This window comes from Vulpes vulpes, chromosome 14, assembly GCF_048418805.1.
Source record: "Vulpes vulpes isolate BD-2025 chromosome 14, VulVul3, whole genome shotgun sequence".
Lineage (NCBI taxonomy): Eukaryota > Metazoa > Chordata > Mammalia > Carnivora > Canidae > Vulpes > Vulpes vulpes.
In genome coordinates, this window is record NC_132793.1 from 37,660,444 (window position 1) to 37,904,236 (window position 243,793).

The following is a 243,793-nucleotide window of genomic DNA, read 5'->3' on the forward strand; positions in this document are numbered from 1 at the left end:
CTTCACTCAGCATAATACCCTCCAGTTCCATCCACACTGAAGCAAATGGGAGGTATTCGTCCTTTCTAATGGCTAATATTCCATTGTATATACACCACGTCTTCTTTATCCATTCATCTGTCAAAGGACATCGTGGCTCCTTCCACAGTTCAGCTATTTTGGACATTGCTGCTATGAACAGTGGGGTGCAGGTGTCCCAGCATTTCACTACATCAGTATCATTGGGGTAAATCCCCAGAAGTGCCATTGTTGGGTCATAGGGTAGCTCTATTTTTAACTTGTAGAGGACCCTCCATACTGTTTTCCAGAGTGGCTGCACCAGTTCACATTCCCACCAACACTGCAAGAGGGTTCCCCCTTCTCCCCATCCTCTCCAACATTTGTTGTTTCCCATCTTATTAATTTCCCTCATTCTCACTGGTGTGAGGTGGTATCTCATTGTGGTTTTGGTTTGTATTTCCCTGATGGCAAGTGATGCGGAGCATTTTCTCATGTGCTTGTTAGCCATGTCTATGTCTTCCTCTGTGAAATTTCTGTTCATGTCTTTTGCCCATTTCATGATTGGATTGTTTGTTTCTTTGCTGTTGAGTTTAATAAGTTCTTTATAGATCTTGGAAACTATCCCTTTATCTGATATGTCATTTGCAAATATCTTCTCCCATTCTGTAGGTTGTCTTTTAGTTTTGTTGACTGTTTCTTTTGCTGTGCAGAAGCTTTTTATCTTGATGAAGTCCCAATGATTCATTTTTGCTTTTGTTTCCCTTGCCTTTATGGATGTATCTTGCAAGAAGTTGCTGTGGCCAAGTTCAAAAAGGGTGTCGCCTGTGTTCTCCTCCAGGATTCTGATGGATTCTTGTCTCACATTTAGATCTTTCTTCATCCATTTTGAGTGTGTCTTTGTGTATGATGTAAGAGAATGGTCTAGTTTCATTCTTCTGCATGTGGCTGTCCAATGTTCCCAGCACCATTTATTGAAGATACAGTCTTTTTTCCAGTGGATAGTCTTTCCTGCTTTGTCAAATATTAGTTGACCATAGAGTTGAGGGCCCATCTGGGTTCTCTACTCTGTTCCATTGATCTATGTGTCTGTTTTTGTGCCAGTACCAATTCTCTTGATGATCCCAGCTTTGTAATACAGCTTGAAATCCAGCACTGTGATGCCTCTGGCATTGGTTTTCTTTTCAATATTCCCCTGGCTATTCAGGGTCTTTTCTGATTCCACACAAATCTTAAGAATATTTGTTCCAACTCTCTGAAGAAAATCCATGGTATTTTGATAGGGATTGCATTGAATGTGTAAATTGCCCTGGGTAGCAATGACATTTTCACAATATGAATTCTTCCAATCCATGAACATGGAATGTTTTTCCCATCTCTTTGTGTCTTCCTCAATTTCTTTCAGAAGTGTTCTGTTGTTTTTAGGTATAGATCCTTTACCTCTTTGGTTGGGTTTATTCCTAGGTATCTTATGCTTTTGGGTGCAATTATAAATGGGATTGACTCCTTAATTTCTCTGTCTTCAGTTTCATTGTTAGTGTATAGAAATGCCACTGATTTCTGGGCATTGGTTTTGTATCCTGCCACATTGTCAAATTGCTGTATGAGTTCTAGCAATCTTGGGGTGGAGTCTTTTGGGTTTTCTATATACAGTATCATGTCATCTGAGAAGAGGAAGAATTTGACTTCTTCTTTATCAATTTGATTACCTTTTATTTATTATTTTTATCTTATTGCTGAGGCTAGGACTTCTGGTACTATGTTGAATAGCAGTGGTGAGAGTGGACATCCCTGTAATGTTCCTGATCTTAAGGGAAAGACTCTAAGTTTTTCCCCGTTGAGAATGATATTCGCTATGGGCTTTTCATAGATGGCTTTTAAGATATTGAGGAATGTTAGTTTATCCCTGTACTTTGAATAGTTTTGATCAGGAATGGATGCTGTATTTTGTCGAATGCTTTCTCTTCATCTATTGAGAGGATCATATGGTTCTTGTTTTTTTCTCTTGTTGATGTGATCTATCACATTGATTGTTTTATGAGTGTTGAACCAACCTTGCAACCTGGGGATAAATCCCACTTGGTCATGGTGAATAATCTTTTTCATGTACTGTTGGGTCCTACTGTCTAGTATCTTGTTGAGAATTTTTGCATCTGTGTTCATCAGGGATGTTGGTCTATCATGCCCCTTTCCGGTGGGGTCCTTGTCTGGTTTTGGAATCAAGGTAATGTTGGCCTCATAAAATGAGTTTGAAAGCTCCTTTCTATCCTTCAAAACAGCTTTAGTATAATAGGTCTTATGTCTTCTTTAAACGTTTGATAGAATTCGCCTGGGAAGCCATCTGGCCCAGGACTTTTGTGTCTTGGGAGGTTTTTGATGACTGCTTCAATTTCCTCCCTGGTTATTGGCGTGTTCAGGTTTTCTATTTCTTCCTGTTCCAGTTTTGGTAATTTGTGGTTTTCCAGAAAGGCATCCATTTCTTCTAGATTGCCTAATTTGTTGGCATATAGCTGCTTATAATATGTTTTTAAAATTGTATTTCCTTGGTATTGGTTGTGATCTCTCCTCTTTAATTCATAATTTTATTAATTTGAGTCTTTTTTTTCTTTTTAATAAGGCTGGCTAGTGGTTCATCTATCTTATTAATTCTTTTTTAAAAAAAGATTTATTTATTTATTTATTTATTTATTTATTTATTTATTTATTTTAGACAGAGAGAGAGAGAGAAGAGAGAAGAGAGAGAGGCAGAGACACAGGAGGAGGGAGAAGCAGGCTCCATGTTGGGAGCCCAACGCGAGACTCGATCCCGGGACACCAGGATCGTGTCCTGGGCCAAAGGCAGGTGCTAAACTGCTGAACCACCCAGGGTTCCCTATCTTATTAATTCTTTCAAAGAAGCAACTCTTGGTTTTGTTGATTGGTTCTACAGTTCTTCTAGTCTCTATTTCATTGAGTTCTCTAAACTTTATTATCTCTCTTCTTCTGCTGATGTAGGTTTTACTTGCAGTTCTTTCTCCAGTTCCTTTAGGTGCAAGGTTACCTTCTGTATTTGAGTTTTTTTCCATTTTTTTGAGGGAGGCTTGTATTGTGATGTATGTCCCTCTCAGGACTGCTTTTGCTCTACCCCAAATATTTTGAATGGTCGTATCTTCATTTTCATTAGTTTCCATGAATCTTTTTAATTCTTCTCTAATTTCCTGGTTGACCCTTTCATCTTTTAGTAGGATGCTCTTTAACCTCCACGTGTTTGAGTTTCTTCCAAATTTCTTCTTGTGATTGAGTTCTAGTTTCAAAGCATTATGGTCTGAAAATATGCAGAAGACAATCCCAATCTTTTGGTATCGGTTAAGACCTGATTTGTGACCCAGTATGTGGTCTATTCTGGAGAAAGTTCCATGTACACTTGAGAAGAATGTGTATTCAGTTGCGTTTGGATGTAAAGTTCTGTAAATATCTGTGAAATCCACCTGGTCCAGTGTATCATTTAAAACTCTTGTTTCTTTGGAGATGTTGTGCTTAGAATATCTGTCAATTACAGAAAGCACCATGTTGAAGTCTCCCAGTATAAGCGTATTATTATCTAAGTATGTCTTAACTTTGGTTATTAATTAGTTGATATACTTGGCAGCTCCCACATTAGGGGCATAAATATTCATGATTGTTAGGTCCTCTTGTTGGATAGATCCTTTATGATACAGTGTCATATAGGACACATATAGTGTCCCTCTTCATCTCTTACTACAGTCTTTGGGATAAACTTTAATTTATCTGATATGAGGATTGCTACCCCTGCTTTCTTTTGAGGACCATTTGAATGGTAAATGGTTCTCCAATATTTTATTTTCAGTCTGGAGGTGTCCTTAGGTCTAAAATGAGTCTCTTGTAGACAGCAAATAGATGGGTCTTGCTTTTTTATCCAGTCAGAAACCCTGTGTCTTTTGATGGGATCATTTAGCCCATTCACGTTCAGAGGTACTATTGAAAGATATGAATTTAGTGTCATCATAATACCTATTCAGTCCCTGTTTTTGTGGATTATTTCTTTGGGCTTCCTCTTTCTTTTACAGAGTCCCCCTTAATATTTCTTGCAGAGTCAGTTTGGTAGCCACATATTCTTTCAGTTTCTGCCTATCTTGGAAGCTCTTTTTCTCTCCTTCTATTCTGAATGAGAGCCTTGCTGGATAAATAATGTTGGCTGCATATTCTTCTCATTTAGGACCCTGAATATATCCTTCTAATCCTTTCTGGCCTGCCAGGTCTCTGTGAAGAGGTCTGCTGTTAACCTAATACTTCTCCCCATATAAGTTAGGGATCTCTTGTCTCTTGCTGCTTTAAGGATCTTCTCTTTATGTTTGGAATTTGCAAGTTTCACTATTAAATGTTGGGGTGTTTAATGGTTTTTTATTGATTTTAGGGGAGGATCTCTCTAGCTCCAGGATCTGAATGCCTGTTTCTGTCCCCCAAGTTAGGGAAGTTCTCAGCTATGATTTGTTCGAATACACTTTCTGTTCCTCTGTCCTTTTCGGTGCCCTCGGGAACCCCAATTAAACATAGATTTTTCCTTCTGAGGCTGTCATTTATTTCCCTTAACCTTTCCTCGGGATTTTTAAATTGTTTTTCTCTTTTTTCCTCAGCTTCCTTCCTTGCCATCAACTTGTCTTCTATGTCACTCACTCTTTCTTCTACCTCATTAACTCTCATTGTTAGGACCTCCAGTTTGGATTGCATTTCATTTAACTGATTTTTAATTTTGGCCTGATAGATCTAAATTTTGCAGTCATGAAGTCTCTTAAATCCTTTATGCTATTTTTCTAGAGCCACTAGTAGCTTTATAATTGTGCTTCTGAATTGGCTTTCTGACATCGAATTGTAATCCAAATTCTGTAACTCTGTGGGAGAGAGTACTATTTCTGATTCTTTCTTTTGTGGTGAGTTGTTCTTTCTAGTCATTTTGCTCAGTGCAGAGTGGCTAAAAAAAATTTTTACTGGAAAAAGGAAGGAAAAAACAAAAAAAAAGAGAAAAAAACAAAAAAACAACAAAAACAAAAAAAAAAAAACACAAGGAGGGGTATCCTCTGGTTCTATATACTGTAAATCCCTCGACTTCTCCTGGAGCTTTCCAGCGCTGCTTGGTTAAGAACTAGCTCTTCCCCTGTCCTTCCAGCTGGTCTTCTGGGGGAGGGGCTTGCTGTGCTGATTCTCAGGTGTGTGCACCTGGGGGAGCTGCCCCACCCCCTGCCAGGTTAATGGCTTAGTGGGAGCTGTTTATCCTGTGAGGCCCCTGTTCCCTGGTGGCCCGGACCCTTCCAGGCACAAGGTGACACCAGGCAGCACGAGACTGGCAGCAGCCAACCGTCCAGCCCTAGAGTCTGCTCCCGCAGTAACTACCGCAGGTCCCAGTCCACACTGGCCTACGTGTCCTGGGGGCAGGGGTGCTGACCTGCACAGCTCAGGGGCTCCGGGAGGCAGGAACGCCCTCCCTGTCCTGAGCCCTCCCAGCTTCCGCCTGTCCCTGGGGGAGTGCAGGATCCTGGGCTGTGTCCCCAGTTGCCTTGGGATCTGGGGCCTGCACCACTGGAATCGTGCTCCTGGGCTGCAGGCCCCTCTGCCTGGAGTCGCTGCCTGAGCTGCTCCCGAGGCCTCGCAGGGCAAGCCCTCCAGCCCTTTTCCACGCTCCACCCGTGGGGTGTGGCACACCCTCCCCCAAGGCGCACTTCCTCTGTTAGTGACTCCAGAAAACTGGAGGCTCCACTGCTCCTCCTGGGATCCTGCCCAAGTTCTCTGTCAGGGTCTTTCCATCTGGGAAGATTGTTAAAGTTCCTGCTTCTCCCCGACTGGGCTTTCCTGTCCTGGAGGCTCTCGCCTCCTGGCCTTAGCCCGGCTCCTCGCGGGGACCCCTCCCCCACTGGATTCTTTTTTATTTATTTATTTTCCATCTTCCTACCTTGTTAGAAGTGCGAATTCCTCTCTGCAGCATTCCAGCTGTTCTCTCTTTAAGTCTCAGGCCGAATTCGTAGGTTTTCAGGATGATTTGAAAGTTATCTAGTTGGTGGGGACAGGTGACTGGGGACCCTACTCTTCCGCCATCTTGCCCCGCCCCCCCTTACATATATAATCTTATTCCATATATTATATGTGTCTCTCTGTGTGTGTGGAATATATATATATATATATATATATATATATATATATATATATATGGCATTTAACAGGCCTTTCAAGTTTTTGTTGAAAACATTATACATCAGGTAGTTGGAACTGATGTAAATAGGCCTTTAGTGTGAGATATTTTTGTTTTGTTTTTGAAAGATTTTATTTATTATTTATTTATTTATTTATTTATTCATTTATTTATGAGATACACAGAGAGGCAGAGACATAGGCAGAGGGAGAAGCAGGCTCCCTGTGGGAAGCCCAATGTGGGACTCAATCCCAGGAACCCAGGGTCATGACCTGAGCCAAAGGCAGACACTCAACCACTGAGCCATCCAGGCACCCCATAGTGTGAGGTTTTATGTTGATCTGTCTAGGAGTTGTGTCGTGTTTAGTATTTGCTGTTGCTATATTGTTTTGATCTCCCCTAGTGACTTTGGCTTTTCATAAGTACTCCTCCTCTTTCAGCTCTTTCTGCTAAAACCCACTGTTATTATTTTAGAGCGCTATTGGTGTTGTGGTAAGGTGTGGTGGAATGGAAGTGTCCCATAACCTTATGATTAAATCTCAATCTTTCAGTGAATTCAATCTTCCTGTGTCCCTGGACTATGATCTTCTTAAGTATTTCTTAGCTTTTCTCCTTCCTTTTAGTTGGAACAGGAAGTCTCTTAGGAGCTGGAGTGTGGGAGGAACATTCTTTGCTTAGCTGGGATAAGGCTCTGGCAGTCTTTTTTCCTGCAGAGTCTGCCTTCTTATGGAGAATGGTCTGGGCATATTTCACAGATTGCTCGACTTCCATCTTCTGCACCAGAATCTAGAGGGGATCTTTCTTGATTCTGTACCCTGAGAACTTTGTGGGGCTCTAGAGGTAAAATGCATTAAAGTATAGGGTCTACCCTAAGATTGCAGCCCTGGAAACTCTGCATTCTCAAAGCAGTACACACTCAGCTTCCAGCAGTTCTTCCAAATGCCCATTTGAGTGTTTCCACTGTTGATGGCTCCAGCAGCTTCTGCTCCAGGTAAGTAGATATTGGCTGAGGTTCTCTAGATGCATCTGTCTCTCCAGATTTTGGTGTGGCACTGTGCACTATGAATGACTCAAATTATCAATAACTTCAAGGAAAGTTTTTGCTTTAGTTTATTCATCTTTTTATTATTATAAAGACAGGACTGATGATGTCTAAGCTCTTTACATATTAGAGATGAAACTAGAAGTCAAAATTGGGATTTTAAGCAGAGTATAGAGAGTCGACATGACCCCAAACAACTAGATATCACCTCCATGATTCTTAGTTATCTAGTCAGCCTCATATTAAACACTTGTGTATTGTCATATGCACAGCATCCCCCTATACACACACACAAAACATCACTTAACTCTATATGAAAGTCATTTGTTAAGTGAGTACTAGAGGCTTCAGAATTTTACAGTAGGTATATTTTCCTTTATTCATCTTGGGCACAAGTTTACTTTTGGTTATTTTTTTAATGATTAAACTGACATAAAATGTGCTCTCAAATGTGTTTATTAAATGAACAAAAGTCATTAGTAACTATATAATGATAAAATCCAATACAATGTGAAGGAGAAAACTGATTGTAAATGTAAATTGTTGATCAGTAACAAACAGAGGATTTTGAAAGTCAAAAATAAGATTGATCATTATTACTACTTTCCTGGAAATGTTGCCATACCAAAGAAAAGAAATACAGAATTACAGGGTTGGAAATAAGAGCTGAAATCACCATAATTTCCTTTCTCTGCGTTAAACAATATTGAGACTGGGATATTTTTCTCTATATATGTTAAACAGTATTGAAAACAAGCAAAATAGCTTAGCTACTTGCTCCAGAAAAATACTTCTTCCAGGAGAATAAGACCAGAAGCAGCTGAAGTTCCCTAAATGTCATCACTAATAACTTGCTTATCAACTCTTTCAAGAGCTTCCACAAGCTTTGTTCAGGAATTCAGTTATGCCATAAATTCTGCCCAATCTCAATCAGCCACCTATCTTCCAATCCACCTTAAAAATGACCACCCAGCCCTAAGATCCTATACATACCTTCCCTTTATTTCTCCCTATTTATATACTGTTAAGACGTGTGAGGGTACATATTCTACTTTCCTGCAATAAGTCCAGTAATCTAACCTTTGCTCAATCAACAGGTTTTTATAGTCATCTCTTAGGGAACTAATAGTTGATAAAAGGAGCTGAAAAGGAAAGTGAATGCACTACTTTGGGAAGCCTTTAATATAGTTTATATTGTTATATTGTAGAGTCTAATATAGCTCTTGCATTTCAAAAAATTATGCCTATACCTTCTCCAGTAATGGGAAATGTTAAAATTATTTTTCTTTATTTTCACCTTAGACAGATCTATCGGAAACTTCCCCTTTATTTTGGTGAAATTTCATCTCCTTTTTACATTAACTACTGGAAAGCTCATGACAGGCTTGTGAATGCGCCGTGATTTGTGATTTCTGTATGCACCTTCCAGAAACACAATTGCAATAATTCTTCACTTGAGAAACCTAAAGAAGAAGGGAACTTATGACTGTTGTAATATATTTCTAAATAGATGATTGCTCCTTAAAGACTTCAATTTGACAATAAAATGCTTTTAACAAAATCTAAGGAAATACTTAGTGATGGAATTTATTGTCAAAGATCTAAATTCTAGTGACAGCCATTCTAAAAAATCATTTGAGATCATTGTAAATTAAATAAGCAAACCATAGTCAAGGACTGGTAAAAGCTGCCCCATGTCTCCACTTACTTTTTCCCCTGTCATTTTTTTCCTAAATACACATGGTACAGAGAGCTTGGGAAATGATTTTCATGTCAGTGGATAATTATATATTCTTATGGAATGCTGAATAAATCATTTTCTTAACCTGGGTAAATTGTGTTATGCCATTGATCAATACTGTCTGCATTTCTTTTTTTTTTTTATCGTAGTACTGCAGAGGAGCAAAATTTGCCACCTTAAAATGTGTCTCTCTGTCATGTGGATTAGTTAAGGCTGATTATTGTTAAGAAACAGAAGGCTCTGGAACAGCCTTTCACCTCCCTAACTGCCTTAAAGAATTTAGATGGAGGACCTGTTCCAGGAAGGGAGCTATCACCATAGACAACTATAGCATAATATGAGCTAGGTGTGGTAGACAAGGAGAAACTTACCAAAGTCTGTTTTTTAAAATTCCCTTCTATGTCCCATTGTTTCTGTATGGCCAGAAAATATTTGTTTACCAGATATTTGCTTCTTTTTCTTTTCTTATGAATTGTTTTTCTTCTAAGTCCCAGATCCCCACCCCTTTCTCTTTAGCTCTAATGGTTTCTAAGCCTCAATTGCCTGCCTGTCTGTGGGCCTCACATTCTTACACATTCTTTGTACATACATAATTAAATTTGATTTTCTCCTGTTCATCTGTCTTATGTCAATTTAATTCTTAATACCAGCTAAAAGAATTGTAATGGGTAGAGGAAAATCCATCACCCCTCACCCCCAAAATAATACATACATAAAGTTTGTGTCTGCATTTCTAAGGTACAAATACTTTTTAAAAGGGCTTAGCACAAGATGTTTTGAGGTATTCTGGACTGGCTGATATCTAGCTGCTTGAGTCATTGTCAAGTAGCTGGTCAAAGTAAGCGTGATCAGAGTAGATTTCGGGAGGTGACAGGAAGGATCGCTGTGCACACACATACGGGAGTACGCCGAGTACACAGTCTGCCCACCTCCTTAATGCACATTGCCCCATCTGCTGTAGTCAAAATCTCATGGTATTCCTACTTTTGGGCTTGTGAGGCTGGGCAGTATTCATCTCAGAGGAATGAGAGAAGCACTGATCAAACTGTGCCCTGTGAAGAACTGGGCTTTCAAGGGCTGACCAGGAGTAAGAGTTTCAGAGACCATGACACTTACTTCAGCCAAAGAAATGCAGCAATTTTTTTAAATATAAAAAGAGTTATGCAGAAAATTTCATTTGAAAAATAAGTAAAAAATGCTTCTGAGGAAATGTTTAGAAACTACTGATCTGTTTTCATACACAGTAAATTACATCCAATTCAACTTAAGCCTTTTCTAACCCAAATTCCTGGACTTCCCAGAATCTACTTGCAGGCTCAGGTGGTGCACAGATCCTAGGCTGAGCACCTTGTCTTAGGACTATAGCTGGTTCTTTTATCTACTAAGAATTTCCTTCAATACACATTGCTTGCCTCATACCTCTATGTGTTGCCATGTTGCATGCTTTTGGGCTCCTTCTGCTGGACTTCATCTACCTGTTGAGTGACTCTCAGCCTGGCTCCAATGATGGCCTTCTCTCATCTCTGGAGTCAGATACCACATCCTCAGCAAGTTGTCCCTGACCTCTCTTTCTAAAATAGCAACTGCCCCTGTCCTGTCACTCTCTTTGCTTCTGTCCAGCTTTATTTGTCTTTGCAACTGCATAGAGTTATCTAAAATGTATGTTAAATAATGCATCTGTTTGTTGAAGCACTCTTATACAGGTATCTAAACTCCATGAATACAAGGAACTTACCTGTTTAGCATTCTGCTGTATCATCAGTACCAAGGAACTCAGTAAATATTAGTTTTCTATAAAAAGACCTGTGATTCTACCCTACAACTTCCTAGGTACCTATGCATTTCTTCTATCATCAGCTGCAGTTATAATTGTTCAGATTCCATGTCATGCCAGATCCTTCTTGTATAGGTCTTATTACAAAGTAATAGGCAGATCATCCATCTTCTGTGTGAGAAATGATGTTCTGACTTTTACTCCTACCTTGTTTTTTGTCCATGGATGGCAGAGCTTTGTCCAATAAGTAGACTCCTATTCATCTATGTGATGGAAATAATAGCAATTACAATGACATTGTTTAAAGAATGTCTGGGTCTGCCTATAGGCTCAGCCTCCTATAACTACCCACTAAGGAAATAAAAACCAAAAACTTCCATAAAACCCTAATAAATCTTGGGACCCCACATGCCCAAAAGTACTTCAATCACCAAAAGTATAGCATTATTCCCAAATTACCAAAAGTAATTTAAAAATATTTCTATTCCTCACTCAGGTGTTAAGTCAAATGTTACATCTTTAAGCCTGTATTTAAAAAAAAAAAAGAGAAACTTCCTGTCTCTTTTTTCTAGTTCTCAAATATTATATTGTTGTACCAGAATAGTCCTAATCTCTTCACCTACAAATCCATCACAAGACTGCTATAGATACTCAAACACATAGGCTTTCTCTTTTTTCCATTCCCTGTATCAACTGTCTCACCTCCCCAACAGAAATCGCAACCTGACTTATACTTTGTATCAGTTTGTATCAGTTATCTATCTATCTATCTATCTATCTATCTATCTATCTATCTATCTTATCTATCTATCTATCTATCTATCTATCTATCTATCTATCATCTACCTATCTTTATCACCTATGTATCTTTTTAATTATTTTTAATTTTTAAAAAAGATTTTATCTATTTATTCATGAGAGAAACAGAGAGGCAGAGACATAGGCAGAGGGAGAAGCAGGCTCCATGCAGGGAGCCTGATGTGGAACTCGATCCTGGGACCCTGGGATCACGCCCTGAGCCAAAGGCAGATGCTCAGCCACTGAGCCACCCAGGCATCCTTATCACCTATGTATCTATGTATCATCTATCTATCTCTATATGCATCTGTTTATCTACCTATCTCTTATAAACCACTACAGGACTAAGTAGCTCAAAACGATTCTTTTCATTTTTCAAAATATCTCTCCCAAGATATTTATTAACTATGAAGTTAATAAAATGGTAACTTTAAAATGGAGAAATTAGAAAGAAACCACTTTAATCTACTGGTCAAGGTGAACAGCACTTGTAATAAGCCAAATTAATAGGATGTACCCTCTGATAGGATGGACTGAGAAGGGTATCACTTCATTCCTAAAATGTGAAACCTCAGACAAACTCAAACTGAGGAATGTTTTGTTTTGCAAAATAACTGACCAATACTCTTCAAAAGTGTCAAAGTCATGAAAGACTAGCAAAGACTAAAGACCTATTGTAGATAAGGGGAGACTCTCAAGTCAAAAACTAGATGAAATGTGGAATCCTCCACTAGATCCTGGAACAGAAAAAAAAATAAACACTAGTGAGAAAAAAAGGGTGGATTTTGGATAAGGCCCTTACTTATTAATATTAATTTCCTGGTTCTGATCATTGCACTATGGTTGTATGGGGTAATTATATTAAGAGAAGCTCAGTAAGGGGTACATGAAAACTCACTATTTTAGCAATTTTGTATAAATGTACAATTAATTCAAATTAAAAAGTTAAAGAAATATACATAATAATATATTGCTTCTTCTATTTCTGTGGGTTCCCTAGTGATTCTTCTGTCTTACCTGGGCTCACATGGGCAATGGCATTTATCAGGTGAGTTGGCTAGGTGCTGGCTTATCTAGAACATGGAGCAATTTGGCATCTCTTTTCATGTGATCTTTCATTCTGGCCTTCTCACCATGATGGTCTCAGAGTGTTTTCAAGAGGGTGAAAACATAAGCATAGTTTCCAAATGCTTGAATTTGGCACCTCATTCTGTTGGTCTAAACAAGTCCCAAGACCAGATCAGATTCATGACTTCATGTTGAGAGGAGTAGTGGCAGAGTCACATCACAAAGCATTTTGGACATGGGAGGGCATAATTCATTGAGGACATTATTGTAAATATTTGTCATGAGCCACATTGGGCAGTGCCTGAATACTGCAAGGGACTGTGCACAGGCAGGACATCTCCATCCCTAGGACAGTCACAGCCATCTTCCTCAGTCCTTGGGGAACATGGGCCTTCTGTCACTCTGAGTCACTTTTTTTCTCATGCAAAAACTCTCCTGAAATAAAAAATAATCCCACTATTATACATCTCTCTGAGGAATATATTGCATATGTGTGTGTATGCAAGCATGTGTGGAGGTTGCTTTGTGTATTTAGGTTTGTTTCATTTATAGCAGCAAACTTGATTTTGTCATCCTTTGTAAATTTTATTCCCCAAACCTAAATTCTGTAATGATTACAACACAGATGGTATCCCTATGTGTGTAATGAGGAGGGCTGGGGGTCGGGGGCAGTGAGTGAGAACTTCACCGTTTCTTTATAGTATTCACTATAGATAATTCAGAAAGGGTATCATTGAATTTTCACCAAAACATTTATAAGTTTAAGTTGCCCTGACTCTTTTTTTTCTCCAGGATTTTGCTGTGTTCCAATAAAAAAAGTTTCACTTTAAGTGAAATCAAGTGAAAGATAAAATCAACTAGTAACTGAACAAGAAAACAGAAATCAATAGTTTTCTATAGTGCGAGGAAGAAATCAATAAAAATTGGAAGGAGAACTCATTATCTATGTTCAGGGTAATCAAAGTTGAGAAAAATTCTGCCATTGGTTAATTGACAAGGGCAAATAATTTGTGTCACAGAGAGGATTTTTATTTGTGATTTGATACCTAAAAGGGTATTACATTCAGAGCTTCCAATTATAGGACCTGATAGAAAGTTGAGTCAATACACATTTCATTTTAATTGAATTTGGTGTTCAAATAGAAAATACAAGTAATTCTATCAAAATACCTGAATTCTTGGTCTGTCTGAACCCAATTACAAGGCTACTATAGTTTTTCTATTTACCGGGAGTGTTGAAGTTAGTTAAAAACAAGCTATATTTGATATTTGTTCTTACTTCCATGTAAATGGAATAGCGGTTTCTACTTTGGTCTGTCTCCCCAAAAGTTAATCTGTCAGGAATTTCATATGCTGGTGCCCTGCCTCATCTGTCTTTCAGACAGTGATAAAAAGTAAGAGTCACAGACAGCCAGCAGGCTTGTGCTCTTAATTACTTTTGAAACATTGAAATCAAGATATTCTTTCCAAGGGGATCTCTCATTTTAAGTGATGTGAATATTTTTCCTACACTTCGTTTATGTCTTTAGTCTAAAAATCTGAAACTCTTTGGTTCAGGAAATGAAAAAAGCCTTCCTCTTTCATCCTGGGAGTTGGAGGATGGGGATAGTGTCATTTATGCTAATCTAATGCAGTGATAGGTTACAATGTAAACCATTTTGATAAAAATAAAACTCTGGACACCTACATGTGTAGATTCCAATATTATATTTGGATATATATGTAGTATGAATGTTAAATAATAATTATATAATATTAAATCTATATTAAATATTATAATTATTATATGATATTAAAATATATTTAAATATAACACTTCTACTAAGCAATATATTCTATATAAGAGGTGAAGTTATAGATGCTTACTGAATATAGTTGGTGCTCAATAAAAGTTTTTATTGGCCTGAATAAATAAAAGTGTCATTGTACATTTCTTTCTTACAGAGATAATTGGGTTTAAATATGCTTTTACATGATTTTATATATTGTATAATATTATGCATTTATTTTCCAGAAGATGGCTTTGCTAAACATATATCTTGAAATTTTGACTCTTCTCTATAAAGTTAAGCTTTTAAGACTTGCAATATTTTCTTCTTTAAGTCAATACTGGAAATGAGACTTTTTGGGCTAAGACTTCATGGGACATATTTTCTCTTATGTTGAAATAAACTTGCATGCAGTCAATCTGTGGATAGTAGTTGTTCTAAGTGCAGGATAATGACCTGGTTGCTGGAGAGAGATAGAGACAAAATAGAATACAGGATTCTTGATCTTCAAAACTCTACACATTAAAGGGAACAGTCAATACTAACAGCATAGACAAAAAAAAATTTGTGCAAATCAAATATATTAGCAAGCACATAATAAAACTATGAGAAATCAAAATATATAAATTCTGATTGAAATACATACATACACACATGGGGAAGCTAACTGCTGTAATGCACACATATACAATTAAGGGAAGCTAGCTGCTGTTAAAAGAAATAGGAAGGAGGGAAAGAGGGAAGAAAGGTAGGAATGAAGGAAGGAAGGTAGGCAGAAATGAAAGAAAGAAAGGATTTCAGCAATATTACAGACTAATGGTTTCTTTCTGCCTTATGTCATAGAGGGTCTGCCCTACTCTGTGTGGTCAATCATGGATGTAAGCTTTTATAATCTTTTGGTTCCATTTTCCTCTGATTGGTTAAAGACATTAATATTCACCTGGTTAATTAGGAAATAGACATGGAGGATTGTGGAGGATATTTTCCACATGTTGATTTGGGAATAGCATACATACATCACTTCCACACATACTCTGTTGGCCAGAACCCAGTTGCAGTGCCAAGATAGACTCCAGTGATCTTTGCCCCCTAATATTCACACCTTTTGTAGTCCTCTCTCACATTGCTATAGCGGAAATGGTGGTATGAGTTCCAAAATTATATTGTAAAGAATTTCTGCTTCCATCTTGAGCTTGCTGTCTCTTGGATCACTCACTCTGTGGAAAGCAAATCGCCATGTTGTGAACAGACTAATGGAGAGATCTACATGTTGGGAAACTTCTAGCCAATACCCAGCAAGGAACCAACAGCTACCACATGAATGAACTTAAAGCAGATGGTCTAATATCAGTTGAGCCTTGAGATAATTGTAGCCTCAGCTGAAGGCTTGACTATAACCTCTTGAGAGAGGCTGAACCGAAACTACCCAGCTAAACTGTTCTTGAATTCTTGACCTTCAGAAACTGTGAGATTACCACTATATGATGATTTAAGCTGCTAAAGTTTGAGGTAATTTGTTACATAGCAATAGATAACTAATGTGCATGATCTCCACTTCCTGGGAAATGTCTAGCTCTGTGTCCATAAGGAAAGGATATAGTATTAAGTGTCCACACAAGCTGTCTCTACCATACTCAGTATTCAGTCTGTGCAGAAGTCAGGCTCAATGAGACATAATACCTTCCCCTGAGGAGCTCCTATGAACAAAACAACCACAGACACATTGCCCAAATTCTCCATGGGCTCTTAACTCTTTCTCTGCAGACCACGAAAACGGCCTTGACAGGGAGGGCCCGAGGAACTGATGCCTTGAGATCTGGGCTATTCCCAGATTTCAGTCTTACTTCTGCATGGGCCAACAGAGAAGACAGACCTTTTCCAGGGCAATCTAGGGGTTCCAGCACCAGACTGGAAAAAATACCCAGATCCTTGTACTGAAGTACTTAACTCTTATACTGAAAGGCTTTCAACAGGTCCTTCCAAGCCAATGGTAACTCATAAATAGGTCCAGGGACCCAGAACACATTATTATCAGGCCTGAAATTCTCCAATGGGTTACTCAAAGGAAGAATGGATTACATGAACTACAAGCTTTCCATTAGTTATTGCTGGCTAATAGAGTAAAATATATTCAGAAGGGCAGACTCCAGTGTGAATACTTTTAAGTTACTTTGCAAGCGTGATGAATATCTATAGTCTTCCCTGTAGCTTAAAATATGCTATAGGGGTGCCTGGGTGGCTCAATTGGTTAAGTGTCTGACTCTTGATTTTGCCTCAGGTTATAATATCAGTGTTGTGAGATTGAGCCCTGTGTCAGTCTCCACACTCAGTGGGACTGTTACTTATATTTTATGTTATATATATTTATATATTATACTTATATTTTACTAGAGAGGCAAAAATAATAATAATATATGTGAAGTGTCCTATGTATATTTCTATTTTTACAGCAAAAGTTGAATGATAATAATAGCCTTTGCCTTTTGCCATTAGGGACCTTTAATTTCCCTGATGGCATTTCTAGAGCTTCACATTTTATTCATTTTGTTGTGGAGGCTTCCTTCAGTGTGAGGAATTAAGACTGCCTTGAATTACAGGAAAGGTTTTATAGACAAAAGCATGACTAAAATCTAGAGTGACCTAAAAAAATATTTATGCCCAGAAAAAAAAATATACCAGAACTTTACCATACAAATGAATATTTCTCTCTTGGAAAACTCTACACATATTTTAGTGAGCTGCTAACCATTAATATCTTTGAAAATTTCAATTTTCAGAGCAGAATTTTCAGCTACGACCTGGTCTTTCAACAAACATTTCTTGAGGTCCTACTATACAGAGCTGGACTAGGAACTAGGCATAAAATAAGACATCAAGTATCCTTATTTTTTATGACAGCTCATCCATTGGAGTACTATCTTTTTGTGAAATCAAACAGTCACCAGACAATCAAGCCTCACCAGAGAATCTTCAGTCAAGTTAAAGTAATTATACTTTGTATCAAAAATAAGTGTGATTGGAATACAATGAAACTGATTTTTCCAATGAGGCTGGTAAATTTAATCCAAAGTCAATCTCAGACTAGGGGAAAACTAGCATTTATTGAATACCTAATATGTTCCAGTCATAATATTTTCCAAATATCATTCTCGGAAATTCTGTCAGAGGTTCACTGTTTATATTTACCAGTGAAACTCAATGACTTTTTGCAAGACCACATTGCTAGGATGTGGCAGAAACAAATCCATTCTCAAATCCTTCTGACGTCAAAGTCAAAGACCATGTCCTTCCAGTTATAACAGTTGCATATCCTTAGGAGTTTTAAATGTTTTATGGACAATGGAAATAGAATTAGAATAGTTACATAACTTCTCAAGGGACCCACTTAGAAAGAAGAAAGCATCTGGGACCAGTAAATTTAGAATTATTTTCCAAAGATATGTCTTCTTGATAAGTGCATCTTGTATGTCCATGCAGTAAGAAGACCAATTTCCATTCCAACAAAAGGCAGCAAATTCCAACCAAAGAATAATGAGATGAGATTCACAATGGATTACCATCAAAATCATTAACCAGTACCTCCATGGTTGTGGGATCACAAACTCTAAAGTGGGGCAAATTTATGGTTGTTTGCCACTTTAGTGATTTGACAATTGCCAAAGCCCTGCCCAAAAGTGACACTACCCTAAAAATCCTCTTTGTTAAAAGTCCGAGATTTCTAGCAAAAGCACAAAATACCCAAGCAGGTAATGTGTTCCTTTGCTCTTTGAAAGCATTATCATTAGTAAAATCCATCCAGCCAGCCCCTGTGCTATGGCTTCTCTTATTACAATATTTAGGCTCAGGAATCATGCTGTATGGGTTGACAGATCACATTACTGGAGAAATATGCAGATGACTTGCCTCAAACACCTTTAATTGACAGAACCTTTACAGACATAAAGAATTCAGTCAGCTAAACAATATTAGGATTAGGCTTTGCCTTTCATTGAAGCATCTTCCTATAGAAAATGAGTTTCATCGATCATTTTTGTCAAAGTCAGGGACGGCCATTTTGTCAACCAAACATGTTTATTTAATAAGCAGCATTGTGTTGCTTTGTAATCCCAGGAACACATATAAGCACTGTCTCTAAGCCCCCTCTCTCACTGTCCTAACCTCTGTATTGTTATACCATACTTGTTACCAACTCTCTGAGTTAGGGGGTTAGCAGACGACTGAGGCTGAGGATAGGATTGGTACACATCTTGGCATTGGGCCCAGAACAATAATCCAGCAAACATCCATTGAGTGGATTCTATAAGCAAACTATTTTTCAGCTCTGAGGGTGATATGAAAAAGAATGCCATATGTCTACATAGACAAGAATTTTAGAATCTAACAGGAGAAAATAGCAGTAGCCATTATTTATTACGAGTTCACTACTAAAGTTCTTACATTTAATCCTCCTAATAAAGCTGTTAAGCTATATTTCTCTGCACCTTTTATAGATGAGGTTTACAGAAGGTAAGGAATTTGTACATATCATTCAGTTTGTAAGCAATGAACCCAGCTTCGTCCAGCCACAAATCTTAATTTTTAGGTATTATACTATAGCTGTACTATCAATGCAAGAAAAGTTAAAACAATGTAAATGTAGAAAAATAACATCAGCAAAGGAGATAAATATCAATATAGCACTATGGCAGAAAAAAAATGGACTTGACTAGTGCTGAATATGTGGGGCAGTAATGAGGACTGAAGGAGTTTGGGAAAATTTCTGAGCTCCTGTTGGAGGAGGTCATGGAGAGGACATGACTGCTGGTTGATTCCCAAACTGGACCTGAGCAGTTGAAGGCTCCTTATTCCCTCCTCTGTCCTTTGAATGTATACTCTGTCCACAGTGGGAGCTGCCTTTTAAGGACACAACCTTGAAAGAACAATACACCGTTGAGGCTATCTGGATGGTTTATGTGACCAGACCCAGTTAAAGCCTCTATATATGATTCTCTTTAGTTTCATTTTAATCTCAGTTCTTTATTTGATATATATGGCTGAGATAATGGAACTCCCAATTCTAGAAGGCTAGCTGGCACTTGTTCAGCTCTCCTGGGTGCCAAGCGTGTGCCAAATCCCCCACAAATACCATCCCAGTAAATTTTGTTAGTAGCCTATCATCTTTACTTTCCAAATAAGGAATGTAAAGAATGGAACACCTACTAAGCCCTTTAGAAGATTAAGAAAAAGGTTTGCTTCCAGAATTTCCTTCCCTGACACATCATGAACCTTGTCTCAGAAATTAGCAGGAAATACCTTGTTCATAGTGCCAGAGACAGAGAACATGCTTATTTCTCAGATTCATCTAGGAGGGAGTTCTCATCTTGTTCCACACACTTGAAGCTCTAGAGAAAGACTTGATCATACTCTTCTCTCAGTTCAATAGTGTCCAGCCATGTGTTGGTTTAGAGAAACAGAGCAATGAGAAATCTTGCTATATTTTATTTCCCCCCAGTTCCAATTCCCCTTGTGCTATTATGGTTATGGTTGGCAAACTTACTGCTTTGGTGCTTTCATGAGCTCCTGTAGAACTTCCCAACACTCGTGAGCTTCTTGAGGTCAGAGACTATGTATTATTAAACTGTATTACTCCTATCTTCTAGTTTCATATCTGGCACATAACACATAGTCTGTATGCCATAGATATCTGTAAAGCGAGCTTGATTCTATAAAGCTTCTTTACCTGATTTGAGTGTTTAAAATTACTTAACATGGGACACAGACTTTAGTTTTATGGTAAAAGATAAAGCTTTGAACAAGTGGGTTATCACAAAAGTCAGAGTATTTTCTACCTTCAAGGGGAGGGAGAGAGCTCCCAGTGACAAGGGTCATGCAGAAGAGTCTTTTGAGATGCTGGTTGCATTTTATTTCTTGATTTGTGTGGTAACTACATACATGTTCAGTTGCTAACTATTCTTAAAATGTCTGCACTTTTCTGTATGCTTTATAGACTTTATGATATATAACATATATGTATAAAGTGCTTGCAACAAACAGAAAAACACTTTCACAATTTAAGGTAAATTATAAACCAAACACTTGTGTAACCATCAAACCACTTGTGTTTCACCAAGATAAAAAAAAAAAGACTTAAATCAAAATGCCCATAGGTAAATTAATGATCTGACTTGAATTTCCATGTCAAGGCACATGATGCTTTCTTGTGAGCTCAAGGAAGTGAGGCACACTGCCGAGATAGAGAAAGAGCATCCATAGTGAGATTGAAGGATGAGACAAAGCAGCTCTTGATAAGTAGATTTGGGGAGCAGATGTTTTGTTCATATGAGACACAGAGATATGTTCTCCTCTCAGAGTATGTCTATTGTATTGTCATGGTGGAGAAAAGAGAAATGGAAGTCAAATTGGGGGGGAAAGAGGAGGTGATGTTTGGTAAGGGTGTTGTTGGTAGGCCTGCTGATTATAGCACAAACTCATCGATTTCCCAGGTTAAGATTATGATGCTGTAATAAGGCTCTAGTAATACTTAAAAAAGAGAAAGATGGGAAGCTAAATTTTGGCAAGTGTCCCACAAGAATCATGGATGTATTGATCATCTTGAAAGGTTACTATATTTATAAATTGAACATGATATATCACCATGGATTGGAAGACTGTTGATTGGTATTACAAAATGACATCGATTAACTATGGTGGCTTGGCGTTTGTCTCTTTGTTCTTCTGTATGAATTATTTTACGTGACAGCCTGTGATTGTGAAGGTCTGAGGTTTGGAGTGAACCGAGGTAATGACTGTTCTGCAGTAATAAAATGTCCACCCCCATTTGCCAAATGAATATTTCCTGGGAGGTGACACACCTACATGGAATGGCACTCCATTTAGAAAGCTAATAGTTAAGCACTTTTCCCCAGTGGATCAAGACCCATGATTGGGGATATTATTATCCCCTCTATAGAATTTGTTCCATGTTCCCATGTTTAAATTCAGAAGACCAATGGAATGGAAACATAGAATTAACCTGATTGCAGCGGAAAACATTCCAGAGTGAAAACCTCTCATTCTCTTGGTCTGTCTTAATAGGGAATCAAATGTGATTTGTGTTGTGTGGAGATGATTACTGATGGGTAATTATTCTAAAATATCTCTTTTCAAATCCTTTGCATGGCAATCAAGAAAGAATGTGAGAGGTTAGGCATTACATTACCAGAGTTATCAGCAGCATATAATTTCTTAATTATGCATAAAAACGAAGAGCAAATACCTGCTGAAGGAGTTCCTGAATTTTCTTTGTGAAATGAAGTCTGGAGTACACATGAGCCTGTGAGCCTTAACAGAGAATCTGTGGTTTAAAAGACATGAGCAAAGATTCTTCCATCTAATGGCCGTGTGACAAACCTCAGTTTTGTGATCTCTGTAGTGGGAATAATAAATAAGAAACCAGTTCTTCTCAGGATTGAAGTGTTAGTTGCATTAAGGAATATCACAAGCTGTTTATGGTGATGTTCAGCATATAATACAAGACACTCAACAAATGGTAACTTTATATTATGGCTGTTATTTTTACTATCAGGATTAATATTACTACAATTCCTTACACTACTAGCTTTGATCAAAGTCATACTTGATTCAGGTGGAAATAAATTTGAAGGAGATGAATATCACTTGGATATTTCTTATTGGAATTAAATTATGGACACAAAAGTGAAAATTAACCAGGGTCATTAAGATAAGCCTTTTGAAGATTGCTATAGGAGAGTGTGTCTGTCACAACCTTTTCCTAAGAGGGCCTCTTATTTGGCTTGGACTAAATTGTTTCTTGGGTTTTCCTTAGGGTGGCATGTGCTACTTGAAGATGGCAGCCACCTTAAAGCCAATTAACATATTTACTTACAGTTCCAATCTTGTATCCTCTAATTTTGGGGGAAAATATGTACATTTTTGATCCATTATGAAGGTTTGTCAAGAACAGACGAAGTGTGAATTGTTACTATTTGTGTTCATTTCTTGTCGAAGTCAAATGAGTATTTTACGACTCAGCATCCTTCCTTAATTGTTCCCATAGAGTCAGGCAGTCTTTTAAAGATTGTATTTATTTATTCATGGGAGACACAGAGAGAGAGACGCAGAGACATAGGCAGAGGGAGAAGCAGACTCCATGCAGGGCGCCCGATATGAGACTCCATCCTGGGACTTGGGGATCCCTCCCTGAGCCAAAGGCAGATAGATGCTCAACTGCTGAGCCACCCAGATGACCCAAGCCAGGCAGTTTTTGGAGACTTTATTCTCTCAGTGGTGTGGATCTTTAGCTTTTTGGAGTCATATTTATGATCCAGACAGAGCAATTTATCTACCCGATCTTGTTGGGTTTGATTGTTGGGTTGGATCTACTAAGAAAAAAGATATTGTGTACAGTGAGAATGAGACAAGCTAGAACACATTTTTAGCTGGTAAAAGGATCTCTACTCACTTCCTCTGCAGAAAGCTGCATGGAAAATTGGCACCTGTCAGCTTTTCTACATTCAGGGTATGAGGATCTATAGTATTCCATGGCAAACAGCCAGTGTTTGATGGCTACCAAGTCATTGTAAAAGTGCCACCATTTATGATTTGCAAAAGCAGCCACACCATCTCTCCTCTACTGAAATAATACCTTCATATCTCAGAGTAGCTTGTCATGAACAATGGCTATAAGAAAGAACAAAGGGAGCAAAACTGAGAATGAGATGAGAGAGTCGTTGACAGCTAAACTGATGATTAATTAAAGATTTCTTATGGAAAAATAGTTGAGCCCTGAAGGATTGTCTGCATCATGATTCTTGACAACCAGAAGCCATTCTTCATAAGTAACATAGTTGCAGATTGTATGCCATTCTGAAAATATGTTAAATATTAATTAATTTAATTAATATTAGAAAAAAGAATTGAGCATTTAGCAACATATAAGAGAAAATTATGCTTAGAAAATTGGATGTCAACTAGTTCAATTAAATGCATTATGGGATAGATGTTTTATATAAATATAAATTAACAAGAGTATTGTTTAGAAACACTCTACTCCAATACCAATTATCAGGAAAATTAGCTCGTGAGGAATGACAATTTATTGGTACATTTATGCCTTCAGGGGAAATGAGAATTTAGATTTTACCTTGTACTCTATCTGTATATTGCAATTATGGCTTGGATCAGAAAACACTGCTTTGGTGATTTCAAACATACATATACTGGATGAAAAAGACTTTGGAAAACAAACAACGGCTGTACATTTATTGCATCCTAAATTTCTGCAGTCCTCCTATGCCTGGAAGGGACAAGTAGGTTTGGATTTAGATGCCAAATATAGCTTCTACTCTAAAGGGAAGTTAAAATCCTTTGAGAAAGTTTGATAACATTTTTTCGTGGTGTTGGAAAAGCCATCTCTTTTTTATTCCAGATGCAGGAATCTGAGCCATTTTTTTCTCTTAATTTTCTCCTGTTTCAACATCATCTTGTGTAGTTCAAGGTCAAAGTAAAGGGCAAAGTAATCCTCTGTATCTATTGCAACTCTGCAAATCGAAGGTAGTTAGAAACATATTGTTTTTGAGTATTATAGAAGAACTGCATCATGGACACCCACTTTCATATCTACTGAGCAAGAAGTCGAATATGTGAGTCTTTGGTTTAAAATGAGTGAGTACAATAACCCCAGTTCCCCCAGTTTAATGTCTCTCTTTCATAGCTATGTCAAATCAAGCAGGATTACAAAAGTTCATTATTTCAGGTCTTTGTAAGGTCCCTGGGGCTGTGAGTAGTCAGCGAAGACCAGATACTTTTGGACATGTCTTAAGTTGGTTTTGTCCAATAGATTTTGTCAGGAAAAATTTCTTTCTTTGTGAGACATTCATGACATTCATAATACAATCGCTCAACAGAGATTGATTCACAATAGTAAGTTCAGGTTGCTATTCCACTTAAAACAGCGGGCATGCATGGCTATGATTCCTCAAAACTCTTAGAAAAGTATTTATGGCGTTGAATGTGATCTTGCAGTAGGGCACATGTGTGATGAATGGTAACTTATGTGCCTTTTAATGTAGCAAAGAGTTTATACTCTTGCCTTTAGAGCAGTGATGTGATTATATTTTCCTGTTCTCTGACATAGACAATGTGTACAGAGTGGCCTAGGTGATGCCCATAGAAACTTCATTTCCCACTTGCAGTCTACCATGACCTTCCCCTTTCTTTTTGCTCTTCCTCCTTCTCTTCTGCTACAGTGGATCCACTTTCCATCTTTCAATATTTCCTAAACTTGATTTAGAAGTTCTTCTTTCTCAAGTGGCCTCATTAATAATCTAGAGTGGTAGCTCTGGTGAAGGCAGTGAAGGAGAGGAAGGGGAGAAGAAGTTATGGTGGAAAGCATGTAGCCCTTGGGGCACACAGAGGTGGGTCAGATTGTAGCCCTAGGGCTTATGACCTGTACCATCCTGGGCAGCTTGCTCAATTGACAGGTGTCTCCATTGCCTTCTGCTGTCCTCAGGAATATGAGGATAATAATGCTTCCTCACCATATACTCCGAAGGATGTAAGAACTGTGAAAACTCAAAGTGGTCAGTGTTTGACTTAGTGAGTGCACTTCCTTCATCTCCACTTTGTTCCATTTTCTTCTTTCACCCTGCCAGGGTGTCACGGGGTTGGCAGTCTCAGGATTGGGTCTAAGAAACAACAGCACATTTCCTGTTCTGCTCAGAAAATGGGTCAACCTTTCATTGCTTTAGTCATAACCCTTTGCATGCTTCTGATGATCTATTTTCTCAGTGGCCTTTAGGGGCAAAGTGAGAGAAAAGTAGTTGGGAAATAGGAGGGACTCACAGCTCCTAATCTATTTTTCCAGTGTGAGAAGCTAATGGGTTTTACACATTAGAAATTGCCATTCGTTTCAGTTACTACACAGACAATAACAATACCCTTAACAATACTGTTACAATTGCCTACATCAATTGCCACTGCTATTTTTAGAATTTTTTATTTTTAACATTCTGTGAACAATTACTTTGTGCCAGACACTCTACTCAGCACTTTATAGAGAAGCAAAGCTGAACTGTGGATCCAACTCCTCCTGTAACAGAGTCTGCTAAAAGCCTTCCTCTCTGGTGAGTCTTGTTTCTCCTTTATCATTATCCCCTCCTCTATTGACATATGAAAAATTGAAGCTGAGCTCAGGAAGATAGGGATCTGGAGGAAAGCAAGGAATCTGGAACAGTATTTTTATTGCTCCCCAATGAGGTATAACCCTTGTTCAGAGCCATACACGGTGACCCTGGAGGGAGGAAGGTGAGCTCTGGCCCTCAGAAGGAAAGAGCCAGTTCTAGGAGCTGACCAGCCAGAACAGAGTCCCAGACACAGCTTCCAGCCTGAGGTTCCCCACTAGCTTCTCAAGTGGCCCTTCTGTAGTATTCTCACTATCAATGGCCTAGAACATGCAGCCCTCATGTGGCTGAGGACAGTGTGAAGCTAGAACCCTAAATATTTCATCCCAAAGGTCCGGGATAGGTAATGAGTGGTGCCTTCCCACTGTGTGGTTAGTACTCCAGGGGTACTAAAACGCTGGGGTTTAGTGAATACATCTCTGGAAAAAGGATACGGATTTGCAAACAGGAAATTTTTGAAGCCTTTTGAACTATGCCCTTTGAGAGGTGCTTGTGTCCTTTCTATTTGTTTACTCTGGGAAAATACAAAATCCGTTATTTTTTGATGCTATAAAAGGAACAATATACATTGAACTCTCTAATTCTTCTGTTAGTCTGGAAGCCCTATAGTAGCAGGTATTATGTCTTTTCAGTATCAAGCATAGAAGTTATTGTTACAGTTTCATTGGTTGGTGATACTTTAGAGCAGGATTTTCAAACTCTAGTATGGACCATAATCTCCCACAGAACTTGTTGAAACAGATTCCTGGGTTTTGTTCCTAGAGAAGGTGATGTGTGGGTCTAAGATGTTCTCGAAGAGTCTCCGTTTTTCACAAGCCACTGGTGATGCTGATGCTGTTGGTCTTTGGACTGCACCCTCAAGTAACATTTTCGTAAAGTGCTACTGTAGTCTGCAGTTTTCATCTTCACTTTGTGCTGGGAGATTCTAGTCTCAGTTACATCATATTGTCTGGGCAGGGAGACCCACTGGGTTATGCTCTGTACCACCACCCAAACCCTCCAGAACTCAGTCATACTTTCTGACAGATCTTAGATATCTGTTATTCTTAGAGCCTGAAGCCATTATGATCTGAGACACAGGTGCCCTGGGGGCCTCTGAACAGATTCACTCTGCAGCATAGAGAGTAAGAGAGAAAGTAGGTGTGTCTGGAATACCGAATCATAAAAGTGGCTAGATGTGCATAGGGCATAAAGGTATCAAATTACAGGCCTACTTGGTCTCACCCAATATAATTTCATTATGGTTTACAAGATTCATCATGCAAGCTGTTAGAAGAGAGATAAGACATGGCTAAATTAAAACAGTGTATGATGTGGAAATCTTTCAGATCTGGCTAGAAATTCATATTCTAGCTGATTCACAGCCCCATTTGGGGCCTGGCTCTGGCAGATTGTTAAAACTATTGAAGTATTTGTGGAACAAGGGTGGGGAAAGGTAAGGAAGGATGGGTATGGAGGCTAGATGAGCTTTGAGAAAGTATTTTAGGTTCTCTTTACCTCTTTCCTCATCTAAAAAATAGCATGTCAATGATATTTCTGCAATAGAGTCTTTGTAAGAATTGCATGCAGGCATATTTAAAAGCTGTCAGCATGAAATCTAGAACATAGTAACACTCATTAATATTAATGTTCTTTTCTTATTTTTCTTAGTGTCTCCTGCCTATTAATCAGGAGAACATGAAGGCTGAAGAAAGAAAATATATAGGTTCTCAGAAATTGCAAACGGTTGGTCTCCTGACATATAACTGAATTAGATTTATTCTATTTTTTTTTTTTTTAAGGTTTAGTGGAAACTCCAAGGACTGGCCTAGAGACTTAACAGCCATTGGTGACAAAAAAACAAAACAAAACAAAACAAAACAAAAAGACTATAAAATGGCATCATGTTTTAAAAGTAGAAGACAGGGATCCCTGGGTGGCGCAGCGGTTTGGCGCCTGCCTTTGGCCCAGGGCGCGATCCTGGAGACCCGGGATCGAATCCCACATCAGGCTCCCGGTGCATGGAGCCTGCTTCTCCCTCTGCCTGTGTCTCTGCCTCTCTCTCTCTCTCTCTCTGTGACTATCATAAATAAATTAAAAAAATAAATAAATAAAAATAATAAAATAAAATAAAAAAGATTTAAAAGTAGAAGACACATCTTGGGTATTAAAGATATCAGATGGAACATGGCTGGTAAATATTCATTAAAGGCTTTACTGTTTTGCAGTGGACTGTAGTAGTACCTAAAACTTCATATTAAGGTGCAAATTATATATAACCGAATGATAAGGAGTAAATATAATGCAGGATATGGAAAGAGAATGGAGAGGGACTGGGTTTTGATTCCATCTCTGCCTCTAACCAGCCTTGTGAACTCGCAGAAATCTGTGAACCTCCTCGTAACATACACGTGCATGTTATATACACTCTCCACAACACGCTCTCCAAAACTAGCTGGAGTGCCTATTAGCTCATAAATATCATGCTTGGTTTAAAGTCATCAAGGCTATAATTTAGATGCTAAATAGTCCCATGCAGAGAAGCATTTCAAGACAAAAATCTGGGGGAACTGAATCTGGGTTACTAATCTTTATGACTGTGGGTAGCAACTCTGAAGACAGAATTTTCCTGAAAATCTCCCCTCTTGTCTAATTTGTAGGGTGCCCTGCTCACAGGAGGACATTAGGAGGTAGGTAGGCCATTAGATTCTCCCTGAAGGTAGATTCTGAACATCTATCAGTGCTATGAAACTTGGGCTATATCTGTCTGGTCACTGTCCTATTTTGACTATTGGCACAGTGCCTGCCATGTAGCAAGAAATCAATCAGTATTTGTAGACTATATAAGAAAATGAATGAGTGGCAATACAAGTGATCCAGCTTCAAAAGGATTGTACCAGAGAGCCTGTACAAATCAAATTGTGAAAATTCCTACCTTTCCTGATTCTGTGTGGACACAACCCCAATTTCTGCCTGTGCCTGAAGGATAATTACAATAATAATTCATGTCTCCATGTGGAAATAAGGTATAACATTCATACTTTCCTAGGGTGCATTATCACTCATTCTTCATTTTGGAAAGATTGATATGGAAAATTAGCAGCTCTACCACAAGGCTAATGTGAAATATAGGCAAAGCATCTGAAGCAATAGAAAATATTTTTTTTTTCCATCATGATCAGTTAAAGGGATACAGTAGAAGACTCTGTGTGGAGGCACACTCTACATCAAGCAGCACCTATCACACTTTATTAAAAATGTTTTTTTCTTATTTATTTATTTATTTTTAAATATTTTATTTATGTATTCATGAAAGATACAGAGAGAGAGAGAGGCAGAGGCATAGGCAGAGGGAGAAGCAGGTTCCCTTCAGGGAGCCTGATGCAGACTCGATCTCAGAACTCCAGGATCACTCCCTGAGGGGAAAACAGAGCTCAACCACTGAACCATCCAGGAATCTGTCTCCTTTATTTTTTAATTCGATTACTTTCCCTTTAAAAAACAGACTTTGAATCAAATCATGTGTATTATGTGTATTATGATAAATAGTAGAGTGATAAATAATATATAAGGCATTTTCTACCTACAATAACTGTAATGTGAACTGGGGATATAGACATGTGCAAGAAAAGCTATACATGGATGGTCTGCTGGTGCCCATACTAAGTAGGAAGAGACCTAATAACTAAGATGTTTGAAATGTATAAGTGAAGAGCAAAATGCTAGGATGGTGAGTAATGGAAGCTTGGGGAGGTGGAAAAGACAATTGTAATGAAGAGCTCAAAGTTGAGGTAGGACACATACAGACACTGTAGGATCAAGTCAGTCCAAGAATCATGATGTGGAGAGGATCAAACATCATCCACAGAGATAATGGCATTCACAGTGAATGACAAAAATGGTAACTCTTAGGTACAGTGAAAGCATTAGTTTTAGAGCCTAAAGACACACATTGGAAATCCAGCACTACCATTTACCAGACAAGTAACCTTGAGCAAAATCTGTGGGCCTCAGTTTTCCAAGCTATAAAAATAGGCTTACAGGTACCTACTTCAGATATTCAGAACAACCAGTGTGGTAACACACAAGCAAGAAGCACTTTGTCAGCACACAAGGTATACCACAAATCTGCCAATGCATGATTGAAGCTAACAAATGGAAAAGCTAAAATGAAGGCACAGTGGGAAGTCTGCAGGTTTGACTGAGGTGTTTGGTTGAACTGTTTTTGACAATGTTGTCAACAAGGTTACCCATATCCCAGGCTTCTATAAGATAATTGGGAAGCCAAATTATCCTAACATCCATTCTTACCCTATTTCAATGCACTTGTTTAGCTTCCACTTGAATAATTAACCCGCTCAGTGTAGAGAACTGAATCAGATAATGCAGCCCATGGTTTTTTTATGTTTGGGCTGATTTATTTTGTCTGGCAATACTGAGGAAAATAAGCAAATAACTGCCAAATTTCCACTTAGCTTGGTGGAAACAAGCTGCGAATAAGGGTAAATCTTGGAGGAGGGGCATTGTTAAAGGCTGGGAAAATTTCTAGAAGAGGCAGGGGGTCTCTCAAGTTGTCCTATTCTTGGAGAATTTCCACTACTTACAATTGGAAAAATGTGTACATCTGTTTATGCTTCCTATTGAAGTGACTATACTATTATCCACAAGCTCCCTGGATTCAGTCCCCCTTCTGCCTTCTAAATGACTTTTGCACCTGGCCCATGCTTTTCTTTACCAGCTAATAATAATGGCAACAACATCTACCTACCAAGTCACTGTAATTTATAGTTTGTAACGTGCTTACTTTATTTGAGTCCCCTAAGAACCATGTAAAAGGTTGGCATTGTTTTTTTCACTTTACAAGGAAGGAAAGAGATTTAGTAGGGATGAGGGTAAATAGGGAAGGAAAGGAACATAAATCAAGGCTGGAGAGAGGAGGGCAGACTCTTGGAAATGAAGGAGACCATTGCAAGTCAGACAGTCTAATAGAGGGCTGTATCTCAGGACAGTGAACTCTGTGGTATGTTTTTTTTTTTTTTAAGATTTTATTTGTTTATTCATGACAGACAGACAGACAGACAGACACACACACACACACACACAGAGGCAGAGACACAGGCAGAGGAAGAAGCAGGCTCCATGCAGGGAGCCCGACACGGAACTCCATCCCAGGTCTCCAGGATCACACCCCGGGCCGAAGGTGGCGCTAAACTGCTGGGCCACCGAGGCTGCCCTCTGTGGTAGGTTCTAAGCTGGAGTTTGCTCCTTCTTTCTTGACAGACATGATCAAAGCTCAAAGAGTTCATATCAGTTTCTGTTGGCTGGAAAATGGCTGAGTCTTGGGTCCTACAATACATCATCTCCCTGCCACACTGTGCCAGAACATTACCCCATTTGTCTAAGCCAGCCCCATTTTCTCCAAAGCACACTCTTGGGTGTAAGAGAAAAATCTTAAGTATAGAAACACATCTACACAATGAAGAATAACAACAGCAAGGAGAAGTGATGGGAGAAAAAAAATAATCCAGGTACTGGTCATATGACAATCCATTGCTGCTCAAATGCACATCCTACAACAAATATGTTGTGATGTATACTCTAGTCCTTAACAGCTCTCTGTCCATCCACATGGACTCATTTCTTCCTTTTGATATCTTCAAAATGTTTAAAAACTAATTATCCTTCTATAAACACCAAGGACAGATGGGTTCCAGGAAATGCTGACTGAGGATGATATAAAGCATGTCACTGATGCTACCACTCTTTCATTATTTGTAGTAATCTTCACAGCACATATTTATCTTTAAGCTCATGTTTCTCACTTAGAATTTTTAATGACAATGCACATCTTGTCCCTCTGAATCCTCACTTCACCTCCACCCTCTTTTGTCTTCTACTTTATAAGATAAAACTTTGGATAAGTAGGAGAACCTGAAGATTTTTATGGCATAGTTGGTTTATGTATTCACATCTGTCTTTGTCTGCTCAGGCTGCTATAACAAAATACCAGAAATTGAATGGCTTTGGCTTAAATAACAGAAATTTATTTTCTCACAGTTCTAGAGGCTCAGAGTCTAAGATCAAGGTGCCAGCGGTGTTGGTTTCTGGTGGGACTTCTTTTCCTAGCTTGCAGAGGACTTCCTTCTCACTGTGTCTTCTCACTGCTTCTTCTCATGGCCTTTCCTTTGTGGAGAAAGAGAGAGAGCCCTTTGGTGTCTCTTCCTTTTCCTGCTGGGATACCAGTTTTATAGGATTAGGGGCCCATGCTTATACCTCACTTAAACTTAATTGCCTTTTGAAAGACCCTATCCCCAAATACAGTCACACTGAGGATTAGGGCTTCAACATATAAAAGAGGGGAGGGGCACAATGCAGTCCATAACAGTATCTGAAGATAAAAACATGACCCACAGACAATCTTTCCTGAATATTCCATCTCAAAGCATCCCGACACTGGTGGCCTTCTACCTTTCTCCCATCCCACCATCCTTCCCTTTTCATTCTCAGCTTTTCACTGAATTCCATTTCCTCCTCCAAGGTCTCCACCATATTTTTAAAAATATTTTTATTTATTTATTCATGAAAGACATACAGAGAGAGAGAAAGAGACATAGGCAGAGGGATAAGCAGGCTCCCTGGGGGGATCCTGATGTGGGACACAATCCCAGGACTCCAGGATCACAACCCGAGCCAAAGGCAGATGCTCAACCGCTGAGCCACCCAGGTGCCTCTCCACCATACTTTTAAAATCTGAAATAGCCCAGAAGTGGTTGTTACCCTGTGCCTATGAAGCCATCTTAGACTGAAGGGAGGAAAACTTGGTCACTTGAGGAGAAAACACAAGAGCTTCAGAGATCTCTCTCCTGGGAGCCTCAATATTTATCTTCTTCCTTATCCATTATTAAAAAAAATGAGAGAGACAAAATGGACTTTTTGGGTATTTAGTAAGCTTTGGTAGAAAATAGAGGGAATGGCTGGGTGGTATCAGGGTCGTGTGAGGGTGTGCAGAGGGCTTCGTATTAGCCTGTAGTCCAGAGGCCAGAATCCAGCTAGGCATCAGATTGGACAACAGCACTCTTTCAGTGAAAGAGTAAAGAGCCAGATGAGCAAAAACAGCTTCTCTGAGAAGAAGAGGGGGGTCAGAGTGCTGAATGTAGCCAGGGGCTCCACCTGAGAGCAGCAGTGTCCCAATAAATAACTACAAATATTGGCTGCTGCTACAGTTTGCTTATACTAACTCTTGTACCATCCCAAGTCCAAACACAATCTTGAAGGACTCACACAATTTCGAATGTGTGGCTCTCTGGTTTCTAGCTCACACTACCATTTGAAAAAGAATGTAGAGAAATTACATTACAGAACATCTTTTTGTCTCCCTATGGTAAAATGGATTACTGACCCCTAAGTCTTTCTTTCTTCATTTAACTTTGGAGTGATAAACAAAAATGCTGACCTTAAAAAATGAATGGAGAAAATTGGGAGATCAGAATTCCAGAAAGATCATTCATGCCTTCATTCATGCCTGTACTGATTCTGTGTCCCTGTCCTGATTCTACCACATTATGTTCTTTAGGATGCCGTGGGACCCTTCTTAAAATGTCAGCATTTATCACTTAACACCTTTTCTAAAATGCATGACTATTTTGGGGAAATAATTAAATCTCTGATCATTTATGTACACATAGAGGCCCAGAATCACTCCTTCTGAATGCTCATTCTTGTATAATACTGTAACAATAAATAGAGGAAATGCAGGATTTAGGCTGCAAGTGCATGCTCAGTTGGCACGGAGTTCGGTTTTGTTCTTTTTCTACAGAATCCTTTATATAGTTTTATTCTGTTACTCATTTGGGATGTGTTTTCTTAAAATAGAGAACAACAAATTTTGGTGAAGAGCACTGGATTTTCACCTAAGGAAGTGTTGATCACAACTTGTCACTTTGGCACACTTTTCCATCAACTTCTGGTCCTCATTTATGGATGCCATTCTTGGTTAGGTCTCCTCCTACCCCTCTGGATGCTTCTTGTCAATCTCCTTTGCTCTATTGCCTCATCATCCCAACCTATAAATGCAGGGGGCTCTCCAGATTCATTCCTAAGGCTTTGCTGTTAATACTCCTTATTTGAACTCATCCAGTCCCCTTGCTCTTTGATCGTTCCCCAAATTGTACCCCCTGTCCCAACCTCCCCCACCCCCAACTTAGGCTCATTTCCTACTGCCTCTTCAGTGTACCGGCTTTGATATCTAAAAAAGCATCTCAAACCAGACATAGCCAAAATGAAATATTGGTTTCCGTTCCCCACAAATCTGTTCCTCCTGATGTCTTTTCGACATCAGTAAATGGAAGTCCATTCATGCAGTTGCATAGATCACACTCTCAGACTTACCCTTGAATTTCTCTGAAGCCTCACATTGAGTCCATCAGAAAAACATGTTCCCTTAGCTGCAGGATTTAACTAGGCTCTCAACACTCCTGCCCTTCCCCACTATGTGTCCAGTTTGTACCATCAACAGCAGTGGGTCTGTCACTCTGCCTCCTTTGCTCAGCTCTATCCCGTTACAGTCTGTACACAAAAGCCAGAATGATTCTTTTAATATGTAAGTTGTATCATGTTTTACTCTGACTCAAACTCTCCACTGACTTCTCAACTCACTTGAAATAAACTCTTATGGACAAAGGGGATTAAGACCACACCTATCATTATGAGCACTCGATAATATATAGAATTATTGAATTATTGTATTGTACAACTGAAACTAACATTACGCTATTAATTATACTTCAACAAAATTTTTTTTAAAAATGTTATGGTCCTGTGAATTCAGCCACTTATTTCCTTTCTGAGGCCAACTCTTACCATTTTCCTCACCACCTACTCTAGTCTAGCCCAGCTGATCTCCCTGCTGTTCCTTTAACATGTTCTCGCCTCAGGAACTTTGCGCTCACTGTTTACGCTCCCTGAAATTTTTTACTCAAAGAACATGCCTTTTCCTTTAGGTCACATAAGTCTCTGCTCAAATGTCACCTTATCAGAGACACCTTCCCCGACCAATCTCTGTAAAGTGGAACTTCTGCCCCTTCCCCCTCTATTTTTCCCCTCTTCTATTACCCTATAAGCCTTATTTCCATCTGTATATACTTCTTACTTACCTGCTTATTGTCCACCTCTCTCGTGAGAATGTCAGATCCCTGAGAACAGGCACCACAAGTGTTTATTTACTGATTGATCTGCAGTGCTTACAGCAGTGCTGTTTCATGGTGGTCAATCAATCAATCAATCGGCCCATCTTACTTTTTATATGTATCAGTCATGGGATTCTTACTTGAAGATAAAGAAAGATAAATGGAAAAGAGAACTGAGGAAAATCAGAAACCCAATCTTGGAAAAAGAGATTCTTTTTTCCTTTGAGCTTGCTCCTCGACTATGGCATCATCTGGGAGCTTAGCTTATTAGAAATGTAGGTTTGGATACTCATCTCAAACCTAAAGAATAGGCTCTTTAGTTAAATGAGTTAAGTTGAAACAGAAGTTGATTTTAATTTTTCCAGGCCTCAGTGGTGTTATTTGATCCATTTCTGTGGGCATCTGGATGGCTGAGTGATAGCCGTGTGGACTTCCTTAGCACCCTGGACCAGGTATACACTTCAACATTGGGTGGGGCCCAGAAATCTGAATTCTAACAAGGTTCCTGAGTAATCTGTATGGACAACTGAGTGAGCAGCTTTGTCCTAGAGTCCTACAGATACATCTCTATCTTTCCTCAATGAGAGATCTGTCCTATCTGAACAAGATTGCAACTTGCCTTATATCTGACACTAAGTGTCCTTCTGTATTGTCTGCTTTCCAGACCTTGTGATTTATAAATGGCTGATAAATGAGAAAAGTGACTTGCATTGGGGAACCTAATAAGACCAGGCACCCTGCTGCCATTCAATTTTTGACATGGGAAAGACCCCACCCAGGAGAGTATGCGGAGGGAGAATTGTCACTCACAAGATCACAGTCTTCTGCCAAGAGGCAGGCTGCCAATTTGAGCCAAAACAAGAGTCCACTGAGAATCACCACAGGCAAAACCTTCCCACTGGGTGATCTGAGAAGACAGGTACTTTGTGAAACAAAGCTTAACATTCAAATAGGCAGAAGGGAGTCAGTATGGTTGCATTTACATTTTACCTTATTCCTCCGTTGAGGTATCTTACAAAAAGCATCCTCTCTCCTGATAGCTGCTATAATTTGTATATTTTTATCTTGTCATCATTCAAATTTGGTTTGCTAAATTCTGAACTTCCCTGACAGGCTGGTGGTGCAATGTCAGAAAATAGCATTTCATACTTATCTGAGATGGGGATTTGAGTGCATGTGATTAATTGGAAAGTGCCCTTAGAAGAAGGGGAGTAAGAAAAGTAGGATGGGACAGGGGAAGAAGCCATGCACAGATGTGGGTTCAGCTCAAGTTTAGACTCAGCCTAATCTCACAGGGAGCTCTGGAGCATGCAAGGCACCAGAGACTATATCCCACCGTGAGTCAGAGGTTAGTCATTTTTACCTTCTTGTGAGTCAGCTGCAAGCTGTCTCCAGAAATTATGTGGACTTCCTTAGCACCCTGGACCAGGTATGCACTTCAGCATTGGGTGGGGCCCAGAAATCTGAATTCTAACAAGGTTCTTGAGTAATCTGTATGCACAATAGAGTGAGAAGCTTTGCCCTAGAATCCTACAGATACACCTCTATCTTTCCTCAAAGAGATACCTGTCCTATCTGAACAAGATTGCAACTTGCCTCATATCTGACACTTGGGTGTCAGTCTAGTGAACTCCTAGACATTTACCCATGAGGGAACACTCATAAACCATGGGCAAGTCTCAGAAAAGGAGAGTAGTAGGGAGCTAACACTCACAGCAGTTGATGGATATGTCTACCACAGGCATTAACAACTATCCATCCATACACCTTTTATGAGGAGTAGTTCTTTCATGAAGATTGGAAATCTGCCTGGTGATTACTTGCAAAGAAAAACATTCTTCTAATTTTAGATATTAACATATTTAATTACCATTTGCTATTTCAAATGTAGTATTAATTATTAATTCATTTAATTCTAATAACAACTGAGTTGTGTGTTATTGCTATTCTTCATTGATGAAAAATTGTTGCAGGAAAAGCTTAAGAAGTTTGCCTAAAGTATACAATGGAGTTCCACTAGAGTTTAGGCAGTCTAGCTCCAGACTCTTTATTTGTAGCCACTAGACTGTGAGACACCAGCTGGATGACCACCACTTTGAGAGGAGGCATGGCACCATAAAGCCTCGCTTAGTGCTAACAATGTAGGTACCCATTTTATGTTGGCTAAATGAGCCAAAATGAACCAAATGATCCAAAAGAAACAATATTGGATAAAAATATGAATCCCTTTGATCTTGTACACATCAGCTTTTGCTATACAACAAAAGATCCCCAAATTTAGTGGTTTAAAACAGGAAATGGTAATTTATCTCTTCGTTCTGTGCGTGAGCAATTCAGGCTGGGAACAGCCTTGCAGTTCTGTTCTTGATGGGCATCCTGTGGTCAGCTGCTGGTTATGTAGCAGTTGCATCTCTTGGACTTGTCTAAAATCAGGAGTGATGTTCTCAAGTGAGCCATGTGTGTCTCATCATCTCTGGCTACCCTGGGTTTGCTGACCTGGCATCTTGGGAGTATCTCAACAAGAACAAAAATACGTAAGGAGTCTTAAAGCCTAGACTAAGAATTGGCACACTATCACTTCTTTGGCATTATTTTGGCCAAAACAAGTCACAAGGCCACCTCAGATTCAAAGGTTGAAATGTACTTCATATTTTGATGGGAAGAAATTCAGAGTCACATTGCAAAGGGGCAAGGAAACTGAGAAAGGGACTATTCATTACCATTTTCACTATTACGAGAGATCTCATTGTGTACCCGTTTGTTACATGTAAATATGCAATAGAACCCTTTGGTCACATTTAGTGTTTTCTTTTACATATAAAATATAGATAATGCTAGATTAAGAAATTTAGAAACCAAATCACTACTGTTATTTAGTTAACAAAAATCAATGTACACATCTGAAACAAGAAGTCTGCTCCTTGATGTTCCTTTTTTCTTTTTCCTCCAAAAATATAAAAATATCTTATCAGTAACTCTACAGTCCTATAGTAAATATTTTAAGCAGGATTAAAGTAGATTTAAATGCTACACAATGAAATTTGAGTCTCCCATCTACCCCATTCTACTACCTTGTCATACTCCAAAAAGTGACCAATATCAAAAGACATGTGTGTTTCCAGACATTGTCTCCCTGAATAGGAGTCATACTATACATACTGTCCTCCACTTTGCTTTTTCACTTAGCACTGTATCTTGAAGACATTTCTCTATAGCACGAGTAGTTTTAGCTCATTTTTTAAAAATAGTGTAGTAGTCCCTCTGAAGTGCAAGGATATACCATAGATAAATTTACTTATTACCTTGTAGATAGTTACTTTTACTGCTTCCAGCATTTCTGGTCTCATAGACAATGACAAGGAGTGATTCTTTTGCATATTCCTTTGGATTCATTTATGAGAGAATATTTAGGAAAAATTCAAGAAATAGAATTTATGGGTTAAACATGGCCTTTTAAAATTTAAAAAAATATTGATTAAATTAACTGGAGTGAGGGTGTGCAAAGTTTACCAATTTTAGACTCCTATAAAATAGTGTATGCATATAAGGTTTTTCTACAGCTCACAGACAGTACAGATAGTCCTTGACTTACAATCTTTAAATTTATGGTTTTTCAACTTAGCAATGGTGCAAAAGCAATATGTGTTCAGTAGAAACTATACTTCAGATTCTAAATTTTTTTTAATTAATTTTTATTGGTGTTCAATTTACCAACATACAGAAAAACACCCAGTGCTCATCCCGTCAAGTGTCCACCTCAGTGCCCGTCACCCATTCCCCTCCAACACCCGCCCTCCTCCCCCCTTCCACCACCCCTAGTTCGTTTCCCCGAGTTAGGAGTCTTTATGTTCTGTCTCCCTTCCTGATATTTCCCAACATTTCTTCTCCCTTCCTTTATATTCCCTTTCACTATTATTTATATTCCCCAAATGAATGAGAACATACACTGCTTGTCCTTCTCCGATTGACTTATTTCACTCAGCATAATACCCTCCAGTTCCATCCACGTTGAAGCAAATGGTGGGTATTTGTCGTTTCTAATTGCTGAGTAATATTCCATTGTATACATAAACCATTCCTGATCAAAACACTTCAGAGTGTTGGGATAGAGGGAACTTTCCTCGACATCTTAAAAGCCATTTACGAAAAGCCCACAGCAAATATCATTCTCAACGGGGAAGCACTGGGAGCCTTTCCCCTAAGATCAGGAACAAGACAGGGATGTCCACTCTCACCACTGCTGTTCAACATAGTACTGGAAGTCCTCGCCTCAGCAATCAGACAACAAAAAGACATTAAAGGCATTCAAATTGGCAAAGAAGAAGTCAAATCTCCCTCTTCGCTGATGACATGATACTCTACATAGAAAACCCAAAAGCCTCCACCCCAAGATTGCTAGAACTCATACAGCAATTTGGTAGCGTGGCAGGATACAAAATCAATGCCCAGAAATCAATGGCATTTCTGTACACTAACAATGAGACTGAAGAAACAGATTCTAAATTTTGATCTTTTCCTGGGCTAGTCATATTTGTAAGATACTCTCTTGTGATGCTGGGCAGCAACAGCCACAGTCCTAGTCATCCATGTGATCATGAGAGTAAACAACCAATATACTTAGGACCATTCTATTTTTCACTTTCAGTAGATTCAAAAACTTAATAAAATATTCAACACATTTTTTACTGAGAGAGAGAGAGAGAGAGCCAGAGAGCGCGAGAGCACATGCAAGTGATAGAAGAGGGAAGAGGGAAAGAGAGAGAATCTTCAGTAGGCTCCATGCCTCGCATGATTCTGAGTTGAAGACCTGAGCCAAAATCAAGAGTTAGACACCTAATCGACTGAGCCACCCAGGCACCCCTCAACACTTCATTATTAAATAGGCTTTGACTTAGATGACTTTGCCCAACTGTTGGCTAATGTAAGTGTTTTGAGTACATTTAAGGTAGCCTAGGTTAAGCTATGTTATTTGGTAGGTTAGGTATATTAAATGCATTTTCCACTTAGGATATTTTCAACATATGATGGATTTATCTGGATGTAATCTCATTGTAAGTTGAGGAATATATGTATAAATTAGTAAATATTAACATTTTTATCACTGTTCAACTATTCTAATTTTAGAGGTATGGTCACATGATTGCTTAATTTGCATTTCTTTAAAATAAGTGAGGTTGTGTATCTTTCCAAAATTTATAGACAGTTTATATTTAATTTTGTTAAATGCTTGTTCATATTTTAAACTCATTTTAGTATTGTGTTATTGATCTTTTAAGAAAAAGCTTATATAAAGCTTTTATTTATTTTGGTAAGATCACTTAAGATCTACCTTTTTTTAAAAAAAAGATTTTATATATTTATTCATGAAATACACAGAGAGAGAGAGGCAGAGACACAGGCAGAGGGAGAAGCAGGCTCCCTGTGGGGAGTCTGATGCGGGACTCAATCCCGGGACCCCAGGATCACATCCCGAGCTAAAGGCAGATGCTCAACCACTGAGCCACCCAAGTGTCCCTAAGATCTACCCTTTTAACAAAGTTTTAAGTATATGTTATTGTTGACTATAGGTACAATGTTATACAGCAGGTCTTGAGGATTTACTCATGTTGCTTAGTTGCTTAACTGGTATGTATATATATATATTTTTTTTCTAAAACTGAAAAGCATGTATTGTGTCTTTTGCATGATCATCTGGATTTAATCTGAGATCACAGTCTAACTTTTATTCATAAGCCAATTTTTCTGCACTAAACAGAGTACTGCTACCTCAGTCAGTATTTTTTGGTTTGCCACCCCCTCACTCCCCAGCCCCCCCTTCACTCCCACCCCTACCCCCCATCCTGCTTGGCTGCTTCTCTTGTAGGGTTCCGATGGTTCTGTTTACATCAGTCTTAACAAGAGGTATTCCTGTTCTCACTCGTGCAGAAAACATTGTTCCAGATTCAATCCACTGTGTTTATGTCCCCCCATGTAGTTTTTAAGGTTATTTATTTAAATGTCTAATGTATTTTATTGTAACAGACATTGTTTTGCCAACATTGCCTATTTCAGTGGCACTCCACAATCTAGTTTAAAAAGGAAAATAAAACATTTTAAATAGAAAAAATTATATATATTATATATATATTAAATTATAATTAATATAATTTTTCTTTATCTATCTGTTAATGAATATTCAAGTCAGTAGTTTGTTGCTTCTTATCTTGGAGTAGTATTTCATTGTTATTTTCCTACTGAAATGTGTCAATCTGTTCACCTGTTGATGGACACATGGAATATTTTGTATTGTGTTTCATTGTGAGCTAGGTTGCTATGAACATTCTTGCACAAGTTATTTTTGTGCACATGCTTATTTATTCTTCATATCTACTTAAGAAAGGAATATCTAAGTCATAGGGTAGATTTATTTTTAACTTTATTAAGAAATACTAATTTCCAAAGACTGTGCCATTTCCTATTCCCATTAACAATGCATGAGATTTCCAGATGCCCCAAAAATCAACACTTAATATTTTCAATCTTTATAATTTTAGATATTTTGACGTGTGCAAGAAATGTGTCTCCTTGTGATTTTGTTTTGCATTTAGTCGACAATTAATGAAGTTGATAACTTTTTTCATGTGTTTTTTTGGCCTATTGCCTATCTTTTGTGAAATGTTTTTTGAAGCTTATTTTCTATTTTAAAGGAGGTCACCTTAGTTTACTATTTATTTGTAGAAACTCTATTTATTCAGAATATGAAACTTTTCTCATATATAAGCATTGCACATATTTTCTCCCAGTCTATGATTTACCTTTTTATTTTCATAATGGTGTCATTTTTGAATAGCAGAAGATTTTAGTTTTTGTAATATTTTCTTGTGAATTTGTTTCTCTTGTGGTATTTTTATGTCCTTTATAAAAAATCTGTTTCCTCCTCTTCTATGATTTATTTCAAGTTAATTTTTTGTATGGTATGGGTCATAGATACTTTTTTTCTATATAGACATTCAGTTCCAGTACCATTTGTTGAAAGGCTTTCCCATTAAGTTGACTAGATATCTTGGTTCTATTTTTGAGCTTTCTATTTTATTCCATGTTATATTGGTCTATTCTTACAAAAGAGTCACACTACATAAATTACTGTCACCTCTTAGTAAATCTTAAAATCATGCAGTTTAATTCATTAAAAAAAAAAAAAACTACTTGAGAGAGAGAGTGCATGGGTGTTAAGAGGAGCAGAAAGACTCTCAAGTAGGCTCCCCACTGAGCATTGAGCCTGATGTTGGGGCTCAAGATCTCAATACCCTGAGATCATGACCTGAGCCCAAATCAAGAGTCAGACATAACCAACTGAGCCACCCGGGCACCCCTAATTCCTTTGATTTTATTGTTCTTCCAAATTGTTTTGCTATTATAGATATTTTAGAGCTTCATATGGATTTTGAAATCAGCTTATCAATTTCTACAAGAAAGATTCCTAAAATTTTAACTGTGATTGCTATAGATCAATTTGTGGAGAATTGATATCTCAATAGTTTTGAATCTTTCAAGCCATGAACACATTATTTCTCTCCACTATTTAAATCTTTAATTTCTCACATCAGTATTTTGGTGAAGCTTTGCATGTCATTAACTTAAATTTATTCCTAGAATTTGACTTTTGATGCTACATAAATAGAATTGTTTTAAATTATATTATCAGTTGAAAAAGTTCTATACCTAATTTGCTAAGAGGTTTATTTATACATGGGTGTCAAAAAATATCAAATGATTTTATTTATTTAGATGGTCATATTTTTTACTAAGTTAATATAGTACACTATATTCATTGCTTTTCAAATGTTAATTGAACTTTGTATTCCTTAGATAATCTCTACTTGGTCATGATTGAAATCAATTTACTAAAACATTGTGAAGCATATTTGTGTTTGGGTTAATCATAAATATTAGTCTGTAAATTCTTTTCATGTTTTCATAGCAGGGTTATGCTGGCCTCTTAAATTAGAGTATCACCAATTATACATATAATCAATTAAATATTAACATTATATTTGTATATTATTTACATATTATATATTAATTACATATAATATATTCACACATTTATCAATATATAACATCATTAATATTATGTTAATTATATATGTATTTTGAAGAGACAAATTGAAGAAGGAAAAATCTAATCCTAAAAGATAACATGTAAGTTGATATTGCTTATAAATTTGAATACTTTATATTTAATTACTTCACTATGTTTTGTCTATGTAAGTATTTACATTTGCATTTAAGCATATACTAATTTAATATATAAGGCCTAAAGCTTCATATAATAATTAAACAATTTTATTTTTGCAATTTGAATTCTCACACAAAAAAAGTATAAATTAGACATGGTAAAACAATCATTTATTCTCACCTCTTAACATTGTTACAATTGAATGCCTTTTCTCTACCCTTTGCTCCTTGATCCCAATTAGGAAAAAAAAAAATCCCTGAAAAATAGAGAAAATCTTGTTTTGTTTTGTTTTTTTTAAGAAAGCACCAAGTAAATATTATGACCCTTCTCAATACTGTGAAGACTTGAGCAAGATCAGAGGCAACATAAATGCTCCCTGACACTTGACATCATAGTGTTCTCTGGAGCCACAAATCCTACATTTTAAGCATCATCTGCCTAAAAGGCTCGTCCAAATATCCATTGGCTATGGTGATGTGATTCTGGACCACAGAGGGTTCAAAAAAGAGACAAAGAATTTCCTTTGGAACTCAGGTTCAACCACAGATTTTAGGGTAGGTAAGGAAATCAAATAAGCACAGAAAGCAATTGCAGACAAGCTTCAGATTTTTCCCCACTACAGCATTCAACATTGAAATACAAGGAACAAAGTTCTAAGGGATAAAAATATAGCGTCAAGAATTTGTGCCAGTTATATTTTATTCAACTATAAAGGCAATACAGAGACATGTTTAAGCATGCAGTATTGGAGATCAGAATAATTATAAGCTTAGGTTATGAAAAAATATCAGATCAATCTAGAATAAATCCAAGTTTAAAATCAGGAATGCAGAGGAAAAAAGAAATCATGATGAAAAGAAGAGTGATAGGCACTGAATCCTCTAAACTTTAAAATTAAGATCAAATAATAACCATTATATTGATCATTAAACTTTTGACAAAGTAAATATATAAATGCTAAATATATATTTATACTATGTAAATACCAAAGACTGGGAAGGGAGTTTGAAGAGGACATACTATTTTTCTTATTTTTCAGAATAGGAAGTTCATGGATCTTGTCTAAATTTGAAACAAGGTTAAAAAAATTCTCTAACATTGTAAAGTATCTCTAATCTAATATATTGATCTTTTGGCAATTAAGTCAGGTAATGAAGCAACATTTATCTGAAGCTCAATATTTTGTATATATTTTTTTGGAGTACTATTTGCCAACATATAGTTTAACACCCAGTGCTCATCCCATCAAGTGCCCCCCTCAGTGCCTGTCACCCAGTCACTGCATCCCCCTGCCCACCTCCCTTCCACTACCCCTTGTTTATTTCCAGAGTTAGGAGTCTCTCATGTTCTGTCAGCCTTTCTGATTTTTTCTACTCATTTTCTCTCTTTCCCCTATAATCCCTTTCACTATTTTTTTTATATTCCCCATATGAGAGAAACCATATAATGTTTGTCCTTCTCTGATTGACTTATTTCACTCAGCATAATACCCTCCAGTTCCATCTACATTGAAACAAATGATGAGTATTCATCATTTCTAATGGCTGAGCAATATCCCATTGTATATATAGACCAATCATCTTTATCCATTCATCTTTTGAGGACATCTTTTGAGGCTTCTTCCACAGTTTGGCTATTGTGGACATTGCTGCTATAAACATTGGGGTGCAGGTGTTCTGGCGTTTCACTGCATCTGTATCTTTGGGGTAAATCCCCAGCAGTGCAATTGCTGGGTCATAGGGTAGCTCTATTTTTAACTCTTTGAGGAACCTCCACACTGTTTTTCCAGAGTGGCTGCACCAGTTCACATTCCCACCAACAGTGCAAGAGGGTTCCCCCTTCTCCACATCCTATCCAACATTTGTTGTTTCCCGTCTTGATAATTTTCACCATTCTCAGTGGTGTGAGGTGGGATCTCATTGTGGTTTTGATTTGTATTTCCCTGATGGCAAGTGATGCGGAGCGTTTCCTCATGTACTTGTTGGCCATGTCTATGTCTTCCTCTGTGAGATTTCTGTTCATGTTTTTTGCCCATTTCATGCCTGGATTGTTTGTTTCTTTGATGTTGAGTTTACTAAGTTCTTTATAGATCTTGGAAACTAGCCCTTTATCTGATACGTCATTTGCAAATACCTTCTCCCATTCTGTAGGTTGTCTTTTAGTTTTGTGGACTGTTTCTTTTGCTGTGCAGAAGCTTTTTATCTTGATGAAGTCCCAATAGTTCATTTTTGCTTTTGTTTCTTTTGCCTTCGTGGATGTATCTTGCAATAAGTTGCTGTGGCCAAGTTCAAAAAGGGTGTTGCCTGTGTTCTCCTCTAGGATTTTGATGGATTCTTGTCTCACATTTAGATCTTTTAACCATTTTGAGTTTATCTTTGTGTATGGTGTAAGAGAATGGTCCAATTTCCTTCTTCTGCATGTGGCTGTCCAATTTTCTCAGTATCATTTATTGAAGAGACTTTCCTTTTTCCAGTGGATAGTCTTTCCTGCTTTGTCAAATATTAGTTGACCATAGAGTTTAGGGCCCATTTCTGGATTCTCTATTCTGTTCCATTCTCAATTCTGATCTGTCTGTTTTTGTGCCAGTACCATACTATCTTAATTATCACAGCTTTGTAGTATAACTTGAAATCCGGCATTGTGATGCCTCCAGCTCTGGTTTTCTTTTTCCATATTCCCCTGGCTATTTGGGTTCTTTTCTGATTCCACACAAATCTTAAGATTATTTGTTCCAACTCTGTGAAGAAAGTCCTTGGTATTTTGATAGGGATTGCGCTGAATGTGTAATTGCCCTAGGTAGCATAACATGTTCACAAAATTAATTTTTCCAATCCAAGAGCTTGGAATATTTTTCCATCTCTTTGTGTCTTCCTCAATTTCTTTCAGAAGTGTTCTGTTGTTTTTAGGATATAGATCTTCTACCTCGTTGGTTACGTTTATTCCTAGGTATCTTATGCTTTTGGGTGCAGTTGTAAATGAGATTGATGCCTTAATTTCTCTTTCTTCAGTTTCATTGTTAGTGTATAGAAATGCCACTGATTTCTGGGCATTGGTTTTGTATCCTGCCACATTGTCAAATTGCTGTATGAGTTCTAGCAATCTTGGGATGGAGTCCTTTGGGTTTTCCATGTACAGTATCATGTCATCTGTAAAGAGGGAGAGTTTGACTTCTTCTTTGCCAGTTTGAATGCCTTTTATTTCTTTTTCTTGTCTGATTGCTGAGGCTAGGACTTCTAGTACTATGTTGAATAAAGTTGTGAGAGCAGACATCCCTGTCTTGTTCCTGAGCTTAGGGGAAAGGCTCTCAGTTTTTCCCCATTGAGAATGATATTTGCTGTGGGCTTTTCATAGATGGCTTAAGATGCTGAGGAATGTTCCCTCTATCCCTACACTCTGAAGAGTTTTGATCAGGAATGGATGCTGTATTTTGTCAAATGCTTTCTCTTCATCTATTGAGAGGATCATAAGGTTCTTGATTTCTCTTGCTGATATTATCCATCACGTTGATTGTTTTACGAGTGTTGAACCAGACCTTGCATCCCAGGGATAAATCCCACTTGGTGGTGGTAAATAATCTTCTTAATGTACTGTTGGGTCCTATTGGCTAGTATCTTGTTGAGAATTTTTGCATCTGTGTTCATCAGGGATATTGGCCTATAATTCTCCTTTTTGTTGGGGTCTTTGTCTGGTTTTGGAATCAAGGTAATGCTGGCTTCATAAAACTAGTTTGGGAGTATTCTGTTTCTTTCTATCCTTCAAAACAGCTTTAGTAGAATAGGTCTTATGTTTTCTTTAAACGTTTGATAGAATTCCCTTGGGAAGCCATCTGGCCCTGGGCTTTTGTGTCTTGGGAGGTTTTTGATGACTGCTTCAATTTCCCCACTGGTTATTGGCCGGTTCAGGTTTTCTATTTCTTCCTGTTCCAGTTTTGGTAGTTTGTGGTTTTCCAGAAATGCGTCCATTTCTTCTAGATTGCCTAATTTGTTGGTATATAGCTGCTCATAATACATTTTTAAAATTGCATTTCCTTCCAATCAGTTGTGATTTCTCCTCATTCATTCATAATTTTATTAATTTGAGTCTTTTTTCTTTTTAATAAGGCTGGCTTATGCTTTATCTTATTAATTCTTTCAGAGAACCAACTCCTGGTTTTGTTGATCTCTTCTACAGTTCTTCAAGAGTCTATTTCGTTGAGTTCTGCTAGAATCTTTATCATCTCTCTTCTGCTGCCTAGTGTAGGTTTTATTTGCTGTTCTTTCTCCCGTTCCTTTAGGTGCAAGGTTAGCTTGTGTATTTGAGTTTTTCCAATTTTTTGAGGGATGCTTGTATTGCGATGTACTTCCCTCTCAGGACCGCTTTCTTGTATCCCAAAGATTTTGAACCATTGTATCTTCATATTCATTAGTTTACAGGAATCTTTTTTAATTCTTCTCTAATTTTCTGGTTGAAACTTTCATCTTTTAGTAGATGCTCTTTAACCTCTATGTGTTTGAGTTTCTTCCGTAGGATGCTCTTTAACCTCCATGCGTTTGAGTTTCTTCCAAATTTATTCTTGTGATTGAGCTCTAGTATCAAAGCATTATGGTCTGAAAATATGCAGGGGACAATCCCAATTTTTTGGTATCAGTTAAGACCTGTTTTGTGACCCAGTATGTGGTCTATTCTGGAGAAAGTTCCATGTACACTTGAGAAGAATGTGTATTCAGTTGCATTTTGATGTCAAGTTCTGTATGTATCTGTGAAATCCATCTGGTCCAGTGTATCATTTAAAACTCTTGTTTCTTTGGAGATGTTGTGCTTAGATGTATCATTTGCAGAAAGCTGCTATTAGCGTGTTATTATCTAAGTATCTCTTTATTTTGGCTATTAATTGATTGATACACTTGGCAGTTCCCACATTAGGGGCATAAATATTCATTATTGTTAGGTCTTCTTGTTCGATAGAACCTTTAAGTATGCTATAGTGTCCTCTTCATCTCTTTCAATGGTCTTTGGAATAAACTTTAATTTATCTGATATGAAGACTGCTACCTTAGCTTTCTTTTGAGGACCATTTGAATGGTAAATGGTTCTCCAACCTTTCATTTTCAGGCTGGAGGTGTCCTTAGGTCTAAAATGGGTCTCTTGTAGACTGCAAATAGATGGGTCTTGCTTTTTTATGCAGTCTGGAATCCTGCATCTTTTAATGGGATCATTTAGCCCATTCACGTTCAGAGGTACTATTGAAAGATATGACTTTAGTGTCATCGTAATACCTGTTCAGTCCCTGTTTTTGTGGATTATTTCTTTGGGCTTCCTCTTTCTTTTACAAAGCCCCTTTAATATTTCTTGCAGAGCTAATTTGGTGGCCACATATGCTTTTAGTTTCTGCCTATCTTAGAAGCTCTTTATCTCTCCCTCTATTCTTAATGAGAGCCTTGCTGGATAGAGTATTCTTGGCTGCATATTCTTCTCATTTAGGACCCTGAATATATCCTGTCAGCCCTTTATGGCCTGCCAGGTCTCTGTGGAGAGGTCTGCTGCTAATCTAATATTTCTCCCCATATAAGTAAAGAATTTCTTGTCTCTCGCTGCTTTAAGGATTTTCTCTTTATCTTCGGAATTTGCAAGTTTCACTATTAAATGTCAAGGTGTTGAACGGTTTTTATTGATTTTTTTGGGGGGGGGGGACCTCTCTATCTCCTGGATCTGAATTCCAGTTTCCCTCTCCAAATTAGGGAAGTTCTCAGCTATGATTTGTTCAAATATTCTTTCTGACCCTCTGGCCCTCTTGGCGCTCTCTGGAACCTCAATTATATGTAGATTTTCCTTCTGAGGCTATCATTTATTTCCCTTAACCTTTCCTCATGGTATTTTAATTGTTTTTCTTTCTTTTTTTTTTTTTTACCTCAGCTTCCTTTCTTGTCATCAACTTGTCTTCTATGTCACTCACTCTTTTTTTCCCTCATTAACCCTCATCGTTAGGACCTTCAGTTTGGATTGCAGCTCATTTAATTGACTTTTAATTTCATCCTGATTAGATCTAAATTTTGCAGTCATGAAGTCTCTTGAATCCTTTATGCTTTTTTCCAGAGCCACCAGTAGCTTTATAATTGTGCTTCTGAGTTGGCTTTCTGACATCGAATTGTAATCCATATCCTGTAACTCTGTGGCAGAGAGTACTATTTCTGATCCTTTCTTTTGTGGTGAGCTCTTCCTTCTAGTCGTTTTGCTCAGTGCAGAGTGGCTATATGAGTGGGTTGCATCAAGAATATCAATCACGACCTAAGTACCCTGGATGATTCTGATGAGGTCAGAGACCAGAAAATGAAAACAAAGATCAGAATGAAATAAAACAAAAGGCCCACTAAAGTTCAAAAACAAATTTTAAAACAAAGTAGTAAAAAATAAAAGGCCAAGAATCCCAAAGAAAGAAGGAAAAAAAAAGAAAAAAAAAGAAGAGAAAAAAAGCAAAAGCAAAAAGGGAAAAAAAGAAAAAGAGAAACAAAAGGGAGAGGACTGAAAGATGGTGGTGATGACGAAGTGGTAGTGGAGGGGGAATGTAGTCTGCCTGAGGGGTTCTTAGAGGGTAATGCTCTTGGTTCTGAGTGTATTAAGTCCTGTATGTTAGATGATGCTCAGTCCCAAATTTATATAAACCAGGAATACTTGTAGAGGGCCCCAACATTGACCACCAAAACATAAATGAGATAAAAGAAGGGGGCAGAATGGGAATGATGAGAATATATAATCTCACAGAGTGAACTAGCATGGTGTTCCACTTAGTTCTGGGTGCATGCTGGTCATGTTTTAGAAGGTATTAACTTCCACCATTGTAGAACGAAATGAGGCAGAGAAAACAAAAAACACAAAATAAAACAAAAAAAAATTTCTCATATATCTCCCAAAATTAAGTTGAGTGTGTTGAAGGGAGTCTAGAAGTAGAATATATATCTAGGACCTGTAACTGTAGAAATATGAAAGTCAAAAAGGAAGAAACTTAAAAATGAAGAGGTGGTAAAATATTGTAGTTAAGGTGGGAAAAGTGAAAAAAAATTAGAAATTTTTTGTCTGATATAAAAACGAGTTGTACTGGATAAAAAAGGAAGGGTACCCTCTAGTTCTATATACTGTAAATCCCTGGACTTCCCCTGGAGCTTTCCATCGCTTCTTGGTCAAGAACTTGCTCCCCCCTGTCCTTCCAGCTGGTCTTCTGGGGGAGGGGTGGGCTGTGCTGAGTCTCAGGTATGTGCACCTGGGGGAGCTGCCCTGCCCCCTGCTGGGTGCCTGGCTCAGTGGGAGCTGTTGGCCCCATGAAGCCTCTGTTCCCTGGTGGCCCCACCTCTCCCAGGCACAGGGTGACACAAGGAGGAACAACAACACTGGCGGCGGCCAGGTCTACAGCCCTGGAGTCAGCTCCCGCAGTAACTACCATAGTCTCCCAGTCCCCTCCGGCTGGATGCTCCTGAGGCAGCATGGGTGCACTGACCTGCACAGCTTGGGGGCATCTGGTGGCAGGAGAGTCCCTGCTGTTCTGTGCCCTCTCCGCCTCCATCTGTCCTGGGGGAAGCGCAGGATCCTAGGCTGTGTCCCCTGGCACCCTGAGTTCCAGGCCCTGTGCTGCTGGAATTGTGCTCCTAGGGCCATGGCTCCCGAAAGCAGCAGGGCGCAGCCCCCTCGCCTGGAGCCCCATCTGACCAACTGGCTTCTCCCCAAAACCCTACGGGGCACCTGCTCAGGCCCTTTACAGAGATTGGCCGGCTTTCTCCTGGCATGCACTTCCTCTGTCAGTGACCCCGGGAAACTGGAGGCTCCACTGCCCCTCCTGTGGTTCTGCCTGATTTCCCTGCTAAGTGCCTTTCCATCTGGGAAGAATCCAGTGCAGATTTTTTAAAGTTCCTGCTTCCCCGGGGCTGGGCTTCCCTGTCCCAGAGGCCTTTGCCATGGCCTTAGCCCGGCTCCTCACCGGGCCCCTCCCCTACTTGATTCTTTTTAATTTTTTTCCACCTTCCTACCTTGTTAAAAGCAAAAACCCTTCTCTCTATAGTGTTCTTTCTTTAAATCTCAGGTCAAATTCATAGGTTTTCAGGATGGTTTGAAAGTTATCTAGGTAAGTTGGTAGAGCCAAGTGAGGTGAGGACCCTGCTCCTCCACCATCTGGCTCTGCCCTCTATTCCTTAATTTCAATGCAGTTTCCCCCCTTCCTTTTGGTTAAATGTAATTAAATTTTAATTAAAAATCTAAATAAGTGTAGCATTGAAGTGTGTTAACCACCTTTCTAAGATAATTTATATTTATTTGTCTATCATTTATTATTTAGACGGATGTATTTATGTAGATGTCCCTAAATACTGGTCCTTAAGTGTGGACAATGATTATTTTTGAGTGGTAAGATATGGAGTAATTTAAAAAATATTTTCTTGTATATTTTTGAATTGTCGGATTTTTTATAATACTTATATAATATTTATATTACTTATATATAAAATCATCCTAAAAATTCATTATGAAAGTTAAATTAAATGATATGACTTAAAAATACAAACTGAAGGTTACAATTGTCAAAGACTCTAAAAATATGTATGTGTAAAATAATACTCGTAGATAAATGACAGGGCAAAAACAAAAGGTAAAATGTCATTGATCAATACATTAAAAATAAATAGTGCACTACTTAATGCACTTGATATAATGAACACTGGGTTTTACATACAACAAATGAATTACTGAACTCTATATCTGAAACTAATGATACACTATATGTTAACTAATAGATTTAAATAAAATAAGTTATAAAAAATAAAAATAATAGTGCAGATTCTCTGGTAATCAAAGAAAATCAAATTCAAATTAACTTGTCTTTCTCTTTTTAACCTGTTTTTAAAGAAGTATTGAGCTGGTCTTCTCACAATCTGGTGGTGGAAGTATATGTATATATATATATATATATATATATATATATATATATATATATTTTTTTTTTTTTAAGTATAAATTGATATAACTTATCTAAAATGCAATTTGGCAACATTTGTCTGAGTTTTTAAAATATTCATAATCTTCCACAACTTCAGGAACTTGAGCCTGTAAAAATATGTAAATGTAAACAGGCACTTATAAAAATAGATGATAGGTCTGTATTTCACTGTTATTTCTAGAGGAAAATAAGAAATAATCTAAAAGTCCAATAATAGAACATTAGTGTCTATGAGAAATAATAGTTTCCACTTATCGAGCTTCCATAACTTGTCCACTTTTGTCAAGGGCTTTCCATACATGATCTCACTTTATCTTTATAATGACACAGGGAATAAGGGCTTTTTACATTTTGCACTTAAGGGATTGCCCATCTGAGAGTTTAGGAAACATAGTGGAGATTACCAAATTCATATGTGGTAAGATTTGGATTCAATGTCTAAAAATTAATATTCTTCAATAGTATGTACTTCCTTCCTTTATATTAATGTTGGGCATCCACTTTAAATGAGGGTTTCATTTTGTTGAGTCATCATTAAATTGACCTATCAACAATGCTGGTTAAGTGTAAATGTCACTTTATTAAAGTTTGGTTATAGATAGCTAAAGACTTGAAAAAATTAAATGTCAACTTTGGTTCTGAATTCCTCATGTTGGGAGCTTGGAAGTTGCTATTTTATTCTAAGAGCAAGTAAAAAGTTGCAGACTGAATAATCAACAACTTTTCTTGGATTTATAGGAGGATCTGAGGGGAAGACACAGGGTGAACTGCTACCTTCAAGACTGGAGAGACAGACAGGCTGCTACAAGGAGTCATAGCTTATCAGAGTGAAGACTCAGGAATAGAAACCTCCATGGGAACCAGTGCATGGGTAGGAAAACCTGAAGAGTAATTGAGTATTGCTGGAGGCTCAATGTAGACAACTCTGAGAGTTAAGCATTCCAGAGAGACCCAGTCTTGAGGTGGGGAAACACCAGAGTTTTGCAAGATCTACCTTTGGGAGATTGATCAGGTTCTTAAAATAAATACTGGAGAAAAATCTCCTCATACTTTTGTCAGAGGGAGAGGAAAAGGAGTCATTGTATAATACACCAGCATACTCTGAAATTCTTAACAAGGCCTGCTCTGTGGAGAAACTAATTGAATGAGCCTAATCTGCTGGGATTTTTATCAGAGCGTACCTGAATGGGGAGTGGTAGTGGTGGAGAAACACCCAACTCCAGCCAACCTGAGCCATCCTGTCTCACCTAAAGGGGAGAAAAATATCTGAGAAACACTTGTATGTTCATATTCCAAAGACACAGGCTTACTAAAACACAGACTTAGTCACTGGACTGAAGGTCCCCACAGCTCACCACCACATCACTAAAGGCCTGTTTACAGTAGTTTCCTTTACCAGGTACAACATATCTGGCCATCAAGAAGAAGTTATAAAAACATTCCAAAAAGCAAAAACAAAAACAAACAAACAAACAAAAAGCAGTTTGAAGAGATTGAGCAAGCATGAAAAACCAGACATGGCAGGGATATTGTAATGATCACATCAGGAATTAAAAACAACTACGATTAATATGCTAAAGACTCTCATGTATAAAGTGGACAGCACACATAGACAGATGGGCAATTTAAGTAGAGAGATGGAAATCCTAAAAAAGAACCAACAACACTGTAACAAAAATTAAGAATGTCTTTGGTGGGCTCATTAGTAGATTTGGTGGCTGAGGAAAAAATTTCTGAGCTTAAGGACATCCAATAGAATCCTTTAAACTGAAAAGCAAAGAGAAGAGAGACTGAGAAAAATGGAACACAATATGTAAAGGCTGTAGGACAATTATTACAGGAGGTATAACATTTGCATAATGGGAACATCAGAAGCAGAAGATGGAAAGGAACAGAAGAAATATTTGAAATAATAATGACTGAAAATTTCCCCAAATTAAAAATTTAGATGTGTAGATGTTTCTCACAATTGTTTTTTCAAAAGTGTTATTTTTATTACTAAAATTTTTTAAAAAATATTTATTTGTTCATTTTAGAGAGAGAGAGGAGTGAGAGTGTGTGAGCCGGGGGAGGAGCAGAGGGTGAGGGAGAGAAGCCAACACCTTGCTGAGCATGGAGCCCCATGTGGAGCTTAATCTTATGACACTGAGATCACAACCTGAGCCAAAATCAAGAGTCAGATGCTTAACCCACTGAGTCATCCAGGTGCTCCTATTACTAATTTTTTTATTTTAATTCTAATACAGTTAACATAGTATTATCTTAGTTTCAGGTATACAATTCTATACATTATTTCAGTGCTCATAATAAGTGTACTCTTAATTCCCTTCACCTACTTCACCCATCCTCCCACCGACCTCCCCTCTAGTAACAATTCGATTATTTTCTATAGTTAATAGTCTGTCTCTTGGTATATCTCTTTCTTTTTTTCCTTTGCTTGTTTGTTTTGTGTCTTAAATTCCACATATAGAAGTGAATCATATGGTATTTGTCTTTCTCTGACTGACTTATTTTGCTTAGCATAATACTCTCTGGATCCATCCATTTTGTTGCAAATGGCAAATTGTCTTTCTTTTTGGCTAATATTCCTTTGCATATATTCCATATCTTCTTTATCCATTCATTTATTGTTGGACCCTTGGGCTGCCTCCATAATTTGGCTATTGTAAATAATGCTGCAGTAAACATAGGGGTGCAGGTATACCTTTGAATTGGTGTTTTTGCATTTTTGGATAAATACCTAGTAGTGCAATTGCTGAATCATGGCACAGTTGTATTTTTAACTTTTTAACAAAACTCCATTCTGTTTCCCACAGTGGCTGTGCTAATTTGCATTCTCACTAAAAATGCATGAGGGTTCATTTTTCTCCACATCCTCACCTACCTTTGTTGTTTCTTGTGATTTAATTTTAGCCATTCTCATAGGTCTGAGGTTGTACCTCATTGTAGTTTTGATTTGCATTTCCCTGGTGATGAATAATGTTGAGCATCTTTTCATGTGTCCATTGGCCATCCATAAGTCTTTTCTTGGAGAAATGTCTGTTCAGATATTCTGCTCATTTTTAATTAGATTATTTGGTTTTTTGGGGGTGTTGAATTGTATCAGTTCATTATATATTTTGGATATTAACCCTTTATCAAATTTGTCATTTGCAAATATCTTCTCCCTTTGAGTAGGTTGCCTTTTAGTTTTGTTGATTGTTTTCTTTGCTGTGCAGAAACTTTTCATTCTGATGTAGTCCCAACACTTTATTTTTGCTTTTGTTTCCCTTGCCAGAGGAGACATATATAGGAAAATGTTGCTATGTCCAATGCTGCCTGTGTTCTCTTCAAGGATTTTTATGGTTTCAGGTCTCACACTTAGGTCTCTAGTGCATTTCAAGTTTATCTTTGTGTATGATGTTAGAAAGTGGTCCAGTTTCATTCTTTAGCATGTAGCTGTCCTTTTTCCATTGCATAATATTTCCTCCTTTGTTGAAGATTAGTTGACCATACAATTGTAGGTTTATTTCTGAATTTTCTATTCTGTTCCACTGATCTCTCTGTCTGTTCTTGTGCTAGTAGCAAACTGTTTTGATTACTACAACTTTGGAATATAACTTGAAGTCTGGAATTATGAGACCTCCAGTTTTGTTTTTCTTTTTCGAGATTACTTTCGCTATCCAGGGTCTTTGGTGGTTTTATACAAAATTTAGGATTGTTCTAGTTCTGTGAAAAATTCTGTTAGTATTTTGATAGGCATTGAATTAAATCTGTAGATTGCTTTAGGTGGTATAGACATTTTAATATTTGTCCTTTCAATCCATAAGCATAGAATGTCCTTCCATTTCTTTGTGTCCTCTTCATTTCTTTCATCAATGTTTTATAGTTTTCAGAGTACAGGTCTTTCACCTCTTTGGTTAAGTTTATTCCAACATATTTAAAAAATATTCTAGATTTTCACAATAAGAAAATAAATAAGCACATATTTTTATATGAATCTAAACTCATTAAGAGTTTTCAAAGGCTATTTAATGATTTAGGGAAATACATAAAACAAGAAATTAAGTGGGAAAAGAACATAGAAATTTTATGTTACATCTCAATCTATTGATACAGAGGAATATCAGAAAAATGCAGAAATAAACATCTTAACATGACATCTGAGTGAGTTCGTTTATGATACTTTTTCTGGATATTTCTTTTTAAAATTTTGTAATACATACACACACTACTTTCATCACTGGAAAAATAAGACACTTTTCAAGAAAGAGGATATTATGTGATAGTATTATGAAACAGATGCACAACAGCCAAAAACTATCAACTTTCAATAAAAGTGCCATTGGCATGAGATAAGAAATTGCCTATCTGTTCTATAGTGCTTCTGTTTCTACTCATAATCCATATGAAAAACGGTTAGTTTGATTCCTACTCCATACACACACACAAAATCAATTCTAGGTGAGATAGGTAAAATAAAAAACAATTCTGCCCAATAGGAATGTAATGGAAGCCAATTTTTATTGAGGTAAAATCCATATACCATACAATCTACCATTTAAATTATGTGATTTAGTGCTTTTTAATTATGTTCACAGTTATGTAGCCATCACCACAATTAGGCATTTTGGAAAATTAATTGGCTGCATCTATTAACATTAAACATTTGTTTCTCTGTATCATCATTTCATATGTCCACCAAAATATATGTAAAAGAATGCTCATTTCACTACAATTTATAGTTGCCAACAATTGAAAAAGTCCTAACACTCATCGATACCATGGATAATTATAATGATACATTCACTGATGGAATATTAAATAGCAATGGAAAAGAACAGATAGCATATCTAAGCAGAAGTATGTATAGCACTCACAGAAATAACACGCAGGAAAATAAGCCATCTGTGTAAGTGTATTGATTGTATTAGCTTATTTATATGAATCAAGAAAAGAAGCAAATGAATCTGTGGTAATAGCTGTCAGACCAATGGATATTTTGTGGAGGACATTGAATGGAAGAGGACAAGAGTGAGAATTGCAGGCTGCTGGAAAATTTCTATATCTTTAACTGTGTGATGATTGCCCAAAAGTAGGCCTATGTAACATTTCATCAGGTGGTGCACCTGAGGTTTGTGCATTTTATTGCATGCACATTACACCTCAATGCAATTTCTGATAATTTAAAAAGTGTAATATGAGCCAATGAAAGATTCCCATAGGTCAAACAACCCAGGAGTAATGGGAGTAAAATTTAATGATGTAGGAGATCAGTCTTTTCAAGAAAATAAAGATTGCTTGGACTAGAGCATGATATAGACTTTTCTAAGCAATTTTATCTATCATTTTTTAGTTGATTTGGTTTGGATTTAAATTATTTTTATATTACAACAGTTTTGATAGCTAAATTGCTTTCATGATTTGAAATCTCCATATATATTTAAGGGCAGGAAGAAAATAATTGCTATAATGAGTAAAAAAGAACTCTTTCTGCCTTGAGCTTACAAAGATAAGAGAGCATTTAATGGAGCTTTTCGTTTAACTTTAAAAGCACTCTGCATGGGGGAATCCTCTTTCCATATAATTTAATGATCCAGGAAGAGTTTTCATAAATGGCAAACTAGTGTGCTGCATATAGGGTAGAAAGGAAGCAGAAAGAGTAAGCGGGTTGGCTTACACCGTAAGAGGTAGTAGTGTTTACACTATCACAACTGAGCTAGAAAAAGACAAAATGAAGGTAAGGAAATACACATTAGGGACATATAAAGAGTAGCTAGTGCTTCATTGTGGATGGTAGCTCTTTAAAGAATCTAGTGGCTCTTATACATGACCAGACAGGGAAGAAAAAAAAATGAAGTCAGTCAGATTATTCACAAAAGCCCAGGAAGATATCTGGCCAGTTTCTCTCTGTTCCATGAAGCAAATCCCATTCACATAATTTTGGTATAAATCATAAATAAATAAATAAATAAATAAATAAATAAAGCATCTAATCAGTATTTATATTGACTATTTTTTAGAAATCATTTATACTTCTGTTAAGCAGTACTGTATGAAACTATATTTTGGGTTGCTACATTCTTTATACCTAGTCAAATACATATATAATTACTAATACTTAAAAACAATAGGTATAATCTGAAAGCTTCTCTCATGTCACCAGTGGAACAAATGCCATCATTTGAGAAGCATTGGCTTAAGGGGTGCCAAATAGTGCACTTAATCTCAAAATGTGGCCTTTATTATAGGAAACTTGTTATGGTGTCTGAAATTACCATCAAGAAACCTAAATCTTTGCATTAAGATAGTATCTTTTAAAGGTCCTAGATTAGAAAATGTAAGTGTGTCAACTAGAGGAAAAAGTCATTATCAGACATTATCACAGTTAATCTTACTTCTTGTGTATAGTAGGGGTCTCAGGGAATGGACTACTAGAGACTTACATTTTGGTATTTGAGCCAGGGAAGTAATAGACCCTGATATAGGGTTGGACAGAGTTAGAGAAGATAGTGAAAATTTTGGGTTATATATATACATCAAGGAGGTCAAGGAGAAGCAATCATGATGTCAAGGGAAGTTTCAAACTCCAGCCTGGCTATATTCCAAACATCAGTGAATAAGACACTATGATATTGGTGAAATGCGGAATGGAATGGAATATAAATCACACCTATATGGTCAATTGGTTTATGACAAAATGCCCAACACCATTAAGTGGGCAAAGGAAAGTCATTTCAATGAATGATGCTGAATTAACTGGATATGCATAGGAAAAAAAAATGAAATGTGGCCATTTTTTAAATTTTTATTTATTTATGAAAGTCACACAGAGAGAGAGAGAGAGGCAGAGACATAAGCAGAGGGAGAAGCAGGCTCCATGCACTGGGAGTCCGACGTGGGACTCAATCCTGGGTCTCCAGGATCGCGCCCTGGGCCAAAGGCAGGAGCCAAACCACTGTGCCACCCAGGGATTCCCAAACGTGGCCATTTTTGATGTTATATACAAAAAGTAATTTGTAATAGATCATTGTCAGACAAATAAACTTACAAATATAAAACTTTGAGAATAAATAAAATCTTTAAAAAAAAAACTTCGAGAATAAAACAGGAAATGATCTTTGTGGGTTTTGGTTGAGCGTGAACCATTTGAGAAAAACTGGGTAAATTGGACTACATCATTTTTTTTTTCTAAAAAGCTCTTTAAAAGGCATTTAAGAAACTAAAAAGCAAGCCACAGAGAGAAGAAATGCTTCCAGCGCATATTATCAGACAAAGGACTTGTATCCAGAATGTTTGAAAATCCCTTGCAACTCAATAAGAAGGCACACAACTTAATAAAATATGGGCAAAAATTTAAATAGAGATTTCATTAAAGAAGATATGCAAATGATCAACAAGCACATGAAAAGATACTCAATATCATGTCATTAGGGAAATGTAAACTAAAACCACAAAGAGATACCAGTACATACTGTTGGGCAAAGGGGAACCAGGCTGTCCTGATTTAACTTTTTGAGGGTTTCTTCTTGTATTTTAAAAGCAAATTTTTTTCAATTTTCAAGGGCATGTGTAAGCAGGAATCATTAACAAGCCAACCCGAAGGGGGAGAGAGTACATGATTTCATTAGGCCAATTAAAAAAATGATAATTCTAAAGATGCTGTTTTTCACCTTTTCCATAATGAACTTGGGAGGCTTGGGATGCTCAGTTTTGTGTGCTATTTCAGGCTGGGATAATGGGCTCCCTTGGGTCCTGCCTCAGTGATGCTGCCTTGCTTTGTCAGGCAGGGAAACAAAGATACCAACTCACATCCCTGGCTTTGTCATATCCATGCCTGAAGATGATTTTATGTAGGTGATTCTGGAAATATGGGGATTTAAGTTCCACTACTCCAATAATTGTCTCAGAGAAGTGGGATTTTGTGAGGTTGAGAGGAGAGAGAAGATGAAGGCTATTACTGAATAAATGTCTTGTTTCTGCTGTTGGGATAGATACATCATCATCCCAGCTGTCACCAGTCACCACTAAATGAGTGTGCATTTTTCACGCTTCATTTAGCAGGCTTTTGGGACTGGCTGAACTCGAGCCTGGCCAAGATTATAGACTATTTAGTCTCTAAACCAGAGTTCATAATAAATCCCCCCACAAAGCCAGAGCCAGTGGTGAAGGGAGCCTGGTTATTGCAGGGCTTTGTGAAAAGTATAAAAGTAGGATCAATACTGCAGAAAAGGACTAGGGAAAGGAAAGAAGAAGGCAGACCTCTTGGAGGTCTTTAATCTGCATGGATTTTTCCATGCTTCACTAGCTACAGGCAAATCACTATCATCAATCCCTAATCATCATCAACAACAACCAATAAAGGTAATGGAAGCTGTAAGTGTCCAAGGAACTGGGAGGTGTTTTTGCAAGGGGGGTTGGGGCAGGAAGTAAAAAAAAAAAATCAGTGTTGAGTCTCAGCATTGTTACAACTCCACTAGTGTATAAGCATATGTTTGCAGTTGATTGTAAGAAGCTGTAGCATGGGAAAGGTGTGGTCCTTTCCTTGCAATCACCTAGAATGTGTAGGGACCTATTGTAAAAGCTAGAAAAATATGTGTACCAAGCAGCTGATCTCATCCTGAATGGCTTTCTGAGTAGTGTGAGTTGGAGAAACCCTCATCTCAAACCTGTTCTCTCTCATCTGCTCTGTGATGTGGACATCAACACCAAAAAAAGATATACAGAGCTCAAAAGTGGAAGGAAATCCTAGGGTGACTGCTAGAGAATGTGGATGGATACCAGGTTCTAGTCTGTGAAGTAGGAGGGAAGACAGAAACTATACATTGTAGCAGGAACTGAGACAAAACTAGGTACTGGGGACGGTTCAAACCAAGTCAGTAGGGAAGATGAGTCAGAGTAAAAAGAGGGATGTGTGAGGAATGGATGAGGCATAAAATGCCAGGAGGAGAGGATATGAGGTGTACCTGGAGAGGTCAGATCAGGAAAGAGCTTCAAATCCATGCTATAGAGTTTCAACTTTATGCTGAAGGTAATAGAGAGGTATGGGTGAGTCTTAAAACATTGGAGAATATCAACAGTATTATAAGGCGATTATTGTACTTACAGTATGGAAAATGGGTTGGAAAGGAGCAAAGCTAAAGATAGAGAGGTTGGTGGAGATGGCTATGCTGGTCCAGAACAATGATTATGAACTGACCTCCTGAAGAATCAGACAGGGAGAAATGGGGGAAAATATGGATGGATTCCAGGAGTCAGTATTGGCCTGGACTTATCATTAGTTGACTGGTTACTGTGTTTTCTTTCTTGGCTGTTTGAAGTCTGACTGACAGTGCAATATCTCAGCCCCAATTCACTCTCAATTATGGGAAGTCTAATACTTGTTGCTAAGGTCTCCATTTATTGATATATCCAAGAATCTTTAGGGAGCACCCCCATGCTTGAATTTGAATTTGAAAGACTATGGTACCACTATGAGAAATTGGATCATCCAGTGTAGGGTGCCACTTTTGTTATCATCAGTACCAGAGACCCGGGGATTGCAAATGAAACCTAGTAAGAAAGAATTATCTTGCTTCATGGCTGCAGCTACTGTTACATTTGTGTGATCCCCTGTTGTGTCCAAAGCAATGTGAGTACTTGCTCTATCACAATCATTGATGCAAAACTCTGCTGAGGCTACAATGATTTTTTTTTCTTAGTCTTTCACAAACTCCAGTGGTAATTTGCTCAGTGAAGAATGTACCTGACAGAATTATCATGAACTCCCAACATTAAATTTATGTAGATCCCATCCCATTATTTCTTCCTTAGGGTGTCAGAATACCCTATAAAGTACAATGAAAGAGTCTCTATTCTCTACCATCTTAGGAGGCCAAAGCCACCATTTTTGTAGAACACCAATGTCCTAGGTCAAGTTCCCAGAAGCTGACCCTGAGGTGTTGATTCCTGTGAAAATGATTTATTTAAAAAGTGCTTCTAGGGGAAAAGGTTAAGGGAGTAGAGCAGGGAAGAAGGAAGAAGCCAAGCAAGGATGCAGCTTCAGGCAAATTCTCAGTCTGAGCCTAATCCTACAGGGAACTATAGAGTATAAATTACATCTCAGAATTTTCCTTGACTCAAGGAGTTGGACTTTCTTACTTGTTGGCCAAGGTCAATTCCAGGGGATGTAAACTACCAGGCACTTCCTGATGTCTGCTGGTGATGGGGGCAGAGAAGCTTTTAGTAGCCAAAGGACAGTCCTATAGGTGTCAGCAGATGCGAGCCTTAGGCTACAGCACACAGAGCTGAGGGATGGGAACACATAGAAGGGTGAGAGAGGGGGATGCCTGGGTGGCTTACTGGTTGGGTATATTCCTTTGGCTCAAGACATGATCCAGGAGTCCCAGGATCAAGTGCCATATCGGGGTCCCTGCATAGAGCCTGCTTCTCCCTCTGCCTATGTCTCTGCCTCTCTCTGGGTCTCTCATGAATGAATAAAGTAAAATCTTAAAAAAAAAAAAAAGGTGAGAGAGACCTAAGGGGAAACTGGGAGAAACAGTAGCCATGATCAAATCATACCTGGTTTTGTGCGTGAAGACGTCCATCCCATATTTGTGTGGTTTCCTGCTGCTTTTATCACGGGTGACTCATTGCATTCATTGAATCCAGGGTTTTTGTCAAGTCCATTTTTTTTTCTATCCAATCCCATTCCACAGATTTTGAATTTAAAGGGAGAAAGTGAAGGATTCTTGATTCTTCCCCTGGGAAAAGCCCTGGATCTTTATGCAAATGTCCTTATTACCTTCAAACTCTACATTTCAATAGTGCCTTTCTCCTATATATCCAACAATTATGTTTCCACCTCATCAGAGATTCTGTTACCTTTAAATTTGGAAGTGAGGAAAGATCCAGAATGATACCCAGGATTTTTACTTCATCTCCTGGGTCTCAGAGCACTGGCTTCTCTGGGCATGAGTCTGAGCTGCTTGCAGGCACTTTCCCTGGTTCATGCAGCTTGCAGGGCAAGGGACTGACACGTCATTATTATAATTGACTTTAATATACATTTTTCATTTTTGAGATATAATTGATATCTGATAAAATTCATTATTTTTAAGTGTACAATTCAATATTTTTTAGATTATGTCACAAAGTTTTTCAGTCATCATCATTCTCTAATTCTGGAACATTTTCATCATCTGTAAAAAAGCTACCATAACTTTTAAGAGTGGTTTCCATTCTTCCATTCCTCTAGCCTCTGGCAACTACTAATTTACCATCTGTATTTACAGATTTACCTATTCTAGACATTTCATATGAATGGAATTATACAATATGTGACCTTTTGTGTCTGGCTTCTTTCACTTAACATTATGTGCTCAAGTGTCATCCATATTGTACTATATATAAGTACTTCTTCCCTTTCTATAGCCAAATAATATTCCATTGTATGGATGTATCTCATTTTGTTTATCCATTCATCAACTGATGGACATTTCAGTTGTTTGGGGTTTTCTTTTTGGTATTATGAATAATGCTATGTGAACATTCATGTGCAAGTTTTGTGTAGATACATATTTTCAGTTCTCTTGAGTATATGCCTACCAGTGGAAATACTGGGTCAAATGCTAATTCTATGGTTAATGTTTTAAATAACTGAAAAACTGTTTTTCAAAATGACTGGACACTCTTATATTTGTACTAACAATGAGGAGGATTATAATTTATTCACATCCTGTTCAATACTTCTTATTATCTGTTCTTTTTATTGTAGCCATTCTAGTGTATGTGAAGTTGTATCACATTTGGTTTTGATTTTCATGTCTTTAAGGATTAATGATCTTCAGCATCTTTTCATGTCCATTTGTATATCTTCTTTGGAAAACTCTCTATTCAAATCCTTTGCCCATTTTAAATTGGGTTTATTTTTTTCTTTATGGTTGAGTTGTGAAAATTCCACACATTTTATTGGGTATTCATTTGCAAACACAAAGAAGAAAACTAGACAAACTCCTGCTTTTGTGAATTTATATTCTAATGGAGGTATAGATAACCAAAACACAGAAAACAAGAAAGTGAGCAAGAAAAATGTCTGAGAACAATAAATGTTATAAAGGAAAGAAAATGAGGTGTATAATAGTGACAGAATGGGGACGACATAAGATGTGGTGGAAAGATAAAGATACACTTCCAGCTTTCCGTTGAAACCTATAACAATAGAATGAACCTATCACAGAAAGATAAGCTATTGCTGAAAAAATGTACCAAGATTTCAGTAACATAAGCAAAAAAAAAAAAAAAAAAAAAAAAGAAAAGAAAGAAAACCATACTGCAAAATAAAGAGTTACCTATAGCTGAAAATATCCCTTCTATCTTAGACACATTGCTCGTAGAAATTTTCATCAGTTTGGCCCTAAGTCTGCAATTATATGACAATGTGTAATTTTTTTCTTTTATTATTATTTTTTCATTTTTTTGACAATGTGTAATTTTTTTTGCCCAACATTCCTTTCACATGTCATCAAGTAGGCAAAATTTGCCTTGATATTTTTGAAGAAAAAAACATTGTACTTCTTGAATTCAGGGCCTACACAGTGCTTTTTCTAGTTTATCTGTAAGTACATATTTATTAAGTATATACAATTCAAGGCTAGTCCCCACCAGTTTACAGTAATGAGTCCAAAGGGTAAGGTATAACTTTAACTTATCCTCTTTATTAAGAAAATAGATGGCATGGGAAAAAATTCAAGCATTAAAAAATGCTAGAGCTAAGTTCTGTGCTCCTAATGTTGAACTTTCTTTGAAATCATTTTCCAAAGCAAATCCATAAAATATGAGGTGACCGTATTTCCTGTTTGCAAACAATGCATAAAACATAAAGTAACAAGCACAATATTCACATTTTAAAAATGCAATTTGGAATGTAGTGCTCCCTTGCTTGTTTTGGAGCCAGCTGCCAGAGGATATGAATAACAAGATCAGAAAAATCCAATAAAGGCTAAGTGTGCTTATGGGTAATTTCCCCATCATTTGGGTGTAGTTCCACTAAGATAAAGGACAGATACCTGAAACCACTGCACACATTTCACTAAAATCTAAGCAAAGAAAAAAAAAGAAGACCCTCTGTTAAAAAATCCAATGTAATGCAGCTTGAACTATTCATCCAATCATCCAGCAACACCTTATTATGAAGGCTGGTGCTCTTACTAAATTGATTAAGAGCAGAAGTTAGCAAAAATGCCTCCAGAATAACTTAAATGGAAAGTAGTATCTATTATTAGGAGTTATTAGACATCAACTTTTTAAAGAGCTATTAATTGGCTACCAGATGCCAGTTTTAGATACTGAAATATAAAGATAAGAAAAACAGACAAAATCTCATTCGCAGTGAGGCTTACTACATTCTAGTTGAAGACACAGATAATAAACAAATAAACAAGAGAACTTCAGGATATAACAAATGCTACAAAGAAAAGAGAATAGGATTATGTATAATGATAGGAATGATTAAATAGAGACAAGATTAAGTAAAGTGATTAGCAAAGATCGCTATAAGATTATAAAATGGGATTTGAGACTTGAAAAACTAGGCTTGAATAAAAAATTTTGTGTTGCATTTTTGTATATCCTATGTGTATGTTGTTTACCCTTCTTTATTACAGTTAAAGAAGGAATTCTAGTTTGTTGTTTTTCACTTTTCTAACCTCATTTTTAGTACTTTGCATATCTAAAAAGGTTTGAATCAATTACTATTATGGGAGAATATTAACATATTAAAATAATTTCTGCATTTGTAGGTCTAATATTTTACAAAAAGAAACTCTATTATAACCAATACTGTCCCGTTCCGGTGCTTAAAGGTTTTGCTTGCTTACTTTCTGTATCAGTTAGCTAGCACCACAATAATGCTGTGTAACAAAATCCCAAAAGTCAGTGTTCAAAACAATTATTTATTCTAGTTCTGTACCTGTGGGGTAAACTGATCAGGGATTAGACTTGGACTTGTCTGAAAGCTACAGAGTGATACAGGTCTTCTCTAGTATGTTTTTTATTTTCCTTAAACCAGTAGCTGCCTGAGACAGGGTTCTTTCATGTAGAAATGTAGAATTGCAAGAGACCAACCACAACCATGAAGCATATGTTAAGCACATGTACTAACAACCATTGAACAAAGAAAGTCACATAGCAAAACCTAAATTAAGTGGCGGGAGCTACACCCTGCCCATGATGTGGCCAGAGGAAGTCTTATTGCCAAGCCCAACATCAACACAGCACAGAAATAATCCCTCCCTTTTAGTTAAAGGGAAGACATAAATATTTGCCACACAATAGCCTCATCTACTACACCTTTCATTCAGCAACTAAATATTGAATATCTGGTATATTCAAAATGTTGTGTTATGTGCTGGGGATATATAAAAATGAAATAGAAGCACAGGTTATGTACAAAGAAAATCATTTAGGTATGCATATTTGAGTCAATAACACAAGGTAGCAATTCTTAAGTATATTTTCAGAGAATCAGGTAAAAGGCCTTGGACATTGAGAGAAGGATGAAATTACACATGTTCCTCAATTTATATTGTCTTTTCTTTTTAAAAAAATATTATTTATTTATTTATTTGAGACAGAGAATGAGAGAGCAAGCATGAGCAAGGGTGAGAGGCAGAGGGAGAAGCTGATACCCTACTGAGCAGGGAGTCCAAAGCTGGGTGGGATCCCAGGACCCTCAGATCACAATCTGAGGTGAAGGCAGATGCTTAACTGACTATGCCACCCTGGTGTCCCTTACATTGTCTTTTCATTATAGACGATCTTTGGTTGAAAAAAGTATACCTACGCACCATTAAACACACAAATTCATGCATATATGATACATTGTGTTGAATGTTGAGCATATTACATAACCTTCCATTATAAAAGATGTTGTCAGTATCCCATCCATTTCTCCTTGTCACTTAACCTTCCTGTAATAACCAATGGCTTTGCATTTTGGGAACCTGCAGCCCTCTGTCTAAAGGCTTTATCTTCTCTGAGGTGCATGTGTGTCCTGTGCATGGGATTGACTAGATGAGCCAAGGAGTTAAAGCCCTGGTAGCTGCTCTCAATTAGGGATGGACCAGACTAGATGGGAAAATCCTCAGCTCCATCCCCCTGCCTCATTAAGAGTTTCCCAACAGGATGGAGTTCTCAGCACCCATAGTGGTGCCTGGTTTAACACATCCTTTGTTGGTTCCCTTCCCTTCCCTGTCTCACTTTCTTGGTCCTTACTGGCATGCTTCATGGGATCACCTACAAAATAAATTAATTACCACTGTACTTGGATCCTTGTTTCAGGGTCTGCTTCCAGGTAATCCAAACTAAGATCATGAAATAAGCCGAAATAACTCAATTTGAGGCAGAAACGTCAGACCAAAATAAAAAAGCCTTGAGGCCATCAATGTTTCACTAGATATCTGGCTTGGAGCTTTTAATCTGTGCTGAGTTTATATATGAAAAGCAGCAGTTTCCATCTTCACAGAACACATTATATGCCTTATCAAGTAACACAACTCAAGTAAAATTTGCACTGCCAAGAAAGATTATACACTTCCAGCTGAAGGAATTGAGGATCAGTTCTTAGGTAAATAGTCCATTCTTCATGAGGACCTGATAAAAACTAGAACCAGGTATCCATAATCTGATCATTTCTTCCTAACCACTATTAATTCTACCAATACTTAGTGATAATTTACTACATGAACATTTCTATTCTACTTTTTGAGATTAAATATTAGATTTAGGCCTGGTGCCTCGTGCCCTCTAAGTATTTATAATCCAGTTAAGAGTCAGGCATGGAAGAAGATAATGAAAATTAGACTATAATATAAACTATGGCAAATGCCATAATTAAGGAATAAGCAAACTACTCTCAGCATGTACCCAACCCCACTCTGAAGTAGGGCTCTCTAACAAGGTAATCTCAGATAAACATTCAAATATGGATTGGAATAGATCTTTGAAAAGAGAGACAGCCACTGCTGAAAATATAACATATAGTTTAAAGGAATGTGTGTGTGTGTGTGTGTGTGTGTGTGTGTATATATATATATATATATATATATATATATATATATATATATATATTTTAGAAAAAGACTCTTGGCAGCCCTAACGGCTTAGTGGTTTAGCGCCACCTTCAGCCCAGGGCGTGATCCTGGGGACCTGGGATCGAATCCCATGTCGGGCTCCCTGCATGGAGCCTGCTTCTCCCTTTGCCTGTGTCTCTGCCTCTCTTTATCTCTCTCTCACAAATAAATAAATAAAATCTTTAAAAAAAAAAGACGTTTTATTAACAAATGGTATGCCCTTAGACCCAGCTTTGTGAAATTTGGATCAGGTAAAATTTTGTCAGGAAAACAGAATTTTAAAAATATTTTATAATATTTTCTTCAGGGTCAGGGAATTGGTTGCCTAGGTACTAGAGGATAGAGGGGCCAAAGAAGAAAGTGGTGTCCCACCTGGCAGCAGGAGATCCACAGCACCCCTTGGCTGGGGAGACTTGAGGTGATGCTGGCCTTGGGCATGTTGCTAGCAAGAGCCAGAGATAAGAGGTTCCCTCCTCTCCTCCCTCCCATGTTCCAAACTCTCACCAAGTCTCCTATTGGCTGAACCCCATGGGAAAGTGCTGCAGTGGGAGCCCTGGGACATACAGCAAGTGGGGGACATCTGCACTGTCATGAGAGCCAAGTCAGGGCACAGGTATGGAGGGGGACTGGAGGCTGGCAGCCCAGGTCAAGACTGTCACAGGAACTGAATTTCACATCTAGGTTCTCACAGCCTTTCTCTGCAAATAGAAAATAATGCCCACTCCTCTTGAAAAAATAAATAGATGTATATGTATACATGTATATATACACATAGTGTGTGCATATGTATACACACACGCACACACACAGCCTGAAATCCTGAGATTGACATGGTAACAATCGTGAGCCAAAGTTAAGAGATAACTATTACTTGAAATTCACACTGTAGCTTATCAGCAGGTAAAAATGACACTTCTTTTTTAAAAAAAACCATTTTAAAAATACATGTAAGCACTTCCACATCTTTACGTATTGGTGTTTAGATGCAGTTTATATTTTGAATAGAAGTTGTGCTACCCTTTCTGGAAGCATTCTTGTTGCTATCACAATCCTTCCTCTTCTGCTTTTTCTTTCACTAGGTAATCAATCACCTGCCAAGCAAATGCAGGATTTAGCCTCTCCTCCCATTCCCCTGTGCACATTGGAATAATTGTTTTTCTTAACTTACAGTAGCCATGCAAGGAGGTTAGGAGTGATAGAGATGTTCAAAAGCAACTGTTTAAAGAAGGATCCAAAAACAGAAAGTCAGTCATCAGAAATTGCCAGGTACCTTTACACACTCAGCACTAGATTTGTGCTGATTTGGGCTCTAAGATATTTTGTGCCATCAAAGTCATTATAATCTCACTGCTTCCTCCTTCCCCTCCTATCTTCTTCCTTCCTTTCTCTCCCTTATGTTGGCCACCCTCATCCCCTCTTCCCTTCCTTCCTTTGTTTCTTCTTTCATGCCCTACAACTCTCTGCAAGGTATTTGAGATGATGCATTTACAATATCGTTAGAGAAACCTGTGAAATGATTAAAGAACAACAGAAGATACATGATGGTGGTGATTATGCAACCAGTAAAACTGAGGAGAAAAGGAAAGAGAATGGCTATGTGGACAGCAGCCGTCAGATTTCACACACACTCTGGGATGGGAATTGAACATTGAAGATTAGTGAATTTGCACTGACAGGAAGAAGAAGGGAGAGTAAGGTGGAGTGAAGGCATATCAGATAGAGTCACAGATGTAGGAAAAGAAGAGGTGAGGGTAGGAAAGGGAGACAAATGTCATAGGATCCTTCTTTGTGGATGCACCTTCTGACCAACTGTCCCCTTGCCTGTCCTTTATTCACATTATTGAGTCAGTCAACATGTTTACTAGCCAGGGACCATTCTATAAAGTTTCATGATCTTCAGGCCATCTACATGTGTGCAACATTATTTTTTTTCTTATTTTTTTCTGCATTCTTCATAGTTTTATCTGAAGCTCTCTGCAAACACCTACATGAAAAGCACAATTCCTTGGCTGACACAAGTGTAGTCACTAAATTCACACAGAATCAAGTTTTTTACCTCCCTCAACCCAGGAAAAGCAGGGAAGTTCATGAACAATGCAGCAGCCCAGCCAGGCACAATTACTTGGTCAAAGAGAAAAAAAAAAGTTAACATTTTTCATAATAATAGTTCACCAAAAAAGAGAAGGAAGAGATGTATTTTTAATGTAATATAGTTGTCACTAAACTTTATTAAAATCAAGGCCCAATTTGACCTCAAAATGAGCCTTGTCAACACTTCCTTTTCATCTTCTCAGCTTTTCTAGCTATTAGTATTTGAGAACCTTTCTTGAACAAAGCTTTTATGTTTCATTCTGGGGCTGGAGTACCTGACTTTCTTTGTCATTATTTTATAAAGAAGTGTGTTATATATTCAGATTCTAATTGCTGAACATTCTACTTGCATGATATTATCAAGAACCTTCAGTGACATCTCCAATTAATCTGAATTTTTTCAACTCAGCCTTTCTCTTGATAAGCTAACAAACACCAAGCAAATATTTTAGGCCCAGACCTGAATATATAACCTTATTTTAACTTTATCAAGATCAGCATTATTTTGTTTTACAGGGCATTTTTCAAAAAGAAATCATCCATTTTGTGTCATTTTATAAATACTTACTCACCTGTAGCATGAGTAACCATGGGTGAGAATGGAGTGCCCATTCAGGGCCACAGAGGACAGTATTTGGTTAGGCTCACTAACTTGCTACGTAATTCTTTCTTATCTGCTAGCTTGACAGTGATAATTACTCATATCTTCATCCAAGCAAAATTGCAAATGACGGCTTGGAAAAGACCTTCAGGAAAGTTCTTGAATGGGCAACATTAAATATTAAATCTGTAAGTATCAACCTACTGTATACTTGATTTAAATCTGCCTCCTTCTGCTCAGTGTGGTGATTAAGAGCATGGGTGCCGGAACCAGATTGTTCCTAGGTGAATCTACTGTACCCATTACAAATATGGCAGCTTGAGCAAGTTATTTAGTTTCTCTTTACCTCCATTTTCCTTATGTAATGCAATGATAATAATATTTACATTGTAGTATTGTTGTTTGGAATAAACATGATAATACATATTAAGGACATAGAGGAGTATGTGGCTTATAATAAGTACTCAATAAATGCTAGTTTATTTTTTCTAGGCATTAATTACCCTTGTTCTACCTCACCCTTGGGTTGAACATAATTTATGTGATTTTCTAATGACTATATCCAAAGCATGTTATCATGCAAAATAGATCAAATGAGCTCTATTTAATGATTTAATTAATTAATCATTTAGGATGTATTTAAATTTAAGTCCTAGACATTTTTATCTAAGATTTATTAATTTGCTTGGCCTATTTCCTAAGCTCTTGTGACTAAAGGATGCTTGAATGAAATTCACCCTTTATTCTTGTCCCAAATTATCTCAATAAGATGCTCTTTGAAATGGCATCCCTGTCAGGAAATTCAAATAATTTGGACAATGAACAAGCAAAAACCAGACCATTTGGCTGAATTCTATATGATGTTTAAGGGAGATTGAGTAACCTTATATTGAGTTAGGGTGAGTTAGCACCTTTGACTTCTTTAATGTCCATCTGATATTTCAGCAGCTCTTCTTCAGACTGAAATATGGTTTTCAAACCCTGGGGATCTAATAAAAATAAGTGAAAGTAGAAGAGACAATAAATTATTATGCTTTGTGGGTTGTGGGTGTGGATTTTCTTTTCCTTTTTTTTTTAATTTTTTTTTTTTAATTTATGATAGTCACAGAGAGAGAGAGAGAGAGGCAGAGACACAGGCAGAGGGAGAAGCAGGCTCCATGCACCGGGAGCCCGATGTGGGATTCGATCCCGGGTCTCCAGGATCGCGCCCTGGGCCAAAGACAGGCGCCAAACCGCTGCGCCACCCAGGGATCCCAGGATTTTCTTTTCCTTTCCATTTTTTTCTTTTTGGTAATGAATTCAAAACATTTATAATTTGCCAAGATTATGTGTTTTTGGAACTAGAGAAGTAACACAATGTAACAGAAATAATATCCCAATCCACTGACTATCCTCCATGATGGCATTTTGGAAAGCAAAAAGAGGGACTTCTTTCTGACTCACTCCAATTTTTTTTTTTAAGAAACAAAGGGAAATTTTAATACCTTTAATTTTCTGGGTTTGTCTTTTGACTCTCATCTTATTGCATATAACAGTTAAAAATTTAATAAGTTGCACTGAAAAACATTTTTTCCCTTAAAGATTTATCTTAAGGGAGTTATTGAGAAGGCTATTTCTATTTCTTTGTTTTGAAAATGAAATATATTTTCGTTCATACACTGAATCAAACTTCCCTTTGAACATACTATTTGGAGGACATACTCTTTATTTTAATACCATCCTTCTGATGAGACAAAGTGGTTGCAAATAGTCCTATAGGAAAGAAAGGGATGTAAACTCATGTGTGGGAAGAGTGTTGGGAAAAAACGGGTAAAAAGAAACAAAAGAGAAATGTTCTTTTATTCTCATAAAAAAGACAGGAGGTGGGTGATGGATGAGAATTTTTCCATTCTAAAATGTTAAAATAGTATATTTTCTACTCTTGTAAAGCACTGAGTTCTTAACTTCTTCCAAGATGGTGCTATATCCAGGCCAATAATAACTGGTGAATCACAGATAGTTACTGCATTTCAAATTGTCTAGTTGTTGTCTTTGCATTGTTTAGTCAAAGGAAAGTAAAATTCCTGAGTCACATTGCTCCCATCCATTTGGAAATGATGTGTCTGATGTAAACTATTTTAAAGATTGATTGATTGATTGATTGATTGATTGATTGATTTGAATGAGAGAGAAAGAGCAGGGGGAGAGGCAGGTGGAAAGAGAGGGAGGGAGAGAATCTCAAGCAGACTCTGTGCTTATGTAGGGCTTGCTCTCATGACCCTGAGATCGTGAGGGGAGCTAAAATCAAGAGTGGGATGTCTAACCAACTGAGTCACCCAGTCACCCCTCTGATGTAAAATTTAATTCTGTGTCCTCAGACTTTTGGGGCATTTGCTATCACCATCCTCTCTTTGAACAGAATTTAGTGTAAAACAGTCCAAACCAGAGAATGTCTAAAATTCCTACATTGACCAAATTCATTATTAAGGATTTAGAGGAACCATCTGTTTTAGGAAGGCAAGGTATGACCATTCAGATTTCATACTTGAAATGATTGAGAAGCATAGAAATTATGGGGTTTATATGAGTTCCCCCTCTTATTAGAGATGATATCATGGGCTATAATCAAAAAGAGCTATGAAAATATGGGTATCTACAATGCTCTTCCCTCAACATATAATTATTGTAATAACTCATTATCGTTGTCCTTTCTATATAGTATTAGAAAGAGTTATCCAAAAACATCTTCTAGGATTGGTTACATTATTTCCTTGGCAATAGATAGTAATTACTTACCCACATGAGCTAGTATTCATTCTTTTATACATACATCTTCATGGATATATGTTTGTTTCTTCACCTTTCCCTACCGGTTTGAAGATACTAATAGCAGAGAAATGTTCTAATATATTTTTGTATTTCTCTAGGTACTTAACACTATGCTCTACCTATACTTTGTTCTAGTATGAGCAAATATTTATTGATTACTTGACTTATAAAGTTGAGATGAGCAAGAGAGAAGGATCACTAATTGTTTAAGGCTCAGGTTGTAGATCTATATCTTGTGATAGGTGGACTCTCCCCTGTGGTGGGGCACAAAGTAGATGAGACACAGGTTCTTTGTAGCTCATAGGGTAACTGGCAGATCAAATTGGGTAATATATATGTAAATACTTCAGTAACTGCACTCATTCATTTTCTTTGCCCTATGTGCATTCTATCTGCCTTTGGTCCTTACTAACTTCTTAAAGATTGAATTCAATCCATTGAATTTGTTATGTGTTGGATAGAAGAGGAAATTTAAAAGTAAGGTAAGCCCTGGACCCTAGGGATGCGAAACCAACATGGTACAGTGAATGTAAGCTACAACAAGTGGAAGTAGGAATGATTTTGACTATAACACCTACATCTTTAGCATAACAGTCTGTGTGTTAGAAAAAACAACAATAACAAATCACACCTATTGTTCTCTTTCACCTCATATGGAATTATCCTCTAGGAGGTAAATGTCGCTAGTTTATAATGAGGAATATACAGGAAAGTTGGAGCGAAGAGCTCATATAGCTCTTGAGGAATTCCCAAAGGAGCTGATTACCACCGTTCCTCTTGATTATTATCTATGTTCCCTCACAAAGAATGTAATTGTGGTCACCTGATTTATGCAGTCCATTGGGAGGATAAATTCATAACTATTTTAGCATGTGTTGAGTGACTATATTTTAGGATTACTTTTCTTGATTTGGGATGTCATCTCGCATTTTGAAATGATGCTTTATTTTTCATTGAGATATTCTTTTGTGCAGGTCCAGGCCCATTCACACTGTGTGTAATATGCCAGAACAAACAGATAAATCATCCCACGCCAGAGCAATGTAATGCTAGGTTACTATAATATTGCCCTGAGTGCTGAAATCCTGGTGCTTTCAGGGTTGTTACCCTATAATGTTATTTCAGTGAAGAAATAATAGCACTTTTCTCTATCTCTTAAAAATATCTTCTGGCGTTTTCCAGGGCATTAATCATAAAATCTGTGTTTAATAAAAGGAGAAATGGGAAATAATAAGAAATGAATTAGATTTCAAACAGCACTGAAGGGAACTATGTGAATGCACAGTGTGTTGGGAGGTAAAGGTTTTAGATTTTTGACATGTTAAAATGAAGACTCTTAATAATGAGATATTTTTACACTCTTGGGGGATAGGGAATGTTGAATAAAAGTGGATGAGATATATTCCAATTCTTTTTATATTTTAGTGCCTTTTCACATGGTTATTTTCCCTAAATTATTCACCTAAAAATAAAAACATAAATGTGTCTTTAATAGATTAAAATGAAGCTGATGGCCTGAAAATAGCCACTGAAAGTTTATATATGATTTAATCTACATTTACAGAAGGAAAATTATTCAAATATTATAGTTTTCCTCCCTGAATTTTTATATATTTGATATAAAGGCAGATTACTAACAATAAGGATAAAATGAGATATTTAGGGCACCTGGGGGTCTCAGTTGGTTAAGTGTCTGACTTTTGATTTTGGCTCATGTCATGATCTCAGGGTTGGGAGATCGAGTCCCATGTTGAGCTCTGGGATGAGCTGGAATCCTGCTTAAAATTCTCTCTTTCCATCTCCCTTTGTCCCCCCCCACCCCACCCTCTCTCTCTCTCTAAAAAAAAAAAAAGAAAAAAGAGAGAGAGAGAGATAATTAATGCTCTAATTTTAAATACATACCCTTGAGAAACTCTATAGGAAAAGAGAACATTAATTTTAAAGGAGGAAAGTTGATAATAATCTAAATTTAAATAAATTGAAATCTGATAATCTAATCTAAATAGAAACATGATTAATTGGATTATATTTCCATAATGATACTATACTACACAGCAGTTGAAATGAATAAGTTAGATCAACATATAGCTGTGCAGATAAATTTTTTTTTGATGTGCAGATAAATCTTAAAAGAGCTTTAAGTGAGCAAATAAAATTGCAATGGGATAGCAGGTACGTGAATTTTAAAAACACAATGTAGTGCTGTTTATGGATATTCATATGTAGCAAAATATGGGAACATGGCTAAGAAACATACCAATTTCATCCTCATGACAGCCTCCAAAGAGGGAGGCAGGAGAGTAGGAAGCTGGTATGGGACTTCAATTATTTTGGTAACAATTTATTTCTTTACAAAAATAGAGAAGGATCAGTGATGTAGCAAAACCTATTTTAGATGAGACTAGAGGGAACACGGCTGTTGCTTGTGCTATTCCCTTACTTTCATTGTACGTTTGAAATTGTAGTATTTGAGGGGAAAATCTTATCTCTGGCCTGAAGATCTTATAGCCTACTGTGATGAGGGTAGGAGGTTTTGTGGACATGAATGGAGTACTCAGCATTCAATGTTCAGTAATACATGTGAAGGCCCTCAAAGGGATGGCCATAACCTGAGGACGCCAGGGAAGGCTTTGCATTCCATGAATTCTGGATCTAGTTGCTGGTGCTGGAACGTCCCCTATGAAATGCAGTGGCTCTCAATCTGGGGCCACTAGGTAAGGCATCATTCTTCTCATTAATGATTAGAGTGCATACATTCAGGTGAGATGTCTGTGGTCATCATACATAAGTGCAAGGGATGCCAAGAAAAGCCACCTGTGAGTACTATGGAGATGTCAATCTTGAACCAACACAGAGAAGGTGGCAGAAGCAAGACAAAACATCATTGCCCCGTTAACCACGGTTTTCATTTCCTTTCTTTATGTGCACTGGCTTCACTGAACTGATTTGATCTGTAACCCAGACACCTGCCAGTCGTCTGAAGGGACTCCCTGTCTGAGGAACATGAGATAAAAATGGCCATTTAGAGATGAAACCCATACACACGAGGATGGCTATTTAGAAACGAGAAATTGCATAGAATACCAGAATGTTAGCGTTAGGATTCAGAATTCAATTAAGTCACTCTTCTTCTGGGTAAGGAAATTAAGGCTGCAGAGTGATTTTGTAACTTGCCAGATATCCACAGAGGAAGAACAAAGCCTGGGACCCAAATGATTTACTTACGGGCTGAGTGACCTGCACACTACTGCAAGAAATAATTCCATTACAAAACTTCAAGGATGATTGTTTGGGATTCTCTCTCTTTTATTCTAAGCTAAAAAAAAAAAAAAATCTGCTGAAAATCCCACAGGAGCTGAAATTGCTGAAGACAACTAGCTCTTTAATTATGATGTGCAGTGAGCTGCTTTTACTTTTCGCTTATCTCTGAAGTTGGATTGCCCAGTACATCTGAATGTTCCCTGACAGGTCCCTGTGATTTATATCAGCTCACAAAATTAAAAAAATGCAGACTTGCAGCTCTAATTTGCCAGAATCCTTAAGATCTCTTTTATCATGCCCTGCTGCCTGGATGGAAAGCAGCATTCTCTTTAGTGGCAATCTGCTCTAATCATTTTTTATTCAGGTGGCAGGCAGGGTTCAGGCGAAACATGAAAGAGAGTGATTGGAGCACAGTGTCTTCAGATGGCTTAAACCACATCACTCAGGCAATTTTGATCCTTTTTTATTTAGCCACATTTAAACAGGTTTCTTTTACAGCTTGGGAGACCAAACCATTGCACAGGATATAAATAAGGTGCATCAGAAAAGACCATGACATTTGGAATCTGAAGTTTCCTCCCTTTTAGATGTGTGTGACCTTGGCTTTCTAAATTTCTCTGAGTTCTCATTTACTTATATACGAAAAAGGAAATAAAAAATGTACTCATCATTGGATTATTCTGAAGGGGAAATGAGCTTTGAGAATTGTAAAAGTGCTTCATATATTTTAAAGTGTTAACACAAATGTATCCTATAGCCATTTTCTGTGTAAGATTTTAAAATGTGCCATCTTGTCTAGAAATCAATTAAAAACAAGACACACTAAAATTTCCCCCATAAATGTCTAACTGCTCGTGTCCTCTCTGAGTTATTAAAAAGAAATAAATTCAGGGGGTGCCTGGGTGGCTCAGTTGGTGAGGCATCTTCATCTCAGCTCAGGTCTTGATCTTAGGGTTGTGAGTTTGGGCTCTGCTTTGGGCTCTGCGCTGGCCACGGAGCCTACTTAAAAAAATAAAAAAATTGAAAAAAATAAATTCAGATTCTAGTTAGTTTTCTTTTTTTTAAATTTTATTTACTTATTAGAAACAGAGAGAGAGAGAGAGAGAGAGAGAGAGAGAGGCAGAGACACACAGGCAGAGGGAGAAGCAGGCTCCATGCAGGGAGCCTAACGTGGGACTCCATCCTGGGTCTCCAGGATCACGCGCTGGGCTGAAGGCGGCGCTAAACTGCTAAGCCACCGGGGCTGCCCTCTAGTTAGTTTTCTTTGCAGTATTCTGTACTGTGCTTTTCTGAAAGGTAAACATAGGACAAATTGTGTAAAAAGCAATGGTCTTATTTACTACCAGTTTCTGGAGAGGAGAGAGAAGTCGTACCTTTGCTGCAAAGCTACAGCAATTTATTTTACTTTATGAGAAAAAAAATCAATGAAAGAAGAAGACAGCTACTGGGGCCACCAGGAAGAAATTCAAAATGGTAATTGGTTTGGGAGTCTTTGCTGGTTTTTAGAAAGCCTCCATCTTTTGACGATGTAACCCTCTCCTGTGAGTCTGAGACTCCAGGACAAACTCCATGTAACAGCATGTTCTTTCACTCATCCAGTTGCCTTTTCTTCTTATTTGGTTTGACTTGCAAGCAGTAAGGTGGGCTTTAATGAGTGAGTTGCCTACGCTGGCACTGTCACCTAAAATTGCCCACTCTGCTGAACTCCAAGCTGCCTGGTGTAGTCTCCAGGAAAATGCAATGTATTTTCATCCCATTGGAATAGTTTTGTGTGCTCCTCGCCAAGGGTAAGATCCTCGGGGTGGAAACCACAATCATATGTTGTCTCATTATCTTAATGGAAGTAGTGCCTGCATCAGAGATAATTGTATAAACTACTGCTGTATTCACATTGCTTTGCCAGTTGGGACTTACAGGGCAACCAATCATAAGTCCAACTAAACCCCAAACATCTTACTATTGCCATTTTTTTCCTAATGCTTAAAATTCCCATGGATTCATTGAGATAATGTTTATTTAAAAAAAAAAAGAAAATGTTTATAAAAACTACAAACCTAGTACTAGGTAGTGTACTAATGCTAAGTATAGAAAAGTAATATTCATTCCTGTATGATATAGGGTTTCTCTCTTAAAAGTCTTCTTAATGGTAAGTGTATATTTTAATGGTTGGGGGCATTAGACCCTGCAGAAATGATACATCATTTAGGTCATAAGGATTGGTTTGTTTGACATGGCCATATTTTTTGCCCTCTCTTTCTTTATTGGAGTGAAGGAGAGGGAAAGGAATAGAGGACATTAATCACTGAACTATTGTCTAATGTGGACACTAGAGAGGGAGCAATTTAGTAGCTGGAGAATATCATGAAAGGCTTCGAGGCCACCAAGTAGACCGAGTAGGCTTCGAGGCAGGTTACAGAAGAGGTAAACCTCATGATTGCTTGTTTCAGAATCTTGTCCTAAGCTGGCCACACAGCAGACTATAATTGGAATTGAATTTAAACTGCATCAAAGTCCTAGCCATGTGGGCCCGTGACCTGAGACATGCTGAGGTGGCTTTAGTCTTGCTTCTGAAAGTGTAGGCTCTAGACTAGTGGCATTATCATCATCTGGGAGCTTGTTAGAAATGCAGTCACAAACACACCAGACCTCCTGAATCACAACCTGTATTTCAATAAGATACTCATATCATTCTTATGCTCTTTAAGTTTTTAAAAAGGGTGGGCTAGTGAATTTAATAACAGGGAAATAGCATAGAGAATGTATTATAATTCTTCTCAAGCTATCTTAAGGCTAGATCAAAGTGGGCATTCTTTAATATGTCTCTTTAACAAGCTCTTAGCAAAGAAGATCCACTTTATCAAGTGCAGTGAAGAAGAAAGAAACAAAGATGGAGTCCAGATGAGTTTTACTCTACCTTGCTCTCCCACCCATGGTATTAAGATGACATATTCTAGATGTCTGGACATTGCTCAGGATAAAGAGGGCTTGTGTTAGAGGTGACAGTGACAATGCCTACTTCATGATGACTTTGATCTTTAGGACTTCTTAATGGGCTCCCTGGTTGGGGGTGCTGGAGGAGCAGATTTTGATTGCAAGGCATCTTCTAATGGATGGCAAAGTTATAGTAATCACAGCAGGTCCATTTTACCCCTGCCTGAATCTCCCCCTCTCATTCCCACACATTTTTGTCTATTAGCGACTGGTCTGCCTCCTTCAATGTTTTCGCATCAGGCATGGGATTTTGTCATTGAGCTAAGGAAACCCATGTAGTATTTGTTAGTATTTAACTATTTTAAATGCCAATAAGAAAAACTATGTATCTAATTATAATAATAAAACTGCTTTTCTTGTTTAAGGAGGTACCATGTAGGAAACACAAGAAATTTGAAATATATTCATGTCTTGCTTACCAAGAGTACATCATCTGTACCTTGGTTACTCAAAAAAGTGTTTATTAAATCAAAACATACTTAAAGGAACGTGTATTCCTTTTTTGCTTGGAAGTAAGAAATTCTAAACAATATCCTATAGGAAATTTTCCCTAAACTTGGTCACATTTGCTAACACAAAGCCCACTCTTGTCAGGCAGATGAGAAACTATTAAGCACTGGCCTTCCGAATTCAAAAGCAAACCACAAGAAAAACCTATAATGCTGTTGGATTTATACAAATAAATATGATGCATATATTAGGCTGAATAATAGGTCAGTTTCATATGGCTCAACCTAATGAAGATGGAATTGGTATTGTTAAATCAGGATCTCCCTGTGGATTGAGAATTTTGAGCTCATTTATTAAACATTTACAAAGCACCTAATAGTGACAGGGATTGAACTAAATGTTGATATTCAGTCTTGAATAAGGTCTGGTTTCTGTGAATGCATGCTTATCAATCATGGTATTTCAAATTTAGTTGTCCCTCACTATATGAACTCCTGTTAATATCACTACTCATTATCCAAAGTTCAGAAATGGAATACATCAGGATAGTCAGGAATATCTTACTCAGTAAAGGAAAAGTGCTACCAGTCATGTCTGGATTCTATTAATACTTAACTATTCTATATCCCTGACTGTAGATCTAGCTAAGATAGCTTCCAACTTAAATAAAATACTAACTTATTGTGGTTCCATGTAAAAACTAGTGCACTAGTCAATAAATATTCATGAGTTTTGTTCCAATTCCCATCGTTTTATGTGAGCATGTTAAATGGGAAAGTTCCTCTTTACAAAGTAGAAAATTCTTATGACATAGGAAGACATTCCTAATCAGGCACAGGAAAATAACTATTTATTATCCACTACATTTCCCAACCACATGGTTGAGAAACAGTTGTTTTCCCCTTCATGCAGAGGTTCATGAGAATACTTCCCTAAGGACAGGCACTGTGTCTTCTACCTTTCTGCATATATCCATGGTAAAGGGCTTAGCAAAGTGATGAGTACACTTTCCAGAATTAGAATCAGAGAATGACATCTTTGGAATTGGAACATATAGAGTCCTCAACTTGCAGATAAAAAGCAAAGTTCTGGAAATTTGACTTGCAAAGAAACATAGGTTAAATTAATGCAAGAGCACAGATAATTCTAGGACTCAAAATTCCCACTTTGGTGCCTTTCCAAAGATCATGATTGATACATTGGCACATCAATGGTTGGAAAAATTCAAGACCACTGTGTGTATTTCAGGTCAGTGATGATATGGACATACCAGTTCTCATGAAACTCAATAGTCTCAAGGACAACTGGCTTGAAGCCCTAGAAAGATTGAATATACAAATGGACAATGGTGAGACGCCTGGGTGGCTCAGTGGTTGAGTGTCTGCCTTTGGCCCAGGGCGTGATCCCTGCATGGGAACCTATGTCTCTCTCTGCCTATGTCTCTGCCTCTCTCTCTCTCTGTGTCTCTCATGAATAAATAAATAAAATCTTAAAAACAAACAAAACAAATGGCAATGGCCAGACTATATATGGCAACAGAACTCTGACATATAGCCTTTGTAGCAACTAGTCATGGAAGACAAACCAATCTATGTAGCACTCACCTGAAACAATCCTGGTCAATGACTACCAGCTTCCTTGTTTTTGGTCCCTACTTTCAAATGAGATACAACAAGAACAAGCCAAATATGATTCCTAAACCAGTCACAAAAGATGCCTCTTCTAGTTAGCCTAATTCTAGCTTCCCACACCAAAAGCCTCCAATCAGGGTGCACCTAAAGTTTTCCCTTTGTACCTCTGCTGCCTGCCTTTGAGTTTCTGTCAAATACAAGAATGAGGTTTGACCCTTTTGCTAAGGCAAGTTCTGAAAAAACAAGCTGTATTCATTCTTTTGGGATGGTCTTCTTTTATTTCTACATTCTCCTACTCCCTCATCATCAATCTGTAGGCCCCTAACTTCTGATGGGAAAATTATTCTCTCTCCTCAATGAAGAGTATAATGAAAGATCAGACATTTCCTCTCTTAATACACAAGTGAATCTAGGCTTTTCATTGACTTGAACTTTTATTTGCTGCCCCTTCAGGGTAGTTTCTGAAGTACAGAAACTACCTTTCCATATTGGAACCCTCCATATCCACTATGTGGCTGCTCCAGATGGTGGAGCTCCCAAGAATGAGCAGTGTCAGTTTTTCTTTCACATTGTAACCTTGTAGAACCCATGTGTCCTCATAAAGCATTATGTATATTGCCTGGTCATATAGTAGTTACTATTATTAGTGTTACCCTCATTATGAAAGCGTATATAAAATAATTGAAGCAGTCAAAAACTAATTTTAAGGCTTCTGCTGGCCCTACTTTATTTCTAATTTTTTTAAGTTTATATATTTATTCATTCAAGTCCTCTCTGCATGCAATCTTGAGGCTCAAACTCACAACCCCAAGATGAAGAGTTGCATGCTCTTTTGACTGAGCCAGCCAGGCACCCTACTTTATCTTTATTTTGAAGCAATATTTTATCTATATATTTCCATGGGTTTTGCCCAGCTTTGGAAATATCTACTTCCTTACTGATTTAGGCCAAATAAAAGTGAATGCTTAGCAACAGGTGATGTTGATTAGCCTCTGGATTGCAATAAAATGTAAGAAGGATCCCAAAGTGCTACAACAGGCAGAAATATTATGATTACAAATAAAGTTTTTAACAGAAAACATTAAAATCAAAGCCCTGGAGTAATTTTATCTCCTTTATAATAAGTACCTCACTACTGAGTAAAATGGAGCTGAGGGCTGTTTAGGGTTATTTACCTCAGACTTGATAAATCTCTTAAGAACGAACTTGGACCTTGAACTGCTTTATATCAACCTACCCACACAACATGAATTAACTCTTCATTAAATGTGAGTCGGAGGTCATCTCAGGAGTACCCTCAGCTCAGAGGAAAGTACAGAGACTGCTATTCACAGACCTTAAAATCAGACTAATTTGCCTAATTGGTGACATTTATAGGAAGTCTATTTTACCCCATTTGTGTTTATCTATCCATTTGTTCATGAATCCAAATTCCAATCTTTACTAGGCACCATGCTAAATGCTCAGAATATAGTATTTATTTATTTTTAAGATTTTATTTTTTATTCATGAGAGACACAGAGAGAGAAGCAGAGACATAGGCAGAGGGAGAAGCAGGCTCCCTCTGGGGAGCCTGATGTGGGACTCAATCCCAGGACCCCGGGATCACGCCCTGAGCCAAAGGTAGGCGCTCAACCACTGAGCCACCCAGGTGTCCCAGAATATAGATTTAACAAGACCAATCCTTGTTCTCTGTGTGCTTGGGGCCTATTTAAATACACAGAAAAGAAGGAACCAAAAGCATAAATGTGTCTTTCCTCCTCTCTATCCCATTTCACCAACTGAAGATACTTGCTTACCAGTCACTTTCACATCTCTTAGAAAGCAAAAAGCAAAAGAAGTCCAAATAATGTAGAAATGCTATGTTGATCATTATAATAAAGGTCTATGTTGCAGATGAAGGGAGAGGGAAGAAAAACCAGCTGGGCTAGGTTTGAGAGAGAATTTTGGAGAAGGGAGAGAGAGAGAGAGCGAGAGCAAGCAAAGACAGTAACTTGGTTTTGCTTTTGTTGTTTCTGTTTTTTTAAGCATCTCTCAGGCATGAAAAATATATTGAAAATGAGATACATCTAAAGAAAATATTTTTAAGAAAATTTTACTTTAAATGCACCCACTAGTACCCCTAATATTTCTGAGGGTGTTTTAAGGGGCTCTCAGCAGTTGTGTTTAAGTAATACTACTATTCAGAAACTGGGCCATATGGAACCCCAGTTACATTCCAGTTAAGGAAGTAAGTGAGCAGTTACAATCCCGGGATATAAGTGCTCTGATAAGGGAGATATATGGTGCTGTAGCATAAGATAGGGAAGGCATATAGTGCATCAAGGAAGGATTCTCAGATAAATCATATCTAAGCTGAGACAGGAAGCATGAGTTATCCAGACAAACCCAGACATGGTAGGGGATCAGGCAATAGAATCAGAGAAGCAGTAGGATTGCAAAGAAACCATTATTCATAATGACTAGAATAGAGTGTGTATGGGAATAAAGGGAAAAATAACCTTGGGAATGGCATTTTCTTTAGATATTCTTTGATGAGATCTTGTATATAATCCAGGATTTCCTTTAACAAGCTCTCTTTCTACCCTTGTAGTACACATCTCCTCAAAGAGATTACAAGTGAACTGTCTTGAGTGATTAGTCATCTACTTTGCCTACTTTTTAATCTACAGGACCCAGGGCTATATTGTTCATAGAACAGTCTCAGCAGATAAACAAATTAATTAGTTATCACTTATTATATCTACTATGTACCAGACTCTGAACATATATCATCTTTAATCCTAATCATAAACCTAAAAAGCAACGTTTTATTTGTCCTACTCAAGGGATGAAAATACCAAGGCTCAAAGTCCAAGAATTTGCATAAGATTACATCAAAGTGGAGACAGAAGCTGCACTGTTCTTCACTTCAGCAGACTACTATAAACACTTGTGGTCTTCACTTAGCTATGGAGACCACTACAAATGCTACTCTTTGTCCCCACACTCCACCCAGCAGACTTCCTCAGGTTCACCCAGCTCTTTGTGCCTTGGCACTTGACTTGTTCAATAACTGCTAGCATCGCTTAGTAAGAGTAAGGATCTTAGGAGTTAGACTTTGCCACTCACAAAATTTGTGACCTTGGAAATATTACATGAATCTTGCTATAACTCTGTCCCTCATCTGTAAAATAGGGATTGACGGAGTACCTATTTCATGCGTTGTAATTAGATTTATATAAGCTTATGTGGGAGAAGAGGAGACTTATTGCTTGACATAGAGTCAGCCAGTGATGAGTTTTCAATTCCCGTTGTGGACTTTCTCAACCTCAACCTTACTCTAAACTTCCTCAAACTCAGCCTATGTTTTGTCTTCTTTTACAGGAACTTTGCCCACATTATCACACCCATACAGTTTACCACTGGAAATGACTATGGATTCTTAAAGTAACAAAATGCCAGCAGGTTAACCCTATTGGCATGTGTATCATATGTATGTGACTATCACATCACAATCACACACCATCACAATATGACATTTAAAAAAAAAATCAAAATTTCCTTCTCTCTTTCTTCCTTTCCTTTGTTCTCTCAAGATCCTTATGGCAGAAATAATCAAAAGATTTACACCCTCCAGAAAGTACTTTTATGCTGACACTTAGCATTCAGGTTAATTTATACAAGAAGTGAGTTCAACTGCAGTAGAGGCTCCAATCAGCCCTGAGTCTGCATTATCTCCTCTTTCACCCAGTTAATTATCAAAGGGCCGGTAAAGGAATGAAATGCACATAAAAAGAACATTGTGACTTTAAGAATCTTCTCCCTGCCAGTGCCTTTCAGGCAATGCTTCTGATTTTAAGAACGCACTATCTCAGAAGGATGTAGGGTGCGAGGTAAATGTCACATAAATAATATGTGAATTGTCTCTTGGTATCCTGAGCACCAAGCTCAAACTCCAGGCAACTCTCTCATGCTCCAGAGAAACTTCCAAGTGTAGCAGAGCCATATTGCAAAATGAATTGAGTACTTTCTTCCTGCTGACTGAGCTCTTTTAGTCTGTGACAAGACCAAATGGAAGATAGCTTTTGAGAACTAAGGGTTGGTGCAGAATGGTGGTATAACCATCCAATATGACTCAGGAACAGGGTGTCCAGTATTTCTGTCCTGGGGAGAATCATCCATGGGAAACACATGCACACCTGTGCACACCCAATGGGGGACAACACTGTTTAAAAAGTAGAATTAAAAATTAAGTTTATGACAAAAAATAAGGAAATTTATATAATGCTTCTGGTCCTTTTCCCTGGAAGCAGAGCCTGAGATGGGAATTCCACTGTATGTGATTTATTAAGGGCAGGCTCTCAGAAGTCAGAAAAGCAAATGAGGTAGAGGGAAGAGCTAAGCAAGTATTGTCTTCTTTGGAGATGAACCTTGGCCTGAGCACACAGAGAGCTCCAGATCATGAATTTAAACCTCAGAGTTGACCCCACCTTGAGGCAAGGGGCTGGAGACTTTGGATCCTTGCAGACACAGACCACTCCAAGGGTGATGATATAGAACCTCCCTAGTAAGACAACTCCTTTATAGCAGAGAGCAGTCGCCAAAGGAATGTGCAACCTGAAGCACCTTAGCAACAAACCCTCTGCAGCTGTGGGATGGGTACACTTGCCAAGTAAAGGGCATCTGGGCAGCATCTACTACACTTGGAATAATTTTACTCTTTCAATATATATGTACTTGTGGATGGAGAGGATCTATTTCTCTCTCTCTCTTACTCTCCCTCCCTCTCTCTCATCTATCTATCTATCTATCTATCTATCTATCTATCTATCTATCATCTATTTACCTACCTATCTACCTACTTACCTACCTATCTGTATGCTAATTTAGTCTGCCTACACCCATAATCTATTTCAGCCTTCCTTAAATGTCACTGTACTTATAGATTATTTCCATTTGTTTCAATCTACCTATAATTACCTAAGTGACATTTTAAAAAACAAATTCAAATGCAGGATACTTATATTACACAATTGTACAATATGCTTTTGGTCTTCTGTTATGATAAACCAAAGAAAACAAAAAACACCCCTGAATATTGCACATCAGCGGATATAACAGAATTTCATCTCAGCTGTGAGAAGAAAATTTATCCTTTTCTGGTCTGTCATAATTAATAGCCTAAGCATTTGATTTACAAGATTCTCTAATCTAGGGGATCCCTGGGTGGCTCAGTGGTTTAGTGCCTGCCTTCAGCTTAGGGTGTGATCCTGGAGTCCTGGGATTGGGTCTTACATCAGGCTCCCTGCATGGAGCCTGCTTCTCCCTCTGCCTGTTTCTCTCTCTCTCTCTCTCTCTGTCTCTCATGAATAAATAAAATTTTAAAAAAAAGATTCTCTAATCTAAAAAGTACCATTTCTATATGCAAGATAAAGCAATTCAACAATGAAATTGCAAAAATCTGTATATAAAAATCAACAAATTTGATATTCTTTCCATAGCCCTAGGCCTGGAAGTAAGGACATGGTCTGTCATTCTTCTCACAGTCCATCATCTCTCCTGCTCCTCATACCCAGGTGTGAATTTCATTTTATTGTCACTTGTCTTTCACCACAACAATGCTCCATAATAAGCTGCCTCCAAAACCAGAGGCTTGAAGCAATGAGCACTTATTTAGTCATTGGTCTTCAGATTACTGATTTAGGCTGATGTATTATTTATTTCTGCACTAACAAATTTTTCCTAAACATAGCAGCTTAAAGCAGTATACATTTATCTTCCCAAAGTTTCCCTGAGTCAGAAATCTTGTGGAGCTTAGCAGGGTACTCTGGCTCTGGGTCTAGCCTAGGATACAATCAATGAATTGGCTGGGATTGCAGTTGTTACAAGGCTTGACTGGGGGTTGATCCACATCAAAGCTTATTCATGTTGAGTATTGGCAGGTCGCAGATCCTTGCTGGACTCATCAGTTCCTTACCACATGGGCTTCTCCATAGGGCTACTCACAACACAACATTCTGCTTCCCCCCAGAGCAAGAGTCACAGGAAAGAAGCAAAAGAATGAACAAGACAGAAATCAGTCTTTTGTAACCTAATCTTGAAGTGACATTTCAACATTGTTGTATTCTATTTATTAGAAACAAGTCACTAGGTCCAGCCCACACTCAAAGGAAAAAATTCACAAGGGCATAAAAACCAGGATCATTGGAAGCCATCCAAGATACAGCCACATACAGCTGGTTGTTTCCTCTGGTTTTGACTGGACTTATCCTACCTGGAGATCATCTGTTATTGGCTGATCTAGGATGGTGTTGGCTATAGGACTTTGATCTGAGACTTGTGTACTTCATCCCTGGAAAATCAGCTGGGGCATTTTCTCTTGGTAATGACAGAAGTATAGGAAAACAGGAAAAAATACCCAAAAACTCTTGAGACTCAGACTAAGAATGGTACATCTTCTCTTTCACTGCATTCTACTGGGCAAAGAAATAGATTCCACACCTGACAAGAGAAGCTGCAGAGTCACGTTTGAAAAGACATGAATACAGGGAAGTCTGGAAAATTAGGGCCACTAAGAACATCAAACTAGTTCGTACATGTCAGTAAGGTTCTTTGCTCTCCTATTTCATATTCTTGAAGCAGTCATTCACATACCTAAGGGCCACTCCCCTCATTTCTTGAAATTTTTGTCATTCATTGTCACTCTCTACAATGCTATTCCTGTTGGAATTCTTAGGGATATTGGTATCCACAAAAATCAGTGTTTCCCAGTGGGGCACCAATGTTATTTAGGGGGAGTAAATTCTTCACTTACATGAAACTATCCCTTGAGTTGCAGCATATTTGACTTCCCTGAATCCTGCCCTTTAATTGTCAATAATGCTTTTAGGTTTAAAAAATGCCCCAATAGGGAGGGAGGTCACAGATAAGCAAGTGAAGGAGGCTAGTATGATCTATGTGATGCTGAGTTAGAGTCAGAAACGTAAGCATGAGTTCACGCTTAGCTTAATATAGTTGTGGTAGAGACTATTACATATAAAAATTTTTATAGGTATGGGTGTATTTATACGTGTGTGTGTGTGTGTGTGTATATATATATGTCATTTTGTATATGTGCGTAGATGTATGTATCCATAAATATATGTGCATGTATGTGGTTATATCTATGTGTATACATATGTGTATATATTGTATACATATGTGTGTAGACGTGTGTGCATGTGTGTATCTATGGGTATATGCATAAGTGTATGTATACATATATGTGTATATATGTATATAGGTATATACATAAGCATGCATACGTATGTGTGTATATTGTATATTTGTGTAAGTGTACATGTGTGTATATATGTATGTATACACGTAAATATTTTCTTGCTTTGTCAGCTAATAGGCTCTGGAAACAACAACACTGCAGTAATCATGAGCAAAGCTAACCCTCAGATGTTGATTTCTAATACCATTCTCCAGTAAAAGAAGCCAGAACTTCTTGGAGAAATTACTAGGTCTGGAACAGGATATATACAATATGAACTTGGAACATATGGTAGGACTAGAAGGTCAGTGCTAAAAACAAACAAAAAAATCCCCACAATGATTGGGGTATGTCAGAAAGGCACAGAAGTCAAATGAAAGAGCTTGGAGGGCCAGAACAATTTGAGTAACACAATAAGCAAAGTAGTTATGAATTATAACACCAAGTATAAAATAAATATCCACAAGCCCATACTGATATAAATAAAAAATTGAATAAATAAACAAATGAAGGAAAATGTACAAATCTCTTATGCAGAAGAATGGCGAATAATTTATGTAGCTACTCTGCACTCAAGTATAACTCTTCATTTCTTAATTGTGGGCTGCATGCAATGACTTTCTTCCCAAGAGTGCAGCATGGGAAGGGAAAGAGAAGAATCACTTTGTAGTGAAGAAACATGACAAACACTACATCAGTCAGGGGATCAAGATCAACATTGACTACAATCAGCCATGTTTGTAGTCATATATGCATGATATAATGTGATGAGGTTACATTTTATGTCTGTAAAGTGAATCTTCCTCTCTAAAACCCATACCCTCAGTCTAATCATGAGAAAATGTCAGACCAAACCCAATTGAGGGATGTTCTACTAAATGCTTGATGGGTATTCCTCCATACTGTTAAAGTCAGCAAAAATTAGAAAAGCCCGAGGAATTGTCCCAGCCAAGAGGAACAAAGGAGATATGACAACTAAATACAATATAACATCTTGGATGAGATCCTGGAACAGGAAAAAAAAAAAAAAGTTAGGCCAAAACTCAGCAAATATCAATACAGTGTGGACTTTAGTTAATAATTACCAATATTGGTTCATTAATTGTGGCAAATATACCATACTAATATAAGATACTAATAATAGAAGAAACAGGGTATGGGGTATATGGAAAACTCCATACTAGCTCCATAATTTTTATGTAAATCTAAAACTCTTCCAAAATAAAAATTATATTTAAAAAAAATGCCCTAACACATTTTCAACCCCCTTCTCCCAGGTGAGTGGTAACACTCATGTCGAAAGACACTGACATAGGTATCCTTCTAATGCCATCAATTCCTTGACCTCCTTTCCTCCCGTAATCTTGTCCTCTTCTCCAACTCAGCCATTCACACCCCAGACATTAGCATCACGGATAATGAAGGTCTTTCATGATCTCAGTTTCAAGCGTCTCTCTCCCTTCTCTGGTTATTCTGTCTGACAAATCTTCAACCTCTGGGTCAGGACCTACAGTTCTTTGCTCCTACCATCTTTTCACTGTCTCAAGTGTCCTTATGAGGTCCCTTTGCCTGGCTTCAGGTCTAAAGTTAATTATTAGAATTGCTCCCTTGGATATACTCTCAACTCCTTTGTTTCTCTCTTGCTTTGACCTATTCTCTTGGCAACATTCCAGCCATAATTAAATTAGACTCTCCACTTATTTATCTTATGCACCCATTTAGCTGAGCACAGCTGGCTTATAATGTTGCCTGGCAATAATATCCTACTTTCCTACTGAATTTACTGTCCTGCTTTCTTGGACAACTGTTTCATGCTTTCTCTTCTCTTCTCAAGCCTTTAATGCAGCTTTCCTTATCTTCACTTTCACCTGATGATATATCACCTGGTTTGATGAAAAAATAGAAGCATTCAGGAGAAAACTTGCACAAGTATCCACCATCACATTACCTACTCACCTGCATCAGTGCGCATCACTCCTATTTTCTCCTCTGTTATCATGTGGTTCCCTTGGTTTTCAACCAATGCTAAACCATACCCTTATGTACTACATCCTATCCCTTTATATATTACTTAAAAGTGTGAGGGTATTATTTTCTCCTTCTCCTGCTTCAACTATTTTCTCTGTATAGGATCTTCCTCCTCAGTATACCAATATGTCATTATTTCTTCCAAGAAACCAGCCTTTTCTTAATTCTTTTTGTAAATTCAAATTCAATCATCAGTTTCAGATATAGAGTTCAATAATTCATCAGTTGCATATAACACCCAGTGCTCATCACATCATATACCTTCCTTGTTGTCTATCACCTAGTTACCCCATCCCCCACCTATCTCTCCTCCAGCAACCCTCAGCTTCTTTCCCACAGTTAAGAGTCTCTCATGGGTTGTCTCTCTCTCTCTGATTTCTTCCCATCCAGTTGTCCCTCCCTTCTCCTATTATCAACTGTTTCTTACATTCCTCATATGAGTAAAATTGTATGATAATTGTCTTTCTCTGATTGACTTATTTGGCTCAGGATAATACCCTTCAGTTCCATCCATGTTGATGTAAATGGTAAGACTTCATCCTTTCTAATGGCTGAGTAATATTCCATTGTATATACATACCACATCTTCCTTATCCATTCATCTGTTGATGGACACTGAGAACTATTGATCCACTTTTTTCTCTAGCTACTGTACTATTTTGTTCCTTTTCCTTTATAGTTAAATTCCTTTCAAAAGTGTTCAATACTCTACCTCCCCAATTGCTCACTTCTCATTTGCTTTTTTTTTTTTTTTTTTTAATTTTATTTATTTATGATAGGCACACAGTGAGAGAGAGAGAAGCAGAGACATAGGCAGAGGGAGAAGCAGGCTCCATGCACCGGGAGCCCGACGTGGGATTCGATCCCGGGTCTCCAGGATCGCGCCCCGGGCCAAAGGCAGGCGCTAAACCGCTGCGCCACCCAGGGATCCCCTCATTTGCTTTTAAAACCACTCTAATGAGACTTCTGCTTTACTGCCCCATAGGTCAGAATGCTCTTGTCAATATCACCAGTGACCTCTGCTTTGCTAAACCCTGTGATGGATCCTTGGGAGTTGAAAAGGTTTAAACTCTGGGGCTTCCTAGTTCTGCTTATTGAAACCTTGTAAGTGGTTGGTGCCTTTATGAGAATGAAAATGCTCTAATCCTCTTTGTCAGGTACAGTCCTGCACCAGAGCTTACACCTTGGTAAGTAGAAGGCTGGCTGGATGACAGACCCTACTCGCTCCTTTAACCTGTGTCTTTGTGCAGTGCACATGCTGAACAACTGTTCCAGTTCTACCCAGCAGCTTAGTGCCTCCCATTATCCCTATGCACTAATCCCCTCCCACTCTCCCCAGCCATTACTCAACCCAGCCATATGGGCTCCTTGTTGCTCCTTGAACCTGACAGGCATACTCCTACCTCAGGACCTGTTTCTACCATACCAGCTTCTTTCTCCAGGAATTATATATCAGATTTACTCCCTCACCTGCTTCAGGTCTTTGCCCTAATGCCACCTTTTCAGTGAGGTCTTCCCAGGCTCCCTATGTAAGATTGTGCTTATTTCTTCCCCTACTCTTTATCCCTCTTTTTATTTTTTAGAGATGTTCTCCACAGCACTTATCACCTAATATATACATATTCCACTTAAGATATTTTTATGCATTTGACTGTACATTTCACCTCAAGGATATGCTTCCTAAAGGCAGAAAAAAAATATATATTTTCTTATTGTTGTTATATATTTATATTAAATGTATATATTGTTTTTCTTATTGTTATTAATTACTGTATCCTCAGGACCTAGGGTTCCACCAGCTACCTAGTAGCCATTCAAATCCTATATTATGTATACAGAAGCTTTTTGGTATGAAGGATATACTTCTCTCTCTGACCCATTCTCCTCCACTAAGCACAAATTATTTTCTTCCCCGGTATCTTAGTTGTACCTGAATATATTTTCTTGTGCTCTGTCAAATGTATCGGGCCTATCTGCCACAGATACCTGCTGACATCGCTCATCTACATCTCTTCTATTTCCCAGAGGGGATCTCTAGATCAAACACTCACATTGCATGATTAAGTGGGGGGAAAGCATCTACTATATAAATATTATATCAGTAAATAATGGAAATTAAAATATTTAATTTTTTCAGCCCAGTACTTCTGTTTCTGAGAGTGAGACTTTGTGAAAATCTTGAAAGATAATGGAAAAAATATAAGTAAAACGGTATTTGTGGATAGTTTCGAAATGGGAAAGTAGCCCCAGTCAATAATGAAAAATGATGGTTGTTTCTGTTTATTCATTATGAAACATAAAGCTACCCTAATTGCCTTACTATGCATCTAACTAAAGTCCATCTGCTTCAAAGACACTTAGAAAGAAGGGCAATCCTTCCTGAAGGTTTGGTTTTCGTTTCCCTCTTTGGCTATAAAATGTTAAGGGGTGGGAGACTGTGAGCTTTCCCTTTCTTATAAAATATTATTTTCTTTGTTTGTCAGATGACCATAACGACCTTCTCTTGGTAACACCTCTGGCCTTGCAAAGTTGGGCTTAACTTTCTTGATCTCTGCATGTATTTACAACAAAACAAACATACTACATTTGTATAAATATGTCATCTGTTGCTCTTTGTTTGAGCTCAGCTGGGGATTAGGAAGGAGAAATCAGGTTTTGTAGAAAAACAATAGCGCCATTTGGACAGCTGCAGGCATGAATTTCTGAAGAGGACAGCTGGGTCAGGTTATGTTTCAGACTCTGAATTTCTTTGCCCTCAAATAGAAGCCTAGCAATAAAGGAGGAGAGCCTGTGATATGGTATAATATGGGGCTGGAGCCTAGTGTGTTGGTTACTAAATTCATAGCATATCCATGCTGTATCAAAACCTATTACTTTCCCCAAGTTCAGACTGCAGGTTTTTAAAGCTATTTCTGGGTTTCAAAATGTCACCACTGTCAGAGTGTTTCAAGCCGTATAGGGATGGAGAATTCCCCACCACAGAAACAGTGAATCCTTGTCTTGCACCAGTTATAAGTATGCACAATAGCAACAGAGTGCTTAAACCATCGGATTTCTACCCCCTATACAAGATCAGTCAACTCAGCATGGTTGACATTTTTGACTGATATCAATTTACTTAAGTGCTACCTGCTTTTTTAAAGGCTTTTTACCATTCATAGTTTTTCTTGAGTCCAGCTAAGTAGTAAAATATGTTTATTAACTTTTTAAAGAGATATATGCTTTTTGAAATAAAAAATATGTAATTTAAATACATAGGGTGTCATTATTTTATCTCGGCTATCCAAATCCCCATATTAACCACCACTTTTAAAAACATGCTGAATCTCTATCGACTTTTTTATTCATAAACATCAGTTAATCTACTAGCTGTGGTTTTTATTACCAAATGCAGAAACTAGAAAGTACATAACTAGAAACCCAACTATTCAGCCCATATCCCTGGTCTGGCCATGAGAGTGAGGGATTTGGCCACTTTCTTGAAGGCCCTCCTGGCTTTGCTCAGGTGATAGGGTCTGTTAGGTCTATCCAGTTCCCTTTGCTATGAGTCAGCAAAGCTAGTTAACATCACAGTGAATGGGAAGTGGGGATGGCGTTACTGTTTTCCAAAAAAGATTTTCTTGACTGAGTGTGGAAGATGCTGCATATGATATCTCCTTGGAGATTGCATAATGATACATAGCAGATTATAGTTTTTGAGAAATCCTACTGTACCTGCTTGATTTGGTTCAACTGAAGTTCTCAACCCTTTCTTAACCAAGAAATTCTTCCCATAGAGGAATTTCTACTACTCGTGATAGCTGAGGCAGGTCACATAAGGATGTATAAGATTCAGGCTTTTACCCACAGTAGGATGAGAAACTATTGGAGGGCTTTGAACAGAAGGACATGATGTTTATGATTGATAAGGCTCATGTGAGTGCTATGGGATATGATTTAAAGGTGCATGGGGAGACAAAAGTAGGAAGAGGGACTAGGAGGCTTTCACAATAATTCAGGTGAGGAAACAAGGTTAATTTGAACCTGATGGTAAAGGAGTAGATAATGAAAGTGCATCACTTTCCAGATGCATGCAGAAGACAGAGCTTTCAATATTTGCTGACAGAAGGGGTGCGGGGTATGGGCAAAACCTCAAGGATGACACCAAGGTCATTGCCCTGAGCAAATGGAAAACAGTGGGAGGAACAGATTTGGGCATTTAGGGGTAAATCATGAGTGTAGTTTTGGAGATGTTAATTTAAAATGACAAGTAAATATTCAACAATAGTCAGGACATTTTTCAGGATACCTCTCTGAACTTAGTTCAGGGTAGTGGTTCTCAACTCTGACTCGACATTGGAACCATCTCCGGAAGCTTAAATGTTCTGATGTCCAAGATACCCAAACCAGTTATACAAGAATCTCAGAGGTGAACCAAAGCATTGGCAGTTTTCAAAACCCTTCAGGAAATTCCAATGCATAGCAAGGGTTGGGAACCATAGGTTCCGTGGCACTGGTGGTTTCTGGGTTTGGGATGATGAGGACACAGTCTGTGAGTTGTGGGGACATGACAGATGCAAAGAAACTGGAAACAAGGCAGTCATTATCATTAGGAAGTAGGTAATTCCTGCTTCATGTTCAGGTACTCTTGCTTCATGTTCTCCAAATTCAAGAAATGTCTGGCCTTCTTGCTTAAGGCACCTTGTTTCACACATTGTTTCTTTAAATTAGGCAGCATTAGTTGTCTCTTGGTCCTCCTGGCCTGGGGCCTGAGCCTTTTCTCTGCAGACCCAGGATTCATAACTGAGTTACCTGGAAGTATAAGAGAACTTCAGAGCCTCTCACAGACCCCAGTCAGCAGCGCCTAGAGTTGAAGCTAATTTGGAAGAAGTAGGAATTCAACAGCACTAGGTGGGGTGGGATGGGAGACCTGTAAAGTAGAACAGTTTAAGGGGCTTTTTGTCACAGTGGCCAGGTCCTTAAGGAGAAGGCAGAGATGTTCTTAGAACCTAAAATATTTGCCTTTCTCAGTCAAACTCATATGTTCAGTTACCACTTTGATGGCCGAGGTCCTCGTGTGAATACTTTCTCTCTCTCTCTCTCTCTCTCTCTCTCTCCCTCTCCCTCTCTCTCCCTCTTTCTTAACACATACACAACACATAGGTCACCCGCATACCCACAACATACACCGTCCATTCCCCCCCATCATATACCAACACACTTCTCATCCACTACCTCCTCACATCAAACCTCTCAGGAAAGACTTTCAAAGGGCTTATTCATACTGCAGATCAGTGAAGGTTAAATTGTTTATTCACTTTCTGTGACCCTAGAGAATTTATAATTTTATTGATAAACTTTGGAATTTTAGGTGTCATAGCACTGGGAAGGAGTTTAGAAGGCTATGTGTCCCAAGTTTCTCTGAAGCTACATTATTTAGGCACCAATATACCCTGTTTACTTACAAAGCCACTCTTGAGTAAGGTGGATGGAAGCCCTTGGAACCCCTTTGTCCAGTGGATAGTTTCATCTGAGATGCTGCCTATTAACTCAGACCTGAGGAAAAGCCCTGAGGTGATACTGATCCCACCTCGGAAGTATTGTAGATGCTGTGGGCACCTGCCACATCCCATGCCCCTGCCTCATCAGTGCACAGCAGCTTAATTTTCAAAGCCCACCACCTGCATTTCTTTTCCTGACAGCTTTCTCTGACCTAAGAAGCCCACTTTGCTCACCCTTGTAATGAGCTGAAAGTTCCCAGGAATTGAGACCACCAAAAAGCAGCTCTCCATCTGTGTGACTGGTGGGATTTGGCTCCCCATGCTTTGAATGGGAGAATTCTTCTCCATGTTCTACTTGCAGGCTTCTATAATTCCCCATTGGGATTGAGTCTGCAGTGGTAATTGGCTTGACAACACACCCTTTTTTGACTGATTTCCCCCTCCCCACCCCATCTCACTTTCCCATAAACCCTTACAGTCTTTTCTAGGATCACTCCTGAGATAAACTACTTGCACTAAAATTCTCATTCAAGGTCAGCCTCTGGGGAAACCCATAGTAAGACACGAGGAAAAGGGAAAGTCCTCTGCAACTGTACATGAACAGAAGATAGAGGTCAGTTTAGACAAAGGGATCAGAGTCACAAATGTGTTTGTAAAACTATCCTGTTATCTAGATTTGATTTGTAAGGAAGCTTTGGGAAATTTGCCTCTGCTGAGGTAGAGACCAGAGTGACCATGTAAAAGGGAAGCAGATGCACTCAGCCTGTGGCCTCACACATCTGCTGAATGAGCAACAACTATAATTTTCCAGTAGGGAAACAATAAAAAAATTCACATAAAACTTTTTATTGTGTAAGTGACACTGGTTATTATAGTCAGCAATCAGAAAGCTACCCCGAGGATAGAGCTTCTCTGCCTATTAATGTAGAGCAAATGGCTAGCCTGTCTCTCAAGTCTCTCAGTGTAACATTGGAGATGCTAGGATTCATTCCAAAAAACTTATAATATCAGCGAAATACAAGAAAGATGTAGCAAATGTGTGTTTCAGGAAAGATAATAAAATAAAATCTAAGCATTTCAGAGCTCTTGGGGCAAATTGAATCTATGGGAATTGAAATATAAAGACTTGGAAAAAGCACATAGTTTTCTTTACAGAGGACAGGGAAATAATGTATTTCTCTATTTTATGAAAGGAAGTTCTTCTGGATCCCAAACTACACTGAGGCTATTTCCAAATGTAGGGGAAAAAAATGAATCAGGATCCACAACTTTGGTGTTTACAATCAGGTCTTCATTTAAATATAATTTTTTAGTGCAGAAAGATGATAATTCATAAATGCAATTTGTAAACAATTCTTATGTGGGAAAAACGAACACCTCACCCAAGTGTTATGCCACTGCCTTTAGGGCCAGACTATGTGGGGGAAGCCCACTCTACACCTTTATTCCAACACAGCTTGAAGGGGCTCTGCATCACTCGCCAGCCTTGGCAGACCTCAGAATGACTTAGAGGTCCTTTATTATATTATTGGCTCTAAAATAATTTGGGGGATATCCTGCTATGTTAGTTCAGGTAGCCCAACTCAAGTGCTATAACAAAGACTAGCATCTACAACTAGTCTTATCCCCCAAATCTCGACATTTAACAAAATGTAAATTTATTTATGGCTTATATTAAAATTGAACACATGTGAGTGGAGTGGCAAAAGGCACTAGTTCACAAGATCTTTCAGAAACCCAGGCTCCTTCCACCTGCTGTTTTCATAATTCCTTAGAGTTTGGGAAACTTATTTATCATCTGTTACCTATCTATCTGTATTTACAGACTTTACTTTTGAGAGCAGTTTTAGGTTCAGGGAAAACTTGAACAGAGAGTACAGAGATGCTCCACATTCTCCCTGTCACCTCCAACATGCACCACTGTCCCACTGTCAACATCCCCCACCAGGGGTACATTTGTTAAAATCAGTGAATCTATACCAACATATCATAATTTACATTATACTATTATTAAATCATGATATGTTATTAATACATTAAATTATAATATATTATTGCATTGCATTATTACACAGTTTATATTCACTCTTGGTGTATACTCTATGGGTTCAGACAAATGTATAATGACATGTATCATCCCCCACCGTGTAATATTTTTCACTGCCCTAAAAATCCTTGTGATCCACCTATTCATCCCTCCTTCCAACCTCCCCTAAGCTCCTGGCAACCACTGATCTTTCTACTATCTCCATAGTTTTGTCCTTTCCAGAATGTCATATAGCTGGAATTATACAATATGTAGCCTTGGCTATTGGCTTCTTCCACTTAGTAATGTGCATTTAAGATAACCCCATGTCTTTCTATGGCTTGATAGCTCATTTCTTTCTAGTAATAAATAATAATATTCCATTGTCTGGATGTACCCCAGTTTATTTATTCATTCATCTACTGTCGAGCATCTTGGTTGTTTCCAAGTTTTTGGTAAATAGTGAACTTTATTTTTAAAGGGTCAGATCATACATATTTTCAGCATTCTGAGTGATACAACGTCTCTTGCAACTGCTGCCATTGTATTGTCAAAGCTGCCCTAAACGACACATAAACAAATGGACATAAGCTGCGTTGCAATAATGTTATTCACCGGTACACCTGGGTGGCTCAGTGGGTGAGCATCTGCCTTTGGCTCAGGTCATGATCCCAGCGTCCTGGGATTGAGTCCCACATCGGGCTCCCCGCAGGGAGCCAGCTTCTCCCTCTGTCTATGTCTCTGCCTCTTTCTGCATGTCTCTCATAAATAAATAAATAAGATCTTTTAAAAAATGCTATTCACAAAAACAGGGTGTAGTGTGCAGACTCTTGTCCTGTGGTCTTGGAGTCCTCCACTGGCCCTCATCAGCAGACAAGGGAAAAGAGAGAGAGCAGAAGATCTGGAGATCTGGATAGAGAGAGCAGAAGATTTGGAGATCTGGATAGTGTAGTAAATATTTTTATTTTAAAAATATATAGCCTTGGTCAGACCACAGACCTCACCCAGCTACAAGGGACACTAGAACATCTAAGTTAGTTGTGTACCCAGAGAAGAGAGAAAACAAGATTTTTGTGAGCTGATTTTATACCAACCTGGGAACTAATCACTTTTTAGGATAGAGTGTTTCCAGAAAAGGTATTCTGAGATTCTAAATAGCTGGTTTTAAAAGTCCTGGGAACACAATTCATAAGGGAACTAGAAACTTCTAAAATCTATGAAAGAATTTGGCTGGCAAACTATAATATGATTTTTGAGAGAAGTGTTGTTTAAGCAATGCCAGAAATCAACTATTTTCCATATGGATGAATTCTGCAAGTTTTAATGAGGAATTAAAAAGGATCTTGCTGGACTTCTGCTTGCAAACAGTTGGCTAACAGGTATGACTCACACACTGGAGTAATAAATCTCTATTTCTTTTTAAATGCTTATAATTTTTACTTATTTAATGGACATCAGTCTTTGCTTATATTCTTTTTTTCCCCTTGATGATTGTCCTTCTCTGATGGTCTTTGCTTATATTCTATCAAATTAGTAGACATTGGTCTTCCCTCCTATTCTACCAAAATTAGTAAGATTTGAGTACGGTCATGAATTTGGCTACTACACCAAGTTTTGTTTCCTTGTGTAGCTTTAGAGCACAAAATTACCAAATTCAGAGTTTATTTCTCTCCAATAATTCCTAGAGTAATTATTTTTGTGTAATCTGACCATAGAAAATAGTTATTTTACACCATTCAAGGTCTGAAAGGTGATCATGTTTAGTAGCATTAACAAACCCAAGGATATAAAAAAAATTTCATCAGACACTGTTGCCATGAAGGAAGAAAAAAAATCCACTGTAATTGTTCGTGTCTGGTTTGGGCCAGACTAAGTAAAAAACCAAAGAAATAAATCTAAAGCTCTTGTCTTCATTTTTCAGCCTTCAAGCCTTCTAATGAGGCAGAGCTGTGCAGATAAATCTAAAATTTTAATAAGAAAAAATGAAAAATATATGGCAGTTATTCTGCAGTGCCCTTCCAGGTCACCCTAGAATTTTCAAAGTTACTGTGATTGCTCTTGATTCTGGGTACATTTTGTACATTTTGAAAGCAACTTGTTCCAATATCAAATCACATTTAAAATCGCCTTAGTTTGTTTTGTTCTCTTTTTAAATGTAGGGTTGTTGTTGTTTTTAATTCTTTTTACTGATGATGTTTTGGCCTCTGGCAGGTTAACCTAATGCATCTGTTAGGGCAATAGTTCTTCATGTTTAGTGTACCTGAGAATCACCTGGAAGACTAGTTAAAATGCAGGTTCCTGAGCCTGACTCTCAAAGACTCTAAATCAGCAGGTCTGGCCTGGGGCCTGAGATTCTGCATTTCTAATAAGCTCCTAGGCAGCACTAATGCGGCTGGTCTGGTAGCACACTATTTAACACCCAAGTCAAGAGTCTTTCAATTAGAAACCCAATACAAACTGGTTTAACAAACAGAAAATGTGTTGGTTTGCAAAAATTAAAACTCCAGGTTGTCAGTCTGACTTTTGCACTAAAAATTCCATCTGCTCAAGTAATATCCTGAGGTTCCAGTTTGTCTCTCTTCCTCTCCTAGCACGATTACCCTTGTACCAGCAATTCCCTCATGGTTGCAAATGGATTATGGAGCTCCAAGCCTTATATTCTCAAGTTTCCAAGCCCAAGGGAGAAAAGGGACTATTTTCCCTCTCAACTGTTGAAAAACATTTTCTCCCTGTTATTGGCTATAACTAAGTAACATGATCATCTTGAACCAATCACTGTTTTTGCTGTTCGCCTAAGGACGTGATAGCCAATCAGTTTAGGTTAACCTGAACCTATGCCTAGATGTAAGGGCTTCAGACACCTGCCATATTTGTTTTTCTGCATCAGAGATTACTTTAAAGCCACAGAGGCTCTCTCAGTTTGAGCTTAAGGCAGTCTAGATGTGTTTAAGCATTGCTGCTCTTGTATCCTCCAACCAATGGGACATGGGATTCATGGATAGTGGTCACCATCTCTCAGCTTTCAGGCAATTGTTATGTGTATTCTATAAAGTTTCTTGGAGAGTCCTGGTAGAACTTTTTCCAGTTGCTCACTGTGGAAACCAACTCTATGGTAGACTTTGTACAGACATTTCCTCTTTTTCTGTCTGTCTTCCCTGCTCCTCACCTTGCTCCTGGAACCACCTCCCAAATAAACTACCTGTCCCCAAATGTTTGCCTCATATGCTACTTTTAGGAAAGTCCAACCATAACCTGACCTAAACCATGTGGACTGACATTGGGGGAGAGGTGGTTCTCCAGCAGGACTCTGGGGTCCTATTTTTTTTTTTACCAAAAGAGGGGTGAAAGGATGCTGAGAAAGGAAAACAACATATTTCCCCTAAAGCCAGGGGAAATATTTGAGTAAATTCACAAACAAGTAATATTCAATTCCTATTCAATCAGAAGATAGATTTGTAGCTGCAGTAATGTACACAATGGATCAAATGGCAGCATACCAAATGTAGACACTGCCCAGGAGACTGGGAGGGGAGAATGGTACCTTGGATGTTATGTTACTTTAAACATGGTTTTAGCTAATAATAACTTTTAAAATGGGCACTAACAAGGGCTCTTGATGGGATAAGCACTGGGTGTTATACTATGTGTTGGCAAATTGAATTTCAATAAAATATTTAAAAATAAAATAAAAAATAAATATGCTTTGCTACCCTCAATCTCAACTAATCTTACAACATCTTACTCAAATGTCTAATGCTGCCATCTCCCCAACCCACCTAGAACTGTGCATCCCAAGCTTCCTAGTACATTTTGTATCTTAGTCTTCCATGTCTCAACTAAACCCCAGCTCCCAAAGCTTTCTCGACTTGTGTCCCATCTGCTGAGGACAGACCTAGGCTGAGGCTATCTGATGGCCTGACAGCCAAGTGTTTAACAGTGAGTGAGAATGGATGTGACATGCAAAGTCCTGCTTTAACCGCATATAATAAATAATAAGTAATCCATTATTTAAGATAAAAAATAATTCCATTATCATGACTTTCTGGAAAACATTAGCCAAATGTTTTATAGAAATGCATTCCCAGAGCTTTTCTCTCATGATAGGTACTATCACTTAATTTTTGGAAATGCTAGATATTGCCTTTACTTTCAAAGTCACAGTAAGCATTTGGTTATTAAACACTCAGATACATTTGGGCTCAAAACAGTATTAACTTTACTTAATCCAGGTTCTTCCCAACTTAGGTGATTCTGGCTCTATTTGAGTTTTTGCTATTATTGCTATTTTTTTAGTCTTTATCATGGAAAACCATTTATATCCTAAAAACCTCAAACACTTCCAAAAGTTCTGCCCTAGCATAAAAGTGATAACTAAACTAGGAAGTTCTATTACTCCTGTAGATAAATAGGAGGGAACTTGAGGTAATTCATCTTGGTGAAAGCTGAGACTCCATCTACTTACATGTGGGTCTGGCTCTATGTTCATTTTCAGGCCTGCCCAAGATTTCTTACCTCTGCCCTTGGCATCACCACTGCATGTTATTTCCCTGAAAGCCAAGGAAGTGAATAATGTGTAGTTTCTCTAGTATTCAGTAGAATTAGAATTGGAGCCACCATATCTGACATTGCTTTAGCAGATATGGCAAATATATTATTTTTTGTAATATACCACCTAAGAAACTTGGAGTTTTAACCAAGCCCACGCATTTGGAATAGAATGACTGTTGGTGGTGTATGCATGTGCTTCTAGCTTTACATGATCAAAGCCCATAGAGTTCTTTAGTTACAGTACCTACTTTATACATAGGAATCATGATCTACTAAAGGTGAAAGCTGTATTTTATATTTGTAATGTGGAGAAGGCATGTTATTTTAGAACAGGGGATTAAGTTCACCAAGGAAAGGATTTGCACATGAGCAAAAAGCTCAGCAGTGACTTCAAGGACATTTTTTAAAATGCATTGTAGTAATTTTTCCTAATACACTGTGTTACAGGGTAACACACAGTAAAAAACACAAAGCCCTGAACCAAAGAGGCTTTCTTGGATTACTCATTGGAAATGGAAGCATCCTCTCCATTCCTTGAAACCCCCTTTTTTCTGCTTCACTTTTGTCCATGATCCAATCCCAACTGTCAAACAATATATTTATTTGTTTCTGTACAATAGAACAAAATCTGAGTGAGATTCCAGGCTTCGTTGTGTTCACTGCTTGGCATACTGTAGGACTGCCAGAAATATTTATTGAATCTATGAATGCCAGTATTAGCCTATTGTCCTAATGGTTTTTATTTTCTAGAAATCACATGTACCGTCCAGTCTTTCATGTGAGCGAGTAAATAAATGTATTTGGCAAAAAAGTTGAGATGATACTCATGATTTTATCTCCCTGTTCTCTTCTAAGCTCTTAAACCTTTTTGCAGGTGGCAGTTTTTTTAAAAGGATTTGGGAATTGCAGTGTATTGTTCTGTCAGGGTACTTGGCAAGTTTGAAATCAAAAGGATGAAAGAATTTCACAGGGTAATTGCCACTTAATGGAAGCAGAAACTGTGACTTGCCCAGAGAAAACAAATATTCTATAGAATTATACCTGTTCGTCATTATAGAAAAAGGTCGACATTATACAGAAAATTCATTGGTATAACTACAGATACATTTTTGTTTCTATAGTTTGGCTCATTCTCCAGGCTTTGGTGCTATGAAGGCTCAAATCTCTGTACATATTAACTGGGCCACCTAGAAAATTCTCTTAGCTTGATTGAGTTGCAGTTTCCTCATTTGTGAATACAGGTGAGAATATCCACTGCTTGGGATTATTGTAAAGATTAGGACTAAAATATGAAAAAAACTAAATTCAGTGGACTCAAATGGTGATTATTTTTATCACTGAATCAACATATTTCATGAACTCTGTATTAGTTTTCTAGGGCTACAGGAACAAAGTGACATAAATTGCTGTGGGGAGAGGTTAAAACAATAGAAATGTATTCTTTCAGAGTTCTCCTGGCTGAGTCCAAAATCAAGGTGTCAGGGGGACCATGTTCCCTCTATAACCTATAGGGGACAATCCTATTTGCTTTTTCTTAGCTCTGGTGGGACTATCAGTCCCTGGCAATTCTTGGCTTGCAACTGCTTCATTTTAATCTCTGCTTCTGTCTTCACCAGACATTTTCCCTGTAAGTCTCCATCTTCTCTTACAAGGTGTTAAAAAGAAAAGCACAGGCCCAAAATGGTGCCACTTAGGCCAAGCTGACAAAGCAAGACTTAATACCTACACTATTATAGTTTCAACCTCCTGAGAATGTAAACTTTGACCAGTTAACAAGGAATTTCACGGCCAATACTAAGAAATTTATTGATAGACTCTGTCTGTTCCCCCTAGGAGGGCAACCTTGTCTAAATAATGCACTTCCTGCTGATAGATACCTTTCTCTTTTTTTATGGCATCCCTCTACCTTTATAAAGCTCTCTCTCTTTTCCTTTTTTAACTCAGTGGAGCTCACCTCTACTTGCTGGATTCATGAATCATTAATAATGCCTGTTAGATCTTCAAGTTTACTTGGTTGAATTTTGTTTTTTAACAAAGGACACCAACCTTATGGAAGGAGGCCTCACCCTAATGACCTCATCTTAATTTGATGACATCTGCAAAGACCCTATTTCCAAATCTAAGTACCAGAGGTTAGGATTCAACTTGTCGTTAGGGCAACATAATTCAAACCCATAACAAACTTATATGAATTCATGAGCTCTTCTCCTAGCCCACTACCTGTATTTCTAGCTCTGCTATAATACTTTCAACCCACCAACCTGTTGCCACTACAGAAAGTTTTCAGCCCAGAAAGAAAAGAACTTTCTGATTCAGAGAAAACCGCAAGACCAGCAACTTCCTAAAGCTTTCAAAAAGAACAAGGGAGCCTGACATTGCCAGGCTCTAAAAGCCAAACAGCTTGGAGAAAGAGATTTAAAGCTCGTAAATATCAAAGAGCCTCTGGAATACTAGGGGCAGGAGGAGCAGTCCTAAACACAGTGAAACATAAATAAAGTTGGACTGGGTTCATTGGCTTCACTCCTAGGGCAAAATTATCCTCTCCTTTCCAAAAGTAGTATTTAGCACACCATTAATTTGGAACAGTTATTGTCTTTGTGGAATACATTATTTTTTATAGTTTATGGCAAGAGTTGATACACAATGTTATGTTATCCTATATTTCTATTCAGATACACACAGGATTGTAGCCCTGATGGGACTTTTGAGGCTAATCTAATCTGACCCTTACCCCTAACATGGTCATTTCCCTGCTGTCTGTAATTAGCATCTTCTCATCTGGTTCCCCAACTCTAGCATCATTCTTTACATTATATATTTATCTTTTCTGATTAGAGAAGGAATACACTGCCATTTTACATACGGAATATAAATAAATACAATTGCCCTACAAGCTCATCACTTTATTTTTTTATTTTTTTGAGGATTGGATTCCCTTTTATTTTTTTTTAAATTTTTTTAATAATAAATTTATTTTTTATTGGTGTTCAATTTGCCAACATACAGAATAACACTCAATGCTCATCCCGTCAAGTGCCCCCCTCAGTGGCCGCCACTCAGTCACCCCCACCCCCCGCCTTCCTCCCCTTCCACCACCTCTAGTTTGTTTCCCAGAGTTAGGAGTCTTTATGTTCTGTCTCCCTTTCTGATATTTCCTATCAATTTCTTTTCCCTTCCCTTCTATTCCCTTTCACTATTATTTATATTCCCCAAATAAATGAGAACATATAATGTTTGTCCTTCTCCAATTGACTCATTTCACTCAGCATAATATCCTCCAGTTCCATCCACGTTGAAGCAAATGGTGGGTATTTGTCATTTCTAATGGCTGAGGAATATTCCATTGTATACATAAGCCACATCTTCTTTATCCATTCATCTTTCGATGGACACCGAGGCTCCTTCCACAGTTTGGCTATTGTGGACATTGCTGCTATAAACATTGGGGTGCAGGTGTCCCGGCGTTTCACTGCATCTGTATCTTTGGGGTAAATCCCCAACAGTGCAATTTGCAAATGACATATCAGATAAAAGGCTAGTTCCCAAGATATATAAAGAACTTATTAAACTCAACACCAAAGAAACAAACAATCCAATCATGAATTGGGCAAAAGACATGAACAGAAATCTCACAGAGGAAGACATAGACATGGCCAACACGCACATGAGAAAATGCTCTGCATCACTTGCCATCAGGGAAATACAAATCAAAACCACAATGAGATCCCACCTCACACCAGTGAGAATGTGGAAAATTAACAAGGCAGGAAACCACAAATGTTGGAGAGGATGCAGAGAAAAGGGAACCCTCTTACACTATTGGTGGGAATGTGAACTGGTGCAGCCACTCTGGAAAACTGTGTGGAGGTTCCTCAAAGAGTTAAAAATAGACCTGCCCTACCACCCAGAAATTTCTCATAACTTTTTAAAAAAATCATGTGAAGTCTTGATTTTTAATGACTTCCTAATACTCCATTGTCTGATGCACTATAATTGTCTTAGTCCAATACCCTATTAGTGACCACTGACATAGTTGCCATCTTTTTCATTCTTATAAAAGTTGCCATATTGACCATTTTTGTACCCAAATTGTGTGCCCCAAAGCATTAGTTCTAATTTGTATCCTCAGTTCAAAATGTTTAGAACCCAATGTCAAAATATGTCCATTCTCTGACATGGAACTCTGGTCACCTTGAAGGAGGAAATAAGCACATCCAGGTCTCAAGGGTTTTGACTTATTCTTTTATGATGGTGTATGTGGAGTTACCAATAGGAAGGGTAAAACAGGTACCTTTGGCTTCAATATTCTTAGGTTGTGTTCACTTGCCCTCCTACATTCACAGATGGGAAAAGTCTACCTAAAGCTATTCCCATGTTCATGACAGAATCTGGTGTAATTTCCCTATCTGTCATCCCCAAAGGTCTTAGAAAGAGCTGTTAGGAAAATCTTGGACCTCAGTCCACATTGATTTACTATAAGCAACCAGAAAGCGGGTTTGTGGCAGGCCTTCCGACGTTGAGAGCAGTTTGTGGTGAACAGATTATGTTTCTTTCAATCACTGTGCCTTCATCAGTCAGGGCAATTAGAGGCCATGCTGTTATATCTCCTCCCCATGAACTCCCATCTTCCAGACCCAATCAAGAAGCAGGAGGTGGGCCTCTTCTTAACCCAAATCTACCCTGGCTGGGCTCCAATCAAAATTTTCTCATTGTTTCTTGCTCTCCCCCTCCATAGAGGAACCTCTATTCTTCAATCATGTCTTTGGCAATTTAAATGATGGATGGCTTTTTGCATATCATTAGCAGGGCTCAGAAAGAATGATAACTGCACAACCCCACTGATCAGTGCAATAAGATAAAAAAATTTATCCGGAAACCATTTTGCCAGATGACAAAGTAGAAGCCAAAAGCCAAGACAGAAAAATCTAACCCAGTGTTTGCTGTTTGCTGAAAGAGAGCTTTCTCATCTGAGATTATGATTCTGTTTTACTAGTGGAGAGAGAACAAAATAGCTTGAGTACACACAACAAAAAAGTGGGATTGATTTATAATTTGATTAATATGATTCTCTAAATTTTTTTTTCTATTCAAAGTGTGGTATAGGGATAAGTAGCCTTAGCATCTCCTGGGGGCTGGTCAAAAATGCAGATTCTTTGTTCACATGCAACAATTTGAACCAGAACCTCCATTTAACAAGATCCCTAGGTAATTTATTTGCCTGTTATGGCTATCAAAGCATTGATCTATTATATAAAAGGTATGTGCATTTAGTTGTCTGGATGACACTCTTTTAAAAACATACTCATCTTCTATAATGAAAACAAACCATTAAAACCTTTTTCTACGTAGAAGAACATTTGAGTTCTTCACGATCCAACTGAACTTGTGGGACTTGCACTGAAAAATTCATTCCAAGGGATAGAATTGTTCATTTGGATCTCCTTTTATTTTTAGTTGTATAATTTTAAGTAGTTTAATTTACTGAAAAGTAACAATTGGTAAAATTTTCAAAGAGCATAAGAATGTATACATTTCAAAGTAAGACTTCATTTTAGATAGTTTCATCCCTAAAGTTAATCACTATTAATAGATAGTGGAAGATTATGCAAAAATATCTGCACTTTTGTTTTTCAGCATGTTTTAAATATCCTATAACAACACGTAGAGAGATCTACCTCATTATTTTTAATGTTTACATATTTTTCCTGTTTGCATCAAAATTTGTTACTGTTGAGTGTCATTTTAGGATGTCTCTAGCTTCTTCATTTGTTTGTTTTGGCTACTCCAAATGATACTACAAGTGATGTCTCGGTGCATACATGTATGTCTACCTATAACATAAAAAATCTAAGAATAAAATTGCTGATTGCAAGGATAGGACATTTAAAAATTTGTTAGATTTTGCCAATCTGCCCTCCAGACACACCGTTTTTGTTAGTATCCCACCAACCATCCATAAGATTTGTGATTACCCTAAGTTTCTGCCTTAGTGAGATATCACATGAAATGTGTAATCTGAATCCAACTCTATTTTATATGCATTTTTTTCATTATGAGTGAATTTGAGCTTATATTTATGTGTTTAGAACTTGAATTTATTTCTATTTTGTGAAATATGTGTTTATTTTTTCAGCTGTCTTCTTCATTTGTATTTCTCTTTTTACTAAAGTATATATTTGACAGGTAACATTATGTAAATTTAAGATGATGGTTTGATATACATATATTGTAAAATAGTTACCATAATTACCATAAGATTAGTTAACACATTTTTACCTCACATAGTTACCTTTTTGTGTATGTGTGGTAAGAATATTTAATGGGACACCTGGGTGGCTCAGTAGTTGGGCCTCTGCCTTCAGCTCAGGGCATGTGATCCTGGGATCCAGGATCTAGTCCCTCTTTGGGTTCCCTGCGGGGAGACTGCTTCTCCCTCTGCCTATGTCTCTGCCTCTCTCTGTATCTCTCATGAATAAATAAATAAGTCTTTAAAAAAAAAAAGATCCACTCTCTTAACAATTTTTAAGTATAAAATACATGATTAACTCTAGTCACTATGCTGTACATTGGGTTCCCAGAACTTATTCATATTATAACTAGAAGTTTGTACCCTTTCACTACCATCACTCATTTATTCCACTCCTAGCCCCTGTCAACTACTAATTTTCTCTTCATTTCTAAGTTCAGTTTGGTTTTTTTTTTAGATTTCACGTATAAGTGAGATCATACAGTATTTGTCTTTCTCTATCTGACTTAGTTTATTTAGTATAATGCCCTCAAGTTTCATCCATGTTGTTGCAAATGGCAGGATTTCCTCCTTCTTTATGTCTGAGTAAGATTCCATTATTCCCATTTTTTTAGCCATTCATTCATCAGTGGACACATAGGTAAATAATGCTGCAATGAACATGGGGATTACAGATATTTCTTCAAGAAAATGATTTCATTTCCTTCAGATATATGCCCAGAAGTAAGATCGCTAGATCATCTGGTAGTTCTATTTTTAATTTTTTGAAGAATATCCATACTGTTTTACAAAATGACCATACCAATTTACATTCCCACCAACACTACATAATTATTGGCTTGCAATCTCCTCAGAAGCTTCTTGGGTAATAATGTGAAACCAGCCCTCGTACTTGGAGGGCAGGGAAGGACCAAAGAAAGAGGTAGGCTACTTCAGATTGATAGGTGGCAGGTTTAATAAGCAATAGAACTTACTTATGAGGCTTGTCCCAAGCAGTTGAAAGATAAGTTGATCTCCACACCTGCCTCTAAATCTTGAAAAGTTTTTATAGAGGCCTTGACTGGGTTCAGTCACATATACCATTCAGATGGTCTCAACATTAGGTCGTTATCTCAAGGCTCTGTCCTTGGAGCAACCTTTGGCAGCAGGGAAGGCAAGTGGAACCACATTCTAAGGACAGGGAGGGGTGAGGAGCTTCCAATTGTTTGGGTGCAGCTCAGAGTCATCTAGCGGACATCTGCTCTCAGTGACTTCCTCCAATAACAAGGGTGGTCCCCTTTTCTCCACAGCCTCACCAACACTGGTTATCTCTTGCCTTTTTGATGATGACAGATTCTAACAGATGTAAGGTGATACCCTGTGATTTGATTTGCATTTCCCTAATGATACGCAATGTTAAGCACCTTTTTCAGCCATTTGGAAATGGCATATATCTGAAGGAAATTTCAGTCTTTGGAAATATGTCCATTCAGGTCCTTTGCCCATTTTTAATATATATATATATATATTTTTTAAATTTTATTTATTTATTCATGAGAGACACAGAAAGAGGCAGAGACATAGACAGAGGGAGGAGAAGCAGGCTCCATGCAAGGAGGCTGATGTGGGACTCGATCCTGGGAATCTAGGATCATGCCCTGAGCCAAAGGCAGATGCTCAACCACTAAGCCACCCAGGCATCCCTGTTTTGCACATTTTTAAATCATATTTTGTTTCTTTTTGCTATGAAGACGTACGAGTCTGTTCTATATTTTGAATATTAACCCTTCGTTAGATATATAGTTTTTAAATTTTTTTTCCAATTCGATGGATCGCCTTTTTACCTTGTTGATTATTTTGCTGTGCAGAGCTTTTCAATTTGATATACCCCACTTGTTTATTTTTGCTTTTGCTGCTTGTGTTTTTGATGTTATATCCAAAAATATCTCTAAGAGCAATCTAAGGACATTTTCCTCTATGTTTTCTTCTGGGTGTTTTAGTTTCAGGTATTACATTTAGTCCATTTTGAGTTAATGTTTTGTAAGTGGTGTGAGATATGGGTCCAATTCTATTATTTTGAATGTGAATATTCAGCTTTCCCAAAAGACACTATTTTTTCCTTGTTGCATATTATTGGCTACCTAGTCAAATATAAGTTAATCATATGTGCATAGTTTTATCTAGGCTTTTGATTCTATTCTCTTAGTCTATGTGTCAGTTTTTTTTTTTCAGACCATACTGTTTTGATTACTATAGCTTTGTAGTATAATTTAAAATCAGGAAGTGTGATGCCTCTAGCTTTCTTGTTCTTTTTTAAGATTTCTTTGGCTTTCCAAAGTCTTTTATGGTTCTACAAGAATTTTAAGATTATTCTTACTATTTCTGTGAAAAATGCCATTGCAATATTGATAGACACTGCACTAAATTTGTATAATGCTTTGTGTAATATGGTCATTTTCACAATATTAATTATTCTGACCTGTGAACACTGAATATCTTTTCATTTATAGATAAGATATACATATCTTATCTATCTTCCTCAATTTCTTTCTTCAATGTCTTATAGTTTTTAAAATATAGGGCTTTCACCTTGTTGGTCAAATTTATGCCCAAATATTTTATTGTTTTGGATGCTAATGTAGATGGGGCTTTTTTCTTTATTTCTCAGATAACTTGTTTTTGTGTATAGAAATGTAAGTGATTTTTGTGTCCTGCAATTTTACTGAATCTGTTTGTTAGTTCTAACATTTTTTAGTGATTTCCTTAGGATTTTCCCTCTCTAAATATAAGATCATGTCATCTGCAAACAGAGAAAACTTTACTTCTTCCTTTTCTATTTGGATGTCTTTTTATTTCATTTTTTTCTTTTTGCCTGATTACTTTGGTTAGGACTTCCAGCACTATATTAAATAGGAGTGATGAAGGTGGGACCCTTGTCTTGTTTCTAATCATACAGGAAGAATCTTCAACCTTTTATCTTTGAAAATTATGTTAGGTGACGGTTGTCATATTGCCTCTATTATGTTGAGGTATATTACATCTATAACAAACCTGTTGAATGTTTTTATCATGAAAGGATGTTGAATATTGTCAAACACTTTTTCTGCTTCTATTGGGATGATCATATGATTTGTATGTTTCTATTAACATGATAAATTACATTAATTAGTTTGCATATGCTTAACCACCCTTCCATCACAGGGATAAATCTCACTTGATCATAGGGTATGATTCTTTTAATGTGTTGGTGAATTCAATTTGCTAGGATTCTGTGGAGAATTTTCACATCTATGTTCATTAGGAATATTGGTCTGTAGTTTTCTTGTTATGTTCTTACATGGTTTTGGTATCACAATAATGCTAGCCTAATAAAATATATTTGAGAGTGTTCTCTTCCTCTTAATTTTATGAAAGAGTTGAGAAAGGTTGACATTAATCATTCTTTAAATATTTGGTAGAATTTACAGGTGAAACCATCTGCTCCTGGGATTTCTTTGTTGGGAGATGATTATTCCTTCAATTTCCTTAGTCATTAATCTGTTCCTGTTCAGATTCTCTATTTCTTCATGGTTTGGTCTTGATAGATTGTATATATCTAGGAATTTATCCATTTCCTTTATGTTAACCAATTTTTTGATGGGTAACTTATTCATGGTAGCCTTTTATGATTCTTTGTATTTTTATGATGTCAGTTATAATGTCTCCTCTCCTCTTTCACTTATAATTTTGAGTCTTCTTTCTCTTTTAGCTAAAAAGTTTGTCAATTTCATTCATCTTTTAAAAAACCAACTCAATTTCATTGACTTTTTTGTTGTCTTTTTATTTTCTATATTATTTATTTCTGTTCAAATCTTTATTCTTTACTTCTGCTACCTTTAGGCTTACTTCAGTCACTCGTTCCTTGAGGTATAATGTTAGGTTGTTAATTTGATATCTTTCTCTTTTAATTTATGAATTTATTGCTATAAGTTTCCCTGGTTCCTTTAGAACTCTTTCTGTTGTAACATGTAAGTTTTGGTATCTGGCACTTTGGTTTACCTTTGTTTCAATGCACTTTTTGATTTCCCTTTTGATTTCTTCATTGACCTATTGATAGTTCAGGAATGTGTTAATTTCCACATATCTGTACATTTTCCAATTTTCATCCTATTGTTGATTTCTAGTTTTATACCACTGTGGTCAGAAAAAATATTTGATATCAATCTCCTTAAATTTAGGCTTGTTTTGTGGCCCAACATATCTGGAGCATGTTCTCTGTGTGCTTAAGAAAAATATATATTCTGCTGCTGTCTGAAGGAATGGTTGGTCTGTATATAACTGTTAGGTCCATTTGGCCAATGGTGTTTCAGGTTTACTGTTTTCTTATTGTATATTCTTTCTGGATGATCTATCCTGTGTTGAAAGTGGGATATGGAAGCCCGAGACTATTATTGTATTATTATATTATTGTCTATTCATTTCTTCAGTTCTGTTAATATTTCAGGATCTTTGGGGACAGATGAGAGTGTGTCCCACTGGATCTCTGGACTGGCAGTACTGTTGGTGGACTACAGTTGGGAAGAACTGGAGCCAAACATATGGCTGAAACCTGTAGAATATCTGACAGACTGTTGCTGTGAGGAGGCTGGGGCTCAGTATTTGGCCCTTTTCAGCTGTCTTTTCCTAAGGAGAAATAGAAATGTTCTTACTAATATATCAGAGCTTTTTCAAATTAATGGCCTTAGAAACCATCCCTTAGAGAGCAACACGTTATAAATATTTTCCTCAGTTTGAATTTCATCTTCTTTATATTTCATATTGCGTTTGTTTTGAACAGATAACACATTTACATATTTCAAATATTGGAACAATATATTCACACTATGAATTAAGAAATCTTCTACATCTGCCCCTGTCTACTCCACTGCCCACCCCCTTGTGGATAGCCATGTTCATCATATTTTGTGTATTCTTTAATGTTTATGTAATTGTAAGCAGATATGTATTATTTCCTCCTTTTCTTACAAAAAGAATATCACCTGTAATATTCTTGCTTTTTCTTTTTCACTTGGAAAAACATCCTGGAGATCTTTCCATATTAATAGAAAAATGTATTACTATTCTTTTTTATAGCTATGTATTATTCCTCTGCTGGGATGTGACATACTTTATTTCATCAAACTTGTAGTGATGGACATTTGTGTTGTTTCTAATCTTTCATTAAAAATAAAGCTGCAATGAATAACCTTGTAACTGTATTATTACCTTCATATATGAGCAGATGTATGTATGTGATATATTCCCAGAGGTAAGATTGTGAGATAAAGGATAAATGGTTTTGTAATTTTGATAAATGTTGCCAAATTTCCCTGCATAGCAATGTATGAGACTGCCTGTGTTGTCCAAATTGTGAATTATTACCATATGATGAATAAAAAATAGCATCTCACTGTAGTTTTAATTTGCATCACACTTTTCAAGAGAAAGAGTATGAATGGTTTAAGGGCTATTTGTATTTCTTTTATTTTGTGTACTGCTATTTATTGTTTCCTATCTTTGCTGACTTTTCTGTTGGATTGCTGTCTTCTTTATCAATCTTAACACTTTTTCTATATATGCAGGTACAAGCTCTTTGTCTTCTACATGAGCCGCCAAATTTTGAAAATAGGCTATTCTTCTTTAGATGTTTCTTACTTTTTCATGTAAGATGAAAATTTTAAAAATGTATTAACATTATTGACTTTTATATCTGCTGGTTTTGAGTCCTATTAAAAAGAACTTCCCTACTGCAAATTTAAAAAAGAAATTTATCCATGTTTTATTTTAGTTCTTTCTAGAAATACACTCTTTTTGAAGTTAATTTTAGTATACCATATCCAGCATGGATGGATAAAATGTCATTCTTTTCTAATAACTACCCAACTATATTTATCATTTGTTTAACAAAAAATAATCATACTTAATCTTCTAACTCGAGGTACAGTCATATACTAAATACTCCATGTATCATATACCTTTTTAAAAAGATTTTATTTGTTTATTTATGACAGGCACAGAGAGAGAGGCAGAGGCATAGGCAGAGGATGAAGCAGGCTCCTTGCAGGAGCCTGATGCAGAACTTGATCACAGATCCCAGAATCACACCCTGAGCCAAAGACAGATGCTCAACTGCTGAGCTACCTAGGTGTCCCATGTATCATATACCTTAATTATATACTAAATACTACATGTATCTGAAATTTCCAGATCTATTATTTTTCCATTCATTTGACTAGTCATGTGCCAATGCTGTAATGTTTTAATTAGTGAGGCTTTTTAATATGTCTTTATTTTGAATAGGCTTGGTCCTTTTCAGTTTTTCAGATTTAGAGATTTCCTGAATATACTTGCTAGTTTATTTTTTCATATAAATTTGGAATCAGTTTTACAAGTGCAAAGAAAAAAATCTGTTGGCATTTTTATCGTAGACATGTTAAATTTATAAATTAACTTAGGAAGAATTGACCTCTTTATCATTTGGAATCTTTAATCCAAAAACTGTTAAGTCTTCCCATTTATTATGTTTACTTTTTTAAGTCTTATTTTAATGTTTTGCTCCTATATATTTTACATGTTTCTTACTAAGTTTAAACTTGATGGTACTGTGAATGGTCTAGTCTTTTACTATATATTCCTACTGATTGTTATTTGTATATGTAAAAGAAATATATTCCTTACATTTATTTTATAATCTGATACCTAATTACATTCTTTATTGTTTGGTAGTAGCTTTCTTTTCTATTGATTATCTTAGATGTCCCAGATATTCAATCATATCAGATGGACATAATGATAAATTTACCACCTTCTTTCAGAATTTTTTGTTCATTTAAGATAGCAGACAAAGTGAGGTGGGAGGGTTCCATATCTACCCAACAAAGAAGAGAAATAAATATGAGAATGTACAATAAAATTCCTGAGGAATCCCAGAAATATTTATGGGGCATTCTTGCAGAGGCCAAAGTCACACATTGGGCAGGATCCAATAAGTTTTTAGTTGCTCCGTTTAAGGGACAAATCCTTGAGGATCCAGGCTGGTGCTGTGGTTCACAAAAGGAACCAGAAAACTCTATATTTAGGCCTTTATTTTTTTTTTTGGAACCTAGGACATAAATATTTTTACATAAATAATCCATAGATATTTGGGGAAAATGTAACCTCATTTATTTTTACTCAAGTTATCTATTTTCTTATTTATTTTAGTGTCTACTTGATCTGTCAAAAATTAGAGAAGTGTAAAAAATCTTTCTAAATCTATTGTGTTTCTATGTATATCTCCCCTCACTTGGGGCTGTATCTATTTTGATGTCTTGTTTTCCAGCACATGTTGGCCCCTGAGAATTATAACTTTTATAAATAAGTCTCCTTGTCCTGTTTTTGTGCTTTCTGCCTTGAATTTGACTTTGTCTAATATTAGTATTGTTATTGTATTTCCCTGGTTAACTTTGTACATCATTTTTTAACCATTTTCAATAACTGTATTTTATATAGTTATCAGTTGTAGACAGCAAACAGTTGGGCTTTTGATTCATGACCTATCTGTGAATGCCAAAGCGTAAGTATTTATTTGTGTTTTTTGTCTCATTTGTGTTTATTGTCAGGATTGACATGCTTATTATCTTTGGCAGCCTTGTTCCTGCTTATTATTTTTGTACTTCATTGTGGTTTCATTTTCTTTCTCTTATTTGCTGTATCGCTTCTGTTTTTTTTTTTTTATTTTACCTGTTCCTTTTTATAAAATGTAAATTTTCAGGGCACCTGTATAGCTTAATTAACTGAGCATCCGATTCTTGATTTCAGCTCAGGTCTTGATCTCAGGGTCATAAGTTCAAGCCTCACATTGGGTTCTGTGCTGGGCGTGGAGCCTACTAAAAAAAATAAATAAATAAATGCACATTTTCTGTATGATATCCCTTATGTTTAAATTTAAGATTTTAAAAAACATTCTTCATCTTAAAGTCTTTTTTGCATCAAAGTTAAGAACAAAAGAATAAACTCTGATTTCCTTCTATGCAAGAAAAGCAATGGGGCAATTCTACATTGTTCTGCTTCATATTCTACAATGTTCATGCATTTATTTTTATGATGTATACTCTCAGAGCCAGATAATTATAATCAAATCATATTTAAATAAAGTATTATCTTCAAGAAGACAAATTTGAAATTGGCATTCAGTTGTATGTCCAAGCTTTTCACAACTTTATAAGCAATTTCATTTTAACTTGTCTCAGTGATCATCACCCATAATTGTAAATCATGACTTTCCCATTCTTGAATTGTTGGTTCTTCTCATCCAGCTCTTTTTTTCACCCAACTATTTGAAGTCCATAGGCAAGTCACGAACATTCTTTTTTGTGGCTTATATGCATCAAATAAAGAGGATCTTTCAAATATAAATTGGGTAACAAATTTTCCTCACAACAATGTATAGATGTGATTGCAGTACTTACTGTCATTTAATGTTGCACAAAAGAATCTCCACCTGCCCTGAGATTTTTTTCTTTGGAGGAATCTGTTATGTCTCATTAGTTGTTGGCACAGATATTTTCCATAATGTTTAATTAATTTTTCAATGTTGGTTGACTTTTACCTAAAATATCTTAACAAATTTCAGTGTTTTAAAACAAGTTGGTTTTGGGGTCAGAAAAAATATTTTTACATTTGTTTTTTATTTTTACTTTTGATTGACATTGTTTCATTTTCAAGGACATCTTTAATTATTAGGTTAATTCTCTGTTCTCAATTCTGTCATTTTTTTGTCTTTTCAATTTAATCTCTTTTTCCTCTACCTCTGAGTTCTTAAAGTACATCTCCAATTTATTTTCCATATTACTTGTTTTTACATTCTAGTCTAGCTTGAAGTCACTCAGTAAATGGTTTAAAAGTATGATGTCTACTGGTATCCTGAGACTAGAAAATTTGAACGTTCACAGTTGGGTCAAGGCAACCCAATCTCATAATTCAGCCATGTGCCCTTTTCCATCACCAATATATTATATATCTTGTGAACAACAGGTAGAAACCTAATCAGAGAAATAAAATGGAAAAAGCCTAAATGTTTATTTTGGGGGATCTTATGTTAAATATATATACTCTTGGGCCACCTTAACATCTTGTGATATATTTGCCTGCAAATGGCTCTTCAGGAGCCACACAACATCCCTGGGTGTAGCCAGCATTTAATCTACTACATTACTCATGAAATCCTCTGTGAGTCAGCATTCACACATCAAATAAAAGATAAGTGCCAATATTGTATGAATTTAGCGAATAGAAAATATAGATGGCAGATCTTATTTCTTACAATTAAGCAAATCTTAGTCACAAAAACACCACCAGGCAGAGAATATGGAGGACATCTACAGAGAGTCTTATTTTTAAGTACAAAAATGTAATACATAACAAAAATGCTGTCAGGGCTCTCCATAGTATCTTGGCCCTCACTTGCATACACCAAAGGCAGCTTACAATGAACGTCTGGTATTCTTTGCCTGCCTGCCTGCCTGCCTGCTCATAGGAGTACATTTGGCCCACATTCTGGGCAAGCCTTAACACTCAATGACCACAGAAACAGCCCTCAACCAATCATGGAGGAGAATTGGACAAATTTTTTAGTTCCCTAACTCTTTGGGGAAAAACCCCCTTGGTATGCACCATATGCCTCCCAGTGTTCCCCAGCAAGAAGATTTTAAGATTGTCATTGTAGTAACATATTTATAAGCCCACTCGATTAGCGGCCTTCTGTTCTCTGTTTCATTTCTTCACCCCTGTACCAGTGTTTCCTGAGATCTCTACCCCAACAAATCATGTGCACTGCAATTCTTTCTTGGTCTGATTTATTGAGATTACAAACCAAAACAGATTCTAACCAGAAAGACAGAAACAAGAGCAACATAGGTGATGCCCCTTTAGCCATATGACCACTGAAACTTCCCTTTGAGCTCCACTGACTTAAACATGCCCAACAAATAGCATGGTTTAAGGTTTTCTCTTCCTCTAAGTGTTCAGGAAGATTTTGTAGATTTTTTTTCCTCTTTCTTGCTTCCCAAAGGAAGAGACATACTAAAGCCACGTGTGTGAAATTCCCTGAATTCTGTCTTTCCCCTTGGGCTGATCATTTCCTGGACTTAGACCCATAGCTACTGAACAGGTTGCTTGGCTCAGATCCCAGCAAAATTCCTCAGGACGAGTAAGGTAGTGTGTGATGGAGTTCTGTAGCCCTGGGATGGGGAAGGCGGTGGCTATTTCCCTCCACATTGTCTTACCACACTTGAGTGTATGTGGTGGTTCCAGATTTTTTTCTCCATTCTTGCTTAACAGTGGTTTAAAAAAACACCACATTCACTCTGATTTTTGTCTTGTTTTTTCTCTCTTAAATGGTCTCCATATTCTATTTGCCGAAAACTATCTGTCCTTCAAAAACCTACTGCCCACAGGATGCAAAGCATTCATGGTTAGTAGCTCTCCTTAGGATTCTCTATGCTTCTCTTCAATACTTCCAAGACTCAAGTGTATTTGTTCCCAAATCTGATATTGCCAGCCATACTTGTTACTCTAATTGTTATATGTAATCCAATTGTTAGGTAAAATAGTGAACTATGAATAACAAAAGGGAAAATTCTTGTTTCTATGAAAGCCAAGGTGATTGCTTCAGAAAGACTCAAGGAGAAATTGCTTTAAAAGTGTTACAATTGACTTAGAGATGTGAGAACTGTAAAAGATTGGGAAATTAGAAATACATGTATATATATATATTTATACATACACATATACATATATATCTTCTGCACTCAGATTTGCTTTGCAAGTGCTGTGAGTTTCTTGCTTTACCTTAAAGACAAAAACTGGAATTGAATAGTTAAGATGCACATTAGAATCACCTGGGAAACAACAACGAAAAAAATGTTTGAACTTACCCTGAGAGACTCTGATCCTATTGTCTAGAGTGGTGCTGGGCATCAGGAATTAGGACTGATTTTTTAAAGCTCCTATGGGATCTACCATGTAGTAAGGGTACTAGAGGTATGAAACCTCTTATTTCTCTTGGAAGAGTGGCCACTCTAATGTAGAATGCACAGCACAGGACTCTACTGATCACTTACCCTCAATATTGCTGCCTCAGTTAAAAGAATATGCTATTCTTTCATATTGTGGCAACTGGTTGGTTGGTTGTCATCTAAGATTCCAGTGAAATTGAAAGTTTCCATCTTCTTACTCTGTACAGGAATTTCAGAGTAAGATTGGAAAAGAAAGGCTCAAAAGTTTTAGCTTGATGACCTTTTAAACTGGATATAGCAAAAAAAAATAAAAATAAAAATAAAAAAAATAAACTGGATATAGCTGAGAATTTTTAGAAGTGTGTCAACCCTAGCATCTTGCAAGTAATGCTTCCTTGTTTTTTGCTACTTTTGTTTTTCATTGACATTATTCTAAGTTTAATTCTTTGTAGTGCATGTTACACTATAATTCATTATTATTATTGAATATACACAATAACCATTTAAAAAAACTTATTTATTAATGAGAGACACAAAAAGAGGGAGAGACACAGGCAGAGAAGAAGCAGGCTCCCTGCAAGGAGCCAGATGTGGAACTCGATTCCGGGACCCCAGCATCACACCCTGAGCCAAAGGCAGATGCTCAACCACTGAGCCACCCAAGTGTCCCACACAATAAGCATTTTAAACAAGTATAAGAATAATAAGATGAACACACATGTGCCTGCCATCCAAGTTAAGAAACAGAAAATTGTCAAAACTGTTTAAACTCTTCATCATTTCCTTAATTGTTTTCCTTCCTCCCCCTGAGAGTTAACCCATTCCCCAAGTTTTGTACTTAGGCTTCCTATCTGAAATAGTTCTCAACATATATTGATAGATCTTTAATTATACATTGTTTTGTTTTATATATTTGACCAATAAATGCATATAATCTGATGTACCTTTTCTGGAAATTGCTTCTTTTATTCAATATTACGCTTTTAATACCTATCCATGTCAGTATGTTTATCTATAATTATTTCATTCACATCGCTATATTGAATGTCATTGTGTGAATATACATCAATGTACTTATATATTCTATAGAATAGATATTATGTTAAAGTAGTTTGCAGTGTTTTGCTTTGGTAAACAATATTTCCGTAAGTACTGTTTTAAATGTTTGCCTAATGTGTTTCCTGATGGCCTGATAATGGGATTTCCTGGATCATAGGATAGTAATACCTTCAACTTTAGTGAATTAGTTTAAGGTGTTTTCTAAATTGAATCTAAATTTATACTATCCCAAACAAATCTTGGTGCACTGTATCTTTCTACTTTTCATCAAAATGTGTGTTGTAAAATATTGCACCATGGATTTAATTTTATTTCCCAAACAATTATTGAAAATTATCATCTTTCTCCATGTTTATCCCTGATTTATAATTCATCTTCTGTGAAATGTTCACTGATGTCTATTGATCATTTTTTGATTATGCAATTTTTCTATTTTTCAGGTAACTAGAAGTTATTAGTTTCTTCTAGATATTAATCCCTTAGGATTTTTCATATGTATAAAAATTTTCACACTAGCTTGTTATTTTTCTTTTTACTCTTACCAAGATGTTTTTGATGAGCAGATGGTCTCACTTTAGTATAATTATAGGGTTTTCCTTTATGGTTTGCAGGTTGATTTTTTGTCTTCTTAAAAAGATTGCAGAACATGAGAGACTACTAACTCTGGGAAACGAACAAGGGGTGGTGGAAAGGGAGGTGGGCAGGGGGTGAAGGTGACTGGGTGACAGGCACTGAGGGGGGCACTTGATGGGATGAGCACTGGGTGTTATGCTATATGTTGGCAAATTGAACTCCAATAAAAAAAAAAATGGCCCTTACTCTGGGATAAGAACGATAGTTGCATCAGTTTCCAAATTGAGAAGTTGTGTCAGCTCCACATATTGAGTGACTAATCCAACCCCTATGATCTGTAGTGACACCTCTGTCCTAAAGCAAATTCTGTGCTACCTTATCCTATTCATCTATTTGACTATTTTGTGCTAATTGACAACCGTATTAATAATTCTAGTTTTATGTCTTCATTTCTGGGAGGGTAAGTGACTTTATCCTCTCCTGGAAATATTTTGATCATTCTTAGGCTAGTACTCAGTCATGGAAACATTAAAATTAGCCTGTTAAATCACACACACACACACACACACACACACACGCAAACACACACATACCCTTCTAGATTTTTATTAACATTGCACTAAAGACAGATTATATAGATCAGGAGTTGACAAACAATATACCATAAACCAAACTTGGCCTGCCATCTTTTTGCCCCTGCTTACAAATAAAGTTTTATTGGAATATAGCCAATGGTGACTATTAAGCTACCAAGTGGAGTATATGTGATTGCAATTACATGTGCCACAAAGCCTAAAATATTTAGTATCTCATCTTTTATAAAGTTGGTCCCTGATATAGATAATTTGGGATAATAATTTAATTTTTATGATTTTGAAATTTTATATCTAGAAACATGCCATAAATCTGATTTATTAATTCTTCACAAATATTTCTGAATAAATATTTATGTTTTTTCTCCATAAAGGTCTGTAACATTTAATCAGGTACTTAATATTATCTTCTAGAAATTCTAAATTGTATCTTTTAAAAATTATAATCTCTAACAGCCTGTTGCTAGTGAATAGAAATGCTCTTGTCTTGTGTACAATCATGTACAATGATTGCATAACCAGAGAATTTGCTAAGTTGAATTATGAAGTTTAGTAAAGCATCTACACTGTTTGTATTTTCTATGTTCATAATCACATGAACTGTGACTAATGATTGCTCAATTTCTTCTTTTCCAATCAACATATGATTGTAGTATCTTTTTCTCATCTTAGGGCACAAACTAGGATCTCCAGAACAATTAAAAAAAAAATATTGAAACTGAGCAAGTCCATCTTCCTTCTATTAAAAAAAATGCCTCAATATTTAATGCAGCAATATCCATAATAGCCAAACTATGGAAAGAGCCCAGATGTCCATCAACAGATAAATGGATAAAGGAGATGTGGTACAATGCAATACTACTCAGTCATCAAAAAAATGAAATCTTGTCATTTGCAATGATGTGGATGGGACTAGAGGATATTATACTAAGCAAAATAAGTCAGAGAAAGACCTCACTCATGTGGAATTTAAGAAACAAAACAGAGGATCATAGGGGAAGAGAGGAAAAAATAAAACAAGATGAAATCAGAGAGGGAGACAAACCATAAGAGACTCTTAATCATAGGAAACAAACTGAGGGTCACTGGAAGGGAGGGTAAGGAGGTGAGGGGACGAAGGGGTAACTGGGTGATGGACATTAAGGAGTGCATGTGATGTAATGAGCACTATTATATAAGACTGATAAATCACTGACCTCTACCTCTAAAACCAATAATACATTATATGTTAATGAATTAATTTTAAATAAAATTTTTAAAAATTTAAAAAAGGAAACGCTTTAAATGTTCAATATTAACTAATGTGTATGGTAGTTTTGGGAGTTTTTTCGTAGGTAAACCTAACGGATTAAGAAGTTCCCTTCAATGCTCATTTGTAATGAATTTTATCATGAATCAATAGGAAATTTAGCAAAACATTTCCTGTTTCTGTGGAAATAATCATTAGAGCTTTTATTTTTCCTTTTCTTTTTTCCTTACCTTTAGTTTGTCAATGAATAGAATTTGGTACGTGTGTGTGTGTGTGTTGGTGTGTGTTCACACGTTTCATTTTTTTGTTCTCTCCTCTAGGTTGGAAGGTATAGCATTTATTCATATTCTTTTAGTAGATACCCTATGCACTTTTCACTTATGGTTAATTTAAGAATGTCTAAGATTAATCATTACTTTTATCCACTTTCTTAAAAATACAGACCATGGAATATTTTAACCTGAATCAACCCCCACTTCCATTTATATTCTGTTGTTAGAACTAAAATTGGAATGGCTTATTTTACTCTGCTCTCATAGATTAAAGTGCTATCATTAGTGTTTTGAAACTTAATGTTTGGTTTTATTTACTCACATCTTGAACAATTTATTTACTCATCATTTCTTCTTGTATTTTCCTTCTTCCCGAAGACCATATTTCAGAAGGTTCTTTAGTGAGGGATATGTTAAATTTTTGTTAGCTTTTAAATGTCTTTATTTTGCCATCAAAAAGTAATTTTAATTTAAAAGGTAATTTTAATTGACAGTTATTCTTCTCTCTCAATGGTATCTTGAAAATACTGTTAGTCATTGTATCTGGTTTCCACTGTTAATATTGAACAATCAGCTGCCAATCTAATTCCAATTTCTCTTTTCACTCAAGTTGCTTTTATTCTTTTTTTTTTTTTTTTTTTTTTTTATTCCTGCAACTTCAGTGTTACAGATACAGGTGATAATGTTTTGTTTTGTTTGTAATTTCTCACTCTACTTGAGATTTACTATGTATCACAAATTGAATGACTATTTAGCTTTTATTAATTCTGGAAAATTGTCAGATATTATGTCCTAAATATCACCTTTCCACTATATTCTCTTTTTTTCCACCCTCCATTTTGGAAAACATCTCATCATATGCACCATGTGTTTATTGCTTGACTTCTCTTAAAACTTTGGGGTGCATTCTAGATCATTCCTTTTTTTTTATTGAAGTTCGATTTGCCAACATATAGTATAACACTCAGTGCTCATCCCATCAAGTGTCCTCCTCAGTGTCTGTCACCCAGGTACCCCAATGCCTCCTACCTCCCCTTCCACTACCCTTTGTTTCACAGAGTTAGGAGTCTCTCATGTTTCATCACCCTCTCTAAATTTTCCACTCATTTTCTCTCCTTTCTCTTATAATCCCTTTCACTATTTCTTATATTTCCCGTATGAGTGAAACCATATGATGATTGTCCTCTGACTTACTTCACTCAGCATTTCTTTAAATCTATATTCCAATTCACCAGGTCCCCCATTTAGCAGTATCTAAATCTGTGGTTCCCAAACTGACTTGCCTCAGGTCACTGACTTGCTTTGGGGTGATATATTAAACTTATAGGGGCCACAGAATATTTTAATATTCGAGGGGAACAAAGCAAAACTCAGCACTGTAGTAGTAAGACACTGCTGCTACCTCAAAGTAGGTCAGTTTCAACATTCCATTCTTTTGCAGTTACTGTGATCAAAAGGAAAGAACAATAATAATTGATGTGGAATAGGAAATGAGTTTGGTTGGGTCCTATCTGAATTACACTTTGGAAAGTTGTGCAGTGCCCAACATTACTTGAAATGGTTACTTAAGAATGAAATAGAATTGTTATTTTTTATTCAGCTTATTCTTATTAATTTTTTAGAGAAAGAGCATGAGCAGGGAAGGGGCAGAGGTAGAGAGAGAGAGAGAGAATCCCAAGCAGCATGCTCACCATGGGCTCAATCTCACAACCCTGAGAACATGACCTGAGCCAAAACCAACAGTTGAATGCTCAACTGACTGAGGTACCCAGGCACCCCTATTCTTATTAATTTTTAAATTGCTACTAAGTTCTTTTGACAAATATATATTAAGTGTTTGAACCTAATGTAACAATTTATTAGATGGGAGTGTAGGGAATTTCTTTGGGCTTAGAAACACTGATAAAATTACTGAGATCCTAAGGACATCATTTAATATGAAGGTTTGGAAACCTCTTATTTAATCTGCTTTTCTTCCTTTAGCTTTCAATCATTATGCTTTGCTTTTCATCTGTATAAATTTGATTTGGCTCTTTTTTAAAAACTGCTAGACAATTTAATATAAGCTCTTGTTTCTCACATTTGCCTACTTTATTTTTAATAAATTAAACATAGGTTGCATACTGATATATATATGTGTATGTATATATATATATCATATATGTATACATATCTAAGTATCTTGAAATATTTAGGTACTTCTAATATTTAAATTTTTAGACATTTAATTATATGTGTGTATAGAGTATATATACATATATTGCTTCACTATGAGTTAGTTTTGGGGTTTTATCTGTGACAGTTGTTTGAGACCTCTCATGAAGTACATTCATCCACAGAGTGTTGGTTTTATTCCTGATTGGCTCAGAGGAACACTACCATTTCTGGATCTCTTTAACATAAATTCTTGTCTTGATATTTTTTCAGACAACATAGAGAGTCTGAATTTGGGTCAGCAACCTAGTAAGGAATGGCTTATGGTTAGGGCTTCTTAAGGCATTTTTCCCTCAATTTATCAGCAAGTTTGAGACAGGCAAATTTCCTTATGAGTACATTGTATGGGAGGTTTTTTTCTTTTCATATACCTAATTTAGTCTTCAAATGATGACGTAGGCCTTTGGAGTTCTGGCCTTATTCTGGGCTGGGTGATCTTTAGGCTTATCTTCATTCCCATGTTGTCATTAAAATAAACATTTATGGTAAGCAAGGGTCAGGTGAAAGTTTTGGAGAACCCATCAGCTTCACTCTTCACTTATACCTTTGGATTTCTCCTTTTACCATCTTGACCAATGAGGATTTCCCTTTTTTTCTTGATAGCTTAAAAATACATTTTTAATTATTTTAAACTGGCTTTTCTTGAGAAGTTATTCACATTGGTATATTATCCCCTGCTTCTCTAAGCTGAAGATGGGAAATAGTGCAGACTGAGCTTCTTCTCTAAGTCAACCACTGATAATTTCCCAATTAAGTTTTACATAAATTTTTCTTCAGTTAAGTCCTATATAAGTTTTTCCTCAAAATTTATTTTAAAGGGATCCAGAGATGGTAGTGCTCCTTGAAGACAACCAAAAATAAAACCAATAATCTGTAGATGAATGTACTTCATGGTAGGTCTCAAACACAGCGAAAATATAATCTTATACTTCTAACACTGTTGTAATATTCTTCTTTTTTCTTTGAGAGGGGGTTTATTTTAAAGAGGTTTGGGGGGATCCCTGGGTGGCTCAGCAGTTTGGCTGAGGTGGCCTGGGGCGCGATCCTGGAGTCCCGGGATCGAGTCTTGCATCGGGCTCCGGCATGGAGTCTGCTTCTCCCTCTGCCTGTGTCTCTGCCTCTCTCTCTCTCTCTCTCTCTCTCTCTCTCTCTCTATGTCTATCATGAATAAATAAATAAATCTTTAAAAAAAATAAAGAGGTTTTAAAGGGAATTCTGGAGGAAACCCATAAAGAATGATAAGCCTGACGTGACATAAATTCATGAGTGTGAATGTGAGTCTGGGGGTGGCCAATTGAGAGCTAACATCAGTTTTTTAGTACATTTCTCTCTTGACCAAGAGTTTGGGTCATGTGAAAGGCTGGGATACACAGGCAATGTTCCAGCACCATGCCAGAGCATGAAAGAAGCTAGTTTTGTTGTTGTTGTTGTTGTTGTTGTTGTTGTTGTTGTTGTTGTTTTATGATAGTCACAGAGAGAGAGAGAGAGAGAGGCAGAGACACAGGCAGAGGGAGAAGCAGGCTCCATGCACCCGGAGTCTGACGTGGGATTGGCCTCAGGATCCGGCCCTGGGCCAAAGGCAGGCGCTAAACTGCTGCGCCACCCAGGGATCCTGAAAGAAGCTAGTTTAAGACATTTTATCTCATCCTATTCCCAGGGCAACTGGATTTCCCACCTACTGGGACATTAACTCTTGATGAAATTATGGGCTAAAGGGGTATCCTAAGTCTCTAAGGTCTGAGACATATCAATTGGCAAATAGTATTCATTTCTCCCAAAGAGCTGAGCTTAATTGAATGTACAACAATTGGAGTACATTGAATAAACTTTACTATTGCAAACAAATCAATAGTAAATAACTGTGATAGTTACTATCTAGTACAGATTTCTTCCAAAGAAAGGATATAACACTCCTGTCCCCACAGGTAGGCTAATGGTAATCATAAATAGTACATTCTCTTCATTATTAAGATGCAGATGAAATAAGAAAAAAATGTATCTAGAGCTAATAGGAGGAAAAATAAATTTTGGCAAAATAGTGATTTGAGTTTTTAACCTGTCTACAGAAAATTACTCAGACTATAAAAAAGCACTATCCATTTGAAAAGACCAGAATAAACAAGTATATTTTAGGCACCCTGAATTGTAAAGAGAACAAGAGGCTGTATTATAGTGAGAGAGCAACTACATATGGAGGTTAGGTTCAAATCCTCTCTCTAACATCATGTTTCTCAGTAACATCATTTCACTAATTGTACCAATTCTTCTTTCTAACCCACAGTATCACTGTATTTGTCGTTTATCATAAAATCACTGAATGTTAGATTTTAGCACCATTTTCAGAAAAGGAAACTGGGGTTCACAGATATTATGTGTTTTGTTGAATTGTCAAGGCACTGTAAAGAATGGTCATGTGAACCTTGTGCCAAAGGCTAAAACAACCCAGGTTATAGTGCCTGTTTGGCCCACTTGTACTATGCTCATGGTGATCAAGAAATTAGCTTGTTGGCTAATCGTGGGCTTTTTTTCTCTAACGAATTCAATTTGGTTCAATGAAATGCTCTCTTAGGAAGGAAGCCAGTTCTGCAGCAGCTAAACTTGGGTGTGAAATAATAAAATACTGTGCGAGTTAGTTTTTGAACGATACATAGACAAGGCTCCAAACGGTTTATTTGCTGGAGAAGGCAAGAAGGAGGGGCACACAGTGGAATGGTTTATACTGAATACAGACCCCAGCTCTGAGCTAAGTTTGGTTACTTTAAATGTAACCAAAAAGATATGTATTGAGTACTTGGGAGACACACATTTGAACAAATACTGTTAATAATTAATGCTTAATAATACTTGAATAGTTTCCCATTTTGTATGAATGAGATAATCCTTCTAATATGTTTAAAAGATAGCCAAGACAGTTCTGCTTCAGGAAGTAGGAATATCAACTTCAACATAGCTCCACAACGCACTGTTTCTTGTATTTCTTTGTACTTTTGCAGCACTAGACACATGGTAAATAGCTTCTGTTCTTCCTGAATGGCTAAAGGGAAAACAGCCAAATACAAATTCATTGAAGCTAAACAACTAATTTTACCTCATATTCTTACACCTACTTTGTTTTGCTCCCAGGCTTATAATGGAACTTATCTCTCCTTACCTAAGTGCTTTGACAAGCACTCTATCCAAATATTTTGATCAACACACACACAGCTGGGTTGAAAAGCTTCTTATCACAGCACTCAACTCTATTTATTTTATTTTCTACAATGACATGATGGAGAAAAGTGCATTGCAAATAAGAGTTATAGAGTAAAAAGGGGAAAACTGTATTTTTTTCTGTTGCTAGGCGTAGGGAGGGGTATAAGGAAGAAGATGCTCCCTGCACTGCTAGCTGCAACTTCTCTTTGTCACTGGGTTTTTATTCCCTGGCAATGTCAACCACAATTTCCTGAGTTCTTCAAGACCCATTCATATTCTTCCTCTTCAATAAAGGTCATTCCTGGTCATTTTTACCCTTACTTATCTATCATTCTTTGAATTCCTTTATTTTCTTTAAAGATTTTATTTATTTATTTGAGAGACAGTAAGAGAGCAATAAGAGCGAGAGAGCAGAGAGAGCATGAACAGAATGAGGGCAGAGGGAGAAGCAGACTCCCCACTGAGCAAGGAACCCTATGCAGGACTTGATCCTGGGACTCTAGAATCATGACCTGAACCAAAGGCCAACACTTACTTAACTGACTGAACCACCCAAGGTGCCCTTTTGAACACCCCATTAACAAGAAAACTGATGCCACCTATTTAAGCTCTTAATTATAGGTCAAATTCCATTGTTCCTATTCTTTTTCATTTGAATTTTTTTCTATTACTCTGCATCATGGACCACATGATCCAGAGTTCATCAGACGTTTACTTGTATCATATGCGTCAACATCCTATTGGTCAAATTAAGTCACATGACCAAGCCCAAAGTCAAGGGTCAGCAAAGTCATTTCTGCCTTGATGGGGTGGGGGCGTGCAAAATCATGTGGAAAAGAATATGAGTACAGAGAAGAGTGGAGAATCAGAAACTTCTTATTCAAGCCTTTGTATTTACCTCCTAATTATATAATTTTGGCCAAGTCATTTAATCTCTCCAAATTTCAAATTATTCATCTACAAAATGAAGTAGACTCTACTTTCTTCTTAGTCATAAATTTGGACAAATAAGGTAATGACATAAAGCACCCAGCATCAGACCTGGCTCTTCCTCTTGTAATAGCACCCAATCTGTAAAGTACCTGATTAGCACTGTATTGGATTTTCAAACACTGAGAGCTCTCCAGCCAAAGAACAGACCGCTTCATGAAGTCTGAAATAGGAACTAGAAAATATCGAGTCAGTGGCTGGGCATTAGAGGAGGAAAACAGATCTTTGACAAGGCGGGAAAACATCCAAGACAATATGATTATTTCCATATGATTCTGAGTTCCCTCCCACCCTAGAAGCTGAACATCCCATATGCATATTTTCCCTCTCCCCCTTGAAGCTGGGGCTTAGGACATATTGTGAGTTTCTGCCAGTCAATCCCACTCCCCCTGTAGGTCTTTCACTAAAAATAAGGACAACAAAGTATGCTCTATAGATAGCAGTAGCAGCAGTAGCCACTTTTGAAACAGCATTGAAAGCAGTCTGAGCATGGAGGTGGATGTAAAAAAGTCAGGTTCCTAGGAATAGCAATAGCAGCTGCACTAAATTGCAGCAGAGCATGCTTCTATGTCAAGGTCATAGCAGTAGCTGTTTTCTTTCCCAGTTGTACGCTGTGGGTTATCATCCCACCTACAATGCTGTAACTGTGGTTCTCCAGTGTTTCACCAGATATCCAACATTCCCTTTTAAATTGTATTTTCTACGTAGTTCATCTAGAATTTATTGTAGCTTGCAAATAAGAACACATTGATGTGGATATTGGAAACAAAAGTAGTCAGGTAGCAAAAGTAGATGGTCATCAGACCCTCTAAGAAATTTAGAAAATAAGAGATTGATTGTTTCACTTGCCTGGGGCTATTGGCAGTGAAGATCTGGTTAGTATTAAGGTATGCACTCTGGCAAAGCATGAAGAGAAATTAATTTTTTAAAAGATTTTATTTATTTATTCATAAGAGACAGAGAGAAAGAAAGAGAGAGAGAGAGAGAGAGAGGCAGGGGGAGAAACAGTCTCCATGCAGGGAGCCTGATGTAGGACTCAATCCCAGGACTCCAGGATCACACCAAAGCCAGGAACTAAACTGCTGAGCCACCCACCCGATCCCCAAGAAAAATTAATTTAATGCTCATCTGTGGTCATTAGGGATGAAGGCATAGCTTTAGGAGATCAATTGGCTACTTCCCCAAAATAGTATAAAAATATTTAAGGACCAGAGGGTAAGGTATTGGGTATAATGGTATTGAACTTAAGAAAAGAGATCGACAATGTCACATTTCTTAACTTTCACCTTAAAACATTGGCTGAAAACCAAAAGCTTTCTTTCCCTGATAGAATTACCATTACTTTCTATGACTTCTTTTAATCTCTTATCTCTTGCAACCCCCTAGTCTGAAAATTAAACAGAAAGTTTGATATTTGTGGCTGTTATATGACAATGCCACTGAGTTTGAGGTTTCATTAGGTTTTTCAAGTGTTTGATTAGGGGAAACAAGATCTAGAATAGGGAAATACGGGAAACCTCAGATGATTTGTAAGGTCTCAAATCCTCACTCCCCTTTAAGATTGCCTAGGTATCTTAGGCAAAAGAACTTTTTTGTTTGATAGGCTATTTACACATGCTGGGGACTCTCCACTGAGCAAGTTCCTTAGCAAGAAGTAAATTCTTCTATCACCTCACCTCATTTTTCATGGTCTCTAGATTTCAGGTAAAGCACAGATATCTCAGTGCAGTTTATGAAGCCAAATATGAGAAGGAATGGCTTCAAAACAAATGAGGTATAATATTATGCTAATTTCCAGGAACAAAAGATGGCATATAGTTGTAAAAATTTATTACAATGATGTGAGATCAAAGTAAGACAAAAACAATTTTTGGTCTGCCTGATTTCATCAACATTAGTGAATATTCCAGAGATGCTAATTTACTCTGCTCACGTTGGTGCCAGGAGTGCCAACAGTTTAGTGGACTGAAATCTGGACTCAAAAGATAAGCAGATTCATCATATGTGACCTACTGAAACCTACCAAATGATGCCCCTCAAGAGATCCTAAAAGATTCTTTCTTCACTGAAGCTATGAAACATACATTATTGAGGAAAAGAACTTGTTTTGTTTGGGGGCGGAAATCATGCTCAGAGACTGAGTTTGTCTTTACCAATGATTTATTTAGTGCAGGTACACTGTGGGAATTTCATGAGCCAATAGCACACAAGAAGATAATGTCTTTTGATATACTAGTAAAGAAATAACATACTCCAAATCAATGAAAATCATGCTATTGTTCCAGGCAGGGGGAGGGAGGCAGTGAAAGGAATAAAGTTCAAATTTAGCTGGCATTTACCTTTATAATAAGTTGGTACTTAGGAGGGAGAGACTAAGTCAATGAGAGCTGCCATCCAGTTGCCAGGCAAAACTATAACTCCGTTGCTGCTAGAGCACATTGCTGGAGAAAAAATGAGACCAATGCTGACATACAAACAGATTATTTTCTGGGGTTACCTCACAGCTTTCACCACTGCTAGTTAGATGCACCTCTACTGCACAGGAGCTAATTGTCCCAAGGTCACTGGGGAATTATTTAGATCAGAAAAGTGCATCTTTGCCCAAACCAAACACATTTGGGTAATCCTCACATACTCTTGGTGTTTATAGTCAAATGTCCTCTTGACAAAGTTGCTTCTTCATATGTTTTCATAGATGAACCCTGACTGGGCCCCTAGCAGCTGAATTACTGACTTCTTAATGATGAAAAGAGATGATATAATGACATCCTGACACAGCTTACTTTATTCTTGTACCAAAACAATTTTTTTTGTCTTTGTCATAAACAAGTGTATTAAAACATGTGGATTTGAAGTCATATCAAGCCAATACACAACAGCACTACAGTGGCTGATCTTGAGGCATGAGGAACTGATGGAAGGTGCTGCTGTTGAAATGAGTTTCCTTGATTCCCATGGGGAAGCCGGAATCCTAGGTGGCAAAGGTCAGATTGAGCAAATTGTCTGAAAAAGACTAAATGACTAGCATGCCAGGCAGCAGGTAATCCAATGCTCTGACCTGCAGTGCACTTTGAATTGTAACTAACTCATTAGGCTCCTTGGATTCCAAATATTTGGACAATCTACCAAATTTATATTTTATTTTTGGAGACTGAGAGAGAAACAGAAAAGAATAGAGAGAAAGGGAGAGGAAGAGGGAGAAAACGAGCTGTTGAACAGAAGGCTGATTTGATCCACAGATTCAGATTGTCTCACTCCTCCTTCAACTTCTTCCCTTTTTTTATTCAACAGTAAACAGAAAATAAAAACAACAACAAAACAAAGGAAAACAGAAACACACAAACTTAGAGAATAAGAAGTAGGGTAGTTTTATTGGACTTAGCTTTATCTTAGTAAATCAAATTATCAAAGGTCTTTCCTTCCTTCAAGTTTCTATCAGCTGAAAGCGAGGCCTCACTGCACTTTATCACCCGAAGGACATAAGGAAGGTTTCCTCTCTGTGTAAGATTCTTTGCTTTGTTTTGCAAAGGGAGATATAGAAACTGAGCTACATTTTCCAATTTTTATTTCTTTTCAATTTTTAACCCCAAGTGTCTTGAACATTGCCTAATTCAAAATAAATTGTCAATAAATGTTTCTGAATGAATTGATGCTTTGTAATATTCTGTAATTTTACTTAGGATGTTCCACTGAATTTTGAATGCAGTGCAGATGAACAGTTTATAAGATTGCAGCCTGGGAGCCATTAACAAAACTTTCCACCATAATAACAAATGTTCTTTCCTGTAAGAGGAATGAGTAGTTTTTCTGTATCCATACAGGCCTTGAACTAGTCCATAATCCCAATCTTTAAAACTACTTTAAAAAGTCAAGAGTTTCTAGAAGTTTCACATCTGAGTCACCTCTCTTGGAACCTCTGAGCTTGTGACTATTGCCTCTTTGGGTGGCATGCCCAAAATCTAGCACAGTTTTTCAGGTGCCACAAGGTAAGATATTCCCCTTCCTCCTGGGACAAGTCTTTATCAATGCAGATATTTTAGGCCAGGTTTCTGGTAAGCAGAGCCTGAGATGGTAGGACAGGAAAGTGATTACTTGAGGAATTTCTTCCAGAAGAATGGAAGTAAGGGAAGAAGGTTGGCTAGTAGGAGGAGCTGAGCCAACATGTTATTTTGTATGTTCTCATCACCAATTCTGAAAGATGACCCAGTAGTCACTTTACCTCCATTTTGACCTCAATTTGTACTTCCTAAGTTCTTCTTCTAATTCAGGGAAAAGACTCAGCGGGCAAAGCATTCTGTGATGAGAATTGAAACTACCCTCAAGCAATGACAACTGCCCTGACACCAGCAAGACCTGGCGTGACTGACCCCCAAGACAGTAATTGACCTGACCTTTACCACCCAGCTGCATGTACCCACCAAGCTCTGTCTCACATTTTCCTTATATAAATTTATAAGTATTTTTAGCACTTTGGATACAGCCTTTGGGACACTACTGTACTATCTTCCCAGTGTTGGCTTTACTAAATATATTCCTTTCTTGTTTCACCTCCACTTCTCTCTCTCTGGATTTTGTCAGCAGCTAGCAGCCAAACTTGATCTGTTTGGGAACCCTTGAGCCAAGTGCTCTTGCACCTTTGGGCCCCAGTTACAATTCCAGTATGTATGTAGGGAGAGAGGTGAGGCTTCTCTACACCAAAAAGCAAGTCTGAGTATCTAACTCAATTTAAATTACCAGGAGACAGCATCAGATTCCATAGGTTTATGGCTTAGTTCCATAAAAATGTCCTTCCAAGCCCCTCACCTCAGACACCAATTTGCAATTATAGGTTACCTGTATTTCTGACTGGCTGACTGACTGACTGACTATAAACAAAGGTGCCCATGATCTCCTTGTGTTCCATTAATTTGTTAGAGGGTCTCACAGAACTCAAAGAAGCATACACTTAGTAGATTACCAGTTTATTACAAAAGTATATAACTCAGGAACAGCCAGATGGAAGAGATGCATAGGGCAAGGTATGGGGAAAGACAGAGGAGCTTCCATGCCCTCCCAAGGTGCTATCCTTCTAGCACCTCCATGAGTTTATCATCCTGGCAGCTCTGTCCATTTGGGCTTTTATAAAGGCTTCATTACATAGGCATGACTGATTAACTCATCCATGACTGAACTGAATCTCTAACCCTTCTCCCCTCCTCAGAGGTGAGGGTCTGATGTAGATGGAGAATGGAAGTTCCATCCCTCTAATCACCTCATTGGCTGTCTTGGCAACAAGGTGTCATCCTTAGGAGCTTTCCAAAAGTCACCTCTTTCACATAGCAGAAGAAACCTTTATCACTCTCATCACTTAGGAAATTCCAAATTCCAAGGAAATTCCAAATTTCATCCCCCTTTATGCCAGAAATGGGGATGAAAGCCAAATATATATTTCTTATAAATCACAATATCACAGCTGTGGTCTCAGCTAGAGTCCGGACTAATCACACAAGGAGCTCTAGAAGGTGAATCGCAAGAGTTGGTCCCACTCCCAAAGCAAGGGATCTAATCAGTCTCTTGTAACTGTAATTTCATCAGTTTTTGGCTGCAGGCTACCCTGGCTGAGTGTTACTTCCCCAAACTCCTATCAGCCAAAGGCAATTCTCTGCCAATCAGGCCAGTTCTGAGCAAGTAGCAGTCAACACTCAGATGCTAGTGGCTAGGTGCGTAAGCCCCATAAAGGAGAGCTAGGCAGGGCACCAATAATGTCTCTTCAGAGCCTAACATGGCATTGGTTTCTATTGGTTGCATTACATTTATTATTTATATTGGCTTTCTCATCTACTAAAATCAATAAGTATTTTTCTATACCTACTGCTGTTCAAGTCTATATACTCCTTTCTGTTTTTGTATAGATTAGTTTTTATTTATTTATTTATTTAAAGATTTTATTTATTTATTCATGGGAGACAGAGAGAGAGAGAGGCAGAGACACAGGCAGAGGAAGAAGCAGGTTCCATGCCGGGAGCCCGACACAGGACTCAATCCTGGGTCCCCAGGATCAGGCCCCAGGCTGAAGGCTGCACTAAACTGCTGAGCCACCTGGGCTGCCCCTAGATTAGTTTTTAAACCTCAGTGTAAAACATTACATTCCCTTCTGTTAGGTATCCTCTCCTTACATTTTCCCCTTCTACCCAGCCTATCTGTGTCATTTTGGATACTACCATCCAATACCCGCTAAACCACCTGACTTTAGGTGAACGCATGTCTGAGATCTCATTAAAAATAGACTGATTCTGTCAGCAACATATGGTATCTGAGTGTTCAGTCCCATCTACTGAAGCCCCAATATCCAGAATGTCAAGATCAAACTCATCTAATGCCTATCACTTTGAAATCAACGTTTTGCTTTCTTAGAAATTTCATACCTTTGAGGATAAAAGGTTTCATTGGTTCAAAGAAAATGGTCTGAATCCCTCAGATCAAAAGATTGTCAAAGTAATGTTTGGGTTGCCCTCCCCATTCCTTATTTAGAATTTGCTTTCCAAGCATCTAGTCCCTAAGCCAGCTGAGGCTTTTTGGCTGGGTTTGTTTCTGATCAACAGAAAAATGAATCATTCCCTTCACTGAAACCCTGAGTCCTCAATGCCTGAGAGGTTAATGCAGACAGGGTCTGGTTGCCCGAGGTCCAAGCTGTACTTTCTGGCCACATGGGTGGTTAATGCAATCAAGGATGAGATTAATTAAATTAAAAGTCTGCTTTTATCACTCAGAAAATACAGCAAATTCAATAGTCTTTGACAGCCTGGAGCTGGAGGCCTGGCTCTAATGTGATCACTGTTGGATGGGTGTAGCCAGACACCATGTCATTTAGGAAGATGGAATGCCTCTGTGCCCATTATAGGCTGCATCCACTGTACATTAAGAAGCCTGTAGTGAGCCATCAACATAATGTACATTTACCTCTGTAGGTACCTACCCAGGACTGAGCCTGGAACCTTCTGTTTTGCTTCTAAAAACACTACTCAGTTAACTAGTCATTCCCTGCAGGATCCCTGAGCCTATAGATCCTGTTATTCTACTATGCTTAGAAAACTTAAGTACCGGCTCTTTTAGTCTTCCAAACCCTGTCCCACTATGTCCTACTGTAGAAATTGCCTTCCAAAAAGACATGTGTGTAAAAATATTTTTCCCTTGAATGTTGAAGGAGACCAGTCTATTCAGTAACTATCATGTAGCAGATACAGGGAACAGGTTAAGAATTCTATAGTACTGCATGATTGTGTCTAATGTGTGTGACCCCTGGCCCAGTGTGCACTTGCCATGGTGCTCAGTCAAAAGTATGGGCTGGCCCCAAGAAGGCTCTCCCTATAGCTCTGGATTGTAATTTATTCTAGGCCTGTGTCTCAGCTGGACTCTGAGCTTCCTGGAGGCCAGGAATGTGTTTAACTTTTCTCAAACATACAGTTAAACTTTTGTGGAATGGATTTGGAAAATTCCACTGAAATTCAACTCAAAAGTGCTTACTTCTAATCAGCTTTAGAGTCCAATTTAAGGAGAAGACAGAGTAGTGTGAACTTTGCAATTTTTAAATCGGCACCAGAAAAAGAATTTTTAAGTACATCATCAATTTTCATGGAGTAATGAGGGTCTTTTCCCTTAAAAATATTAACAAATAAATCCTTAAGTCTTGGTAAATGAAATAGAAGAGTAGCTATTGGATAAATCACTTTGCCATAAAGTCTTTTGTTATTTGAAATATTTTCTAGGGCAAGGTAGAAAATTTTAAAGATAAAGAAATCAATAAATTAGTCAAATGAATCAATAATCAATAAAATAATCAAATAATTTAAATTGGCAAAGAAGTAGATATATGAACTGAAAACACTGATTTCTCTTTTTCATTATAATACTGTTATAAAAATCTTTAAAAAATGTTCCTCCTTTGAGTGTTTGCAGGATTCCAACCTGTCCCATCTTGCCTTAGGCAGAGTGTCCCAACATGAAGAAGTGGGAGCTTAACATATGGATTTATCAAATAACTATTTTTTAGAAAGAGGCATTACAAGGCTTTTTTAAGAACTAGTATCTGTCAAAAGGTTTTTTTTTTTTTCCAGTGAAGCTGAATATCTCCAACTGCACAGGAATTATGGCATATTAAAACAAAAGGGGGCCTTAGAAGTTTTGTCAAGAAATTGCTTCACTTTGTAGATGAACAGAGATGCTGAGGAACTTGCTCAGAGCTGCCCAGGAATCTACTAACAGGATAAGGCTCTGATACAAATCTTCTTGAAATCCTGTTCCTTGCTCACTCCATGCCACATACTGCAGATTATTTTCATGTCTTTTGTCTTTAAAAATGCAGGGGTAGGGGAGAGGGAAAGCAGGAGTACATTTTATACATAGTATGATGCCAGATTATTAAATCATCCTTTCCCAGATAAACTTCTCTAAGAACTTCTTTTATCTGAAAAGACTTGAATTGTCTCCACTTTCCTCAACCTGCATAGCATCCACTTTTCTTTTCTTTTCTTTTCTTTTCTTTTCTTCCTTGTTATTGCATCTGCCTGCAGAACATGGCACAAGGGCACATGGGGGAAGAATGAGGAGGGAAGGTAGCTGTGATATAAGCAGAGTAATGGAGCTGGCTGCTTCTGAGTGAGCTCAATGCTGATCTAATTGTGAGGCTGTGTTATTTCTCCCTCCTCTCACCCTGTCCCCATCATTCTCCTTGGGTGCAGGGCCACATATACTTCTGAGGCAAATCCTCCAACTCCTGAAATAGATGGGGGTAGATTGGCCAAGGGATCTACAGAAATTGATAGCCTCCCTTGAATAAGGACCTGAGCAGCAAGGCTCCTTCAGTGCCATCAATCAGCAGTCACTGGGAACAGAGAAAAGATTTTCCCTAGTGACTTAATCAGTCAGAGGGATGTTGTCTAGCCGATTGAGGGCAGCTGGAAAGTGAGCAGTTGTTTCTATTATAACTTGTCATCAACTATTGGTCTCAATAGAGAAAGTTAGGTCACAGCAGCTTGACCAAAGATCAAGGCAGGTGTTTTGTTTAGTTCCTTGGAGAGATGCTGATTTAGGAAAGAGAGAATGAGGTCTTTCGCGAAGATGGTCTGTTATTACATTTAATATGAAATTTATATCCTAGCTTTCACAGAGGATCCAGGGCACTGGAGCAAAGATAAGAAAAAAAGAACACTATGCTCCTTTATTGGGTATGAGAGGAGGATGAGGGTAATCTTTGTCCTTTCCATCCTGCAAGCCCAGTTCATTCTGGAGCAGTTGCCTGGTTGCCAGACCTGCTATCCCACCCATCTCCCCAGAGCTCCCCACTTCTCCCAGGCAGGAAGTCCTTCTCTGACCACTCTGCATGTTGCCCTAACCATAGTCCCTTCCTATCACCTCACCCTGTTTCCCTTCCTTTGCAGGACTGAGTGTCATCTAGAATCATCTTGCTTTTAGTTATTTCTTTACCTGTTCTCCACTTCTAGAAAGTAAACTGCATGATGAACAGGAACCTGATCTCACTCTGTAGTTACCATCTTATTATCTACCCATGCCTGGAAGACAGTAGATACATAATAATTGTTTGGTTAATGAAGTAATTATTTCATTTTTATATTATTTTTAAAATTATTTTTAAATACCTATTATCCAATAAATACCTATTATGCCACTTATTTTTAAATATCTATTATCAGATTGGGTTGTAGAAGCAAGGACAGATTTGCAGACCTAGGCAGACCTCCAAGTTCAGATAACATGAGGTCCAGAATGCAGGAGAGCCATCTGGATTCAGACATTGGGGTAAGGAGTGGTCAGGAAACAGTGAGGAATGTGGGTAGCTTTGCATCAGTTGAAAAACAAACCAAAACCAAAACAAAAGCCTGGAAATCAGGCAAACTCATGCTTCTTCTCAGAAGGCTTCTCTCTTTATTTGTCCTTTTAAAGCAAGAGTGTATCCCTAGGATTCACTAGTTTGAGGCTCGTCTTTTTTGTTCAGTGAAAATCCTGGCTGAGAAGCAAAGGGAGATAGGGAGGGAAGAAGAAATTCTGGTAGGGACCCTGGTTAGTCACAGGGCGAGAATAGGCTTTGGACAGACTCATAGCCCTGGGTTCATTGCCCTTTGTGAATGGACACTAAGGAGGATTCAAGTTAAAAGTTAATTAAAAAGTGTATAAAGCACTGTTACTGCAATGAACTTGCACTTTAGAATAGGACATTCAGGGCATCCAGGCACATACTCAACCATGGTGCAGGGCCTTCACATTAACACTGGCATTTCCTTGCATCTTTTTTTTTTTTTAAACTTTTTTTTTTTAATTTTTATTTATTTGTGATAGTCACAGAGAGAGAGAGAGAGAGAGAGAGAGGCAGAGACACAGGCAGAGGGAGAAGCAGGTTCCATGCACTGGGAGCCCGATGTGGGATTCGATCCCGGGTCTCCAGGATCGCGCCCTGGGCCAAAGGCAAACACCAAACCGCTGCGCCACCCAGGGATCCCCATTTCCTTGCATCTTAAATACACCCCCTTCACTACCATTTAATAACCATCTATTGGACATTTAGAGGGTGCTCCTTAAGCCAGGGAAGGCAAATCCCTGGGAGGGTACACTGCATGCTGGGAGATATCCAAAAAATAAACCCATGTCATCTTCTCATCATTGCGGGGACAGAGCTGAACTTTTAAACTCATGAAAAGTTTAAAGATAAAACACTAGACTTTCAAGAAGTGCTGTGCAAGTGGTCAGCTATTTCGGATTGGGCCTCTTTTTCCCACAACTCTTGCCTAGTACTTTTCATTGTCATTTAGAAACAACCCACATTTTCCATTATCTTCATCTGTTCAGTATCTTTTCATTTATGGATTTGGAATGTCTACCAATTATGGATGAGATGCTTAGATGCAACAACTATTTCATTTTTTTCACTTGAATTTCCCAGCCCTTGCCATTGGGATAGGGCCATGAAACAAGTTTTGGTCAGTGGATCCTAAGTAGAAGCGGTGGACATCCCTTCCTAGAGGAGCAAGAGCTGATGTGTCTCCTCCTTCCCTTCCTCTTCTCCTCAGTAGCCTTGGAAGCCACATGTTGAGATGGTGGAAGTAGAATATGTAGGGTGTCTAATTGCAAGATGGAGGCAAGTCCCTGTCAACTTGCACCAGATTTTTCATGAGCCAGAAATAAATCTTCATCGTGCTAAACCACTGAGATTTTAGGATTTGTGTATTTCCGTAGCATAGTGTAAGCTATCTTTGTCTAGTTATCCATTCATAATTATTTCAAAGTAGAGGTGTCAGCTGAGGGTGGTAATATTTATTTTCAGACTGCTCATGATTTTGGATGCCAGCTTGTCTGTAGAGTCAAATCTGTAAGATCCTGGTTTTGGACATAGGAGACTAGTCAGCTATATTCAATGCTGCTCTGGTAGGAGTTTCAATAGATCCTCAAACTCAAAGCTATTCTTTGCTTAACTTCTCACACCAGGCTTTGCATTTCTTAAGTGTTAATTTGAAATTCTATGGTTACTAAAGTCCTGGAGCTTTTTTTAATGAAACGGACAAAAGGAGTTGACTGCAGTCACTGAAAGGCCTCATCTCAATGGAGCTGAAAGAACACGCAGACCTTTCCTGATAACAAGGGGACTTAAATCATGCTCACATTGGCGAGAGTTCCAATCCATTCTATTGAACGGCTGCTATCCCCAACAAGAATATTATATTGCCTCTCATGTTAAATTGCATTGCAGGAGGCTGGCAAGAAACTCAGTATACAAATCAAGGTTCAGATGAACACACTTGATAGAATGGAACTGAAATGGGGCAAAGTTCGGCAGTTGTGAGAGTGCAAAAGTGGTTTGGAAATCCTAGGCCCTCAAAATTTTCACTGTTCCTCAGAGGTTATAATGCTAAATTATACACTTTAGGAAATGAACACAGTGTGATAAACTTGTATTGAGAAGGGAATTGCTTACTCATCTTTGAATACTGTATTAACCCTCCCCAGATATAAGTATACTAATAATAACAACTATATTTATAACACGTAACATCTCATGTGTATTGGCTTATTTAAACCTCAGGATAAACCAGTGGAGTAGGGATTATTATTAGCCACTATTTATCAGTAAAGAAACTAGCAACCTTTAAGTAAGGGGACTTAAAGCAAATTGCCCAAAGACATACACTTAGAGAATTTTGGACCTGGATTTGAACCAGCTACCCTGACTTTGGAGGGTAGACATTAAACCATCATGTCCCAGTGCCACTCTTAAGAGTATTCATGAATGGATGGAGGAAAGGAGGGAAGCCTGGATGAGAAAGAGTGATGAAGGATGATGGAGGGGAGAGGGGAAGAGGAAAGGAGAACTGGAAGGAGGGGTGGATGGGTGAATGGAAAGAGCTTTGGAGAAAGAACTGAATGGAAGGATGAAAAAGTCAGATGGAAGAAAGAATGAAAGAATAAAAGGCATGACAGAAGGATGGATGGATGGAAAATAATTTAACTGAAAGAATAGATCAAACAAACAGAAGTCTTTTTCCCTGATCTATTGGAGTTTTTAATGTTGCTGTTGAGAAAGGTCCTGATACTCACAAAATAAAGATTCATGGCAAAGATGAATCTTTTCTCTCCCCTTTTCTTCTCGTGCATATGCACACAGTGTGCTATCTCCTGCCTGGAATTTCTTCCTTTAAGACTACCCTGGATTTTCTTTTAACTGGATGTTGCCAACATAAGTGGTATTTGGAGATGTCAGGGTCTTGCCTTTTTGGTTTTCTGTAAGGATGCAGAAAAAATATTTTCCAACACATCAGTTCAGGTTGTTTCAGAATAAGATTGTACACCCTCTGGACAGAGGTATTGCTGTTGAACTCTTCTTGTGAGAAAGGATTCTGTGTTTAACATCCAGGCCCTCTGAATCCCAATTCAGTCTTTTTCTCCATTGCCTGATGCCACATGTTCAATAAATATATATGCATTTTTAAGAATGATTCGGTATGTCAGTATGAACTGCACCAGCACCCTCTATGCGGCTTCCTCCAGTGAAAGCAGTCCCAGAACTGCAAAGCTCTGGCCCCTGTATGCTCACTCCTGGGAAACCAGATGGACTCTAAAGCTTCCAAAGCTATCCCAGAAACAGAAAGGATTCTGTAACCATGTAAGTGAAATGTTTCTTCTTAGCTTTGGAGGACAGAGAGAGTCTGAACAGCATTGAGGACCCAGATGCCTGACTACCCCTCCAAAGAAACTTGGTCCTCCACAGAGCTGCCTGGAAGCAATAATGCCAACCTGCTCTGGCAGTCTGCTTTCTGCACTGTGAATCCTCCAGTGATACCTTGAGGACATGAGGGAGCCTACATCCACTCGCGGGGCAGGAGATACAGATGATGTGGGCCTCTTAACCTCTTTTATGCCTTGGAGTCCTTAGCTCTCTGGTGAAGAATCTGAACCCTTTCTTACTCTTTTTAATGTATAAAATAAATTCAAAGCTCTGCAAAGGAAACCAATCATACTGAAACACAGGTATCAAAATATTTCTTAAAATTTGTGATAGAGCAAAAAATGACTTCTTTACTGCATAAATAACAAGATCCAGCTGTAGATATGATAACTACTGTAACTTTGGAGTAGTGACAAACATGACGATATTCTGAGATATGTCCAATGATGGAAAAGGAATATGAAAACATCTGTGATTTCTGTTGGTGACCGAGTCACAGGTACTACTAATTTTGCTGCAACATAGCCCATAGTCAGCATTGAAGGAAATGCTACTTGCAGGTTTCAGTTAAAGGTTTTAGGTTAGTGATCATGAAGATGCCATTTTCTTTTTTATATCCAAGTTCACAGAGCCCCTGGATTTTATCCATGGAAGGAGGATGAGAACTCCTGGGAGTTAGAAGTGTTCTTTTTTTAAAAATGTATTTTTAATTTTAAAAAATGATGTATAATTAACACAATGTCATAGGCATTTCAGGTGTGCAGCACATTGACTCAAAGTTCTATACATTACACAGGGCTCACATGATAAGTGTAGTCACCATCTGTCACCATCAACGTTGTTACAATATTGCTGACTATATTGCCTATGCTGTACTTTTCATCACCGTGACTGATGTATTTTGTAACAGGAAGTTTGCACCTCTTAATCCCTTTCCCCTATTTCACTCATTTCCTCATGCCCTTTCGCTCTGGCAACCACCAGATTGTTCTCTGTATTTGAGACTCTGGCTTTTGTTTATTTATTTGGTTATTCATTTTTTTTATTGCACATTTAAATGAAATCAGAAGATTTCTTTTTTGTTCATTTTATTTTAGTCCTGATGATAAAATGCTCTCTGTACCTTTGTATATAACCAAATGAATTGAAATTCAAAAGCAAGGACTCAAAAAAAAAAAGTGTGATGCAGACATTATACCTACGTACTGAGAGATTTGTAGAAAAGAGGGAAATGGAGTATGTGTTGGTTGTCAAGTAAAGCTGCCTAGGTTGGTTGAGATGGATATATAAGGACAGTGGTATGTCTAGACAATTGTAATGATTGAAGGGACAGGGTCTCAGGTTGATTCTCCAAGAAGCAGAATGTGAGACAAGAATTCAAGTACTAGTAGAACATTTGGGAGATAATCTCTGGAAATACTGCAGGAAGGTAGGTAAAGTGAGACAGGGAAGAAGAGGAAGCCAATGAAGAGTAAGTTCTCAATCAGCTACATTATAGGTGACTGATCTTAATCCCCCTGGAGAACTGTGAAAACCTGTGTGTGCTTACATGCAGGGTTATCTCACCTGACTGGTAAGAGACCTGGTATATGTGTACCCAATTTCCATTAGTCATCGTTTGAAGGCTGCTCTGGCGGGAACTTTGCATTACTTCTAGCATGTCCTGTGTGCTGCACAAAGTGCCAGGGTAGGCTCCAGCAGTCAGAGAAAGACCTTGGGCAAAGAAGTGCAGGTGCTGACAGTGGTAGCTGGACCATGTACCCTGAAGCTGTAAGGGCCCTTGAACATATGCAAGCTGATGGGCGGGGGCCCGGGGGGGGGGGGGGGGGGGGGGAGGGAGTGGTAGGTAAGGGTGGCAATTAGTGAGGCAAACAGAGCTTCCCAATTCATTTAGGACTGAACCAAGAAGAGGAATACAGTTGACTATGGGGGTTAGGGACACCAACCCCCTCCATGCAATTGAAAACCCACGGAGAACTTTTGACTCCCCCAAAACTTAACTACTAACAGCCTACCGTTGACTGGAAGCTTTACTGATAACAAAGAACACATATTTTGGGACACCTGGGTGGCTTAGCAGTTGAGCATCTGCCTTTGGCTCAGGCATGATCCTGGAGTCCCAGAATCAAGTCCCACATCGGGCTCCCTGCAGGGGGCCGGCTTCTCCCTCTGCCTGTGTCTCTGCTTCTCTATCTCTCTGTGTCTCCCATGAATAAATAAATAAAATCTTTTAAAAATTTAAAAAAAAACACATATTTTAAATGTTACATGTATTAAATGCTATATTATTGTGGGAAAGTAGAAACTAGAGAAAAGAACTAGAGAAAAGAAAATGTTATGAAAGTCACAAAAAGATCACATATTAAGTAGACCTGCACAGTTCAAACTTGTATTGTTCAGGGACAACTATAATTATGACCTTTGTTTCTGTTGACCAAGAAGAGGAGGAGGCTGTAAAGCAACCAAAAGCATCTATTTGGGGTCTTAGGGACTGAAGTCCAGGGAACACAGAGTAGACAAAAATTGATGGAAATATAAGCTGTGCTCCAAATTGCCAGCAGGGAATGAAGTCTTACAAAGACAAAAACTGCAAGGTTACATAAATTGTTCTGGAAGAATTATGCTGGCAGAGTTAAACTGGCTATCTCATACAGGATAGACTCTTTAGCTAGCAGGTGTTACATTATCTTTATTTCAGTCCAGAGTAGAAGGATGTGTTCCAGGAGGTGGTCCAGCTATAATTGACAAGTTGCAATTGACAAAAGTCAGAAGTCCATGGTGTTGGAAGAGTTCAAACAGAAGAGGTACACAGGCGCTGCTTCCTCCATGTCCTCTGCAGTCTATTTTGAATGACTGTTAGTAATGCTTACTTCATTTTTAAATTTTCTTTCACATTTCCAATAACTATTTGAAAGAGTTAATTTCAATAAAGCATAGTACAGCACCTGAGCTCTATATAATTAAGTCCATTTTAAATATGTGGAGAGGTGTCTTTGAGAACTTAGTTGCCTTGCCTGAAGTCACATAACTGCACAGTGGTGAGGTCAAAATTGTGGCTTAAATCTTATGCTTTTGCATCCAGGACTCTCTATTCTGTTCCAGACTCCCAGGCATTTGTTGTGATTACTCACGGTGCACTGAGGATGTGGTAATGCTGTTCTGGATTGTTCCATCTCGGTGGTGGTTGATTTACCATCTCTTAGTATAACATCTCCTTTTACAACTCTGAGCTCTTTTGGGGAAAGATTTAATTTCAGTTTACATATTAGATAGAAATGAAAGAAAAAAGGCTGTGAAATTGAGACATGAGCCACATTACATCTATGACTATCTATCGTTGTATTTCTGGAGGACATTGAGCAGGGTAGCTAACAGACAGTAAGTGATATGGGAAGTTGGACAAAGGGTCATGGAATTGAACCCAAAGAGATAAGCTGCTAGAACATGGCCTATATTAGTATCCCTACTCTCTCTTGACTCCCCACATCCATTTCCCAGAGAGTTCATTCACGCCTCCCTGTCTTCTTGCAAACTCTCTTTCAAGCACACTCACTGATTTCCTTCAGAGACCTTGCTCTTTGCTTGATGACTGGAATACTAGCCCATGTGCATCCCTTACTGCTGGGTTCCCCTTCCCAAGATACTCACTATCATCACCTGATACCTTCTACAGGTATAGCTTCATACCAAACACAAGGAACTTGTCCAGAATTCAGGCACAAGAGAGAGAGCTTTTTTGAGGACCAGGTAAACTTTATCAATTTTGAAATCAAGTCACCTTCCACACCATAAGAATTCATAGTATATAGCAACCTAATCTCCTGTCCCCAAATTCCTACAGCATTCTAAATTTTGGGTAATTGTACTATTTTCAATAAAAGTATTTTGTCCCATATATAATGTACTTAATTGACCTGTATACTTTTATAAGTCTTTCGATGAAGACATCTTGATTTAGATTTGTAGAAAATAACTTTAGATACTCAGGTCAACTCACCTGGACACTCTCCTCTCCTCATCTTTCAGATTTAATTGCATGACTCAGCTTTCCCTTGGCCCAAATGTTAATGGAAATCATGAAAGTCTGGCAGGGTGGAAAAAAGCCCAGCCTGCTATCTGTTTTGGAACAGACTTCCAGAAGGCTATCTTTACAGCTTGTAGATGTTAGATTGTCAAAATACTTAGTGTTTCTTATGTTTCTTACACTCAGCATCTCCTATATACTGAAGGGTAAGATCTACGAGCAATGTTTCCCCAGCATTACTAGGGAAGAAGGAAAGAAGGAAAGAATAACAAGAGAGAGGGCCTCTCTATTCCTATGGCAAGTCTCATATACCATTTCTTAAAACACAGGATTTGCCTTGTTTCCTAAGGCCTGATTTTTTTTTTTTTGTAACTTCCTTTTTTGTTTTCTCTCTAGAGATTTGACTTGAGGAAGACAGGATGGAGGTTCCACATGGTGACTGCCAGGTCTCATGAAACAGGTAAGCTGAGAGCATCTCTCCTGGGCCTGAGACATGCTTCTTATGTTTAGTTTTCATTCTATTATTTAACTCATTGAGTCTGTGACTCAATGTTTTTTTAGGAAATGTTTTTTTAGGCCACATCCTCTCCTTCTATGAAGGAGACTGAGAAAGAATATGCCCACACAAATCTCAGAAGAATAACATGCTTGGGAAAAAAAAAAAATCCATTTAGAGGAATGCACTTTCCAGTGATCTGGTGTTGTATATGCCGCTAAGGGTACTGCTTGGCAATAGTTGACATATTTCAAATTATTGAGATAATTCACCTATGATGGTTTTCAGCCACCAACAAACAAATTGCCAAAGGTCTTCCTTTTCCCTCCAAATAGCAGTCTTGGTGATTTGTCATTAGTGTGCATCTGCCTCCAGGGCAATCAACAGAGATCAAGGTGCCTTGGGACAGACGCTGAAGCCAGATGAGAAGGTGGCCATCTTTTTCAAAAGCCAGGTACCTGCCCTGTCCCATTTTTCTTCCTCCTATTAGAGGAAATGTCCTGTTCCTTTAGGACATTTGTGTTCCTGTCAGAAGCTGGTGGGAAAGGAAGAGAAGAACCCAACAACATAGAAATACCACCATCAGTGAGGTGGTATTTCCCATATAGCTCTGGGCCACAATGAAGGAAGACCTGCAGTATCCATAGCAGATAGGCAAGGGCCTGTTCCTGTAATTCCAGATATATTGATGAGTAGGAAGGCAGTACAGGGTACCAAGGGTAAGTGGAGGAATATAGCCAGTTTAGGAATACAACACAGACTATTAAATAAAAGAAAATGGCAAGATTTCAGTTTTTGATGGCTGAGTAATATTCATACATATATGAATATTATATATATGAATATATATATATATATATATATATATATATATATATCACATCTTCTTTATCCATTCAACTGTTGATGCCCATCTAGGATCTTTCTATACTTTGGCTATCGTGGATATCACTGCTATAAACATTGGGGTGCATGTGCCCCTTTAAATCACTTTATCCTTTGGATAAATACCTAGTAGTACAATTGCTGGGTTGTAGTGTAGTTCTAGTTTTAACTTTTTGAAGAACCTCCATAAGGTTTTCCAGAGTGATTGCACCAGTTTGAATTTCCACCAACAGTATAAAAGGGTTCCCCTTTCTCCACATTCTTGCCAACATCTGTTGTTTCCTGAGTTACTAATTTTAGCCATTCTGACCGGAGTAAGGTGATACCTCACTGCGGTTTTGATTTGTAAAGATGTGGATGGAACATATAACAGAGAGTGTTATGTGAAGCAAAATAAGTCAAAGAGAGACAAATACCATATGATTTCACTCATATGTGGAATTTAAGAAACAAAACAGATGAACATAGGTGAAAGGAAGGAAAAATAAGATCAAAGCAGGGAGGGAGGCAAACCATATGAGACTCTTAACTATAAGGAGCAAACTGAGGATTCCTGGAGGAGAGGTGGGTGGGGGATTGGGTAACTGATTGATTGGCATTAAGGAGGGCACTTGTTGGGATGAGCACTGGGTGTTATATGCAACTGATGAATCACTAAATTCTCTATGCCTGAAACTAGTAATACATTATATGTTAACTAACTTGAACTTAAATAAAAAAATTAAAGAGAGAGATAATGGTATCTCTCCTCTATCCTCTCATAAAAGTACCAGAAGTAAAGTGAAAGGACAGCAGGGGGAGGGTAGGGGAGAACCATGGGTGGTGGTTGTTCTGGGCTTACCACTTGAATGACCATGGGGAAGCCAGGGATGTCCAGACCACACAACCTGTGAAAGCTACTACACTTGATTCTTCCATTTGAAACACAGAGGGGATGTGATAAAAATTGAGATGACTTTTGAGTTAACTAAGACACTGACCAAACCACCAACCGAGACTCTACTTAAAATTTGTTAATCCAGAAGCAATTGTGGCAAACTGAGGCCTACTGAGATGAGTATATTTTTCTGAGAAAATGACAAATAAAGGTTTATTGCCTGCTTAGGACTATTAAAAGTCTCGTGCCATTTGAGGAGAGTTAGGGCAAAGTTCCACCTATTGTCTTTTACTGTTGCAATTTAGGAGCTAATTTAAAGGCTCTTTGAAACCCATTGTTTAAACAACTTGGACTGAGTAAAAAAAGATCTGAGTGCTGATATCTTAAACACACATACTATCTTTGCCTTTATTCTGGAATGATTTAGGCAATGAGGGTGAACTAAATCACCAGGTTGACATTCCAATCCAGTGCATGTGGTTGAGGGACCCTGGGAAGTTCTAAAACCTGCAGCTGGTATTATTATCCAATCTGCTTTGTGCAACAGTGTATATTTGCTCAAACTCATAAAAATTTCTCTGCAAGGTCTATTCAATGTCGCTGGTATTTGTAACATAATAATCAAAATGAATTGTTGCTCTGGTGGTAGAATGAATACACAAGGGCTGATTAATCCACTTGCAGAAACCCTGAAATGAAGATGAAAAACATAATAACAGCCACCCTTAATATTAACCCCATGGGGACTCAGTTATTAATTGGTCTGGATTTGAGCACAGCTTTTAATCAACTTGCAGGGTTTTAAGCTTACACCTCCAGAACTGCTCATTCATCTCTAAGAACTGTGAACTAACTGATGAGCAAATGTCAATGAAGGTCCTTTTGAGAGCTCATCTTAGGACATCTCTTCTACATCCATATCTTATAATAAAGCAGCCCAGCCATGCACTGGACTGAGCCCACATCTGGAGAGAATTTGTCTTCAATTTTTCATAGAAGAATGAAAGGATAGCTCTATGCTACAGAGTCAATAGGTTTTTGAATCTAAACTCAGGTAATTCAGGCCAAAGTAATCATTCTTAGGGGAGGAAGGGAAAAGAGAATCTTATAAATGAAAATAATGAATTCAGACACTCGGATAATAAACTGGCCTACAAGGTTGATCTCAGTAGGGGTCCTAAAATATTTGGACTTCAAGGAATTCTTTGAAAACTCTCTCTCCAGAACAATGAAACTATGGACATATATGTCTCCCAATGTAAACAAAATCTGGGGAGTTCATAGACCTGCAAATGTCCATCCTCTGACTCATAGGTAGGAGTCCCAATTTAGATGCTTTCACAGTTCTTAATGACTCCTGTCTTGTAACCCCCTCTACATCTGCTATGATTGGATTATTGGAGTGTCTTTCCTGGTGGCCTAGAAGCGGTCTGAAGGCAGGAGCCATGTAGATTTTCACTACTGAACCCCCAGCATGTAAGGCAAGGCCTGGAACACGGTAGAACCCAATAAATATGTATGAGATTAAAAGACAGAATCCTCATCTACTGAAGGTTTAATGTTTTGTCCAAATCCAAATAATGCTAATTAAGTAAAAAAAATAGAAGACAGAGAGGGAGAGAGAGAGAGAGAGAAATTTTCCACAATTTGGATGACACTAATTGTTCCCAGGCCTCCAGTCTGCCTGGCTAACCTTTCATTGTGCATGATTGACTTAATGATAATGAATTTCTGGAAAGCAGTGTTCGTAATTATATTTGATCTGTTGAGTTTTCTAAAGCAGTACTGCTCAAACTTGAGCATGCAGGAGAGTCACCTGGAGGGCTTGTGAAAACAGAAATTGCTAGGCTCCCCCCTCAGAAAACCCTGATTCTTAGAGGACTGGCTTGGGGCCTGAAATTCTGTATTTCGGGTAAGCTCCAGGTAATGCAGATACTGCTGGTCCACGGACCACACCTTAAAGAACAAGTCTTTAAAAACCCCATGAAGTAATTCTCAGGATCTCATTTTCTATGGAAGGAATCTTGAAAGTCACATCAGCCCCAGATAACACAACAGAGCTAGGATCCTGAAGGAAAATATTCAGACTTCAGTTTCTGTTTGTGTGCTATATATTACGATACCACCCATCAATGGGCTAGAATAACATCCTTATCACACCTCTACATCATATTCCTCATAGGTTCTTCTTCAGGAGATATGACTATAAAATCATTAAGCTCTTAATTTGTCTTATTATATAATCATGATTATAACAGAATTAACTGAACTTTTCAAAAAGAAAAACAAATCTCCTCTAATCTTTCCATTTTATTGGAGCTTTTCTGTTTGTCTTGGGTATTTTGTTTGTTTTTGTTATGGGCATGCTAATTTTTAAATAGCTGTAATGATGAATATAAAATTTGTGTTCAGTTTTTACTTAACATATTGGATATTTTTCATTAAGGTGCATTGTTTTCATAATTTTAATAATGATTAAATCAATATACAAAAATATATATGGGCTACTGAGTGTTATCCCCTCAATGCAGTGATTTTGAGAGCTTATAAGCCTACTCCATTGCAAAGGAGTTACTCAAATATAGTTGGGATGCTTCTTTTGAAAAAATTCTCTGAACTCATTCTAAGATATTCAAGGGGAACAGTCTTATTCAGTCTCAGTCTGGTTTTGATCAGAAGAGAGTTACCAACATCATCCCTTACTATTAACCTTGCTTGACTCTAAAAGACTTTTTCCATTAAAAAAATGTATCTTTAAAGGATCAATATTGACCACTACTGGGGGACATGAAGAAGATTACAGGTTCTGGTGGTTTAGGGTTGTTATTTTGTGAAATCCTTAGATTTCTCCTGAAATGACCTATAATTCTTGTAAAAATATACTTTTGGCAGACTAGTCTTAACTTCTTTTGGAAACATAAATATGTGAGAATAATAAATACAATTCTTAGGAGAAAATGAGTAAGAGACCAAAGTTTACCAGATTTTATAATGCTACAAAATTAAATCAATTTGTTACAGGCCCATGAATAGAAGAAATGGTAATAGAAACGAATCCAAAAATGGATTTGAATTCTGTATTACCTGAGAGCAAGATTTTAAGTCAATGTAAATGGATGGTTTTTTTAATGTATGGAATTGAGATAAATTAGCTAGATATTTGAAAACATAGTTTAGTGGATCTCTATCTAAATTGCTGATTCAGCAATGATGGAAGAAAGATTTAAGTATTTTTTTTAAGATTTTTATTTATTTACTCATAAGGGAGGGAGAGAGAGAGAGAGAGAGAGAGAGGCAAAGACACATGCAGAGGGAGAAGCAGGCTCCATACAGAGACCCCAATGTGGGACTCAATTTCGGGACTCCAGGATCACGCCCTGGGCCAGAGGCAGGCGCTAAACCACTGAGCCACCCAGGGATCCCCAGATTTAAGTATTTAAATAAAACTAAACTATAAAATTAGACAAAGTAAATATGGAAGGCTGATAAGTTTGACTATATAAAATGCAAAATTTCTGTATGACAGCAATACCATATTGTAAACAAAGGTGATAAGAAAAATGGTTGACCTAAAAAAACAATTCTTAGCACATAAGAAAAAAGACTAATTTCCTTAATTTATAAAGTACTCTTTCAAATCAATTATAAAGGACCAGAGTCACAATACAAAAATGTTCAACACATCTGACCAAAAACAGAACATTAAGTAGTTTATAGACATAAAAAGTTATGCAATATTATTCCTATTAAGTAAAGGCATGTCAAACAAAATGTAACTTTTCACTTATCAGATTGGAGGTTACCAAAAGATTTAATAGTTTGTAATATTACTAACAATGATTAAAGGAGGCAGGCAGTCTCATACACTCCTGATGAAAGTATAAATTGCTGCAACCTCATTGTATATCAATGTAATAGATAAATATCTACCAAAAATTAAAATGTACATATTTCCTTAAACTATGATTTTTACTTGTAGGAATTTATGCCACAATTATACTCACAAATGTGCACTGAAATATATGTATAAATATATTCGTTATGAAATAATCTGTAATAGTTTTAAAAATACGAAGCAATCTAGACAGGGGAATGGCTACATAAATTATGAAACGTCCATTCAGTAGAACAGTAGATAATTACAAAGAATGAGGTAGAACTCTGTGTGCTGACAAGGAAATATCCCCAAGTGATATATTGTCAAATTAAAAAAAGAAGAGAAAGGAAAGGCAAATTGTAGAACAGCATATAGAGTGTATATATTATGCTTCTGTCTTTTAAACTGAATCTTTGAAGTTAAAAAAATAATATCTAATATTTATTTATTTCTCCCTGTAAGTACATATCTCATAAGAATATCATGAAGATGAAGTGAGATAATGTATGTAACAACTAACTAGTTCCAGCTATCTATTGCCACATAATAAAACACCCTCTTAGTGGTTAAAACAATAAAGTTTCTCTTAAAATAATAATAATAATAATGATAATAAGAATAATAATAAAAGAACGGCTTTATTCCTCTTTGTTGTTAGGTAGCATTCCATTGTATGAATATGCTACAATTTGTTTGCCTCTTCACCAGTTAATAGATATTTGTATTGTGTCTAGTTTTTGGCTATTATAGATGAAGCTGCTGTGAACATTCATATACAGATTAGAAGAATGAAAGAAAAACCATAGTTGAAAAAAGTTAATCTCAGAGCATCTGAAGAAGGACTCATATCAGAATACATAAAAGACCTTCAGAATTCATTAACAGAAAAAAGAAAAAAAAATAAAGAAATGGGAAAAATATTTGAACAGACATTTCACAAGATATAGGGCTAACAAGCACATGAAAAGATGCTCATTGGTCACTTGGGAAAATTAAAATCAAAATGAGTTATCATGACATACCTATTAAAAAGTTGTTAGAAAGTTTCTTAAAAAGTTACACATGAAAAAAAAAAAAGTTACACATGTAACTACCATATGATGTAGCTATTCTATCCTAGGTATTTATTCAAATGGAATTTTGATTTCTGATTATTTGAATGTTTCTTAGACTTTATAAGTGTAAACACCTTGAGCTTAGGGACACTGTTTTTCAAATATTAGTTTATCTTATCTTTTTATTTAAGGTAGATATTTCTAACATTAAATATTATGTCCAGAACCTGATACCTGTTCAGTAAAAGCAATCTTGTAAGTGAAAGGTGGGCAACAGAAAAGATTCCTGAATCTGTTGCTAGAGGATAGGATAAAGCAAAACAAAACAAAACAAAAACAATAAGGATTCGTTATTCCTATAATTCTGTGAGGTGACTGGGTTGTTTTTCTGCTTTACCCACCCAGGCAGAGGTGCTGGAGGAGCAGCTCATTAGAGCTGCTGCATTCAGCTGGCAAGTTGGCCCACGGTGGCACTCAGCTGGGAAGACTGGACTGGCTAGGTCTCTCTCTCCACATAGTGTCTCATGTGGGCTTCTTCCTGGTGGGCTTCTCTGCATCATGGTAGTCCCAGGACAGGATCGCGAGAGATCAGTCCCAGTGCTCAGGAACTTAGCAAGATTTTGTTTGTATCATATTTGCAAGTCATGTGACAAAGTAGCAGAGTCAATGTGGGTCAATATAAAGATATGAAAAGTGGGAGGTGAAATTGTTAGGAACCATTACTGTAAGAAACTCCTACAAGATATGTACAATCACCCTCATTTTACCAGTGAAAAAATTGAAGCTTAGAAAGAGTTAAATGACTTGCCATTTTGTTAAAACAATTTCATTTAGGGTATCAGCATTTCATTGTGTAAACTTATTTATGCCTTTGCTCTTACCTGAGGTTAAAGCCAGGTGATAGCAGAGCTCTTTGAGCTAAAAACAAAAACACACTAAAAAGAAACACGTAATGCACCTGAATGATCCCACCCTGTATGCCTTATACTTTCACATGAGCTAGAAAGGAGAGCTATCAGTGACACTGTAAATAAGATAGTAGGCTGGCTGCATTGGAGGTACCCATATTTCATGACTGTGGGAGGTACTTTTTAAGCAATGAGGGTCATGGAGACAAGAGTTAATTTAATTTCTTTCAAAAGATGGTAAGATGAGAATACTAGTATGTTTAGGAAAGAGATGGTGACATCTTTGGAGAAGACAGCAATAGATTAAAACATCCCATATTCCATATTTGGTTGAGAAGATCTTCTCTTTAGGAAGTTAACTTTTCACTGAAACTTGCATTGTTATATGACTACATGATACATCAAAGATCTGGACATTTTCTTTGCTCCAGTGATAGATCCATTCTTTGTATTGAATTTCTTTCTCTTAAGTCCCTCTGGAGCTGTGATCATACCCATGAAACACACCATATAACCAATAACCAAAAAACAAAAGTCTTAAATTGCCTAAATTTTTCAAAACTGTGTCACAGAGGCAAAAAAAATTTTAAAAAAGGCTGAATAGTTGTCTCAGGTTAAGATCTGAAGAGAAATAAAACAAAAACTGTACATGAGGCCTAACTAGCTCCTATGCAAAAAAATTAAAATGTTTCATGAAGAGTATTACTAGGATAATTGATGAAATTCTATAGGGACTGTAGATTATAATGAAGGATTATATATAAAGTCAAATATCCTGATTTTGATAACCATTCAACAATTAATATTAGAAATCATCCTTGACTTGAGGAAATACATATTCAAGTACCGGGGAATAAAGAAGCATGTGTAATAGTTCAGGAAAAAGTAGGATGACACAAAAAATGTAACAAAATATTAAAAGTTGATGAATTTGGGTAGAGAGTACATAAAAGCTCCTTGTATTATTCTTGTAATTTTTCTGTAAGCTTAAAATTGTTACAAAATTTTTAAAGAGTTCAAAAATAATCAAAGGATAGGATTTATTAACAGATCTCACAGGGCCCATTCTAGTGGGCTTCCTGAATTTAGAAATCTCTGGATCACAAGGGGGCACTAAGCCCTATGTTCTAACACAAAATTCCAGGGGACTCATGAACAACCTGAACAATGCCTGCTCCACTACTGGGATAGGCTGCTTATTCTCAACAAGGGGAACCATGGCAGGATAGTTATTGTGGATCACAGAGTTTGTGCTGAAACCATAGAGAATAGATCCAGAAAAGCATGATGGGAGTTTAGAGGCCACGCTCTGGCTGGGCAGGCAATAGTGGGCTGCTGCTGAGCCATGGCCACGTGCACTGTTTTTACTCATAGTGGCTATTTGGGAGTACCTTAAGAGGCAGTGAGATAATATGGAGAATAAAGCCCCTGAAGACCACTTCTTAGCGCTGCCACTAGTTCATACATCAGACTGGGTGTTATTGTTTTTGCTCAGATATTGCTGCAAGGCCCAGAACAAAGAGCAGGTGCAGCATCATGTTCAGAATAAGGAACAAGCTGAGACTGTCTGAAATAGAGTCAGCATCTCAGAAGCAATTTCATAAAATGAAACCAATAGAACAAAACACTGCTCCTAAATGCATAATAAAATATCAAATAACTTTAGCTTTCATTTTTTATATATGCAAATGTCCCTTCATCACACAAGACTCTAAAAACCATATGCAAATCTGTTAGTGAGTAACTCACGTTTTCATGAAACTGGTCTGAAAAATTTTTTAGCTCTCAACACTATTTACTTTCTCTAGGGCCTTTCAGAAAATAAACATTTTCCTTTATAGCACTTGACCTATAATTTTAAGGATACATTATATATTAACATAAAGAAGTTCTATGTTTCCTTTATGTATCATTCATTTTGTTTTTCTTTCAGATGGATGATTCATTTATTCATTCAACATTTACTCAATATCTACTATAGTAGATATGTCAGGACCATATCCCTTTAGCCTTCCTGGAGATTATCCACTGATTCATTAAATAGTTCCCACTCAAACATCTGGGATCCTCTGCCTAAAGGCTTTCTCTTGCTGGTGACAGAGGGTAAGAGGTAGACCAGAAGCGCTGAGGAATTAATGTTCCCTGTAAGAAATATCCAGTAATGAGATCTGGGAACTAGTAGATACCTGAGCTTCTCTTCACCTTCCGTGGAGTAATTCTGAGCAGGTCTACACAGTCTCTCAGAAGGTACTCAGGGGGTTAAGCTCCAGTTGCACCCAGTGATAACCTACTCAGTGACACAGTCTTTACTGGCTGCCTTCCCTTGCTCTCTCTCTTTCCTGATCCCTCACCTGTGTTTCCTGGGATACAGCCAAGAAATTACTTGAACCAAAGTTCTTGTTTCTGTGTCTTCAAACCAAGATACCTTCTCTGCCCGAGGTAGAGGTCTACCTGCTAGGCTGTTGGTGGTTAACAAGGCAGAAAAAAATTTCTCCTCTCGGAGCTTACCTCTAGTGGAAGCAGCTGAGATGAACCAAGTAAAATTCAAAAAGAGGCTTTATCAGGAGGTTGTAGATATGTAAAACAGGATAATGAGACAAAACATGGTTATGCAGAGTCCGTTGGAAGAAATATTTGAGCAAAACTAGAAAAGGGAGAAGGTGTGAACTTTGCCAAGATCTTTGGGAAAACAGACCAGCTAGAGGACCTAACAAGATCAAAATCCTGTGGCAGAAAGAGGTGGGGCAATCCAAGGAGCAGAAGAAAGGTCAGTTTGGCTGGACAGTAGTAAAGAAAAAAGAAACTGTGTGAGCTTAGACAAGAAACACTAGAAGCACCATAAATTTTATCTTTACTTTTTGTATTTACATTTTGATTGGTTTGCATGTTTCCAGACACAGTTAGTACAATATTAACTCACTATGGAATATATACTCATTCATTCAGCAAACATTTACTAAACATTTATCAGTCACAGTTATTTTAGAAATACCCGAAAGAGAACTTAGAAAAGTAGAATCACTGTTTTCATGAAGCTGACATTCTAGAGCATAGGAAAACATAAAAACCCTCTCCTTTTATTTTAAATGACTGTAGTTAACCAGGACCCTTTAAATCATCTTTTCCTACACCAGTGAAATTTTGGCTCAATTTCATAATTTTTCTAGTAAGTGTTAGTTATTACAACTGAATATAATTCTGTTTAATACTTCAAATTCAAAGCTATCTAAAGCTCTCTCCTTCCCCCAACTATCCTAGATTTTAATTTTTTCCAGTGGAAAAAGAAAATTGCAATTATCCTTATTGACTCAATATAATAATTCTGATTATTGCTCTCAGTGGATCTATTTTTGTCTGATAAATCATCTTCCGGTAGATATCTGTGGTTTTCCTGTTAGGGATCCCAACACTAGACTAGGAGCCCCACAACTCCTGGAGTCTATTAACCTCCATTATCCTACACACGGACTCACTGGAACTGGAATAGCTTTTGTTTTTACCCTCCAAAGGTTACAGATAACAACATGATTACACAATGCTTTCAAGCCTACTCCATGGACCACTTGATAGGGAGAAATTACTGGACACCAAGAAGACACTAGATCCTACATTCAGACATAACTCCTGACTCCAGGGAACTTCTGTCAAAAACTTCCAAGAACTATGACAGCATTTGCTACTGTAATCAGAAAGTTTCTGGAGATTCTAAAACTTGGCAAATATCCATCCTGAAATGATACCAGCCTCCATTTCTTACAGCAGCCCAAGATCATAAGTCATCTCCACTTAAAGGGCCACAAAATTTGGCCTTGGCCCTTCAGAAGATAATACCTCTTCTGTTAGCCATGGCAGGAGAATTGTAGTTGATGCTGTAAGTGCCCCAGTCTCTTCCCCTCACACTCACTACAGGCAGCATTCTACTGCATGCCGCTATGACTCTCAGCTGAGGGTTTTCAGCCACATGCTGAAAGGACCAGAATTGTTGAGGGGTTGACAATGCTGAGTAATGAGGGATTGGAGTTGGTGTACAAATACACTACCTTCCATGTTCTGAGGGACAATTCTGAGATGGTACAACTCTGAGACATGTTATACACTGTCTCCTAGTAATTCCCCAGCAGGACTGAGATTCAGATGTTTTCAGTAGCCACCTGCTCCTTTATACACTCTTTACTGGATTCCCTTCCCTTTCTCACTCTCTCACTCTTCTATTGGGATTTTCTGCAATCACATCCCAAATAAATCCCTTACCTTCAAAATCTGCTTCAGGGGGAGCCCAAACCATGAGAAGGAAAATACTATCATGAACATAGTCCTCCTCGAAAAACCAACAGGGTACTACATTTTATTTGTTCTTCTCAGTTTTGGGAATTATCTATAATACGGTTTATCAGGAAAAGCTCCACTTAATACTAGAAATGCTAAATTATATTCACATTTACATTTATATAATCATGTAAATATACAATATCTAACATATATCTGGACACTTAGGTCAGAATAAAATATCTTAGGGGCCTTACAAATATTTTCCAGCAATTTTTCTGCATTATGCTGTCCTCATATGTAATACAGCATCTGGACTTCATCATGCTCAATGCCTCTTGCAACAGAAATTTCTTCAACTCTATAAAAGTTCTGGAAATCTCATCATCAAGGGCAGAACATCATAGTGTCCCTTATCTGTAACATTCCTCAAAGCTTCAATGAATAGATGAATCAAAGTGGGAAGGGAGCTAGATGTCCTCCTTCTAGTTTAGTGACTCAGCAAAACCAACCATAACGGACCAGTGGGCAGATGTTCTTTGAAGCATTTCTGATGCCAGGAACAACTAGGCAAATGTTCTCTGTGCTTTTCCTATAGGATACAATTATAATTTTTGACTTTATAGGATAAATTAATGTATCAGTGATAGTCATGGCACGTATGTATGTATGTATGTATACATGTATGTATGTATGTATGTGTTTATTTATTTTTAAAGATTTTATTTATTTATTCATAAGAGACACAGAGAAAGGCAGAGATGTAGGCAGGGGGAGAAGCAGGCTCCCTGTGAGGAGCCTGATGTGGGACTCAACCCAGGATCATGACCTGAGCTGAAAGCAGACACTCAACCACTGAGCCACCCAGGTGCCCCTATGGCACCAATTTAAAGACTTAGTTTAATAAATTTGTTGGGAAACAAAGAGACATATATTAGGATCTTAATTTGCAGTATTCTTTTGACCCATCCGGACATGTGTAGCAATGACTGAGCTGTGCAACACATATTCTCAACCTTGAAAGGAAATTCAGAAAAGTATGAGTGCCAGTTTTACCTTCACCTGAAAAGCCAAAGCCAAAAACACTCTTGATTTAATTGGAGAAGCCCCAAAATGGAGGGCATGTGCTCATCTCAAGATCAAGGATTTGTGCTTTATTCTGCATCTCCAACTTCTTTCTCACAAATTGATTACTTTTTTCCTGCCTGTGGAGAGCCTTGGCACATGATCAGAGTTTCTGACTCTTGAAGCTGTTCATATCCATAGTGATTTTTACAGCCAATCTCACAAACACTGAGAATTATCCATAGGAATCTCACCTGCCCCTGGTACAATGCAGATTATCAGAGCACTGCCTCCTTAGCTAAAATCCTTATTTTCAGAATCATGACCCATAATCTTGCCATGTCTTTAATGATGGGATTTCATATTTAATATTTTTTTCTAATGGAAATTTCCACTATTTATCTACTTCATAGCAAATGACTTTGCTATGGGACTAGGTATTTAACCAAAACAATTAAGAAACCATGATTTTCCTAAGGAAATAGAAAAATGAGAGGTTAGAGCAACTCTTTCAACCAGATGATGTGGCAGTTATATTTCCCTTTGGTTTTTGAGTGGCTCGTTTTCTCTGGCCTAGATAGAAGCAAGCTAGGATAAAAACATCTCAGATATTCCTAAACACTTGAGTCGGAAACACTACAAGTCGGAACACTTGTAGATCTTCTACCCTGGGGGCTTGGGCTTCATCAGTATAGATCCCATTTCCCAGAAATAGTGAAACTTGAAGTTTTAATGAGAAAATAGACAAATAGGCAAACAAAACCCCCAAACTCAATTATCAATTAGATGGGGGAAATATTTAGGGAAGCAGTAGGGAAAAGGAAACTAGTATTTTATTCCTCAATCTTTTTGTATGGCCGTTCTGATATAAAGGTTCTCTCACTGACTGTGATCTACATCCTTCAGCCTTCTTGTGACATTAGAGCTGGAGCCACTCATTCAAGGTCTCATCAATTAAGACTTTCCATAGTCACAGTTTCCCCTGCCATTGGTGCCAGTGTCCTGTTTCTACTCCTCAAAGAATTCAAGTTCCCAATTAAAAAATAAGAGGTACAAGTTTACTAAATGTTGTGTACCAACTTTCACATTTTTCAGGTAGTGTTGGGTCCATCAGTATGTCTGCTCTCAGTTGATCACACATGGTTCCTCATGGCAGCAGTACCTGAAGTAGGAAAGATTAAGGTCCAGAGAATATGCAGGCAGAGCCCTGTTTCATACACTGTCATCCCTGCTCTGTCTTTCTCAAGACCTAGCCTAGGCAAACAGTATCTTTGACCATAAATATGGTTCTAGGCGGGACATACCAGGATGTGACAGTGGAATATTGAGGTTGTTTCTCCCCCAGGAAAAAACAAACAAACAAACAAACAAAAAACCTCTTTCCTTATTCTGAGAAACTCAAACTGAAATTGGCCAGTTAGGATGATATCAGAAAGGAAACAGAATCCTCCCTGTGAGTTTTGGCAACCACTAGGGTCTTGGCCCCGGGTTATACTTGAACACCTCACCTGGGACCACTAATGGTACCCCTCAGCTTGGAGAAGACCACCTCAGGGGCCAGACTATGACTCCTCCTAAAGCAGGGCAAAGCTCAGGTCACTGGCAGTGTCTGCCTTGAAGTGCTGCCATTCATGGAAAGACAGGGAAACTGGAAACAGAGGACACTTCTAATAAGGCTGCTTAGGTGGAGGTTGGTGGCCTCATTACCCAGAATGTGTCATCTACAGCAAATAACTTCAGTCATCAAGCCATAGAGCTCGGTGGAGAGCAATGCAGTGTGTGCCATGAAACAAAAGATAAAGCCCAGGGAAATAGACTCCTATGTTGCCACCCAACAGAGACGGCAGCTGGTAAGCTACCACTTAAGCAATTTGGGTGAATGCTGCTGTTAGTGGCATTCCGCTAACTTCGCTGTCTGGCCTTTATTAAAGAATGAACCCTGTCCAGATCCTATAGGAACTGGAGATTCCAGAACAGAACTGGGCCATTCACGAAACTGCCTGAACTCCTGTTTTAAATGGATTCTACTAGCGAGAAGGAACTCCTTGGGTAGCTCTCTGCAAGTGCCTCAGGTTTGCTAATGGTTTGGACTAGAGAACACCCCTCAAAGATGCCCCATTACTTTCATCCCATTGGCACACTTGAGTTAGGTTTGGGGAAAGCAGCTCAGGAGAAAAAAAGAAAAGAATTAAAGCAATTCTTCCTGTGGGGTAATTCTTTTTGTTTGCTAAGTATATTAATGGAAAGCATAGGGTTGACACTCACCTCAGTTAAAGGAATAAATTATGCTTCAGTGCTTTGAAAGCCTTTATTGTGGCAAGTTAATTGTTCTTCATTCTTATCTGTTTTTCTGAAGAAATCCCTTTTAAATCAATACTTCAATGTCCTAAGTTTATTTTGTTTTATATACTTGAAACTACATTAAAGTGTCTTTCTAGAGAAACTTGTCTTATCAGTCAGAAGCTACTCTACCACAGTAAAACAGGATTTTATTATAGACATACGATGCAGAAGGGCACTGGCTATATTAGGATCCACTCCCAGCACGCTAACCAGAATGCTCAAGTCTTGACGAGTATAAAATTCACCAAAAAGTGGGCCACCGCCCTCTTTCTTACCAGCAATTTAAGGCAAGTCCTACTCCCCATTTTTCTGTGTTCTGACAGGGGAAAAAAATTACCTGCAAACATCTCCAGGTGAGGTGCCTCTGTTTCTCAGGATTAGAGAGTTATAGAAAATAAGAATTGAGTTCATTAAATATTTCCTCCGGCGTACAAAGTCGACTCTCAATCTGTCCTAAAGCAAAGAAGCAATATTTGAAGTTATATGGAATGTAAATACTCACCGCCAAGCAAAGGAAGCTTACCACATGTGCAGGCTCTAAAGGGGCTTGAGATGAGCTGGCATTATTGCTTGGATCGCCTGTGCAAGATTGCAACTAATAACTATGATTACATTAAAAAAAAAAAACCCTTGTCGCAAAATGAAAGGATTTCATGCCCCTGTGACTTGACATTATTGCATTCTACACTCTGCTCCCAGGAGCTGCTTCTTGTGTAAGGCCTCGGTAGGAAAATCTATACTTCTCTTTTGAGGCCCACGTTTTACTAAATGAATATATTTTCTTTGATAAAATACCTATGTTGTTTCCCAGATAGAAACTGTCATTTCTTTAAATGAGTAAACATTCTGTAACCTTTCTTCTCACTGCTTCAATCTTTTATTCTGGTCACCTCTTCAAAAAAAAAAAAAAAAAGTCCAAAGTTGCAAACTACAAGGGCAGCATTTTCTCCACTGCTAAGGAGCATGCCTTTTTCATTTACAGCTGGCACTAGTACACTCTGAGATTGTAGAGGTTCCACAGAAACATCACGGAAGTTACAAAACAAGAGACTCTGTTTCTCTACCTGTAAAATGAAGATGGGCTAGAGTTCATTTTAAGATCTCTTGGAAGTCTAAGAGTTTAAAAATGATCTTTGGGAAGACAGAGAGCTCCTGTCCTCCAATCCATTATGCTTTTTCTTGGGAATGTAACCTAAGATGGATAAAGAATTCTTCAAAAGAATTTGATTCCAAAACCTTACTCAGAAGCTCTCCACAATTATGTTATCAAGGAGATTATGCCCTTTAGGGAAGAAAAAATTCTTCTACTCATCGAGGCCTTCCAGCTGAACTAAGAACTGAATTGATATAAGACAGCTTAGCAGGAGAGAAAAAGCTGAAATATTATTATGTGCACATGGAAACCTGCTAATGAAATTGAGACCCAAACAAATGACCAAGGCAGGCAGTTTTTATATAGTTTAGACAAAGAAACAATAAATTTGTGAGCAACTGACAGGAGAAAACATGTGTGGGAGTTCTAATTAGTAAGGAATTTTAAGTAGAATTTGGGCTGAGGTAGTAGGGTAGAAAAAGGACCAAGATTTGTTTCTATAGCATTCTCAACTCTAAATTCCCCATCTGGGGGTGGGGATGTCTCATTACCTCCTGGGACAGGGAGGATACCTTCCACATGGGAAATTTCTTTCCTGCTTCCAGAGGGACAGAGGTGGCTCAGGCTGTCTCTTAAGTAACTTTAATTTAAAATAATCAATATGCCAAAGTGGTGCATTTTAGGGCAGCCTGCCCTTGACCCCTACAGCCCCTTTTTTGAACTGAAGTTTTCTATGCATGGTTTTAAGCTAAATACCTTTTTGTTAGGTTATTAGAGAAGGAAGTAGAAAACAAGTGATACTGTTTAGAAATTTCTATTGGAAATGGAAACACTAAAATGCAGAAAGATTAAGTGAATTTGTCAAGTTCACACAGGTCAGGAACAGTGGAGATGGGGTTTTTCATGACACATCTACTTACTTCTTAGTGAATCCCTGTCTCATGTGGGCATTGTGCATGGTGGTAGGAATCTTAGGAATATAGAAGACCGGATACTGCTCAGAATCATGGTAAATAGGTGAAGGGACTTACAACAACAACAACATAAGGGGCAATTGTCATAGAGCATATCTTATAAGTGTGCTATACTAGGTGATCCCAGGGTGCAGTGTTGCACATTACAGATTGCCTGTAGGGCCCGGGAAGATTCCTCAGAGGGTAACATCTGAGCTGAGGACTGAAGGAAGAATAGGAGTTAAAGAGCTGAAGACAAGGATTCCAGGCAGAGAACACCCAATTCTAAGGGAAACTGAGGCCTTGGCAAGCCCAACACAGAAGACTAATGCCAGCAGGTGGCCATAGGTGGGCCACTGTGCACAGGATGAAGGGGCTGGCAAATAAACACAGCTGGAGAGATACACATAGCCCAGACCATGAGTAGCCCTGCTTAGTAGATGTACTGAAGGACTTCTTATCCCTTGGAAACAGCCTTAACCTCCGCCCATACCTGGTACCTCTCTGTACCTTTAGCCTCAACGACAGGGTGGGCAGCAGCTGGTAAATTCTAGAAATGCTAAGGGCAGATTGTCCAAGCTTGGATGAATAATGAGAAGAAATAAGGAAGAAGGGGATAAAATTAAGGATCATCTGACAGACAAAAAGGTAAGGCATCTTTGCTTCACCAATTTAAATTTTCTCACTGAAGTGGCAACTCCCTTGTAGATTAGCTTGGGTGCTAGAGGAGAATAGAGAAGGCTAAAGTAGCTAATTTGGATCATGCTAGGAAGAGCTGAGTAGAGAAATAAAAACACCAAATAGCCTAATTAGTATGGGAGCTATAAATATAGCCCCTCATGTAGTATTTCAGGGGGAGGTTACTGGATGCATCCATGTTAAGTGCCATGGGAGCACAGACTAGCAGGCAAGACCAGTGTCCATGCCTCTACACCAGGAATTAGCCAACCCCTGCCCTAGACCATGAAGGTAATAGCATCTACACAATCTACTCACAGGGTAGTGGGGAAATTAGGAGTCCCATTGTTTCATGAGAAATATTTTTGTTGGTTTATTTATATGTTTCTTCACTAAGATAATAAACACCAACTACGGAACCCAGGTCCTCCACGCTTACTGTTACATTCTGGAAATCGCCCCCATGGTACTTCACCATATCATGCATAGGAATCATTCCTGGAAAAGCCTTTACAAGATACATGTCTTCCTTGTAATTGAATAAGGACTGTGAATGACAGAATATTTACTCAGCAAAGAAAGGGATATACATTTCTCCAGAAAGTTCTAGCAATAGCACAGACTTCTGGTAGCAAAACAGTGACTGACATCCTACTGGGAGGTTTTTGTGGGGTTCATGCAAATGAAGCAAGGAGCAGTGACTGTGGCAGGCTTCTCATCAACAAAGTGATATGCCAGTAATTAGGTTTCAACTGACTCAGATCCCATTCTAAGCATTAATTGGGGGAAAATATGCAGATTGCTGGTTAATAATAGAACAGTTTTAGTTCCAAAGTCATTTTCTTCCTGTTCATCAATTTGTTTGATTGCTTGTGTGGCAAACACTTGATCTTCCCTGTATGTGTTTAGCTATTTGAATTTTTTTTTAAACAGCCATTTATTAATTAGAGATGTATTTAAAGCACACTGGTAGCTCCTTTCTGGCCCCTGGAAGATTATTTGAAAATTGGAAGCTTCCAGGGGTGACATGGGGTTTCAGAGAATAGAGTGGGAGTGGGGAGGATAATGTGTGTCTTCCATCTGTGTGAGGGGGAAGAGGAGGCAAGACTCAAATTCTTGAAATAAATATGTGTTAACGATTCAAAGCATAATGTGCCCATAATGGGTTTTTCTCTTCTAACTTTCCAGCACATTCTCTTCCCAAGAGAGTTCTAACAGGCTTTTCCACCTACCTGCAATTAAATGATTTGGTCTACTATGACTCCTAGCTGGATTGGGGTCTACTTTAGTGCCCATCCCTGTACTAGGAATGTCTATGCAGTTGTCTCATGTCATAAAGTCAACTACATAGACATGTAGGACAGAAGCAGACTGTCAAAAGGTAGAAGGTAAAATAATAGAGCAAAAGAAAACAGTGGTTCTCAAATTTAAGTATGTATCCAAATCACAGGGGAGCCTCAGATAGAGTGCAGGCCCTGCTCCCCGACCCCCCCTCCTGAGTGATTCTGTTTCCATAGGTCTGGGGTGGGTCAGGAATGCCTGCCTACAAGTTTCAAAAGATTCTTATGCTACAGGTCACTGGACCACCCTTTGAGTAGAACTAGAGAGTACATAGGTCACAAAAGTATCCAATTTACAAAACTGAATGTTTTAAACAAAATACAGTTCCAAAACACATACTGTCTCACAGTGTCTGCAGAGAAGATTAGGCCCATAGCTTCCTGTTTACAAATACTGATACAAACAAAATTAGGCAGTGGAGTTATAAAGAAACTTTCAGTGAGCCTGGGGCAAATCAATGTGACTTTGAAACTGCCTTCTTTGACCATTACCTTGGTTCCCAGGAAGCCCCATTGAGAGATTTTAAGAGTTGGTACTATCAGGCCTGCATCACAAGAGTCAAGAATTGGGGCAAGGGATGTTATGAAACCCTCTGCATTCCCAAGTGTTTTTATAAAAATGACCCCAAGTCAAGTCAACCATTTATCATAAGGAGGGGGCAGCAAAACATTCCCAAAATGAAATCTTAGGGGTTCTAGGAAAAGGATAGAGGAGGAGTCCATCTTTGCCTGGAAACAAGGGAACAGAAGCTAATTTTAGCAGAAATACCTCTTTGTCAGGAAAGAGCTTTGATTTTGTAAAGCTTCAGTTGCCATATAAATGTGTGTTATGGACCAAGTATTGATTAAGAGCATGACTTCATTTGACCCTAACAATAACCAAATAATGCTAGCATTACTATTATTTCCACATTATAGAGGAGAAAATTGAGGCTCATAGAGGTTTAAAAAATTGCCTAAAATAAAAAGGATAGTATATGACACAGCTGAATTAAAATTTTGTTCTTTCCTATCATCTCAACTATTTAACCACTGGGTTGTAGTCCTCTCTCCCCTCATATGTTCACAGTGATTTTGAGATTTCTTGACAGCATCTCTTCTCTTTGCCTCACTTTCTATCTTCTAGTAACATAACAATCTTCACAAAATAGCCTTAAGAGTGATGGGCTCTATAAACTGTATCCTGGGGAAAATGTTCATACTAGCTAAAATTTTCCAGGACCAGGCAATTGCCCCAGAACTGAAGACAGTGCTATAACAACAGCAAATGCGGGTGCCTGAAAATCTATAGGAGCTACATAACTTTAATATATAATTCTTATTTATATCTCTTGAATATTGATTTTACTAAAAATCTTGTTTCTACATTCAGAGCAGTATTATATTCCTTAGGATATGCTTGACCACAAGTAACATTAAATCTGATCAAAGTGGCTTCAAATGAAAAATTTCCATCTTGGAAAACAAGATGTCTGGAGGTGAGTGGTTCAGGGAAAAAAGTAGTAGCTCAGTGATGCCATCCAGGACCCATTGTCTTTCTGTTAATCCTGCTCCAGCCTACTGCATCACTTCTTAGGCTCTCTCCACATGGTTGCAAGATAGCTTCTGTAGCACCTCCTTGCCATAGTATGCCACAAAGGAAGGAGGAACTGTGTAGGGAGAAGGGGATAGAATTCTATCCAGGGATAGAATCTTTCCTAGATACCCTCTTATACTGGTAGTTTCAGTAGAAAACAGGAAAGAGGTAAAGAGTAAAACCAAGATTGGTCCTAATCAATTGAGATCTATTTCCCAGCTTTGTGTGCCTACTTGATTTGGAAACAAAAATTGCATTATCTCCAAAGGGTGAAGGAGAACATGGCTGTGGATAGAAGCACCGTCATATTTACCACCATCACTATTCTTCCTAATGTCAAGCCCTTTTCCATACGATCCTTGGCTGTAGAGAATATATTAAGTAGGACAGCACTTGCTTTCTGGGAGTTCACAATTTAATCCAAACCCAAATGGCACTGCAGAGATCAAACACAGGAGATGATGGAGACCAGAAATCACAATCAAGAGAAAATTTAAAAAAAACAAACTTGCATATATTGTAGAGAAAAAATTCCTTATTCCATCTTCCCAGATATCATCTTACAGTAAATGCTAATTCATGAGAAGGCTTTGATTTGTCAGGTGAATATCTGATAGCAGAATCAGAACGTGGGCAAGCCACATATTTGCATCTATTTTAATTTTTGAGAGTTGCTGTACTGAATGAAAGAAGGAATTTTATTCTAGCCTTGAAAATTATTATGAGTGACTCACAATGAATGTTGCATCATTGGATATTAATAATAATGTTTTAAAAGTAGGCCTGCAGGCTGGATCTTTATTGGATTCTCTTCCAGTGCTATTCAAAGTTATTGAGAATGTCGGCTTCGGATAAAAAGACGTATGTGAATAATTGCTTATGTGCCACATAGATTCTCTGTGATTTGGAGCACTTGGATTTAGCTCACAATCTACATTACTATTCCTGTTATATTCCCAACTGCTTCTCTGACTGTGGCACTTTCGATGACCTGCCTAGTAACTTCTACTCTGCATTGTCTTAAGTAGTTTCCAAAACTCATGACTAAGGAAAAGTCTTTTTTCTAACTTTTTTTTCCCCCCAAATAAATGGCTCATTTATACTCCTCACCAGCTGTCCTACCTGCATTGCCTATTAACACAATTCGTCTTAAGCCTCTGGCAGAGTCTGGGTAAGGCCTAAAAAAATACTCATTATTAGTTTCAGTGTTAAGATCCCCACTACCTTCAAACTTTTACTCAGTTGCTTCAGCAGTTAGTGTGCAGACTCTGAAGCCAGACTGCTTGGAGCCTTATCCTGTCTCCACCACTTCCAGGCACCTTGGACAAGTTCTTTCATCTCTTTGCACTTCATTTTTCCCCTCTGAGAAATAGAGATAACAAACACACTATGCTCTTTTTCATTTTTTAAGGATTAGGTGACAGAATATATCTATGACACTTAGATTCAATGTGTTAGCTACTTACTAGTTCTAGTGCTTCTATCACTACCGCCAAGGCTACTGCTACTGTATATTTCCATCTTTTCTATTGACCTACATTCCCCCTACAGCCCCAGAGTCCTTAAACGCTGTATAATAAGTTATCCAAACACTTAGTGATGTAAAACAAGATTTTTAACATTTTCATGGATTCTGTGGGTCAGAAATTTGGACAGAGTACTGTGAGGATAGCTCATCTCTGCCCAACATGGTGGGAGTCCTAAGCTAAAAAACTGGGAGCTTGGCTCTGTGGGGCATCAGCTGTGGTGCCCAAGGCAGGGGCTAGAATAATCCAGACTTCCTCACTTACATGTCCAGCACACGGATTGAGAAGACAAACAGCTGAGAGGGCTGGCACAGCTGGAGCTCTCTGGACATCTATTTCCAATGTTATGGTCTCCCTGTTCGTCTCTTTGGTATGGCAGCTTCAGGTAGGCGGGCTTCTCACCTCACAACTTGGGGATTCTAAAGTGTATGTCTGGAGAGAGAAAGGAAGACAGAAACTAGACTGCCTTCTATGACCTTGCTTCAGAAGTCATACTACAACAGTTCTGACAGAGCTACAGGCCTACAGTTTTCAGGAGAGAGAGCATGGATCCCACGCTTCAAGGAGGAGGGCCAATGTCTCATTGTAAGCACATGTGATGTAAGTGTGGACCTCTTGGAAGCTAAAATCTGTCATACCCCAACCAAACCCAGTCTTCAACATGAAGAACAATCATTCTTACCCCATGAGGGTCTTGTTTCTCTTACACAGTAAATTGTTTTAGGGAAAGGAGGGTCTCTCATTTAGTTGTTGGTCTCTTGGCCTAGCCCTTCCTCAAAGACAGGAGAGGCTGTATTTTCTGAAATGTGTCCCCACAGAGCTTGGTCCTGTGTTGAGATCACTGGAGGAGCTCAGTATTACTTACTGGTTGTTGGATGGCAATTTTTTTCTGCCTAATGGCTAATGGATGCTTACTTTTCTGTTTCATAGTCAAATCCTTAGAGTCTTTACTTTCTTCATTAATGAAATTTTAGTACCAGCTTGGTCAGCCTTTAGTTTTCTGGAATCTCCCTTCTATTATCCATCTGGTATATTCATTTCACATTTTTCACCAGAACATTCCAAACCCTACAAATGGCTCCTTATTATATATCATATACAACTCAGTTTCTTAAGCCTCCTTGTAAGAAAGGTCATTTACTCACTTGCCCCATCTACTCATGAGCCTAGGTTCTTATTTCCCCATTAAGATTTTCTACAATCATTCCCCTTACCATTATTCCCACTATACTGATGCCCCCAACTGTGGGTAACCAGCTGAGGAGCTTATCTAAGCACTGAATCTCATTACCCCTGGCACACTGGGGATACATGAGGTCCTGAGTCAGCATACTGACTCTTGATCCTATTGTTCTCCAGATATAGCTCCTCTGCCCCCCTTCACTTCTTGAGTTATATTAGCCCCCTTATATCTCATTCAGCATGATTGCAAAGTATTGTGCAGGACCATTGTTTTACCCTTTGAAATAAACATGGTTTTCTCTGTTTCTCAAAGTTAATCATTCCTATAGCTAACAAGTAAATTCATGATGATTGTTGTCTGCTAACTCTCTTAATAAAAGCTGCATGAGACAAAGCCTTGGGGTCTGAGTCCGAGTGTTCTCGGTCCTCCTGTCCTCCAGATTAAAATTCAGTGAGACTGAGTCTTTCTTCATATCATCCCCTGAGACTATCCTGGCCCCATGGCACCACACCTGGTGACTTCTTTTATATTTTCAAGGTTTTTGTCACTTTCAAACCAAATTCAAGGCTCTTATCCTCCTGAGGAGATCCTTTTATACATTTGTACATTCACTGACACTAGCAACACTAATAATGCACACACATACATCTGGTACTTACAAAATAACTTTATGAGCTATCTTCAAATTATTGAAATGTTTCATCATAACTGGGGTTATGTTACCCCGTCAAACCCAACTACAGGATTCTTTATTTCTAGTTCTTTATTTTTATACTACAAACACTTCAGGTTATATCCTATAGCATATATCAAATATATTTACTGCTCAATGGGTTCAGTTGCTTGACAGAGTCTAGGTTATAAATGGGCAGTGTTAAAAAACAAAACAAAACAAAAAAACTACTCCAAATCAACTGATATAAACATTTTACAAGAGGAGGAAACCAGAACTTGGTTTAATCATGTCACTAGAGGAAAAAAGAACTGTTATGTCTCAGAGATTTTGGATATGTTTTCTCTCCCTTCCTATTCTTTATATTGGCCTACTCTGTGTGTTCTGGCAATGGATAAAGGTATGCACTTTCCCCTTTTGGGGCATGGGAGAAAATTTAGGAAGAATTCCTGGGAAGGGAGACACGGTGGAATTTGATAACAATTATGTAGAGGTGGTAGCATAGTGAAACTGTGGGTCTGTCATTGGATTTGGCCATGTCACCTGCCTTGAGTCTCTGGAATCATTACCTCTTATTCTGTGGCTCATCCCCTAGTTTGATGGTATACTTTGGAGTAAGGGCCAGCATGCTTTCATGAAAGTGGATGTGTGGCTAGGCTGAACAATACTTCCCAGAATTCCCTTCCTGTATCTTCCTGATTAAGATGAGCCACTAGAGATATTTTCTTAGAAGACTTGGAGGTTAGAGGTGATGCATTAGCCATGTGCTTTTGCTTCTGAAAGGTTGGGGAAGTTGCTTTTGCCACTCACGTACCTTGTCATTAATCTACCAGGTCATCTTTTTGCTGTAGGGCAGCAGCTGTACCTGCAACTGCTCCACCTTCCCCTGATCCTCCTTCAACTTCTCCCACTCTTGGGTCAGGTGTGTGTTTAGCTCATGACAATGAGCTCCAGCTTCTGCAGGACACTCACATCACAAAAATGGGAGGCAATAAGACTGCCACGGTACCAGTTCTTCCTTGTGGGCTCTCACCTGTCAATTATCTTTCCCATTTTAGTTCTAATTTCCTTTCCCAACTGCCTGCCCTGGGGACTTCAAGTTTCAGTATCAGATGCAAAAACAGTAGTCTTACGAAGACTGTCTAATGAGCTGCCACATGAGTTGTTACAGGTCAAATCCCTGTAACAAATCCATATGTATATGGATATATATAATCCTAATAGTTCTGCTTCTCTGATTAAACCCTGACTGATACAGTGAATTTTACATATTATTTTTCATAAAATGGAAACCACATCAGGTTTCAAGAATAATAGATCCCTTCCAACTGGAAAAAAGAGGATGTAGAGTTTAGGAGTTCTGTCAAAATTTAGGGCTCTAGGCCTCCAGGGCATAGGTTACCCCTTCAAAATATTTCGTCTCTCTCTCTATCTGTATATATCAAGAAAAAAATCTAAGCTAAGCCAAGCAGTATACTAAACTATGGAGATTCTCTTTACATTTGATCTACAGGAGAGAAGACTATTTTTCATTGGAATTTTTTTCCCTGAAGAAATTCATTCTTTGCAGCCATTTGCCTGATATCAGAGAGATATCTTCCGAAACTGTTCTATTTCTTCTCATTATCAAACTGCATATCAAAGAGGCTCCATCTATATGTTTATTTATTCAGAACTTACTTTTGAATTGAAAGTCTTTTTCAGTTTAAAAATAATTTTCCTGCACTGTACCCTGAGGAGAGAAATCAATCTCAGCATTTGAGAAAAGCAGAGAAACTTTTGCTAAGTTTGTGGCTATGAGAGCAGCACTCTGTATGTTGTAGGGACATTTGATTCTGTTGTTCCCCCTATGAAATAGAGCTGCAGAAAAACTTAATAATAAGTCCACTGGTTTTCCAATTCTATTTACAGTTTGCTGTACTATTGAAGGCAATCAGGCAAAAGCAAACTTTCTTTGCCGACTTCTCATGACTGGTGGCTGGAAAACCATTCATAGTGACCTCCTGCTAGAATCTCCTGACATGCATTAAATTTTTACAGTCTTTGAATCTCACAAGTTTCAAGTCATTATTTCTTCCTCTCATCTTGACAATCATTAACTATTTCCAGTCTGTATCATGGCAGTGCACTATACCCATCCCCTTTCCGTTAAACATGTTGTTTAGAGTCCATTGGCTATGTGGGATGAAATGGTGGATTGGAATTTTTTCTCTTATTTGTGTTGCTTTTGCTTCTGTTCCTTTGAGCTATAGAGCTAGAAGAGTAGCCACTTGGGTGGGAAAGGTGAGAAAGTGTCATTACTACTAATCAGAGACTGTTCTTGATTCCTCTTGGAATCTTGAATCTGGAAGGATTCGGAAGGACTCTTTTATCCTCCTGCATCCTTCTTGACTGGCAGTATATAATATAAGATGATGGGGAAATGGTTCTGCTGATATGGAATCAACTAGAAGTCAAATATTGACATACTTGGAATCCAAGTAATAAACAACTTTCATCCTTAAGACATCCAAATGGGATCTAAAAAGCCATAGTTTCAATAGAGTTTTTGAAGACACCTGGCATTTTGGAAAAAAAAAGCAACAGCTTTTTTACTGGCCTGACCTGGCTCAGATTGCTGCCCAAAATTACTTTTGATTTTTCCACTCGGCAAGAAATTTAGCTTCTAATCCTCAATATATCAATTTTTAAGTATGAGGTGGTAATACCTACCCTCAGGGTTGTTTTGATCTAAAAAATAATATAAGAAAATCACCTGGCCCAAGTTGCATACATCTTAGATTTTGTCGTAGAATTTGGGCAACCTTATCAAAGAAACTGTTCTTTGTGATTATCACTTGATGAGGACCTGCACACTGGTGAGAAAGGATGAGGGAGCACCTGGAAGAAGTTTCTGAGAGTTATCAGCAAGAATCAGTACGATGAAGTGATAGTGGATCAGTCACTACTCACCTCATTCCATGTGGTGTATATTTGGTATGCCCTACTCCTTAACATATTAATTTCTCTATACTGTTGAGACTAGCAGTATGCCAACCATTTGGTATTTCCTGAAGAGATGACCTCTCTTAGATTACGTAGGTGACAAGTAAAACAGATATCTATCTCAGATGGGGGAAGCGTCCTTCCTCTATTTTAATTTAGCACATGACTCAAATTCTTTAATTTCAACAAGCGTTTGGTGACCAATTGACTGCTCTATTGGTAGAGCAGTATTGGTCATCTATAAGTTAATGTAGTGGGACTTGAATGCTGTCAAACCCCTAGGGCTTGAGGTGGGTATTTCATGCCCCTCAGCAAAGCCCTGTCCATCACTTTCAGAAAATGGAGGAAAGAGTACAAACATTTTGACATTATAAACTCAGACAATGCAGGAAATAAAAAAGGTATGTCTTTGAATATAAAATGGTTTTGCTTTGTAGAAAAATGCTGCTTATTTTTTGCCTGCAGCTTGGTGAATTAGGAAAGCATTTCATACTGACAATTGAGCTCTGTATATGCATGTTTGATATAGCTTTAAATTTAGTATTCTTGAGTCCAGTAGGACAAATTTGATTGATTAATTGATTTATTGATTGATTCATTCATTCATTTTGGGGGACCCTGGCACCTGATCAGCAATCTTGATCCCTGCTCTAATTCTTGCTAGCATCAGAGGGTAACACTGATCTCTGGACTTTTCAGCTCTGTCACCTCCTTAACTCCACTGGCCTTCTCCTCTATGGACTTCAATGCCACACTCCCAAGACAATACTAAGAAGTTGAAGCTCAACTGCCTCTAAAATCCTATTCCCTAACTACAAAACTAAATCTTAGTCTTCCTAACCCTCCTTACATCAATACTTGGGCCTCATTATTCTCCTTACTTTCTGCCTGTCCTCTTGAGACCCCATTATAGATCACTTCAATTATTTCATTATCCTTATCTTTAATTCCATTAACACATCTTATAAAATTCCAAGTCTAGATCCCCCAAACTTCTTTTCTACTGCCAAGATGCTTTTAAATACCACTGGAGAAAGTTACAGTTATTATCATTCATGCCATTCAGCAGGCAACCCCCGATATACAATGATTCTGTTACATGTCCTTGGTAAGTGTTCTTTTACTCTAAGCTTCTTCACAAGCTCCTCTCAAGCTGTCTCTCTTTCTAAAATGTCTCCTCTTTGAGGGCAAAAAGCATAATTATATATACACAGATACTGCCCAATCCCCACAGCCCTACTGTCTAGCATAAAACCTGGTACATTTTAGATAATCAATAAACATTTGAGGAATGAATAGAGAAAGACCTACCACACTCTTGAATCTATCAGAGGATAATTCTTCATACTCCACAAATAAAACTAAGAGATTAGTTATAACTACTTCACCTATTCCTATACTATGGTGATTATCCCAATCCATTATCACCACATTTCTAACCATTTTTCCGAAGTTATTTCTTTAATTTGCACAGATTTCTATCCTTCTTATAGGGATTTCAAACTTAACAAGTCCAAAATTGAACTCATTATCCAATCCCCCCAACCTGACCTACCATTCTATTTCTGAAGTCAGAAACACAAGCATCACCCCAAACACCTTCCCCACCCTCACCACTTATAATCATCCCCTTAGGTAAGCCATGGCAAACTCCTAGTATCTCCACAATCAAGCATTTATCAAAGTGTGCTCTGGTCATATAAGCTAGAAAATGCTTCATATTTTATGTTCTTCTTGGAATACCAAAAGATCTAAAGATTCCAGTAGTAAACCAGGTCTTTAAGTTTAACTAAGCACTTTCAGACTTACAACTGCCACTCTCACTGCCAAAACCTATAGATATTTCATGGGATTGAATGCTCCTAGAGACACAGTTGGAAACTACTCTTCTTTGTCCTCCTATCTTCACTCTCTCTGTGTAATAGATACTGTTGTTACTCTGCCCGGATCCCCTAGGATTTTTTTTACCAACTTCCTTTCACCATTGTCCAACTTCTATGTTGTCATTAAAACCTCATACCTTTGACCTTCAGAGGATTATCCTTGGGCATAGGAATGGTATTGCACTCCTACTTAGCAGGAAGCAGATTCTAGACCAAGGATTTGTGTGCTTCCTAAGTAGAGAGAATCAGAGCAACTCAAAGTTCCTTTCTCCTTCAGGATAGCTTCTAGACAATGACTAACTGGTATGGCATATAGGGTGAGATTTAATTTATGCTACAGAGCTCATTTTAGGTTTAGGCTGAGACTGAGACTATTCCTGAACTCACATCTTTATTTGACTTTCTTGCTTTCTGTGTTCTGCTTCCCATATTCCCTCATGCATTATTTTGAAAGTACTGCTTTTGTAAATCACTTGCAAATAAATCCTGGCTCAGGGTCTGCTTCCTGCTGATTAGGAGCACAATTCTTTATTTTGGCTCTCTCCATCTGTGATGTCAAATACCACCATATTCCATTAAATGATCTATCTGCCTCTAACCCCACTTTCTCCATTTTTTCTAGGATAAAATCTTTACCATGGTACCCTAGGTTATCCACCATGTAATCCAGATCCAATTCTTCAACTGTAGCTTCTTCTACTCTCTTCAGTGAACCTGCCGTTCAGCCATGCCAAAGCAACTGCTATTTCCCAAATATATAAAGGTCCATCATGGCATCATAGCATTGCACAAGCTATGTGTCTTGCCAGAAGTTGGCCTCCCCAATTTTTTTAGTTGACAAATTCATATTCTTCCTTCAGAAGTCTTTCAATATCTCAGTGACCATCCTTAATGCTGCCCTTTTGCAGTCCAGCCCTCTGCCTTTTACCTCAGATAGTATTTGTACATTATAGCCTGTCTGTCACATCGCCTGATTTCTTTTCTAATGTTGACCTTTCTGAAGGTCCATCATTCTGGGGAGTGGTTCTTGGTCTCTATGACCCCATAGAGTCTCATTACGTACACAAGATACTCAGTAAATATCCATTGCAACCTAGAAATCTCCTGTCCGGTAATTAATGACTCTTGAGCCCAGGATATCCTTGTTATAGACATTGTGACCTAATATCTAAGAGAACAATTTTATTTTTAGTTGTTCCTGCCGTCCACATTGTAGATCACAAATTATGTAAATCAAATCACACAGAGGAAATACCCCAATTGGAATATTTTAGGTGTTAAATTGCTATCAATAAACTTGCCTGCCAAATTTATTTGAGCCCTTTAAAGAAATTAAACACACCTTAAGATTTTGTGTGGAATATTTGGATTCTATATCCTTAGGCACTTAAATCTTAGAGGACTAAACAGTTAAAGCACATTTACAAAAGGAAAGCTCTGTTGCAGGAGGATGTTGGCAGTTCTCATTTTCTCTAGTGAGGAGTGGATCTGGGATTTCAGCACTGATAAGTGCACAGGGCCACTAGTTCGTGACCTCAAAGTACCTTTCTTTGTGAGTTTGCTGGTGGCTTTATGAAGATAAATGTTATGTGTTCATGTTCCTGAGAAGCAGTTTCTTTAAAAAGCAAAATTAGTAGTTTCCCCACTGCCCTCTGTCCTCAATTTTCACTACCTAGGATGAGTTTGTAGATAGACCTGTAACTTGTAGCTTCTGCTAAATCTTAAAACCTAAAATGGGAAACTGGCACAATTTATTGTTCCTTTAGCCTTGTCTGTGACCTAAACACTAAAAATGTTATCTGGCTTTTGTCTAGAACAGCATCCACCAGGAGGTCTCTCCTCCTGAAAGCTTTCTGAGTTTGTCTACAAGACTGCTGGTTTAAATAACAAAAAATAAAAATAAAACAAAATGCATCCTTCAAATAAATGACCAGAAAATGAATTCCAAAGCCTTCATGAAATATAATTTGTTTTTGTGAAAGTAAATAATTGTTAATTTGTTACCTGTAATGTGCCTGTGATGAAGTTTTAGAATTAGGTGAGGTTTGGTGGGGTGATGTCTGAATCTGATGACCAAGAAAGAATTCTTGAGACATCTTTGGTGCAAAATGGTGGTTTCATTAAAGCACAGGGACAGGACCCATGGACAGGAAGAGCTGCTGCCCTGGGCCTGTGAGGGGTGGCTGGTTATATACCTGGGAGTTGGGAGAGGCTTGGGTATAGTGTACTCTCTAAGGAATTTTGGAAGCAAGGTTTCTAGGACCTTAAGAGGGCTAGCTATTGTTGGGAAAAGGTCACTTATTACAGTCTAATGAAACCTGAATCATGAGACCCTTCAGATGTATATTGGTGGGCCATGATTGGAGGATGATTGCCAGCACATATCTTGGGGGTTTAGAGATAAAGGGAAATTTCTAAAGGAATTTTTATATTTTAAAGTAGACTTACAAGATCCTGGGGGTTGGGCTAAGATTGACTTTTGCCCTTAGCAAAGTATGAATGAGGCAGTTGAGTCTGTAGAGGAATGTCCCTCTGCCTGTTTCAAGGACTTGTCAATGTGCTGTCCCAGGCTGGTGCTTTGTCTTCAGCTAATTCTGTGTTCCCCCATCACCTGGAAAATAATTATTTTGGGACTTAGTGAAATATGGCTTTCATTATTTCCAGTCCTCATTATCTTCACTTTTTATTCTTTTTAGTCAATCTTCTGTGTCAATTAGCTAGTGCCATGTAACAAACCACCCCAAAACTTGTGGCTTAAAACATACAATCAATTATTATTTCTCATAAATCTCGGGGTTGGATAGATGGTTATGCAGACCAGAGTTGACTATTAATGCATCTATTGTGTTCTGTGGATTGTCCAGAAGTTCTTGGCTGATCTTGTTTGAGTTCTTTCGTGTATCTGCAACCTCACTTTAGATTTTTGGGGACCCTTGACTTTGCTCCATCTCATACTCTTTCAAGCTATCCTAGCATGTTTTCCTGATGAAGACAGAAGAGCAAAAGAAAAAACAGAAGTGTGCAAAAACTCTTGGATTCCATGTGCAGAACTTACTCCTAATCAATCCCACCATACTCTATTGGCCAAAGCAAGTCATAAGGCACCCCAGATATGAGGGGTGGGAAAAAGGCTCCTCATATTTATGGGAAAAACTGCACAGTCACATTGCAAAAAAGTATGGACACAGGAGAAGGTGAAGGATAGGATTTGGAACATTTTTAAAAGCAATTTCTGTTCTTCAGCTTTTCCGGGTGTGGTATAACTTCAAGATGTCCAGCTTATATACCCTCTGAAATACACCTTCTTGTCCCTAAAACTTGTGGTTGAAAAATCACATAGAAACTTATTCATAGAAAGACAAATGTTTTTTAAAGCTAAATATGCTATCTTTATGGAAAATAATGCTGAAGAGCTACCTCATTCCTCAACACACACCTGCAGCAGATTCTTTACAATAAAGAACATCACGCATAAATAAATAGTTCCAAGAAACATCCTTTGTGAAAGGAGAAATTTTCAGTAAAATTCTTCGTATAATGATAAAGGTAATCATAACAAATAATACAATAATAATAACCCTGTACATTTATTGAACATTTACTATGTGTCAGGCTTTGAGCCAAAAGCTTTAATTTATTATCTCATTTTTTGAAGGAGTTACAATTGGTATAATGCCCATTTTAAAGATAAATGCATTGAGGTTTAGATGGATTAAGTAATGTACACACATTCCCACGGTTATTTGATGGCTGCATGAGGATTTTCACCTACACTTGCCTATTGCAAAGTGAATGCTATTCACTATTGCATTCCACATGTGGTTTTTCTCTACATATTAACTATAAGATTGATAACATATTGCTCTCCACTGGTGGTTCTCAACTGTGGCTGCACACTGAAATCACCTGCTTTAAAGAAATGCTAATTATCCTTTCTTGATTTAAACTCTCTCCACAGTGTAGGGATAGACTGACATTTTTCACAGACTTGGAACAAGTAATCCTAAAATTTGTATGAAACCAGAAAAATCCCTGAATAGTCAGAAGAATGTTGAAAAAGAAAACCAAACCTGGTGGCATCATAATTCTGGACTTCAAACTATATTACAAAGCTGTCATCATCAATACACTATGATACCAGCACAAAAACAGACATATAGATCAAAGCAACAGAATACAAAACCCATAAATAAACCTTCAACTCTATGGTTAATTAATCTTTGACAAAACAAGAAAGAATATCCAATGGAAAAAAGATTATCTCTTCAACAAATGATGTTGCAAAAATTGGACATCCACATGTAGAAGAATGAAACTGGACCATTTTCTTACACCATACACAAAGATAAACTCAAAATGGATGAAAGACCTAAATGTGAGATAAGAATCCATCAAAATTGTAAAGGAGAACAAAGGCAGCAATCCCTTTGAGCTTGGTCACAGCATCTTCTTGCTAGACAGGTCTCCAAAGGCAAGGGAAACAAAAGGAAAAATGAACTACTGGGACTTCAAAAGATAAAAAAAACTTTTGCACAGCAAAAGAAGTAGTCAACAAAACTAAAAGGCAACCTATAGAATTGGAGAAAATATTGGCATATGACATATCAGATAAAGGACTAGTATCCAAGATCTATAAAGAATTTATCAAACTCAACATCCAAAAAACAAAACATCCAGTCAAGAGATGGGCAGAAGACATGAACAGACATTTCTCCCAAAAATATATAAAAATGGCTGATAGACATATGAAAAAATGCTCAACATCATTCAGCATCAAGGAAATACAAAGCAAAACTACAATGAGATACCCCCTAACACCAGTCAAAACAGCTAAAATTAGCAAGTCAGGAAACAACAAATGTTGGCAAGTATGTGGAGAAAGGGTAACCCTACTATACTATTGGTGTGAATGCAAACTGATTTCCCTCTGAAAAATGGTTATGGACGTTCTCAAGAAGTTAAAAATAGAGCTACTGTATGACCCAACAATTGCACTAATAGGCATTTACCCCAAAGATATAAATGTAGTGATGGGAAGGGACACCTGCACCCCAATGTTTGTAGCAGCAATGTCCACAATAGCCAAACTGTGGAGGTAGCCCAGATGTCCACCAACAGATCTCGTGCGTGCGCACACACACACACACACACACACACATATGAATATTATTCAACCATCAAAAAAGATGGAATCTTACCATTTACATTGACATGGATGGAACTGGAGGGTATTATTGCTGAGTGAAATAAGCCAATCAGAGAAAGACAAATGTCATATGGTTTCACTCATATGTGAAATATAAGAAATAGCACAGAGGATCATAGGAGAAGGGAGGGAAAACTGAATGGAAATAAATCAGAGAGGGAGACAAACCATGAAAGACTCTTAACTATAGGAAACAAACTGACAACTGCTGGAAGGGAGGTGGGAGAAAGATGGGGTAACTGGGTGATAGACATTAAGGCGGGCATGTGATGTGATGAGCACTCGGTGTTATATACAAGGATAAATTATTGAACTCTACATCTGAAACTAATGATATATTATATGTTGGCTACTTGAATTTAATGCTGATGCCTTGATCCTACCACAAAAGATGCTGGTACTTATGCTGAGTATGAGGATTTTAAAATCTCCCCAGTATATTCTAATATGTATTTTTTTTTTTAGTGCAACTAAAATGCAATACATGGACCAGCAGCATCAGCATTTCCTGAGTTCATTAGAAATGCAAATTCTTAGGCCCCTTCCCAGACCTGATGAGTCAGAATAATTGGAGTGGGGCTCGGGAATCTGCATTGAAAAAAATCCCTTTAGGTGATGCACACAAATTATTCTGATGCACACAAATGTTTGAAAATTACCACTTTGCACCAGTGATGCTCAACCTTGTGCATTAGAATCCCTGGAAGCATTTTATCAAACTGGAAATATTGGGTCCTGTCCTAGAACTACTAAAACTATTTTCACCTAAGTCTTCAGTCAATTCTGGTGCACTCAGGATTGAGAACTGCATCTTTATACTAAGTAGACTCTATACATTTCCAGTACATGGACACTAGGATTTATTAAGGTTACACAGTTTTTCTTTCTCTCACAAAAGACCTAAACATAATGAACACAATTGTTATTGTAGAAGAAATGTCTAGTGCTAAAACTAAAGAATTGTACTCTTTGATGAAAGCAGAGCTTGATACTGCAAGATTCCAGAAAGGACAGATTGATTAGTATCTCAGCTATAATTAGCAGAACATAACACGAGAGGGATGGCTGAGATGTGAGCACTGGGATGAAGCCACCCATAGCCCCAGGACCTATAATACACATCCCAGCAAATGCCTGACTGCAGCCATTATCCTTTCTAGAAATAAATCAAATGCTCAAACATAGCTGACTTTAAGATTAAACTCAGAAGTTGATGCCTGCGATGGACATTGAATTTCCCATGGCAAATAAGAAATCACATTCTACTTCTTCCCAAAATTGCCATTTTCAACTTCTGTTGGCATATCTGAGAATAACTGCCCCATTACTAATTGGCCTCTTAACTCTGGATCCTAGAACAGAAGAAATTAGATTCAGGAAATATTTCTATTGCAAGTTCTGGAAACTTGTAAAAAATGTCTTCTTGAGTAACTTTTACTACCCCCCATTTGGGACAGAGAATCTATATATCTTTAAGGAACACACTTTTAAAATCAGCTTTCTTTTTAATCAAAAATGCCTTAAATTCCTACATTCTTCAATTAGCTTATCATCTAATAACAAACAATTACTGAGTGCTTATTGTTTAGAAACCCTGAGACTAAATGCTGTGTGTCATTTAAAATAATCTATGCATTGCAGAACCTGCTAGTCAAAACATTATTCCTAGACCAGCAGCATCACTGTTGTGTGGGAACTTGTAAGAAATGAAGATTTCAGGTCCCTGAGTCCTCTGTTTAATAAGATCTCCAGGAGATCTGTATGACCATTAATGAGAAACATTGCAGTAAAAGATGTGGTCTTATCTTCTCAAGGCAGTTGAAAAAACATTATATACATATGTGAATGTTAAATTGCATTAAAAATTAAGTATAGGCCAAAGTATGATACCTGCTCTCAAGAATCTTAAAGACTGGAGATAATGTGACAAGTTGAATAATTATCTTAAATCAAGTCCCATAGAAGAAGAACCTGAGAAAGGGATTTGGAGCACATGTCTTGTTGGGTGAGGGTTGTCAGAAGAATAGAAGTGAGAGGATCAGGATGGGCTAGGGAAAGGAACAAAGTAAGGACATGATCCCAGCTGGAGTCAGCTTTTGTAGTCTTGTTAGAAAGTAGTTGGCTGTAGGCTGCTCCTGAATTGGGAGTGGAGAACACAAACTCTGGATGAAAAAAAATGGCTTGCATTAAACTGAAAGCAATTCTCTGAAGAAGGGGAGCAACTGTGAGATATTGGCAGCCAATCCTTACAACAGCCCGGTGCTGAGTATACTGACCATTAAAGGGAATCTGGACAAGTGACCAACAGCATCCATTGGAATAATATAAAATGGAAAGATGTCACAGAGAAAGTAGAATTTAAACTGCACATTCAAGAACCCAGTCATTTTCCCTTTTCAGTAACAGTATTTGATTCTCCCTGGGGGACTCTCACCTCTTCTACTATCTGCACATGTGGTTTATAATGGTGACTATACTTCAGACTTCAGGGGTATCCATGCAGGGTATCATATCCCCTTGGCCACAGGGATTGGTTCTGGAAGAGGGACTTGACAAAATTCACATCAGTGAGATGCCCAATAAACTGGTTCAATTGTTAGGAATGAGTTTTCTCTCTCTCATTCTCTGTCTCTCTCTCTCATTCCACGACGTGGAGCCCAAGAAAGAGGTCATATGAGAAGATAGCAAGACTGAAAGAGAGAAATTTAGGTCTAATTATATGAAGCAGAAGCCTGACCAATCCCTAAGACTTCTCAGGATATGTGAACTAATAAATTAATAAATTCATTTCTTACTAAAGCCAATTTATGCCTAGTTTTCTGTCTTTAGCAGTTAAAAGTATGCTAGGATTTAGATATGAATGAAGCTTTTCCTGTTTTTGATATTTCTTGTGGTCTTAACAAGATGAATTTTCCATTCCCCTTTCTCCTTCTTATGAATCTTTCCCTTTTATTTATACCACTTTTCCCTTTTATTTATACCACTTTTCCCTTTTATTTATACCACATACTGCATAAATACTATTTTTGATGTAATTATGTTCTGTGTTCAGATCATTCTTTTTTTAAAAATATTATTTATTTATTATTTATGATAGACATAGAGAGAGAGAGAAGCAGAGACACAGGAGGAGGGAGAAGCCGGCTCCATGCCAGGAGCCTGACACTGGACTCGATCCCAGGACTCCAGGATGGCGCCCTGGGCCAAAGGCAGGCGCCAAACCGCTGAGCCACCCAGGGATCCCCTGTTCAGATCATTCTTAAAATTAAATTGAGAATGCCTTCTTACCAGTTACTTTTAAACTACATGCTTTTTGAGTCCATAAACTTCATAATCAATGAAAATAAGGTAAAAGTTAATATATTTTAGAGATAAGTGATATTTCCTATTCCAATCTTGACCAAAATGTATCGATTTACTTCTTGACTTTGTAAATTATGCCATTTTGGAGAAAATATTTTCGCCAGCAACCTCCTTCAAGCTCTATCTTACTTTGAAATATCAGTAGAGATATTCTTAAAAGCAAGCTGAAAATATATTAATTTAAAAAAGAGAACGAAAAAAGATGTGATACATATATATATATAATATATATATATATATATATATTATATATACACAATGGAATATTCCTCAGCCATTAGAAACGACAGATACCCACCATTTGTTTCAACGTGGATGGAACTGGAGGGTATTATGCTGAGTGAAGTAAGTCAATCGGAGAAGGACAAACATTATATGGTCTCACTCATTTGGGGAATGTAAAAATAGTGAAAGGGAATAAAGGGGAAAGGAGAGAAAATGAGTGGGAAATATCAGTGAGGGTGACAGAACATGAGAGACTCCTAACTCTGGGAAACGAACAAGGGGTAGTGGAAAGGAAAAAAAAAAGGGGTGGTGGTGGAAAGGGAGGTGGACGGGGGTTGGGGTGACGGGCACCGAGGGGGGCACTTGACGGGATGAGCACTGGGTGTTATACTATATGTTGGCAAATTGAACTCCAATAAAACAAATTTTAAAAAATAAAAAAGAGAACAAAAGAGTTTATTAAGGATTTTAAGACAGCATAAAAACTGGGCAGTTTATTGCCAGTATCAAAATACATGAAGCAATCAGAAATACCTGAGATAAAAACACTAAGCATAAATCTAAATTTTCAAAAAATCCTTAAGAACTAACTTAGGGTGTACATTTCTAAAGTTTGTGTGGACTTCTGGGATTACTCATAACAATGTTTTAGAAGTGAGGAAAACTAACTCATTAGTTAAGTGAATTTGCTTCATTTTTGTTTGCTTGCTTTTTGTTCCTTTTTCTGTTTTTTTTTTTTTTCACTTTATTTCAGATTCTAGTACTCATAATGACTATCACCAACCAAGGACTCACCAAATAGACACTTGACATATGTTGTCTCTCTTAATTCTTAGGACTTATAGCTGAGCCTCCATTAAGATGAGTAATTGGGTACTCAATGTTTTTTGTTGTTGTTTTGTCTTTTTTGTTTGTTTGTTTATTAATGTTTCCTAAAAGACAGATGTGTAAATAGTAGAGCTGAGATATAGGTCCAAATCTAATCCAGAGCCTGAACAAGTAGCCACCCTACACTTGCCATTTCAAATCTGATTTTCTTTTTACCTGTTGATATAAACCTTGTCCTTCAGGGGTACCTTTGAACTCGGGATGCTGATGGAGTTCACATTTACCTATAGTGACCTTTCTATCTGAGTTGTCTGAGAAATAAAATATCAGTGCTGACACTGGGTGTTGAACTAATAATACATTATATGTTAATTAATTAAATTTTAATTTTAAAAATAAAATTAAAAAAGAATATCAATGCTGACAACAAAAGGAAGGTTGAATCTGTTTCTTCCTCCCCCGGGCCTACAGCAGGCAATGCACTGTATCTGACTGGACAGTACTATGCAAGGAGGGCTTCATACATTTTGGCAGGGCTGAGATACTCCTATAACAGAATTAATCCGTAGTGGGGGCCCATCTGATAGAAAGACAATGAGGTGTGACATTCGGTGTTTCAGCCAGAGTTCCCTAATTCTCTTCCCTCAAAGAGACTGTACCACACAGTAGCTACATTCAATAGCAATTCACTGCAGTATATTCCACACCTGCCTTACACACTTACCATTCCACAATTGCCTTTCAACACATACCATTCCACAGTTGCCATCCCCCATATTACCATTTCACACTTGGTATGAAAATTCAAATGACTCTTCATTAGGCGTGGAAGAGTTTATGTATATACATCTGGATTTGTCAAACTCTGCTTAAAAGACAGCGGTTAATGACCCTAATGAATAGGAGTCTTCAGACTAGGAGGAGGGAGCAAGGTTGTGCTTTGTAAACCAACTATTTGTTCTTGAAAATATGCAATGAAAAAGTGCATGCATGTGGATTTATGAACCAGTTTTTAAACTGGTGACTTGTTAAATTTATTTTCAAAGCTGAGTTCTTTGCCACTTGGTTCTAAAATGTTTAGATAATTGACTTTTATGTATTTTTTCTGATCTTCCAGAATATCCTCCTTATAAATAATTAGAAGCTGTAGTCCTATGGGCTTTTCCTCCCATCATTCAGCACATTACCACATGAATGTGCATTATTTATAAGAGAACAACAAAAGGACACTTGATGTCATTGGCCAATATTGGATTCTGTGGTCTTTATTAGTCCCTAGATGTGTATGCTGACAATAGAATGAAGGCTTCTAGTATGCATGTAGATGACAGGGTCAAAAAGCAACATTATTCTAAAACTCTGGACTGTAATGTATTTTCTTAGAGCCTGTAATAGAAACAAATTGTTTTTGCCAGTCTAGTATCTCTTTTTGGACAACAGGGCCTTTACTTTCCACTTGGCCAAACCCCTCTGTTTTCTTTGAGTTCTCTTGATTGGCATTGCCTCTACCCCAGACTGGGTCAGTTCAGCACAAGCCTCATCATTTAGTGACAAGATAGGTGTGTGAATCAAGGCAGGTCAATAAGAGCCTTAACCAGGACTTTTGCTGGAGCTATCAGAAAAAAAAAAAAGATCTTTCTTTACCCTGTACTGGTGAAGCATATGCCTTAAACTGCTGGAGGCCATTCTTGCTATCATTTGAGGTGATTCTGTTGAGAATAAATTCAACAGAGAAAAGAAACAGAACTTAAGAAAAGAAGATGCCCTATGCCATAGTTGTCACTTTTCTGAAGTTAGGCCATGTTAGACTTTACAGAAACCAACACAAGGCCCTTTCTGTTTAAACTTATTTGAACTAAGTTTTCCGTCACTTGTAACCAAGAGCATCATAATAAACAAAGCAATCCAAACCAAAATTCACCCATGTCCATACCTTGTTGGAAATTTCCTTTAGGAATAGTCCTTTCAAGCAAGATCCTTCTGAAAATGAGTTGATTTGAGGGGCTTCTGCATGTGTTAGAATGTTTCTGAATCTCTTTGGTGTGAATTCATGCTTTGTAAATACCTGAAATTTCTTAAGTAGACCTGATATGTGATGTGGACCCTACTTTCTGCAGGAACCACACTGCCAAGATCTGGTCTATAAAGATTGCACACCTTGACAATAAATTTCAACTTCTGGAGGTCAAGTATAATGAAAGATAGGTGATGGAGGATATAGGTTCTGGTATTCACCTGAAATATCCATCAGCTTCCTGAATGTTTTACCAAAGTCAAACCCATAGAAATCTTTCTAATCTAGAAGTCCTATATCATAGGAAACTGCTGTTCCTCTAAAGGTAAATAAGAAGGCAGAAGTCTGATCCCATATAAGGCATTATTCTATTGTATTTGTTCTCAAACTGTAGCATACACCAGAATTACCTGGAGTGCTTATTAGAATACAGTGCCTCTGAGTCAGTAAGTCTGAAGTGAGGCCCCCAAATTTGCAATCTAACAAATTCTAAGTAATGCTGTTTCTGCTGGTCTGGCAAGCATAGTTTGAAGATCACTGCCCTTCAGTTTACCATTCACAGCACAAGTAACAACAGTGTTGTGTATAAGACTAACATTGATGGGGTAAGGTACTAATCTGATGTCAGTTCCCCAGTAGAATTCACTGCTGCTGAAGAAGGTGAAATCTGTTTCCCCAGATATATTGATTAGATTATCCCCTCCCCCCCCTTTTTTTTTTGAATGCAAAGATACATTTATGTACTCTGAACTTAGCAACTTTCCTTCCTAAGCAGCATGTGCCAGTGATTTAAAGTTATCCTATTTGCTTCTTGTCCTTCTGTGGCTTAAGCAGAGTTTGCAATGGCCAAAAAAGTCATCAGTCATGGAACAAGAGCTTTTGTAAACTCTAGGCCAGACAACAAGGATTAGGAAATCTCCGAACTGGATAATTAGTCAAGAAAAATAAATATTATTTAGTAAATGCAATAATAACCACACTGGACTTCGAACTAATCAGTTTACAGGCCATCTGTCTAAGAAAAGTAGACAGGAGACAGTGCCCATTATGCAGGCCTCAGGGGGCTAGGAGGAGACTGATGGAAATGGGAGCCTCCCACAAGACAAGCAGTAGATAGAAGTCTTGCTCCTTCAGGTTTTACATAAGAGAGAAAATGCTCTATGTGGAAAGTAAGTATCAAAAAATATACAGGGGCAGGAAAGTGTACCCAAAGCTCTGGGATATAGGTGGAACTACTCACTAGCAGTGATGATGTCGTCTTGGAGAAGTAGGAAAAGACGATGGTGAAAGTCATACTAGATTATTTGTATGGATTATTATACTAGGCTGTATAACAATCTCATCAGTTAGTCACTATGCTTGGCCCCATGTTATAGACAAAGGAACAGCGACTGAGAAAAGATAAGCATCTGTCCTACACCATTCAGTGTGGTATAATAGGGTGAGGCTTGAAATGCAATGGTCTGCACTCAGGGTCTGAACTGATAGCCACCACAGTCTACAGCCACCCTGTAAGAACGACCAGGTAAAGGTCTCCTGGACTTGAGCCATTGATCTCAAATATTAGTTTATCTTAAAGTACTGTGGACAATAAACTCGGGGCTGAGGCTGGATGTCACCTAGAGCCTGGTAGTCTGTACAGAAACAGTATTTTCTAGATTTACTGAATGGTAGTGGCTTGTGGAGTAAGTCAGCCAGTATAGGCCATAAAAGGTGGCATACCAGGGTATATATTGGCCACATTGAGGTTATAAGTCTAGGGATTGGGCCTATTACAAAGACTTTTCCAGAAGTACTAAAAGTGGAATAGTCCTATTTACCATTGATAGTCCTCTATCATTGATTTAGGTATATGAGTTTTCTCTGGAAAACATTGTTTCAGTAATAGGAACCGCAGCCAGCTCAGTGGACTATGCTTATAGTTTTGATGGTCTTTGATTTTCCACTGGTGGCAGAATTTCAGAGATTCCTATGGACCTCCCAAACCTCTAAACCAAACTGGTTCAAGTCTCTCTATTCTGTCTATCTGTGCCTGGCACTGCATAGTCATTTGTTTATTATTTCACTGTGTTGCTTCAACTGGTATTATAGCTGAGGTGGGAAATTTGAAAGCTCCTTATCATAGGACCTGTAGGTGCATAATGGACTCCACTGCTCCTGGAATTATGGCTTTTGTGACAGAGACTGCCCATTGGTTTGGGTTACTAGAAGATTAGAAACAGGACCATGGTCCAATGGAGACAGCCCATTGGCTGAGTTTATGGTTATTCCTCAGCAAAAGTCGGACGTCAGTGGCACATAGAAATGGATACGGGGGGAGGGAAAAGGTATTGAAAGGTGAGCAATCTTTTGCAACATCACCACTGAAAGAATTATGTTTTATCCTAATACTATAATTCAGACATGTTCTGGGGCAAGAAAAAAATCATGCTTTCCAGCATACGATTGATACTTATACAATCATTCAGCATTGAATACTGTTTAGTAACTCAGGCACTGTCCTAGATGGTGATGAACAAGACAGAAAAAGCCCACGCCTTCATGAAACTTATGATCTAGTGTAAAAAGACTGACAATGAACTATAACAAACATATACATATACCAAATCATCACATTGTATACCTTAAACTTATACAATGTTATTTGTCAATTATATCTCAATAAGGGTGGGGAAAAATAAAAATAAAAAGGACAGTATTTTTTTTGAGTGTTGTTTGATAAGTTCTTTACAGATCTTGGATACTAGCCCTTTATCTGACATAAGGAGGACGCGTGATGTGGTGAGCACTGAGTGTTATATGCAACTGATGAATTATTGAGCTCTACATCTGAAACTAATGATGTGCTCTATGTTGGCCAATTGAATTTAAATTTTAAAAAAGCATGTTATTATTACCCAGAATCCACATCCAGCATCTCTCAATACTTAACTTCCTGTATTTCCTCTCAGGATGCCCCACCCCTCTTTTTAGATCTCTGAAGTTGCATCCCTGAAAATTTTTCCCCTTTGACCAACAAAGACAGATTACACACACACACACACACACACACACACACGTGTGCACATACATTTTTCCATCCTCTCATGGGAGATATAAAGAAATAGATTTTCTACCTCAACGTGAGTCCTCATCTCTCCCTAATACATGGCCAATAAAAAAAGAAATGTAATCTCTGATAGAGCATTCTTCCTGGTGTATACATTTTTATTTGCTAGTAATCCAAATATAATCCATACTACATATTGAAATATCATTTATTTTATTTTCTCTGTCTCTTGAGCATATGCTTTGGCTATAGACAGCACTGGTCTCATATTGGCTTTTTTCATCCAAAGCCCTTCCCCATCAAAACTTACACCAAGGGACTAGTTGGATGCTCAAATATGTATGAGTGAATTATACCTCTGGCTAAGGTAACCAGGCCTCAAAACAGCACAGTCTGTGTGTGTTCCATCAAGGCGAGAAATTTAAGCCTTTTCCCCTGTTAGGCAATGATAGATAAGGAAGAAGGGCTACTCATTCCCCTTGGAGGAGAGGACCGTAGTTAGTGTTTTTTTCTCTCTCAGCCAGGGTAATGCTTCCTCTCCCAACGAATGTCATTCTGGATAAAATGCTCCATGAAAGATTCAATAGACTCAAACTCATTTAGTCATAAGTAAAGTTGGATAGAAAATGGGAGCAATTATTTTCCATGATCACTAAATGCCATAGAAATATGTGTTCTCTGTAAAGGAAAGCTTTACAGCATAAGGATATATTTCCTCAGAAAGAAGATGACATGGTTTCCAGATAAGTATTCAGTTCATAACTCCAAATTACATGCTGTAGGTAAAGAAACATTTTTTCTCTTGTAATTACAATGAATAGAAACTTTCTTATGCTTATTTTTTCTTAGAAAACAGTCATGGAGGGTGATGCATCATTATGTTTGTTCATAACTGCTTCATGCCAGTAAATGCTGAAAAGACCTATCCATCCCCAACTGGAAGCACTGACAATTTTCTACCTTTTTAGCTTCCACTAGAGTGTAAGATAGACACAGAATAAAGGGCATATCTTTAGTTCACAGATTTTCAAGCATCAATTACTAGTTGGTAGATCCTACTCTTCTCTTTTTACTTACCTACAATTTGACAATTTCATTTTTAATCATGTCGGAAAAGAGATACAGAGAGTAATAAAATTCAAAGTAATCAGTTTGGTCACTTTTTAATATGTCTTGTAAAAGGCAGGATAGGGATACTGGAGACTCAGGAATACTTGTATTTTATTAGAGTCCATGTTCTCCTGCCTTGCTGATTCTTAACATAATTGTGGGGATGTACCTTGCATGCATAAACATTCCATAAGCATTCAGTGAATGAATTAATAGGGCAGCCCGGGTGGCTCAGCGGTTTAGCGCTGCCTTCAGCCCAGGGCCTGATCCTAGAGACCGGGGATCAAGTCCCACGTCAGGTTCCCTTCATGGAGTCTGCTTCTCCCTCTGCCTGTGTCTCTGCCTCTCTGTCTCTCTCTCTGTCTCTCATGAATAAATAAATAAATTTTTTTAAAAAAAGAATTAGTATTAAATGCTTAGGTTTGCCCCCCTCTTCTCACATCTCACCTGAATTTCTCATTTCTCTCTCTCTCTCTCTCTCTCTCTCTCTCTCACACACACACACACACACACACACACACAGAGTGACTTTCAAATTTTAGTGCACATCTATCTACAAGACTTGTCAAAACTCACATTCCTTACTGGACTCAAGATCAGATTTTCTGATTCAATTGGTCTTGAATAGGACCCCAAAATTTGCATTTTTAACACACTTGCCAAGTGATATTTATGCTACTTATTCGGGGGACCATACTTTGAAAATCACTGCTCTAAGGGATGTGTCCCTCTCATTTCTGTGGCTTCTTTTCCTCGCATAGAGGAAAAAAGCATTCCTGCATAAGGAATGCTTTCTACAACAATTTTATTTCCTTGAATCACATCCCATAGATCCCTCTTGGATTTTAGCCACAGCCATGCTGGACAGTTCCAAGACTCAAGCTACTAGAGGCCCCCTTCATCTGGGTATTTCTCTGCTTTTCCATCTCAGAGCCTCCCCAGAAGTTGCAGGAACCCATTCAGCACACTGTGTAGAAGTACAGGGGAGCTAAAATCCCTGAAGGATAAAGGCACATGTGTTGTGGGGACAATTCTGAGAGGAAGTCTGTAGATTTCTCAGAGGTCCCACAGAGCTGAGCCCCTACTGCCCAGGGGGGCAACCCTGACATCACACATTCATATATGCTCTACCTTTTCTGTGTCACTCTTGTTTTCCTCATTCCTGCCTCCTGAGTCATGTTCCCATAAACTACCTGTGCCAGTATTTTTGTCTCAAGCTTTGTTTTCAGGTAAATCTAAACACAAATACCTCCTCTAACTCTTAGTAGCAACAAGCTACTGTCCTATCTCTTCTTCCCATCATCAGCCCCGGCGTAGATGCCCATTCACTCAGCTGCTCCATTTCTGCACCTCTTAGTTGCTTCTCCACTTCTGAAAGAGAATGTGGTCTCCATCTGACATGTTGTCCCCAAACCCATCTTAGGAAAATTACTTTTTATGTTTCAGATTCCATGTGCTTTTTCTAGGTCCCTTTCTCTTCCACTCTGCAGGATTTGATAATGTTAACACTCCCTAGTTCTTGAAACTCAAGTGCAATATGATTTCTCCTCTGAAACTGGACAATCCACTCCTCTGTCAATATGGACTTTTTTCAGAACTCTGTAACACTGGGTTGTGCTTGCTTAGTCACATGCCCTGTCTCTTTCTAGTAAATTCCTCTGTCAGAGGATCCCAAGCTTTCTAGACTCACAATAGCATTCTTAGTATCTCAGTAATTTCTTCACAACACCCTTAGGCCAAAGGAAAGGATAACAGTCCCATTTATCAAGGAGTTTAGTGTGAACAACTTAGTAAGTATGTATGTATTAACAAATGATTAGCCATTTAGAAGCATGACATGCATACATATCGATTCAGTTTTAAATAAGCACAGTTACTAATGGATGTGTGTGCCTATTGAACACTGCAAAACTTTTCAAAATTCAGAATCAGATTGGAAACCCTCACAAACATTTTTCCACATTGATTTTTATATGTTTTTATCTGAAAATTTGGGCTTGTGAAGATATAACATCACTGAAAAGAATTTAGTATGATCTATGGATGTTGAAACTGTGGGCTGCTTTGATTTAATAGTAGATATATAGATCAGTGGAATAGAATTGAGAATCCAGAAATAAACCTATACCTTGATGATGAATTGCTATTTGAAAAAGGTGCTGATAAATTCAATGGAGAAAAAGTAGTCTTTTTAACAAAATTGTGCTGGAGCAACTGCATATCCATATGCAAAAGAATGATGTTGGACCACTCCTTCACATCATATACAAAATGAAATCAAAATAGACCTAACCAGAAGAGATAAAACTACAAAACCCTTAGAAAAAAAGACAGGTGTAAATTTTCATGATCTCTGATTAGACAAAGATTTCTTAGATATGATGCCAAAATCACAAGCATTCCAAAGAAAAAATAAATAATATGATTTTTTAAAATAACATATATTTGTGCTTTGTATGAATCCATAAAACAACGAAAGGACTACCTATGGGATGGAAGAAAATACTTGCATACCATATATCTGATTAAGGACTTGTATGTAGAATATGTAAAGAACTACTTGTATGTAGAATAATAAAAAGACATAGCTCAACATACAAATGAGCAATGCATTTGGATAAGTAGACCTTTCTCCAAATAAGATATACAAATGTCCAATAAGCATGTGGAAAGATGCTCAGTATTATTAGTCATTATGGAAATGTAAAATATTAAAACCACAATGAGATACTACTTCATACCCAACTAGGATGCATATAATCAAAAACAAACAATAACAAGTGTTGTAAAAACTGTTGAGAAAATAGGACCCACCTCCTTTCCTGAAGACAAAGTAAAATGGTATGTCCCTTTGGTAAACATTTTGGCAGTTTTTCAAAAAGGTAAGCATAGAGTTATTTTATGACCCAGCAATTCTAGTACTTAAGAGAATTAAAAAAAAAACACATATCCACACCAAAACTTGCATACAAATGTCATAACAGCATTATTCATAATACCAGAAAGTGGGAAGAATCCACGTGTTCCTCAACTGATGCATGAATAAACCAAATGTGGAATAACCTCACAATTAAGTATTTTTGGGCCTTAAAGGAAATGAGATACTGACACATGCTACAATATAGATGAACCTTGAAAACATTACACTAAGTGAAAAAAGTAAGACATAAAATGCCTTATATTGTATGGTCCCATTTATATAAAATTTCCAGAACAGAAAAATTAATAAAGGCTGAAAGTAGATCAGTGGTTGTCAGGGGCCTGAGAATTGAGGTTGACTGCTAAGGGAATGGAATTTCTTTTGGGATTGATAAAAATGTTCTAAAATTAGTGGTAATTGCACAAATGTGTGACTATATTAAATATCACTAATTGTGTCCATTTTGTAAGGGTGAATTTTAAGGTACGTGAAGTATATCTTGATAAAATCTCAAATGGTCTCCTTTCTTATCCCAACCAATGCCTTCCTAACTTGAAAGGGCAGCCTTGAATTTTTGGCTAAGCCTCCACTAGAACTCACAATCTCAAGTGGTTCCGTTGATGTTTAGTGAGCAAAATTGAAGAGAAACTGGTAAATTAGCCATGACCTTCTTGCAGAAATTATTGTTTAAAGGACTAAAGAGTGTTTTGCTTGTTGAATTCAACAAGATATACTGAAATATAAGCTGACGTTTTTTGTTAACTTATATCTTTTAGTCACCAAAGAGTAGAATAAAGGATTAAGAATGGAGAGTAATGTAGCAAAGCAATGTGGTAAGAGCAGGATTCTGAAACCAGAAATCCTAGGTTTAAATATTAGCAAAGCAATTTCTATCTGTGTAATGTTTAGGAAATCACTTGCTATTTTTGTGCCAATTTCTTCATTTTTAAACTGTGGCAGTCATTTCTAAATAGCAGATTGTTAGAAAGATTTAATGAGTTGATATCTATAAAGCTTAAAATGAATCTAATTCCAAGCCCATATTCTGTAGAGCTGGAAAGAAATTCCCAGAGAAAGAAAAAGAAAAAGAAAAAGAAAAAAAAGAAAGAAAGAAAGAAAGAAAGAAAGAAAGAAAGAAAGAAAGAAAGAAAGAAACTCATGGAGATGACAGAACATGAGAGACTCCTAACTCTGGGAAACAAACAAGTGGTAGTAGAAAGGGAGGTGGGCGGAGGGTTGGGGTGACTGGGTGATGGGCACTGAAGGGGGCACTTGACAGGATGAGCACTGGGTGATATGCTATATGTTGGCAAATTGAACTCCAATAAAAAAAAAAGAAAAGAAAAAGAAAAAAGAAAGAAACCCACTGTCTCCAATCCATGTGGTTTCTGATGCAGGACCAACTAATGGTGCCCTCATCATGCTTTGTGTCCTCTAAGTCTGATATCTTTGCTACTATGATGCCAGGCTCCTGTGTGAGAATCCTGGTAGAAAATGAAAGTGCAAGGACTTGGTTTCAGCCTCTTTAGGGATGCCACACAGTCATGATGTTTGAACTTGATGACATTCCCAGGATGCAGAGTACAAATCCCCGGTACCCTTCATGTTGGGGATCTAACCAAAAGAGACTCAATCACATCAACATCTTGCTCTTCATCCATGTCTGGACCAGGGCCCTCTGCTGAAACCTTACTGGCCATTTTGTCTTATTTCTTAAAGACTATAGTGCCACAGTCCTCTTTCCATCTCTCAAATGTGCTTCTCAATGAGTGAAAATTCTAGGACCTTCTAGATGATATCCAAATTATCCATCATTCCTCTTTGACTAATTCTAGTCAAGCCTGATTTCCAAATTATCCACCCCAGCAATGTTCCATGCTTGATCTATACAAGTTTCATAACTCAACACATATATGTTCACACCACCTTGCTCATGAGCAGTCACCAAATAGGAATCCAACCAACCCTTTCAATTGCCATACATGTAAGCAAGTTTTAGAAAGCATTTCTGTGAAGACATGGAGATGTTCAAAAGTTGGAGAACATGAAGCAGAGCTGTCCAGTAGAATTTTACGTCATGATGGGCATTTTCTGTGTTTGTGCTGTCAAATACAGTAGCCTTTAATTACATGCAGATATTGAACCCTGAAATGTAGCCAGTGAAATGTGGCAATTGAAATCTTTTAAATGTTTCAAAAATTCTAACCCATGTACAGGTGTGTTTAAATAGCCCATGTGGCTAGAGTCTACTGTGTTGCCAGGACAGCCAGCACAGACCATTTCCAATGTGAGATGACATAGTTTTCCTAGCACCTTCTCCCCAAAAGCCTGTCACTCTCACAGCAATTTGGTGGCATAATCCAACCCAGTTTTTCCCAAGTATGAGCAATGCCTAGCTATCTTTAAAAGAAAATGAAATTTCTGGACCGTAGTGCTGCCTCTGAATTTGATATGCCTTTGGTTCAATTCTCCCAGCATTTCCCATTATTAAACACCCACAAAACCTTTATTTGTAACATGTAATGGCATCTTAGAGCCTTCAGTTGGCTCCATGAATGAAAACACAAGCACTGAAATCACAAGACAAAGACAAGACTTACTTACAAGAAATCATCTGAAGATTCTTAAATAGGCTTTGAAATATTGTTCTTTTATTCACTTATCCAATGAAAATCTTAAAAGCAAAATTTCTCCCAGAGAATTCATAAGCCCAAGTTTGATAGATACTGTCCTAACATCAATTCTAAAATGTTCCATTTCCTGGCACTACATCCTGACAAATATTTCCAGTTTCTGGATTTGAATAGCCTCAACCAGAGTTCCAACTGTTGCTGACAGCCAGCCCTGGATAGACACAGTCTAGTGTCTACTGTGCAAGGAATTCCTCTCAACAAATCACGGAACCACGGTACAAAGGAACTCCTTCTTTCCCTTCTAAAATGGTCTTCAGGAAGCAAAACAAACAAAACAAAACACCTGAGTGAAACATCACCATCAACAATTTCCAGTCTGAAATTTCATGAGGGAGTCACTTTGGTAATTTCACATAATTCTCTTAGATTTATCATGAGGCTAGATGTCTCTGCAACATTTAGTCTTATAAGTGCTTCCCCAGATATTCTGATGTTCATCTTGGAGTATTGTCCATACTCTACCATGTAATGACCACCGTGCCCTCAGTGGATCAATGTTTACTCTGCACTATGAGTTGCATTTTTCAGCCACGACTTAGTGCTCCTCTCAGTTCCAGGGAAGTGATTAAATGATGCATCTCTCTCTTGCTTCTTATGACCCATATCCTAGACCTCTTAAAACATAACACCTTATAAACAACTTAGAGAGTTATTTCCTGTCAGATATTTAGGCACTCTGAATTTGAACATTTGATTTCACATTGTGAGTGGTTGCAGTTCCTCTCCACAATTTCACAAAATTTCTAACATCACTATCCCATTGTATCCTCTCATCTCCACACCAATGACCATGTCAATCATTGAGATCCACTGACATACAACTCCACTTCTCACTAGCTTCCTCAAGAGATACAGTTACAACCTGCCTATGTTCCAGGAGGGTGTGGTGAGTTGTGGAGTCACTAAAGGTGGGGATTCTGTAGCAGTGGGTCCAGCTCTCCATCATCTCATTCACTTTCTACCCATCCTATGCTAACTTCCAAAGACCCATATTCCTCTCCTGAAACCTTCCTACTAGACAGCATCCCACAGGAACTCTTGTCTAACACTTCTATCTCACATTTATGTTTGGCTTAATGAGAAAAAACAGTAATCCAACCAAGAGTCAGCATGCATGACCTGAAGTTCCATTCATTAAATCTGATATTTTTAAAAGAAATGTTTCTCTAAGAACTCTCTTTCTTATGTGCATATTTGAAGTAGGATGCTGATTTCTTTAAGTCTCTAGCATAGCCAAGTGTCACATGACATGTCACCTTCACATTTAATCCTAGCTACATTAGCAGGCACAATTTCCCTGAAGGCGAATGTAACTCCAAAGAGCACCATGATTATGGCATTATCCCACTCAAACAGAAATAATATCAGCAATTTGTCAGCTAGGGGATGAAGTTTAATGACTGAACTCAAATCTTCAGAGGGCATAATAAAACAGTGGAAAACATTCTGAAATGATCAGAATCATGGAAGATGTGAGTTGTTTTTTGTTGTTGTTGTTGTTGTTGTTTTTTAATATAACAGGTCCTTTTAGTGATAACTCGTCTGGGGATAAAATTGTTTTAGAACCTTGAAAATCAGCTGACCTTATTAAAAGCATGTAGAACCAGATTACTTATAGCATTCCTCCTTCCTAATCGTCTTCTAAATTTGCAGTACCAACTAAAGTTAAATCATTTTCTGGACAAGAAGTATGATTTCAATATTCACATAGGTTTACCACTTAAATGTTACAGAGGAGCTAATCAATAGTAGTCATCCCATCTTAGAAACTTAGATTCTGCTGTGTGGGAAGGCAATAAAAGAATTAGAAATCTCAATAAGTTAGCATTTGCTATATATCAAATCACCTAAAACTCAGTGGCTTAAAACACTAGTCATTAATTTAGGTCATGTTCCTATGGGTTAGTAATTGGGGCTGGGCTTAGTAACTGAGTGGCTATCCTGGTTCAGTGGATGAACTCACATGTCTGTGGTGAGCTGCCAGGTATAGGTGGCTAATCTATGATGATCTTCATTTCTGTTCCACACTTTTAAAATACTTCTCACCAGGGCAGGCTGAATGTTTTCACAGTTGTGACAGGGTCCCATGAGAAAGACAGAAGCATAAAAGATCTCTTGAGGTCCACACTCAGGACAGGCACAGAGTCGCTTCTGGTTTATTTTTTATAGCAAGCCATAGGCCAGATTGAATTCAATGAACAGAGAAATGGGTTATGCCTCTCTGTGGGAAACACCACAAAGCTGCATGGTGAAGGAGCATGAATCCAGGAAGAGGCATAATTATGGTCATTTCTGCAAACAATCTACCTCAAAGACATTTCCCAACTTCGAATTATTTAAAAACCTACAGAAGTACCTAAAATAACATCCAGGAAGTTCTTGAGAAAAAAAAAAAACCAACAGAATCACTATCCATAATTGCTGTCAATTTATAACCAGGTATTTATCCTTATATCTCTTTGAAGAGAATTCTTACTTCCATACTCAGGTCTCTATTCCAAACACACTTGTTTACTTGTATCTTCTTCTTCTTTAGTTTCCCTCAGTTTCAAAAAAAAAAAAAAAAAAAAGTTAGTGGTCATTTACTGGTAATTGTTGTCAATCATTGTCCAGAACTTGTGATAGTTGGTATATGCAGTAAAAGTTTTGATAGTCAATCTGGATGCAGAAGTCTTACAACTCTAAAGACTTAATATAAGTCCTGTATTTTCCCCTAAGGGAAACCATTTCAAAAGTTTGCCACACACTCGTTCAAGAAAAAAAAATTATGAAATGTTTTTATAAATGGCACTATACTTGAGATGAGAGCTTAGATAGAGACTTGAGGGTCTTACACATCCAGGCAGGAGGGCTAAACACCACTTATTGGAGATTCAGGGCAATGAATTTAGGCTGTGAGTAAATAGCATTAGTAGCATAGCCTACTTCTGGATTTGGACCAGCCTGGGGCTGAAGTGCGGATGGGTGGACATACGTGAGCAAATCTCTCTAGAGAGTGTTGTCCAATAGAAAAAGAATATGAGTTACTTGCATAACTGAGTTTTCTAGTAGTCATATTTAAAAAGTAAAAAGAAACTGGGATGTGTGGGTGGCTCAGTTGGTTGGGTGGTTGAATCTTGGTTTCAGCTCAGGTCATGAACTCAGGGTCCTGGGAGCCAGCCTGGCATTGGGTTCTATGTTCAGCAGGGAGTCTGCTTATCTCTCTCTGCCCCTCCTCTCTCTCTGTCAAAAATAAATAAGTAAATCTTAAAAAAAATAAAAATAAAAAGCAAAAAAAAAAAATCAAGTGAAATTAACTTTAAGAACATATTTTATTTAACTTTATATATCCAAAATAGTAAATCTTCAACATAAAATGAAGGATGGCCTCTACTTTGGCTTTAGAGGCAAAAAATATGTCATGGTGCTCTTTGTATGCTTCGTATCTAGCTCAGTGCTTGGCACAGAATATGTGACCAATAAATGTAGGCTGAAGGAAAAAAAGCAATATAACCATTGGGTACCTGTAATTCAGTCTTTAATGACTGTGTTGTCATTGCCTGGAAAGATAACCATTTTCCCATGCATTTTTGGTTTCAAATTCTTATAACTAAAGGTCAGTCCAACTAACTTAATCATATATTCTTAACTTTCAAATTATATAAACAACTTACATTGTTTCTGAATTCCACTTGACAGCTTATTTGAGAATAGAAATTCTTTAGACATGAAGTAAGTTTGTCATTTAGACTAGTGTTAAATAACCTAGAGAGTGTGGTAAGGACAGTCCTTGGCTGCCTTGGGGTCCTTCATAAAGACATATATGTATTTTTCCAGTAAATGGATTTCATGTAGTTTACACTTACAATTCCCATTTGACTTTGGGTTCTATGACAGCTATTTTTTTTTCTGCTATAAAAGCACTTAGTCTCTTAACTCCACTTGATGGGCCTTCCTTCAAATATTCATAAGATTTTCTGTAAATGTCCAAGTTTCCTTTCTGAAACTATAAATATATCAGTAAAAGAAGAATCACATCTCAAGCCAAGACAGGCTCAAATATTAGCCTGAGATTCTCTTTCAAGTTAATCTCTAAAATACAGATCACAGTTTAAGAAAAAAAGTGATGTTTCTTGACAAAAAAAGACTGGGTCCGAAGTTAGTGAAAATATGTACAAAAGGAAGAATCCTCAGAGACTGGTAGATCCTAAAACTCTATTCACCAATCTGAGCAACACACATGGCATAGTTTAATGCTCATGAATCCACATGGCTAAGAATATTATCCAGAGACCTCTCAGTGTTTTTTTTTTAATCTCCCAAATCATTTAGTTAATAAAACAAAAATTGTTAAGCATTTACTATCAAAGAGTGCTGGGTGAAGGACAATGAGAAGTGCTGTAGGAGCAGAAGTTAAGATCCACTCTTTTAAGTTTCTTAAATTTTATTTAGTAAATAAGCCCAATGTCACTTCAGGGTTCTTATTCCTCTTTATATTCTTTTTGTAAATTCCCTTCAGTGGGGCAGGATTACCTCCTTAAAAAGACTTGCCTATCACCTCAATAACCCATAGTGCCATAGATTATTATTTTAAATTATTGCTGCTTTTACTACCTGGAAAATACAATAGAAGATAGATGATAGATAGATAGATAGATAGATAGATAGATAGATAGATAGATAGATTAACTGAGGTCCTTTTTGTCTCTAATTTGAGGAAAGTCCTAAAAAGCTGAGAGTGAAACATTAGGTGGTAGGTACTTGCACGTCCTAAAATGAAGCTCCATCTTCACAGGATATGGGGGAGAAGAAAAGTTTTTGTGGCCTGTGCCCAACACTCACCTTAAGTATATGAAAAGGTTAAGAAGAAACATCTCAGAGAAAGAGAATTTGGGGAGAGCTGTTGGTTTGCTTTGGATTTTCCCTCCCTTCACCAGTGTTTGCTCCAGTCTGAGTTTTCAGAGAATCTTTTGGAAATTGTCTCCTAGGCAGTACCTAACAGCTGAAAAGTCTCATGGCAAGAAGTAGATTGTGGCTTGTGCTTGTTTCTCTCTCTCTCTCTCTTTTTTTAAGATTTTTACTTATTTGACAGAAAGATCAAGAGCAGAGAAAGCAGCAGGCAGAGGGGAAAGCAGGCTCCCCACTGAGCAGAGAGCCCCACATGGGCTCCATCCCAGGACCCTGAGATCATGAACTTAACCAACTGAGCCACCCAGGCATCCCAAGATTGTGGCTGTTTCTATTGGTAAAGTGAGAAGATTTATCTATAAATGAAAGGAAGAGTTTTGACTAGTCCATGGAGACTGGATATTTTTATTACTTAAATGAAACTGTTTTGTGCCTAATAGCAATTAGAGAAATTTTTATTGTTGGAGTGATATATGTGTTGAAGAAGATCTGGGGCTGAACCAATATTTCATCCACAGAGAGTAAGAACAAATTTCACAGAGCAGGTTTGAATAAGTTGCAGAGGGGAAAAAATGGTGTTATTTTATGATTGTTCTTCAAGATCTTGCTCTTTCAACACAGCAGTTACATACATTTATATGCCTGCTTATTTAGTCATCCCCATTGGAACATAAGCTCCCCAAGGGCAAGGACCTTATCTCTTTCTTTCATTGTTGATTCCTCTGAGCCTAGAAAAAATGTCAAGTACATCATGAGTACTTAATAAATATTAGTTGAATGGATACATAAATGGGTAGCAGTGCATAGGTGATCAGAAGTTCTTCTGATGATTTTTCTTGAAGAAAATGTGTTGCCTGAAATTAAAAAAAAAAAAAGAAATACAAAAATACAGAAGATCTTCCCCAAAGAAATAGAGTAGCAATAGTGCCTTCTCAATGTAGCCATAATTTACACTGGCTTCAGTGGAGGAGGCTGAAAGTCATATATAGGCTCCTCTCATCTAAAATCTTAGCTGCCTAATGTTATTCTGCTTATGTAACTAATTGCTACCGTGGCAGCTTTTATTTCTCCCTTGCATTTTCTCATGCGATATTCTATTGCTAATAAAACTGTCAATTTTCTTTTACTTCAATAAAAGGTCACAGATGACAACAACCCCCTTCGCCTACTAACAGCAAGAGCCTTTATTAATATTTTAAATGTACACAGTGATATTTCCAAAAGGTCAGATTTTTTAAAAGACATAAAATGTCAGTCCTAATTCTTTTCTCTCCTTTTCTTTGCCCCATATCACTGCCACTTTGCTCTTCAGCCTCAGATAATGTGCTTATTATAAATTATGTTCAACCAGGTAAACATCAGGTGGGAGCATCAGGTAGGAGGAATAGCATAAGAGGCACATGTCTCTACCATTGATATTTCTCCTGCAGCTTAATGTACAAACATGGCCATAATGAGCAGATTTCTGAATATAAAGATTCTAAAGAGCCCTCACCAGCAGGTCTTATGATTTTCATTCTTTTCCTAATACTGTATAACAAATCATCCTAAAACTTAAGTGTTTTAAATTAATAAACATTTCTTTCATGAGTCAGAAATATAAATGAGGCTCATGTCAATTGTATTTCCATAATAAATTTTTTAAAATTGTGGTAAGGTTTATGAGTTCTCAGGCTCTAGGTCTCTCAAAGGCTGCAGTCAAGAAGTTGACCCAGGCTGCAGGCATCTCAAGATTTAACTGAGGAAGGACTCATTTTCAAAATCATTCATGTGGCTGTTGGCAGGATTCAGTTCCTCATAAGCAATTGGATTGAACGCTGGATTTTGGCCAGAGATCTTGCCAGTTCCTAGCCACATAGTCATCTCCATAGGGTAACTTATAACATGCAGCTAGTCTTCCTCAGAATAAGCAACTGAGATGTCAAGAAAGAGAGTGATACAAAAGTCATGGTCTTATTAGTCTTTGAAGTGACATTTCATGATTTTTATCAAATTCTGTTTGTTAGAAGTGAGTTAGTAGGTCCTGTCAGCATTCAGGGGAGAGCATAAATACCAGGAGGTAGAGATCAATGGAGCTCATCTTAGAGGCTGTCTACCACAATTATGAAGCATGAATTTGCACCAATCAAAAGAAAAAAAGAAGAAGCTTTTTGATTGTTGATTATGTGACAGGCGTGGTACTAAGGATTTTATACGAAATCATTATTTCAGGGAAGCCCGGTGGCTCAGCAATTTAGTGCCACCTTTGGCCCAGGGTGTGATCCTGGAGACCCAGGATCCAGTCCCATGTCGGGCTCCCTTCATGGAGCCTGCTTCTCCCTCAGCCTGTGTCTCTGTCTCTCTGTCTCTGCATCTCTCATGAATAAATAAATAAAATCTTAAAAAAAGAGAGAAATAATTATTTCAGAAAAATTCTATAAGGTGAGTGTTATTAATATCCAGAGGTTATAAATGGAGGCTCAGGGTCATAAGGCAACGTCGTCAAGATTTCACAAATAGTCTGAGATAGACCTTGACTCGTAATCACTGTACTTCATAATTTTATTCTACTCCTTTTCAAATCTTTCTTTGTGATCAGTGATAGACCTCTACAAAAGATAGCTGGCTAGTTTTTGAACCATATCTCTGGTTATGAGAGAGTATACATTGAGCTAGGCTACTTAGGAATAGAACCATAACTGACACACAGCAAATGTTTTTCTATGCTAAGAACCAGGGATAGATGTTAACCAGATGTAGACATTACCTTCTAGAAGCTACTATGTGGTAGGGAGGCTGCACTATAAAGATCCTGGTATAGGGCAGAATGACCAATGATGAATTATACTTGGGGAAGTGAAGATCATGACAGGATTTGATTAGTCATTTGCTAGGAAGGCCAATATGTGGTTTCTGACTATGAATAATTCTTAAGAAATCTACCATTCAAAAGAGGGTGGTACCCCCACTGCAGTGTCAGTGAACACTACGAGGGGAGCTCAACTCCAACAACTGCCCAGCAATAACAAGGAATACCCCTCACCTTAATTGTCAACAAAGGCCAAGTGAAAAACCTGGAATTCTTCCTCCATCTGACAGTAATGAGATGGTCATTCCAATATCTTGCACTGCTGGAGCTGCGTGAGAAAAAAAAAAAAACAACTGAAGGGTGCCTGGGTGGCTCAGTTGGTTGAGCATCCAACTATTGGTTTCAATTCAGGTCATGATCTCATGGGTCATGGGATCAAACCCTGTGTTGGGCTCCATGCTGAGCACAGTCTTCTGGAAATTCTCTCCCTCTGCTCCTTATCTGACTCTCTCTTTCTCTCTCTAAACTAAATAAATAAATCTTTAAAAAGGGGGAGAGAGAGAGAGAGAGAGAGAGAGGAAGAGAATGCCAACTGAAATAGGTCTAAATAAGAGCCAGAGTCTCATGATGTAATTTGAACATATAATGGTTTCAGTAAAAAATCATTGCTAATGCTAAGGACCAGGAAAACCTAAAACAAAAATGAAAAAGACAGTGAATAGATTCTATAAAGACTGCAGAGAGGGATCCCTGGGTGGCGCAGCAGTTTAGTGCCTGCCTTTGGCCCAGGGAACGATCCTGGAGACCCGGGATCGAATCCCACATCGGGCTCCCGGTGCATGGAGCCTGCCTCTCCCTCTGCCTAAGTCTCTGCCTCTCTCTCTCTCTCTCTCTCTCCCTCTCTTTCTGTGACTATCATAAATAAATAAAAAATTAAAAAAAATGTCTGGTAAAAAAAAAAAAGACTGCAGAGATGTTAGAATTACTTGACAAAGATTTTAAACCATCCATGATAAAAATGCTTCAATAAGCAATAATGAATATACTTAAACAAATAAATAGAAATATTCACTAAAGGAGCAGTTAGTTGGGTGTCCAGCTTTTGATTTTGGCTCAGGTTATGGTCTCAGGGCCATGAGATCAAGCCCTGTATCAGGCTCCACACTCTTCAAGGAGTCTGCTGAGATCCTTTCCCCGCCCCCTCTCTCTGTGCTTCTTCGGGCTCATGAACATTCCATCTTGCAAATAAATAAATAAATCTCTTACAATAAAATGTTCACTAAATAAATAGAAAGTTTCAACAAAGAAATATACATAATAACCAAATAGAAATTTTAAAACTGAAAAATAGAAATATAAAATAATATAAATACCAATCTGAAAAACAAAGAGAAGTTGGACTAAAGATTTAAAAGAACATGGCCTCCAGGACCTAAACAAATATCAACCACTTATATCATTAGAATTTTGGAAGGAGAGGAAAAAGAAGGCAAGTTGAAGAAATATTTTAAAGAATTAATGGCTGAAAACTTCCTAAATTTGACAAGATACATCTGCCTACAGATTCTAGAAGCTGCATGAATCTTAAAAAGGATAAACTCAAGCAAATCCACAAAATATATCCAAAGCAAGCAGAAGGAAGTAAACAATAAAAATAAGTAAACCAATGAGATTAAAAATTTTACAGTACAGAAAACCATTAAAACAAAAATCTGGTTCTTTGAAAATATTAGTAAAATTTACAAACGTCTTGCAATTTTGACAAAGAAAGGTAGAAAATAGAAATTGGCAATATCATAAATAAAATGGGGGATATTACTACAAAATCTGCAAAAATAAAAAATATAATAAAAGAATCCTGCAAAAATCTCAACACATAAATTTGACAATTTAGACAACAAGTCCTATTTTTAGAAAAATGCATTTCAACAATTGTGAAATAGATAATTTGCATAACTTATTACAATTAAGGAAGTTGTATTCTTTTTTTCAGGATCCTATACTTTTAATCATGCAATAGCATTTTATTTTATTTTTATTGAACTATAGTTGACAGGAGATTATATTCTTAATTTAAAACTTTCCCCATAAAGTAATCTCCAAGCCTCGATGCTTTCAGTGGAGAATTCTATCAAACATTTAAGGAATAATTAAGACCAATTCTATACAGTTTCTTCCAGAAAACTAAAGAGTACATAATACTTTCCAGTTGATTTTATGAGGCTAATATCTCCCTGATAACAAAATAAAGACAGTACAGAAAAAGGGAGTAATAGTCCATTGTTTTTCATGATTATAAATGCTAAATCTTCAATAAAATACTATCAATTAGAATCTGCATTATATAAAAGGACTTATGGACCATAACCAAGCAGGATTTATTTTAGGGAAATAAGACTGGTTCAATGCTCAAAAATCCGACAATATAGTCCACAATATTATCAGGCTAAAGGGTAATCATGTAATTATAATGTAGGAAAAGCATTTGATAAAATATGACACTAATTCATGATAAAACTCTCAGAAAAATTGGGGAAAAGAGAGAAATATCCTCAAAGTGATAAAGTGTGTCTATTTTTAAAACCTATAGCTAACACTATAATTAATAATGAAAGACTGAATACTTTCTCCCTAAGATTGAAAATAAGGCAAGAATGCCCTCTCTGACTAATATTATTTAACACAGTACTGAAAGTTCTAGCCAATGAAGTATGGTAAAAAGGAAATAGAAGACATAGATCAGAAAGGAATAAATGATACTGTTCCTATTTGCAGGTGACATAATTATCTATGTGGAAAACCACAAGGAATCTACAAAAATACTCCTACAAACTAGTAAGTGAGTTCAGCAAGGTTTCAGGATACAAGGTAAGCATACTAAACTCAATAGTGTCTCTATATACTACCAATGAACATATGGACACCAAAGTTAAATATAATACCATTTAGGGATGCCTGGGTGGCTCAGTGGTTGTGCGTCGGCCTTTGGCTCAGGACGTGATTCTGTAATACTGGGATCGAGTCCCACATCAGGGTCCCTGCATGGAGCCTGCTTCTCCCTCTGCCTATGTCTCTGCCTCTCTCTCCCTCTCTCTCTCTCTCTCATGAATAAATAAATAAAATCTTTAAAAAAATAATAATACCAATTACAGTTTTTTAAAAAATGAAATATTTAGATGTAAATCTAACAAAATATTTACAGGATTTATTTGCTGAAAATTATATAATACTGATGGAAGAAGAAAAGATGTAAATAAATGGAGAAAAATGCCATATTCATGGATTGGAAGACACAACAATGACGTCAGTTCTCAAACTCATATACAGGTTTAATGCAATTACTATCAAAACTACAGCAAGATTTTTATATAGTTATAGATGGGGACTATTCTAAAAATTGTGTATAAGGGAAAGAGAACTAGAATAGCTAAAACCAGGTAAAGAGTACAGAGAATCTCTGTATTATTTCTTACACTATCATGTTGAATCTATAATTATCCCGGAATAAAAGGTTTAATTTATAGAAATTGGGAAAAACCCATAAAAGGAATGGTGGGGGGAAGGATGGCATCTGTATCTTCTGTGAAGTCTCAAGATTTATGCTATCCTTTAAATCCAGAACTATCCCAGGATCCCTTCCTATGGAGAGAAGCTGAGCCCTGCAGAGCAGAGGTTTTGCTTTGTGTTTCTCTTTAGAAGTGACAAACTTATGTGTTGTTGAATCTACAAAGTAGTTTATTTTTGTTTTGTTTCCCTTACCTATGGTGATTTGTCTAGTACCAAGTTGCTATGGCTGAGGTCAAAGAGGTTTCTGCTCATGTTCTCCCAGTTAAGAAATGGGCAGAAGACCTGAATAGACACTTTTCCAAAAAAGATCCAGATGGCCAACAGACACATGAATAGATGCTCAACATCACTCATCATCAGGGAAATGTAAATCAAAACCACAATGAGATACCATTTCACTCCTGTCAGTATGGCTAAAATTAACAACACAAGAAACAACAGGTGTTGGTGAGGATGCATAGAAAGGGGAACCCCCTTACACTTTTGGTGAGAATGCGTACTGGTGCAGCCATTCTGGAGAACAGTATGGAGGTTCCTTAAAATGTTAAAAGTAGAACTACCCTACATTCCAGCAATTGCACTACTAGGTATTTACTCAAAGAATACAAAAATACAAATTAGAAGGAATACATGCACCTCGATGTTCTTAGCAGCATTATCAACAATAGCATAGGGAGAACCCAAATGTCCATCAATTGAAGAATGGATAAAGAAGATGTAGAGTATGTGTGTATGTGTGTGTGTTATCTATCTACACACACACAATGGAACACTCAGCCATCAAAAGAATGAAATCTTGCCATTGCAATTACATGGATGGAGCTTGTGTATTATGCTCAGTGAAATAAGTCAGTCAGAGTAAGACAAATACCATATGGTTCCACTCATATGTGGAATTTAAGAAACAAAACAGATGAAGATAGGGGGAGAGGAGGATAGAGGGAAACAAACCATATAAGGAAATACATTTTAAAAGAAATGTAGAAATGGCCAGTTTGCCCATCTCAATCAAAGTGGCAGGGAGCTAAGATTTGACTCATTTTCTGTTTTTAGTCCCAGGCTCTTTCAACAATACCATACTGTCTATCTTGAGAGGCAATAGCAGGTCATATACTATTGTTGGGTCAACATTTTTTTTTTCTTTTCTTTTTACAGATTTTTTAACTTATTTATTCATGAGAGAGAGAGAGGTAGAGGCAGAGAGAGAAGTGGGCTCCCTGGGGTCCTGGGATTATGACCTGAGCTGAAGGCAGATGCTTAAACAACTGAGCTACCCAGGCACCTGGGTCAACCTTATTTCTACTACCTCACATTTGAGAATAATTCACTTAAAAACAATCAGATGAAAAAAAAAAAAAAACAATCAGATGAAATATATGTACAATCATTCATAATGGCATAAAAGTAACAAAGAAAGAAAAGAAAGAAACAGAGAGAAACAAAGAGATAGCAGAAGACCCAGAACCAAGTCTCACCACTATTTTAAATATTCTTATGACTCTAGTAAAATCCACTATCTTTGAGTGGGGTTCATGTCTTCATTTCCTACTGCAGGCACTCTTGCTTTAAGATCAAATGCAATAAAAAAAAAAAGATCAAATGCAATAAAACAAATAGATGCAACTTGAAGAGTTAAAAGCACCAGAAGTAGGATACATCTATCATTAACTAATAATCGCTGCAAAGAGAGAAATCAAAGTACCATACTTTGAGTAAAAAATACATCTGCCTGAGCACGCCTATTCCAGATCATGCCTGAATTTCCACCTTTTTTACCTGCCTTCTAAAGCCTCTTAGCTGTAAATCTCAATAAAACCTTCAAAAGGCAATTTGGTAGAAAAATGTTTTAGCTAAATGCCTTTTGCAATGATATGTCAAAGAGGATTTAATTCCTTTTGCTTATGCTTCTCTCATCTTACAAGTATGTTGGATACCCAGATATTCCTTTCTGGATGGTTCCTCAAGCAGAACAGAATTGGCTTCCAGTTGATGATCAATTTAACTCCTGTGCACACTAAAATGTATTTTCAAGAACTGCACTAATAAAAAAAAGATGAAAGAAAGAAAAGAAAGAAAAAAGTGGAAAAAAGCTTTCAAGAATACGAGTTCTCAAGAAGTGCATTTCTCAAGAGTTCAAATCTGTTTTTATGAGCAAGATTTAATGGATGTGATACTGCACATCTCACTGTTTTTGCCATGTTGCCCACAGCTGATAAGAACCAAATCATCAGTGATTAATCCAACAGAATCAGTGCCAGGGTCCTGATAAATAATTTTGTAAAAACAGAATGTGGAAAGAGGTGAAATAAACCAGTGTGGGCTTATTAGGAGAAATGTACAAGGCAAAACTGGTACAGCTTAAGGTGGCTGCTAATAGAAATTAAGAAAATGATATTTAAAGATAATGAAAAGCTTCTGTTTCCTCATCTTTCTCCTTTGCCTTGGGCACACCTGTGCCTATGTCTAAAAGTTTTTATAATCTGTATTCTCCCTGAAAGAGTCATTTTTAAGAACATCAACCCAGAAATGCGGAAATGACTAAATGGCTGCTATGATTTGTTAATGGAATGGTAACGCTGTAGACTTTACAAAGATAGAATGAGCCAACTAGAGTATCAGAAAATGAACTCAAATGATAAAACCTTAGAACTATATGTTCTTCAAAATGGAGTGACATCACCTTGTCTTAACATCTCTCCAACTTTTTCCTGTTGCATGTCCTTCAAGTACCACCATTCCTCTAGGAACACAGAAAAGGTACATTTTCCCCTGTAATAAGGCAAAATGGATGTTACTTCTTCTCACTAATTCCTTAATTTTACACAGTACAAGTCTGTTACCTCTTCACCTCTTCCTACATGGGAGCTTTTCAAGTATTTGAAAAGAGCTATCATCTTTCTGGGATTTTTTTTTCTTCTGACAACTGCATAAAAATACTAAAAAGAATGTATATACATTTTAATTAGACTATATAAAAAAGAATGAAAGAGGTTCACCAAAATAGAATGGAGAGGATATGGATTTTTTTTCTTTTCTCTGTTTTCCAAATGTTTTCTAAGAGTTTGTGAAATTGGGCAGCCCAGGTGGCTCAGCGGCTTAGTACCGCCTTCAGCCCAGGGTGTGATCCTGGAGACTCTGGATCCAGTCCCACTTCAGGCTCCCTGTATGGAGCCTGCTTCTCCCTCTGCCTGTGTCTCTGCCTCTCTCTCTCTCTCTCTCTGTGTCTCTCATGAATAAATAAATAAAATCTTAAAAAGAAAAGAGTTTGTAAAATTGTTTAGGTAATGGGAAAAATATATGAAAATGAAAATGATAATATTATCTTTCCCCTTGGAAAAATATAAGTAGTAAGAGAAAAGATTACATTTGCTGAATTTTGGCAAAAGAGATTGTTTAATGCATATTTCTCCTTATTTATAGGGTAAAACTGAGGCCAGGGAAGGTAAGGAATAGATCCTAGTTACTTCTCTAGATGTGCAGTCATGGTCTTAAACATAAGCCTTTTGATTCCCAGACTAGCATTCATTTTGTTACACTAAGTCATGTAGATTGCCTTAAAGCCCTAGTATTGCAGTTGTTTCAATTTCCTTAGCCCATCTGGTTGGTATTCCTTAGATTGCTTCTCTGGGTTCATCCTTTGGCAATAGAATTAAAGAAACAGAATTTGGAGAGATTATGAAAAATTCCCTTTTTCCTATGTGTCTACTTTGCTTTGAGCATAACTGTGGAGATGTCTAATGGTTTTCACATTTGTGTTTTCTGGAAGAGTCATTAGTAAAAAACATCAAACCAGATATGTCAAAATGGCTGCCACGATGTGCTAATAGAAGGATAACATTAAAGACTATAAAGATAGAAGGTGGCAGTTAGTAAAACCTCATGTTTCTATTTTTGAGCTACAGATGCCATTTTAGTGCCCCTTGTCAAAAATGTCAAGCGATAGCCAAAGCATTTATCCAGTTCCCATTTGCTCTGACTCATCAACCACATCCGGTGTTTGAGCATCACATGTCCATCCTGATAAGACAGATGAATACAGAAATGAAACAGCCTGTATATAGAGTGATGTTACTAGTGCCTGGGTGGGAGTAAACCTAAGTAACATGCCCTATTCTGGTTCTACACCACCTGACTTTGAGTTCCAGGGGCCCACAGTGATAACCTGCTGGATGGCACTCCTCTTCTTCATTGCTTCACTTCCAGTGCTTCCTGGAATCACTGCCCAGTAAGCTTTTGGCACTTTGCACTTTGTTTTAGGGTCTGCTTCTGGGAACATCCAATCTATCACAACTCCTTCTACATCTATGCACACACCTGAATACACATACCTAAGACCAGCATGTGTGTTATCATGTACATCAGTTAGAAGTAATCCAGGTGCCAACTGGGAAATAAAGGTCTCATCTGTTCTTGAGTGTGACTGAACAGGACCCTGTCTTGTGTCACAGTTCATTGGAATTTGACTAGGAGGCAAATGATTCATGGAAAGTGTTAAGCCCACTCATCTTGAGGGCACATCCCTGGTTATTACATCACCTCCTTCACAGGTGTGTTCTCCTCTGACTGTACTATGAAATCTCTCTATTTACCAACTTGGATGGAAGAAAAATGTAGTTTATCAAAACAGTCATTATAGCAGCCTCAGTGGAACTCACAGGAGCAAACATAGCAATAGGCCTTGTTTTACTAGATAGTAACACACTTCTCAGAGTATGTCACTTCATAGGCTATTTCTTCAAAGTTTCCCATTAAACACCTGAATTTATAAGATAAGTAATCTGACTTACCATGAAAAGTCACTTTGCTAAATCAGTTCACAGGACATTACTAAAAATGTCTGAGTCTTCCAGATAAGGAAGATAAATTAACTTATGAAAACATCAACCTGTGTTGCCTTTGCTGCTTCCCGTGGCACTTTGGAATTTATTCCCTTGAGAGGAGAGTCTAAGAAACAGTACACAATTTTATTAAAGTATTGACTAACAACTTATGATATTATAGAATGATGATCTGGAAGACTGTTATCCATGGGTGCTTGCTATTCCAAATCTTCAGCATCTATGGTGGGACACCAAACAATCTGATCAGCAGCAGGAAGCCTGGGAAGATAGAAAGGGTCCTGGGAATGGGTTTGGGGAAACCAGAGTGGTCACTGGGGCCTCAGAGGAAAGGCACTTTACCATCCTATTACTGTATAGAAGTGTTTAAATATTTAATGACTAGTTTGACTGTTCTTAAGTACTAATTAAATATTCTGTGAGCAAAACCAGGGCGACTAGCCTCCAGCAGGTGCTCACCATTCTGCTTCTGGTTGCTGCCACAGAGTGAGAACTGGAAAGTGTCAGAGACTGACAGATGCCAGGTAATCAAAGCCAGTTCCTTTGCCTTAAGAGAAGGTGCAGAGCTTCCATGGGCTCAGGCTGAGGCTGGGGTTTCTGTAACTATGCACTTATTAGCTCCACCCTTCCTTTTCCCTTCCTTGCTTCCCAATCTACTAGTTTCTCCCAGAAGCACACAAATCCTACCTGACACAAGGGTCGGACTCTTGCAGACCTGACCTAATAAACTCTCTAAGCTGCAGTTATTATTTAGCTCTGAATATTATGGATTCCATTTCTTTTCCTTCCTTGACCTCTTATGAGGTCGCTACACTAGTCCTTACTGATTGATACCATAATGTTTATTTTTTATACAGAGCTTCTATTTCAATCCCAGAAGACATTATGTCTCCAAGTCTCAGAGTTCGGTTTTGAAAAAATCATCAAGTCTGTGTCTATTGGTTTAGCTATTTCTGCTCTGAATTGGTGATGCCAAATTCCATGCAAATGTGGAACTACCAGAAGCATGATTTCCTTCAGAGCAAAAGGCTCCCCTCTAATGCTGATATCTGAACATCTTTCATAGTTCTAGTACTACTACTGCTGATAAAAAATAAGAAGCTATCATGTTTTATGCATTATATCATTTAAGTCTCAGAAAAACACTTTAAAATGAGTATCATCAATTCCAAAGCACTTGAGGAAAACTGAGGCAGCAAGCATTAAGGAATTTTTCAAATATTGCTCTTCTACCATGTTGAAAAGCCAGGCTATAGGTTCCCAACTATTTAGTACCAAAAACTGCTTCTGATTCCACTGCTGATTGTGTCCCCCCAAGGCAAGTGTGGGATTGAGCTTCCTGCCATTGATGGGACAATGAGAGAGCCCAGTTTATTTTCTTCAATAGCTGAAAGTTCCCTGGACTCAGCTGAGCCCCACATCTTGCTTCCTGTTATCAAGACCCTTGTGAGAGCAGCCTGGGCACATGCTGTCCATTTTCTGCCCTCCTGGGTTCTGCTCAGATACCCCCTGTCACCCAATTACATTATTCCTTCATGTAATCCCAATAGCCAGTTGTTTCATTATCCTTTTCTGAGATTCTTAAAAAGAAGGCTCACACAAAAGCATTTCTTGACAATGTAAAATTTACTGAAGCAAGCATCTTAACAATTTATATAGAAAACAATTAATAGCTATAGGGGTTCTCTTCCTCTTTGAAATCCCCCCCACACTCATTGCTCAGCTGGCTAACTCCCTTCTTTCCCAACATTATTAAAATTCTGTCTCATGTGCTGCATGTGGAAGCCAGTCTGAAGCTGAATTCCATACTCAGTCACATATCAAAGGCTTTTTTTCAGAAGAGCCAGCCTTCTCCCACAAATTAATTTCTTGCATTTGTTGCTAAGAAGATAAATATTTCTTTCCTATGTAACTTGCATAAAGTTAAGGAAAGCTAACTAAATTGAGTAATGGAGCACCATTTACACCATCTTCCTGATCCCCAGAAAAAGCAGATGTGAGAGATGTATGGTTTCTTGAAGCCAAGAGAAGGCCCTATCATCTCTTGAGGTGCCCCAAATATTAAGCAAAATAAAGAAAGATCAAAATAGAGTTCAAAAACTAGTCAAACAAATGTGTTTATACTGAAAAAAGAAAAGGTCAACAACTTTAATATATGCACAAAGGTATTATAATATAATGCTATTCACAGGACAGTCATAGGATTTAGTTTTAGTTTTAAAAAAATTGTCATGTATTACAAGTTTCTGTAGTGGTCTGATGATTAATTTTCGTCTAAAGCTGTATGATGAATGTTTTTTATTGGTGCCAGGATATCTCTCTGAGTTTGATCTCATTTTAGAAAATGTCCAGTTCTAAATTTAAGATTTAGAATCCATGAATCTGAAGGTCTGACTAAATGGACCTCTCTCTCCCTCACCTAATTCACTGTAATATGCCTTGGATAAGTATCAGCCAAAACAGAGAGACCTATTCTTATTTAAATAAAAGCATCCCTTACATCTATACTAACTAATGTATGGGATCATATACACAAAAGACAGAACATTAAGGGAAAACTATACTACCTTGATAAATAAATGGGGACACACATTCAAACAGACCAGTTGCTTTCAGAACTGCCCAAAAGCAATGAATCAGTCTGTCTAATTATTGATTTTATTCTGTTGTGTAAACAAATAAATCCTTCCCAATAGGTATATACTGTCTTGCTGTGTATACTACATGCATTTGAAGAATCACATTAATTTCAAATTAAGGAAGCACTCTCATCATATCATCCAAATTGTAGGATATCTTATGGTGGATGAGGTTCCATAAAACATTGAGTTACTTGACAAGAAAATGTCACAGAAAAAATAAAACAATTGCAATTCTAGGTCATCCTAAATATAGCTCCTCTTAAAAGGAAATTAGAGTACACTCAAGTTTGTAGTTTCCATTAGAAAGGTAGCATCAATGCCTTATCAATGAGAAATTTAAAAGATAAAGGGATGGCCCTTTATTCACAATAAGCTTGGAATGGTAGCACTTGTTAGGTGAATAGGTATCATCTAGCTAGGGAATGTGGTAGAGAGACTTTGAAGATAATGGGTACCAATTCCTTCCTGCTCAAGCTGAACCTCAACTCAAGAAGTGGGACCTAATTCCCCTTCCCTCAAAACTAAGTTGACCTTCACAAATTGCTTGACCAATGGAATGCTGTAAAGTGACATTGTGAACTTCTGAGACTAGATCTTTTGAAGAGTTTACCTGGGCCTCTTGGATGCTCCCTCTCTGAACTTAGCTTCCATGTTGTGAAAGACCCAAACCACACAGAGAGACAACTGGTTGGGTTTCCAGCCAACAGTCCAACAGTTCCAGATTAGCTCCCAATCAACAGCTAGCATCAAACACCGACCATATGAGCAAACCATCTTGGGCATCTGGCCCAACCAAACCTTCAGATAACTGCTTCCTGATGTGCCATCTGACCACAACTGGATGAAAGATCCAAAGTAAGAACCACCCAATTGAGCCAAGTCAACCCACAGAATCATAAGACATACTAATATGTGGTCAGGTTACATTATAGTTTTAAGCCACTAAATTACAATGTGGTTTGTTACATAGTAGTAAGAAAGAAAGAGGAAAGAGGAGGAAAGCAAAAAAGAAGTTTCTGGAAGATCTATCAAATTACACATAGAAAATCTACCTCGCTCCTACAAAATTTGCATATCAAGAGAGAGGATCTAACCAAGGGATGTGTGTTTTGAAAAAATTTCCCAGAGTCAGTGACTTTTTGACATAACCCGATTAATGTGGGACAGGGTTGCTACTTGCAAACATATGGTATTTAAATTTTGACACTCTCTCTTTAAATGAAGAAATAGGTCAATCTGCTAATTTTTGAAAATATTTATTTATTTGAGAGAGAGCAAACGTGCATTTATGCACATTGGGAGAAGGCCAGAGGGAGAGAATCTTTAAGCAGACTCCCCACTGAGTGTAGAGACCCCTGTGGGGCTAGATCTCATAACCCTGAGATCACAGACCTGAGCTGAAATCAAGAGTTGGAAGTTTAACCGATTGAGCCACCTAGGTGCCCTCAATCTGCTAATTTTATAAATAAGAGACTATAAGAGATGGTAAGTGATTCTATGAGGATAGATATTCAACTGGTATAGCATCAAAGTGATTTTTGAATCATTGAGTCTAATCTTTAGTTTATCCCACGAAATATAACCTCTTGAAATAAACTCTAAATTTGAGAGCTGAAGCCTTCAAGTGCTTGGTCTGAACCTTTGCATCTTTTCATTGTTATGCTTTTCATTTGAAAAATTCCATTTTGAATTATTTAGAGGAGTAACATTTAAAAAGAAAAATGAATTGCTATCTCATTCTTTTATATCATGTATAATAGGTGATATATCTTTATTTACTTAAATTTTGTTATTATTTTTGGTTTAGATTAACAGGGGCTGGCAAACTTTTTCTAGAAAGGACCAGAGAAAATATTTTAGGGTTACACAAGGCCTCTGTTATACAGTTGTCATCGTCGTTGTCTTCTTCTTCTTCTTCTTCTTCTTCTTCTTCTTCTTCTTCTTCAAGCTTTTAGAAACCTAAGTGACATTATTAGCTCTGGGATATACAAAACGAGGTTATGGAGGTATTCAGATCATGTGCTCCAGATTGCCACTCTCAGGTTTAGAAAAAGAGTTTACACACAGAATATACAATTAGCATGAGAAATTTATAGTGTTAGATGAACAAAATGAAATACTGTTGGCTGAATATTATTTTGACAATGCTGGATGAAACAAATTTAAGCAAGTTTCTTTTTTGCAAGACTTTTTAGTGCCTTCACTATGTGAATATGAACTGCAAATCATCAAGAGATGGATGTAGTATTCAACATTTCTGAAACACATGATTAACTTTAGAGATATCATTTGTAACATTATCTTTTGTTAATATTTTATTTATTTATTCATAAGACAGAGAGAGAGAGAGAGAGAGAGGCAGAGACATATGCAGAGGGAGAAGCAGGCTCCCCACGGGGAGCCTGATGCTGGACTCGATCCCAGGACTGCAGGATCAATGCCATGAGCCAAAGGCAGACACTCAACCTCTGAGCCACCCAGGTGTCCCATCATTTGTGGTACATTTAAGGGAATAGTGTTTTCCATAAAACTCTTCTGGAAACATACATGTAGTCTAATGGAATAAAAGGTGAATTCTAAGAAAATTATTAAGGGCTAGTCTTAACTAATGAGAAGGTTGAAATACCAACTTCCTTTTAGTCCAGCCAACAGGGGATTCTGGTACTGAAGCACTGGTTGTAATTGTTTGCCTGTTGATGTTTAGTTCCTGAAATCATTCTAGATTAAGTGCCTGTTGTACATTCCCTGTAAAGCCTGCCTTTTCACAGGAAAGCCTTCTAAAAGATATCTGCCAATCTCCCAAAGATGGCAGGCAGATGTTTAGATCAGACCAAAATAGCAGCATCTACACTCAAGAGTGGACTGCCTGCTCAGAAAATTACCTGTCTGGCCAGGAAGTTGCTAAGAGCAAATTCGTAATTTTCCTTTCATTTGTTGTTTGTTTTAATGTGTCTGACAGCTTCAAAATAGAAACTAATAAGAATGTTATTTTCCCCCTAATGTGATAAAAGTCTTGATAAAAGAGCAACTAAAATGATTGGTTCATATGTGAAATTTTGGTGACCTCCATTTTTGTTGCCCATGGCATTTTTTAATCTTTTTTTGGGGGTCACTAATATTTTACTCTATGAACAAAACTTTCATTTCTGTATATTTTTTATTGGAGTTCTATTTGCCAACATATAGTATAACACTCAATTTCTTTGCAGCTCTTCATTTTGTAACCTGAGCTTCAGGTTAGTGTCATAGAAAGAATGTGGGTTCATGTTGCAACTCAGTTATGCATTAATTATGTGATTTTAGGAAACTCATTTAACTCCACTGGACCCCAGGTAGCTGTTTGTGAAATTTTTGGAAAAATTAAAATGACACATAAAAATTAAATGGCACAGCATAGATAGAGTTTTTATCAGGTGATATACATGGTACATGATTAAAATTATTTACTTTCTTTGCTTTATTTTTTCCTTTCCCGTTGTCTAATTAACTCTCAGTTCTAGGCTTGCACAACACCACACACTTTGAAGAACACAAAAAAACTAACACTGTAGGCATGAGCCCACGATCTGAGATGATAAGCAGAGGCAGCTGTGGCTCTGGAGGGCCAGCTTTCTACATTCACAAGGATGTACCAGAGCTATGGAAGAAGATCCAGAGATTAGTAATCCTGGTGAGAGGCTGAGTTTCAAAACAGTAAGTAGTAGATTGGTTTCTGCCAAACAACTTTTTCATGGATGTGACTATTTTTGTGAGCTGTGCAGTGTCTTAAAGCCTTTCTACAATCTAAAAACCTTCCCTACATTTTCTTGTCATTCAGGCACACCTGCCAATTTCCGTGATAGGAAGACAGCAGAATATATACAGTTAAGATACTTTCCTATGCTTGTTTTAGCAATTCTGTGGTGCATGTTTTGAATTTATAGTTTTTTATATCTCTAACTTGATAAGCTCGCCCAAGAAATGCAAAGTGCCTAAATAGCCATCAATGTGCTTCCAAGAATATGGTTTCTCTATAGTTAACTGATTTTCAGTGGCCATTGCTGAGCAAAAGCTGACCAGAACCAATTCCAGAAAAGATACAGAACTTGAGCAATTCAATTGTTATGGGGGGAAAAATATTTCAAAGAACTACCTTCCCAAAAAGGTATCTAAGCACAGCTGGTTTCCCAGGTGATTTTCACTAAACCTTTAAAGAATAAATCATCCTAATGTTTATTACTTTAAATTATCTCAAAGCACAGAAAAAAACCTGAACGTTCAAACTTCTTTTTTCTTTGAAAATATTATAGCATTGCTACACAAACCTGACAAAGTTAGTAGAATAAAAGAAAACTCCAGATTAATCGCATAATGAGCAGCAATATAAGAAGCTGAACAAAATAGTATAAAGCAAAATGCTTCAGTATACTTAAAAAAAAAAAAAAGACTACCCAGGTAGGATTCAATACAAAAAATGCAAGAAGATATCAATATCAAACCAAAACTGAACATTCATCATCATATATGCTATAAAGGTCTTTAATAAGAACCAAAATCCACTCTTCATTTTAAAATAAAAACACAATAAAGTAGGAACAAAATAATGATGTGAAATATAAATGATGATAACCCAACTCAGCACTAGGTTTATTAGGGAAACATGATGAAGCATCTTCACTAATGTTAGAAATAAATAAGGATGCTACTGTCACCATTATCACTTAATGTTGCTCTAGAAATATCAACCAATACAATAAACAAAGTAAAGACAAAATTATAGTGAAGAAACAAGAAATGAAATGCCTATGTGCAGATGTTAATATGGAAAATTACAAAGAATATAATTAAAAACTGCCACAGTTTGAGAATTCAAAAATTATCTGGGCACAGAAGTAATACACAGAAATCAGTGGCTTCCATTCACTCAAACAATCAGAAGATACAGTCGAATAAGAGATACCATGTAGAGTAGCAACCAAAAATATACATCATTAAATTTAACAAAAATATACACAATCTGTAAGGAAAAAAATTTGCAACACTAATGAGATACAAAAAAAGGAGATTAAAAAATGGAAAGAAATCCTGTATTCTTAGCATCCTATGATATTAAGCACTTTGAGGCTGGCTATGAATTGAAGGTGATCCAGAGAAAAAGCTGAATAGTATTCTAATTGGAACTGGGTAAACTCACTCTAAACTTCGTATGGGAAAATATCCAAGGAAAAATAACCTTGAGATTTGGGAACACAATTATATCTTGGAACGTTAAGGAGAGAGGTCTAGAACTAGCAAATGTTGAAGCATATTATATAGCCATAGTAATTTTAGGAGTGTGATACTGACACATAAATAAGACATGAATACTTGAAGTCCAGAAATATCTATATACACATGGCAATTAAATATGCAATAAAGATAACATTTCAATTGCAGGAGTGGAGAAAGGAAGCTTATTCAACAAATATATTGGAAGAGTTTAATAGCCTTCTGGGAAAAAATAAAAAAATTTATACCTTAAAATCCATACCTTAAACTTTAAAATAAAACAAATTTCAGGACACCTTGGTGGCTCAGTTGAGCACTGGACTCTCGATTTTGGCTCTGGTCATGATGTCATGGTCATGAGATGGAGCTCAGCTCCATGCTCAGTGGGAAGCCTGCTTAAGACTCTCTCCTTGCCTCTTCCTCTGCCTTCCCTCCACTCATTCTCTCTTTCTCTCTCCAAAAATAAATAAATAAATAAATAAATAAATAAATAAATAAATAAATCTTTTGAAATAAAACAAATTTCAGATCGATTTAAAAAAACATTTATTATAAAAATTAAAAAATTACTGGAAGAAAACAAAAATATTTTTAAATGTAATTTTGAGGTGACAAGACTCTTTGGTGTGATAAAATATGCAGACTGCTTTAAAAGGAAGGTAATTAAACTACATTAAGTTTCTTTTCTTTAATTTTGTCCAAAAGCACTACATATAAAGTAAAAAGTCATAAAACAAAATTGTAAAATGTGTTTGTGGCTCATCTCACAGAAAATTAATTCCCTTAACATACAAAGAGTTTCTATAAATCAACTTAATAAGAACAACAACCCAACAGAAAAGGTAAACAAAGGATATGACATAGGGTTCATTAAAAAAGTTTAAAATACAGTAAAAAAATGTTAACTTCAATTATTATGGAAAAGCTCCATATTAAACTTTGGCAGTAAAATGAACAGATTAGGAAAGATTATAAAGTTTGAAAATACATTATGTGTATCATCATGAAGAAAGTCAATGTCTCTCATTGCCAGTAAAAGCATAAATTGGAACAACCTCTATACACAGCTACTTAAAAGATGTATCAGAATTAAAAATGTATATACCCTTTGAAATAACAATTCACTTCCTAGGAATCTAATCTATACATACAAAGGCACAAACTGATAGATAATCAGTTTCACCCCTTGGAGCATTGCTTGTAGCTGAAAAATATTTAAATTACCTATGGCCTATTAACAAGGACAAGTAAATAACTTAGGGGCTAATATGCAATAAAATACTACCTAGTCATTAAAAAATAAAACTAGGAGATCTGTTTGAGGTAATATGGAGAGATAACCTTTAAGAATATCAAAATGCAGAATTGGATGGACAATATGTACTATTTGTGTGATTACAGAAAAAGAACAGAGATTACCCCAGAAGGATACACAGACTGGTAGTTGCTATTGCTTCCAAGGAGGGCAACCCCAAAGCTCCAGAACAAAGAAGGCAACTGACAATGATCCTTTTCACTGCCTTTGATCCCTTTTCACCCACTTTTATTGAACATGTCAATTTCTCTTAACTAGGACTAATATGGACTTTGCTTTTCTGTTTTTTACCTCTCATTTTCCTTTCTTGTTTGGGGGTGATTTATGAAAAGAAGGAAGATACATGGCAATTTTATGCTGTCTTTTGCAAACCAGAATTTTTTATTCCTTTTCTTTTTTGCCTTTTGAATTTTTAACCATATACATCTATCACCTGTTAAACACAAGGAGAAGTAGAGCTAGAGTGTATTATGCTAAGTGAAATAAGTCAATTAGAGAAAGACAAATACCATATGATTTCACTCGTGTGGAATTTAAGAAACAAAACAGATGAACAAGGGGAAGGGGGAAAAGAAAGAGAGAAGGAGGCAAACCATTATTAAGAGAGACTCTTAACAATAGATGAAAAATTGAGGGTTGCTGGAGGGGATTTGGGTGGGGGATGGGCTAGATGGGAAATGGGTATTAAAGAAGGTACTTGTGATGAGCACTCATGTTATATGTAAGTGATGAATCACTAAATTCTACTCCTTTTTAAAAAATATTTTATTTATTTATTTGAGAGAAAGCAAGAGAGCACAAGCAGGGTGGAGCAACAGAGGAAGAGGTTCTCAGAGCGGGCTCCCCACTGAGCAGGGAACTCCATGCAGGGCTAGAGTCCAGGATCCTGAGATCAAGACCTGAGCTGAAGACAAGATGCTTAACTAACTGAGTCACCCAGGCACCCTAAATTCTACTCCTGAAACCAATATTACACTATATGTTTACTAACGGCAGTATAAATTAAAAATTAAAAAAAAATAACTAAAAGTCTGGGTGTTATACTATATGTTGGCAAATTCAATTTAAGTTAAAAAAATAAGTAAAAGTAATTAAAAGAAAACAAGATTAGCAAAAGTCAAATGTTTAATTTTGGTTAAAGTGCTTGCCTAATTTTGGGTCACTGTCATGAAATGTTATGATCTAACAAAGTCCTAGGATCCGGGATTCACCATATGGGACAGAGGAAGAGAAGGAGGGGGTGGTCTGTGGAATTCATCCTGTTTTCACTTTAGTGAGAGTGGTTTTTTTTTTTCAGGTTTATATACTAGTGTTTTGAGCAGATTTCAATAAAAGTGGATTCTGCTGCTAGTAAGTATATAAACTGTCCCTGTAGTTTATGGCACCATGGATGCACTTTTACATAATTGGTTACCCTACATTTAAGATACTGAGCCTAAAGTATAATTTTACTATTCCAAAATATTTTCATGATTTGTAGTTATGTGTTTATTATTTACACCTATTTTTGATGGTTCTTAGAGTCACTTAATACTGAGCCCTTGATTGAGAGAGTATCTATTCTGTTTGTCGGTTTATTTGCTATTGTGATTTCTTTGAATGCCTTCTGATGAAATTGGGAAGTTTCCTTTATAATGCCTAAATTCTGGTGGAGAATCCTTGATCCAACTGGATACCCAATACAGCCATATGTTGTAGTTTCCTGTCTCCATACTTTCTTGGTATTTGGCTTGGTTGCCTGAGTAGGTAGGTATACATTTACTTTATATTTATATAGGACAACCAGCATTTTATGAATTGCTATGTTCTGGGGTATCATGCCAAGCAGATAATTCTTAAGTCAATGTGGAGATATAATTTGTAGTTTCAACCAAAGAGTGAGTATTATGAAATAGGTCGCCAATCAGAACATAAGAAATGAATAAAAATTCACTCTGAATTTATATATTTTCTAGTTGCTAGTTTATAATCCTCTAATAGGCATGAAATCCGGAACCACACAGGGAAGCTGAGAGCAAAATGGGGTTTGTAGATAAAGCTCTTCTGTTTCCTCATCAAATGCTGAAGGCCTCAGGTTTGATGTTGCAGGTGAGGAACAAAAAGAATGGGCAGATGAGATGTCATTTCTCCTCCTTTCTAGTCTATGCTGCTATTAGTTCTGGCATTCACCATCTATGCATTGTAGATGGGAAGCATGTCAGAAGTGACTATACTCTCCATTAACTGGGAAGATAAATAAACAAAAAGCAAAATAAAACCAGAGCTGATAAATCTTGTATTTACTTCAAAATCCTTGGTGCCAGTGTTTCAAATAAAATATTTCTTTATCCCACTCCTTTCAATAGACATCTTTTAGGTATTCACCTTACCAGGTGGGAATTGTGCTGGGCACTGGGGACCAAATGATTGAGTGCATTATGATCTTTATCTTCTAGTCTAATAATGAGAACAGTCATGGAAACCAATCACAAGGAAAGCCCTAGTGTTTTTTTCCTGAACATGGTGGCACAAGGTGGGGTGAGATGGAATCTAGAGCCTGGGGGTGGTGAGAGAAAGTTTCCCAAATAAAATAGATTCGCTGCACTTGAGTGATAATCAGACTTAGGATACAGAGAAGCATCTCCAGCCATGGCTAAACAACAACAGAGACTCTGATTATCAAATTGGACAAAGACATATAGGAAGTATGTGCAGGAGTAACAGGAAGTGAGGTCAGAGAGAGGTGGGACTAGATTGGAATCTCTGGCCAGGTTTGCACCACCTATAATAGAAAGTTAAAGAAGTATGTGGGGTCGACTTTTCTTCCTCTCCTACTGCAAAACATTGAGGAAAAATAGCAGGGGTTCATTGTCCCCCAGATTACTCTGTACTCAGCACTCATTGCATTGCTGAAATCCTCTGACATGTGCATACCTATCAACCTAAAGTTACATTAGTTTTAAATTCTATAGCTAGTATCAGGATAACACAGGAGATAAGGAGGTGGAGGGAGATAATGGGATAGAGAAAGAGAGAGAGAGAGAATATGTCATCTCATATGACCATTTTTATCATCACCTGAGATACCAACCTAGGAGCTTTAGATCTGATGAGGAATCTGCAGATTCAGAAATGCTGTGTCTGCAAATTCAACCTTGCACTCAGCTTTGCTGTGACTCTGGGCTTCACACATACTTGGTGATTGTAAAGCAACAACTGAAAAACCTATAAAGAAATAAATTTTATTTACCTCTAATTTTCTGATTTTCAGTCTACATAACAATATTCATTCTGGCCAAAACTGCTGAGCACTACAAATTATATTTTTGTAGATCATCTTTTTAAAAACTATACATTCAGCATTTTTATCTTATAATCCACCCAACATAAGTACTTTCATCTTTGCAAGTCTCAGTTTTAACCACTATTTCTCAAAATCTGTAAATCCACTCATGGGGGTGGATTTACTTAGCCAAACATCCATGTGATCTGAGCATGTTTATATATATGTGCATGGATTGTGCATTATCCTTTATTGGCATTCCCAGTACTCAGAAAAGGGATCTTTTGCACAGAGTAGGAATTTAAGAAGTTGAAAAAATGAAGCACATGGTGTTCCCAGTAAAAATGGGTATTGAATTAAATATATATAACCATCTGGATCCAGAATTAGCCATCCAGGGTAGACACCCACATGCTATCATCCCACCACCTGCAGTGAGGAGAAGGACACTTGAAGACTTTCCAAATCAGTTTCCAAATTCCTAAGCAGGAATAAAAACAGAAGTATATTTTGTCAGGCTGAAAAATGTCATTTTTGAAAACCATAACTGTGGGCTGCATTTTCCCAACAAATTATAGTAGACATCCAGAGGCATCTGATTGTGTCTTTATTAAACATAAGGACATTACAAGAAAAAAGGCAAGTGAACCATCGTATAGTTCTCTCCAGGTACTCCAGTCATACCTCCAGCAAGTCTAGAAACCAACCGAATTAGAAAAGTCCAGCCAAGTGGCCCCTTGAGAAGTGCTTAGGGATGGCCAATAACTGTCTCTGAAGAGTTCTGCTGAGCTCAGCTAATGAGATTTTGCTTGGAATTACAATCAAATTTAAGCCTCTCCATTAAGAGATAAAGATGCTAATGTATCTTAAACTCATCTTTTCTCCCTCCTCTCTGCTACCCTGGCCAAGATTCCTTTAAGGTAATGGGAATGAGTCAACATTTATTGCTTCAGGTGCTGAGTTCAGACAAAATTCTTTTTTCCTTTGTTCATGAGGGTGCTTTCATATTTGGAAAGAGCACTATCAGAAAAAGCAGAATTAGCTTTTAATTATTTTTAATAATGAGCTAATTATCCTTTTTCCTACCTGTGAAGAGTGTCTTCTTTTTCTATGTCACTTGTAGACTCTGGTGCAAAATTCATGGGATGATAGAATCATTGCCTTCTTTCCTCATGTTCTGTCTTATCTGTAAAATGTTACTGAAATGATAGGAAAAAACTAAAATCATAAAATGACCTCCTTCACTTTATTATTTTATAATGCTGCTATGATATACTATAGTATTATATAGTTACTATAGCCAATTATAAATTTCCAAAGGGTATCTTAATTAAGAAGAAAATGTCCTTGTTTTCCATACCAATTATAAATAAGAAATGCTTGCAATGAATGTGAGTAAAAACAACTTGTCAAAAACTAGTGTTAAAGCTTAAAAGCTTTACAATGCCTTCATACAAATACAAATTCTTTACAGTAGAGTCCATCTGAAGACTTACTCTATAGTCATTAAAATAATGTGAAGGGGAACCTTGGTGGCTTAGTTGGTTGAGCATCTGAGTCTTGATTTCAGCTCAGGTCATGATCTCAAGAATCTTGATATGGAGCCTTCTGTCTGGCTCTGCACTCAGTGAGGAGTCTTCTTGAGATTCCCTCTCTCCTCTCTTTGCCTCTCCCCACTCCTGCACTCTCTATCTTGCTCTAAAATGATTAAATAAATCTTAAAAAAATAATATGGGGATCCCTGGGTGGCGCAGTGGTTTGGCGCCTGCCTTTGGCCCAGGGCGCGATCCTGGAGACCCGGGATCGAATCCCACGTCAGGCTTCCGGTGCATGGAGCCTGCTTCTCCCTCTGCCTGTGTCTCTGCCTCTCTCTCTCTCTGTGACTATCATAAATAAATAAAAATTAAAAAAAAAAATTTTAAAAAATAATATGAAAAGTTTAAAGTTATTACCTACGGTGAGTAATACCTCTATCTTCTTCTTTTTTAGGATTTTATTTATTTATTCACGAGAGACACAGAGAAAGGGGGACAGAGACATAGGCAGAGGGAGGAGAAGCAGACTCCACACAGAGAACCTGATGCAGGACTCAATCCCAAGACTCCAGGATCATACCCTGAGCCGAAGGCAGATGCTCAACCACTGAGCCACCCAGGCATCCCTCTATCTTCTTTTTTATTTAAAAAATATTTCTCAACCTATTGTGATGTATATGGACCAAGTAATTTAATTAGGAAGCATCATCTCAGAGAAAAAAAAACCGTCAATTTTGGAAATTTCCAGCTGTATTAGCATGTTTCCATTATCATACAGTAGGACATGTAGTTAACTGTTATAGGTAATATTTATTGTTTATTGTGTGGCAGATCTTGTCCTAGGTATTGTACAAGCATTATTGTGTTTATTTTCACATCAACCTTATGAGATAGGTACTCTGATTATTCTGCCCATTCTACACATGATGATATTGAGACACAAAGGTTTGAAAAATCTGTAACAGTTCTCAAGGACAATTCTTAGCAAGTGTCCATGCTGAAAGACCTAGTCTCTGGCTCCTGCCTGTACTCTGATCCAGCTGGTCATGAGATCAAGCCCCATGTTGGGCTCTGCACTCACCACTGTGACGGATTCTGCTTGAGGTTCTCTCTCCCTCTCTCTTGGCCCCTCCCTTACACCTCGAATAAATAAATAAATCTTACAAAAATAAAGGTAAAACAAAGAGACTGCCTTCCTAGAAGAACTAAACAGAAGTCTATGAAACAGGCTGAGATTCACCCTGGCCTTCAGGCTGCTCTCTATAAGTCATTGCTCTTTGCTGAGTCACTTACCATTACTTCTTGATGTTGTTTCATTTCAAACATTCCACAAAGAACCAGTTTAAGAACACTGAATTTACACCACATATTGGCTGATGTGAAACACTCCAACTGTGCTAAGATGGCCCTACAAAGTTAACAAGGCTTTCAAAAGTCTGGTAGCTGTGAATATAAAGGAATCCTTAAAAACTTTCCAATTCTCTGCTGAGTGATTCATGAAAGGCCTTCCACAAGCTTTAATTCATTGCCCTCCAAGAATGAATTTTCATGATGGATAGAAGCCATCTTGATCTACAACACTGTTTTTTTCTGCTATCATGGGCAAAGTGGGTATCCCACCTCTGGATATAGTTGGTGTTGCAAGAACTTAAATTACAATGCCCCCATTAACATTCACTGCTGTTTTGTGAATAGCATATTCAAGATTTTTTGCCCACTTGAAACTGGATGCATCCATCAAAAATTCACGTTGGGTTGCTAAGTTTGAAAAGGCCATGCAATGCCTCATCTTCTTTGGTTTTTGAACTACATAAAATAACTGTGAGATAGTTCAACTAGAGTAACAGAATCCCCAAAGAGCGAGAGAAGCAAATCTTCCTTTTTCTCTTGGCCAGTATTACTCAGTTTGGATTTTCTCCTACAATTTTTAAAATATAATCCATTTCATCTAGCTGTAAAGACTAACACCCCATTCAAAACAATTCCATTTCTTGTCATTTTTTCCCCACTTTATTGACCATTGAGCAACTCATTATCTACTGACCTGAATCTTAAAATGAAGGATTGCCATTTCGATAGTCACTTTTGGTAAGAAATTGAGTAAAACAAGTGATTCAACATGCCAAATCTACAATAATACTGGAGGGATGTGCTAACATGGAGCCAACTAGAAACCTAGCTTCTTAAGTTAAAGACAAAAGGACTGAACTGTCCTCTAACCCAGATGTGCTTTTACTATTGGAAAGCTGCTTTGACACCAACTTGATTCAGTCATTGTGCTTTCTCTTTTGCATATTGTTTTAGATGGAAATTCACAAGTGATGATAAGAAGCTACTCAAGAACAATTTAAGAGTAGATAACTCAAAATGGGGTGGTAAAAAGAACCGCTACATTATTGCTTCGCATCTTAGTAAACCATTTCCCACAATTGTTCTAAACTCAAATTGGTCACTTATGACAAATAAGCAGTACTTTGAACAAGTTTTGTTCTTCTTTCTGAAACTCTATCTAACATTTGAGGTTGTGATGAGCTAAATAGAGTCTCTGACTCAAGGCAAAATTGCCTTCTGTTAGCCTTGACATTAGAGCAGTTGGAGGAAGGAGGCTTCATGTTCTGAACTTGTCAGAGGAAGAAAACAAACCACTTAAATATATGACTAGTTACCAGCTAGAACCTGTTATAATAAGCACACAATCTTTTGTGAAAATCAATTAAGTGCAAGGCATTTTAACTCTCTTTCTCTAATTCTCATGGCAACCAAGCAAGTAGGGGTTATTATCACTCAGTGTTAGATAAAAATCAAGACTCCAAGAGGTTACATGTGCCCCAAATCCAATAGCAAATAAATACTGGAGTTAATATATGAAATCAAGTCTTATTGATTCTGAAACCTGTGCCCAACCTACCACTAACCTATTGTTTTCTGGCTTTACTTTGTAACAAACTTTATTTAATGAAATGGAATTTACCTGGACCCCTGAGATGTTAGGGAGATAAAAGAGGAGTATTTTTGTTGAATTGGGAGGGGAAAGCCTGGAGCCATACTGCAGATTCCTTCCCCATTATTTCCCCATCCTCTCTGCAACAGCCCCACAGGGATTAATGGAAAGTCAGGACTCTGTCAAAGCCCTGTGTTAGCCCTGTTATTGCCGCAACACCTCCACCACCACCATAAACATGAGCATCCTCATCCATATCAGGGATGACACATAGATACTCCCAAGTCGACCTCACTGCACCTTCAAAATAAATGGAACTTTCTTTTCCTCCCCCTGCCATGAGCCTTAAAGTCATAAATCTCTGTGGAATAATGGGGTCATTTTTAATTGTAATTTCTGCATCTAGAATGTTAGAGAAGAAGGGTAATAATACACCACAGAAACACGATAGTTAAGAAAAAGACAAGAGAAAGATCTCATCTAACAAACATGGGTACCAGACCTGAAAAGGGGACACAATTTCCATTTTTGAATATTTTATCCCCACACATAGTATATATACTACATGTATTTCAAAGCAGAGTTCCTTGCACGCAAATATAAAAAGCCAAATTAAACTCCCCTGTGTTTCTTTATGCATTAAGCACGAAATTAGAAAAACTATCCACTAAGGAATCTCCCCTGGCAATGTGGCTCAGGGCAGAATGATGTTATTTAAAATCCTTCTCTCATTAGAAGGGAAAGGAGTTTGCTTCTTCCGAGTTTGTGTGTATTTATACCAGAGCTCAAAACTGGCATTTTCATCGTGGTGTTTATGAATCGTAATACAGTTCCACTGCAGCTTCTGACACACTCATTAATTTGTTCCCAGCGGCGATTCATTACCAACATCACAGGCCAAGCACGCGCTGTCCCTGGGCGGGGAGGGCCCCCCGGAAATTAAGCAGCAGCCGGCGCGGCCGCCCCGCAGCAGGCTGGAGGCAGAGCGCGCAACGGTCCGGGGGCAGCCTCGTCCCCCGCCCCGGGGCGGAGTCTGGAGCAGCCGAGCGGAGCAGCGACTCCGCGGAAAGGACCGGCTCTCGCTGTCTCCTTTCTTGAGGATGTGCCTCCTCCCGTCAGCCTGCTTCAGACAGGTTAAAGCAACAGCTTCAGACTGGGGCACAGGGAAGCCTCAGGAACGTTCCATTGCTCGGACCGTGGGTCTGCTCCCTGTGCCGCCCCCTCGAGTCCTGGGGAGGCCTGAGCTCGGAGTCTGGCTCTCCAAAGTCTGCCCTGAGAGCCCTTGAGGAAGCCGACAGATTCCACCAGGACAGAGGCCTGTTGGATTCGGCTTCCCGGAAAGCCCTCTTTTTGGAAGAAGTCAGTGTCTGCAGAGGCTAGGCTGAAGGCCAAGGAGAGGAGTGGCCTGAGTTCTGGGTCAGCGGTCTCCCAGGGGCCGGGCCGCGGGACCCGGGGGGTCGGGAGGCACCCGCCGGGGGGCGGACCCTCCACCCGGCCCCCGCAGACCGCCAGGACACGGCCCCAGGGGCGGACAGGACCTCGGCGGGAAACCTGAACGTACCTTGCCCAGACCCCGTATAGGAGCATAAGCGGTTCCCACCCCACACACAGCCCCGTACTTCTCCCCACTTAAAAAGCTCGCAGGTACCCCCTTGGGGCGCCACTTCCCCGCTCTATGGGAACCTCACCGTAAAAGCCTGCCTCCACCAACTTTTGCCCGGCCTCTATGTTTCATCTCACTACCAATCGGGTTAAACCCGACACCGGGTCCCCTGTGCACGCAGGCAGGGCCATGCGGAGTGCCGCACGCCCGGGGTCTCGGTGCGCAGAGCAGGGCGGCTGCTGGGCGTCTCAGGGCGTCGGGCTTTGCTTGCCTTGCTCCCACCGTCTAGCTCCTTCTGTCCGCCCCTCGTACCGGCAAAGCCGCTGAGGGGTGTGCATGAGGCAGAACGTGGGAAAGCCTGGGAAGTCCGAGTGGCACAGCACACGGTATGGATGGAGGCCAGAAGGTGTGGGTTCAACCCGAGCCCTGCTACCCCGGAGAAACCACGTTAGCCCTGGACCTGGAGCTCCGTCCACACAAAGGCGGGATAGCAAGAAGATTCGGGATAAGAAGCGCTCACGGGGTCCTTCTAGGTGGGGAATGAATCACTTGAATGAGATCCACTTTGTTCAATTCTGAAGTGAGGTACTAATAGGAGCTTTGTGACTCAGAGCAGAAGCGGAAGAGAGAGGCCTCGCGCAGACACAGGGCAGGCTCTCTCCCAGGTCACCTGGAGGCCTGACACAAAAATGTTAACTCTTCCTCATTAATAAGGCCTCAGGGTGGGCACCTGGGTAGCTCAGCGGTTGCATCTGCCTTCGGCCCAGGGTGTGACCGGGGTGTGATCCTGGAGTCCCGGATCCAGTCCCACATCGGGCTCCCTGCAGGGAGCCTGCTTCTCTCTCTGTTTCTACCTCTCTCTCTTTCTGTGTCTCTCAGGAACAAATAATTTTTAAAAAGTCTTTAAAAAATAAAAAATAAGAACAAGGCATCAGGGTGTAGATCAGGGGACTGGTAGGTTTGTTAAAGGGGCTTTTCCAGGGTCTTAGCCAAAACCAGGAGTATCACCCTTGACCAGTAATTATCTCTTGCCTCACCTTGGATACATCAGCAAACTCAGTCAGCCCTGTTTTGGGAACATCCCCAGTGGGACCCTGCTCAGTGCCACAACAGCTTCCAAGTGGTCTACGCCACCATCATCTACCCTAGAAACTCTGAGGAAGCCTTTTAACACACTTCCTCCGGTCCATTCTTTTCACAGTAGCCAGAGCAACCCTTGTTAAAACATTAAGTTAAAACATTAAGTTTGCTCACTGTTCCCTCTATCCGAAATGTCCTTTCCTGGGGAGGCACCAAGAGGTCACATTCTCCCTTAAGCAGTAGGGTCCTGTTAAAATGTCACCCTTGCAGAGAAGCCTTCCCTAGCCTCCTGTTTTTACCATCCTGTATAAATTGCCTACACCCAGGCACACACATGTATATGTGCTTTCCCATCTTCTCACCTGCTTTATTTTCCTTTATGTACTTATCAACACCTTCTTATGTCCATTTGTTTTTCTCTTGTCTGTTCTCTACTCTGGCCCCTAATTAGAATATTAACTTCCTAAGAGCATAGAATTAGTCTGATTGGTTCACTGTTCTATCCCCAGTGTCCAGAATAGTGCATGATATGTACCAGTTGTTTAATAAATACTTGTAGAAATGACAGTGTGAATGAACTAGTTTGGATATCAGAAGTCATCAAGAGCACCAAGATGGTGCTACTAAGAAAATAATTGACTTTGAAGGTGCAGAAGGTGGTCATGACGTCATCTAGCATGTCTCACTTTGCTGTCATGAGACCAACCCAACATGATATGGCTTCATCTTCCATAATCTTCTTGTAAAGAGGCACCTCCCTCAACAAGAGGCCCCACCCCTTAAAATTCATTACAAAGCAACTAGGCTAAGTGAATAAGCACACTTATACCTCTACACTAGAGGTGATATGCTTTTTTTAAAAAAAAAGATTTTATTTATTCATGAGAGACACAGAGAGAGAGGCAGAGACACAGGCAGAGGGAGAAGCAAGCTCCATGCAGGGAGCCTGATGTGGGACCTGACCCAGGGACCCCAGGATCATGCCCCCAGCTGAAGGCAGGCGCCAAACCGCGAGCAACCCAGGGATCGCCAGTGATGTGCTTTCAATATTCCATCCTTTTCTTCCTCAGCTACATCTCAGACAACAATTTAATGCCATGCAGAATATGAATCTCACAGGTGAATTTCCATCCAGGGTACAGCTCTCCTACTCCTGATGTGGAGAAAAATGTAAACAAAGCTACAGTAAAAAGTTCCATTTGAGACTGAGAACAGCCAGCAAAAAGCAAGAAACAGCTGGAAAAACTTATTTAAGAGACAGAAAAATAATAAACATCCTTACTTCATTTTCTTTAAAAGTTGTATAATATTCAGTAGAATGTATGCACCACAATTTATTCAGCCCTTGCGTTGTTAATGCATTTTGTGGCTTACTTCCCATTTTCTTCCTCTGCAAAGCTGCAGTACTCTGATACTTATATCAGAGCCTTTTGGTGCCTTTATTTCTGTAAGCAAAACTCCCTAAAGTGGGATTACTTGGACAAAGGGTAAGTTTTTAAAATTTACCTCCTCTCAATCCCCCCCGTCAAAAGTTTCACTACATTGGGTTGCAAATCTGATAACTGAAAAATTGTAATGCATTTTTAAATTTGTGACATTCTGCATGTGGTTGAGCATCTTTTTCTAAATTTATTGGCTTTCCCGGTTCTTTTTTTCTGAATTGTCTATTCATGCTTAGTAGAGTTATTTGTCCTTAGTTTTAATTTTATCAATTGAAAGAGCTCTTCACACAGTAGGATCAGTACTCCTGCCATTTCTGTTGCAATTATGTTACCAAAACATAGCTTACATTTTTACTTTACATATGGTATATTTAGGGGCGCCTGGGTGGCTCAGTCAGTTAAGAGGCTACCTGAAGCTCAGGTCATGATCTCAAGGTCCTGGGATTAAAATATTTATATAACTGAGTATCTCTAATTTTATGATGTTTTTATGATGTTTTTGAGATTCCTGTCTTGTTTAAGAATGCTCCATCATCCCAGAGTTACCAAAATATTCCCTGTAATTTGTTCCAAGATTATAATTTTTATTTTAATTTCGCTCTTTAATTCATCCTGAATTTATATCTGTGTGTGGAGTAAGGAAAGAATCTCATGTTTTCTGCCATATAGGCAGCAATTATTACAACATGATATAGTCAATAAATTATCTTGAGTTAAAATGAAATCTTAAAATATCAAAATACCAACAACATTTTTCACAGAACTAGAATGAAGAACCCTAAAATTTTGTATGGAAGAACAACAACAACAAAATAGTCAAATAGTAAAAGCAGTCTTGAAAAAGAAAAACAAAACTGGAAGTATCACAATCCCAGGTTTTAAGATATACTATAAAGCTGTAGTAATCAAACCACTGTAGTATTGGCACAAAAATAGGCACATGGATCAATGGAACAGAGTAGAGTCCAGAAATAAACCCTCACTTTCATAGTCAATTAATTTACAACAAAGGAGATAAGAATGTGCAGTGGGGAGAAGATACTATTTTCAACAAATGGTGTTGGAAATACTGGACAGATACACCCAAAAGAATGAAACTGGGTCACTTTTTTTTACATTATACACAAAAAATACAACTTTAGTCAAAGTTAACTAAAGATCTAAATATAAGACCTGAAACTCCTAGAAGAGAACATAGGCAGTGATTTCTTTGTCATTGGCTATAGAAAAAATTTTTAGATGTTTCCTTTAGCAATGGAAACAAAAGCAAAATTAACTATTGAATCTACACCAAAATTAAAAGTTTTTGCATAGTGAAGGAAACCACCAAAAAAAAAAAAAAAAAAAAAAAACAGAAAGACAACCAAGTAAATGGGAGGAGATATTTGTGGGTGATATATCTTATATGGGGTTAATATGCAAAATATATAAAGAACTTGTACAACTCAACACCAAAAAAAAAAACAACCAAACAATACAATTGAAAAATGGACAGAAGGCCTGAAGACATTTTTCCAAAGAAGACATACAGATGGCCAACAGACACATGAGAAAATGATCAATATCACTAATCATCAGGGAAATGACAATCAAACCCACAATAAAGTACAACTTTACACCTGTCAGAATGACCAAAATAAAAAACACAAAGAATAATAAGTGTTGGCAAGGATATGGAAGAAAAGGAAACTTCATGCACTGTTAGTGGGAATGCAAATTGGTGCAGCCACTGTGAAAGACAGAATGGAGATTCCTCAAAAAACTAAAATATACCATGCAATCCAGTAATTCCACTCCTGGATATTTACCCAAAGAAAACAAAAACACTCATTCAAAAAGACATATGCACCCCAATGTTTATTGCAGCATTATTTGTCATAGTCAAGATATGCAAGTAACCCAGGATCAAGTATTAGATATTGGATAAAGAAAATCTTTCTCTCTCTCTCTCTCTCTCTCTCTCTCTCTCTCTCTCTTTCTCTCTCTCTCTCTCTCTCTCTCTCTCTCTCTCACACACATACACACACACACACACGGGATATTTCTCAGTCATAAAAAAGAATAAAATCTTACCATTTGTAAAAACATAAATAGAAGGACACCTGGGTAGCTCAGTGGTTGAGCGTCTGCCTTCAGCTTAGGTCGTAATCCCAGAATCCTGGGATGGACATGTCCTGCATCAAGCTCCTCAGAAGGAGCCTGTTTCTCCCTCTACGTCTCTGCCTCTCTCTGTGTCTCTCCTGGATAAATAAGTAAAATCTTAAAAAAAAAAAAAAACAACCACAGATGGACCTAGAAAGTATAATGCTTAGTGAAATAGATCAGAGAAAGACAAATACCATATGATTTCACTCATGCAGAATTAAAAAAACAAAGGGGAAAAAAAGAGGAAAAAAAAAAAACCCAAAACAAAACAGATTCTTAAATACAGAGAACAAATTGGTGGTTGCCAGAAAGGAGATGGGTGGGAGGGATGGGTGAAATAGATAAGGGTAATTAAAAATATCTTGATGAGTATTGAGAAATGTATAGAATTTTTGAACCGTTATACACGTTATAGTATATATCTGAAACTAACATAACACTGTATGTTAATTATATTTAGATAAAAGAAGAAGAAAAAACTGCAATCTTGGTCAACCTGGTTATAATTTCTGTTTTTCCAGGTGCTTTAATAGAAGCGGCTTTCCTGAGGGTCATTAAGAGAGTCATTAAGATTACCTGAAATAAAATGTAATTTGTTGGCAGACCCTGCCCAAATAGTGGTCCATAAGCTTTGTCAAATTTCAAGCAGAATGTTCTTTTATTTAGTTTTATGTTTATTTGTGCTCACCAACTAGATCCTTCCTATGCTCCAGACACACTTCTAAATACTTCTTACAGATTACTTTTTTTTTACTCTTTACCTTAACCCTGTAAGCAACTATTATGTTTATCCCTGTTTTGCATATTAGGAAACCAAAAATTAGAGATTTTAATTGCCCCCAGATGACAAAGATGGCAAATGTTGGGACCAAGATTTGGAGTTTGCAGTGTGATCCCAGAGGTTTTTCTTTTCTTTTTAAAGATTTAATTTATTTATTCATGAGAGATACACAGAGAGAGAGAGAGAGAGAGCAAGAGAGAGGCACAGACACAGGCAGAGGGAGAGGCAGGCTCCATTCCAAGCAGGGAGCCTGACGTGGGACTCGATCCCAGGTCTCCAGGACCACACCCTGGGCTGAAAGCAGCGCTAAACTGCTTAGCCACCTGGGCTGCCTGATCCCAGAGTTTTTATTCTTAATTGATCGAGCTACTAATGATACTCTTTTGTTTTTGTTATCTTAAATACTCCACTTACCATAACACAGAAGGTACTTAGTGAATATTTGTTGTACTGGATTGAACTGAATTATTCTCCTATAACAGATTAGGATAAATTTGTCTTCATCTGCTACCTCTGATGGAGACCCAAATAGTCTGTCTTCCTTTATGTGCCTGCAAAAGCTCCATCTTAACATAAACTAAAATGAGTGGAATTTAGATATCAGATATCAGAATAAGTGTTCAAACCCTCCTGATTGGACTAGATCTTTGGCTTAAAAAATAATAATCAAACATTTTTTTTTCATACTGTAGTCATAACATTCAGAAATGATGACTTGAAATGAGTTGACTTCTTGAAAATCCTGAGTAATTTCAAAACAGGGTAATTTCAGTAACTGCAAAGGAACAGCTCTAATGAGTTCTGCTGAGAGAATCTTCTTCTCACCAGGAAATGATTGAAGACAAGGAGATAACCTCTCATTAATTCCTTACTAACTATTTTAATCAGGATTACATCACTGTCTCACTCCGAGCACAGACAACTGCCAGCAGGCTTTGGTGCTCAAATTCATTAAGCTGACAAGATGGAAAGGTCTGGACAGCCAGAGGGGTCGTTTCTGGGCCCCCCACCCCACCTCAGTGCTGTATTTGGTGAAAATGTGACACCCTCATTTCTCAGAGTGGCGATCTCCACTTCTGGTTTATTGCCAAGCATCCCTCAAAAGCTTGGCACAAATGGCTTCTTTCCGTGAGGTCTCAAATGCCCGCGTTGTGGCTGGGAGCACCAAGCCCTGCAAGCAGGGCTATCAAACAGACAAATAGTTTGCACATGGGGATGGAGTAACCATTCAGCATTGCCATGGACAGCTCCCATCTCCAGGGGCATGGAGGACTTTCTGCCTCTTGGGGTTCAGGTTCGTCCTTCTGCAGGTGGGACTGGTCCGCTCCTACTGCTCAGAGCTTCAGGAAATCATGGCCAGGGCATAGGGAAGCTGTGCCTCTTCATGTCTGGGAGGCAAGTGGTGGAGGTGAGGTGGGGTGACTTCATAGTGCCCCAGAAAAAATCACCAAGGGAGAACAGAGCCCCAGGAGGCTTGAGATTCCCTTGTAGCCAACAATGCAGCTTTTCACCCTACTCAAGCAATAGCCCCACAGAGGCCCCCTATCCGACCAAGCCAGGGGCACCAGGAGTGGCCTTTTGGCTTCAGAAGGCCACACACTGCTCAGGGCTGAGTGACTCACGGCCGTAGGGATTGGTCCAGAGATGGGTGCATCTGGCCTAATCAGAGCCAGTGAGATACATGGCCCCCCTAGGAGGTCACATGGTGTAATAAAGGGCCCCAGATAGTGGAAGGCAGGTGCCCATTTCGAGTCCATGTTCAGCAGGTCACTTTTGGAATGTTATTTAACCTGTCTCGGTCTCAGTTTATTCATTTCTGGAATAGGAATAAACTAAGTACTGTGGAAGACATAAACATAAAAGGAGTTACTATGTGTTATATACTTACATAGTAAATCCCAAATTAAAAGTATTCAAGTATTAGTTATTATTATGATTGTTTTCTTCCCCTGAGACTTTTAGGAGAGGAATTCTTGCCCTTTTTTATGGGATTTGAAGCTCAGAAAATGTATAGTCTGGAAAAGCCATGATCAACTTAAGTCTGTGAGTGAAGAATTGTCTGAAAATAAAGCCAGTGTGGAGCTTTGCTATTTAAGACAAGGTAAGAGACATGCAGAGAGTGAAACTGGTCCTGGGGGTATCATATGAGGCTCAGATCAAGCTGTACCAGAAGCAGGCCCTATTTCATGAGCCTTCTTCACTTTTTGTTTTGTCAGCTTGATTTGGGTTTTGGGGAATTTTCACCCCAAGAAGTTTTAGCTGCTTCTCTCTTTATGGTGGGGTTCTGAATAATTCTGGACTGGCTATGGGATCTACCTGATGTAATGAACCAAAGCCTGGAGAAGAAAGCCTGGGATTCTTCTTCCATATTCATATCCTGGTAGTAAAGGGCCTGAAAGCTGATGCAGGGGGGGGATGTGGACTTTTGAATGTAGCACAGAGTTGCCTGGGCTCCCAGTCCTTCAAGTCTGAAAGAATAATAATTTCAGTTTCTAAAACATCTGAATGATTAGCAGGTGGGCAGAGTACACAAGGATGACCTAAAAAGAGGTAACTTATAAAGAATTGTAAAACCTTGGGCCTGAGTGCTCACCTACTGGGACATTCGGATGCCTTTCCAGAATGGGGAGGAGAAAAGGCAGTCAGGCCACATCTGGGTGGATTCAAGGATCATGGCACCAGTAAGACAGGCATAGGACCGTATGTGTTAACCTGCTCAGAAACCCAGAGCTTTGAGGAAATCCCAGCATGAGGCTGTAGAAATCAAGTTCACCCTTCTCTTCCTTTCTGAACTAAAAATGGTTCCATTCACAGCCTCTAAAATAATTTTTTGAAAGATTTTATTTATTTATTTATTTATTTATTTATTTATTTATTTATCTATCTATTTATTTATTTATTCATAATAAATGGAGGAAGGGACAGAGGGAGAAGGAGACTCCTCGCTGAGTTCAGAGCCTGAGACTGCTAGATCTCATGACCCTGAGATTGACCTGAGCCAAAATCAAGAGTTGGGGACTTCACCAATTGAGCCACCCAGGTATCCCTCTAAGTTCATTTTAAATGCCTCGTTCCTTTGCTTAGGTGGTTGCTTTGACCAAAAATGTGCACATGTATGTGTGTGTGCATGCACTCATTCATACACACACATATACACAAATGTGCACATTCCACTCCTGTATGTTTCTAAATTTTCCAAAACTTTTAAGATATACTTTTCCTTCTTCAAATTTTCTCTAATGACTTCAGCCCAAAGAATTCCGCCCTTTTCATGAAATCCCATCCATTAAATCAATATTTCTTCAGCAACGTGTTAGATATTGTTCCTATAGACACAAGAAGAGTAGCAATGAAAATGCAAGATCCTGCCCAATGTGTGCTGGATCCAACCCACCAAGAAGAGAGTCCTGATTTGTAGTATTTGCCATGGTATAAATACATCCAGTGGCCAATGTTAAGCTAACAACACACATTGGTAAAAAATGGGCAGTAGTACACCATTATATAATTTCCTAACCTATAAATACAATAGATTTAAATAACTTCCAGAGCATGGGTAAGAATAAAATGTAAAAAAAGCACTTAAAAAGTGATTAAGATTATTTATTACCTTTTCCCAATATAATTCACTTAGTTATAAACTTATATAATTTAATTTTAATAATGACTGCATTTTAAAACCAGCTCTCAAAATTCCTAGAAATTTAAGAATTGGCTCTTGTGACCTGATGCAAGCTGGATACAGCACACTTCTATCTTTTCTTTAATGGCACTTATCTTCTAGAAGGAGATATGGACAATCAACAACAAAAAAATTGAACAAAAAATGAAACTACAAATAATGTAAAATAAATATATAAAGAAGATCTGATGGTAATAAATATAAGGAAAAACAAAGCAGGCTATTGAGCATCTGGAGGATGGGAGTTTATTTTAGGTAGAGTGAACAAGAACATCTCAGAAGAGTAGCAGTCATCCACTTAAATGAAGTAAGAGAGTAACAAATGAGAAAAATCTAGAAAAGTGCATTTTAGGTAGAGAGAATGGCATGTGCAAAGGCCCTGAGGGAGAGGTAAGCTTTGTGTATTCAGGAAATCTCAAGAAGGTAAGTGTGGCTACAGTGGAGTATATAAGTGAAGGATCCTAGGACAGGTGATTGAAGAGAGCATCAAGGTCCAGATCCTATAATTTCAACACTATTATTCTTAGTCTTCACATTTTTTAACTGGTATTTGCAAGAGAAGTAGGTCTTTCACTACTTTACAAATGATACCCTTTTTCTTTCATGTTTTATGCAGGGGATTTCAGTTCTACCAGTTAATCCTCATTGGGAAACCTCTATTGATTTAATTCACTATATTCTTACCTCTGGATTCTTTGAGAAACTTTAGAGACATGATCTTCTGCCCATATTGTACCAAATATCACAATTTGTGGCAATTAAATTCTGTTGGAAGGAACACAAAGTCATTAGACATTTTTAGCACCCACAATTTTGTGAACAATAATGGGCAGTTAGATGGCACTCTCTGATCTTAACATAATGTCTGTCTCTCTTGGGGTCTCAGTGGAATGTGGCTCACACATGGGAGCCTGAATACTGCTTTTATGTTGTGTAGCAGTAAATGCTTAACTTAAACAACCTCTTCATTCTCTTCTTTATAAAAATGTAGTGTCTTGGCACCCATATTTCTATTGAATTGCTGTCAGGTAAGGCTTTGCCCAAGGTCAGCATAACAAGCCTCTCTGCCAGCTACCACAGCCGACTTTAATACATTCGGAGGATTTATGTCAGATTCCAACCACTAAAGATTGAGCTGATAATCATAGGTATTTGGCAGAGGCATTAGCATTTCTGTCTGTGCAGAATTCAACACCCTATTAACTATTCAGAGGAATCAT

General features: G+C 37.8%; 1 long non-coding RNA gene across 1 annotated transcript; it reads left to right on the top strand.

Annotated features, from left to right (window-relative positions):
* The first annotated feature begins 6,843 nt into the window (after positions 1-6,843).
* LOC140595398 (uncharacterized) lies at positions 6,844-232,686 on the top strand. The gene is made up of 6 exons (XR_011996968.1): positions 6,844-7,169; positions 148,145-148,208; positions 209,269-209,361; positions 221,035-221,233; positions 225,400-225,452; positions 229,354-232,686. It is a non-coding gene; the product is annotated as an uncharacterized lncRNA (long non-coding RNA).
* Positions 232,687-243,793: the final 11,107 nt, after the last annotated feature.